At 43.4% G+C, this 288358-nt stretch overlaps 1 protein-coding gene across 6 annotated transcripts; it reads left to right on the top strand.

Moving 5' to 3' along the window:
* Positions 1-23814: 23814 nt before the first annotated feature.
* USP54 (ubiquitin specific peptidase 54) lies at positions 23815-225071 on the top strand. 6 transcript variants are annotated; one of them, XM_040320457.1, is made up of 23 exons: positions 23827-24094; positions 79366-80652; positions 104298-104390; positions 136655-136789; positions 141949-142062; positions 143037-143119; positions 144342-144447; positions 144526-144672; positions 149722-149871; positions 155280-155448; positions 166839-167009; positions 171448-171579; positions 171699-172076; positions 173378-173609; positions 177939-178096; positions 181928-182107; positions 188578-188697; positions 190844-191033; positions 195311-196713; positions 200252-200364; positions 203046-203186; positions 208940-209126; positions 223192-225071. In XM_040320457.1, the coding sequence occupies exons 2-23, from the start codon at positions 80503-80505 to the stop codon at positions 223833-223835; spliced, it is 5196 nt and encodes a 1731-aa protein (XP_040176391.1). In that variant the 5' UTR covers positions 23827-24094; positions 79366-80502; the 3' UTR covers positions 223836-225071. The 6 variants fall into 6 exon arrangements, with proteins under 6 accessions (XP_040176395.1, XP_040176397.1, XP_040176391.1 ...); XM_040320458.1 differs by lacking the exon at positions 23827-24094 and adding an exon at positions 48878-49179; XM_040320460.1 differs by lacking the exon at positions 166839-167009.
* Positions 225072-288358: the final 63287 nt, after the last annotated feature.

Raw genomic sequence — 288358 nt, forward strand, 5'->3', positions numbered from 1 at the left:
GGGTTGGCTCAAATGTGGTTGAAGCCAGCTTAAGCAAGGAAAGGTGGTTTGCGACAATGGCACCAACCTCCTCTCCGCCCTCCGACAGGGACAACTGACCCATGTGCCCTGTTTGGCTCACGTCCTTAACTTGGTGGTGCAGCGGTTCTTGGGCAGGTACCAGGATGTCCTGAGGCAGGCCAGGAAACTCTGTGTGCATTTCCACTGGTCATATAATGCCAGTGCTCGGGCTGGCTGACCTCCAAAAGGAATACAACCTGCCCAAGAACCGCCTAATCTGTGACATGCCCACCAGGTGGAACTCTACGTGGCCATGCTGCAGCGGCTGCACACACAGCAGAGGGCCATCAATGAGTATCTATGCCAATATGGCACCAGGACAGGGGAGCTTGTTTTTTTTTCCACGCCAGTGGGCCATGATCAGGGATCCATACACTGTCCTGTCACCATTTGAGGAGGCCACGAGGATGGTGAGCAGTGACAGTGCATGCATCAGTGACACTGTCCCTATTGTCCACCTGTTGGAGCACACGCTGCATGGAATAATGGACAGGGCACTTGAGGCAGAACAGAGGGTAGAAGAGGACTTCCTTAGCTCTCAAGGCCCCCTTTATCCAGACAGTGTTCCTAGCACAGCATCAGCAGCAGTCTTCAAGAGATCAATTACAGTCTCAAGAAACACATGGACTTGTACGTCGTAGGGAGGAGGTGGCTGCGGATCCTGTCATCCTCAGTGACCCAGAGGACTCCGCACCAAATGCCTGCGTAAACCTACGCTGCATGAACTCCCTAATCCTGCAAAGCCTGCGGAAGGATCCTCGTATTCATGCTATTAAGTAGAGGGATCATTACTGGCTGGCAACCCCTTCTTGATCCACGTTACAAGGGTAAGGTTGCAGAGGGAGCAGAGGATGAAACATATTCGGGAGACCTTGCAGAAAGGTCTGTGCAACGCGTTCCCAGAGACTGGGAGGTTACAAAATCCTGGTCCTGGACAACATGTTGCTGAGACTTTGGTCAGTCAAAGAAGGAGCAGTGGAGAAGGTGACCGTCTAACCGATGCGTTCAGACAATTTTTTAGTCCGCAGCCATAAGGTATGATCGATTCCATCAACCATCGCCAGCATCTGTTTTACATGGTGCAGAAATATCTAGGGGCAAGATCAGACTTTGACACCTTTCCCACCAAAAATCCTCTGGGTTACTGGGTTTGAGGATGGATCACTGGCCAGAGCTTGCACAGTATGAAATTGAGCTACTGGCCTGTCCTGCATCCAGCGTTCTTTCGGAACGCACATTCAGTGCTGCTGGAGGCTTTGTAACCGATCACAGGGTCTGCCTGTCCGACTGACCTTCATAAAAAATTAATCAGTCTTAGATCACCACCAGCTACCAAGCACCTGATGCTGATGTAACCAAATATTTTTTTTTGAAATGTCAGATCCCTTCAAGACGTGGCTATCCTGTTATACTGAGTGACTATCGTCTTCCTCCTCAATGATCATGCTGATAGCTTGTAAAAACATTTTTGGTTCTGGGCACTGCCACCAGTGGCTAAGGCCCAATTTTTCTGCCCCAGGGGCGTTAAATTACAATTTTAATGCAATACTTTGCAGCAGGGCTCATTCCTGCGCTCCAACTAGAGTATCTGTGAGGGGTTGCTGTGTGGTGGCACCAGTGTCTAAGGCCCACTTTTTCTGCCCCTGTTCAACAGGGGCATGTTATTACAATTCTTGATCTAATATTTCACAGCAGGGCCCATTCCTGCGCCCACCAAGAGTAACTGTGAGGGCTTACAGTGTTGTGGCACCACCACCACCACCAAAGACCCAATTTTTCTGCCCCTATTCAACAGGTGCACGTAATTACAATTCTAGATCTAATATTTCACAGCAGGGCCCGTTCCAACACCCACCAAGAGTAACTGTGAGGACTTACAGTGTTGTGGCACCAGCACCACCACCAACAAAGGCCCAATTTTTCTGCCCCTGGTCAAGGGGCATGTAATTACAATTCTTGATCTAATATTGCACAACAGGGCCCATTCCTGCGCCCACCAAGAGTAACTGGAAGGACTTACAGTGTTGTGGCACCAGTACCACCACCAAAGGCCCAATTTTTCTACCACTGTTCAACAATGGCATGTAATTACATTTCTTAAAGCGATAGTTCACCCATTTGCGTTTTTTTTTCTCTTTTCCCCATAGCTGGATGCTCGTTTTGTCTAGGGGAATCGGCTATTTGTTTTAAAATATGATCCGTACTTACCCGTTTTCGAGATGCATCTTCTCCGTCGCTTCCGGGTATGGGTCTTCGGGAGCGGGCGTTCCTTCTTGATTGACAGTCTTCCGAGAGGCTTCCAACGGTCGCATCCATCGGGTCACTAGTAGCCGAAAGAAGCCGAACGTCGGTGCGGCTCTATACTGCGCCTGCGCACCGACGTTCGGCTTCTTTCGGAAAATCGTGACGCGATGGATGCGACCGTCGGAAGCCTCTCGGAAGACTGTCAATCAAGAAGGAACGCCCAGTCCCGCAGCCCATACCCGGAAGCGACGGAGAGGATGCATCTCGTAAACGGGTAAGTACGGATCATATTTTAAAACAAATAGCCGATTCCCCTAGACAAAACGAGCATCCAGCTATGGGGAAAATGTGTTCTCCATGGGTGAACCTCCGCTTTAATATAATAGTTCACAGCAGGGCGTTCCAGCACCCACCAAGACTGTGAGGGCTTACAGTGTTGTGGCACCAGCACCACCACCAACAAAGGCCCAATTTTTCTGCCCCTGTTCAATAGGGGCATGTAATTACAATTCTTGATCTAATATTTAACACCAGGGCCCATTCCTGCACCCACCAAGAGTAACTGTGAGGGCTTACAGTGTTGTGGCAACACCAACACCTAAGGCCCAAATTTCTGCAGAGTATATACGGCAGGCCCCTAGGAAGGGAAATTCTCTCCTGTAAGAGTTAATATGGGAAAAAGGTGTCTCCTCTCCACTGATGCTTTATCACCAATCCAGGTTTCACTAAAAAACCCAAATTTAAAAAAAAAACATTTGTCATTGGGACAGAAAGTGAGATGAAATCTTCTGAACAGGTGCACAGACAGCAAAACAAATGTTACAGGGGTGATAACCCTTCCCTATGTTTTCCAAAAAGCTTAAAAATAGATTTTTTGGCTGGAGCTACACTTTAAAAATGTACCAGTTCAAAATTGCAAACTACTAATTAACCACTTAACTCCCAAACCATATTGCTGCCCAAAGACCAGAGCACTTTTTGCGATTCGGCACTGCGTTGCTTTAACTGACAATTGCGCGGTCGTGCGATGTGGCTTCCAAACAAAATTGGCGTCCTTTTCTCCCCACAAATAGAGCTTTCTTTTGGTGGTATTTGATCACCTCTGCAGTTTTTAGTTTTTGCGCTATAAACAAAAATAGAGCGACAATTTTGAAAAAAAATATTTTTTACTTTTTGCCATAATAAATGTCCCCCAAAAATATATAAAAAAAAAATGTTTCCCTCAGTTTAGGCCGATACGTATTCTTCTACATATTTTTCGTAAAAAAAATCGCAATAAGCGTTTATTGATTGGTTTGCGCAAAAGTTATAGCGTTTACAAAATAGGGGGTATTTTTATGGCATTTTTATTAATATTTTTTTTCTAGTAATGGCGGCGATCAGCGATTTTTTTCGGTACAGCGACATTATGGCGGACACTTCGGATACTTTTGACAAATTTTTGGGATTTTTATAGCGATCAGTGCTATAAAAATGCATTGGATTACTATAAAAATGCCACTGGCAGTGAAGGAGTTAACACTAGGGGGCGGGGAAGGGGTTAAGTATGTCCCTGGGTGTGTTCTAACTGTAGGGGGGGTGGCCTCACTAGGGGAAATGACCGATCTTCTGTTCATACATCGTATGAACAGAAGATCAGCATTTCTCTCCCTGACAGGACCGGGAGCTGTGTGTTTACACACAAAGCTCCCGGTCCCGCTCTGTAACGAGCGATCGCGTGTGGCCGGCGGCGATCCTGCCCGCCGGGCACGCGCACGGGAGTCGAGGGCGAGCGTGGGGCGTAAAATGACGGCGGCTGGTCGGCAAGTAGTTAACAACAAACCTACAGTCCGCAGTCAGCTCTACACAGCTCTAGTCGGTGCGCAGACGCCGTATAGAGCCGGCTCGCGGTTCCGCTACTTTTGGAAAGTCGTGACGCGCCTTATCCTCCGGGGGGAGTTTTTCTCAGGCACGTCAATCATATGGGCCAAGTCCCAGATGACATTGCGGCACTGCACAGGAACGCCCACTCCCGCAGGAGCGAGTACCCGGAAGTCGGGAGGAAAATACAGATAATACCATATGTACACCCCCCCAAAAAAAAAAACGGCATACTGTACATGTTTGAGGTATACTGAATGTAATGTTATATACTTGTTTTTTGGGTGAACCTCCGCTTTAAGTCTGCATTCACACCTCCGCGACAAGTAATGCCGCGTACGCGGCGTATTTTGGCGCGATTTGTGTAACTTTTTTTTTTTTTAACAAATCTTTCCCATTGCTTTCTATGGCCGAACGCCAATGCCGCCTGAAAAAAAGGGTCCGGGACTTGTTTTCAGGCGGCAGGCGTACGGCGTCTATGAGATGTGAACCATCTCATAGACAGCAATGGGAATTCTCCCTTCCAGCGGCACGAGCGTCCGGCGTCGGGCGTTTTGTCGCCAAGGTGTGAATGGAGCCTCATAGATTAATATGCCACATCCTAGTATTATGTAAATAGAAAACTATTCAGGAGGAATTGAAGGAAACATTTACTTTGTAGGCACCTTTATATAAAAGTACAAAATGTAATTGTTTCACAAAGAAATAAAATTTAAATACATAAGAAATAGAAAAAGAAAAATGTTAATAAAAACAATACAAAACAATGTTGGGAACAGCCAGTGACCCTCTAACAGGAGTTACTCAATAATAGTGTAAGTAATTGGCTATAGAGATGTCTATATAGTAACTGCATATATAGAGTATAATTATCTCCTCGATAGGAGGTCCCCCGGATCCACAATAAAAGACTTGTGCTCTACATGTTTCGCGATATGTAATCGCTTCATCAGGAGCCTCTAAATTTTATAAAGAGAAAATCAGTTTCAGTTAAATTGTCGGATATAATAACATTGGTTTGGTTTTACACAGAGTCAAACCATAAACATTATAATGTGAAATGCTCACCAAAATTTTTGATGCTGCTTTAAACGAGTTCATAGAACTGCCCACCCCATATGGTGCAGTGCTGGTTGACTGATATGGTACACCCCTGAAAGCAGTTGGGTGAAGACCCGGATAATGGATAAATTGGACCCACAAAAAAAAAACGCATCTACGATCATCTATACTACTCTCAATACGCCAAGATGCTAACCCCGGTGAGTCGCCATTTGGGACTCTATCATCAATTTGACACCTCTGCAGTGAAGTTTACTATCTTAGAGGTTATACCTCAAGACCCGAGAGGCAGGAATTGGGACAAACGTATCCTGCAGAAAGAAACATGGTGGATTGAATGTTTAGAAGCGACTAAACCACCAGGTATCAACGAGGTGTGATACATCTTATGATTGGACCAGACTGTTTATTTCTGGTCCCACATTGGATCCTATTTTATGTAATCCCATGTTAAATAACGCACTAGTACGATAGAAGTGTGATGTCACATGCCTTGCACCTATCAGTCTATTGTTCTCCATCTATGCCCAAGTACATTCTCTAGAAAGCTTTTGAACACCTAGTAGCTGCATTGTTCAGAATTTTTTTTTTTATTTTTTTTTAGGCCCCATTCACACGGACGGATCGTTCAGGTCGTCAGTTTTGACGGTGGACCTGAACGGCCGCTCCATGCAGCCCTATGGAGCGTCAGATGTCAGCGGAGACATGTCCGCTGACATCCAACCCTATCCGATCCGCTAAAAACAGACGTATAGGGGGCACGTCCCCATCCATCCATGCGGATCGGATCGGGTAAGATCTGATGAAAACGGACATGTCATCCGTTGGCTCAGCGGACTGATCTCCCGCTGAGCTGGCGGAAGCAGGCGGACTCCGTAGGAACGGAGTCCGCCTCTTGTGAATGAGGCCTAAGACAATTCTATATATATTTATTTTAAATTATGGATCGCCTTTGCAACAATGAATCTGTTTTTGTATACATTAGTTGCATATCCGGTGGTCCTCCTATCGAGGAGATAATTATACTCAATATAGGCAGTTACTATATAGACATCTCTATAGCCAATTACTTACATTATTATTGAGTCATGCCTGTTAGAGGGTCACTGGCTGTTCCCAACATTGTATTGTATTGTTTTTATTAACATTTTTCTTTTTCTATTTCTTATATATTTAAATGTTATTTCTTTGTGAAACATTACATTTTGTACTTTTATATAAAGGTGCCTACAAAGTAAATTTTTCCTTCAATTCCTCCTGAATTGTTTTCCATTTACTTTTCTACATGTTAGCTGCTTACTGGTAAATGTGAAGGTCCCTTGCATTGCGGTAATATGTGCTAAAAACGATACCAGAATGCAAAAATATGAGTGGGTTTCAACATTGGCACTTATGGTATAACAGCTTGCACATGAAAAGATAAACATTGGCATACAGCATGTGAAATCATTTGTTAAAAAAGGCTAGCACCTTGCCCTTGTGAAATATCTCAAATTCTGCCTGGGCATGGGAATAATAACTTATTATTATTTATGGGTGTATTCCTAGCTCTTACCATACATCAAATCCTAGGGTTACTGACCCTTTAAATGCAAAAAGTACAGATTAATAGGTTCCCACTAAGGGGCATGGTTTAGATGGCTTGGTATAAAAAGCTTCACACGATTTATAATTCAAGCATTTCTTTGTCCTGTAATGGAATTCTTTCACCCATTGTCTGGGGTCTTCAGTGAGTGGATTTTTCCTGTTTGGAATTAAAGCTGGAGAAAATGACCAGCTACACCGAACTTGTAGTAGGAAGAGAAAAAATGTTTAATTTTCTGATTATCACATTAAATTGTTAGGAATGCCTGTCCCTTACATTAGTAGTAGTATAATTAAAAAAAAAAAAAAAAAACTTTATTGCTGACAAGGTTTTCCCTGGGATATTAATAAAATGTCAATCATTTATTACTGTTAGAACATTTTTTAATGCAATGTTCTCAAGAAAGACAAAACAAGAGCAACCCAAAAAGTGAACAATGCCTGTCATAATCAGATTCCATTATAATTGTGATAGTGTGGATCATAGAATGACAGCTAAGCCCTACTGGATTGCTATGGATAACAACAATCCTATTTTCCTTAGGTCTAATTTCCATAGAGTAGTCCCTTGGTATTATAGTTCTTTTTACTGCAATAAACCAATATTTAAAGAACAATGGTCTAAGACAGTAAAGTAGATCTAACCACTAACTGTTAGTTTGCTAAAGCATTGTGTATCAAACAATTGCGATGTTTCCACAAAACACTATTTTCACCCTTCTGATTTGTATCTCAGCACTGATGATCTCCAGCAGCTTCTGTCAGCCCACTCCTGTCTACATATACCTTCTTAAGCGATCACCAGGATTTATTTTTATGAAATTTACATATTTAAGTTTCATCACCATGTTAAACCTCACAGGCATAAGAGATATATATATATATTTTGGTGTTTAGGATTAGATCTACTTTAAACTCTGAAATCAATAAATGTAACTATTAGGCCCCATGCACACGAGACGCTGTTAAACACGCGTTCAGAGGCAGTTGGACACTTTTTTCAACTGCCCCTGAACGCATTCAATGTTATCCAATGTCCATGCACACAGTCTCGTTTTTAGGCAGTTGCATTTAACCTCGTTTTTCCAGAAGCAAAAAAATTGGTTCAGACGCAAACTTTTTTCATGTTTCAGATGCAAAACGCGGATAAACGCGGTGCCAGCGTTTTGCCGTGTTTTCGTTTATAAGCGTTTTTAAAGGTGACCTTTTTTTTACATTAGAAATCTCAAAAATTATGGCAAATGATAAAAAAACATAAAAAAAAATGTAATTGCTTGAATTGCATTGTGGACAATCCACAACTTGTGGCAGGTGACGTGGCAAGTGGACAATCCACAACTTGTGGCAAGTGAACAATCCACAACTTGTGGCAGGTAACATGGCAAGTGGACAATGCACAACTTGTGGCAAGTGAACAATCCACAACTTGTGGCAGGTAACATGGCAAGTGGACAATCCACAACTTGTGGCAGGTGACGTGGCCAGGTGACATGGCAAGTGGACAAGCCACAACTTGTGGCAGTTGACGTTGCCAGGTGACGTGGCCAATCCACAACTTGTGGCAGGTGACGTGGCCAGGTGACATGGCAAGTGGACAAGCCACAACTTGTGGCAGTTGACGTGGCCAGGTGACGTGGCCAATCCACAACTTGTGGCAGGTGACGTGGCCATGTGACGTGGCCATGTGACGTGGCCAGTGGACAATCCACAACTTGTGTCAGGTGATGTGGCAAGTGGACAATCCACAACTTCTGGCAGGTGACGTGGCCAGTGGACAATCCACAACTTGTGGCAGGTGATGTGGCCAGGTGACATGGCCAGTGGACAATCCACAACTTGTGAAGGTGACGTGGCCAGGTGACATGGCAAGATGACAATTCACAACTTGTGGCCAGGTGACATGGCAGGTTACGTGGCAAGTGGGCAATTCAAAACTTCTGGCAGGTGACGTGGCAAGTGGACAATCCACAGCTTTTGGCAAGTGATACGCTAAATACAAGTACACTGCTGCTGTCTCAGCTGCTGCTACTCACTCTGGTCTCACAAAATGGCTAATGCTGATGTTTCTTAACTAAACGCTTATAGACGCAAACGTGGTAAAACCCTGCTAAACGCGGCTGCAATCGCGGCAAAATGACCAGTTACACTTACCGGTAGCTGGATTTCTACGATGTCTTACAGGACGGCACGCTGAGAGTAGACTGGCCACCTGACAGGAAACACAATCAAAAAAAGAGGTTAAAAGGCCCCACCCTTCCGCCTCAGTTTGTAGATAAGTAACCGCTATTAGAACACGGTCCTAGGACCTAACAAAAAAATAACTCCGAATAGCAGTAAATAACAGGGAGGGAAGTAGGCCTGCCGTCCTGTAAGACATCGTAGAAATCCAGCTACCGGTAAGTGTAACTGGTCATTTCTCCCTCGTCTTCCAGGACGGCACGCTGAGAGAAAAACAAGCAATCTTCGGGCCTACCTTAGGGCGGGACCACCGTCTGTAGGACCTTCCTACCAAACATCAGATCTTGCGGTGACAGCAGTTCGACTCTGTAATGTCTGACGAACGTATTCTGGCTTGACCAGGTCGCCGCTTTACATATTTGTTCTATGGAAGCTCCTGCTCTTTCTGCCCAGGAGGCTGCCAGTGATCGGGTGGAATGGGCCTTGATAACAGGAACTGGTCTACCCGCTAAGGTGTAGGATAAAGAGATAGCCTGCCTGATCCATCTGGATATAGAAGCTTTCGTTGCCTGCTGACCCTTTTTCTGACCAGAAAAATTAACCAAAAGATGAGGGGAATTCCTAAACTCACTTACCCTCTCTAAATAAATCAAAAGACAACGTCTTACGTCCAAGCAATGAAAAGTAGCCTCCTTCTCATTCTTGGGATCTGCGCAAAACGAAGGGAGGACTACCTCCTGGGATCTGTGGAATTTAGTTGCCACTTTGGGCAGGTACAGAGGATCCTGACTCAGTACCACCCTGTCTTCAAAAACCCGAAGAAAGGGTTCCTTAATGGAAAAAGCATGCATGTCTCCAACTCTTTTGGCAGACGTGATAGCCAACAAAAAAGTAAATTTAAAAGAAAGTAATTTAATTGGAATACTATCTATAGGTTCAAATGGTGCCTTAGATAGCTGATTCAAGACTAGGGAGAGGTCCCAAGGGGGAACTCTAGACACTTTTATAGGGGAAAGTCTGTCCCTAGCTGTCAGAAACCTCCTAATAAGAGGATCCCCAGAAAGGCTCCTGTCCAAAAAATAGGACAAGGCCGTAACTTGGACTCTCAAGGTCTTAGTGGCTAAGCCTAGTTCCACCCCATCCTGGAGGAAATCCAGGATGACGGGGATGTCAGGGTAGGAGATCTGTTTCGCGGAGCACCAGCGCGAAAAGACCCCCCAAATTCTTGCATAGATGAGTCTGGTGACTTTCTTGCGACTAGCCAACAGGGTTCCTATCACCTTTTCCGAACAGCCTCTCTGCTGCAGGTTCCACCTCTCAAGAGCCATGCCGTCAGGCTGAAGAATTCTGGGTTCGGATGAGAGACCGGCCCCTGCCGCAGAAGACCCGCCCGGGGAGGGAGAGGAAGCGGGGGAGCTAGAGCCCAATGTTTCAGGGTGGGGAACCAGGACCTCTTGGGCCACCAAGGAGCGATTAAAATCAGGTTGGTGTCTGAGGCGTTCAATTTTTGCAGAACCCTTGGGATGAGATTCAAGGGAGGAAAGGCGTAGGCCAACCGGAATCTCCAGGGTTGAGCCAACGCATCCACCCCCAGTGAACCCTGCTCTCGGGAGAGGGAAAAGAACCTGTTCACCTTTTTGTTCCCCTTGCACGCAAAGAGGTCTACTTCTGGGCGACCGAGCTGTTGGCAAACCCAGCTGAAGGTCTCCGGGCATAATTCCCATTCCCCCTGAAGGATGGGCTGGCGGCTCAGAAAATCGGCCTCCAGATTGAGGGTCCCTCTTATATGGACCGCTAGAAGAGAGGGCACCCTCTGTTCTACCCAACTTAGGATCCTCAGGGAGAGGGCTAGGAGAGAGTGTGACCTGGTGCCCCCCTGCCGGTTGAGAAAGGCGATCGTAGTCGCGTTGTCGGAGAGGACTAGGACCTCTCGGCCCTGAATTCTCTCCTCGAAGGCTTCCAGAGCCTCCCCAACCGCCAATAACTCCCGGTAGTTGGAAGACGCCCGCCTTTGCTGGGGATTCCAAGAACCCTGGGCTCGAAGTTCCTCCGTATGGGCTCCCCACCCCCAGCTGCTGGCATCTGTAGTGACTTTGATCGGGTTGACCTGACTCCACAGACGACCCTTTAAAAGGTTCTGGGGAAACAGCCACCACTGTAAGGTGTCTTTTACTGGAACCGGGATACTGACCCTGGTATCCAACGTCTCTTCCGTTCCCCCCCAAGATGAGAGAAGGAAGGCCTGCAGGGACCTTGAGTGGAGTTGTGCCCAAGGAACTGCCGGGATGCACGAAGTCATCCGTCCCAACAACCTCATGATTTCTCTGAAAGAGGAATCTACAGCCGCTACTAGGGACCTGACCGCTGTCATAAGACCCTGTGCTTTGTCTTGGGATAAGACAAGCTTCCTTTCTAGGGAGTCTATAAGAAAACCTAGGTACATCTTCCTTTGTTCTGGAAGGAGAGAAGACTTCTCCTTGTTCACGATCCAACCAAGGGATTCCAGGGTGGTTATGACAGTGGCCAGGTCCAGAAGGAGCTGATCCCGACTCAGGTTGAAGAGCAAAAGGTCGTCCAAGTAAGGGACGAGGGAGATCCCCTTTAAATGTAGAAAAGCCATCACCTCTGCCAGGACCTTCGTAAACACCCTCGGACTGGAAGCCAGTCCGAAGGGGAGGGCCGAGAACTGCCAGTGCTGAACTCCTTGGGCAGAGGTGAGGGCGAATCTGAGGAATCTCTGGTGATCCGGACAAATAGGAACGTGAAGGTAAGCATCCCTCAAGTCTATTGTCACCATGAACACGCCTTCTAACAAGAGGCCCCTGAGACTGTAAACATTCTCCATACGAAATTTTTTGTATTGAAGATGAACGTTTAGGGGTCTGAGATTGATGATCAATCTGAATTTCCCGAGTGGTTTGGGAACGACAAAAATATGGGAGTATACCCCCTGGCCCTCTTGATTTGGAGGGACTGGGACTATGACTCCCTGTTCGGCCAGGCTGGCAACGTTCTGGGAAAGTCCAGCGGCTTTGCGAGGATCGTCTGGTAGGTGTGTGAGGAGAAAAATGGGGGGAGGAAACTGGCGGAATTCTAGCCTGTAACCTTCCCTGATGATCTGAAGGACGTGAGGACTCCTGGTTATCTCCTCCCAAGCGGGAAGGAACCTGGAGAGCCTGCCCCCTACCCTCTCGTCACTTGGGATCCTTTTCACCAGGCTTGGGGCTGGAAAAAAGGATCCCACTCTTTGGCTTATCCTTTCCAAACCCCCAGCGCCTGCCGGGCGCCGATTTCTTCCCTGGGGGAGGGTTTTTCCTCTGGTTGGGACGAAAAAACTTCCCCCTATTTGCTCTAGGTCTGGAGGGAAATTTATTTCCTTTTTCAGAGGATCTCGCTAGGGCCTGATCTAATGCGGTGCCGAACAGGAGGGAACCCTCAAACGGAATCGCACACAAGCGGTTTTTTGACGCAAGGTCGCCCCTCCAAGTTTTCAGCCAGAGAGCTCTCCTAGAAGCATTGATAAGTGCTCCAGTCTTGGCTGAAGCGCGAACCGTCTCAATAGCTGCGTCTGCCAAATAGGCTACCGCACTGCCGATCACCTGGAGGGACTCTTGAGTTTCTCTAGACTTGGAAGAACTTGCTAGATGATCTAACAGCCTGGAAGTCCAAGCGGCAGTGTTCCTTGCGACGCATGCTGAAGCTAACGCAGGACCCAAAGCGGCTGCATTGGCTTCCCAGGCTCTACGGAGGGAGGTATCAGCACGCCTATCCATGGCATCCCTTAAACTCCCTGCATCCTCAAAAGAGAGATCGGATTGTCTAGAGACCTGAGCTAAAGATGCGTCAAGACGAGGAACTTTAAAAAAGGTATCCTCCACCTCATCTTTAAAGGGGCAGCGGCGTTTCCAGGTCTTAAACTTGGGAAATTTCTTTTCTGGCTCAGCCCATTCCCTCCGGATAATATCCTTGAGGGATTGATGCACTGGGATAGTCTTAGACTGAGGCTTAATTAAACCCAAATACATCCTGTCCTGGGCTGAAACCTGCTCCGCTGGATGTTGGATCTGCTCAGAGGCGTAAATGGCTGCGAGAAGACCCTCCATATCATCTGCGGAAAATATATATTTTCCAGACCTGGCATCCTCGTCCTCTTCCTCCGCCTGGCTTTCCACCAGGCCCTCGTCCTGAAGAGTGACCTCAGAATCCTCGGAGTCAGAGGAAGGAGCCTTCCTAGTTCGCTGGCGGGCCAGCCGCGCAGAAGTGGATCCCTCCTGAGACGAAGGACCAGGCACAGGGGGATCAGACTCCCTACTTTTCAAGGAAGATTTAAAATCCTTGAGAGTGGCGAGCATTTCCGACTGCACAGAGAGAAAATCCTTCATGATTTGCGAGGTCTCTTTCCCAGCTAGTTTAAGGATACACTTGGAGCAAAAGGGTTTGTTATAGTCTGTCGGGAGCTTATCATTACAATTCCCACATTTCTTAATTTTTTTAAGGGGCTTAGAAGATCTACTGGCTTCCCCCTGGGCAGAAGGGTCCTCTCCTAAAACATAATGTAAAATAGAAAGGCCCATTAGCAACATACTCTCACAGCTGAGGGTTTACAACAAGAGGGGGGGGGGGGAACCCCCCACCCCCGAACACAAGGAGGACTCACCCCGGGTGGACTCCTCAGCAGCCAGGTCTGTCAGACGGTCCTCCATGATGAGGGCGCCCGGCCCTTCTCTCTCCCCGGCTGCGTGTTGCTCTGCCTCTGCTGTGCTCTGCAGCGAAATGTGGCATCCGTCGGTGGAGGCCGCCATCTTGTAGGGGCGGAGTGACGTCACGCCGTCGTGCGCGTCATCAATACGCGCCCAGCAAGTGACGGCGCCGCTCGGAGCGGCGCCCAGCCCAGCCGACACCACGCTGCAGAGGGGAAGTCTCCCTGTAAGGTAGGAGGGAAGACGGGGGGGGGGAGAGAGGAACGGCCGCCTCAGAGCACTAGGGAAGCCCTGCTAGCTAGGAGGCTCTGGCGTCCAGGGAGGCACTCTTCTTAGTTAGCACTTTCAGCCTCCCTAGACCAAAAAGAAGGGATACCCCCCCGGGAAAGTGCAAGCACCTTGACCGGACCCAAAAGCACCCAGTACCTGTGGTCTAGACTCCGGGGGGGGGACCACCAGCCCCAGGCCTTAGGTCAGGTGAAAATAAAAAACTGTTTCGCTGTAGGGGAAACACAATCAGAAACTGAGGCACACGGGAAGGGTGGGGCCTTTTAACCTCTTTTTTTGATTGTGTTTCCTGTCAGGTGGCCAGTCTACTCTCAGCGTGCCGTCCTGGAAGACGAGGGAGAAAAGGGCATTTCTAAACGCCGGTTTCAGCGTTTTTTAAAAGCAGAGTTTGCACCGGCGCCTTATACTTTCAGATTCCACTCCACCCTTTGCAAAGATTTTCCTGATCTGGAACTACACTCTGAGCACCAGCAGAATGAGAGTGAATGTCAGTCTGAGATCAAGTACCCAAGACAAGGATGTCAAAATTAACCCCCCCCCAATGTGCGTGGCCATGATTTCACTTCCAGCTGCCATCACACTTGTTTCAGCATCAGTGCACAGCTCCAGGTCTGAAATTTAGGTTTCACATGGACCCATAAGTGTCATCCTGGGACCTTCCTGTTCACGTTCTCTGCCTCTGGTGGTCTCCTTAGCACCAGACCGGCCAGAGACAAAATGAATGAAAGCCAGGAGTATTGGGGTATTGCAAGGAATGTAAAATACCTGTGAGACCCCTGAAGCACACAGCATGCTGTGACAAATGAAGGGTGTGTCCACACTGTGCTAATAGTGGGAGGAAATTAAATGAGTGTAGTTAAATAGAACCTGAACTTACTTGCTGTATACTGTACACAGCATTCATATGACAGTCCTTGTACCCACAAAATATGCTTTAGGGCCCCTTTCACACATTCTGATCAGTCCACAGATCCCTAGCTAATCTGAGTAGACAAGTGGATGATGTATCTGTGTCCGCTCAGTTTCTGCAGAGTGGACATGGACAGAACCCGCTCTGCGCTATGGGAGGCCAGGAGTAAACAGACTCTGCTGTCTGTTTACACCAGATTTTCTTCCGATCCAATCCACCTAAACAGAAGAGGACAGATCCCTTTCTGTTTTTTTTTTATTAACCCGAATCAGACCCGGAGGTAGGCAGATGTAAACAGACACAAGTCCCCCCCACGTCTACATGGACCTTCCGATTAGGTTCACCTGAAAAACTGACAGGCAAACTTGATCAGACCACCCATGTGAAAGAGGTCCTAAAGAGACCTCTGCTTTATCATTATTAGTGTTCAACTTTCAAGGGAGTCTCTACAGAGCGAAGACCCCTTTCACACTGAAGCGTTTTTACAGTGTTTTAGCGTTAAAAATAGCGCTATTAAAACGCTCTCCATGCATCTCAATGGACCTTTTACACTGAGTCCTCCAAGCAGCATCTTTGGAGCAGCTTTTGGGTGCTAAAAAGAAACGCTCCAAAAACGCCCCTCTCCATTGAAATGAATTGAAAGTGCTGAAAAAACGCCTTACCCTTTCACAATGAGGCGTTGCACTGGCCGGGCGTTGAGAAAAGTCCTGCAAGCAGCATCTTTGGAGCAGCTTTTGGGCGCTGAAAAAAACGCTGCAAAAATGCCCCTCTCCATTGAAATGAATTGAAAGCGCTGTAAAAACGCCTTACCCTTTTACACTGAGGCACTGCAAAAACGCCCTAAAAGGTTAGGGTCTTAGGCCCCATACACACCATAGAATCCATCCGCAGATAAATCCCAGCAAATGGGTTTCAGCGGATAGATCCTATGGTGTGTACACGCTAGCGGATCTTTTTCCGCGGATATATCTCCCCTGGGATGGATTCCAGCAGATCGAATATTTGCTGACATGCACAACATATCCATCTGCTGGAGTCCATCCCAACGGATGGATCCGCTGGTCTGTACAGACTCACCGAATCCATCCGTCCGAAGGGATCCCCCGCATGCGTCGCAATGATTTGACGCATGCGTGGAATTCCTTATATGACAGCGTCGCGCACGTCGCAGCGTCATAATCGCGGCGACGGCGCGACACGTCATTGCCAGAGGATTTCGGCGCGGATTTCAATGCGATGGTGAGTACACTCCATCGCATTAAAATCTGCTGAAATCCTCGAGAGGATTTATCCACGGAAACGGTCCGCTGGACCGTATCCGCGGATAAATCCTCCCGTGTGTATGGGGCCTTAGCTGTGCTTTACCAGCACATTGGGATTGCAGATGAGGCTTTGCTCGAATAACGCTCGAAAATCTCTCGAATAACGCTTAAAAAACGCTAGAAAAATGCCCCAGTGTGAAGGGGGCCTAAATGCCTACCACAGGCCACTACCTGTGGTAGTGGCCACTGTTCTCTGTAAAGCGGACAATTTAGAGGCTAAACGCATAAGACTGTGAGACAGCTGCAGGGAGAGTTCGTAGTGCTCTCACACTTTGAATGACAATTACACAGTCATGCAACACTGTACCCAAATGATTTTTTTTGAGCTTTCTTTTGGTGGTATTTGATCACCTCTGTTTTTTTACGCTATAAATTTTAAAAAAAAACTAAATTGTTTTTGTTTTTTTGTGATAACATTTTGCAAATTAGTAATTTTTCTTCATAAATTTTGGCCACAATTTATACTGCTACATATCTGGTAAAAAATAACCCAAATTAGTAGTTATTATGTGGTCTGTGTGAAGGTTATAGAGTTTACAAGCTATGGTGCAAATCATAACAAATTGATTGTATCTCATGTGCTGGCAGCCTATCTCATTTCTTGAGACCCTAACAAGCCAGGAAAGTACACATACGAAAGTAGACATCCCAAGGTATTTAGTTAGAGGCATAGTGAGTTATTTGATGTTGTAATTTTTTACCACAATTCTTTGCAAAATTAAAAAAAAAAATCACAAAAACTTCATTGTAATAGCTCATTACTCTCACATGGCATGTGCATACCACAAATAACACCCCAAAATACATCCTGCTACACCTCCTGAGTATTACATGTGTGAGATTTTTTCACTGGCTGGTCACATACAGAGGCCCAACATGCAGGGAGCACCATCAGGTGTTCAAGGAGCATAAATTACACATTTAACTTGACTACCTATTACACTTTTAAAGGCCCTGGAGAACCAGGACAATGGAAATGCCCACAAAATGATCTAATTTTGGAAAGCTAACACCCCAATGTATAATCTATGAGGCATAATGAGTCTTTTGAATGGTTCATTTTTTTCCAGATGTTTTTGGAAAATGTGGAAAAAAATGAAAACACAAAGTTGTCCGTTTATAAGATTTTTTTCATTTCACAACACATAGCATTTACATAGCAAAAATTACACCCCAAAAATACATTCTACCACTCCCGAGTATGGCAATACCAAATTTGTGAGACTTTTACACAGCCTGATCACATACAGAGATCCAACATGCAAGGAACACCGTTTGGTGTTCCAGGGACACATAGCATGCACATACCAACAATTATAGCCCAAAATAAATGATGCTGAGCAAAGGGTAAACAAAAGATCACCTGTGGTTTTAGTAGTGCAGTTGTCCACAGGAGGATAGCACTGGTCCAGGCAGCAGGCAGGGATACTGTCCAGGGTCAGTGCAGGCAGAGATATTGTCACCAGTGCCAAATATATTGGTCCTGGTAGTAGGCAGTAACATGGTCCATGTGGTGTGGTCAGTGCGACAGGCAGAGCCATGATGGCAATAAGTCCTACAGGCAGCAGGCAGAAGTATGGCCTCGTTCAGGACAGAATGGCGACAGGGGTAGAGGCTTCTCCCATAGACATGTGCGTTCCCATTCGTAACAAATGGATTTTCGTACAAATTTGTTAGTTTTCGTACATTCGTATCAATTTGAACATCCGAAAAGCTGAAAGAACCAAAATACGAAAATTACGGAATTACGAATAAGCAAAATAACGAACAAGCGAAAATACGAACGTATGATTGGACAATCTTACTAAAATACGAAACACCGAAAAAGCAAAAGAACGAAAATGACATTTATAACGAACGATTTGCATTCCGTATTTTAAATCCTTTGTCTGTTCTTATTTTCATTCGTATATTCGTATTTTCATTTGTGTGTTTTGTAAATCTGTTTCTTTGTCTGTTCGTAAATTTGTGTACTTGTATCGTTCTTTCGAATGGGCACTGGGCAGTGTAGTTAGTGAGTGATTACTTAATATCTTAGCCAATCAGCTTATCCTCTTTTGTGCCGAGTCACATTGTTAAGTGTAAAGCCTTGTACACACGATCGGACTTCAAACAAACTTTTCCGTGGATTTTTGTCTGAGGGGAGTTGGTCGGAATTTTGAAACCGAAAAAGTTTATCCGATAGAGCGTACACACGGTCGGATTTTTTGGAAAACGCTCATTTTGACGTTTGTTGGCAAAAAGTCCGACCGTGTGTACAGGGCTTAAGAGAAAGTATATCTTAATATGGATTAGCCGCGTGTTGCTATGTATTTACGAAAGTACAAAATTACGAATCCATTAAACGAAAATTATTATCTAACAAAATTACGAATTTTGAATCAACGAAAATAAATTAGACAGAATTACGAATCATTCAGTATAAACGAAAATAAAACTGTTACGAAAATACAAACGGGTCCGAATAGGAAAACTTGCGTCTTACGAAATACGAACGGGTCCGAATAGGAAAACCTGAGTCTTACGAAATTACGAATCTTTACGAATCTACTGAACGAGACGAAACGGAACAAAAAAATACGAAATTTTTGTTGTACAGACGAAACGGAACAAAAAAATACGAAATTTTTTGTTGTGCTATTCTCCCACCCAAATCTTATTGAAGCCTTAGGCCCCGTACACACGACTGAGTTTCTCGGCAGAATTCAGCCAGAAACTCGATCGGAGCTGTATTCTGCCGAGAAACCCGGCCGTGTGTACACTTTCGGCCAAGGAAACCGACGAGAATCTCGTCGGGCCAAATAGAGAACATGTTCTCTATTTCCTCGTTAGTCAACGGGGAAACTTGGCTCGCCGAGATCCTCGGCGGCTTCACAATGAACTCGACGAGCAAAACTATGTGTTTTGCCCGTCGAGTTCCTCGGACGTGTGTACGGGGCCTCAGGGTCTCCAGACCCTAATCTAGGAATGAAAATACAAAAAAAATTGTTTTCTTCATCCATAAAAACTATTCTGGATCTCCTCATATATGTGAGACCCCTGTGTTGAATCCCACTAGTCCAGTAGCAGGGTACAAGTTCAGTCCAAGAGGCAGGCAAAAAACATAGTCAAACAGTCCAAGGTCAGTTTCAGATCAGGCAAAGGTATGTACAGAATCGTTAGGCAGAAGCATGGTCTAATAACAGTTCAGGGTCAGTTCCAGATCAGGCAGAGTATGTACAGAATCAACAGGTAGAAACCTGGTTGAATAACAAGCCAGGGTCAGTTACAGAGCAGGCAGTGGCATAAGGGGTGTGAAGGTAAATGTCAGGAACTGAAGATTACGTTTATCATACTTCACTAATAATTTAATGAAGTATGGTAACGGCGAAAACAGTAACCTATGCAGAGGCCTGGTTGAGAAAGACATTTTTTTTTACGTCTTTGGCCTGTTGATTTGGGAGGGATTTTATCAGGAAAATGGGCTGTGTGAATATAAGGGCAGTGAAAATTTCCTCCTGGTAGCCAAGGAAGGGTTGGGGGTTTTGGGTGGAATTGCGGTAAATTATATAAGAGTTGTATATGGCCTTGTGGCAAGGTACGGTTGGAGCATTTGGTTGTTGAAGTCAACTCCCCCGATGAACAAATTGTATTCATGGACTCATGTTGGCTTTTGGGTTGGGCCATTCCTTCTGGGGATTTCCACAAAGATATTATTGTGGATCAATGACAGCATGTAGACATCCCTTCTGTGCCTCCACTTCACTGCCAGAATCTCCTTGTTTTGCAGACTTGCCGTCTCTCCTCTTCTGAACTTCATATTGACAAGTCTTTGAGGAAAGCCCTTCCGGTTCTTTCTTATGGTTACACATGCTGGCGTCTTCTTCCAGTGAAGGTTGTGGAACAAGGGCAGACTTGTGTAGACGTTGTCTACATACAAGTGGTAGCCTTTCTCCAGTAGGGGGTATATGAACAACAACTTTCCTGCTTGATCCCAAGTAGTTTGGGAAATTAGGGGGATGCAGCTCTCCTCTTTGTACACTATTAGCCAGATTCACATACATCGGCGTATGTTTAAGCTGGCGTAGCTCATTTGAGCTACGCCGACGTAAAATAGAGAGGCAAGGCTAGTATTCACAAAGCACTTGCTCCCTAAGTTACATCGGCGTAGCGCAAATGGCCCGGCGTAACCCCGCCTAATTCAAAATAGGCAGGTAGTGGGCGCGCTCCATGTAAAGTACCCGTGACCCCATGTAAATGAGGGTCGTTAGTACGGCGCATGCGCGCATGCTCAGAATCACGTCGCAAATACTCATTGCTTTCGACGTGAACGTCACCTACTCCCAGCCCCATTCACGTTACGCAAACGACGTACAATACGACGGCTGTTCCGTCGTCCATACCTTGCATGGGCTGTGCCATCTTTTTGGTGGTTTATCTTTACGCCGGCGTATGTCTTACGTAAACGGCGTATCTCACTGCGACGGGCGTACGTACGTTCGTAAATCGGCGTATCTTGCTCATTTACATATTTGACGCGTAAATCCACATACACACCCCTAGCGGCCAGCGTAAATATGCACATAAGATACGACGGCGTAGGAGACTTACGTCGGTCGTATCTTAGCAACTGTGAAGCGTATCTCAGTTTGAGAATACGCTTAAAGATACGACGGCGCTCATTCTGACTTACGACGGCATATCTACAGATACGCCGTCGTAAGTCTCTATGAATCCGGCTATATGAAGGCATATGTGTATCCTGTGGCTCAGGCACAAAATTTGTACTCCATGACCCCATAGCGGGCCCTTTTGCTGTGGCTAAATTGCTTAATTTTAGGCCTGCTGCTAAATTTAACAAGGGACTCAACCACACATGTGTTTGTCCAGGGTAAACAACAGGGGGAATATTTCTGAAAAATAATTTAGTAGTGACCGAATTTTGTAAAGCCTGTCATAATTTGGGTCATTTCCGGGAGGGCACTGGGTATTCTCAATGAAATGTAGGAACCTCGTGATCATGAGATATCTGGTTCTGGGCATTAACGCAGAGAAGATCGGCATGTGGTGGGTTGACCAATAGGAACGCAATTCATTTTTTTTTGGTGAGTTCCATACTTTTTGCTGAGAGGACCTGCTCATTATAGCTATGGGCTCTGCTAGGACAGTGCGAGCTCTATGGAGCCTACTCCAGTCACCACATGGAGGGGACAGAGCTCTATGGAGCTTGCTCCAGTCACCACACGGAGGGGACTGAGCTCCATGGAGCCTGCTCCAGTAACCACATGGAGGGGACTGAGCTCTCAAAAAATTGCTTATTAGAAAATTTTGCAAACAAGTCTTCGCTGATGTGCACTGATGAGTCTGCACTGATGGGCATTGATAGTCTGCACTGATGAGGCCCAAAAAAAAATTCAACTTCTCCACTGTTAGGTCTCTCCACTCATAGGGACGGGCATAATAGGATGTTGGATTATTCAAAATAAATTGTTCTGCATATAGGTTGTACCGGACCACAATTGATGCTAGCATGTCCTCCGTAAAAATGGAATCAAAGAAATTGATTGGGGAAAAATTCTCTGTGTCCACCTGGACTCCTGGCTGGGCAGTGAAAGGGGGAATGTTAGCTTCTCTTGAATTAGGAGGAAGCCACAAGGGGTTCTGAAGGGCATAGGGAAGGCTGGCATCGGTCCTAACCCTTTGGGGCTGAGGTGACACCCCACTGGTACTTGGCCTTTCCTGCCATGGCACTGCGGTGCTGGTGGATGGCACTGCCTCCTCACCAGAATGCCTTTGTTTGGTGGGCAGAAAATCTTCCTCCTCTAAATCTGTCAGTGTTACACTACTAAGGACTGGCTTATAATTTACGTCAGACTCAGAATCTGAAAGGCAATCTGAAAAAGAGAGCTCCCTGTTGCTCTCGTTGGCCTTGAAAAGCATTTGTTACGCCTCCTCAGTGGAAAAGCATCTTTTGGACATGGTTGCTGGTGGTGATAAAACTGAACAGGTGTGTGCTAAGCCAGCACTGATGTGTGCTAATAAGCCTGCACTGAAGAGGTGGCAAAGATGTGTGCTAAGCCTGTACTGATGTGCACTGATGAGGTGGCACTGATGTGCACTCACAGCACAGATGTGCACTGATGAGGCGGCACAGATATGCACTGATGAGGTGGTACAGATGGGCATTGATGCCACAGATGGGCACTAATTATTAATGGCAGAGACTGTGACACTGATCCCAATTGGCACTGTACACGTTGGTTTACGTTCATTGTAATGGTAGAATCCCTCACGATTCAGCACAGGTCGCATACAAGCAGTCTCATATGTTTACATTGGAGATCATCTCTCATTGGCCACGCCGATCGCATAGTAAATGGCCGCTGTGATTTGCCATTTACAGTGATCTGTGATTGGCTGTGTCCAAGGGACAGAGCCAGCACAAATTTTCCCCTGATGCACACACGTGAGTGACTGAAGCAGGCTCCATAGAGCTCAGTCCCCTCAAATTTTTTTTTGCATCATTTTTTAGAACCCGAAAAACAATCGTGTGTACGAGGCATTATTCTTAGGGACCCATCTACTACTGGATGGGAAGCAGAGGAAGATCACTCCATCAAGGAAGGCAAGGAGATAGGCAGGTGGCTGGCCAGGATTTTAGCCAAGGCAGAAGAACATGCAAGCGAAGCTGAATGGGCATGCGCCCGAAACTGAAGAAATATTCCCTCCGCTCCGACCAGCACATGATCATCAGAAAGGGGCACAGATAATGGGAAAAATACAACCCCCCTTATGCTAGTAGACACGGCGGAGCGGGGGGGGGGTGTAATTCAAAAAAAATTATTTGAATTCTGCACTGACTGTCATTGAAATTGCCCCTGCCCCCTATTAAGTCCAATCTGGGGACAAAACCAGGGACAGACTTGGTCCAGGGACAGTGTCCTCAATCAGGGGACTGTCCCCTGAAACTGGGGATGTCTGGTCACCCTATCGTAGAGGTCAGTCCCCTCCATGTGGTGACTGTGGCAGGCTCCATAGAGCTCAGTCCCCCTTATGTGGTGACTGGAGTAGGCTCCATAGAGCTCAGTTCCCTCTGTGTGGTGACTGGAGCAGACTACATAGAGCTCAGTCCCCTCCATGTGGTGACTGGAGCAGGCTCCATAGAGCGCAGCCCCCTCCATGTAGTGACTGGAGAAGACTACATAGAGCTCAGTCCCCTCCATGTGGTGACTGGAGCAGGCTCCATAGAGCGCAGCCCCCTCCATGTAGTGACTGGAGCAGACTCCATAGAGCTCAGTCCCCTCCATGTGGTGACTGGAGTAGGCTCCATAGAGCGCAGTCCCCTCCATGTAGTGACTGGAGCAGACTCCATAGAGCTCAGCCCCCTCCATGTGGTGACTGGAGCAGGCTTCATAGAGCTCAGCCCCCTCCATGTAATGACTGGAGCAGGCTCCATAGAGCTCAGTCCCCTCCATGTGGTGACTGGAGTTGGCTCCATAGAGCTCAGTCCCCTTCATGTGGTGACGAGTAGGCTCCATAGAGCTCGCACTTTCCTAGCAGAGCCCATAGCTATAGCGAGCAGGTCCTCCCAGCCTGAGCTCTGCAGTGAGATTCCCGGGCCAGGAGTGTGTATTGGCCGCAGCTCTTAGTCATGGGAATGAGGCCGCTCTCCCGTCACTGAGGAGGAGATTACAGCACGAATCCTGAGCAGTCCCTTTAAGGAAAACAATGACCTGTGTGTGGGAGGAGGGGCCGCATCCTGAGAATCAGGTGCATGTCTGAAGGGATGATGTCATCTCTGTGAGGAGAGGGAAGAGAGAGAGAGAGACGGAGCGGACGGATGCAGAGATTGCCCTGATTGCGGATGGGAGGATGAGCAGGAAGCTGACCGGAGTGCGGGGAGAAGTGTGAGTACCGAGGCCAGCCTGTGTACCGGGAGGGGGAGGGTGAAGGTGACACACGACAACTTAGCAGCGGCGGGCGGAGGATACACACACCGTATACACAACCATGGCCTGTCCCCCTCACTCATATGAGGATGTGCGGAGGGACGGCCTGTACAACTCCCCCATCACATCCAGTGGCGGGCTCAGCTCCTACCTACATCACCTCAGGATGGGTGCAGGCCCCGCAGGCCTTCCTATGGAGCCAGTCATAGGGGATCCTCCATTGGGGTGTCATGACTGGGAAGGGGGGGCTGTGCATGTGGTAAACATTGGCAATAGACTGCATAGCCATTAGTATGTGGTACTGATCACGCAGCACCCTGATACTATGTAACGCACATCAAACACGCGTCAATGTACCTTTACCAGTACATGTACATCATCCAACCTGTCCTGGTATGGGCATGCCCCCTACTAACCTCCGCTGTCACTGGCTACAGCGGGATTTTGTCAGCAGGTTCTGGCCAATGATTTGTGTCTGAAACCTGCTGTATAGCTGTAGCCAATCACAGCACAGAATCCTGTGTTTACAAACACACAGGGCTCTGTACACAGATCAGCGATTGGGCTGTTTCTACTCCCTGCAAAGCACACATTGTTAGGCACACAGTTAAAGCGGTGATTCCACCAATTGTTTTACAAACACTGCAGCTGCTGACTTTTAAAATATGGACACTTACCTTTCCAGAGCACCCGCGATGTCGGCAGCTCATCCCTCGGCTGCACCCGCCGCCATCCTCGGTGAGGGAATCGGAAAGTGAAGCGTTGCGGCTTCACTGCCTGGTTCCCCACTGCGCATGGCCGAGTAGCGTAGTGCGCCGTCACTGGTTCCCCATTCTCTCTCCAGGGAACAATGTGTTTCCCAGAAGACGGCGGGGGTGCGGGTAGGGGCCAGTGTTGCCAACCGTCCGTATTTTTACAGACAGTTCATAAAAATGGGCACTTTTCCCACCGTTCCTAAATGTCCGTGGTTGTGGGAATGTGTCAGTAAAAAAAGCTGAAATCGGTTCGGCTTGGAACTGCGCATGGAGATTGGAGGCAGGGGGTGATGGTGGCACTGCAGGGGGGGGGGGTGGCACCGCAGAGGGTGGGGGATGGAGACGGGTTGTTGGTGGCACCGCAGAGGGGGATGGAGGCAGGGGATGATTGGAGGCAGGGGGCCTGGGGGAGATTGGAGGCAGGGGGAGATTGTGGCACCGCAGAGGGGGGTGAAGGCAGGGGGTGTTGGTGGCAGGGGGTGATGGTGGCACTGCAGGGGGGGGGGGGGGCACCGCAGAGGGTGGGGGATGGAGAGGGGTTGTTGGTGGCACCGCAGAGGGGGATGGAGGCAGGGGATGATTGGTGGCAGGGGGAAATTGTGGCACCACAGAGGGGGGTGAAGGCAGGGGGTGTTGGTGGCAGGGGGTGATGTGACTAAATAATTTGCCCTTATATTGAAAATAACAAATTAGTTTTTTTACCTTTTAATACCTACCATAAATCACATTGCTATTTGCCTAGCGTACTTGTTTGTAGCCTAAATACTGAAATTTGCACCTAAAAATTAAATTTAGTAACTTTTGTGAAATGCCAGTAAAAACGTGGCTGCGCCAGTAAATTTCAATCTGGTAGGTTGGCAACACTGGTAGGGCCGTGGTTCCCGGAAGTGGGTGCAAATACCTGGAACTCCGCTTTAACTTCTTTGTTGCTACTTGATGTTAACCCCTTCCCAGCCAGTGTCTTTAGTACAGTCTTTTATCTAATCGCTGTATTTGGTGTCAGTGTTAATGTACCTCCCAGATAGGGTGGTGGGCAATCTAGTGCTAACAGACACTATCACAGTCACACTATAAGTCGTTGATCACTGTCATTACAGTACAGCTTCTATAGCTGCGTAAATTCCAGTATATATACCATAATGTGTAGACCAGCCTTTTTCAAGGGTGCCTTGAGGTTTCTTCAGGGGTGCCTCAGCAAAATGCCTAAAAATTGCCCAAACATTGTATACAAGCTGGCATGTAGGTGAAAGGCTTAATTTTAGTTACACAAAGTCACAGGTTTTCCTTGTACACCATTACAGTTTTCTAGCTGCCACTGTTCTAACAACCAATGGCATCATCAGTTGATAAGGAGGATGTCAGTTGCCTGCACAGCATCCTTGTTTGACCCTCCCCTTGCCTCTCTCCATCAGCACTGGGGGTCATATCAACTAAGTGATGGGGGAAAAAAAAACAATATTTGTGTGAATAAAAATATAAATTTCCTTTTAGGGTAAAGAGTTGCATGACCGCACAATTGCCAGTTAAAGCGGAACTACGCTGCATCTGAGCACCTAAAAGCTATTTAATACATTTTTAATATTCAGAGCAAACTCTCCCAATGGTCCATGTCTTTGTTTTATTTTGCTGAGAAATCATTTTGAAAATCAACCCCCTAGCATTTCTGGCTGTGACTATCTTGAATAAGGGCGCATATGATCCATGTAGCATTTACTTCCTGGAATCCATCTACCTTTATCTGAGGCACGCAGGCAGGAGGGTGTGCTTGGCTGGAAAAAACACTCCTCCTCTCCTGGGATGTATGATACCCTTTGCCTAGGCAAGAAACCAGGAAGTAACCAAGCAAATGTAAAAAAGAAAAACATTTAAAATGTGTAAATATGCTATACTTTTCTATCTATTTACTAATGCTGACAGCATAAGGATTACAAATAGTCAATGTTGATTTGAGAGAGTGAAGTTCAGCTTTAGCCACTTGCCGAATGCAATACGTACATATACTAGACTAGTACATTTTTGATCGCCTCTTTGGCCTTGGAGGACCGGAACAATGTCATGACGTCACTTCCAATCCAGGGTGGAAGTAAACCATTTTTTTATTTTTTTTGTTAAAATGAAAGTTCAAAATTTTATTTATTTATTGATCTTTTGCTTTTAAAGGTAAAGCAGAGATTTTGAGTCTTTTTGACCCAAGATATCTCCACAAAGAGGCACAGTCATCCTCGTTATAAAATAAGGGCTGTTTACATTTCTTATAATAGAAATAAAAGTAAACAAAAAAAAAAAAGAAAAGTTTTTTTTTTTTTGTTTTTTTTTAAAACAAATGTCTGAAATGCAGGGTATTTATGACAGAAGAGAACCTATTGGTCTCTTCTTCCATAAATGCATCTTTCTGCCTGTCAGCTGTCATGTGCATTGAGTTGTGCATGCGTGGCTCAGCAAACATTTACAGCCCTGGTCTGTGCCGCGGCGATGTGACTTCCGTGCCCATGGGATGGGCCTCATCGCAGTCTGGCCTATCAAATGGCTGAAGGCACAGGACCCAGAAGGAATACCAGGTGAAGATGAAAGCTCTGAGGGCCCACCAGATCGGTCCCAGCGCTGCGCTGAAGGACACCATATAACAGGTAACTCTACCATAATGTACTAATATGCTGTGGATACTAGTACATTATGGCATAACCCACCTGGGGGGCCTACATTTTTTTTATAGCAGACTTTACTTCCGCTTTAAAGAGACGGTGTAAAAAGACATATGTAAATGGTGTTTGCATCACACATGTTAGGTATTGCAGCGAACGTTGGAGCGAGAGTAATAATTCTAGCCCTAGATGTTCTCTAACTCATTTAAAGCTTTTCTTATGGAGATTTTTAAGTACCGTAGTTTGTCGCAATTCCACGGTGCGCAATTTTAAAGCGCGACATGTTGAATGTCTGTTTACTCAGCATAATATCTTGTGTGTGTGTGTGTGTGTGTGTTTGGGGGGGTTAGAAAATAATTTATAAAAAATACTGATTTAAACTTGTAACCAGTGCCAGAAAAGGCTAAGGCCCCGTACACACGATAGAATCCATCCGCAGATAAATCCCAGCAAATGGGTTTCTGCGGATAGATTCTATGGTGTGTACACGCCAGCGGATCTGTTTCCGCGGAGAAATCTCCTCTGGGATGGATTCCAGCAGATCGGATATTTGCTGTGATGCACAACAAATCCATCTGCTGGAATCCATTCCAACGGATGGATCCGCTCGTCTGTACAGACTTACCGGATCCATTCGTCCAAAGGGATTCCCCGCACGCGTCGTAATGATTTGACGCATGCGTGGAATTCCTTATATGACAGCGTCGCGCCCGTCGCCGCGTCATAATCGCGGCGACGGCGCGACACGTCATCGCCAGAGGATTTCCGCGCGGATTTCAATGCGATGGTGTGTACACTCCATCGCATCGAAATCTGCGGAAATCTTTGAGAGGATTTATCCGTGGAAACGGTCCGCTGGACCGTATCCGCGGATAAATTCTCTCGTGTGTATGGGGCCTTAGTCTTCAAATGGATAAAGTAGCGTAGTGTTGCACACGAAGGGGGTAAAACCTGCCAAAGTTCAAGTTCAAGTTTACTTTTTTGTGTGTGTTGACGTGCGTTTTAAAAACCCTTCGCTATTCATTTTTATGTGCGTTAAATTGCCACAGGCCCTTGTATAATACAATTCTTTTTTGTTTGTCTCAATAGGTTTGCAATGCATTGATGTGCATTTTCATGTATTTGCCTGTGTTGCATTAAAGTGCATACACATATCATTTTAACGGCCCACACTCCACATGACACCAGTGTTGTGGTGTGAACAGGACATCTATAAATCAATTATTTTCTACGTGTCCATGCAGTGACCTGCATTTTACCAGTGTGTGAGAATAGGGCCTAAAAGGCTAAAACACGCATTAGTGCTCGTAAAAATGCGTGTCAACACGCATGAATGGATGGCAATGCACATCCATATTTTCAGCATTTTAATGCTTGTTTTTGTATGAACAGGCCCTGTGTGTAAACCGTGTCGGGAGCTGTTCTCATTTAGGCTGTCTATACATTCTGCAATCTCCTTTTAGGCTAGATATACAATCTGATTCTATAATCTCCTTTACCAAAACATGTAATATGAGGGCAACATGAACAATCTATTCTAAAGGAATCAAACCAGGCAGGTCCTTTCACCACATAGTTGATGGCAGATCTAAAGAAGATTGTACAAAAAGTTTGTATAGTGTATGGTCACCTTAGGCATCCAGCACCTGTGCATCCAATCCCAGGAGGTACAGGTGCAGCGTCCAGCACTGCTGCATGCAGCCTGTTTAAAGAGGAAGTAAACCCTCTTCTGGGCCAAAAAAGAGAAATTATGCTTTTTGTCTTGCAGGCTCTGAGCTAGTATGCATAGCATACTAGCTCATTATGTAGTACTTACCTGAGATCGAAGCCCCCGCAGCGGTCCTCGTTCGCCTGTTCCGACGCCGCCATCTCTCCCGAAGTAACTTACGGGTATCGCTGTGACTGGCCGGAGCAACAATGACGTCACTCCCGCGCACGGGAGCTGGCAGTGACGGCATGATCGCCTTCACTAATGGCACGCTCAGTGCGCATGCGCCGTAAACATTGGTGCCCGTTTTTGGGAAAATATTTCTTGCACCTACAGGTATGCCTTAATCTAGGCTTACCTGTAGGTCTAAGTGGTCTGTAAGGGTTTACAACCACTTTATGCTCATTTGGCTGTACTTCTCCTGTGGATCATTCTGCACTGCTGTGACCCACTTTTAACAGTTGACTGACATCAGAGCCAGTCCAGGCTGGGGCAAGATAATAACAATGAAGTTGGGATCCACCCACATGCCTGGACACACATACAACTCAGCCACTCAGTGAGCTGCTGAGGGAGCCCTGAGAAGTGAGTGATCAGCAGTGTTTGATCGCTCGGTTCTCAGTGTTGGAGCCACTCAGTACGGTTTCCATCTGCAGTGTATTTCAGCCTGTTGTAGACTGTGCAGCAAGGGTAGATGCTTCACCTGTGTCTCCTGGGCACATAAAAAACACCAGAATTGGGCATGTGTGGGCTAGATGCCCTGTGTGAGTATGGCTTTAGATCTACCAACTATATAGTGCAAGGAATAAAATATATATGCGCCCTCCTGATTTAACACTACCTGTATTGTTTGGTTGTGTTTATCCTCGTACTATTATGTCATTTTTGTACCATTTTAAAAAGACCGTACAGGGATTGTACAATCAGATGGTAAAGTGGCCAGATTAAGTCACTTACTGTACGACAATCTCCTTTTAAGGCTCATTTATGCCATATGCAGTTGAACGCATTTATAGGAGTACAAACACACATGCAAGAAAAATGATTGTATTTCAATGAGCCTAGTTTACACCATTGCAGCGCTTTCATGTGTGTTTAAACAAACAAAAAAAAGAAGCACAGCAGTCTGTAGTATTTTTATTTATTTTTTTCACCAGAATACACCTCAAAGACATTACATTTTTTACAGTGCAAACACACTGTAGAGTATGTAAATGTGCATTCAATAACATGGAGACTGCAGTGTAAACAAGGTGGCCATATAGTATTGATCTGTGAGTAATCTAGCTACAAGTAATCACAAACATATTCATCATTGATTAAACATATTTGGTATGTGATCAGAAATGATTAATTGAAAACAATCATTTAATAGCTCTCTGTCATGATCAGCTATCTATTACACAGATATTAATTTGATCCATCAAAAACAATTGAAGGGGTTGTAAAGGTTTGTTTTTTATTTTCTGAATGGGTTTCTTTAAGCTAGTGCATTGTTGGTTCACTTACCCTTTCCTTCAATTTCCCTTCTAAATGTTTTTTTTCTTTGTCTGAATTTCTCACTTTCTGTTTCTCCTCAGTAAGCTTTCCACCATCATCCGAGAGGTGGTTAGTCAGCCAGAAAAGCTTACTGAGGAGGAACAGGAAGTGAGAAATTCAGACAAAGAGAACAAACAATTAGAAGGGAAATCGAAGGAAAAGGTAAGTGAACCAACAATGCACTAGCTTAAAGGAACCAATTTAGAAAATAAAAAATGAACCTTTACAACCCCTTTAATGAAAATTTGCCATGGCCTATCACCTTGCCAGTGTTGAAATTGTTTAAAAGCTTACTACGTTTATATCTGTGGTTTATAATTCTTATTTAGTTTGTGACATTGAATGATCGATTTACTGATTTTATCAATACGTTTGTTTGTGGCCACCATTACGTTGGAGAAAAAAAAAACTTGTAATGCCGGGGTCTTCCTAACCGCTGGGTTGAACGAAAAATAACTAACTGTGTGTTTCAGGCTTAAAGTGGAGGTTCACCCAAAAAAATCAATTTTTAACAGTAGATTGGGCCTAATTACGGGAAGCAGAATCGGGTGTTTTGATTAAAATCAATGCAGTACTTACCTTTTTTGAGATAGATGTTCTCCCGCCGCTTCCGGGTATGGGCTGCGGGACTGGGCACTCCTATTTGATTGACAGCCTTCCGACCGTCGCATACAGAGCGTCACCAGTTTTCGAAAGTAGCCGAACGTCGGTGCGCAGGCGCCGTATAGCGCCGCACAGACGTTCGGCAACTTGTGACGCGCTGTATGCGACCGTCGGAAGGCTGTCAATCAAATTGGAACGCTTAGTCCGGAAGACCATAACCGGAAGCGGCGGGAGAACATCTATCTCAAAAAAGGTAAGTACTGCATTGATTTTAACCACTTCAATACCGGGCTTTAAAACCCACCTCCTTCCCGGGCCTATTCTGGCACTTCTTTCCTACATGTACAAATCCTCATTATTTTGCTAGAAAATTACTCAGAACCCCCAAACATTATATATGTTTTTTTAGCAGACACCCTAGGGAATAAAATGGCGGTCATTGCAACTTTTTATCTTGCACCGTATTTGCGCAATAATTTTTCAAACGGCTTTTTTTTGTAAAAAAAATGGTTTCATAAATTAAAAAATAACAAAACAGTAACGTTAGCCCAATTTTTTGGTAAAATATGAAAGATGATGTTACGCCGAGTAACTAGATACCTAACATGTCACGCTTTAAAATTGCGTACACTCATGGAATGGCGCCAAACTTCGTTACTTAAAAATCTCCATAGGCGACACTTAATTTTTTTTACAGGTTGCCAGTTTAAAGTTACAGAGGAGGTCTAGTGCTAGAATTGTTGCACACGCTCTAACGCACGCGGCGACACCTCACATGTGTGGTTTGAACGACGTTTACATACGTGGGCGGGACTTACGTGTGCGTACGCTTCTGAGCGCGAGCTACCGGGGACAGGGGCATTTTAATTTTTTTATTATTTTTTCTTTTTTATTTTACTTATTTCTTTATTTTTTACACTTTTTTTTTTTTACATTTTTTTTTTTTTTTTTTTAATCGCTTTTATTCCTATTACAAGGAATGTAAACATCCCTTGTAATAGGAATGTGTGTGACAGGTCCTCTTTAAGGAGAGATGCGGGGTCAATAAGACCCCACATCTCTCCTGCAGGCTGGAAAGAATGAGATCGTGAAAAAAAAATTCACAGATCTCATTCAAACTAGCCGCAATTGCGGTTTGTTTACTTACGGGGACCCGGGCGTGACGTCATCACATCGCGCCCGGCCTCCGACGGTCATAGAGATGACTGGTGACCAGATGGTCACCAGTCTTCTCTATGGCAAACATCCGGCGGACGGCGATCATCTCTCCGGGCCCCCGGTGGGACGGGAGAGCCCGGAGAAGCACCGGATGGCGGCGGGAGGGGGGGGATGTCCCCTCCCGCCGCCTGTAAGAACGATCTAGCGGCGGAACCGCCGCTATGATCGTTCTTAGGGTGCGCAGGATCGCCGCCGCTAAAAAATGATATCTCAATGATGCCTCCGGGTGCAGGCATCATTGAGATATCCCCCCGCAAAGCCCAGGACGTCATATGACGTCCACCCAGGATAACAGGTCCCCGTTTTGGACGTCATATGACGGCGTGCGGGTGTCAAGTGGTTAATCAAAACACCCGATTCTGCTTCCCGTAATTAGGCCCAATCTACTGTTAAATTTTTTTTTAGGGTGAACTCCCGCTTTAAGGACCCTTTCATACTAAATACTGATGCAGTTTTCCTTTGGAAGAATAATGCTTCCCTTTTAAATCCTATGGGATTCTTCACACCACTGGACTACAGGTGTGGTTCGTTTTTGAAAAGTCCTGCATGCTGCCCATTGAAATTTATAGAAAAAAGCACAACAACGCACCATGTTGTGTTTTTGGTGCATTTGAGTCACAGAATTTTTTTCTCAGGTGCAGGCAACCAAAAAAACGCACCAGAAATGCACTGGGAGCTCATCCGTAACACAGCATGATTGTGACAAAAAAACGCATATGCATTTTTAACCTCAATTTTACTACAGAGCAGTGTGAAAGGTTCTTAAAGCTGGGTTTACACTAGTAGAGTTTAAGGTTTTTTTTTGTTTTGTTTTAAGAACATTCATTCGATTTTCTAATCATTACTTCAATGTTCGTTTTTGACTGCAGTCAGGAGTAGGTTCTGTGGAGCAGGATGGAAACATTTTCTTGAACAATTTTCTTACAGCATGTGTGGTTCTCATTCGGTAAGGTTCATTCATTCCAAACTGAATGTTTAAAAACGCCCAAAATTTCGAAGGTACGATTGGGCACTACGGTTTCTGCACCCAACATGTCTTTAAAGGGCAAAACAAAATTGTTGCTTCTGATAGAAATTTTTGTAGGGGGGGGGAAGGGCTGGTGATGTTTTGGCATCTCATAAAGTATGCACAAAACTTCATACAGTGGCCAAAAAATCTTGAACACATAACGTTTCTTCCAAAAGACACTTGCAGTGTTATTAAATAAAGGGAATGTACAATTTGTAATTACCGGTACTTGTAGCAGCCAATCAGAGGCCATCAGCGTGCTGGTTGCTGTGGGTGAATGTAGTTTGCACATCGCTGTTTATTTTTCCTCAGTTAAGCTTACATGAAACAAGCGTTCTTGTTTTAGAGCTGTGCCCTCAATAGCCACGGGGCTGGCAGTGGTTACTATCTTTACTGCATTTGTTGCTATGCCAATCAGATCATCATTGCACTTTGTGTTGCTTTATTAAACTAGCCCATTGTGTTTGTACTGTATGTGTATTATTGTCAGACTACAGAGTGATTTGGGGAAGGGCTCCTTACATATAATGTATATGTTGATATGAGAGGCAGGCAACAGACTATAAAGGGGAATTTACTTGGACTGTAACTGGAGCAATATTTTATTTTCTCTTTTTTTTTTTTTTAAAGCCTTTTTTTTTTTTTTTTTTCTTAAAGTGGCGGTTCCATCAAAAATACAATTTCGCTTTAAAGTGTAGATAAGACCTAAAAAATAAAATAATAATTTTTACTCACCTTGAAATGCCTGTTGCTATGCGGTCCCACGAAATCTGCCTTCCTATTCACCGAGGATCCTGACGTCAGCTCCCTCGGCTCCCAGGATGCCGTGCGCTTCCCCTGTGTCTCCCGGCTTGTTGATGTTTATGAGTTGCCATCACAACGGCGTGCACTTTCGCCGCCGCTCGTTGTGATGGCAACCCAAGTGTTTGACGGCGCAGCGCTGCAGTGCTATTGCAGACGCACGAGAATGGGGCGGGACGGGCAGCGTCATCCACAGTATTCCCGGAAGTAATTGCTTGTGGGCTTCACAATGCCCACAAGCAAAATGAGAACGATCTGGAGACAGGAATATAAAGTGTTTGTTTTGAACAACTCGGCGGAACTTTTTAAAATAGTAAAAAAAAAAGTGAGAACTACAAATATCCCACGAATACAGCACTTAAACCCTAAAATGAAACGTATAATGCAAAATAAAGCGCTACAAAAAAAAAAAACATACGCTTATAACGACCGCGCTAGTACTGGGAAGTCAGATCTTGAGGCTGCTTCCATTTTCACCCATCTTGCTTCCGGGTTCGTGGGATGGTTCGTGGGATGGCATGGGTGGTCGTTCCCTCAGAGCGCATAGGAGATTTTTACATTACCTATAGCTAAGCCTTATTATAGATAAAAGTCATGCATGGAAGTTTTTAATGTATACTACATGTGGCTTCATGCTACATTTGGCATTTCTGCATCTTCTTGCCTAACCAGAAACAAGCAATTGATACCCAAAGGACTTTTCTAAGATACGCCAAACAAATCGATCATAAAATGTACATTTTATTTTTTTTTTTTTTTTTTTTTTTTACAAAAAGATAAGTAAAAACATATGTGAATTTACAGGTATCCATAGAAGAATATTCACAGTAATATATCAGTCACAGATTATAGATTGGCTGGGCTATATTATTGGTGTATTCGTAGCAAACTCAACATTTTTCTTAAATCTCAACTTCTTCAGGAATGATAATGTAAATACTCAAACTGCAAAATAATTAAACAAGTACAACGGAAGGACACAAAAGTGAGTTCACCCCTCAAACTTTTTGTAAATATTTTATTATATCTTTTCATGTGACAACAATGAAGAAATGACACTTTGCTACAATATAAAGTAGGGAGTGTACAGCTTGTATCAGACACAGTTCACACAAGGATGACCTGTCAGGTGACTTGGCCGCTTGACAAGTCGTGCTCCATTCTGTACAATGGAACCCTTTTAATAGGAGCTACTCAAGCTGCTGTCCCCCCTCAAAATAACTCAACACACAGCCATTCATGGCTAAACTGCTGGCAACAAAAGTGAGTACACCCCTAGGTGAAAATGTCTAAATTGGGCCCAAAGTGTCAATATTTTGTGTGGCCACCATTATTTTCCAACATTGACTTAACCCTCTTGAACATGGAGTTCACCAGAGCTTCACAGGTCCTCTTTCACTTTTCCATGACAACAATCACAGAGCTGGTGGATATTGGAGACCTTGCGCTCCTCCACCTTTCATTTTTTGAGGATGCCTCACAGATCCTCAATGGGGTTTAGGTCTGGAGACATGTATTGCCAGTCCATCACCTTTACCCTTGGCTTCTTTAGCAAGGCAGTGGTCATCTTGGAGGTGTGTTTGGGGTCGTTATCGTGTTTGAATACTGCTCTGTGGCCCAGTCTCCGAAGGTAGGGGATAATGCTCTGTTTCGGTCATGGTTCCCTCAATGAACTGTAGCTCCCCAGTACCGGCAGCACTACCACCACCACGCTTGACTGTAGGCAAGACACACTTGTCTTTGTACTCCTCACCTGGTTGCCACCACACGTGCTTGACACCATCTGAACCAAATAAGTTTATCTTGGTCTCAGTTCCAGTAGTCCATGTCCTTAGTCTGCTTGTCTTCAGCAAACTGTTTGCCGGCTTTCTTATGCATCATCTTTAGATGAGGCTTCCTTCTGGGAAGACAGCCATGCAGACCAATTTTATGCAGTGTGCAGCATATGGTCTGAGCACTGACAGGTTGACTCCCCACCCCTTCAACCTCTGCAGCAAAGCTGGCAGCACTCATACATCTATTTCCCAAAGACAACCTCTGGGTATGATGCTGAGCATGTGCACTCAACTTCTTTGGTCGACCATGGCGAGGCCAGTTCTGAGTGGAACCCATCCTGTTATAGCCTAGGCAATCTTTATGTAGAGCAACAATTTTTTTTTTCAGATACTCAGAGAGATCTTTGCCATGAGGTGCCATGTTGAACTTCCAGTGACCAGTATGAGAGAATGAGAGCGATAACACCAAATTTAACACCCCTGCTCCCCATTCATACCTGAGACCTTGTAACACATGACACCAGGGAGGGAAAATGGCTTAATGTTCCCAATTTGGACTTTTTCACTTAGGGGTGTACTCACTTTTGTTTCCAGCGGTTTAGACATCAATGGCTGTGTTGAGTTATTCTGAGGAGACGGCAAATTGACACTGTTATACAAGCTGTACACTAACTACTTTACATTGTAGCAAAGTGTAATTTCTTCAGTGTTGTCACATGAAAAGATAGAATTAAATATTTACAAAAATGTGAGGGGTGTGCCCACTTTTGTTACCTACTGTATACATCCTTTTCAAATCAGTGGTCCATTGTGTAATAAATGGACATAAATTCTATACAATGCTCACCATCACTATTACACAGTAGAGGGGTGGTAGCAGCCATCATCTACTGAATATCTACTGAGAGTACTATGGCGTGACGTCTTTCCTGAGAGCCGTTGAAGTGTGGATAACCCATGCCAAGGATACACAGGGGGCTGGCAGAGAAGGGACACCCCCCCCCCCCAAAATAAAAAAAAAGAGAGCAAGGGGCTAGGCAGGCAGAGAATCTTCACAAAAAGTGTGAAAAGAAGAAAGTGCTAAAAAAGATTGAGCACATATACCCATAAATATAAAGCGATTAAATAAAGAAAAAAGGAAAGAAGGGGGCGGGAGGTTACTTGTGATTAAAATTGGTGCTGATGAATGTATATCTCCTATAAATGTGCCATTAAAAAAGGAAACCAGATGGATTTCTAAGGAGGAAAAAACCCATATACCGTACTTAAAGTGAAATAAAGTAAAACAAAATAGGATAACATTAAAGTGTAATCCTAATGACAGTCTCATAATGAAGTCCAAATGTCCAATAAAGGAGAAATCCATACTGTGGATATTCTTTAGGTGGCATTTGACAGGTGGCGGGTAGGTGTTTTAACACCTCTTCAACATCTTTTAACCCTTAAAACCTTTAACACTGAACCACAGCCACATGCATTGCTTGTGATTATGGAGCAGCCCTGTTCATGTCTCATGAGCTCTATACGGCGCCTGCGCAGTCAGCTCCACACGGCTCCTAGTCGGTGCGCAGGCGCCGTATAGAGCCGACTTGCAGCTCTGCATGTTCGACTTCTTTCGGAAACGCCGTGACTCGTGACGCGCCTACGCAATACGGGGGGCGGGGCCTTATCCGTCGGGGGGAACTTTTCCTGAAAGTACATCAATCATCTGGGCGACCTCCCAGAGGACATTCCTCCTCAGCATAGAAACGCCTACTCCCGCGGGGAGAAGTACCCGGAAGCCAGATTGCAAATTATACGATATGTACAGCGTAAAAAAACAAAAATGCGACTGTACATGTTAGAAGTATAAAGCAGTTGGTCTGATATAGATGTTATTTGGGTGAACCTCCGCTTTAAAATCCACTCCATCGTTCTATCTACATTCAGTGCTCCTCTGCTGCTGCTTCCTTTATCCCAGTTTACCTGCTGTTTTCAGTGATATGGGTGTATGGGATTTCCCTTCCATGATACACTGCTTGGGCCTAGCAGACAGTCACCGCACCTGACCACTGTGACATGGCAGAGGGGGTGACATCATCACTTCTTTAAGCTCCATATCTGGTATTTTACAGTGACTGGGGGAGTGATGTGAAAGTAATATATAAAGATGTCATTCTTCTTTGATCCTCAAAGCACATTTGGTTGTTTTAGCAGCAGAAACACTTAGCTTTGCTTACAACAGTTGATGTCAGTCTCTATCAATGCTTATGGTGCTGCTGATGTCTCCCAACGAAGATATCTCAGAAGAAAATCCCAAATATTTGCAAACCCAGGCAACGTTTCTGTGAAATCTCCTCCTTTAGATATCAATGGGATTGTTTATTGTTGTAGTCATGCGATAGACGGATACCAGCAGATGAGCTCTGTAGATTCCAGAACTAGATTCTAGGTAAATCGGCCTTCCAAAGTAAACATGAGAAAATTCCAGAGACAGATAAGATTTTCTGGTGGAAGCCTGGACTAAATGGACTGTTTACTGGAGTGGGTTAAAAGGTCACCACAAGAACTTTTTATATATGCACAGGATTTTGGACTTATCATCTTCATTGTCAGCATTACAATGTGTTCATATGAAGATTTTTGCGTACATTTGATGACTTAACGGATGTCTTTAGAAAGTATTTCAGATGAGTGGAGCTTCCCCTTTTGGGTGGAGCTCCGCTTTAATATTTGATTTGGGAATGAATGTAATTTCCCAAACAAAAACCACATTCACTGTTATGCCACATACACACGATCGGAAATTCCAACAAGAAAACCATTGATTTTTTTTCTGACGGAATTTTGGCTCAAACTTGAGTTGCATACACACAGTCACACAAAATTCCCACCGTCAAGAACCCGGTGTAGTACGACGAGCCTAGAAAAATGAAGTTCAATGATTCCGAGCATGCGTAGGTTTTTTCGCACATTGGAATTGCATACAGACGATCGGAAATTCCGACAAGAACTTTTCCTGTCGGAAAAATTTGAGAACCAGCTCTCAAATTTTTACTGTCAAAGTCCGGCAGAAAAAGTCAGATGGGGCTACACACGGTCGGAATTTCCGACAAAAAGCTCACATCAAACTTTTCTTGTCGGAAATTCCGATCGTGTGTACGCGGCATTAGAACTTCTTCATCCTTTAGAGAAACCTTTTCCATCCTGTTTCTTCAAATTTTTCATGCTTTATACTGCAGTCTAAAATGAATGCTGATTTGGCCCCACAAACGATTAAAAAAGGCAACAAACAGTCTTAAAAACAAAAAAATTGTAACAAAATTCGAGTGTATGGCCAGTTTGGTGATGAATTGCTATCCAGCTTTTTCTGCTGGTACTACATCATGTGGGAAGCACTCAAGGAAGTTTCACGGTCAGCAGGACATCTCAGTGGTAGCCAAAGAACCCCATCCCCCCTCTCTTTTTGGAATTCTTCAGGCACTGTTGGAGTAAGGTTGGCATTGTTCTACTCCATGGAAGGGTGATTGGTGATGAGTTTCCTTTCCTGTTTTCTGAAGTTTCAGTCTTTTGTGGTGGCATTGATTGTTTTCTTTTTGTCAGCCATGTGAGTTACCGAATTATTTTATGTTCACTATTCATGGTTTCATTTACCTAATCTCAGAATGATTAACTCAATTAAAGAGGTATTCTTGTCAAGTTTCACCAACACTTCATGTATTGTGGCAGCCCACCCTGCATTGCTGAGACAACTCCTTACCATTATGACTCTGCTTGGGCACATATATGCTTACTTGCAAGTCCCAGAATTGAGGAGAAGTTTGGGAAGCACTGGTTTAAGGCATACATCTCAATAGGCAACCATTGCTTTCTTACCCCCTTCTGAAAATACTTGTCTGACTGTCATGCTGATGTTTTATCTTCCTGTCTTTCTAGTTTAGTGACTTGAAAAAAGTATAGAAATAAAAATTTCTGACTTGGTCGGGTAAGTACCACTTTCAGAGGGAGGATAGCCTAGCTAGTACCAATATTTCTTCATGATATTAAAGCACACTCCTCATGCGAAGACTTGGGAGCTTTACTGTATTCCTGTACATGCTAGTTGCCTGGCTGTGCCTTGTGTATTCTTAAAGGATCGCTAAACCCTAGAACATTTTTTTTTATATTTTGCATCTTACTAGCACTTACATGTGATGGATACATTGGTTTTCTTTTTTATGACTCGGTTTATTTCCTACAAGTATAAAAAATACCTGTTTTATCCTGCCAAAAATCCAGTGTCCTTGTTACTCTCTGGGGACTAAACAATGTTGTCAGCTATCTTCTTTGAACTACAAAGTAATATTCCTCTATGTAATGGAGAGGTGGCTGTAGTCGAAGGTGCCCTAACACCAGAACAATTATTTACACCTTTGTTATCTTTAGATGGAGAGTCAGTTGATTGTATGTGTTCCCTGAAATTGATCATCTTGCTCGAAGTATTGACATGTTTCTCGGTTCCATTGATAATAAAAAAAAAATTATTTTATTTTTTCTTCAGAGGTAAACATAACACTGTCTACATAATGTGTAGGTGTCCATATCCTGATGGTAGTCTGATGTAACTAAGCTTTTGGATGAGTTACAAAAAACAGCTATATAAGAAGTGACTGTGGTTCTCAGCTACAGCCCACATAATATTTTAGCTGGCAAGGACGAATGGAAAAATAAGTGCCATCGCACAGTCAGTATACTAAGTGGTATGGATGTCGGGATTTAAAAATAGAATGTGATAAGATGTACGGTCAGCAGCATTAATGTTTGTTTTTCTAAAAATGTATATTCTGTAAACTAAACCACATGGCACAATTCTGAATCGGTACGGTAGTGCAAGATTGATGTAATCCTTTTGGTTCTTATTGGGTTTTGATAAATTCTTTGCCAAATTTTGTATTGCTTTAAAATGGAATGAAACTCAAAAAACAGAGCAGGGTCTTTGACAGAAGGGAGCCTAGTGGTCATAAATGAATCTCCCTGCGCTCTGTGGTAATGTACATTAAGTCGCACATGCCTGGCTCAGTGTACAGTTATGGCATCTCTCTGTACTATGAAGTGGCTCCTGTGCGCATGCATGGAAAATGACATCATTGCAGCCCGGACATTCACGTGCCCCCCCCCCCCCCCCCCACATAGGCAGAGGAACTAAGGAATATGCAGAGTTGTATTCTGAAAAGACAAGCTCAGTGCTTATGTCCCTCTAAGTTCCCTTCCCTGACACAAATTTATAGCTCATGTTATCTCATGTGTTGGAGAACTCTTTGGAAGTGACTCATGCTGATAACAGAGGAACAAAGCACCAGAGAGAAACGACACTAATGCCCTGTACACACGACCGGTTTTCCTGACATGACAAAACCCAACGTTTTTCGCGGCGTGATTCCTCTCAAGCCTGCCTTGCATACACACGTTCAGTCAAAAAAACGGTCGACCCAAGCGCGGTGACGTCCAACACGTACGACGGCACTATAATGGGGACGTTCCATTCAAATGGCGCCACCCTTTGGGCTGCTTTTGCTGATCAACTTATTAGTAATAATTTGACGATTCACGCTTTTCAGTCTTCGTGTTTTAAGTCCGTTACAGCGTGACGAATGTGCTGTCTCCATTACGAACGCTAGTTTTACCAGAACGAGCGCTTCTCTCTCATACTTGATTCCGAGCATGCATGTTTTTTTTTCCCCCTCGGAAAAGCATATACACACACACACACACACACACACACACACACACACACACACACACACACGCGCGGCTTTCGACGAGAAAAAGACTGACGGGAAACACGTCGGGGAAAAAATAGAGCAGGTCCTAATTTTTTTGCGGGCAGTTTTCTCGTTGGGAAAACTGCTATGGTGCATACACACGACCAGTTTTCCTGACCAATCTAAAAAGTGGCAGTTTACTCGTCGGGAAAACGGGTCGTGTGTACGAGGCATTAGAGCTTTGGAGAGAGACCGGTAAACACTACAAATATGTGCTTGGTTCAAGTTTCAGGAATGGGGTTTACAACCACTTTAACCACTTTTCGCCCACCCTATAGCAGAATAATAGCTACAGTGTAGGCTTCCACGGTCGGGAGGGTGTCAATTGACGTCCTCTCATGATCGTGCTGCTCGCGCTCCACTATGTTATCAGCCAAGTCCTTAGGGCTCGGCTGATCACAGAACAGGGTGAAGGGCCAATCACAATGGGCCCTTTACCGCGTGCTTGGCCGTTTAGCCAATGACAGCTGATCACATGAGTAAACAGAAGCCGGTTATCGGCTTTCTTTCTCCTCGTGATCAGCGTAAGGAGAAAAATAATAAAGCTGGTAACCGGCTTCTGTTACAGGGACATCTGCCCCTGCCTCTGTGCCTACCAGTGCTGCTAATCAGTGCCCACTAGTGCCACCTATCAGTGCAGCCTTATAAATGCCCAGCAGTGCAGCCTCGTCAGCGCACATCAGTGAAGGAGAAAAAATACCTGTTTCTAAAATGTTATACTATTTAAAAAAAAAAATATTTCGTTATGCAAAAAAACAAAGGCCCAGTGGTGGTGGGGGGGGGGCTGAAGCTCAATTTTGTGTGTTTTTTTCCCCCCCGCTTGGGTACAGTGTTGGATGCCCGCACAATTGTCATTCAAAGTGTGACAGCGCTGAAAGCTGAAAATTGGCCTGGGCAGGAAGGGGGTATGAGTTCCTGGTAGGCAAGTGGTTAAGGTGCACTTTGCCATTTGTTAAAATGCATGTAGGCCTTCTGTCATCCATGAAGGTTGACTGAAATACTCCCGATTTTTTTTTTTTTTTTTATCGATTATTTTGAGGAAATGGAAAAGGTCCACAGCAGTGTGACACCCAGTGGGCATCTGCAACTGGTGGGTCTTTACTGTGACAGAAGAGAGCACACTAAATTGGGAAGTGCACTCAGTACTAAAATTCTGATATGTACAGCAGAGATACGCACTTCTGGCTACCTTCTCCAGCAGAACTACGGTAGGTATGACTGACATCAGTTCTAGTGTTGTGCCTTCACCCCCTCACTGCTGCTGTGTCATTTACAAAGCACAGCATAGAAATAGGGGGGGGGACGACACAACACCAGAACTGGTGTCGTTTACAGGGGTAGAGCAAGAGAGAGCACTGCGCATGCGTGAGTTTTGAATAAGGGCGAGTCCTTGCTCCTTTTGGGCTGGGGGAAAATGCTCCATGTATGGCACATCCTGACAAACGAGGCAGGTCCGATAATGCTAACGATGGTATTTTTTTTTTTTTTTTGACCAGGCTTTGAGGAGTAAAAAACTCAGGGGGTGTGTTTGTGTGTGTGTGTGTGTGTTTTTTTTCTTTAACGTAATGTGACCCCTTAACTACATAGTCCGTTTTATTCAAAAGGTGAACTTAGAGCCCCGGTTTGCACAAATGCGATTGTGAATGTGTTTTAAAATGCACAGATTCGCATGACAGGCAAGCATATTATTATTTTTTTTCTATTTAAGGATGTGGTTCATACAGATGCAATGCTCATGAATTGCATTTTAAATGCAACTGCAAAAGGGGTCCTGTGCGAGTTTGGAGCCATGCATTCCAAATTTGCAAGGCCTAGAGTTTAGTGCTGTTCGGAGAGAAGTGTTCACATATGTTTGCGATTCACATCCATTTTTCCATTAAAGTCCAATATGAGCGATTTGTGCAGAAAGGTAGTTTGAAAATCAAATTGGTGGTAAGTTTGCATTAAAACCACAAAGGTATTCCCACACAATCACTGAATCGCAGTGTGATTTCTACACGCATATTTGTGAACCCAGGCTGATCCTGCTCGAAGAGAACTGGATGTAAAATCTGTCTCTGAACTAGTGCACAGGATGGTTAACCATCAGACAGTCACGCTTCCGTCACATCTGTTGATGTTTTTCTAGCTTGGGTAGTGGTTAGCATTGTTAATTTTATATTGGACTGCTTGATCTGCATTTGGCGTGTACAGTCTGCTGTGGTGAAAATGTAGTAACCATAAGTGCATCTGATTTTGTTTGTAGAACAATGTAACTCGCAGACAAAACATTCATGGAGTAACAATATGTTTGCTGTCTCCCAACACTGGTAAACTGTGAAAAGTGCTTGTTCCTGACGTGCCAAGCCAAAACGAGCCATCTGTGTCAAAATCCACCACATTTAAAACGTATATGCTCTCTTCATAAAACTAGGTGCAGATGGTCACATTGCAGTAATACGTTCTCTGTATCAGTTGCTGTGGATAACCCAATAAAATCAGTTTTTAGCTGTGGGCTAATTAAATACTAACTTTTTTTTTCTTCTTCACTTTTTTTTTTTTCCTTTTAAAGCAGAGTTCCACCCAAAAGTGGAACTTCCGCTTAAACCACTCCTCGCCCCCTTACATGCCACATTTGGCATGTAATTCTTTTTTGGGGAGGGGAGTGGGGGCTTCAGAAGGAGTGGGAATTCCTGTCCCACTTCCTCCTTCCGCCCAGGGACCGCTTAGGCGATACGTCATATCATCTGCAGCAGCCCCTCCCTGTAGGTGCCGAAAGCTGTCATGGCCGGGTGCCCACATTTAGGATGGAGGTGCCGGCGGCGAGGGGGGGGGGGGAAGAGCGGAGTGTCGCTGGACAGTGGAGCAGGTAAGTGTATGTTTATTAAAAGCCAGCAGCTATGCTTTTTGTAGCTGCTGACTTTTAATAAATGTAAAAAAAAAGCTGGAACTCCGCTTTAACTTAAACTTCTTTTAGCCACTCAAATTGTCAGAGAATTGTTCTCATATTAAGAACAAAGTCCATTGGTAACTTTTAGGGCTCTTTCACACGGACGTGTCTGTGTAAGGACTCTGCTTTGCTCAGCAGGGAACGCTCCGTCGATAACCGTTCCATCTCTGCACAATGTGCAAGGACCGACCTGTCAGACCGCTGCTCTCCTCTATGGGGGATTGAATGAAAACGAACCGCCTGTCCGTTTACATCCAATCCGATCCACCAAACTGATGGAAAATATGATTTCCATCCGTCTGAATTTAGCGGATCAGATGTCAGCGGGTATGTCACTGCTGATTTTCGTCGCTCCATAGACCTGCATGAAGGGTCTGTTCAGGTCTGCCAAAAAAACTGACAGGCGGATCTGAATGGGGTCCGCCAGTGTGAAAGGGACCTTAATGTCTGTAAATGTTTCCAATTTTTCAATATTGTGCGTTTATCCAGATTATTATGAAAACATTACATTGATTTAATCAATAAACTAAAACCTTGATTTTATTTTTTGGCTTCATGTACACGGGACGTTTTTGCAACCTCTGAACGATTTAACTTGACAAATAGTAACCCACGTTTAAAACGTCCGTTTTGCCGCATTTACATGACACCCCCTAAATGGGCAAAAACAAAAAATGCGGGTTACTGTGTTTAGCCGCCTTTAGAAGCGTTTGGCGTCGGAAACCTCAGCGTCTGAACTAATTTTTTTGCTTTCACAAAAAGGCCTATAAACGCAACTACCTAAAAACGACAGTAAACAAACCTGTGTACATGTACACATAAGATAACGTTGCATGAGTTCAGGGGCAGTTAAAAAGTGTCTAACTGCCTCTGAATGTCCGTTTTAGCAGCAGCAGTGTACATGGGGCCTTAAATGCAGCTATTGTAGGTCCTCAGACTGGGAAAGAAAGGTGCCAATCAGGCTCTGCAGAATTGTACATGTGCTACCAGTTACCTTAGTGCTTGAGTAGAGAGATGACCTCAGCAGTATGCCGCTGCTTCTTTATTGTCCTATCGGCAATCTAGTTCTTTCTGTGTATTGCACCCCTGGTAGTTTGTCTGGGCTGGCTCGATCATTGCTGTCAATATATAATTCTTTTGGTTGGTAAAACAGTTCATTTATATGTAGAACTCCAGGAATTCTTAACTGCCAACTTTCATTGGTCCAGCTTGGCATGATTATTATCCATAATTTGTTTTTATCTGTAGTGTATCTGTGGATGCTAAAGCCCAATACACATGATCAGAATATCATACAAAAAAATACTGCTTTCGAATCGATGGTGCGATAATCTTATCATTAGTACACACCTTTCGTCTGAAGTTTTCCGAAGGGACAAACACAAAAAAGCTTTCTCAGATTGCACGATTTTCGTTTAATCAGTACAGTTTCCGTCCGAAAATACATTGCAAATACATTACATCACTTCCTAATTTTTATTCTGTCGTACGAGAAATTTCGTATTTTAGTAACCTATTAATTTTCGATATGGAGACTAGCAAGCAAAAAAATAAAAAAACGGACGATTATTAGTCCGATAATCTCATAGTGTGTACTAGGCTTTAAAACCAGTGTGATCTGCACTACATACAGTGATGGCCACAATCTTCCAGGTCCTTCTCGAATGGCTTTCCCTATATACACTGAACATGGGGTTGCTTACCCAGCACTGCTGCCATTCAGAGAACGCATTGTATTTTTTTCATGTGGAGGTGGAGAAGAAGGATGGATAACATTACAATCTACCATGATCCAATTAGGTAACGCCTTGCATTCATTGAAAAAAAAAATATCCAAGGTGTTCTCTGAATGAATGCAGTGCTGAGTGATCAACCTTCTGTGTTCAATTTGCAGTGGGGAAGCTGAAGGAGCAGGACCTTGAAGATTGCATGCATCGTATTTAGCACAGTGGTTTTCAGCCTCCCCTGAGGTTCTTCAGATAGAAAATATAGATAATTACTTTGTGCCAAGTTGGCAATTGTAATTGTTGGGGTTCTGCTTTAAGCGGTTGACCTGGACTGCTGTAATCTTCACACAGTCTTGCTGTACGTGTTTGGCATCACAGACCCAGTTTCCAGAACTAAGAGGCAAGGTGATGTAGGGTTTTTTCACAGAGTTTCCCCCTCCTGTATCACCCACAGCCCTTCCACATTATTTGGGCTCCATTCACATCTCTGCGGGCGGAATTGCAAAAGCGGCAAATCGCAGGATGAAGCCTGTTACCCAAAAGAAGTGAGCTTCTTTTGGGCGACGGACATCCCGCGATTCTATTTGGACGATTTTACTGCGATTGTCGCCCCCCCCCCCCAAATGCGCTGAGATGTGAATGGAGTCTAAAAAACACAGTAGTTATGTGGAGGTTGGTTGGAGGAACAGAGTGCTGTGGGTGATAACAGGAAAGAGATACTTCCAGAAGTGTCCGTTTCCCAGCAGACTTTGGGGATGATTCCCCAAGAAAAAAGCAGCATACAACAGCCCAGGCAGAAGGATAAGTATTTACAGGCATACCCCGCTTTAAGTAACACTCCCTTTACATACACTCGCGAGTAAGGACACACCCGTGAGTGTATGTAAAGGGCCTGTACAGACATTTTGCAGCCACAATAGAAGGAGCTGAAGCTCAGAGAGCATAGCCTGCCTTGTTCCAGTGTGCCCCTGACACCCCCACTACATCCACTGAGACCTCAACTACAGCCCCCTGACCCCCCACTACACCCTAGAAGTGAAAAAGTGTATGGTTTCACTTTAAGTACATTTTCGTTTTACATACATGCTCTGGTCCCATTGTGTACTTAAACGTGGGGTATGCCCGTATAGAATTGTCAGGCACAGCTTTATTTTCAAATCTGAAACCTGGCACCTGGATTAGGAATTGCAATAGTGATGCCTTGCTGCTTACGGATAGGTGTTTTGTTGTATTTTCTCCCTGTCAGGTGGAAAGGCCACCTTTTAGGCCTGATTCACACATAATGCAGGTTGCACCCTTTTGATCCATTGAAGTCTATGGAACCAAAAAACAGAAAAGTCACTGGCCCTTTCCATAAAAATGCGCCTTAAAGCTGGCCTGTCCTGCCTGGAGCTGATCATTTACATTCTTCAATCTTGCTAGGGGACGGGGAAATTGTCAAATAGAGAAAACAGCTCGACATTTTTTGAGTGTCTGTTATCAATGCTGAGTTCAGCCAGGAGACAAGATGGTCTTCTGATACGTCTGTTGTGACAGGGAGGAAACATAAGGAAATATTAAAAGATCAAGTCATCCCTGAGAGGTATATGAAGAGTGGAGGTTCAGTTATTACAAATACCCCTTTTAGTGACTTGTTTTCTGTGTTTGTATTGTGGTGAATACTGGTATGTCTTTCAATGACCATGTGCCCTTCAATATGTGTGTATGGTACATTGGTACACAATGCAAGCAGCCTTGATGTTAATGAATTATAAGAGGAGGAAATACTGTATAAAAGGAGGAAATACATTAGTTCCTGTGTTTTGATTGTCAGGTAGGTTATTGACCCCGGTTTAGAAGCCTTTCCAGTTATTACTCAGCAGACAGAACAATTAACACACAACGTAGTCATTATCTGTAGGAGACGTTGTGCATGAGTCATGCTTCACATTGACTTCTGTTTTGAATGCAGTTTAGATGTCAATTATTGTCACATCAGTCCATATATTATATATATATATATATATATATATATATATATATATATATATATATATATATAATATATATATATATATATATATATATATATATATATAGTGTGTGTAATATATATTATATATTATGAAATATGATGCTGGTCTATGGTTGCGGCATTAAATAAATGGTGTTGCAGAATCCGGCATACTGAACAGGCAGAGCAGAAAGCATCTTTTTTGCAGAGGCCTGTGTAAAGCTGTCATGTGTTCACAGGCCCTGGAATATTGCCGTTTACTGACCCACTTACTGCAAAGGAATAGGCGGCACTGTGTCTCTATTAGCTTCAGCTGGCAGCATAGTGATGCTATTGCACAGCTGTATCTAGCTGCCATGATCAGGAGTGCTATGGTTAATAAAAGAGGAGGGAAAACGCAGTTGCCTGCTATTGGCTGTCTATTTTAGGTAATAACTGCTATTGCTCTGTGTGATGCTGATAATACTTTGAATAGAGATTCCCGTGGTAGATGCTGCACTGTTGTCTAGGGTAGAAGAAGAATGCAGCTGTCTGTAAAGATTCTGCTCACAGAGGACTGTGTATGTATGTATATTCTATTTATTTGTGAAAAATGTTAATAAATGCATTGCTAATGCTTGTCCTTGCATTTCCCCTAATCTGTCAAGTAGCTGATATAATGGAAGAAGATATACAGTAGGGCTTTGAAATGGCTGAAGATAAGATGAACAGGTGTAGCCATGTCCGTTCTTATTGGTGCCTGCACAGAGTAGATGGTTTGTGTCTCTGTTAGCTCATGGGATATCAGCGTTATCATTAGCATAGCTGTCAGTTGCTTCAGCCTCGGGGACTGCAGGCCTGGGCTGGAGCACTCTTCTCTCTAGCGAAATAATCTCGTCAAATCAGAAAGCACCACCAACCAATTAGAATGCACTGATGCTAGAATGGTTGTAAGTTGTCAGGAAGACAAGTATTTTGCCTAAGCCTTGATTTGCTAATTTCTTGTTTTTGATTTTTTTTTTTCTCTTATATTTACAAATGATGTATGATGTATGAAATGTTAGCATATCTGTTCACAATGTTATACATTTATGTTTGCATTTTTATGAAAGTAAATCATAAATCATATTAGCCATGTTCTATGAAACCTACACATATGTATCTCAGCAAACCTTCCTTTTTTAGCTGACATGCATATTTTTTGGGTATTGCACGATGGATGAGCTCTCTATTAAGGGATATGTGCATTACTGGTGGATAAACTCTCTGATGAGGGGTATGTGCCGATTTGGTGGATGGGTTCTGTGTTGAGAGGTATGTGCAGTATTAGTGGATGAGCTCTTTGTTGATGGGGTATATGCATGGATGTACTCTCCTTTTGAGGAGTATATGCAGTATTGATGGATACACTCTCTGATGAGGGGTATGTGCAGTATTGTTGCATGAGAGCTTTCTCTGTTGATGGGGTATATGTATTGTTAATTGGTGTATTTTTCCTTGAGAAGTATATGCAGTATTTGTGAATGAGCTCTCTGAGGGTTATGAACAATATCTGTGGATATTCTATCTTTTTTGGTGGATAAGCGCAGTATTAGTAGATGAACTGTCCTATGATGGGTATGTGCAATGTGCTCTCTGCTGAGGGGTATATCTAGCTTTGGGCCTCTTTCACAAGGGCTTTCTGATCAGGTCCGCCTATTTATCTTTTAGGTGGACCTGATCGGACGCTCCATTCAGCCCTATGAAGTAGCGGATGTCAGCTGTGACATGTTTGCTGACATTCGATCTGCAAAATCCATACGAATGGAGACCCTATTTTCCATCCATCTGGCGGATGGGATCGGATAAAAATGGACAGGCGGTCCGTTCTCATCCGATCTCCCCACAGAGGAGAGCGGGGCTCTGACGGGTCAGTCTCTGCACAGTGAGCGTAGATGGACCTGTCATCCGCCTGATCAGTGGAGATCAGCAGCTCGATCCCCCGCTGAACAAAGTGGACCGTCTGTGTGAAAGAGCCCTTAGTGAATGAGCTCTCCACTGAGGAGTATATGCAGTATTAATGGTCAACCTCTCTTTTGAGGGATGTGTGCAGTATTGGTGGGATACGCTGTCTGCTAATGGGCATGTGCAGTATTAGTGGATGAGTTCTCTGTCAGGATATATGCCGCCTTAAAGCGGTTGTAAACCCGCCTAAAAATGTATTTATTTTTTTTCTGCTGCAAGGCAAAAGCCATAATGAGCTAATATGCACCGCATATTAGCTCATTATGAAATACTTACCTTTTGAAGAGTGAGGGCCACTAAGCGATTTATTAACCAATCGCAGGCCACAATAAACAGACGGGCGGATAACAGGTCCCTGTTCAATTCTGCATATGCAGAGCGGACACGGTCACAGCCCACTTTACTATATGAGCCCTCCAATACAATATGATACGTCCAGATGGTAAAGGATTCTTTTTTCTAGGGTTTACAGCTCCGCCCACCTCCAGGTGTTACCGCGGCTGATGCAGCTGCAGCCAGCGCCGCCTCATCACCCAGCCAAAGCCTATGGGCTGTCATACTCTGGACAGACAACCATCTAACGTTTTGTCCATGTGACACCAAGCCACCTATGTATTTACCAAGCCTGTCTACTTGTGCCTCTTAAGATTCTGACCCTCCTTGTGTCTCTACTGCCTGTGCCTTGTCCACAAAGTTTGAAGCTGCTATCTAGACCACTGGCTACCCTGTTACAGTTCATTTGTTGTTTCTGACTGCTGGCATTAATCACGATACAGTTCATATGCCAACTCTGCTCTTCTGAGCCCTTGCTGCTGGATACCGCTGTTTGCACCACTTGTTTACCCATCACTGCTTCTCCAAGCCCTTACAGCCACACACATCTGAATATCTTACTTCAGCTCCTCTGTTCCCTTACTAGTTGTTGGCCGTTTTTGCCAGTGACTCTTTCGCATCTTTCCAATATGCCTCCTAGTATCTGGGAAGGAGAAATGGCTGAATCACTATATCCATGTTAGGGGGTCCTTAGTGAATACCACCTGTCTTGGACACCTCTCCCAAGCTAATTTAGTGTGAGAGGAGATGCGGTCACGGATAAATTGGTAGTTTGTGGGACACCGGGTATGCACATTTTGCTTGGTGCAAGCCTGCAGAGCATAGATGTGGACTGGAGAAAACTGCCCTGAGTCCAGACTTTGTAGATTACCAGCAGGGTGTGTGCTCAGGGGAGCACAGCCCTTTTATTGAGGGTATGAGAAGACCCCATGGCTACCAGTTGGAGACTGCTCCACACCAAGAGACAGGAGGTCTGCAGGAGGCAGCCAGAACGTTTGTGACTGCAAGAGGCAAAGCTGTGGGCGCTAAAGTGAAGCCGTCTATATTGAGGAGTCCTGCTACAGAGAGCCAGGTGGGCTTGCATTTTCTGTTGTGTGTGTTTGCTGAAGAAGTACCCCTGCATGGGAAATCCTTATGTTACGGACTGTTATTTACCTTTTCAATAAAAATGGGCTGCCATGCCCTTAAATATAGTTCCTGACTGGCTTGAATCACTGACAAACGCATCTACCATGAGAGCTAATGGTCCCCCAGGTTACACTAGTCATAGTCATAGTAAGGGTAGGGTCTGGTTTGTGACACTGCCTTTCAAGTGTATTGTTCTGCAAGAATTATGTTTTGTGCATTAAAACCTTCCTGGATACCCTCAAACCTTTTATGCGTATGCAGACTTTATTATTTTAAATACAAGCTGGAGTCTATGCAAGCAGCTACATTGGGGCTCCATGCACACAGGACATTTAAAAAAAGTATTTTTGGTCGTCAGGTTCCCAACAGGAAAACGCTGCTTTAAAAATGTGCTTTTAACGGCGTTATTTACTGTATTTGCTGGCGTATAAGACTACCTTTTACACTTAAAAAAACTGGCCAAAAAGCAGGGGTCGTCTTATACGCCGGGTCAGCTGCTCGGATGCCTGCTGGATGTGCGGTAATACTGTATGTAGCTTCAGCTACATACAGTATATACCGCTTAGCCAATCCCGGTAAGTGATGTATTCAAATGAATACAGAGCCTGCTCGGATTGGAGTAACAACCTCTGCCAAGCCGAGCAGTCTACATACAGTAGCCTGCTCAGATTGGCTTTGAGAGTCAGATAGGCGTGGGCTGATGATGTTACAGCCTCTGCCAATCCAAGCAGGCTTTGTATTCATTAATAGAATACATTGCTTGCCGTGATTGGCTCCAGCAAGAACGAAGAAGAATATGGTTCCAGCTCCACCAAGAATGAAGAAGAATATGGCTCCAGAAAGAAAGAAATATGAAGCGTCGGAAGCAGGGTCGTCTTATACGGTGAGTACAGACAAAAAATCTTAAAAAAAACCTGTAAAATTAGGGGGTCGTCTAATACGCCCGGTCGCCTTATACACCGGCAAATACGGTAATTGCGTTTTTGGGAAGTTTTGTAATATTGTACCAGCTTACATGCAGCTCTGTAATTCTAAAAGATGCTGATAAAAGCACATTTTATGAGCATTTATGCAAATTTTTTAGCATTCAGCGCTTCTTGTGGTCAGAAGAACTGCTCTTTAACTAGTTGCCGACCAGCCGCCGTCGTTTTACGGCGGCATGTCGGCTCCCCTGTGCAAGAGCCCGTAGCTCTACGTCGGCTCTCTCGCAGGCCACTAGGGGCGCGCGCGCCCCCTGACTCCCGTGCGCGACTGCAGCGATCACTGCCGGGCACACGCGATCGCTTGTTACAGAGCGGGGACTGGGAGGTGTGTGTGTGTGTGTGTGTAAACACACAGCTCCCGGTCCTGTCAGGGAGAGAAATGCTGATCTTCTGTTCAAACAATGTATGAACAGAAGATCAGTCATTTTCCCTAGTGAGTCCACCCCCCTACAGTTAGAACACACCCAGGGAACATACTTCACCCCTTCCCCGCCCCCTAGTGTTAACCCCTTCACTGCCAGTGGCATTTTTATAGTAATCCAAAGCATTTTTATAGCACTGATCGCTATAAAAATGCCAATGGTCCCAAAAATGGGTCAAATGTGTCCGAAGTGTCCGGCATAATGTCGCAGTACCAAAAAAAAATCGCTGATCGCCGCCATTACTAGTAATATATTTTTTTTTAATAAAAATACCCCCTATTTTGTAAACGCTATAACTTTTGCGCAAACCAATCAATAAACGCTTATTGCGATTTATTTTTTTACGAAAAATATGTAGAAGAATACGTATCGGCCTAAACCTGAGTAAAAAAAGTTTTTTTTATATTTATTACAGCAAAATGTAAAAAATATTCATTTTTTTCAAAATTGTCGCTCTATTTTTGTTTATAGCGCAAAAACTAAAAACCGCAGAGATGATCAAATACCACCAAAAGAAAGTTCTATTTGTGGGGAAAAAAAGACGCCAATTTTGTTTGGGAGCCACGTCGTACGACCGCGCAATTGTCAGTTAAAGCGACGCAGTGCCGAATCGCAAAAAGTGCTCTGGTCTTTGACCAGCAATATGGTCCGGGGGTTCAGTGGTTAATGCGATTTTAGGGCATTCAGACAACCGCCCATAAACTTAAACTTAAAAAAATGTCCATGTGTGCATGGACACATAGGATGACATAGAGGGGAGTTTAAGGATTGTTAGGCTTCATTTCCACTGGCGTTTTTACAGCCACTTTTCTGAGCGTTTTTTACAGCTTAAAAACGCCTGTCCATGTTATTCTATGGCATCATGCCCACATAGGCGTTTTTGAGCTGCAAATGGCATAAGCGTTTTTGAGCTGTAAAAAAAACGCCAGACGTTAAACGCTGGAAAACGCGACCGTGGCATTTTTAAAGCTGCAGTTTTTTTTACAAAATAAACATGGACAGGCGTTTTTAAGCTGTAAAAAAGGCTAACAGTGGCTGTAAAAACGCCAGTGGAAATGAAGCCTTAAACTCAAGTTTTTGTGAGTTTGGGCTTTTTTATTATCAGCTGCAGTGTGCTTGAAAGTTAAAACGCATATATGGGAAGACTTTATTTGCCAAAGCATTTGTAATTCTGTTCAGAGTTAGGCCCCTTTCACATTGAGGAGTTTTTCAGGCGGTAAAGCGCTAAAAATAGCGCTGCTATCCCGCCTGAAAAACTCCTGCCCAGCTACCTCAATGTGAAAGCCGAAGGGCTTTCACACTGAGGCGATGCGCTGGCGGGAGACAAAAAAATCTCCTGTCAGCAGCATCTTTGGAGCGGTGAGAGGAGCGGCGTGTATACCGCTCCTTCCCATTGAAAACAATGGGAACCGCGGCAATACCGCCCGCAATGCGCCTCTATATAGGCGCATTGCGGGCGGTATTAACCCTTTATCGGCCGCTAGCGGGGGTTAATACCGCACCGCTAGCGGCTGATTTCCACGGCAATCCCGGCGGTATAGCGCCGCTATTTTTAGCGGCGTTATACCGCCACCGCAGCTCCCGCCCCAGTCTGAAAGGGGCCTTATAACAGCGAATGATAACGTGTTTGTTATGGTGTTAATCAGCCCTTAATGTGTAGTAGCTGAAACATTTTTCTTTGAAATGAGTGGGGAAGGATTACAACCCTCATTTTGTTTTTTATCTCTGTGTACCAGGGCAGATTAATTTCCCCTATTCGTACTGTGTCTACTCTCACCAAGAGAAACGGTATTTTAGTAATCCAAAAAAAGAAGATAAAGGTAAATGGTCCCCTTTAAATATTTAAACTACATTTTTTTTTTTTTTGTAAATGCTTGTAGTCATAGTTTGCATATACTAGCCCTTTAATGTCTGGGTTATATGTCATAGACGGCAACTGGTAATGTCATGACACAATGTTATGTAAATAATGAACTGTTTCTGGTTCACCCAGGCAGTTATGATTGATTGTTCAGGTCTATTTCAGTTGAAGCAGTCAATAAAGGCAATCTAATGAAGCCTGTAGTGCATTTGGAAAACTGTCACAACTTCTTCTTACTATCTGGCTCTTCTACCACATTGGGTCCTGCAAATGTTCTGCTGAAAAAAAATATTGTCATATAGTATCCCTCACTTGTATGTTTAATTCCTTTAACCACTTAAAGTGGAGGTCCACCCTAAAAAAAAAAAAAGTAGCTAAAAAGGTTCAATTTTTTTTTTAATTATATATATTTTTTTATATTTACCAGAAATTGCTGTTACTAGGCAGATTGTTACTAGGCCTCTTCCGCTGTGAGTTTCTGTGTTCTCCTCGCCGCTGCCTCCTGGGAAATGGAGGCGCGCTGCCTTCTGGGACACACAGGTGTTCCCATTCAACCAGAAAACACAGAAATAATTGCACTATAGCCACGCGACATTTGCGCAGTAGGAAATAAACATCGCAGAGATGATTAAATGCCACCAAAATAAAGCTCTCTTTGTGGGATAAAAATATAATTTGGGTGCAGTGTTGTATGACCGCGCAATTGTCATTCAAAATGTGTCAGCGCTGAAAGCTGGTCTGGGCATGAAGGTGGTTTAAGTGCCCAGTAATGAAGTGGTTAAAGCAGTGGTGGTAAGTTTCTTAGAAAGAGGCAGAATATGGTCTCTAATCCTCTTAAAAAAAAAAAAAAAAAAAAAAAAGGTCTCTTAGTTTTTCTAACATAAAAATATCCACACTGGCAGAGGGCTAGATAGACAACCCCTATAGTTTTACAGGTGACACGATGTTTGATGTTGTGAGTATAGCCCGTTGGGAGGGGTACAACCTTGGAATTTGCTACAAAGCTACAAACATCGCACCTTCCACAAGGGAAGGTACCCGTCTGTATAGGCAGATCCCTCGAATAAGGACAGTAGTGACTCGACACCAGTCGATCCTTAATCGAAGGGGCACGATGGAAAGTTATCTCTGGATAGGGTTTAATGTATTTTTTAATAGTATTCTCTGCCAACAAAATAGGCCAAAGTTTTTTTAAAACGGTTTTCATTTGACCCTGTTGTTTGGAGAAGTTCGTGATAACACGGACAGATTGATTCTGTTTAGGCACTTTAATAGAATGAATCAAATCTTTTCTATTGAGTTTGACAACTTAAATTTTTTTTTTTAAAAGGGATCGACTTTAACCCCGAGGGCATGAAGTTCATCAGAGCTTCACAGGTTGACATTGGAGTCCTCTTCCACTCCTCCATGATGACATCACAGAGCTGATGGAAGTTAGAGACCTTGTACTCCTCTACCTTTGAGGATGCCCCACAGATGCTCAATAGGGTTTAGGTCTGGAGACATGTGTGGCCAGTCCATCACCTTTACCCTCAGCTTCTTTAGCAAGGCAGTGGCCATCTTGGAGGTGTGTTTGGGGTCATTATCATGTTGGAATACTGCCCTGCGGCCCAGTCTCCAAAGGGAGGGGATCATGCTTGGCTTCAGTATGTCACAGTACATGTTGGCATTCATGGTTCCCTCAATGAACTGTAGCTCCCCAGTGCCGGCAGCACTCATGCAGCCCCAGACCATGACACTCCCACCACCATAGAGATTTAGATCTGGACCAGTGTTTCTCAACTCCAGTCCTCAAGGCACCCCAACATGTCATGTTTTCAGGATTTCCCTCAGATGAAACGGTTGTGGTAATTAAGGCAGTGAGCCCAGGTTCACACTGAGCTTCGGGAATGAAGCTGTGCGAGTTCAGCTGAACTCGCAAGATTTCACTCCGGCATGTCAGTCCAGATTTCGGACACGATTTTTAGAGACATATGTGCAAGTTTCTGAAATCGCAGAAACTACTTTTTGAAATTTGGCGTTGCACCGATTAGGACGGTGCCATTGATGCCAATTTGACATGTCAAAATGCTCCAGTGTGAACCAGGGAAGGAGATTGCAGTGAAAACCTGCTGTTTTACTTGTAATGCCAACGGCCACGGCCACCACCAGATGGCGGTAGGTCACAGAAGGAAGCTTGGGACTTCACAAGGCCGCGGCCTCAATTACCGGCCGTCGCAGGCCCGCCGCGATCACGCGGCAGGGGGAGGTGGGGGATCCTGTGCCTCCGTGCTCCCCCGCCGCGCCCGCGATGGCCGGTAATTGAGGCCGCGGCCTCGTAGGCCGCAAAGCCGCGGCGTCAATTACAGGTAACAATTTCTTGTCGCAATTGCGACCTGGCGCCCGGATTTTGTCGAGCCCTGGGTTACTATGCATCACATAGTAGCCCATTATGTGTCGCTTACCTGAAACCGAAGCCTGTGATGTCCCTGTTGTCCCAAGTAGCAGCGAGCGTCCATCTACACCCCTCTTCCTTCTGGGGCCGCTAACTCCGGCTCTGTGACTCTCCATGCTCCCTGTGGTATACAGAGGCACACAACAGAAAGGTTGAGTCAATTTTTCACCATTTTAACTGGTTGCCGATGTGACTTCTATATTGTCAGCACCTGTTTATTGATGCAGGTGAGTTTAATTGCAAATTACAGGAGCATCACAAACTTGGAATGCAATTATTTCTTACAATTATTTTGTCCAGTAAATTTTTGAAGTTTTGAATGGAATGTGTCAGATTAGGCTTTTTGTTTCTCCAATTTTTTGTGTCCTACTAATACAAACAAAATAAATAAACATGAGAATGTCTAAACATTTGTAATTGCAACAATTTTGTCTGCAAAGTGGTGCATTATCTGACAGAAATGCAGTGGTGCCAATATGTTTGGCCATGACTGTATATCTACCAGAGTTTTGGATAACTTTTTCAGTGAACACATGAAAGTTTCCAAGCAGGAGTAAATCCCATATACAGTGATGTGAAAAAGTATTCCCCCCCCCCCCCCCCCGATTTCTTAATTTGTTTGCATATTTGTCACGCTTGAAAATTATTGAGATCATCAAACACATTTTATTATTACACAAAGAGTAAATACAAAATACAGTTTTTAAATGATTTAATTTATTAAGAGAAAATGGCTGTTCAAACCTGCCTGGCCCTATGTGAAATGCCAGACCTGTTGAATCAAGAAATATGTTAAATAGAAGCTGTCTGACAAAGTGAAGTGCACTAAAAGATCGCAAAAAGCAACACATCATGCCACAATCTAAAGAACTTCAAGAACAGAGGAGAAACAACGTAATTGACATGTATCAGTCTGGAAAATGTTACAAAGCCATTTCTAAGGCTTTAGAACTCCAGCAAATCGCGCTGTACCTGAAAGTCTTAAAAGAAAATGTCCGACTATCAGTACTCGACCTCAAGCCTAAGCGCTCTTGGGTTATGCAGCAGGACAATGATCCGAAACCCACCAGCATGTCCACCTCTGAATAACTCAAAAAAATTAAGGTTTTGGAGTGGCCTAGTCAAAGTCCAGAACTAAATCTAATCGAGATGCTGTGGCATGACCTTAAACAAGTCCGTTCATGCTCGAAAGAACCTAAAATGTGGCTGAATTAAAACAGTTCTGCAAAGCAAAACGGGCCAAAATTCCTCCGACGTGATGTGAAAGGCTCATTGCCAGATAAACGCTTATTTGCAGTTGTTACCACCAAGGGTGGCACAGCCAGTTATTGGGTTTAGGGGCAATTGGTTTTCCACATAGGACCAGGCAGGTTTGGACAGCTTTTCTTCCCTTCATAAATAGAATCATTACCGTATTTATCGGGGTATTGCGCGCTCCGGCGTATAGCGCGCACCCCTAATGTAGACCAGTTTTTCCTGTAAAAAAAAAAGATTTTAATACTTAGTTTTGGTGTCTTGCCCGGCGTCCTTGTCCGTTCCGGCGTCCGTCCGCGGCCTCGGTGGTGTCCTCCCGGCTTCTCCCACGCTCTCTCCGAGTCTAATCCCCGCTTCCCGCGCTCAGTTTGAAGCCTCCGCCGACATATACTGAGCGCAGTACACTCGGGCACGTTCGGCCACACTCGGCTTCTCACGCATAAACGTCACAGAGCGTGACCACGAGCGAAGCCGAGCCTGGCCGAATGTACCCGAGTGTACTGCGCTCGGTATATGTCGGCGGAGGCTTCAAACTGAGCGCGGGTATCGGCGTATATCGCGCACCCACGATTTTGCCCTGATTTTCAGGGCAAAAAAGTGCGCGGTATACGCCGATAAATACGGCATTTAAAAACTGCATTTTGCATTTTACTTGGGTTATCTTTGTGTAATAATAATTTGTTTTGATGATCTGAATCATTTGTAAATCCTGGCAGTTTAAAAAAAAAAACACCTGTAAAGCAATTGCATAATGTGCTAGTATGCATCGCATACTAAAAAAATTATGAAATATTGACCTTGGAACAATGCCTTCCAGAGGCCCGCTGTCACTGCTGAGAGGGCTGACATCTTCCCCCGGTCTTCTGTTTGCTGTGTGATTGGCTGGAGCCGTGATGACGTTACTCTTGCGCATGGGAGTCCTTGGTTCTGGCAAGGCATGCCGAACCTTCAGAACGCATGAGCCGCTGATGTCCCCGGCTGCACCCAGGGTGAATATCTCCTAAACTGTGCACATTTAGGAGATATTAATTATACCTACAGGTAAGCCTTTACCTGTAGGTAAAAATCACAAAGCGGGCTTTACTACCCCTTTAAGTGTGACAAATATGCAAAATAAAAAATAAATAAAAAATCAAGAAATACTACTGACGGTACTTCCCCTAACAGTACAAAATACTTGCAGGTTGCTTTCTACCACCACAGATGTATTGTAATTGGACCTGATTGTTCCAGCTTATTAAATTATTTTTTTCATAATAAGCATCCTTTACCTGCAGACATTCCTCTTTTCACTTCCTCATTGTTCGTTTTTGCTCAGAAGTTGCTCTATTTCTTCTCTGTTCTGTTCACTTCCTGCTTGTCTGATTTTACTGACCACCGTGAAGGGAGGCTTTACTGCAGTGGTCAGTAATGTGCTCACCCCCTTCTGGGAACTACAGTTGTGTTCAAAATTATTCAACCCCCACTGAAATTGATTGTTTTGCCTAGTTTGACATTGATTTTGATCATCCTGTCATCCTGCTTACAATTAAATCAAAGAGGCACGTGTAGGTCAGACAAATATAACATAACATTTATAATGAAATAACCACACATGTCTTTTCTGTGCTCACATCATTATCAGTTTTATTCAACCCCCAAGTGACATTCAATCTTAGTACTTAGTACAACATCCTTTTACAGTTATAACAGCTTTTAAACTTGAAGCATAGCTTGACACAAGTGTCTTGCAGCGATCTACGGGTATCTTCGCCCATTCGTCATGGGCAAAAGCCTCCAGTTCAGTCACATTTTTAGGCTTGCGCACTGCAACTGCTTTCTTTAATTCCCACCAGAGGTTCTCAATCGGATTTAAGTCTGGTGACTGCGATGGCCACTCCCAAATGTTCCAGCCTTTAATCTGCAACCATGCTCTAGTGGACTTGGAGGTATGCTTGGGATCATTGTCCTGGTCCAACGTCTCTCAAGCCTCAGGTTTGTGACAGACTGCATCACATTGTTATCCAATAACTCCTGGTACTGAAGAGAATTCATGGTACCTTGCACACGCTGAAGCTTCCCTGTACCTGCAGAAGCAAAACAGCCCCAAAGCATGATTGACCCCCCGCCATGCTTCACAGTAGGCAAGGTGTTCTTTTCATCATAGGCCTTGTTCTTCCTCCTCCAAACATAGCGTTGATCCATGGGCCCAAACACTTCTAATTTTGTTTCATCAGTCCACAGAACACAATCCCAAAACTTCTGTGGTTTGTCCACATGATTTTTGCATACTGCAGTCGACTCTTCTTATTCTTTGGAGACAGCAACCCCTTGCGCCTGGGAGTTCTGGCATGGAGGCCTTCATTACGCAGTGTGCGCCGTATTGTCTGAGCAGAAACTTCAGTACCCACATCTGACAAATCTTTTGTCAGTTCCTCAGCAGTCACAGGGGGACTTTTCTCCACTCTACGCTTCAGGTAGCGCTCAGCAGTCAAAGTCAGCATCTTCTTTCTGCCACGACCAGGTAGCGTTTCAACAGTGCCCTTTGGCTTGAATTTGCGAATGATGCTTCCTATGGTGTCTCTTGGTATGTTTAACATTGATACAAAGTAAGAGGGGGAATAGATAAGGGGCAAATAGGAAAAGGGGAGGGGAGGGGGGGACTAGAAAAGAAGAAAAGGTTGCGAGAAATAAGGGAGAAAAGGAGAATTGGATAGATATTGAGAGGAACAAGGAGGGGGGGAAAAAGGGGGAAGAGAGAAAATAAAAAGGATAGGAAAAAACGTAAGGGAAGCACTCACATGGGCCACATCTGTAAAGTATTAAAGAAAGGAAACAATATCTAACGAGTGGACATTGATGGTTCAGACTTTAAGGCCAAGGAAGTAAGTTAAAAAAAGTTTAATTTGATAGCATATAAATACAAAAAAAAATACAAAAACAAATACAGAAATAGTACAAAAAAATATATATTATATTATTATTAGCCACTGTATATTCCTCAGAAGTCGCCAACGCACGTTTCGCCGTGGGGCTTCTTCAGGACGAAGACGAGGAATGCATGTTTAGCAGAAAAACAGATTTGTGTATGACATATGGTCCTCAGCGGAAGTATCCATAGGGCATATGCGATGCACAATAAACGACAGCATACGTCGGGAGTGCAGTTTTGACAGGAATTTTCACACACAGCACCAGGAATCTTTGATGAACCAGTAAAGGTCTCGTGTACACCCTGGGACACAGATATCCGTTACTAACGCTGCTCCATGGCCCCCCGTTTTGTGACTGCATTGTATGGTTACTAGCGGTGCTACCGGTTTGAACATTTGGATTCACATGTTGTACATGCTGACCACTATCTGCTGTCCCAGTAAGCCTGAGACCATTTTAATTAGTCTTTTTGAGCTGTGCAGTCTGCTTGGGAGTTTATAGCCCTGCAATCCACGGACCACTTGCTTGACCTTTACTGGTTCATCAAAGATTCCTGGTGCTGTGTGTGAAAATTCCTGTCAAAACTGCACTCCCGACGTATGCTGTCGTTTATTGTGCATCGCATATGCCCTATGGATACTTCCGCTGAGGACCATATGTCATACACAAATCTGTTTTTCTGCTAAACATGCATTCCTCGTCTTCGTCCTGAAGAAGCCCCACGGCGAAACGTGCGTTGGCGACTTCTGAGGAATATACAGTGGCTAATAATAATATAATATATATTTTTTTGTACTATTTCTGTATTTGTTTTTGTATTTTTTTTTGTATTTATATGCTATCAAATTAAACTTTTTTAACTTACTTCCTTGGCCTTAAAGTCTGAACCATCAATGTCCACTCGTTAGATATTGTTTCCTTTCTTTGGTATGTTTAACATCTTTGCAATCTTCTTATAGCCATTGCCCTTCCTGTGAAGAGTTATCACCTCTTCTCTTGTCTTCCCGGACCATTCTCTTGACTTCACCATGTTTGTAACCACACCAGTAAATGTCTAGAAGGAGCTGAGTATCACGGTCATTTTAAAGCTGCCTGATTGGTGCTTATTAGGCTTTATTGCTGCTCCCTGACATCTACAGGTGTTTTCAATACCTGATTGAAAACACTTCAATGAACCTCTGTTCTTCAGAGTGGTAGTCTTTAAGGGGTTGAATAATTGTGTAAATGATGAATTCGCAAAATAAACATTTACTACTGTATTACAAAACCAATTGATGTCATTTTAGTTGCATATGGTTCTTTAAGAAGTCCTTGTAGGATTTCATTCTGAATACAATTACAAATGTACACTAAATTCCCTAAAACCCTTTACAGCATTTGGGGGTTGAATCATTTTGAACACAACTGTACATCTGTGCGGCAGGACGCTCTCTACGTGTTGGAGACTTCAAGGAGGTGTGAATTACTGGGCGTGCCGCAATTCATACTGGGAAATGTAGTTCTTACATGAACAAACGATGCAAACCAGGAAGTGAATGAGAGAACACAAACTAGAATGCCGGAGGTGATATAGATGAAGGAATTTAATAGGTATTTACTCGTTTTTTAACAAAATCATTACACTATTCTGTCTACCTTGCAGACATTCATTTTTCCTTTAGTGACCCTTTAAGCATGTTTTAGCACTGGGAGGAAGTACTAAAGCTTTGCCCACTCAGAAAGCCTGTCATTCCAGCAAAGCATAGAATTCTGGAAGATGCTGCCAGCATGTGCAGGCACCTCTGGGTAATACAGAAATATATAAGACTTTAGTCTGTCACAAAGGTAAATTTCACCTATCACTCACTGTATGTTTTGCCAAAAAACGGATTCCCTTGAAAGACCATATAGCAGTATTAACAGATGATTCTGCGTGCATGGAAAGCAAACAAAAGGCCTTTTGATGGTTGAATAGCTTGGGAATCAATAATAATTCAGGTGTAGCAACAGCTTAAGAAGCCACATTGTTCACCCTGATTACACCTGGGACTGCTTTTGGTGTTTGTTTAACCCTTTCACGCCGAGCGTACGCATATATGCGTCCTCGGCTTTCAGGGGTTGTACCGGGATGATGCCTGCAGCCGCAGGCATCATCCCGGTACCGTTGTTTAGAGCGGGCGATCGGCTTTCCAAACATAACAACCGATGCGGCTAAAAGCCGCTCGGTTGTTATGCCGGAGGAGCGGGAGGGGACATCCCCCCCCTCCCGCCGCCTCTCGCCGCTCTGACCGGGCCTCCCGTCCCACCGGGAGACCCGATCCACGATCCGGCGCCTCCAGCGTCTCGGCGCGCTCTGAAACAAAGCCGTAAACGGCTTTGATTCAGTGTGCGCATTGAAACCACGGAAGCGGCGTCATGACGTCACTTCCGGGTTTCTCGGCTGCCAATGGCGCCGGATTTAAAAAAGTACACAGTATTCAGAATCGCCGTTTTCGGCGATCTGAATACTTTGAAGTGCAAAGGAGGGCTCGGAGGTCTTTTAGACCCCCGATCCCTCCATAAAGAGTACCTGTCACGACCTATTGCTGTCACAAGGGATGTTTACATTCCTTGTGACAGCAATAAAAGTGATCAAAATGTAAAAAAAAAAAAAAAAAAAATGTAATATTAGAAAAAATAAATAAATAAATAAGAAAACAAAAAAAAAAATTTTTTAAAGCGCCCCCCTCCCCGCGAGCTTGCGCAGCAAAGAAAGCGCATACGGAAGTCGCGCCCGCATATGAAAACGGTGTTCAAATAACACATGTGAGGTATCGCCGCGATCGTAAGAGCGAGAGCAATAATTATAGCACTAGGCCTACTCTGTAACTCTAACCTGGTAACCGTAAAAAAAGTTTAAAGCGTCGCCTATGGAGATTTTTAGTTACCGTAGTTTGTCGCCATTCCACGAGTGCGTGCAATTATAAAGCGTGTCATGCTTGGTATCTATTTACTCGGCATAACATCATCTTTCACATTATGCAAAAAAATTGGGCTAATTTTACTTTTTCATTTTTTTAAAATTCATGAAAGTAAATTTTTCCCAAAAAGTTGTGTTTAAAACACCGCCGCACAAATACCGTATGACATAAAATATTGCAACAATCGCCATTTTATTCTCTAGATTCTCTGCTAAAAATATATATATAATGTTTGGGGGTTCTAAGTAATTTTCTAGCCAAAAATATGGATTTTAACTTGTAAACACCAAATGTCATACATAGGCATAGGCATGAAAGGGTTAAAGATCTGAGAAAAGAGGGGACTTTTATCAGAACTCTTTTTTTTATGGATCATTACAATCCCTTTTTTTTTTTTCATGTTTTATAAATTAAAAATAACTTCCCCTATACAGGAACTGTTGGCAAATGATGGAACTTATAAAGACTGGCACAGGCAGTGCAAAAGTGTCTTTCATGAGTTCTAAAAGTGGTGCAGAATACGCCAAATCATTGTACCTGTCTAAAACTTGTACTTGAATTTGACGCATGCTGCGCCACTTTTGGGTGCAGGTGAAAAACTTTCCTTGCCAGTTTTCTCTCTGTATGCCAAAAGAGAGATGGTCTTTACTGAGCTTCATATTATTAAGATATAAAGTGTTGGTATGTTGCTATGAATATAGCACCACAATGTAAAAGTGGCGTGTAGTGGAACTACCCAAATTTGGTGCGCATGTCACAAATGCTTCATGAATTTGGCATAATACATTTTGAAAGAGAGATTTAAGCTTTGCACGCACAGGCCAAAAGTTGGGTGGCATCCGCCCCGTGTGTACTGGATTCAGTTTGACGGAAGCCGTTTGGCCGGCTTCTGTTAAAAGGGCATGTCCGAAAAAGGTGCTCTCAGTCAATGGCTAAGTTCACTGACTGGAGTGTTCTGGCAGGGACGAACCGTCTTCCTGTCAGAGTACAATAGCACAGTAGGGTAACCTGCTGTACTAAACCTTGGATTGTTGGTGCAGTGGCTCCTCCTGAGCTGTCAGTTTTTTTTTTTTTTTTTGTTCAGCCCTGCTGAGTTGAATGAAAAGCTACTAGTGTGTACTAGGCTTAACACCAGAAAAGTGTTGCAGCAGCTTTATTGAATTCCCTCGGGTGAGCTCTGCCATGCTGGACATTTACACTGCCCAGGGCTATGGAATTTTCACATGCATCTTCTGATAGTTTTCAGTCTCCTCTAGTGAATTGAAAGTACTGTAGCAGCTTGGCAGGGTATGTTGGCAGTTTCATAGGAGCTAAAAAAACAGAGGATTTATCGGCCCAGTTTGCAGTGTAATAATTTTGGTGTCCCTTCAAGCTGGAAGGCTGCAGTCCAGTTCCATAAACGGTCACTGGTTTGGCCTGTCTTAAAGTGGAGTTCCACCCTAAAAATGAACTTTCTATTAACAGCTTGCCTTTTTAATGTAAAAAAATAAAATAATAATAATAAAAAAAAAATAATATCTTTTACTTCTATCAGGCTGTTACTAGGCAGTATTCGTAATCTGCCTAGTTCCTGGTTCTAGGTGGTTAAACTTCCTGTCCTAAGATCCCATTGCCTCCTGGGAAATGATGACACTAATTTCTGGGCATTACTGTGCCTAAAAATCGCCCAGCATGCACCTCTCCCTGAAAACCAGGAAGAAACAAGAACTGGGCTTCACATGCCCACACATATGATGGATACGGCCACAACATGAGCTGGAGGATATAGGAATGCTAAAGCAGGTGAACTGCAGTGATTTCTGACTGATCTCAGAAGTGTCACAAACTGATGTCAAAAGCATTTGCTCTTAAAAGCCTGTTGATATTGACCTTGGTAGTTTGTGTGTTTCTCCAGGTGCATGCATGCCAGGTATTTTATTCTGTCTAGCATACTAGTATACCCAATGGTGGTGTGCTTTCACTCCTAATATCCAACTACGGAGGCCTATCGACTCAGTAACTAATGATGAGCCACAGCAGGTGAACAAAAATACAAACTGTTCTTTTACTGCTCACAGGTTCAACTTAACCCGAATGCAAACCCTAAGACAGGGATCCTCAAACCACGGCCCTCCAGCTGTTGCAGAACTACAAATCCCATGAGGCATTGTAAAACTCAGACATTCACAGACATGACTAGGCATGATGGGAATTGTAGTTCCTGAACACCTGGAGGGCCGTAGTTTGAGGACCCCCCGCCCTAAGACCTCTTGCACATGGATGTCTGAGCCCGTGCAATGTAAATTCCAGTGTATTTCCCTGCTTGGGCATCCCAGATGTTGGGTACAGCTGCCCATGTACAGGAACTGCTGTCCTCAGATAGATACTGTATATAGTGATGCTCGCATAAACTTAATATATATTGGTAAATGCAAAAATCAAGTGCTTTTAGGCAGAACTGATTGGCAGAGCTTTTAAAGCACAAGCAGTTAAAGCAGATCTTCACCCTCTATGTAAAGTTTTTTTGACGTCATGCGTTTCAATGTGCGGGAAGCCATGTCACGTTGTTTAGCGAGGGTGCCATTAAGAGTTAATGACTCCCTTGTGTGTTTTTCTTAAAAGCAGCGTGTTATCCTAAAGGAACCAGGGGACAAATATAACAGAGAAGCAATGTAGACTCCTCTGTAATGTAACTGCACTCCTGGATCCACTACCACAAAGGAATGATTTCCTTATCTTCCAGATTCCACGTAGATATCAATCGGTTATACACAGTAGCTTTATTTCAACTAGTATTTGATTCACAAATGTGGATTTTAATATAGATCTTCTAGGTTTATAATAAAAGTATATGTTTGTACAAATTGTCTGGTTGTGCCTAAAGTCCAAGCCTCTTCCACATATTTTTTCTTCGCCTATAGCTAAACGGGACATGGCACTGTTTACTTCCTTAGTATCCACAGGACCACTCTGTGTTGATACAGATATGTTTAGAGCTGTGAAACCCCAATAATGACTAACGAGTTGAGACTACTAATGTTTGTTTTCTGTGGTTTTGTCTTTCCCTTCCCATTTTTATTGTCAGTCTTGCATCACTAAGTGATTAATGAGCATGCCTTAACATACTGTCAGAGTATTAAAAGTACAACGTTATGTAATAAAACTGGTTGGTGTATTTGTGTGATTTTTTTGTTTAATTTTCACAGTACTATTTGGCAGCTTATCGTGAAACCAAAGATAAGGACTGAGGACTGGCTTCTGAATAATCTTGGCGACTTTTACAATGATGCTATTGTGTGTATGTGAGGGGGAGGGAGCTGTGGAATTCCTTTTGAATAGCAGTTTCTGAATGTTATAAAATGTTGTATTTTTTTTCTTACAAGAAAACTATAATAATTTTTGTGGTTAAAGGGGTTGTAAACCCTTGTGTTTTTTCACCTTAATGCATCCTATGTATTAAGGTGAAAAAACTTCTGTCTGTCAACGCCGCACCCCCCCCCCCCCCCCGAGCCCCTGTTTAACTTACCTGAGCCCTTGAACTTGACATGGCGGACACGCACTCTTCCTCATCCCGGGGTCCTCGGCTCTTGATTGGATAGATTGATAGCAGTGCAGCCATTGGCTCCCACTGCTGTCAAATCCAATGACGCGGGGGGCGGGGCCAAATCATACATACGGCAGGTATGGATGCCGAACAAATGACACGCGACAGCCAAGTGGGAGCCGAGAGGAGATGACGGCTCAGTGATTTCCGGTGGTCGCTCGTCTCCTTCCTTCCCCTCCGAGGTATGCTATCGGCGTATATCGCGCACCCACGATTTTCCCCTGATTTTATGGGGAAAAAAGTGCGCGGTATACGCCGACAAATACAATAATTAATAAATATATATATATATATATATATATATATATATATATATATATATATATATATATATATATAATCTCTATCGTATTTGTCGGCGTATAAGCCGAGTTTTTCAGCACATTTTTTTTTGTGTGCTGAAAATGCCTCCCTCGGCTTATACTCGAGTCTCTCCCGGCGTTGTACCCATCTGCAGCCTAATCTCCCGGCGCTGTGATACATCTTCAGTCTTGTATTTCCCGGCGTTGTGCCCATCTTTAATCCAATATGTTCCGGCGCTGTGATACATTGTGTAAGCCATGTAGTGTAACCCAGCGCCGCCTCCTTGTCCGTCATAGGCTGACTGCTGGGAAACAAAGTCTGTGTTTCTTCATGGAGAAGGAAGAGGAGGAGGAGGCAGAGCTTGGTTACACTATACGGCTTACACTGAATGTATCACAGCACCGGGAGATGAGACTGAGACAGCGCCAGGAAATAACGCTGATCAAGGTACCGTACTTGAGGCACAGTGAGGCATGCAAATGGACACCCTAGGCCAGTGATGGCGAACCTTGGCACCCCAGATGTTTTGGAACTACATTTCCCATGATGCTCCACTGCACTGCAGAGTGCATAAGGATCATGGGAAATGTAGTTCCAAAACATCTGGGGTGCCAAGGTTCGCCATCACTGCCCTAGGCTTATACTCGCGTCAATAAGTTTAACCAGTTTTTTTGTGGTAAAATTAGGTGCCTCGGCTAATATTCGGGTCGGCTTATACTCGAGTATATACGGAATATATATTATAATATTCCTTATTTAAAGGGGAGTTCTAGCCTTTTTTTATGTTTTATTAAAAGTCAGCAGCTACAAAAAGTGTAGCTGCTGGCTTTTAATAAACAGACACTTACCTGCTCCACGGTTCCAGCGGCGCGCCCCGACCGGGGCTCCGCTCCTCTCCCCCCCCCCCTCTCTGGCCGGCGTCTTCATTCCAAGTGTGGGCACCCGGCCGTGGCCGCTTTCGGCTTCACGGCCGGGCACCCACTGCGCATGCGTCACTGCGCATGTGCCGTCCGATTGGACAGGTGATGACCTACAGGGAGGGGCTGCAGTAAGGCGATTAAGATATTTGCCTTACCAGCCCCTCGGCGGAAGGAGGAAGTGGGACAGGAAGTCCCACTCCTCCTGAAGCCCCCCCCAAAAAAAAAATTACATGCCAAATGTGGCATGTAAGGGGGCGAGGAGTGGATTAAGCGGAAGTTCCATTTTTGGGTGGTACTCCGTTTTAAATAGTTGTCAACTGGATTGGGTGGGGAGGAGATTAACGCTTAATGAGAGTATAGTGTCTTTTCAACAAATTAATGCTTGTTTTATTAATAACAATGGAACACCAATGTTATATTTAGAAATTAAACGTCTTTGATTTGAAAATCATCTGAAGATAAAATAATAACCGCATGTAATTATTTAGCTAATTTATGTCACCAGCAAAGGTTTTCCAGTTTACCTAAGATACTATATTTGGTTTCTCTTTTCCTATTATGTAATAATAAATACCTCATCTCTTCCTGAAGACTGACGACAAATAAGTGATGAGAAGCAATAACAACAGTAGACAAGTTAAATGCTAACCTACACCCAGTTTTATATCTACAAGAGCTTTAGGTCTTAGAAACCACCTGTTGGTTTGCTTAACACAAGGCTGTGTCATGCTAAATTGTTGCCCTATTATGCTACAACTGGGATTTCTACCTAGAAACATAACACTTTACTGCTCGGATATCATAGCTTTTTAGATGAGAACATTCTGCTTGTATAGCACAGTTTGCCAGTTCTGCAGTGTGTACCATGCTCCACGAAGCTCTGCATGAGGACACAGACCCCCTTTGTGTTTGGGGTCAGACACCTGCTGCCTTTTAGTTCAGGGCATTTTCCTTGTCATATCCATTAAGTGGTATTCTTGTGAGAGCCTGGTTAGAGATGGCATACCACTGGCATAATTGTCATTGTAAATAGAAGTGATATCAGAATTATTTACTTTCAAATATAAAGCCAATTAAAATGCACTGCACCTTACATGATCCACTCCTCTTTGCTGCTCTGTATGGTTGCATCAAATAATCCTGTTCTTAGAGTTATTGGTGAACATCACAATACTGTGAGGTTACTCTCCTCCTTTAGGCTTCATGTACACTGGCATACGTTTACTGCGGCCGTGGGAAAATGCAAAACTTCAATTGTGGCACCATTTTGCCGGGTTTTGCGGTTTCCCATGGAAGGTGGTAAAAAAACGTTCCTATCCTGAACGCGATTCTTCCATGTTCAGGAGAGGAAGATTGAAGTTCACCTAAACGTAGCAGCTCCTAAACTCTGCTAAAAGCCCACGTTTGACACACAGGCTTTTATGGAGTTGAGTTTAGGAGCTGGCAGTGTAGGCTAGTGTACATGAAGCTTTAAACTTGACCATACATTAGTCAGGTTTTTTCATTCAACCAGTGGGTTGAATGGAAAAAAAACAAAATAATTTCCCCACCCACACAGTTGAGGTAGATGGGGGGAATCTTCCAGTTGAGCTATTGTATTTTGACAGCTTGAAGACTTCCCCACTGCCAAAATACACTGATCATGCTGCGGTCTATATCCTGCACTGCTGATCAAGAGGAACGTTTTTATAACCGGGCATTGAACAGAAGTCAATCGGTGATCGACTTCTGTTCAACCGCAGTGGCCATGCTCAACTGGCCAAATTTTGATCAATGTATGGTCAACTGTATAATACTTGGTAAGCATTTTCACTGCAAGCCTGGTAATGGCTTTTGGCTGCTATCTGGCAACACAGAATAAATATAGATTTAATATTTGCAACGTTTTTAACAGAAAAATTATTTTGTAAATTTGGATGGGGTTAAATGTGTACTAAGGGGCGCTTTAAAATCAAAGGATCAGTCTAAAAAATGTTATGAGTAATCTGCAGATTGTGGGGGTTATCTTGGCTCAAAATTAAGCAGGCAACGCACTCATTGATTCTTGCATTTTTTTGTTGCTTCACATGTTTGCTGTTTTTTGATTCAGTCCAATCAGAAATATACTTTTTAGTAATGCTCAAAAAGAACACAACTGTATTGGGCAACAGTTATTTAATATCTCTGGGTAATTTTCCAACTGTTTGTAATCAGTGGTGGCTGGTGCTCAATTTTTGGAGGGGCGCAAACTGAAAAAAAAACCCTGTCAATTGCAGCCTCACTGTGCCCATCAAATGCCGCCAGTTTGCCCCCTCAAATGCCACCAGTTTGCCCCCTCAAATGCAGCCAGTCCTCCTCCACGCTCCCTCAGAGTCCTCGATGTCATCTCTATGATTGGATCACAGCGTCTGTCGCTTCAGCCAGTCAGGTGACCGGTAACCAGACCCGGTGCACCTGATTGGCTGAGATGCGGGTCCGTGTTAGGGAAGCGATTCCCTAACACAGCACTGTTTAAACAGGGAACGCACAGCAGTTTAACAATGTAGAAGCTTATTAGAGCCCACAGGCTCTAATCAGGAAGCCTATTGGAGCCTATGGCTCTAATCAGGCACTTGCAAAACACACCCGCTGCTGTAATTCAGATGGCCGACGCTCAACAAGAGGCCGGACACCTGAATAGTGGACGGCAGCGGCGACAATGGATAGATTCATGCAATACATGAATCCTATCTATTGGTGAGTGACGGGTGCAGGAGTGAGGGGGCGGCGCTCCTGCGCCCACTATGGACGCACCGCCACTGTTTGTAATATTAAATCTGATTGCACCACTGGTCATGTGTGTGTTTTTTTTTTTTTTTTTTTTTTTTTTACAATGTCTTGATTATTGTCCCATTCATTTTGTTTGGGACCGTAATCAGATAGTCTTTTTAGTAGAAGATGGTTTCCACTAAGCTCTGCAAGCAAACAGACCTCTATTTTCTATCCACGTATGGCCTCCTTTTATGTCAGGGTTAATGGGATTCTCTGCCGTTAATGAGGAGAACATGGCTGTGCAGTAGTCCCTTTATAAGCAAGTAAATGAAATGTATTTATATGTAATTTTCTGGATCACCAAGTGTAAGTAGTTCTTAAGAAGCCAATGGTAAGTGTTTTGCTTGTGCCATCTGTGACCCTTGACAAAGGAGACCCTGTTTTCTTTGTTTAGGGACGTATGTGCCCTGGTGTTGACCTTTTTTAGAGTTGGACATAATTAACTTAAAAAAAAAATTGGCATACTATCCAATTGGTATTGCATACAGATTTATTAAAACCTCAATGAATTTTCTAGAAATTATATATTAAGTACTTGTGTGCTGCTATGGACCTCACAACCAACCAAAACTAATGTACACAACAAATACTAAAGAATAATAAATCGCCCTCAAAATAGACATGAAAAAGCTGCAACCATTAGCAAGTGACCTCAACACTCTAACACAAATAATAATGAAATGATGCGCCAGTTCAAGAAGCTATGCAGCACAAAAAAATTGCTGCATAGCTTCTTAACCACTTCCCGCCCGGCCTATGGCCGATTTACGTCCGGGAAGTGGTTATGAAATCCTGACAGGACGTTCTAGAACGTCCTGCAGGATTTCATGCCGCGCGCGCATCATGACGGGCGCGCATCGCGGCGATCGGTGATGCGGGGTGTCAGTCTGACACCCTGCATCTCCGATCTCGGTAAAGAGCCTCCGGCGGAGACTCTTTACCACGTGATCAGCCGTGTCCAACCACGGCTGATCACGATGTAAACAGGAAGAGCCGCCGATGGCTCTTCCTCACTCGCGTCTGACAGACGCGAGTAGAGGATAGCCGATCGGCGGCTCTCCTGACAGGGGGGGTTCGCGCTGATTGTTTATCAGCGCAGCCCCCCCTCGGATCGCCACACTGGACCACCAGGGATGCCCACCCTGGAGCACCAGGGTGGGCAAAAAAAAAAAAAAAGCCAGAAAAAAAAAAAAAAGTTAAAAAATAAATAAAAAAAAAACATAAAGAAAAAAGATGCCAGTCAGTGCCCACAAATGGGCACTGACTGGCAACAATCAGTGCTGCCACCCCAGTGTCCATCAGCGCCACCCCAGTGTCCATCAGCGCCACCCCAGTGTCCATCAGCGCCACCCCAGTGTCCATCAGTGCCACCCCACAGTGCCCATCCATGCCCAGTGCCCACCTAGCAGTGCCCATCTGTGCCACCCATAAGTATCCATCAGTGCCGCCCATGAGTGCCCATCTGTGCCGCCTATGAGTGCCCATCAGTGCCGCCCATGAGTGCCCATCAGTGCCGCCCATGAGTGCCCATCAGTGCCGCCTATGTGTGCCCATCAGTGCCGCCTATGTGTGCCCATCAGTGCCGCCTATGTGTGCCCATCAGTGACGCCTATGTGTGCCCATCAGTGTCGCATACCAGCGCCGCCAATCAGTGCCACCTCATCTGTGCCCGTCAGTACTACCTCATCGATGTCCATCAGTGCCATCTCATCGGTGCCCATTAGTGCCGCCATATCAGTGCCCGTAATTGAAAGAGAAAACTTATTTACAAAAAAATTAACAGAAAAAAATAAAAACGTAATTTTTTTTTCAAATTTTCAGCCTTTTTTTAGTTGTTGCGCAAAAAAAAAAATCGCAGAGGTGATCAAATACCACCAAAAGAAAGCTCTATTTGTGGGGAAAAAAGGACGCCAATTTTGTTTGGGTACAGTGTAGCATGACCGCGCAATTGCCATTCAAAGTGCGACAGTGCTGAAAGCTGAAAATTGGCTTGGGCGGGAAGCTGCGTAAGTACCTGGTATGGAAGTGGTTAAATTAGTGCAACATTTTATTATTATTATTATTATTATTATTAATGAATAGCTGAGACCTTTATTGTGACCACTTGGTCTGAAATGACTGTTCATACGAGTTTATAATTGTTTCTACTTTGGTAAGCATCAAAAAATCCATGACAAATGCACGTGTGCATATTTGCTAGGGCTGCAACTAACGATTATTTTCATAATCGATTAGTTGGCCGATTTATTGTTTCGGATAATAGCCTTAAACATTTTTTGGGCATTTTTACATTTTTTTTTAGACAATTTGTTGGCTTTTCTGCAGCTTCTCCATTGAAGTATATTGAACAAAAAAAAAAAAAAAAAATGGCACCGTTTTGCGTAAAGTCCTTGCCCTTTCACAATACGTAGCAGCTGAAAAAAAATCATGGATGTGAACATGTCCCATTGGAAAACATGTAAACTGTAGTGTGTTTCGGCAAAAAACAGAGGTGCAAACCCGGCCTGAGATGTTTGGTAACATAATGGGGTTAAAAAAAACAAAAATAAGTACAAAAAGAGCAAATAATCGCTACTGTAAGGGGTTCATTTTTTTACTGTGGGACAGTGAAAGTAATATTTACAGTAGCGATTTGCTTTTTTGTACTATAAAGGGCTAATTTTAGTTGTTTTAACTCCATTATGTTACTGGCTGATTAATCGATTTATGAAAATTATAATCGATTAGTTGTTTCGGCCCTAATATTTGCACTAAAATCCAATTTGATGAAAGAGCAAATTGGTATGCTACTTTTTGGTAAATGACCACTCCTGATAGATTGCAGAGAGTAATGTAAGGCTACTTTCTCACTGGAGCATTGCTTTTTAGCGGCACCGCTGTTTTTGCGGCGCTTTTTGCCTGCTAGCTGGGTGCTTTTAACCCCCCCGCTAGCGGCCGAAAAAAGTTTAAAACCGCCTACAAAGCGGCGGTTCAGAGGAGCTGCCTATTGATTTCAATGGGCTGGGGTGCTTTAGGAGCTGTGCATTCAGCACCTCAAAGATGTGGCTGGTAGGACTTTTTTTTTTTAGCGTCCTGCCAGCGCACCGCTCCAGTGTGAAAGCACTTGGACTTTCACACTGGAGTGAAAGGAGCTTCTCTTTCAGGGCACTTTGCAGGCGCTATCGTGCCTGTAAAGCACCTCAGTGTGAAAGTAGCCTTACTATAGAATGGAATGGAGCTTCCCTGTGAGTTGTTGTTGTTTTTATTATACAGGTTTTATATAGCGCCAACAGTTTGCACAGCGCTTGGTGAGTTGAATTTGTATCTTATGTGACAGGAAGTCAGGTAAATCTGTGGGTGTTGTCACAGACGGGAGATACATTTCTGCCTTGTTTAGACAATACACCAATTGTTATTAGGCGTCGGCTGCAACAGTAGCCAGAAAAGGCTAAAGGCCATTAAAAAACTTCAGCTGTTCAGAATGAGGCAATTAAGGCCTCTATATGTAGTCCAGAGGATTACCACTGAATTGCTGCATCATCCTGAGGCTTTGTGAGTAAGTAGAGCAGCGTACTGAAAGTCTTCTGAGAAGGTGAGGAGAGGATTGATTTTTCTGTGTGATAAAGACTATTGTTTTCCTGCTGTATGACCAGCAGTGTCTACCCAGCAATAGACTGTGCTAGACTCCATAGATAGGTTCCTGTGTGGAAGGTAGACGCCCAAAGTGGCCAGGGTTTATTTTATGTTTGATTTTGTTTATGCTGTTTGGATGCTTGCACTTGTTTCCAGCAAGATCGAAGAATAAACCAAAATCTTTGTTTTCGACTGCCTGTCTGTAATAATTCAGTGTGTAGTGAACCCATCCAGGGGATCACACACCCCGCTACCGAGCTAACCCCTTACACTTGGTAGAGAAAAATGGTATAGGTTGTCATTGCTGACCTTCTGAAAGTTCTGGTTGTCTCCCACTATACCATTCATTACCTTTTTGTTTTTAAATGAGTCACTGACTTAAAATTGTTATGTGAATCAGGATTTCTGAACTTCATCTCTCTTACCTGCTGCATTACAATTCTGTCTTAGAAACTAAAAAATGATTGAAGTCAGAAAATATAGACTGCTGGCATTTTTGAAAATGTTTACATATGGCAGCCTATACAATTCTGTCAAGATGGATGTCCTTCCATCGTACAGCTTTGCACTTTTAAGGGCATATATATTTAGCAGTTGCTAAACGTTGGCTGATTTGCCACTAACTGGCCATTGTATTTTTTTTCACTGTGTGGTAAAGTGAATTCATTGAACACATTTAGTATTTTTCAGATAGTTTTGCTTCTTGACTTGCCATACTTTAATGGGAATTCCAGATCTCAGTTAACATTTCAGTGTATTTTTAATTTGGCAAATATTTGCTGCTGACTAGTCCCTACTTTCAAATCATGAAACCTATAGAAGATGCACTACACTGATTTCTTGCTGGCACGTTTGACCTTTAATCAATTTAACCAATGTGTCTGACATTTTAAAGTGAACCAGTGCTTTGTCCATGCAAGGTATGGTTTACTTTAGTGCAAGCCCATGCAGCCTCTTGTACTTCCTAATCATTTCCTCACCACTCTGATGCTGGGAGGGAAGAGGATACCTGGCTTTTCAGGGTACAAGTGGGCCAGTGATTGCTCCTCTGATTTTAACATGACAGTGCTAATACTTTGACAATTGGCCACTCAGGGACCAGCACCCTCACTTTGGTGCAGAGTCCTCAGCCCCATGTGACATCCAACAAGGATTAACTTTTTAATTTACACAGGACTGCTTCTTTTTGCTCTCATGGTCTGGAGAGTAAAGGGAAAGCAAGTATGAGATGCTTCATAGTCAAAGTACAGATCCTCTTTAATTCCTTGATCTGCAGCTTACATTCTTGATATACCACAGAAACAAACTCTAAGACCCAACCTTGGTTAATGTTTCCGTGGGCTGTAGGGGTAGCATTGTAAGAGGCCAGTTTCAGTACCTTCCTGCACCATTCCTCTTGAGTCTTGTGAACTATGTCTTAACTCTGGTGTGTTGACTTTAATGCCTGTTGTTTTCAGAATGAACCCGTGGCAGGTAAAATGATTTCAAATATAATTTCATGAAACTATTTTAGGGCTTTTTTTTTTTCACAATCCTAGTTCTTTTGTATGTTGTGTTTGATAATTTTTTGTCTGGTGCTAGTGAAGTTTACAATGCTTTCGTTTTATGTTCTCAGCATGTAGAAGTGTAGATAATGCAGTATATTTGTAATATACTGTATATAAGAGGTTTAATATCACACGAGTCATACTGATTGCATGAAAGGTGGACTGGTGAGATATATGTAATACATCAGTCAGCATCTTGGGAACAAGGTAAATGACAACCTTGTCACAAACAAAGTGTCCTCCCAAGTCACAAGATTATGACGGACACAGTTTTTGGTGATCATCCTCTGTTCTAAATGCAGCTCTTTGTTCGAACAAAATTCACACCCATGCTAATTTATTACCCATGAAACATCCGATCTATTTGGTGGTGTTTGGGGGGAAGTCTTGCATAGAATGCTTTTTGTAAATGGCGTGTTTTGCTAATTTAATGGTAACCTGTGCCTTGCCATCCCATCCTTCTCAAAAACATTGATCTTTGGGACATGGGATCCGCACTATGCCCATGTGGCCATGCTGGTGCTTGGCGACTGGCCCAATGCTCCTCCATACTTGGAACTACTGGGTATTTTTTTTTCCTTGCATCTAAACAGTGGTGGAGGAATGAAAGCCTTTGTGCTTTGAGGGAGGGGGATTAAAGCAAACCACTTGCTTTGCAGTGCATGGGCTTCTGCGCAAGGGCTTAACAAGTTGCTCCTTTGAGCTGATTTGCCATTCACACAGAAAAGAGAAGCAACTCTGGCACTAACGGAAGATGTACATGAGCCTCAAAAAAGTATAAGGCAAAACGAGCCGTAAAAAAAAAAAAAAAAAAATCTGTGGAAAAAGATAATTGTTAAAATCTAGGAAATACCATGGATTGGTAAATAAAAATAAAAATAAAATCCTATTGTAAAAAAGGCTGTTCTACACCTGGTCAAAGGGCTATGTATATAAATCTACACTTTAAAGTGATTTATAAAGGTTCCTTTGTTTAAAAAAAAAAAGACATGTTATACTTGCCTACTCAGTGTAATAGTTTTACACAGAGCAGCTCCAATCCATGGTGCTTCTGGCTCCTTCTGAGAGCCCCCATAGCAAGCCGCATGGGTCCAATCCCAAGTCACACTGTGTGCGTCTATTGACACACACCGTGTGGCTTGCTTGCCCCCACCGCCCTGTTCCCTCCCTCATTACTGCTCTTATGGAGGAGGTTTACTAAAACTGGTGCACCCAAAATCTGGTGCAGCTGTGCATGGTAGCGAATCGGCTTTTAACTTTAGCTTGTTCAGTTAAGCTTTGACAATAAAACCTGGAAGCTGATTGGTTTCTATGCAGAGCTGCACCAGGTTTTGCACTTTCCAGTTTCAATAAATAACCCCCATTGAGGAGAGGGGGAGGGGGGGGGGGGTGAGCCGTGTTGCTGCATGACTGGATTCGAAATCGGGCTCCAATATTTGGTGTGGGGGACTTTTTTTTTTTTTTTTTAACCTTAATGCAGTTAAAAAAACGTTTAGCTATTATAACCACTACACGAATAAAGCAGGTAAAAAATGGTTTAATGCTGACACCTGCTTTGAGTGCCTTTTTTTGCCTTGTCCTTCTCCCCTCATGTAAGAAAAATAATTGGTTGTTTATTTCTTTGTGTATGTATATTTGTGTGCATGTGTGTGTGCATGTGTGTGTGTGTGTGTGTGTGTGTGTGTGTGTTTTTTTTTTTTTAATATGCATTTGAAGATTGAATTTTTTCTATGTTTATTTTCTAGGTGTCTGGCCATATGAAGATGCTCATTCAATGCACAAAGCTTTATTTTGTCTTATGAAAAACCTTTACACCAGCCAACATTCAGAGGGGATGTGTATACCTGCAGGAAACATTGGCATCATGGAATACATTCAAGATCATGTTACCCTTGAGCAGCCTTCAAACTCCGTGAAATGAACACAGTTTGGGATTTGCCTGTTGCAGCAGGAATAAAGGAAACCCTTTAATTATTGCTACTGCTGCTTTCTGTTTTGTGAAAATAAAGGCGTGACAATCCAGAGTCACTGCCCAAAACAGCCCACAGGTTATATAATCCTCCTGCAATCTTCCTTGTCATTTCCCTGTCATCTCCACAGGTGCCAGTTTACTGTGGGAGGCGCGGCCAGCCTTGGCAACTCGCCACATAGCAATGCAGCAAAGTAATTAAGGCAACACTTTGGATCATTTTTTTAACCTCACTCCCATTAATCTTTTTCACTTCCTGGGATTTTACATTTATAAGGAAGCGAGGAGAGAATAAGCATCTGGGAAAACTTTGGTGTCTAAAAGCCTTAGAGGAACTGTCTGGTTTTGGTAAAATCCAAAACAAACCGAAGAGATCCCTATGATTTTGTGCTGCAACCTGCCTTAGCTGAAGTTGTCTGGTTTTTCTTCTCCCTTGTGCTCCACAGGGGGGTTCCCGGCCATGTGAGAAGTGTTGGTGCTGTGCGGGTTTATTTTTTCACTTGTTTCTCTGTTCCTGACTTCTTCATCCCGAGAAAAGAGCTGGAGGGAATCAACTCATCTGTCATTGTACTTCAAACTCGGCTGGATAAGAAGCATCTCATTTTTGAACACTTATCAAACATCCTTTTAGTATACTAATGTCTTCTTATGCTGGATCTCCCTGGAATTTTTTTTTAAAGTAGTTTAATTGGGACAGGTCTTTCTTCTCCAAATTCTTTTTAAAGTATTACTATTCTTACATCAGCAACACTTGGCTCGTTCTCAATGGGTGGAGTTGAAAGTAGCATTCCTCTGTTTACTTGTTCCTGCTGACCTGTTCCAAGGCTTTTATCCCAACTGAAGATCTTGGATATAGCCGGACTTGGAACGTGGGTGGTTTTATTTATTTACTTATTTTCTTGCACTGTTCTCAATGATGTCTTGGAAGAGGAGTTACTTCTCTACGGGTCGAGGAGGGGTTAACGAGATGTTTACCCCACGCAATTCAATATCCATTGCTCCAAGCAAAGGCCTGATTAATGAACCAGGACAAAATAGCTGCTTCCTGAACAGCGCACTTCAGGTAAGGAGGTGCTTACTGTATTCTGATATTAGAGGGATCCAGTATATTTACTTTGTCTTAGGTATTTTTTTTAGGTTTCATGATCTAGGTTCTGGTTTGTGAGTCTGTGTGTAGGCTTGTTTCACACAGGCTTAAACTTGGATAAGAGCAGTATTAAGATTGAGCTCTCACATAGCACTTGCATGGCTGCAAGCTGCGTTGAAGCGTTTAAATTACTATTCAGCTCCAGTTTGTTAATGTTAAACCCTGATCTCATTGGAAGTGCTGATTGCCACTTTACAAGCTGCTAGCAGGCTTCACCACTAGTTGAAGTTTGTTAAAAGTCTGCTGAAGCCTGCTAGCAGCTTATTTAAAGTGCAGATCAGCACTCCCAATAAGATCTCTGTTCAAAATGTACAAACAGAAGCTGAATGGTGTTTTTTAAAGCCTTGGAGAAAGCTGCTTAACCCTAACAAAAGTTTGCTTATTACACTTTTCCTTATACAAGCTGATGCCCATGTAAAACAGGCCTTATAGAGGGGCTCCAGTCATGTTTGTGTTTCCTTAATGTCAGCAGCTACAAAAACTGTTGCTGCTAACTTTTAATAAACAGACACTCACCTGTTCCTGGATTCAGCAATGTGCTCACCCAAGCTGCTTTCTCCTTCCCTCTTCAGTCCCTGTCACCAGCATCCTTACTGGGCAACCAGCTGTGACGGCTTGCAGTCTCACAGTCAGGTGCCCATTGCGCACGCTGCTCTGCGAATTGTGAATTGGTCCTGCAGTCTTCTAGGACTCTTGAGGAGGACTGCGTGGAGTGTGTGTGTGTGTGTGTGTGTGTGTGTGTGTGTGTGGGGGGGGGTTAGGAGGATAACTTCTGCTTGGATTGCCTAGGAAGTTCAGATCAAAACCAGAAAACAAAAAGTTCTGTCCTGGTTCTCTAATATTCTAGGATACTGGAACCTCCACTGCCTCTCTCCCAATGCCCAGCTAACAATTTATAAATCACGAACATGCTATAGATGCTGTTAATAAAGTAAGGTTACAGAGCATTAACATTTAAATCAACAGATGTAGCTGACAAGTGCCAAAGCTTAATTTTTAAGACGACACAACACTGTTGCTCCCGTGTGTACTACCATTGTAATATCCATGTATGGTGTTGAAGGACGGTTATGAGACTTTAAAAATTCTGCATACATGCCTCCTAAACACATAGTATTGACACGCTGTGAACAAGCCTCTAAGTTGGTGCCCTGGAGCATGGTAAAGTAGTACTAAGGATGAGCTCAGGCGTGTTCGCAATTCACACGAGCAAAGCCCGCCAGGAAGTCGGCACTGCACATTGCTAATCACAGGCAGTGAGACATTTTCCAGATCCGCCGCTGCAGAGATCGAGAAATGTCTCCCTGCCTGTGATTAGCTATGTACAGTGTCGACTTCCTGGCGGGCTCTGCTCGTGCGAATTGCGAACATGCCTGAGCTCATCCTTGGTACTGTGACCATTGAACGGTGCAAACTACTCAACTACAAGATTTTGACTTTGAAACAATACACGCTTCTCTCTAATCGTACCAATTGCAACTATGTTTGAACAATATCCTTGGTGATACATCTGTACTGTGCATACACAAGTGTGTTATGCACAGTACAGGTTATTTCTTTCAAACGTCTGAAATCTATGGTAAATATAACCATAGAAATCATTCCACTTCAGTGAATAAAGGCATTTGATGCATTCGGTTTTGTGAGTGTGTGGAGTTTAATGTGTGTTCGCTTATCTGCAGAGCTTAATGCATCAGCATTGAAAAAAGGGTAACTGTTGCCAAGGAAATCCTAACAGTAGGTGATGTCACGTGTATATATAAACAAAGCTAGTAGGTGATTAATAACAAATAAATGCCCAGTACATGGGTTATACATGCTAGCAGCTGGTGAGAAAAATAGTACACTAGTGTGATCATGCTAATTAACAGGAAGGTAAGACCTATGTAAACTACAAAGGTTTTGTTGTGTTTTCCTTTATGAGATGGAACAACCAAATACAATCTAGATTCAGGTGTACTGAAATCTGAGTACATAGGCCCGGTTCTAATTTTTTTTTAATACAATTTTTATTTATTTTTTACACTTTCCCTTTAAAAAAATATATATTTTTGCTCACTTTTATTCCTATTACATGGTAAACATACCTTGTAACAGGAATAGTGCTTGACAAGTCCTCTTTATGGAGAGATGTTGGGTCTATAAGTTCCCACATCTCTCCTCCCAGGCTGGAACGCCTGAGATTAAAAAAAAAAAAGAACGTTCTCGTGCTTTCCTGCCAAGTTTCCGGCATTGTTTACTTCTGCTGCCCTGGACCTGATATCATAACATCATGCCCAGGCCTTCTAGAGTCATAGAGACTGCCGGGGACCATCTGGCCCTCAGTTTTCTCTATGGCTAAATTCCGGCGTCAGCGTCCCCTCCCGCCTACTGTAAGAAAGATCAATCGGCTAAACTGCCGCTATGATTGCACTTGCAGTGTCAGGAATCACCGCCTGAACAAAATATCTGAATGATGCCTGTAGCTGCAGGCATCATTTAGATATCCCCACTCAGTCCAGAAGGTCATATGACGTACCTTGAGAGGGAAGTGGTTGACAAATGTGACACTGAATAGCTGAAGAAAGCTAGAAGAGTTAGCCAAATGATTTCCCATGTATAGGCACAATCACAGCAGATGAACTTATTAGACAGAATATGATTAGTGGAGATTTCTGTTGATTATCTGCATCACTTGGTGTAATATCAAGGTGGTGCTAACTGGAGTTAACCACAAATAGAGTGGCTAGTAGGGGAAACCTGACCATTTGAAAACAAGCAGACCCTGTTTCTATATGGTTAGACCCCCACGGTTATGGCCATATGTTGGCTTAAAGAGTTACCAAGCCCAGGACCCTGCATTCACTATATCTTGTTTCCCACAGTACACAGAACATTGAAATACAATAGTTTTTATTAAATAAAAACTGCTAAATACCTTTTTATCTTCTGCAGTTAATAACAGTCTTGTGACTTCTATCAGCGTCTGGTTAAAGCGTAGGAGGAGGTTTTTTTTCCTCCCCTGACTGTCCTATGGCTGCAGGACCCCTGACCCTCTGTCTGGACAGTGCTGATCACATGGAATCTCCCAAGAAAAAAAACGGAATAACAATACACACCAAATTGAGCATGTGCAGCTTGCCCCCAAGGTTCTGTCTTTTCGGAAGATGGTTTGGGGACTGTGGAAGAGGGCGAGGATAAGAGAACAGCCTTTTTACACAATGCAGAGAGAGGGAGCGTAACGTGATGATCGGTGGTGTGGTGTGTCAGTCTGACACACCGCAATGCCGATCTTGGTAAAGGGCCTCTGACGGAGGATCTTTACCACGTGATCAGCCGTGTCCAATCACGGCTGATCAAAGTGTAAACAAAGAGCCGTTTATCGGCTTTTCCTCACTCGCCTCTGATAGACGCAAGTAGAGGAGAGCTGATCGGTGGCTCTCCTGATGGGGGGGGGTCTGTGCTGATTGTTTATCAGTGCAGCTCCCCCACGGATGCCTGCCCAGGACAACCAGAAATATGCCACTGTGCCCAGGCAGATGCCAATCGGTGCCAATCAGCAATCCCTACCAGGGTCAGTGCCACCTATCAATGCCCATCAGTGCTGCATATTGGTGCCGCCTTATCAGTGCCTGTCAGTGCAGCCTCCGTGAAGGAGAAAACGTATTTACAAAATGTTATAACAGAAACAAAGAAACTTTTTTTTTATTTAGCAAAAAATAAAAACCGCAGAGGTGATCAAATACAACCAAATGAAAGCTCTATTTGTGGGAACAAAATGATAAAATGTTTGTGTACAGTGTAGCATGACTGCGCAATTTAGCTGACCATGCTGAAAATTGACTTGGGCAGGAAGGGGGGGGGGGGGGAGTGCCTGTTTTTGAAGTGGTTAACCCCCAGTGAGTGTAACAAGCATGCTTTTACTACATATACAGACTGATTTTACTGTTGTGGATTTGGTAACATTTTAATGCTTCTCAGATCTGAGGACCAGTTTATCGTGATTGTGTGAGCAGGCATCAGCGAATGGCTGAAAAAAAATCGATCCTCACCATTCGCCATATCCCCTTCAAGAGTTTTCAGACATACTGATCTGAGAGATGTTGGGAAATGCCTACAGATCCATAAACATTACCCTGACTGTATATGGTCAGGTTGAGCAGATGTTCTGTAGGCCAGCTTTTTACATGTATTTTCATTAAATCCAAATAACCACTCACAGCCTCTGCATGAATAGAAATGCCATAATGAAGAATGGACTTGGGTTGGCCATGCTCCTGCCAGTTCTTCATTTATGACAAAAGTCCAGCAGTCTAACTTTGTGTATGAGGATACTGAGTTCCCGGGTACAACCCGGCAGCACCAGCTGTCAGGGGAGCAAGAAATAAGGCATGCATTTCACCTTATTCATCATGTTCTAAGAAAAACAAGCAGTTCACCTTTTCAGTGAGGATAGGATCCTAATGTGAGGGGGTAAAGGGTTACTATAGGGAAAAAAAAATGTTTTCTTTAAAGCGGTTCTCCATCCTAAAGTGAAGTCCCGCTGATCGGAACCCTCCCCCCCCCCTCCGGTGTCACATTTGACACCTTTCAGGGGGGTGCAGATACCTGTCTAAAGACAGGTATTTGCACGGGCAAAAGACGGGCATTGCGTCACATCCCGTCGCCCCCCCCGTTGTGTGCTGGGAACACTCGGCTCCCAGCACACAGCGGGAGCCAATCGGCAGGCGCGGCGCGACTCGCGCATGCGCCGTAGGGAACCGGGCAGTGAAGCCGCAGCGCTTCACTTCCTGGTTCCCTCAGCGTGGATGGAGGGGGGAGCAGCAGGGTGACGAGCGATCGCTCGTCATCTGTTGCGGACGGCGCTGGACTCCAGGACAGGTAAGTGTCCTATTATTAAAAGTCAGCAGCTGCAGTATTTGTAGCTGCTAGCTTTTAATATTTTTTTTTTTGGCGGAACATCCGCTTTGAAATAACAAACATGTTATACTTACCTCCACTGTGCAGTTCGTTTTGCACAGAGTGGCCCCGATCCACGTCTTCTGGGGTCCCTCGGCGGCTGTCTCTGGTCCTCCCCGCAAGAACTCGCCACAGTCATGTGAGAGAACTCGCATGGTGGTCAGTCCTTGCGAGCACGCTCCCGTGATACAGCGAGTGGCCCCACCCCCCAGCTCTGTATCAGTCGGCCCCACTCCTCGGCGTGCCGCATCACTGGATGTGATTGACAGCAGTGCCAGCCAATGGCTGCGCTGCTCTCAATCCATCCGCTCTAGCCAATCAGCGGCCAGGCTGAGCGGCGAAGAGGATCTCAGGACCGAGCGCGAGACATTCGAGGGATCGTGTAAGTAAAACGGGGGCTGGTGGGGGACGGCATCATCAGATGTTTTTTCACCTTAATGCATAGATTGCATTAAGGTGAATTTTTTTTTTATTCTTTACAACTCCTTTAACCACTTGAGAACCGCGCTGTAGACGAAAGACGTCCACAGCGCGGCTCTCAAGTGCCAGGTCGACGTCCTGCTATTTACATTCCCTGTGCGCGCCACCGAGGGCAAACTTGCCCGGCGTGTCACGTGATGCCGATGTGGGAGACACACCGCTCTCTGGTCTCTGTAGCGGGGGGGGGGGGGGGTCTATACTGGAGGGAGAGGGGGTCTGTACTGAGGGTGGTGACACCATTTTTTTTTGCACCAGTGCCACCTGCCAGTGCCAATTAGTGCCACTTGCCATCCAGTGCCATCTGCCAGTGGAAATACCAGTGCCACCTGCCAGTGCCAAATAGTGCCACCTGCCAGTGCGATCCAGTGCCACCTACCAGTGCCAACTAAAGCCATCAGTGCCACCTGCCAATGCCAACCAGTGCTAACTATTGCCACCTGCCAGTGCCAATTGGTGCCACCTGCCAGTCAGTGTCACCTGTTAGTGCCATCTGCCAGTGCCAATAAGTGCCACCTGCCAATCAGTGCCATCTGCTAGTACCATCTTTCAGTGCCATCCAGTGCAACCTGCCAGTGCCAATAAGTGCCTTCTGCTAGTGCCATCTTCCAGTGGCAATTAGTGCCATCCAGTGCCACCAAAAAAAAAAAATCGGCCCAAAATATCGGCCGCATAAATCGCCATCATATATCGGCCATCGGCCGCCCAGATTTCTAAATATCGGCATCGACCAGAGAAAAACCCATATCGGTCGACCTCTAGTCCCTTGTACATAGGGACACAGATCGGTCACCTCCCCCAGTCAGTCCCTTCCCCCTCCACAGTAAGAATCACAGGGACTACATTTAACCCCTTCCTCGCCCCCTAGTGTTGACCCCTTCCCTGCCAGTCACATTTATACAGTAATCCGTGCATATTTATAGCACTGTTCGCTGTATAAATGTGAATGGTCCCAAAATAGTGTCCGATATGTCCACCGCAATATCGCAGGCCTGACAAAAATTGCAGATCGCCGCCATTACTAGTAAAAAAAAAAAATTATAAATCTATCCCCTATTTTGTAGGCACTATAACTTTTGCGCAAACCAATCAATATACGCTTATTGCGTTTTTTTTTAACAAAAATATGTCGAAGAATACGCATCGGACTAAACTGAGGAAGACTTTTTTTTTTTTTTTTTTTTAAACATTTGGATATTATTATAACAAAGTAAAAAAATATTGTGTTTTTTTTTTTTGTTTTTGTTTAAAGCTGTATGACTGCGCAATTGTCATTCAAAATGCGTCAGCGCTGAAAGCTAAAATTGGTCTGGGCAGGAAGGGGGTTTAAGGCTCCATTCACACCTAGGCAGACAAATTCGCGGCGTTTTGTCGCCGCAAATCGCGGTACAAATAGCAGCGTTTTGTACCGCGATTTGTGGCGACAAAACGCCGGTATTGTCCGCCTAGATGTGCCCCAGATTGACCCCCTCTATGGAGATGTTTCCCATCTCCTAGCCGAACGCCGAAAGCCGCCTGAAAAAAAGGTCCGGGACCTTTTTTCAGGCGTTCAGCGTGGAGATTTGAACCATCTCCATAGAGGGACATGTGTTTTCATCCCTCTGGCGGCAGCGGCGTAGCACTACAGGCGTAAAAACTCCTAGATGTGAATGGGGGCTTAGTGCCCAGTAAGGAGGTGGTTAAGATTTAGATATAACCTTCCAAAACTAACAAATAATAAATCAAAAACAAAACATATTGGTTTGGCAGACTCTGACTGGTCTCAATTGACTGAATGATTTTTGGTAAAAAAGTAATAAGCACAAGGGACATTGCATACAGTATCACTAGTATGTTGTGTACCTTGTGCTGTCCTTTCCTGGTTTAGGGAAAATCTTTGTTCTCGGATTCCATTTCATTCATAAAAGCCCTGCTACAACATCTCTGCATTAAATTTGATCAGTGGATGGAGTTGGGGAACCCTTCATGCATCTGCCTGTACCCGCTATTAATAGATTGTTTCATTGAATAGACAAGTTAAGCAGGAAAAGAGGGCACAGTTGGACACTTTTGATGAGAGCCTGTCATATATATATATATATATATATATATATATATATATATATATATATATATATATATATATATATATATATATATATATATTAGTTGTCCCGATACCACTTTTTTAGGACCGAGTACAAGTACCGATACTTTTTTTCAAGTAGTCGTCGATACCGAATACCGATACTTTTTTTAAATGTGTCCCCAAATGCAGCCATGTCCCCCCACATATGCAGCGATGTCCCTCTAGCCATGTCCCTCACATATGCAGCCATGTCCCTCACATATGCAGCCATGTCCCTCTAGCCATGTCCCTCACATATGCAGCCATGTCCCTCACATATGCAGCCATGTCCCTCTAGCCATGTCCCTCACGTATGCAGCCATGTCCCTCCTAGCCATGTCCCTCACATATGCAGCCATGTCCCTCTAGCCATGTCCCTCACATATGCAGCCATGTCCCTCACATATGCAGCCATGTCCCTCTAGCCATGTCCCTCACATATGCAGCAATGTCCCTCTAGCCATGTCCCTCACATATGCAGCCATGTCCCTCACATATGCAGCCATGTCCCTCTAGCCATGTCCCTCACATATGCAGCCATGTCCCTCTAGCCATGTCCCTCACATATGCAGCCATGTCCCTCACATATGCAGCAATGTCCCTCTAGCCATGTCCCTCACATATGCAGCAATGTCCCTCTAGCCATGTCCCTCACATATGCAGCAATGTCCCTCTAGCCATGTCCCTCAGATATGCAGCCATGTCCCTCACATATGCAGCCATGTCCCTCACATATGCAGCAATGTCCCTCTAGCCATGTCCCTCACATATGCAGCAATGTCCCTCTAGCCATGTCCCTCACATATGCAGCAATGTCCCTCTAGCCATGTCCCTCGATGCGGCGGCGGGGGGGGGAAGGGGGGGGGGAGTATTCTATTTAGGTATCGGGGGTATTTGCACGAGTACGAGTACTCCCGCAAATACTCGGTATCGGTCCCGATACCGATACTGGTATCGGTATCTGGACAACCCTATATATATATATATATATATATATATATATATATATATATATATATATATATATATATATATATATATATATATATATATATATATATATATATATATATATATATAATTTTTATATATATATATATATATATATAATTTTTATATATATATATATATATATATAATTTTTATATATATATATATATAATTTTTATATATATATATTATATATAAATTTTACACTCACCCGAAATACCTGTTGCTATGCGGAAGTCCGTAATCTGCCTCTTCCGTAACCGCGGTCTATCTTCTTCTTCATCTTCTTCTAGTAAATGGGGCGCGCTGCTTTCTGGGAACTGTGTGCAATCCCAGGGGGCAGCCGCCCATTCACAAGTCGGCGCGAGACTCGCGCAAGCGCAGTAGGAAACAGGAAGTGAAGCCGTAAGGCGGCGCGGGACCTGCACCGATCGAGGGAATCTGCATCGAGGGTGGCCATCAGCGCGGGCGAGTAGGATAGGTTAGTGTCCTTTATTAAAAATCAGCAGCTACACTGTTAGTAGCTGCTGACTTAAAAAAATAAATAAAAAAATTCCGGGTAGACAACAGCACAAGGGACACATCACACTGAAGGTAACTTTGGTATGTAATGTCCCTTGTGCTTTTTTTATTATTTGTAACTAAATGTATGTTTTACACCAGCATTGTAATAGTAATAAAAACAATAGTTATTTTTGACAATCCATCATATGCTTACTTGAAAAATCTCCTTTTGTGTAAGTGTTGCCTGTCTGCTGGCCATTTCTTTCAACAACTTCCTGGATTTCCTTCATGCTTTGCAGTTTCTGCTGCTGTTTTGATTTCTAAGGACTACATGTCCCATGATACCTTGCTGACTGCAAGAAGTGATTCCTCTACTGACTCGTTCCCCTGAAATTCCTCCCTCAGCACCTCTGTCATTCTGAAGGCAAGCTCTGTGAAATGTGTGACACAGCGGTGCGTAGTAAATGTGTGTCATGGAAATAAAATGTGTGGGATTCTTATTCCGATTTTAATGGGAGTAGGCTAGAAATAACTGAAATTCAACAGCACAAAAGTACAAGCGTGTGTTCAGGTCTGTACATACAAGGTACACACTAGAGCTGCATGATTAATCATTAAAGAATCAAGATTGTGATTCTAACCCCCCTTGCAATCTTAACATAGCATTTTCCTGATTCAGTGCAGAGTTCTCTGCTCACAGCTGACAGCTGTCAAGTTTATGAGGATAAGGCTTAGGCCCCTTTCACATGGGCCGATCTGTTTTCAGACAACCGCTTGCTCAGCAGGGATCGATCCGTTGATCCCCGCTGAGCCGGCGGATGACGAGTCTGTCTCTGCGCACTGTGCAGAAAAGGACCTGTCAGATCTCCGCTCTCCTCTATGGAGGGATCGGATGAAAACGGACTGTCTTTTCGTTTTCATTCGATTCGCCAGACGGATGGAAAATAGGGTTTCCATCCATCTGGATTTATCGGATCGGGGGTATCGGATGTCAGCGGACATGTTGGCGCTGACATCCGTCGATTCATAGAGATGTATGGAGCGTCCTTTCAGGTCTGCCTGAAAAAACTGACAGGTGGATCTGAACGGTCCACATATGTGAAAGGAATGAACTTTAGTCTGTAAATGAGGGAAGTTTAACCACCTAAAGACTAAACCTTTTTCTAACACTTGTTTGTTACAAGTCAAAATCTGTATTTTTTGCTAGAAAATTACTTCGAACCCCCAAGCATTACTTGACAGCAACAGAAGACAAGTGCTCCTGCTGCTGTTCGAGTCCCTGTGCAAAGGGTAGAAGAGATGCAGCCGTGCACAGCTCTAGATCTCTTCCCTCCCCCTCTTCACCTTCACACAGGAAGGGGTGGGGGGGGGGGGGGTAGAGAATTAGAATAAGTTTGTTTACCTTAATGCAGGGCTTGACAAATTTACTTTGACTCTAGGAGCCAGTTCGTGCGTGGCAATATGTGACGTGTTTCGCAATCGGTGTTGTCATGCATGGTTGCCCCAACGTGTTTTATGTTTGTATGTACGTATATGTTCAAGTCTCCCCTATGCGCCACTGAATGTCATCATACGCAGCACTTCCGTGTCCGGAACAATTTACTGCTACCCTGCTGCACCCACTATGCCAGTTTCGGGCCTACAGATGGGCAAGCGGAGCCTCAGATACATGAAGGGGGGGGCACTTTACACAGCGCAGAGGAAGGCATGTGGACCATCCCCAGTAGGACACAGACCCAAGGCAGAAAGGTAGCATCACAGCCTGTGTGTCACCTGGCCACCATATGCATGTAATGGGCAGCGGCTCAGTAGGGAAGGACAGTGTAGCAAGGTGGAGAGCGATGGGAGATCCAGTGATTGGGGCATTCGCGTAGCACCTTAGGCTGTGTGACTGTGGCAGGAGAAACGGAAGAGAATGCAAAAACTGAAGACAAAACTGTCTTTCCTACTTTGTGTGGGAGGGGTTGTGTAAAACGAACTGATGCAATTCCAACCAGCTGCCCCACACTCCCTGTCTAATCACTGGAGGTAAGAAAAGGGCGCCAAATTAAGCCTGCAAAACCTTCAGCCAGGGTGGCTTTGATTTAAATCACGATTCAAATCGAGTGTTCTTTAAATGTAAGGACTTCTTCTCACTGGAAGTTGGGAAACATTTTATTTTGTTTGCAAATATTAAAGATTCTATTTAGAATAATCTGTCAGGTTAGTAAAACAGGGATATCGGAACCGATTCAATCATACAGTTTGTTGTGTACATAGATTTGTAAAACAATGGCAATAAGCACTATTCCTGAACATTTTTTTTTGTCTCATTGTTACTGTGATCAATTCAGTGCATGTTATCCCCGCTTGTGGAGCTTGGATTCATTGAATGAGTTTACAAAAAATGTAAATATTGCAGAGTATGCAGCCTCATGCTATATAACTAAGCTCCATTTCATGCTGAATAAACTAAATTATTAATGTATCTTACATAGAAAACTATCTTTTAGATATTTTTATTCCAAAAGCATTTTATTAAAATGAATTTAATAAAGATCAAAAAAATCTGCTTTAGATAAAAATAACGATTTCTTTAAAAAAAAATATTGATTTTTATCCACCCTGCCTTTAGCTACAACCCAGCTGTCAAACTGGGAAGGAGTTGACAGAGCTGGGCGGGCAGTGAGAGCAGGAAAGGGAAAGCCCTGCACTCAGTCAGTGACTGCTTGTAGCTGTCTCGCCCATCAGAGGAGGGCGCTGGTTCCCCCGGCAAATGTAAGTCTTGTCAAGATAGCCAGCACTGTATTCTGGGAGGCTGCAAAGCCACAGCCTCAATTTCTGGCTAGTTGGCGCCTGGGGTTTATCGAATCCTGCCTTGATGCAAGGAATGCATTAAGGGAAACGTTTTTCGCTTTAGTATCCCTTTAAGGCTTTTTCATACATGTTTTATACCGTGTCTTGAAAAAATATTCATACCTCCTTGAAATTTTCCACATTTTGTCATATTAAATAAAAAAACAGTCTTGCCACAGATTCTCAATTGGATTTAGGTCTGGACTTGACTGGCCCATTCTAACACATGAATTGATCTTTGATCTAAACCATTCCATTGTAGCTCTGGCTGTATGTTTAGGGTCGTTGTCCTGCTGGAAGGTGAACCTCCACCCCAAGTCTCAAGTCTTTTTCCGAATCTACAGTTTACTTCTAAGATTGCACTGTATTTGGCTCCATCCATCTTCCCATCAACTCTGATCAGCTTCCCTGTCCCTGCTGAAGAAAACCATCCCCTCAACGTGGCCACCACCATGTTTTACGGTGAGGATGGTGATGTGCAGTGTTCATTTTCTGCCACACATAGCGTTTTACTTTTAGGCCAAAAAGTTCAATTTTGATCTCATCTGACCAGAGCACCTTCTTCCACATGTTTGTGGAAACTGCAAACAGGACTTCATATGGCTTTCTTTCAACAATGGCTTTCTTCTTGCCATTCTTCCGTAAAGGCCAGATTTGTGGAGTGCCTGACTAAGAGTCGGTTCACACTGCGGCAGCACGATTTCGGGGGCTACTCTGCAAGTTGTCCTGAAGACGACTTCAGAGGCGATTAGCAAAATGACTTCTGTATAGAAGTCAATGCAAATCGCCCCGAGCCGCCCCCGAAGTCGTACAAGAACCTTTTTCTAAGTCGGAGCGACTTGCGTCGCTCTTATTAGAACGGTTCTATTGCATAGAATGGGACGCGACTCGTCTGGCGGTTGAGCCGCCTGACGAGTCGTCCCAGTGTGAACCGGCTCTGACAGTTGTCCTGTGGACAGATTCTCCCTCCTGAGCTGTGGATCTCTGCAGCTCCTCCAGAGTTACTATGTGCCTCATGGCTGCTTCTCTGATGAATGCTCTCCTTGCCTGGTCTGTTGGTTTAGATGTACGGCATGTCTTGGTAGGTTTGCAGTTTGGATGATGGATTGAACATTGCTCCATGAGATGTTCAAAGCTTGGGAATTTTTTTTTAAACCGAACTCTGCTTTAAACTTCTCCGCAACCTTATCCTTGACCTGTCTGGTGTGTTTTCTTGGCCTTCATGATGCTATTTGTTTACTAGAGTTCTGTAACAAACCCATGAGGGCTTCACAGAACAGCTGTTTTTATACTGAGATTAAATTGTACATGGGTGGACTCTACTAATTGGGTGACTTCTGAAGGCAATTGGTTCTACTAGATTTTAGTTGGGGGGAATCAGACTAAAGGAGCCTGAATACAAATGCACGCCACCCTTTTCACATATTTTATTTGGAAAAACTATTTATAATTTTCCTTTCACTTCACAATTATGTGCCACTTTGTGTTTTGGTCTATCACAAAAAAAATAAAATACATTTACCTTTTTGTTTGTACTTTTTCAAGGCACTGTAACTGTGCCCCACCACCCTCTGTTCACTGCAAAATTTGTGGTGATGGCCCTATCGCTGCAGCAAGTTAATGCTTATTTAGATATACTTACATGTGTGTATTTATATGTTCTTTATTTAAGTTTAGATGTTTTGAGAACAAGAAGCTTTATTCCGTATAAGAACAGTTCAGCGTTTAACCACTTCAGCCCTGGATGATTTGGCTGCTCAATGTCCGTATTTTTTGCGATACGGCACTGCTTTGCTTTATCTGACAATTGCGAGGTTGTACGACCCTGTACCCCAACAACATTTATGTCTTGCACTATAAACAAAAAAACACAATATTTTGTACCTTTTGCTATAACAAATATCCCCAATTATTCTTTTAACCACTTAAGCCCCGGACCATATTGCTGGTCAAAGACCAGAGCACTATTTGCGATTCGGCACTGCGTCGTTTTAACTGACATCGTGCGACGTGGCTCCCAAACAAAATTGGCGTCCTTTTTCCCCCACAAATAGAGCTTTCTTTTTGTGGTATTTGATCACCTCTGCAGTTTTTGCGCTATAAACAAAAATAGAGCAACAATTTGGAAAAAAAGGAATATTTTTTACTATAATAAATATCTAAAAAAAAAAAAATTTTTTTTCCTCAGTTCAGGCCGTTACGTATTCTACTACATATTTTTCGTAAAAAAAATCCCAATAAGCATTTGATTGGTTTGCGCAAAAGTTATAGCGTTTACAAAATAGGGGCTAGTTTTATGGCATTTTTTATTAATATATTTTTTTTTACTATTAATGGTTGCGATCAGTCGGTACTGCGACAATACAGCGGACACTTTTGACACATTTTTGGGACCATTGGCATTTTGGCATAAAAATGCCACTGGCAGGGAAGGGGTTAACAGTAGCGTGGGGAAGGGGTTTAGTATGTTCCCTGGGTGTGTTCTAACTGTAGGGGGGGTGGACTCACTAGGGGAAATGACTGATCTTCTGTTCATACATTGTATGAACAGACGGTCAGGCATTTCTCCCCTGACAGGACCGGGAGCTGTGTGTTTACACACACAGCTCCTGGTCCTCGCTCTGTAATGAGCGATCGCCCGGCGTTGATCGCGACCGCCGGGCACGCGCGCGGGAGTCAGGAGCAAGATCCTGTAATGGCAGCGAGCTGCGATTTTTATCGTGACTACGACATTATGGTGGACCCTTTTGACACATTTTTGGGACGATTGGCAATTGTACAGTGATCAGTGCTAGAAAAATGCATTGATTGCTGTATAGATGGTACTGGCAGGGAAGGGGTTAACACTAGGGGGCAATCAAGGGGTTAAGTGTGTTCCTTAGTGTGTGTTCTAACTGGGGGGGAGGGGGACTCGCTATAGGAGATGGCAGATTGTGGTTCTTAGCTATTAGGAACTCACGATCTGTCTCTCCTCTCTTCACAGAACTGCCTCTCGTGGCTGGCGGTCATCGCGACCTCTGGCCAGGAGCATGGGCACCCCCAAAGGTCATCAGGCATGCGCGCACACCTTCGGCAGCGCACACGCGCCTGCTATCACACTTAAAAAAAGCTGACGTACAGCTTTGACGGCTCGCGGGATTGTGCCGACCTACCGCAGTATAATGACGGCGGCTGGTCGGCAAGTGGTTAAACAATAAACGTGTTTACCCTGGGATTGATGAGATATAATAACAGGCATTTAGTGATGCAGAATATAAAGCTGATAATTGCAAGTTGGAGTTTTGTTGAAAGCAATCCTACCTGAAATACCAGTATTTAGTCTTCCTGTATAATTATTATTATTTTTTTTATACTTAACTATTTGGGTCAGATTTGTCTTCAATCTATTTTAAAGACTTGGTCCACCTTTTTGACCCACCTATATTTAGGGTACAACATGAAACATGGTCACATTCCACAATCTCCCACACCTTCAATTTCCTCCACACTAATCTGAATAGCAGGGGGGTACTTCTGTCTGCAACTCTTTGTTTTTTAATTTGACTTTGCCCGCACAGTTGCGTCATCCAATCACAAAGATCTATGAATGGAAAGACGACAACCACCACCGCAGGGGACTCTTACATATTTCATTAAAGCACAAGTGACATTGCATTTGTAGCCTATTGTTCCTTCAGCCTCATAACAGTCTGTGTATGTGTGATTCGACCTGGCATTAGGGGTAGAGTCTGCAGAAGTCTGTGCTTTTCACTCATAATGGTTGCAAGTGTCTGCGGCCTGAATGTAAAAAATAAATAAATAATGAAATAATGAATGCACTCTATGACAATTTTTTTTCTTTATCTACGTCGGTGCATTTTATGAATTTTACTTTTTTAACAAGTAGACTGTGCTTTTGACAACTGCCCGCCAGCAATGTACTGCCAGCAAGCGGCCGCTGTAGACAAAACAACATACCCAAACGATGCAGCCTTCTTCCGGGTTTAGGGCGCACAAGATTATATACAGCGGGAGCCTGTTAGCAAGTCTCGGCCAATAATTCACGGCCGCTGATTGATTGGCTGCGTGCAATCACAGCCTAGAGCTCTGTACAGAGGTTGAAATCTGTCAGATTCTCATCCCTTTTCAGGGATGAGAAACTGAGAGATCTAGTGGTAAAAGCAGCACACTTTACACACATTACACATATACACATAGAACTTTGAATACCCTAAATGTTAACCCCTTCTCTGTCAGTGTCATTAGTACAGTGACCATTTATAGTATTCGTATCACTGGTCATATCAATGGCAAGTCGCTCCGACTTAGAAAAAGGTTCCTGCACGACTTTGGGGGCGTTTCGGGGCGACTTGCATTGACTTCAATACAGAAGTCATTTTGCAAGTTGCCTCTCAAGTCGCCTTGAGATCGCCTTGCCGAGTCGCCCCCAAAGTAGTGCCGCCTGTGTGTGAACCCTGTGTGTGAACCGGCTCTTAGAGTAAGCCAGATGTGCCCAACCAGTGGCTCGGAGGTCACATGTGGCCCACGACCTCCTGCTCTGGGATAGAATAAAGTATAATCGAATACTGTTATTAAAGGTAAGTTTATTACTAAAATCACAGGGTATATATGGGTATATCTGTTCTGCAGTGGTTAATGTACTGCTTCCAAACTGATCCGCATGTGCAGAGCAGTGCACCTGTGGGTTACCTGCACTGAGCCATAGACTTCTATTGCCTGTGAGTTTGGTGTGCTTTCTGAAAGTGCACCACACTTACAGGATATAATAGAAATCTATGGCAAAGTGCAGCTATCCTGCAGATAAGCCCCAGGTGAATTGTGCTTCTCCTGTGGTGCAGGTAAACCAGGGTTTGACAAATTTGCTTGGAATCTAGGAGCCAGCTAAAAAAGTTAGGAGCCAGAAAACGCGCCCCGTCCCGACGAGCTTACACGCAGGCGCGAACACATACGCGAGCAGCGCCTGCATATGTAAATGGTGTTCGCAACCATCCGCATCCGCGTCCGCAAAGAAAACCTTATTTTTCTTCCGTCCGGCGGAATGGATCGGATGAATTTGAACACACGGTCCGTATTCATCCGATTCCTCATAGGGGAAAGCGGAGGAGAGACAGGGCGGTCTCTGCACTGTGTGCGGGGACCGTCCTGTCCGCCGTCCGCTCAGCGGGGATTTACGGAGGAATCCCGCTGAGCCAAACGGGCTAACGGAGTGGATCAATACAGATCCGCTCCGTGTGAAAGAGCCCTTAGTCAGGATCAATGGTGTCCACAATGCTAAGAAATACAGGCAGATACTTATCCATCATGTGTTACCATCAGGGAGGTGTGTGATTACATGAACAGAAAGAAGGACTTGGGGCAGCAGAAGAATTGTGGTTAGTTTTCCAAGATTTTTGGAACCACCTACCTGCCAAGTGCCTTCAAGAACTGATGGTGTTATCACCCATTGCCTTCAAAACAGCAAATATTGATTTGATTTGGATTTTTCTTCTGTTTATTTACTTTCCATTTTGGTAATTTATAAAAAAAAATACATTATTAACACTTTAATTTCTGAAAGTATTCTTCAGTCACAGCCTTTTTCCAAACCTGCTTAAAGCTTTTGCACAGCAATGTATGTTGTAACTTTTACTATATTTTGAATAGATTCTTATTCACCGTGAAAGCATCTGAAGTCAGCAGGATATGTCAGGTTATAGTATTGTTAATGAGGTTGCTATTTTAATAACCTAATATAATTTGCTCCATGCAGTCAACAGGGTGTTCCCGTCATGGTCTTATGACTAAGACATTAATGAGAATTTCTGTGATGGTATTTTTTTTTTTTTTGCATAGCTTTGAGCTGAAGCTTGGGCAGGGCCAGAAGTTTACTGGCTGCACTATTGAGTATTTTCTCACTTGCAGACTATTCTTGGGGAATGTCAAGTTTCTGAACGCACTCTCTGTAATAAAACAATATTGTTCCAGCTTGCAGGAATGTATTCACCTAGAAATTCTACCCAGTTGTACTGTTTGCCTTGTCTCAAGTACAATATTTGTAGTGGTTTGCTACAGCCATGCTATAATTAAATCATTTTATCAAACATTCTGGACACTTTATTATTTGTGAAGATCAGAATAGCTGAGGGCCATTAAAACGAGTTAAGAGAACTATTCTTATTATTCATAAATACACATGTAAAGGTAATGTATGAATGCTACTGTACAGGATAAACTGGGAATCCTGATGTCATGCCAGGCCTAAGGCAATCTTCATATGGGCTGCAAAAACAATTGGTTGAGCAATGGTTTTACCCCCGCCCAACTAAAAGTTAAAGTTGAGGGGGCGTACATATGCTGTGACTGTGATGCACGCTAGAAATTTAATGTTGCCTGTCAAGTGATCAAACTTTCAAATTCATGTCAGTGGAGCTGTTGACTCCATTTTAAATATTCCTACAGCAAAGATAAAAATGTTCAACCAGCTTACCTGGGGCTGTTCGTAGTATTCCTTAAAGCGGAGGTCCACCTGATTTATTTATTTTTTTTAAATGCCAGCAGCTACAAATACTGCAGCCGCTGACTTTAAAAATGGACACTTACCTGTCATCAGGCCCGCGATGTCGGCAGCCGAGGCAATAGCTTGTCGCTCTGCTGCCTCCGCCGCCATCCTTGGTGAGGGAATCGGGAAGTGAAGCGTTGCGGCTTCGCTGCCCGGTTCCCTACTGCACATGCAAGAGTAGCACGGCGCGCCCTCACTGGTCCCCGCTCTCTCCTGGGACCAGTGTGTTTCCCAGGAGACAGCGAGGGGGGGGGGGGGTGATGTGTGTTTTTTATAGGGCAGGGCAGCTGTAACCAACGCCTCCAATCTCATCTCATTGATTGGACTCCGGTTGGCTGAAACCTCACTCCAATTAGCTCTTAAAGGTGTCATTAGTCTAGGGGTTCACATACTTTTTCCACCTGCACTGTGAATGTTTGCATGGTGTGTTCAATAAAAACATGGTAACATTTAATTCTTTGTGTGTTATTAGTTTAAGCAGACTGTGATTGTCTATTGTTGTGACTTTAGATGAAGATCAGATCACATTTTATGACCAATTTGTGCAGAAATCCATACGTTCCATTTCACATACTTTTTCTTGCAACTGTATAAAAAAATCTATAAAAATAATAAACTATGAAAAATCTCCTTCATAGTTTCTCCTGAAAGATTACTTGTTGGCAAACTCCCTTAAATGGGTACTAAAGGTTTGTTTTGTTTTTTATAAATAACAAACATATACTTGCCTCAACTGTGCAGCTCGTTTTGCACAGGGGTCCCTCGGCGACTGTCTCGGCTCCACCCTGCATCAGCTAACCCCCCTGGGAATCACTTTCCTAAGGGGGTTACCTTGCTTGCACGCTCCAGAGTCCTGTATTCGGCATTCATAGCCCTTCCCCCTGGCCCTCTCGTCATTGGAGTTGATTGACAGCAGCGCGAGCAAATGGCTGCGCTGCTATCAATCTATCCAATGAAGAGCCGAGAAGCCAGAGCGTTCTCGATACGGGACTTTCGAGGGCTCAGGTAAGTAAATGGGGGAGGGGGGGGGGCTGGGGGGTCTTGAGCATCGGTTGTTTTTTCACCTTAACGCATAGGATGCATTAAAGTGAAAAAAAATGGAAGCTTTACAACCCCTTTAAACACTTATTTATTTTGATATTACTACATATAGCCCCAATACAAATTTATTATAACTATGCAAGCCACTGGCTATAGTGCTTTGATGTGTTTGAGGCTGGGTTCACACTAATGCGAATTGAATGCGCGTTTCTCCGCATTAAATTAATATCACAGGAACCTGTGATCGGCTTTTAATAGAGCAGGTTCACACAGCGCGGGGGCGGCCCCGGAGTGGATTGCACAAGGGTCCTGTGCGCCTTTGGCTCCATTTCAGGCCTGAATTCAGACAAGAATACGGGCCCGATTCGTCCCTGAAATATAACAGTGATGTGCTGGACCCCTGCTACGAGCCGAAGACGGTGTGAACCAGGGTAGATAAAAATCAATGATTTATTAAAAAACAAATCAGATTTTCTATTTACTTTCAAAATGTTTTATTTTTTAAATATTAAAGTATAGGGTAACGTTTACAACAGCAAGTCAGACAAACCTAATCAATAGTCTGGAGTGGCGAATTGTCTTAAAACCAAGCAGTACACTAATTATTCTTAAATTCACTGATAGTTTTCTATTTAACCGCTTCCATACAGGGCTTTTATACACACCTCCATACCGGGCCTATTCTGGCACTTCTCTCCTACATGTACAAATTAGGGTTGTCCCGATACCACTTTTTTAGGACCGAGTACAAGTACCGATACTTTTTTTCAAGTAGTCGCCGATACCGAATACCGATACTTTTTTTAAATGTGTCCCCCACATATGCAGCCATGTCCCCCACATATGCAGCCATGTCCCTCTAGCCATGTCCCTCACATATGCAGCCATGTCCCTCTAGCCATGTCCCCCACATATGCAGCCATGTCCCTCTAGCCATGTCCCTCACATATGCAGCCATGTCCCTCTAGCCATGTCCCTCACATATGCAGCCATGTCCCTCTAGCCATGTCCCTCACATATGCAGCCATGTCCCTCTAGCCATGTCCCCCACATATGCAGCCATGTCCCTCTAGCCATGTCCCTCACATATGCAGCCATGTCCCTCTAGCCATGTCCCTCACATATGCAGCAATGTCCCTCTAGCCATGTCCCTCACATATGCAGCAATGTCCCTCTAGCCATGTCCCTCACATATGCAGCAATGTCCCTCTAGCCATGTCCCTCACATATGCAGCAATGTCCCTCTAGCCATGTCCCTCACATATGCAGCCATGTCCCTCTAGCCATGTCCCTCACATATGCAGCCATGTCCCTCACATATGCAGCAATGTCCCTCTAGCCATGTCCCTCACATATGCAGCAATGTCCCTCTAGCCATGTCCCTCGATGCGGTGGCGCGATGCGGCGGGGGGGAAAGGGGGGGGAAGTATTCTATTTAGGTATCGGGGGTATTTGCGCGAGTACGAGTACTCCCACAAATACTCGGTATCGGTCCCGATACCGATAATGGTATCGGTATCTGGACAACCCTAGTACAAATCATAATTTTTTTGCTAAAAAATTACGCAGAACCCCCAAACATTATATATGTTTTTTTAGCAGACACCCTAGGGAATAAAACGACGGTCATTGAAACGTTTTATCTTGTACGGTATTTGCGCAATAACTTTTCAAACGCCTTTTTTTTGGAAATTTTTTTTTCATGAATTAAAAAAATAACAAAACAGTAAAGTTAGCACAATTTTTTTGTATAATATGAAAGATGATGTTACACCGAGTAAATAGATACCTAACATGTCACACTTTAAAATTGCACACACTCATGGAATGGCGCCAAGCTTCGGTACTTAAAAATCTCCATAGGCAACGCTTTGAAATGTTTTACAGGTTACCAGTTTAGATTTACAGAGGAGATCTAGTGCTAGAATTGTTGCTGGCACTCTAACGCACGCGGCGATACCTCACATATGTGGTTTAAACGGCGTTTACATATGTCGGCGGGACTTGCGTGTGCGTTCGCTTCTGCGCGCAAGCTACTGGGCACAGGGGCGTTAAAAAAACATTTTTTATTTCTTTTTTTTTTCTTTTTTTTACACTTTTTTTTTTATTTTTATATATTTTTTTTTATTATCACTTTTATTCCTATTACAAGGAATGTAAACATTCCTTGTAATAGGAATGTGTGTGACAGGTACTCTTTATGGAGAGATGCGGGGTCAATAAGACCCCGCATTTCTCCTCCAGGCCTGAAAGCATGAAATCGGTGAAAAAAATTCACCGATCTCATGATTAGAGTTGCTTAGCAGCCGCAATCGCGGCTTTGTTTACTTACAGGGACCCGGGCGTGACGTCATCACATCGCACCCGGGTCCTCCGACGGTCATAGAGATGACTGGTGAACCACCGCTATGATCGTTCTTACGTTGTGCAGAATCGCCGGCAGAAAAGAAGGATATCTGAATGATGCCTCTAGCTGCAGGCATCATTCAGATATCCCCCCACAAAGCCCAGGACGTCATATGACGTCCACTCTGAATGGTAGAGGTCCTTTGTGGACGTCATTTTACAATGGGCCGGTATTGAAGTGGTTAAGATACATTAATAATTTCGTTTATTCAGCATGAAATGGAGCTTGGTTATGTAGCATGAGGCTGTATATTCTGCAATATAAAAATTTTGGTAAATGTATTAAATTAATTAAAGCTCTGCAAGCTGAGATAACATGCACTGCATTGATGCATTCACACAATATCACAGTAACCATGAGATAAAACAGAGTTCAGGAATATTCCTTTATCCCATTGTTTTGCAAATCTATGTACACTACAAACTGTATGATTGAATTGGTTCTGATATCGCTGTTTTACTAACCTGACCGCTTATTATTCTAAATAGAAAACCTTCTTTTTGTTTGCAAATATTAAAGATTCTAACTTCCAGCAAGAATAAGTCCTTACTAGGGTTGTCCCGATATCACTTTTTTTAAGACCGAGTACAAGTACCTAATACTTTTTTCCCCCCAAGTACTCGCCGATACCGAATACCTATCCTTCTTCTTTTTTTTTTTTTTTTTTATTTGTCATGTGACAGTGGCACATGTGTCAGTATTTTTTGTTATGTTTTTTTACAATGCTTTCTTGGGGGAGGGGGAGTGGATGGTGTCAGTGTGTTTTTTTTATTGTAATTTTTATTATTTTTTACAATAATTGTAACACTGATTTGCATGCACGGGCCGCTTGTCCGCAGTACATTGTAGGCGGACAGTCTGCAAGTGGTTAAAGATCCAACTGAGCCATTAAAAACCGTATAAGGGTTTTTGTAGTTGGCTACACGGTTGCTGTAGTTGCATTTGTCTGGGCAGCTAGATATTGCTGGTGTTCCATATTCATCAGCAATTGCATTAAATGGCATGAGTAGCTCCTCAAGCTGGCAATCCTGGTATTTTCACCAAATTATGCAAAAGGTCAGTGGCCCAGTGATTTAAAGCTGAGCTCCAGACCCCTTGAGAAAAAAAAAATGCTGACTTTTTTAATATTAGGACACTTACCTGTCCAAGAATCCAGCAGTGTCGTCACCCGAGCTGATTTTCAATCCGCTCTCAAGTGCTGCCACTGCCATCTTGGGTAAGTGAAACCTTCACACCCGGTTCTCTACTGTACCATGCGTGAAGCGCGCTGGCTTTGTGAATGGACTGGCAGGGGGGAGGAGGAGGTGGTAAACTTCCAGATGAGTTTGCTGCGGTGAAGTCAGCTAGAAGTGGGAGCGGGTACCTGTCAAAACCTGATATCTGCTGACCCACAAACAGTGCCAAATGGGGGGAGGAGACAAGTAAGCAGAGCTTCCCTTTTTGGGGTGGAGCTCCGCTTTAAGCTTGGAATGTCCGTGGCACACACGTAGCAACAAAAAACGTAAAGGAGAGCGATTCTGTAACTGCAATAAAATGGCCAGTGTGATGTGGTCCTAAGTGCACAGTGCAATGTTTGGATCAAAGATTTATACACATTTTATAAAACCCCTTTTATCGCAGAGAAGCTGACTATTGGAGTCTCGGACATGTTAAGACATATGTTGCATAGTTTGCATTGAATGTTGCTGATTTAATATATACTTATCTCTTTTTCCTTTTGGCAGGTTTTGTGGCATCTTGACATATTTCGAAGGAGCTTCCGACAGTTAACTACACACAAGTGTATGGGGGATTCCTGTATATTCTGTGCTCTTAAGGTAGGTCATGTTGTGCTTTATATTCATACTACTGCATCACCATGGTCAGTTATCACATACTCTGTTAAGCCTAGTACACACAATGAGATTATCGGACGAATGATCCTTTTTTTTTTTTTTTTTTTTGCATGCTAAAAATTAAGAGTTTACCAACGTAAGAAAATCCTTGTGCTATAGAATAGAAATTCGATATATTGTATTTGTATTTTTTTTTCCAACAAAAACTGCTGATTTAATGAAAATCGTATGAGAAAAATTTTGATGTTTGTACCTTTGCAAAATTTCGGACGTAAGTGGTGTACCAAGGATCAAATTATCATACAATCGCTTAAAAAAAAAAAAATTGTGCGTATGGACTTAAAGTGGAAATCCACCCTAACACTTAAATTCTTCCCTGCAATCATTAATAATATTATTATACAGGATTTATATAGCGCCAACAATTTGCACACTGCTTTATAATGAGGGAAGACTGTACAATACATTTAATATGAGCTAAGTTCAGCCTTATGCCTCAAAATGAAAAAATCCCTGTTTTTCTACCTTACTTTTGCAGTATCCTGTGCCATCACATGACTTCTGTTCTACTTCCTTTTGAGTCTAAAAGCAGCCAGTGAGTGTGTGGTTACTGGAAGCTAGTGACATCACAACCAGGGAGTGACACTGTTCTTGTTCTTATGTAGCCAGTGGGCGTATAGAGGATGGGAGGAACTAATGTATTGTACATCCTAATTTATGAGAAAATTAAGAAATAAAAAAAAAGACCCATCCACACAAGACACAAGGGTGATGGGAGGTGCAATGCACATATACAGTATAGCTGTGCTAAGCTTTGAATGAAGACTACCACAGGAGAGGGGAGCTAGACACAGGGGGAACTATCATTGTAGCTGGAAGTTCTCTGGGGTCTCGGCTCAGCTCGCAGTCTACAATGATCACTATACATTAAAGGAACAGTACGGGCAACCACACAAAGTCTGTTTCCACTAGTAAGACTTGTCATGCAGCTTTGGACACATAAAGTTGCATGACAAGTCACAGCTCATTGATACCAATGGCACCTGTTCCCATCTATGCGACTTTGAAAATCAGCAACTTTGAAAAGGTACCTGCAATGCTTTGATGCGACTTTGATCCAGAGAATGTAAAGTTGGATCAAAGCTGCCTTCTAAATCGAGCAACTTTGGGGTCGCAATAGTGAAAATGTGTCTTGTCATGCGACTGTCCAAAGTCGCATGCCAAGTCACAGCCCATTGATTTTAATGGTGCCCATCTATGCAACTTTGAAAATCAGTGACTTTAAAAAGGTTCCTGCACTACTTTGATGCAACTTTGATCCAGAGAGTGTAAAGTTGGATCAAAGCTGCACTAGGTTGCATTAAAGTTACACTCCAACTTCGCACTCTAGCCTTATGCTATGTTTCCACTAGTGCGACTCCAAAGCTGTGCGATTTAGAGTGCAACTTTGATCCAACTTTACACTCTGGATCCAAGTCACGTCAAAAGTTGCATCAAAGTAGTGCAGGCACCTTTTCAAAGTCGCATAGATAGGAACGTTTGCCATTAAAATCAATGGGCCGTGACTTGTGATGGGACCGGAGCCTTAAACTCATTACTCACATGTAATGAGCAACAAAAATCGATCTACCGTATTTATTCGAGTATAACGCGCACACGTGTATAACGCGCACCCCTAATTTTCGATTAAAAATCGGTATAAAATCATTGTAATTGCCAAAAATCATTTATTGTATTTATTGTATGTGCAGCCATGTCCCCCGTATGTGCAGCCATGTCCCCCGTATGTGCAGCCATGTCCCCCGTATGTGCAGCCATGTCCCCCGTATGTGCAGCCATGTCCCCCGTATGTGCAGCCACCTACTGTTAATCACCGCGGCGCGGGAACATTACAGACAGCGTTCGTTTGAACAGCTGTTTTCCCTGCCGCGCATAGACACTCCCCCTTGCTCGCGATTGGACAGATCCGTCCAAGGGGGGAGTGTCTATGCGCGGTGGGGAAAACGGCTATTCAAACGAAAGCTGTCTGTAATGTTCCCCGCGCCGCGGGGATTAACGTTGTAGCGGCGTTGGTGGCTGCGGCGGTAGCAGCGGCGGGGGGAGGGGGAAGTATTCTAGTATCGGCGGTATTAGCGGGAGTACGAGTACTCCCGCTAATACTCGGTATCAGTCCCGCCACTGTCATCCCACCCCAGTCCTCGTGTATAACGTGCACCCAAAACTTTGATTTTTTTTTTGGGTATAAAATTTTGCGCGTTATACTCGAATAAATACGGTATATCCTTTTAAAATTTTCAAAAATATTCCTTTGTACCTATATATGTATAGTGTCCTTCACACTACTGTGAGTAATAAATGTCACAAAGTGTCAAAATAAATATAACAAGTGAAAGCAGTAAAAACTAATGGTGTTTACCAGACCTCAAATTTTCCACTCGCCTACTCGCATTTTGCGAGTGAAAAATTAGGTCTGGCGAGGAGCTGGTCTGCCTGGGAGTGGGGGGGGGGGGGGCGAGCACCGCTGGCGATCAGGGTTAATCGTGAGCCGTTCTCGCAGTGATCGCCCCGATGGCATAGAGGAAGGTTAGAGCCGTGGGATCGCAGAGCGGTATAGCCCGCCGTTTCAACTTACATTGAAATTTCCTCTGCTCTGCTCGCTCCCACAGCCCGGCCTCCTCCTGACCCCGCGCCTGTAATAGACAACACATTTCAGCATTGGACACGCATTCTGTCTATTACAGGCGGGGCTGTGGGAGCGAGCAGAGCGGAGGAAATTTCATTGTAAGTTGAAACAGCGGGCTATACCGCTTTGCGATCCCACGGCTCTCCTCTTCCTCTATGCTCTCACCCAAAATTAGTTTGAGCTCAATTTTTTTTTTATGTAAAGCATTTTACAAATTATGCCAACCCAATGTGTTCTATAACAATGCTGCAACTGCATTAGTGGTTGAACAATAGTCATAGCCCATGTACAAAGTGGTCGCATAAGGGGTCGGTGGAGGCAGTTAAAGCATAGAAAATGTTTTGTGCATGTGAATATAGCACACATCCAGTACTGTATAATTAGGGTTGCAGAAGAAGAGTGGCCGGATATTGGATGCATAGGAGGAAACTTCAGAATCATTGTCAAAGGTCCCCTTTGTAGACTGTGCAGTAAAGATAACAATATGAACTATCTCCCTCAATGTAAGTTGAAACGGCGTGCTATACCGCTCTGTGATCCCACGACTCTCTGCCATTGGGGCGATCACTGGGAGAACGGCTCTCCTCTTCTTACTGTCATAATCTGGCCGCCAATGGGGGCACGGTGAATCTGCAATTGGGGGCATGGTGAGTCCCAAAAATGTGTCAAAAGTGTCCCATGTGTCTGCCATAATGTCGCAGTCACAGAGGATATTTATTATAGCAAAAAGTTAATGTTTTCTTTTTTCGAAATTGTCGCTCTATTTTTGTTTATAGCGCAAAAAATAAAAACCACAGCGGTTATCAAATTCCACCAAAAGTAAGCTCTATTTGTGGGAAAAAAAGGACGCCACATTTTGTTTGGGAGCCACGTCGCGCGACCGCGCAATTGTCAGTTAAAGCAACGCAGTGCCGAATCGCAAAAAGGGGCCAGGTCCTTTACCTGCATAATGGTCCGGGTCTTAAGTGGTTAAGCAAATGGAGAAGCGCTGCAAACACTCCTCGCGGCACGCTTGTCGACAAAAATTAGGTTAAATCAGGCAGTGCTTCCTCAGGGCCAGTCAGTAGCCTCTGAAGCGCGATCCAAACGTGGATCAGGCTTCAGAGGAAAGGGAAGATTTAGACGTACATCTAAATCTGGAACATGGGAAGCTGTGGAGAACAAAACAAGCTGGTTATGGCATTTTTGGCATTTCTTTTCAGCTGAACTATTCTAATCTTGTGTGGTCAGTCTAAAAGTACATGACAAGAACAATAAATATAGTAGTGTAATTATGCTCCAAGAATAGCAAAGCTTGTGTTTTCTTTTAAAACAAGGCACTGCTTTCTGGCTTTCCACTTACAGCTGTTCAGTGATCATCTCTGGTGTGCACTGTTTTGATTACAGAATTCCTAAAAGCTCCCTTTTGTGTTTTTTGCAGTTAAAGTGGTTCACTAAGGCCTAAATATTTTTTACCTTAATGCATTCCTTGCATTAAGATAAAAAATGTTTTAGGCATCAGCATCCCCCCTCACTCCCCCCGAAATCTCATTCGATCCATCACTCTGATCGTCTACAGAAATTTTCTGGGGCACTCCCGCTTAGGGTGACCACATTTCCAAACTACCATTCAGGGACACCCTCCCTTTCCCAAAAAACAGCTTGTGCTGTAACGAATCACAGCACAGTGATTGGACACAAGGCAGAATTTATGATTTCTCCAATCGCAAGCAGGGGGTGGGATTGTGCTCCTCCAGGCATTTCCGGCCAGGACAAGTACTGTCAGTAAAGCGGTGATGTGGCGGCCTTTTTTGGGGGCATCAGATTGGCCCTGATTGGCAGGTGGCACTGGTGGCGGCTCTGGGTGGCCCTGGCAGGTGAATTTGACAGCTCCTCTCGGTCTCTCTGAATTCAAGTTACATGTCACAAAAATTGCTCTGCTGTGCATTATGGTGTGCTGCGTTAAAATATGATGTATGATTTTTTTTTTTCACCTGTTTTGGTGCATTTGAGGCCAATTCATTTGAGTGGGCTCCCTTAATGCAAGACACATGTTATATGTTGCGCACTTGTAAAGTCAAGGTATCCATGAGAAACAAGTAGAAAAATTGCAGGATGATGAATAAAGGAATATAACTTGCTTCCATATAAACCATGAAGTAGCATGTATTATGTGGCCATAGATAAAGCACACAGTCCAGATAAAAAAAAAAAGTATTGTGTGAACGACAGTCTATTTAATTTAAAAGGTAAAAGCCCAGATCTGATCCAGCCTCAAACACTAAATGGAGGACCCAGCACTTGTGATGGAAATCCCCAAGTCCCGCTACAAGTCTAAAGGAGAACGAAGCTTCGCAGTCCAAGGACCCCGGCTGTGGAACGCGCTACCAACTAACATCCAAATGGAAGAAAATCATCGGGCCTTCAGAAAAAAACTCAAGACCCACCTCTTCTGAAGGATAAGGAAGGAATGGATACCAAGCGCCTTGAGGCGTTTCAGTTTGCATTTTTACTGCTATACAAGTTATTCACTCACTCACTCACTCACTCACTCACTCACTCACTCAAACAGGCTCATGGCTAACATACCAGCCAGAATGCTCGCTGGGATCAGCTGTTGGTGTTCCACAGGGAAGGTACACTTCAGTGTGGTGTGTAGTAAAGCTGGAGCCCACCAAGAAGATGGCCACTCACAGGATGGAGACAATGTGGCACGCCAAGGGAGATGACGTGGCCACTGCGGCAGCCCATGTCAGAAGAAGGGGAGGGACCAGGGGCCTCTCTCCAATCAGATAACACGTTTCAAAGCTCTCGATTTCTTTGTCAAATCTAAAAGTCAATAAGATGCATGTTACTACCACACATAACTGCTAGCCCATTCTATGATTGGGTGCCTTGGGTCTGTTTGTTGCATTTTTATCTTGATTTCCCTTACTGCAACACGCATCTGCCTACTACATAATGTATGTTAAAGTGTTATTAAACCCACAACAGTAAAATCAGTCTGTATATGCAGCATAGCAGGCTTGTTACTCTCACTGTGGAACTTAAGGTGTTAATCCTCTGCATTATGTAAAAAGGCTTTTTGATCCTGTATGCACAGATCCTCCCCCTCCTGCACTGTTGTCTATCTGGGGAAGGCCAGCTAACACAGGCAGGGTAGCCGACCTGTACATGCTTAGTTGTGTGTTTTTATGCTGGAGAGAACATTTACTTCTCAGAGCTAGCCAGGTCACATGATAGTGACATCACACATGTGGGCGTGTATACAGCCTGTAGTAGAGCTCTTCTCCTGCCTGAACTCTCAGCACTGTGCAGTTTATCATGTAAGCGTTGTATACAGATAATCCAAAAAGGTATATAGTGAAAGTATTTTAATGTAAAAATAATCCAAAAAGGTATATAGTGAAAGTATTTTAATGTAAAAAGATTTATAACCTGTGGGCAATGTGGTGGGGCGGATAAACTATTGTCATATTACTGGGTTTAGTAACACTTTAATAAAGCACTCCAGAGCAGATAAGCTTCGATGGACCCTTCGATTTTCTCTGTGACAGGAAGTATTAGAAAAATGGCAACTGGGCACAATGTAAAAAAAAAAAAAAGTAACAGGTTCTTTAATCTTTACCTATTCTATCCAACACCAAAAAAGTTTGCCTTTAAAAAATGCTATAAACATTAATTTGAGTCACTGGAGTTCAGATTGACAGCTGTGTTGAGCTGATATTTTACAGTTTTGCCAAGGGTTAGAGTTAGTATTTTAATGCCTTCAGATGTACAGTTTAAGTCCAGTGAAGAGATGGCATTGCTAGACACTGACCTACTTGCATGTATTTCTATCAATTGCCTTCTGAGGGAATTCATCATGTCGCACAAACATTAATGAGGTCAGCTGATGGGAGGGATTTCAACAATGAATGGAAAAGCAGATCTTAGAATTGTTGTAGGGAGGTCTAAAAACAGAAGCTCGTGTGAAGAAATATTTTCTTTTAATTCTCATCATGGCCATAAAACAACTATTTAATAGCGCCTGCTTCTCTTGGTAATTAGTGATGAATACAAACAAAAGTATATTTAAAACATTTCATAATTAAACCAGTATGTCGACAATGTGGCTAGGCTAGATTCCAGCGTGTAAAATAACTGTTGAAAATAGCAATTTATGAGAAAGGAAATTCATTGTGGCTTATTGAGATGCCGCATGACACATTATAATTAAAATTCCATGTTTAATCTGTTCAACATTAAGGCACATTTATCTGTGACACTCTTTTCACCTTTCCTTTATTCTAGCTAAACTTCAGTATCTGAGTGTTCTGTGTTTGAAACCATTTTTCCATAAAAATTCTGCCCTGTCGGCTGAAAGTAGTATCATGCTTTTAACCTCCCTGATCCCTTCTAGCCAAGCTTCAAACTTTAACAAATTTCCATTCTCTCCCGCCTGACATTACTAAATTTATTCACAACTAGGGCTGAAGGGAAGAGAAGCGTCATGTACGAGGGAAGTCTCAAAACAGACACTGTAGGCCAGATTGTCAGCTGGGGGCATTCTTTTTTTTGGGTTAGCTCAAATATTCCTCTTTTGTATAGCAAAAAGGCATACGTCATAACTAAATCAGATCTGATTCCCACAATCTATGTTAAAAGCAAATCAATAATGTAGTGTCCTTTAGATTGCCATCTGTGTGCTGCTTGAGTACCCCAAAGTTCCTGAAAGTTAGAATTGGCATAGGCATTTTCCCCCAAATACCTTTCAGTATTTCAGTTCTGTTTTAATCAGCCACCCGCTCCTCATTGCCCTTTCAATTCAATAAATACCCAACATTACTGACCTCGGATCAGCTGAAGTCCTACATTTCTCTTCAGTGAGCTGGCATGATGCATGCTTGATTTCTACCCAATAGGCTTTTAGGCTTCAGGCGTTTTGGAGTGTAGATGTGAACCATCTCCATAGGGAATAATAGATTTTTTCCCCTCCAGCATTTTGTAGCTTCAGGCTTCAAGCTTGAAAAAATTACTTGTTAAAGACAGGTTCAAATAGAAAAAATCACCTCTTCAGTGCTGCCCACAGACTCACGTTAAAGTCCAGGACCACTGTTCTGTTTTTTTTGAGCCCACATTGACACATCCTCTGGGTTGCATTACCATGTCTTTCTAAACTCCTAGCACAATATTTTAGAAAGGAAGGCTTTTCCATATGAACGACTGCCCATCCCAACCACTGGGAGAAAGAAACCTGGGACTTCATGTGGTTGCCCCAAAGACTGCTAAACCTAAATTGACTACATCACTAGGCTGTCCAAAATAAAGTAACAGTAGCTTCTTGTAAAAGGCAACTCCGTATACTTCTTTTCACAGGTTCTTGTCTTAAAAATATACTGTATAGTAGGTTTGCAGCTGCTGCCAGTATCTTACATTTTCCGGCACTGCAAATACCCACCCAATATGTGTACTGTGTTTCTTGCCATTAGTAGTTTATTTTTGTTAACTGGAGATGTGGTTTAAGGTCCTAGCAATGGTGTATCAATAGAAAAAAAAAATAGTTGTTCAGATTTGTCAGCTCCATGGGTCCTGTGATGTACACCGATTTTTGTTTTTTTAGACGCATCAAAACTATTGTAAATTGGAACCCTGATTGTTAAACACAAGTATTTACTATGTTTTGTAGAAATAATTTATTTTATTCAGTATATTCTTCTAACCCAGCATTTATAATCCTATTAATCTAAGCAAGTAAATATATTAACAGTTTTATTCTTTTGCTGTCACTCTATTGGAAAACTACTGGCAAAGTCTTTCATTTTGGCCCCTTTGCTTTTTGTTAATTAAGGCAAAGAGCCAGTCTAATCCGTTCCTAAGATCTAAAACAATGGTCTAACTGAAAGGAACGCTTGATGTATACCCGCTCATTTTCTAAATGAATGTTTCTAGCTTGAGCTAAATGATGCTCCTATTAAAAAGATTTACTCGCATGCACAGACACATTGTAAAATGTTTCTATCTGCTACAACTTGTTAAAACAAAGGGATTTGAACTTTTAGCAAGACTGTGTTTCTACTCTAAAATGGATGATGTGCGCTTTACACCTATCCTAAGCATTTTTATGAAGAACCCGAGAAACAAATTTTAAATTCTCCCACTGCCTGTCGAGGCATTATTTTCCGTTTAAGCCACAGTTAGGGTCTGGGATCAGATGTCTAGATCCATATGTCCCTCTCCGGTGGTATCCCCCCATGCTCCATTGTGGGGGAATCCACAGTTTCCAAACCTACAGAAGGTCCCTGACCCTAGTGTATGGGCCAGGTTTGGAGTCACTAAGATTCAGCATGTGATGCCGACTGGTACCCGTCTACAGTATGACACCCTTAAAGCCAAATTTCAGTTGCCCTCCTGGATGTTTTTCAGATTTCTGCAGCTGCGCCATGCTAGCCAAGCGCAATTTCCCCAATCCCCGACAGTTGCTTCCCACGGCATTGAGTCCTACCTGTCATTCCAATATGCAGATCGGATTCTCTCGTCCCTCTTATCTTAGATAATCCACACAATTTGCACACAAATTGTTGGTATAATTATGCACATGTGTTAGCACCAGACAGTTGACTAGGTACAAAACCAATAAGAAGCTCTATTAGCCAAGGTTCTTTTCATTATGGTCAATGGGCAGTTCAACTACTAAAAGAAAATTAGGAATCAGAATGAGAGCACTTGTGATGACAATGGCAGCTATAGGTCTGATCAGTTATTGTGTAGAAAATCAGTGTGTTCGATTGCCAACCATTTGACGTATAGTTGGTTATGTTGTGGATTATTTAAAGCTTCTCTTTATAAGCAAATAATTCCATGCGCTAATAAGCGCAATCATAGCTCTCTTGTATAATGCTGGGAAAAGCACGCTGGTCTCCCCAACAGCAGACGCTGGTATCACCTTGAGCCTTGCAGACAGTCCTCCCTAGGATAAGTAGCTTGTTTTATTTATACTGTAAGCATGAATAACAAAGGAAGGTGGTGGCTTCAGAATCAGCCAATCGCACACAAGTATATATTCAAATAGAATTCCAAGAGTAATGTGTGCAGAGCCACGTGACCAGCCCCTTGTGAGACACAAAGTGTCTCACAATTTGAACACGAACTACATGGCTCTGAACATGATCGTGTGCACACCATCCCACCACTACCAATGACGCGAGCCGTACCCTATCATGGCTCAATGGGCAATCATTTTCTTATGGTTATGCAATGGTTCCCATGTATGCAGATCTTACTAGGCGCCTTAATGCAGTGAGGTAGCCAGTCTCTTGGTGAGGCATGTTACAAGTCTTCTCCGTGCTGTCTTCTGTCCCCCCTCCGTGCTGTCTTCTCTCCCACTCCATGCCGCTCTCCCCTCTCAAGAGCGGAGGTAGGAGCAGGGGCAGACTGAAAACTCATGGGGCCCCTGGGCAATAGGAGATTTCGGGGGCCCCCAGGCAATAGATTATGGGGACACACACACACACACACACACACAGAGACACACAATATACACACACAGTATACATACACACACTGAAAAGGTACTGGAGAGGCGGGGCAGCTATAAACTTGGGATTTAAAAAAAAAAAAAAAAGATTTTTACATACTGTCCCTGGTTTTACTGAGGCTGGCAACCCTGATGGGGCCCCCTAGTGGCATGGGGCCCTCGGGTTTACGATGCTTCAGTTTATGAATGGAGAGGAGCTTCTGTCCATTTATTTCAGCTGAGGCTGCAGAGAAAAGGACTGGGGAGTCTGTGTCCTTAGTCCACTTCTCTGTCTTAAAGGGAAGATGTCAGAGGTCTGTTAAGACCCCTGATATCTCACCAAAGCCCCCCCAACAGGGCTGATTAAAAAATGAAAAAAAAAAAAAAATTGCAATAAATAATTTAAAAAATAAAATGTAAATAATAATAATAATAATAAAAAAAACAGACAATCCACTACCCCCCCCCTTAAAAAAAGAAAATCACTGTAAAAAAAATAAAAAATAAATAGTGTAAAAACAAAATAAAAAATACCGCCACTGTCACATAACATTAAAAAAAGTATTGGTATTTGGTATCGACGAGTACTTGAAAAAAGTATCGGTACTGTATTCGGTCTCAAAAAAGTGGTATCGGGACAGCCTTACATAAAAGAGCAAATGGATCTGCTGTGAACACGGGAAGGTTTCCACAGCCAATGATCTTCCACCAACATCTGTATGTGTGAACACGCTCGCATGAGCGCATTACATCAAAACTGACACTGGGGGACATCTGACAACATACATTAATAAACATTTCCACAACAGTTAATCCTCCCTTTTTTTTTTTTCTCCTCTTCTCAATTCTTCATTTAAATGATTCATTATTGTGTATCTTAAATGTATTTTTGTACCACAGAAATACTGTGAAGCTTTATGGAGTGCTTCACAGTGGTCCCTATCGTCAGAATGGCTTACAATCAAACGTTCTTGCAACATTTCTATGAGCACACGCACCCATGCACTCCAAGGCCAGTTTGTCCGATACCAGTTGACCAATCAAAATATTTTTGCATTGTTGGAGGAGAAAATCCACACATAGACATGCATGCAGTTACGGTCCCTGGTGGGATTCAGATAGATGAGCCAGGGTCTCAAGGCAAAAGCAGTAACCGCTTAGCCACCACGATACCCCTCTAACATTTAGATGTTTTACCTCCATTTTTAAAAATAAGTGAAAGGAAAGTTTTTTTTTTTTGTCTTTTTTTGTTTAATATATTTATATTGAAATGTTCATTATAGAAATTTACCGAAAAGAACAGAGAGAGAGTGGGAAAAAAATACAATTAAAGAACAACAACGGGGGCATGGCCAAGGTGGTAGACTGAGCATACCTGCTTTGAGAGCTCTGCTAAAGTGAGATCAGGGTTATTATCTGCACCTGGGTGCCTTCGTGTTTTTGGGGCGATCTCTGGACTCTGGATGCCTCCCTAGCTTCCTGGGTGTCAAAAGAGGAGTAAGAAGCTACGATTCCCCCCATGTTTGTCGGCTGAAGCCAGCCCAGTATCCTGCTCCTCAGAGCCTACAGTACGCCTTTGCAATATGGTGTCGCAGACAGACCATGAGGTGGCTACTGGCTCTGCACCACCTGGCATTCCAGAGGTGATGGCGGCTATCACCTCTTGCAAGACTGCACTAACCTCCAAGATAGAAGCAGTCCAGATGGATGTGGGCTTAATCGAACAAGATCTGGATAAAATTTGGACCAGGCTCATTCTGAGCAACGTGTCAGGGATGTGGAGGACGCCGTGACTGAACATGCAGCTACCAAAATAATCTCCATGCTGTAGTGCTCCCTGAGGGTGTGGAGGGAAAGAATGCTTCTGTTTTCACAGAGGACCTTCTATGCTCTCTTCTACCTGCGGCCCAGCTCTCCCCATACTTTACATTAGAGAGGGCTCATCAGGTGCTGCCTAGACCTGATCCTGAAGGGTCTCTGCCTCGCACCTTCATCCACTGGTTGCTTACCTTTCGGGACAGGGATGAACTGCTTAGGGCTGCTCGAGTGGCAGGTGAGTTGCCCTACCGCAACATCAAGCTCCTAATGTTCCCGGATTACACCATGGAGACCCAGAGGCAACGCCGTTCCTTTTGATTCTATCAAGGCTGCCCTGCACACTAAAGGCATCAGGTACAGCATCCTATTCCCAGCAAAGTTGCAGGTGGTCGATGGTAAAAAACTGAGATTCTTCACCAACCCCAAGGATGCCACAGCATGGCCGGAAGCATTGCCTCCATAACTATTTCAGCACTAGTGAGTTTTACACTATCATTATTTAGAGCTCTGTCCTCCATGCTGCTGCAAGAGAAAAAGGCGTTCTAGCATGTTCCCCTGAGTCTCCTTGTTCCTGTTGTCCCTTGAGCACTGTTTGCTGACAGGGGATTTTTACGAGGGGTCGCAGAGGCTTCTCCCCCTGTTCCTGATACTATGATGCAGGCTGACGATGACCCTTGGAAGAACTAGCTCTCACTATATGGTCCTATATATGTTCCTATTTGCCTGTTCTTATTGCAACAGACTCTAAGTATATGCCCCTGGTCAATCCAAGTGAACATTAATAGTAAGCTTGCATTATTCCAGTATCTCTGACTGTTCACTTTGTGTGCCTTTTATACAACATAACTATGTCTTGTCTATGAGACTTAGAAATGCCCCTGTCTGGCTAACCGACCCCCTTAAAGGATTTTAGTCCTTGGACTAAGTTTGGACTCAAGTGCTTCTCAATGTTCTGGGGGCACAGGGTGGAGAGTGAGGAAAGTTAGCCGTTGCTGACCATGGTTGGACTAGTTTACTGTTTTTTTATGTCCCCCCCCCCCCCCCCCCTATTTTATGTTGGTCTTTTTTTGTTCTTCCTGAATGACATAAGTAAAAGATTCAGGTGTAGTATTGCATGTCTATGAATGTCTTCCTGAGGGAGCTATCCCACCTATGGTTAAGTTTACAGTAGTGTCATGGAATGTTCGAGGCCTCAACTCTGCTGTTAAACGCTTTCTAGTATTTAACTATCTAAGGAAACTTAACCCACATATATGTATTTTGCAGGAAACTCCTCTAATAGGATCCAGAGTTCTGAGTTTGAAAAGGGCCTGGGTCTGTGCACAGTATCACGCATCTTATGCCAATTATACTAAGGGTGTCTGCATCTTGGTGCATAGATCCCTGCCCTTTCAGCTTCTGGAAGTAAGAACTGACTCGAGCTGCAGATACGTACTCATTCATGCACTAATTTCAGATGTCCAATATGTGATTGCTGATGTACTGCATTTGTTGATGCATAAAATTACTCAGTTCGATGTAGATAATGTGCCGATTGTTGGTGACTTTCATTTAGTACCGTCCAGATAACTGGATAGGCTTCACCTCTATGGCCCCCTCCAGTCTGGACTCTCTTATTGGGCATCTTTTTTTTTTCTTTGATATATGGCAACACTTTCACCACTCTAATAGGAAATATACGTGTCTCTCTACCACGGATCGGATCTTCTCCCGATTTAGACCTAGCTTTTGCTTCCCCTGCTCTATTGCAGTGGGTGGTCTCTGCTGAAATTCTCTCTAGGGGTATCTCAGACCATGATCTGTTATAATTCAACTCTTGTCTGTGTAGGACCGGAGAATGTGGAGACTGAAGTTCTACCGGAAAGCCTCTGTAATTTCTGGTTATGGAATGCGGAATCTACTGGCCCCTTGATAGTATGGGGATGCCTTTAAATCCATGCTTGGAGGGGGAATACATCGCTCGGATAGCAGCGAGGAAACAGAAGTCTATGCAGTCTCTGAGGCAATTAGAAGAACAGTCACAATAGAGGGAGGCCACCTATGTGGAAACTCCAGACCATGCTAATTATGTTGCATGTCAGTACACCCTGTGGGAGTTATCCCTACTCCAAATTGATCTCACTAAAATGTCTATGCTGGACAGTACCCAAAGTTTTTCGAGGTTGGCGACAAGAACGGTAGACTGCATGGCTAGCTAAGGCACAATACATGGTAACTCATATTGGTAGGTTGAAAGGTTCGGATGGACAACAACATGGAAGAACAGATATTGAACACATAGGTGCTTTAAGGGGGTTGTAAAGGTTCATTTTTTATTTTCTAAATGGGTTCCTTTAAAGGATCACTAAAGGATTTTTTTTTTTTTTTTTTTTAGCTAAATAGCTTCCTTTACCTTACTGCAGTACTGGTTTCATGTCCTTATTGTTCGTTTTTGCTTTGAAGTGGCTGTAATTTTGCTCTGATCGCCACACTTCCTGGTTGTCTTTTTCCTTATAATCATCGTACTGGGAGCTTTTCACGATGGTCTAAGCTGTCATTACTGTGTGTCTAAAACTTAACAGAACCAATTGGATTAATTTTAAAAACAAAACACTGCCCTGGATTTGTTTGTTTTTGTTCTGTGTGTCTCTCTAGTTCACAGGAACATGAAAACAGTTTAAAAGTGAAACTAACCTACAGGCACATTATATGATTGATTTTTTTATCTATTTGTAATCATTTTTAAAAGGAATCAGTTAACTTTTATGTCTCTATACCCTGCAAACAGTCATTTCAGAATTTATTTTTTTCCTTTAGTGACCCTTTAAGCTAGTGCATTGCATTGTTGGTTCACTTACCTTTTTCCTTCGTATTCCCTTCTAAATGTTTTTTTCTTTGTCTGAATTTTTCACTTCCTGTTCCTCCTCAGTAAGCTGTTCAGGCTGACTAACCACCGCTCGGATGATGGTGTAAAGTATACTGAGGAGAAACAGGAAGTGAGAAATTCAGAAAAAGAAAAAAAAACATTTAGAAGGCAAATCGAAGGAAAAGGTAAGTGAACCAACAATGCACTAGCTTAAAGGAACCTATTTAGAAAATAAAAAACGAACCTTTACAACCCCTTTAAGTATGTTTAGGGACAAGTTTATGGCTCTTAACTTATATTGCCATAGAAAATGTTGAGATAAAATTGCAAATATAATTATATATTAATGACTGAAAACCATAGTTAAATGTAGAGAAAAATAAAATAAAATATGGGCCTGTTGAAAAAAAAAAAGTATTTTGTGTGCGTTTGTGAAGGATTGCCAGCACACATAAAATGAAAATATGAAATCCTGCCAACAGATGCATGTTCAAGTAGCTGAAATTTTATAAGAAATCTCTGACAGTGTTGATATTTGTCTCCTGTGAGTTCATTCAGTCCAATAGAGCAATGAAGTGCCCATTTGTTCTTTTAACAGAGGAACCTTGTCCTCCAAATGCCAGCCTCTTCTGGGCCAAACTCAATTACAGAACAATTTGGATGAGTTTAGAAAAGCTGACTAAAAACATTTTTGAACTGAGAGCTTTTTTTCAATATTTAATAATTGTGTAATATCAAAAGAAAACATTCTTCCTAAACTTGTTTGCAACGGTCATCTGAGTACTCAAACACCACGGTATGTATTTCTAAAAAATGTGCACAGCAATTTGCTTAGTGGATGTACATGAGTTCTGTGCAAATAGGGCAAAAAAATAATGTTCGGCTATTTTCTGTGCAGGATGAATATTTTTAATTGGTTTAAACCAGAAAACGGCACATTTGGCTACTAGGTGGTGCACCATATCATGGGAATTTTCATATGATACTTAGGGCCATATAGTGGCCAAATTCAATAGTTTCCAAGTTAAATCAACAGAAACATATGTCCATGTCTAATAACATATTTATGTTTTGCCTCATTTGCACAGAACAAATGTCCATGCACTTTCACTTGGCTAATTGCTATGCAAGATACATAGTGGTTGTTGTGTATACCTACTCTTAGCCAAATAGTTCTGTAACTTAAAGCAGATCTTCACCCTGTGAGTAAACTTCCCTCCAATTCACCCCTCCTTTCTTCTGCTGCATGAATAGCGCTGTCTTTTTTTGTTTATTCACCCCCCCCCCCCCCCCCCCCATCATGCATGTCACTCGCTTAGGCGATTGGCATGGATGAGTATATGAAATGTGCACAATACACAACCTGGTAAGCAGGGGTAAAGAAAACTTGATTTTATTGGCCATCTGGCTTTTTACGTACTGAAAAAACTATCAATGGTCATTGCCCTTTTTAGGATGTCTAAGGCCGGGTACACACAAGAGGATTTATCCGCGGAAACGGTCCAGGGGACCGTTTCCGCGGATAAATCCTCTGGCGGATTTTGATCTCATGGTTGTACTAACCATGAGATCAAAATCCCTGCAGAATTCCGTCCGCGGCGACGTGCGCGACGCTGTCATATAAGGAATTCCATGCATGCGTCGAATCATTACGACGCATGCGGGGGATGGATTCGGACGGATTGATCCGGTGAGTCTGTACAGACCAGCGGATCAATCCGTTGGAATGGATTCCAGCGGATCGATTTCTTGGCATGTCAAGAAATTTTGATCCGCTGGAAATCCATCCCCGGGGACAAAAATCCACGGAAACAGATCCGCTGGATCGTACACACCAGGGGATCTATCCGCTGGAGCCGGTCCGCGGATCAATTCCAGCGAGTCGATCCTCTCGTGTGTACGGGGGCCCAAGAGGTAGGATAGAAAATGTCGTTTCACAAGATTCATCTAATCATTTTGCACCCCTGTATGATTTGCAGGTGTTGCAAGGCTGCTGAAAGACAGTAAGATTTGGATATACAAGTAAGATTTGGATATACAGTGGAACCTCGGATTGCGAGTAACGCTGTTAATGAGCGTTTCGCAATATGAGCATTGTATTTTCTAAAATCCTAACTCGGTTTGCGAGTGTTGTCTCGCAAAACGAGCAGGATTCAGTCCAAAGCGGTGTGCAGTACCGCGTTTGGCCTGAGGTGGGGGGGAGGGAGGTGCTGGAACTGAACGGGGCCTGAGGACAGTTTGGCAAATCTCGGAAAGGCTCGTGAACAGTCTTTCCGAGGTTTGCTGAGGTCAGCCGAACTGTCCTGGCCCTTCCAGACATTTGCGAAGCTCTCCGGCGACCCTCTGGCCGCATGCGGTATTGTATGCCATTGAAGTCTATGCAGAGCAAATTATTTTCATTTCCATTGACTTCAATAGGGAAACTCACTTTAATTTGTGCTTTGAGTACTTTGGATTATGAGCATTCTCCTGGAACGGATTATGCTCGTAGGTTCCACTGTATTACCAATTTATTTAACGCAGATCTCCATCTTTTAGTAGGAACTGTATGTAGCCCCAGCTATGTATTGTTTACAGTGCTGTATTTGGCAGCAGGGAGGAGATTGCCCAGGTATTGGGATGGTAACTGGGAGAAGAACCCCCTACCCACTGTCATGGAGGTGCAGTGTGAGGGTGGAGGGGAGGCGTTTTCACCATGTTATGAATAATTGGGGGTGTTGTGGCGCTTACTAATAATTAATAAATATAAATTAATACTAATAAAGTGCTATAATAAATATAATGTGCAAAACTGCAATTGTGCAAATAAACGCTAGTGCAAAAAACGGGCTGCCAGCAGTGTGCAATGCTGGCAGAGATAACTTGCAAAATATGCTAATAATAAATACCAATAAATTACGGTGAAAAGTTCATAATGTAGTCCAAACATGAAATAAATAAGAAAAAATCTTCTCAGTGCAAGTAACAAATCTCATGCAGTAATAATAAAGTGCAGCTGTGAATAATAAAGTGCAGCTGTGAATCTCTGTGTAGTAGGTTTTCAATGTCTAATAGCATGCAGAGTGTTCCACCATCCACAAACAATCTACAGGTGCAGGTAATCCAATTCAAGTGACCCCATTTCCCCCAGCCTCTCACCTTGGCTGGCTTGCAATCAAGCCTCTTTTAATCCCACAATGGCAAAAGTAACTCCTCAGCAGCAGTCAACACCTTAAAGGGTGTTTTTTTATTTTTTTTCATAATAAGAATTCTTTACCTGCAGACATTCCTCTTTTCACTTCCTCTTTGTTCGTTTTTGCTCATAAGTTGCTCTATTTCTTCTCTGTTCTGTTCACTTCCTGCTTGTCTGATTGTTACTCACCACCGTGAAGGGAGGCTTTACTGCGGTGGTCAGTGACGTGCTCGCCCCTCCTGGGAACTACATCTGTGCAGAAGGACGCTCTCTACGTGTTAGAGACTTTAAGGAGGTGTGAATTAATGGGCGTCCTGCAATGCATACTGGGAAATGTAGTTCTTGCATGAACGAACACTGCAAACCAGGAAGTGAATGAGAGAACAAACTAGAATGCCGGAGGTGATATAGATGAAGGAATTTAATGGGTATTTACTATTTTTTTAACAGAATCATTACACTATTCTGTCTACCTTGCAGACATTAATTTTAGGCAAATTTTTTTTTTCCTTTTACAACTCCTTTAAACCCGGGATGATGGTTCTCAATAGCAAATAGGGAACAAAAGGGACTCCATAGTGTGATACCGTAATAATAAAATTTAATAAATATGCATCAAAACGCTTACAATTAGGCGATATACCAAGCGCATATAACCATTCCACATACACATCGGCACTTCCGCTCTCGGCGCGAGCGAAAATGATGTCACCACTGGCTCTCCTCCCTTACGCGTTCCGTGGCTGTTCACGCCACTTAATCATAGGGATACCGTAAGGGAGGAGAGCCAGTGGTGACATTTCCGCTCACGGCCGAGAGCGGAAGTGCCAATGTGTATGTGGAATGGTTGTATGCGCTTGGTATATTGCCTTATTGTAAGTGTTTTGATGCATATTTATTACATTTTATTATTACGGTATCGCAATATGGAGACCCTTTTGTTCCCTATTTGCTATTGAGAACCATCATCCCGGGTTTAATGTGTTGACTGCTGCTGAGGAGTTACTTTTGCCATTGTGGGATTAAAAGAGGCTTAATGGCCAAGGTGAGAGGCTGGGGGAAATAGGGTCACTTGGATTGGATTACCTGTACCTGTAGATTGTATATGGTGGAACACTCTGCATGCTATTGGACATTGGAAACCTACTACACAGAGATTCACAGCTGCACTTTACTATTACTGCATGAGATTTGTTACTTGCACTAGGAAGATTTTTTTCTTATTTATTTCATGTCTGGACTACATTATGAACTTTTCACTATAATTTATTGGTATTTATTATTAGCATATTTTGCACGTTCTCTGCCAGCGTTGCAAACTGCTGGCAGCCTGTTTTTTTGCACTAGCATTTATTTGCACAATTGCTGTTTTGCACATTATATTTATTATAGCACTTTATTAGTATTAATTTATATTTATTAATTATTAGTAAGCGCCACAACACCCTCAATTATTCATGACATTTTGAGTGTGTGAACACTTTTTGGTTATGGCAGCTGCTTCCCACCGTATTTATTCGTTTATTTTGGTTTGCGCATTGGTTTCCCCAATTATCACGTTTGCACCATGTTCCATATTACACCCTAAATACTTGTGTAACATGCACCATGGTGCAGAAGGTAACAAAAACCTGCCTGCAATTTCCTATAGCCTTGGCTGACAGTCCAAGCCAGCCATAACGATGTATAATAACTACTGTTGTAGATTGTGGTTGTTTGCTACTAGTTTCATTTACTGAAATTGTTTTTATAATTTAGAACCTCTATACAGGGAATGGGAAACCATCATTTTTTAAGGACAAAGTTCCATATTGACTTCATGGATTCTTCTCTTGGATTCTCAAAATCTTGCCAGAGCTCTCTGAAGCCCTACCTTTCTATTTCAGAATGTTTTTTTGCCATACCTATATGCCAAATGTTTCCTTGATAAAGGATGACCGTGTCCCAAAGTCTTTTCACCGAGTAGATTACTGACACATGCATTTTATCATTTAAGGATGAATTCCAAGAATGGAAGCTGGAAATCACTGTAATAGATGAAATGGATACTGCTATTTTGGTGATCTTCACTTGCTTCCACGTGCTAAGCAGCCAGCGTGATGCATTCTGAATACAGGAGGTCTGCTGTTCAGCATGGGTACAATTCAGAGAATGCTTTGAATTTTCTGAATGTATGCAAAGCATTCTCTGATTGTACAAGGTGATGTCACGACACATTGCTAACAATATACAATAAGATAGATTTTTCACTCTCCAGTTTTAGTAAATCAAACTTCAAGCGGAGTTCCACCCAAAAATTAAACTTATGCTTTAAGTGTAGATGACCCCCTGACATGCCACATTTGGCATGTCGATAAAGGGGAGTATTGCCTCAATTAGGCTAATAGTAAAATCAATTAGATGTGCCAACATCCCGGTTGTTTGTAAATAATGAGACCTAATAGGTAGGAGCAAAACAGGCTGCTTGAGGCCAGTTAATGGCTAGTACCATAGGTCAACGTGAAAAAGAAAATATGGGATTGGGATTTTTGAGGCACTGGTAGAACACGAGGGTATATATAAAAATATAGATATTTATTTAACAAAGTACAAAAATACAAAATAAATAAAACACATTTGGGACAAACCCCACAAATCAGATGGATAGCAAAACCATTGATCTAATTGGTGGAGCCATAGATCTCAAAGATCTATTTTCTCTTTCGTTCATAGACGGACACAGCATCCTTTGACCTTAGGGTTATGTTCCTCCTACCAGGAGATTTTAGGCAGAATTCTTACAGCACCCAAGGTGTTAAAACTTTCCTTCATGCCGCTCCTCCCAGGGGGCGTGGCTCCCCCAGGCATAACCCACACCCTGCTTCAGCAGCTTCAGTTTGTTTCTGCCTAACCGTCAGGAGAGTCAGGCTCTCTCTGGAGTCCTGGACTCTGGAGTTTTTTCTTGCAAAATTTTTTTGCATTTTGCGAGTTTTTTCTCGCTTTTTTATTTTATTTTTATTTTGAATCCTGCGATTCTTCTATCAACAGCCGACTGGGTGACAGGCTGGGTCCTCGACCCTTGTAGTCCCCCCAGGTTCGGCCTTCGAGCGTGTGCTCGGGAACTTCGGTTCTAGGGCACACATATGACCGGTCTCTATGGCTTTGTCACAGTGTGTCTGGCTGACAGCCATGCCGTTCGCGGACGTTGGTTCTGTCTGGGATACCTCCAGCCGGGTAGTCGCAGGACAGGTAAGTAGTGGCCCCTTACTCAGGTAAGTGGTCTGGCTGGAATGTTTTCCCTTGGGAGGTCGACTGAGGGTTTTCCCCTGCTTTCCTCTCTCCCTTATTCCTCTCCCTCCTTCCCCTTTGGGTGACGGCTGTGCAGGGGGTTTTTTTCCCTGGGGCTCATATTTTTTTTTTTCACTCGGGTATGGCTGGGGCTGTTCTGTGTCACTGCAGGGGACTGTGGTGGACATTCTGGGCATTTTTGTGTGTGCTGTGTACTGTTTTGGTGTACTGTCATTTTTGGGTACACTGTCTTTTTAAAACTGCGCAACGGCGGCCATTTTGCCGGAGCCGCGCTTGTATTATTCGGCGGCCATTTTCTTGTGGCCGGCGCCGTTTTCAGCACTAGTTCGGCCTCTAGTGGCCGTTTCGGCGGGGAAAAAAGACCGCGAATCATCTGAGGGGACAGACGCAGCGCTGCAGATTCTCCTCAGCACACACTTGTCCTTCACAGACCGCGCTGTACCAGGGGGGGTGGTGAGTCTCAGGGGGCCCCAGACTGTGCTCTAGCGGCCGGGAGGTGACCTGTGGGGGACTTTTTTCCTGCCATTGGCAGTGGGGGTGACACGGCAGCTGCAATATGGAGCCTGAATCAGGCCCCTCATTCCTCACAATGCCGGAATTAACCCTAAGCGCCCCTCCCCCTGCCACATCTGTTGAATCGGTGTCGGCTGTCCTGGAGTCTTTTCTCACCAGGTTTGAAGCTGCCAGTGCTCGGTTGGGGGGTAAAAAGCGCCCCCCCCCGGAGGCTGTTTCTGGGGATATCTCTGACGCAGAATCTGATAACGCTGTTGCTGCTTCTGGTTCTGTCATGTCAGAGGATGCGGGCTTAACCCACATGGACAGCGAGGATGACTCTGCTGCGGAGTCTGCTGACAAGGAATTTGTTGGAGCTCTTATTACTGCGGTACGTGAGACTCTTCATTTAGAGGATGTGGCGGAGACACCAGCGGTGTCAGTCCCTTTTGGATTCCGCAAACCACCGCGTACCGCTAAGGTATTCCCTTGTGTTCCTTATTTGGACAATTTGTTGTATAAGGAATGGGATACACCGCAAAAGGCTTTTACTGTTCCTAAAAGCTTTGCTACCCGTTACCCCCTGGAGGAGGACTTTTTAAAAAAGTGGGTCACTCCTCCGTCGGTGGACCCTCCTGTGTCCAGACTGAGTAAGGCTACTACGTTGCCTGTGGAGGGGGCTCCTGCTTTCAAGGACCCCGCCGATAGAGTGGAGGCCGTGGCCCGCTCCCTGTTCTCGGTGGTGGGTTCGGCGGTAAGGCCGGCGCCCTGGTTGCTCAGACGCTAACTGAAAGGGCGAAGCTCCTGCTGCAGGATCTGGAGGTCCAGGGTGCTTCCGAGTCCTCTAGGGACCTGGCTGAGCAGTTGATTCAGGGTCAGAAGTTTCTCTGTGAGGCGGCTATGGATTCGATTCCTTTGCTTTCCAGGGCTTCTGTCTACGCAGTGGTTCTGCGCCGCCTTTATATGGCTGAAGTACTGGTCGGCTGACCAGTCCTCGAAAAAGGCCTTGGTGGATTTGCCCTTTAAGGGCGGACGGCTCTTTGGGGCATCCCTGGATGACATCATTAAGGATGCCACTGGAGGCAAGAGCACCTTGCTCCCTCAGTCGGGGAAGGGTAAGGAACCTCGCCGCAAGCAAGGTCCTACTTTTACTACCCCTAAGCGGTTTTTTCGTGCGCCCAGCGCGGCTGGAAAAGGTCCGCAGGGGGCAAAAGCGCCCCTGGTTTAACAAACCAAACAAGCCTGCGGAAAAGCCTGCTTCCGCATGAAGGTCTGCCCCCGCCCGGGTCTCGGGTGGGGGGACGGCTTCACGACTTCGCGGATCGGTGGAACTCTCTTCTGACCGACCGTTGGGTTTGCGAGGTGGTCGCCTCGGGGTACAAGATAGAGTTCCTCTCTTGTCCCCCAAACAGATTTTTTCCATCCAACCTCCAGCTTCCTCCGGATCGTCGGCTAGCCCTGTCCGGGGCTGTCCAGGATCTTCTGGACAGAGGGGTGGTTGTGCCGGTTCCCTCGCTGGAACGGTTTCGGGGGTTCTACTCCAATCTGTTCGTGGTTCCCAAGAAGGGAGGGGTTCGCCCTGTCCTGGACCTAAAGGCCCTCAACTCTTTTGTCAAGGTGCAGCGATTCAGGATGGAGTCGGTCCGTTCTATCATAGCGGCCCTCCACCAGGGGGACTTCATGGCGTCCTTGGACATCATGGACGCATACCTGCATGTCCCCGTTTGCACAAGCCACCAAAGGTATCTGCGTTTTGCGATCGGGGAGGACCACTATCAATTCGTGGCCCTCCCGTTCGGGCTGGCGTCGGCACCACGGGTGTTCACCAAGGTGCTCGCCCCGATCCTGGCCTTGCTAAGGCAGCGAGGGATCGCTATCGTGGGATACCTGGACGACCTTCTCCTGAGAGCTTCTTCAAGCTCAGAATTAGAGGAGGACGTGTCCATCACGTGTCGGACTCTGCAGGAGTTCGGCTGGCTTCTGAATCTCAAAAAATCAGTGTTGGTTCCGTCCCAGAGGCTGGAACACCTGGGGCTGGTTTTGGATTCGGGGGAGGCAAAAGTGTTCCTCCCATCGGAAAAACTGCGGACCCTGCAATCTGCAGTGAGACAGTTGTCGACCCAGAAGTGGTCGTCTCTTCGCTTCTGCATGCGGGTTCTGGGTCTGATGGTGGCCTCCTTCGAGGCGGTTCCGTATGCCCAATTCCACACCAGGGTACTACAGAAGGAGATTCTGTCACGATGGGACAGGGTCCCATCTTCTCTGGATCGCCAGATTCGGTTGAGCCATCTGGCCAAGTCTTCCCTGGCATGGTGGCTGACGTCTCCGGTTCTTCGGTCCGGGAAGTCTTTTCTTCCGTGCCGCTGGACAGTGGTCACGACGGATGCCAGCCTCTTCGGCTGGGGGGGCGTCTGGGGCACCCAGTCAGCCCAGGGGCGTTGGACTCAGGAGGAGTCCCGCCTGCCGATCAATATCCTGGAGCTCCGAGCGATCAAGCTGTGCCTTGTCAGGTGGTCCCTGGAGCTGCAGGGCCGTCCTGTCAGGATCCAGTCCGACAACGCCACGGCCGTGGCGTACGTCAATCATCAGGGCGGCACAAGGAGCTCGGCCGCGGCGACGGAGGTCGCTCACATACTTCGGTGGGCCGAAAGGTCCGTTCCGGCCCTGTCAGCGGTATACATTCCGGGAGTTCTGAATTGGCAAGCCGACTTCCTAAGTCGCACGACTCTGGATCAAGGGGAGTGGTCTCTCCACCCGGAGGTTTTTCAGATCCTGTGTCAAAAATGGGGCACTCCAGACGTGGACCTTCTGGCGTCCCGTCTCAATCGGAAGGTACCACGGTTTGTGGCCAGGTCAAGGGACCCGTGGGCAGACGCGTCAGACGCGTTAGTGGCTCCCTGGGGTCAATATCACCTGATTTACGCCTTCCCTCCTCTAAGGCTCCTACCCCGCCTGCTGCGCAGGGTGGAAGCCGAAGGGATTCCAACGATCCTGATCGCCCCAGATTGGCCGCGTCGCTCTTGGTACGCGGACCTGGTACGTCTGGTGGCAGACGCCCCCTGGCGCCTGCCTCTGAGGGAAGATCTCCTGTCTCAGGGCCCGATCTTCCATCCTGCTTTACGGTCACTGGCTTGAGAACCAGGTACTGAAGGACCGGGGCCTGTCGGGCCCGGTAATCTCTACCATGATACGTGCACGGAAGTCCACTTCTCGAAAAATGTATCATCGTACATGGAAAGCATACATCTCTATGTGTGAGGAGATGAAGTGGCACCCCCGTACTTACGTGGTGTCCCGGATCCTGCTGTTCCTACAGCGGGGAGTGGACCAGGCTCTTGCCTTGAGCACGATCAAGAGTCAGATTTCTGCTCTGGCTGTTTATTTTCAGCGTCCCGTGGCAGCGCACTCTTTGGTTCGCACGTTTGTGCAGGGGGTCCGGCATGTGGCCCCCCCGGTGCGCCCTCCGCTACCTTCTTGGGACTTGAACTTGGTCCTCTCGGCGCTTCAGCGTGCCCCCTTTGAGGACATTCGGGAGATCCCCCTGCTGACTTTGTCGCAGAAGGTGGTCTTTCTGGTAGCTATTACCTCTATCAGACGAGTGTCTGAACTGGCGGCCTTGTCTTGCAAGGCCCCCTACTTGGTCATCCATCAGGATAAGGCGGTGCTGCGCCCGCGACCTTCTTTTCTTCCGAAGGTCGTTTCGGCCTTTCACATTAACGAGGACATTGTTGTTCCATCATTATGTCCTCAGCCGAAGAACCCGAAGGAAGCCGTTTTACATTCTCTGGATGTGGTTCGGGCCATTCGGGTTTACTTGTCGGCGACAGCTCCGTTCCGGAAGTCGGACTCGCTGTTCGTGTCTGTGTCCGGTCCCAGTAAGGGCCTGGCAGTCTCGTCGGCCACCATTTCCAGGTGGATCCGACAGGTTGTGCTTCAGGCCTACGCCCTGAAGGGGCGGGCGCCTCCCTTTCGGGTCACGGCGCATTCGACCAGGGCGATTGGAGCCTCCTGGGCTTTCCGACACCAAGCCTCTGTGTTACAGGTGTGTAAGGCTGCGACCTGGTCGTCGGTCCACACTTTTTCAAAGTTTTATAAGGTGGATGTGAGTGCATCTTCTGATGCCTCATTCGGCCGCAGGGTGTTACAGGCGGCAGTTTAAGGTTGGAGTTCCTCCGTTGAGTAACTCCGGTTTTGTTTGGGGTGTAACCTGTTGTTTGCTGTGTTATTTTTCCCACCCCTCGTTTTTTTGACACTGCTTGGGGACGTCCCTAAGGTCAAAGGATGCTGTGTCCGTCTATGAACGAAAGAGAAAAAAGGATTTTTGTACTCACCGTAAAATCCATTTCTCTGAGTTCATAGACGGACACAGCACCCACCCCTCCTTGGTTTGTACTGCTTGTTACGAACTGAAGCTGCTGAAGCAGGGTGTGGGTTATGCCTGGGGGAGCCACGCCCCCTGGGAGGAGCGGCATGAAGGAAAGTTTTAACACCTTGGGTGCTGTAAGAATTCTGCCTAAAATCTCCTGGTAGGAGGAACATAACCCTAAGGTCAAAGGATGCTGTGTCCGTCTATGAACTCAGAGAAATGGATTTTACGGTGAGTACAAAAATCCTTTTTTTCTTTTTTTTTTTTTTTTCCCTTCTCTTTTATTTTATGCTCCCCACGCCAGAACATCCGGGCTATTTTGTCACAAAGTGCTTTGGCACCACTGACCGGTGGTATATGCGCGCTTCCCAAATAAATAGTAATAAATAAATAAAATAAAAATAATCTATGGCTCCACCGATTAGATCAATGGTTTTGCTATCCATCTGATTTGTGGGGTTTGTCCCAAATGTGTTTAATTTATTTTGTATTTTTGTACTTTGTTAAATAAATATCTATATTTTTATATATACCCTCGTGTTCTACCAGTGCCTCAAAAATCCCAATCCCATATTTTCTTTTTTTTAACGTTGACCTATGGTACTAGCCATTAACTGGCCTCAAGCAGCCTGTTTTGCTCCTACCTATTAGGTCTCATTATTTACATTTGGCATGTCATTTTTTTTGGGGGGGGGGAGCGGATACCCTCTTTTTAGAGGGATCCAGGTCCCACTTCCTCCTGGGGGCACCGCAGTGCCGGAAGGAAGTTCACCTCTCCCACCTCCCTCTCGGAAATCATCTGGGAAACGTCACAGGTCCCAGATGATTGCCCGGCCAGTCACGGTGCGTAGCGCGGCTCATGCATGCACAGTGCGTGCCCGTCTGTGAAGCCGCAGCCGGGCGCCTACAGTGACAATGCTGGCGCCGCAGAGAGGAGGGGGGGGAATGAGTGGGGCTTCATACGCCCACATCGCTGGAACCTGGGACAGGCGAGTGTCTGATTTAATAAAAGTCAGCAGCTACAGTTTTTGTAGCTGCTGACTTTTATATGGATGGAACTCCGCTTGCAGCTTTTTCTATTAAGCTTTGACAAAAAAAAACGGAAGCTTATTGGTTTCTATGTAGAGCTGCACCAGATTTTGCACTTTCCAGTTTTAGTAAATGAACCCCAATGTGTTTGCTTAGTTTTTCCTAGGGCATATACTGGCATATATGTCTTGGCATACTTTTGTGTTAATAGAAGAAAGTTCCTGTATCTAGAGTTATTAGTTTGTAAGCATGTAACCCTGTTAGGTTATATGTGTAAAATACAAACTAGAGTTCTTCAGTCTGTGCCTTTTGACAAAAAATTGCATAAGCAAATGTGACCTTCGTAGAAATCCTCATGTCAGAGTGATCAGTATATCCAGAGACATAGGCCAGCCAGGGCTGTGGAGTCGGTAGATAAATGTTCCGACTCCTCAGTTTTTTGTACTCCCTACTCTGTCTCTCCGACTCCTCTGTATTAATATGCAAATGTATTTTATACATTCCTTGAAGGAAAGAAAGGCAACATACATGTCATTACCACAGGAGTTTTTATAGCCTTAGCTGAATGACAGCAGTTTTTCCAATGGTTTACAGCTTCAGTCTTGAACTATTGACCCTCCATTCCCTTCACTTATACAAGTGTCTCTAGTCCTGCAAAAAACATATTTACTTAATCCCTTATCAGTGAGAGGCTAGGTTACCCATGTGCGCTGCGTTACCTGTAACAACAGAACACAACACTATGGAAAGTATAAGTATTGCCGCTCCTAATTGTGCGTTGCGTGCCATATAGTGAAGCACATGAAAAGCATGCTTCTTCGCGGTCACTTAACGTGTTCGTTTTGCGGTTACGTGAGGCACTGCATGCATTGGTCTTTATTCTTACAGTAGAGAAGTCATTAATTATAACTTTTTGTGAATTGGGACATTTAAACTTGCTTTTTTTTTTCCAATCTAAATTTAGTAGGAGTCGGTGCATTGTTTGCCGACTCCGACTCCAGGTACCCAAAATCTCCTCCTACTCCTCGACTGTGACTCCACAGCACTGTGGCCAGCAATGTTAAATGCAAACATGGCTTTTTGTTTCAACAATATAGTGCTATCCATCCTCTTCTGCCTATCAAGACTTCTTATTGGTCCTTTTTAATGTGGTGGGTGGTTGATCAGTTGTAAAAATTTTCATGTGATTTTTGCTTACATTTTAAAGCAAAAGTTTAAGATTGTAGATTACGTTAAAAGCCTATATCCTTGTATTTGCTGATTGATTTGAGTTTTTTTTTTGTTGCAAGATTATTATTATTATTATTATTATACATGATTTATATAGCGCCAATAGTTTACTCAGCGCTTTACAATGTATAGGGGGGAACAACACAATTACAGTACAGTTCAATACAAAAGGTACAGGAGGGCCCTGCTCATAGAGCTTACATTCAGAAGGGAGGGGGTGGTGGTACAAAAAGTAATGGCTGCAGAGAATGATTTGATGGGGTGGCTTAGCGACAGTTGTTAGGTGGGTGTGGGATAGGCTTCCCTGAATAAATGAGTTTTCAGGGATCGCCTAAAGGTGGACAGGGTAGGGGCTGATAGGACATACTGGGGCAGGGAGTTCCAGAGGATGGGAGAGGCTCTGGAGAAGTCCTGAAGGCGAGCATGGGAGGAGGTAATAAGGGAGCTAGAGAGCAGGAGGTCCCGAGAGGAGTGGAGGGGACGATTTGGGTGATATCTGCAGATGAGGTTGGTGATGTAGATGGGGGCGATGTTGTGAATGGCCTTGTATGTTATGGTTAGCATTTTGAATTTTACACAGTGGGGTAGGGGAAGCCAGTGAAGGAATTGGGATAGAGGAGCAGCAGTCACGGATCAGTTGGTGAGGTGTATTAGTCTATCAGCAGAATTCATAATAGACTGAAGGGGGGTAGCCTGCTTAAGGGTAGGCCATTAAGGAGATAGTTGCAGTAGTCACGGCAGGAAAAAATTAAGGAGTAAATAAGTTGCTTTGTGGTAAGAAGGGTCAAATTCTGGAGATGTTGCAGAGGTTAAGGCAGCAGGATTTAGCCAGTGATTGAATATGGGGGCTGAAGGAGAGGTCTTAGTCGAGGATTACACCCAGGACCTTGGCATGTGTGGAGGGACCATTGGTTGTGTTTATATTAATGGTAAAGTGACGGGGGCAGGGTACAGTGAATGAGGAAATATAACAAGCTCAGTTTTACAAAGATTGAGTTTGAGGAAGTGGTGTGACATCCATACCAATATGTCATTCAGTAAGTTTGAGATCCGTGAGGAGATCGGGGGGGGGGGTGAGTTGAGGAGTGGAGAGATAGATCTGGGTGTCGTCGGCATAGAGGTGGTATTGGAAGCCATGGGAGGTTATCAACTGGATCAGGAAAGAGGCATAGAGAGAATAGAAGAGGCTCAAGGACGGAGCATTGGTGTACCCCAACAGGAAGAGGAGTGGAGGAGATGGAGTTGTAAGTGACATTGAAAGTGCGCTGAAATAGGTAGGAGGAGAACAAGGATAAAGCAGAATGAAGGAGGCCAAGGGAGTGTAATTTGCAGAGGAGAAGGTGGTCATCTGTGTTAAAGGCAGCAGAGAGGTCTAGAAGTATGAGTATGGAATAATGGCCATTGGTTTTAGTAGTTAGTAGGTCATTGGTGAGTTTTAGTAGGGCAGTTTCAGTAGAATGTTGTGGGCGGAAGCCAGACTGTAGGGGGTCGAGAAGGTTGTTGTTTGTGAGGTAGCGACTCATTTGGTCATGGACAAAGGCATTCGATGAGCTTGGAGGCAAACGGGAGCAGGGAGATGGGTCTTAAGTTATTCAAACAGGTGGGGACTAGTGAGTGTTTAAGTATGGGGGTAATCAGTGCATGTTTGAGTGGGGAAGGAAAGGTGCTGGAGGAGAGGGAGAGGTTGAAGATGTGGGTTAGGGAGTTGAGGATAGAGAGGGAAGGTGGTCACAGTAATTGAGAGGGGACAAGGTCCAGGGGGCAGGTAGTGAGGTGGACCATGGAGAGGAGTTTATCAACTTCATCTGTGGTAACTGGGAAAAAGGAGGAGAGTGTGTGGTGTTGGACCCGACGTGTTGGGTAGGGGAGGAATTTGAATGCTGGATATCTCCTTGCTATTGAAATGGTTGCCAATCTATTGAGTGGTAAGCAAGTTGGTGGGTGGGGGAAGCGGGGGGTGAAGTAAGGAATTAAGGGTAGAAAAGAGTTGACGAGGTTTGGATGAGAGGGTTTTGATGAGAGTGCTGTAATAGGTTTGTTTAGCAGTGTGGAGGCAAGAGTTGTATTTGAGAACGGCAGATTTGTAGAGGGTAAAGTCTTTCAGAGATTTAGATTTACGCCATGCTCGCCCAAGAGCACGGCTGCGTCTCTTGAGACTTCTGGTGTCATCTGTTTGTTGTGGCAGATGGGGCCTGGTTCTGCGTGTAGAAAGAGGAGCAAGTATGTCTAGGGAGGATGACCACGTGGTGTTGTAGATGGAAGTGGTTAGGTCTGGACAGGGGTGCTATTTAGTCGTAAAGGCCATAGTCGTAGCAGAGTGAAGAAGGGAAGGGTTGAGGTTGCGAAGGTTTCTGCGGGTAGTGGTTTGTGGGATGGCAGCATGGGATATAGGAGACGAGAGTGTGAAACGTATAAGGTTGTGATCAGAGAGAAGAAAGGGTGTGTTGGAGAGGTTGCAGGGAGTGAAGCTATGGGAGAATACAAGGTCGAGAGTGTTGCCCTTGGAGTGAATGGTGGTTTGTCCATTGTGTTGGGTTAAAAGAGGTTAGGTTGAGTAGTTTAGAAGTGGTAGCAGTATTAACATTGATTGCAATGTTAAAGTCACCTAGGATGATGGAAGGCACTTCAGATAAGAGAAAATAGGGTAGCCATGCAGAGAAGTCATCCAGAAAGCGTGACACTGGTCACACTATGACCCTCAGGCCTCGTACACACGACAGAGTTTCTCGGCAGAATTCGGCGAGAAACTCGGTCAGAGCCGGATTCTGCCGAGAAACTCTGTCGTCTGTACACTTTTGGCCCGATGGAGCCGCCGAGGAACTCGTCGAGAAAATAGAGAACATGTTCTCTATTTTCTCGTTGTTCTATGGGAGAGGGCGGCCCGCCGAGCTCCTCGGCGGCTTCATCCCTGAACTCGACGAGGAACTCGATGTGTTTGGCACGTCGAGTTCCTCTGTCGTGTGTACGAGGCCTCAGACAAGCTGGAGAGAAAAGACGAATGCAGTGCATTTCAAAAGAGCAGGGGGAAAGAGGGAGGTGTAGGAAGTACCTGAAAGGTGCCTTGTGGGGAGAGGAGAAGTCCGACACCACCTCCCTTTTCGTCCAGTGGGTCTGGTGCAGAGAATCCAGATAAGGTCACTGTGGGACAGGGCAGCTGGAGAGGTAGTGTTGAATTCCTGGTGCCAGGTTTCGGTTATAGCAAATGGATTAAGGGATTTGGAGAGGAAAGGGTCATTGACAGAAGCTAGTTTGTTGAAGACTGAGCGGGCATTCCAGAGGGCACATGAAAGAGGGAGTCTGTCTTGTGGAATCAGGGGAATTGGGATGAGAAGGTTGAAGCTACAACTACTGTTGGAGGAGGTAGACTGTCAATTTTGGCATTGGGAATTGGGTGTTGAAGGGCCGGGGTTTGGGGCAATGTCCCCATACATTAGGAGTAGTGTGAGGGTGGTAAGGCGGGAGTGGGATTTATAGGAGGGCAGATGCTGTGGTGGAATGGAAGTGGTGATACTATGTGGGCTTAGAATGAGCAGGAGGTGGTAAGTGCGTACTTCTTCTCAGTCCTGATCTGGAAAGACATGTTGTTTTCTACATTTGTGGTGTTGATCAATGCAGACTGCTAAAGAATTAACACAAATCTGTACTTGTACTGATCTTGCCCTGTGATAACTGGTCTGAAGGCACAGAGGAAAAAAAATGAAGAGGGTATCTTTTTTTTTTTTTTTTTTTTCCCCTATTTTGCCATTTCTCCTTTAGTAGTAAATCCAGGTTTCACAATCTCGCTTGCCTTGTTCTTTATGCGTGCTTATGATTTGTGTTAAAAATCTATTATTTATTAATTTTTCCCAGGGGATATTCAACCAATTCCAGTGTAGCAGTGAGAAGGTACTACCATCAGATGCTCTGCGCAGTGCCCTTGCCAAGACGTTTCAAGATGAACAGCGTTTCCAGCTGGGTATTATGGATGATGCAGCAGAATGCTTTGTAAGTAGAAGTGTTTTGTCCTACTTTGGGCCCCCTCCCCTTTTTTTAAGATACAGTAGATCTTTTTTTCCATGTGAAGGATTATATTTAGGTCTAAATCTGATATTAATGGTTGTCGGCTTATGTTTTGGACAACTCCAGGCACTGCTGTCATTTTATTGATTGATTGTTTAGAGTTTTGTTTCAGTGGGACAGAAAGTAACAGGAATTTACATTTTTTTATCCTGGAACAGGAAGCTGCCAACGTAGAACAAAGGTGCCATTTCCCTCTTTATGGGGAGATTTCACTCTCACTTTCTGTTTTTTGGAACAGGAAGAAAGGTAAATCTCTCCAATGGGAACACAGACCTAATAAAACCTTGCAGAGGGTCTTGCCCTTCCACACTTTGTCAAAAAGTTGAATATGGTTTTGGCTATATTGGCTGTTTGAAGTGATAATAGATGCAAACAATATCTGTCAAGATATATTTTAAAGGGAGAAACTGGGTCATTTAATCACCAGTTCAGGTTTGACATTTCCTAATTAGTCTGGCAGCTAGCTTGAGTCAGCATTTTGGACTGACCTCAATACTACAAAAACCTTTTTGAAGTGCCACCTCATTTTGGCATTATATCCTAGGGCAGGGATATGCAATTAGCGGACCTCCAGCTGTTGCAGAACTACAAGTCCCATGAGGCATAGCAAGACTGACAGCCACAAGCATGATACAAGAGGCAAAGGCATGATGGGACTTGTAGTTTTGCAACAGCTGGAGGTCCGCTAATTGCATATCCCTGTCCTAGGGGCTGGTCTACAGTTAGTGTGTTAAAGGCTTACTTATTGTTGTCTTAGTAAGTGGATTCTTAATTTTCAGCGCTAAATGATATAGCATTAATGGTATGATTTAAAATACTTTTTATAAATTAAACTTTCTAATTGAACACTTAAAGAGCAACTACCCAAATAAATATTGTGTTCTGATAATTTAATGTAGTTATTACTTGTAATGAGAGTATGTACAGACCATGTTGTTCACCAGGACTGACCCCGCAGGAACTATGGGCAAAGTATAACACTGCCAGGAGAACTTCTTTAGTTATTTAGATTTTTTATTTATTTATTTTGTTGCTAAAATTCCTACCATATGAATAAAGGATAACCAATTTAAAGCGGTGGTTCCCCTAAAAATTAAATTTTAACATTGCTTTTCCCAAATAAATGACGATTAGAATCGGCCGGTTTTATTAAAAAAAAAAGGTCCGTACATACCGTTTGTTATTTTCGTTCCCACCGCCACTTCCGGGTACGATGCTGGCGGTGGGCGTTCCTAATTGATGGACAGGCATCCGACCGACGCATACATCGCGTCACGAGATGCCGAAAGAAGCCGAACGTCGGTGCGGCTCTATACGGCGCATGCGCACCGACGTTCGGCTTCTTTCGGCATCTCGTGACGCGATGTATGCGTCGGTCGGATGCCTGTCCATCAATTAGGAACGCCCACCGCCAGCATCGTACCCGGAAGTGGCGGTGGGAACGAATATAACAAACGGTATGTACGGACCTTTTTTTTTTAATAAAACCGGCCGATTCTAATCGTAATTTATTTGGGAAAAGCAATGTTAAAATTTTATTTTTAGGGGAAACACCGCTTTAAGCATGCACCTGCTAGAGTTATACCGTTACATACCGTTTGTTATATTCGTTCCCACCGCCACTTCCGGGTACGATGCTGGCGGTGGGCGTTCCTAATTGATGGACAGGCATCCGACCGACGCATACATCGCGTAATGTAATTATAAGTGGGCAATCCTATGTGCCACTGTCCTTTCATCATTGTGCTTTCATTTACAATAGATGTACATGAATTTCATGCATGTGCTGCCGGCATTTCTTGGTATTATCCTCATTCCAGCCAAAGTTTTGTATTGAGTGGTTGAAGAGTTCTTATTTTACCATCTATTGCACTGCTGGGAAGATTTCCCTTTGGGGTTTCAGCAACAATGTTGCCCAGTGGTGGCTGGTGCTCAAAATTTTTGGGGGGGGCGCAAACAAACGAAAAAAAAAAAAAAACAATTGCAGCTTCACTGTGCCCATCAAATGCAGCTTCACTGTGCCCATCAAATGCAGCGTCACTGTGCCATGCCATCCAACGCAGCCACTGTGCCATGCCATCCAACGCAGCCACTGTGCCAATTTCTCGCCACTGTGCCAATTGTCGCCACTGTGCCCCAGTAATTATCGCCACTGTGCTCCAGTAATTATCGCCACTGTACCCTGTAAAATGCTGCATCGTGCGTCCCTTGGATAAGTATTTGGAAGCTGATTACAGCCTATCAGAGCCGCTGGCTCTGATAGGCACTTCCACATCCAACCAGCTGCCGTTATTCAAATGGCCGGCGCTCACCGGGGGGCCAGCCATCTGAATGGTCGGCGGCAGCGGCAATACATAGATTCATGCAATGCATGAATCTATGTATTGTATCGGTGGCGGTGCGGAAGCGAAAGGGAGCGGCGCTCCAGCGCCCTTTATGGACGCACTGCCACTGATGTCACTGAAACTAGAACTGGCGGGATGGACACAGCATTACAAACCCTGTTGAGGTTTTAGCCTTCCCTTTTCTAAAACATTGTTTTCATTGCAGTTGTGTCCCTGTTGGAGTGCTATCCCATCACTTCTTTTCCCAGTTAGTTTTCCCTGCATGAGAACCATAGACCACAATACAAATATGACAGAAGTGTAAAACTTTCCCACTCATTACAAAACTTTCACAGCTAAGCAGTGAATTTTATTGTGCCAGAAATGGTAGACCATGGGGTTACGTCATTGTACAGAATCTCAGTGGCAGGCCTTCACCTGCTGCCGTCTCCAAGAAACAGGTTTGCAATTGGCTGGGTGGATGAGGACTTTGGATTCAACCTGCTAATGACAACTGGTGGGTAGAAGACCAAAGTACGAACTTGTAAGGTAGAGACAGCTGATATTAAGGGCCATGCCGCAAAACTATTTGGGTAACAACTACTAAAATCACTTTTAATAGCATTTTGTTGCTGAGCAAGTTAAACACAGAGTATTAGGGCTGCGTGTATACCCGAGCAGAGCTTTTTTTTTTTTCAGGTGTTTTTTTTTCCAAGAGTTCTTAAAGCAGCCGTAAAGGCAGAAGGTTTTTTATCTTAATTTATTCTATGCATTAGGATAAAAAGCCACCTGTGTCCAGCAGTCTCCCCAGCACCACCCAATACTTACCAGAGTCCCTTAGTTGTCTGGGACTCCCCCTGATTGGCTAAGACACCGCAGCAGCGCCATTGGCTCCCATGGCTGTCAATCAAAGTCAGTTAGCCAAACAGGAAGGAGAGTGGGCATGGCCAAACAGCAACTCCGTGTCTGAATGGACATACGGAGCTGCAGCTTGGCTCCGGTACCCCATAGTAAGCTGCTTGCTGTGGGGGCACTTAGCAGGAGGGAGGGGCCAGGAACAGCGACGATGGACCCGAGAAGAGGAGGATCCATGCTGCTCTGTGCAAATCCACTACACAGAGTAGGTGAGTATAACATGTTCGTTTTGTTTTTTTAAACAAGACTTTACAATTACTTTAAGCATTTTTAGAGGTGTATTACAAACCGCATGACGTAAAACCGCTCATAAAATGACCATGTTGTGCATTTTCAGGTGTTCCCATTGAAGTCTATGGTGCCCAATCTGCCTCCAGTCTTCCACAAAGAGGCTCATGTACTTTTTTTTGAGGGACAAGCATTTTGCTGCAGGCGACAGAATACTCAGATATTAACAGGGGTCATTGAATTGAATAGGATTTGCTTTGTTAAACGTTTTAGAGCTTCAAGCAGAAATGCGCTCAGGTGTGAATGGGGCCTTAGCAACAAAAAGGTTTGCAATATACAGCAGCTATTTCAGCAATTTATAGCTCAGTCACCAAGATTGCCCTTTTACAGCATTTGAAGCTAGCTAAAAAATTGCTTCAGTAGCTTACTTATGCTATCCAAGGTAGGTTCTATTTATGACGGCACACCAAATATCTGTAATATCTGTAACATTCAAAATGCTTGGTGCTGCCAGATCTTTCATCCCATGCCTCCACAATAAAGATTTAGGGTGTTATTTACGAAAGGAAAATCCACTTTGCACTACAAGTGCAAACTGCACTTGAAATTGCACTGAAAGTGCACTTGGAAGTGCAGTCGCTGTAGGTCCATGGGGAAACATGCAAGCAAAATAAAAAACAGCATTTTAGCTTCCACATGATTGGATAATAATAAAATCAGCAGAGTTTCCCCTCATTTCAGATCTACTCCTCAGATTTACAGCGACTGCACTTCCAACTGCACTTTCAGTGTAATTTCAAGTGTACTTTGCACTTGTAGTTTGCACTTGTAGTGCAAAGTGGATTTGCCTTTTGTAAATAACCCCCCTAGTGTGATAGGAAGCCTCTTTTCAGAGAGTTTCAGGACAAAAGCTAGAACTTAAAGCTGACCTTCAGTCATTTTTTTATTCTGCCAGTAAATACCTTATACTACCCACTTCCTGATTCTTGTCTGGTAAAAAGCCTAGGCTTATGACATCATGCACAGCTCTCTTTCTCACTCTCGTGAGTTTGCCAATAAGGGAGAGGGTGAGTCATAAGAGGGCCAATGAGAGCTGCAGAGCTGGATGTGTGCCTCTGTGTAAATCCAGGAAGTGAACAGGCAGAAGCTCAAGCTGCCCACAGTTAAAATGGTTGCAGCCAGACTCGGTGGAGGGAGATTTCTGCAGCATATTTGTGGTAAAGATGTTTTTATTACAAATTATGTGTACAGACTGCAATTCCTCTTTAAGGAAATTGATATATTTGCATATAACTTTAGCTTCCTATGTCTCTGGAGCTGGAGCCACTGATGGTGAATGGATTCACCCACCCACAGCATGAATATGTTTATAAGCCCTCGACCATCCCCCACCCCCCCTCCGTCTCCGTGCCAGTACACATGCTAAAATCTAAAAAATATTGCTGCAATACTGCTCGAGCTTTTGTTAAAATTACAGCAGTATCCTTTCAATGTTTTTGCATCTTTTAGAGAATTTTAATCCTAAGATTTGGTCAAGCCTACGCAGTTGTACTGCTTTAGACTTCTTCAGCTGGCAGGTTACCTACAAAATTTTGTAACCAACTTTTCTATGTACAGGAAAACCTTCTAATCCGCCTCCACATTCACATCGCAGATGAGTCCAAAGAAGATATCTGCACTGCACAGCACTGTATTTCTCATCAGAAGTTTGCAATGACCCTTTTTGAACAGGTATGGCCCATTTTGTTCTTAATGACACATTATTCTACACTGATCAACACACATTGTTCATATATCTGGTTATGTCTTTCCAAGGAAGTGAAAGCCTTTCTCAAATATCCTTCCTCTGGAGGTTGCTAGCAGTACCTTGAAAGGTGGTGGCTTGATCTCGTGGTTCACAGTACCCATGAAGCTCAGCAGGGGGGGCACCACACCAACCACCATTGTAACAAGGCATTCTTTAAATGCCCCACCATTGTAAAGGGGCTTTATAGTAAAGAGACTGAAAGTTGGTCAAGACTTTCACACTGGGGTGCTTTTTCACAGAACACGCTCTGCCACTCCTGTGCACACACTTTAGACTCCCCTGATGTGAGGTTCGTCCTCACGACGATGGCTGGCCAAGGGGAGTTTAGAGATGGGTGGGGAGTCTACTGATGTCCCGACTCCACCCACCAAGCGCTGGACTAAAGACCCGCCCACAGTATCTGGAGTTTTGCGTGGCTAGTAACAGACGTAGGGGAGATATTCGACAGGTAAGGATACATGCACGAGGCATCTATATCCTTATACATAAGCACTACGGTAGTTTAGAAATGATAAGAGTGGGTTTACATCCACTTTAAGGGCGTCTTCTCTTCATTGCTACCTTTGTTTTGTATTGCGTCTGACCAGTAGAAGAGTTTATTTTAATTGCTAATTAAACACATTTTTGCCTTATTAAGTGCAGGTAATTTATAGTGAGGTGTGGCCAAAAGATGCAAAATAGCTTCACTGGCTGCCAAACTGCTGGAAAAATGCTTTTAGCAATGGCATAGCACGTAAACTGCCAAATTAAAAATCCTAATTTTCTTCTTATCTTATCATATAGGGCTGGAAAAATGCCTATACAAATCTATGAACAGTTTAAGCTAAACAGTTAATCGGCTTGACAGAACAGCCTGTGTGCCACCACCCTAAAAGATTTATTATTCTTGTTTTTACAGTGTGTCTGTACTAGCTGTGGTGCCACATCAGATCCATTGCCTTTTATTCAGATGGTGCATTATATCTCTACTACTGCACTTTGGTAAGATTAAGTGAAATCCTTGACAAAATGTAAGACTGTATTATGTTTAGTAATAAAATGTTATTTCTGTATATGCATAAGTTTGTTTCATAACTGATCATTAACTGGAAGAAACATGCCAGTATGCTGATGGATGAACTACCCTAGAATGAAACTAGTATGAGATGTTCAGCATTTCTCCAAATTGAAAATATAATATTGGAAGTTGTTTAATAGACATATGGGAGGATAAACAACTGCATGGTGAGAACCAAGAATTAGATTTTTGGGTGAAGGAAACTAGTATAATTGAGCCAGGTTCACACCATTGCACTGCATTTTATGTGGTTAACAAGCAGTTTTATACGCGTTCCTATTGACTTCTATTAGACTGTGCTTTCTTATTAAGGTTTTGCATGCTGCGTCTTTCAGAAAATACATGGTCTAAAAAGAAGTCAATGAGAGTGCACGTATAACACACATGTAATTCAAAAACCAGTATGAACCTAGCCTTACTCTGGAGCAGTGGTCTCCAAACTGCGGCCCAGGGGCCGGGTGCAGCCCTTTTGCTTGCCTTTATCTGACCTTTTATCCAGCCTTTGGGGCACTATTCCTCCCACTGACATTAACAATGGGGCATAATTCCTGCCACTGACACAAATGACGGGGCACTATTCCACCCACTGACACCAACGATGGGACATTGTTACTGACACCAGGACATTTTCTACTCCCACTGGCCACAGTCTGGCCCCTTTAAAGTCTAAAGGATAATAAACTGGCCCTTTTGTTTAGAAAAGTTTGGAGACCCCTGCTTTAGAGCCCTGTTTGTACAGGTTTGGAAGGAGTAATTGATACAAATCTGTTAAACAGCCAATAGGAAATAATAACTAGGACATTTAAGAACTACATGGGTGCCACTTCGTACATAAGTTGAGCTCACATAGGTAGTCTCCCTGTTGATAATTCTTGGGAAGATATCTGTCTATAGCTATCTTTAGGAACGTGGGCCTCTATTATCACAGAATACTATCAACTATCTAGTTAAATGTCCTCAGTAATTCGTAAACTTGCAGAACTGCTTTTGTCATATAGCAAAATACTTTATAGGGTGTGTGTGTATATAGTCTACTGAAAGCAGGCAATGTATTATGTTCTATTAGTCATAAAGACTTTTATCACTTGTGACTCAGTTAGGAATATTTTACTAAAGCATACTTTATTTTTTTTCTTGTAAACGTAGCAATCAGGCAATATGTATGTTGGAAAGAAGAGAAAAGCCAACACCTGACATGTTTGGTGAATTATTACAGAAAGCAAGTACTATGGGAGACCTGAGGAACTGTCCAGTAAGTAATAATCTCTTTTGAAAGTATACATTTCATTTACTTTCTGTTTTCTAAGAAGAACCATGTTTGCATTTACAGAGTAACTGTGGTGAGAAAATTAGAATCCGTCGTGTGCTTATGAACGCCCCTCAGATCATTACAATAGGATTGGTGTGGGATTCTGATCACTCAGATTTGGCTGAAGATGTTATACACAGCCTTGGGACCTGCCTGAAGCTTGGTGATGTGAGTTTCCTGTTGTTCAATGCTTTGATATTGTTAACCACTTCCTTACTGGGCACATATACCCCCCTCCTGACCAGGTGAAATTTCAGCTTCCGGCACTGGGTCGCTTTAACTGACAATTGCGCGGTCATGCGACGTGGCTCCCAAACAAAATTGACGTCCTTTTTTCCCCACAAATAGAGCTTTATTTTGGTGGTATTTGATCACCTCTGCGGTTTTTATTTTTTGCGCTATAAACAAAAATAGAGCGACAATTTTGAAAAAAAAACAATATTTTTTACTTGTTACTATAATAAATTGCCCAATTTTTTTTAAAAAAACAATTTTTTCTCAGTCTAGGCGATACGTATTATTCTACATATTTTTGTTAAAAAAAAAAAGAAGCGTCTGGTTTGCGCAAAAGTTATTGCGCTTACAAAATAGGGGACAGAATTATTATTTTTTATTATTTTTTTTTACTACTAATGGCGGCGATCAGCATTTTTTTTCGTGACTGCGACATTATGGCGGAGACATCGGACACTTTTGACACATTTTTGGCGCCATTCACATTTATACAGCGATCAGTGCAATAAATATGCACTAATTACTGTAAAAAAGTGACTGGCATTGAAGGGGTTAACACTAGGGGGTGAGGAAGGGGTTAATGTGTACCCTGAATTGTGTTACTGACTGTGGGGGAAGGGGGGTGACTGGGGGAGGTGACCGATGCTGTGTCCCTATGTACAAGGGACACAGATCCGTCTCCTCTCTCCCCTGACAGGACGTGGAGCTCTGTGTTTACACACAGAGCTCCACGTCTTGTCCCTGTAGCCGCTGATCGCGAGTCCCTGGCGGACATCGCGGCCGCCAGGCACTCGCATCGGCATCTCAGCGATGTGGCGAGCGCGCGCCTCCGCCGGACGCGCGCGCGCCGCTGGCTGCGCGCGCAGGCCGTAAAAACACGGCCTCCCAGAGATGTAGAGCCACCCTGAGGCCGTACAAAGTCGTACGGCCGTCGGGAAGTGGTTAAGAGACCAGTTTATATAGTGAATTTATAGTCGCTTGTTTACCTTTTTGTATACATAGCAAGTTAATAAATGGAGGAACTGCACATGCATCTACCACCAAAAATCTGCTTCTTTTTACAAATAGTTTAAAAAGAGCCAAAATGTTTTAAGGATACCAAGGACTTGTGCTATTGCACCAAGACCTAAACTGTTCTGTTAAGTGAACAGGGAGTTTGTACAAATATTTTAATATGGGCTGTTGGCATGGGGGAAGATTTTTAAGAATTAACAAAAGTACATTTTAGTTTTTACTTTTATTTCATTTTATAGAAGAAACTTGGTTGTGATTTGTGACAGTGAAACCAGTTTGGCTCCAGTTTTAATAAGCTGACCTCAATAAGTTTGCAATCAAAGTAATTTCTGTGGATCAGTCAGAGAGTTCTGAAGATGGTAATGAATTAATGATGTGGCTGTGATGAGAGGAGGTCAGATTTTCCTCCAGCCGCTGAATCGGACCATAGCGTTCATCCGCTCACACCCCCTATCCCATAGGAATTAATGTATGTCCGTATTTCATCCAAAAATGGATGGATAAAATACGAACATACTGTCCGCATGTGTGAAAGGGCCCTAAAATTCTACTGAGAAATAACATACATATATACACACACATAACGCCACCCATTTATGTTCCTGCCTGGCCCAAGTGAATAAAGGTTTAAATCCCTGGAAAATAAAAAAAAATCCACCCCGTACTGCATGGGTTAAATGCTAATTTAGTCTAGAGGCAGAGGATTGAGGTATAAATACCTAAAGGATAGGTTCACCTTTAATTTAAAAATAATATATGCACATATTTTTGCCAGTAAAAAAATGTGCATTTATTATTTTTTTAAACGGTGGCCTACAAAAGTATTGCAGCCATGATCAGCAGACTGCTTGTGCAAAGTTCGGCTCCTGCACACACTGCCTAAAGCTCTGTGCCCATACCTCTGTACAAGCTGCCATTGCAGAGGCAGTAGGCAGTGTGAATAAAATATGGGTGTGCTGTGATCAGTGTGCTTGCAGTTCATTTAAACTACAAGTCTGTTTGCTGCAGTGGCGGACAAAACTTGTAGTTTCTACATTCAAAGATTCCTGTGAATCAATGATGTGGCTGTGAAGAGGGGAGGGGGTCAGCTAAGAACATGGTAAATCCTAAATACTGGTGTAAGATGTTCTAAAATGTGAATTTATAATTTAAGCTGGTACATATGCACAGTTATTTTTTTATTTTTTTTAATTGATGGCTGGTTATTGCATCTACACAAGTGATGTGGATGCAGGAATATGCAGGGACATTGTGTTCTGACAGTGGGGACCTGCTGCAGCCAATTGGCTGCCAGCTGCTGATTGAACAAGGTTTTCCAGTTGTCCTTTTCAACAGAAGCTGATCTAATGATTGGCTTCTAACAATGGCAGCTACACTCAGATTGAAATTCAGCCGTTCCTTGCTAAACTAGACAAATCTCAATCTTTTTGGGTAGGCAATTTTACCTTATTCCTTGCTCCAGCAGGCTCCATCCACTGTTGTGCCTTATCCCCTTCAGCTTCCAAGTTGTTTGCTGTGGTCACACTCCTGCCTCCCCATCATACCATATAGGGTTAATGTCCCTGTATAATATGTGATGTCATGGCTTTGTGTGGAGGAAGAGAGCACTGGAGCGGGCTGGAACATGGAATAAAGTAGATGAAAGAGGCCAATTCTCCCCCCCCCCCCCCCCCCAAACACATACACTGCCAGTATGGACTTTTTTATACTTTTCTGGAGTTGGCCCTATTATGCAATCCCATTCATTGCTGTTAATACTTAGATATTTTAATAGGTTAAGAGGAATATACTGGGACTTCTGAGGTGATAGATAGGTGTATTCCACATACATTATATCAAATGTGTATGTGGAATCTATGTATCACCTCAGAAGTCCCTAACCTAACCTATTCAAGAAATGTACTCTCTCATTTAGTAAACCTGCAATGCAAGGTGCAGGGCAGGTTTACAGACTGCATATTACATTGTGGAAGGCAGAGAAGGTCAGACCTCACATGGAGAAGGTGCAGTCTGCCATCCATCTCGGATCTTCACTCTGGGGAGGTCTGCAGTGTGCTGCTGGGTAGGAAGCAGTGATCCCTGCTCCTGTGTAATTGTCTCTTCTAGCTCCGCCCACCCATACTGGAGCTCTTACTGTGAAAGCCCCGACTCAGCCAACCACACTAACAGGAGCCCAGGGAGAGAGCCGAGGGAGAGGATGTTCTCTCTTTCTAAGAAGGGGTGTGCCTGCTGCCTCAGAGAGGAGTTCGGCTATCAGGAAGGGCACATCTGCCATTCTCTTTTGACGCAGGCTGTAGCGGCAGCACAGGGCATAGGATATCTATGATACTCTTCTGCCTGCTTACAACCCGCCCCCTCCCACACTCCGCCCAGGGCACCCTCCTGCCCACCCCTGGGCTTACCTATAGGTACAACTTACCAATGGAGGTTTACAAGTTCTTTAACCACTTCCCGCCCGGCCTATAGCCGATTTACGTCCGGGAAGTGGTTGTGAAATCCTGACAGGACGTTCACGAACGTCCTGCAGGATTTCATGCCGCACGCGCCCGTGGGGGCGCGCAGCGCGGCGATCGGTGATGCGGGGTGTCAGTCTGACACCCTGCATCTCCGATCTCGGTAAAGAGCCTCCGGCGGAGACTCTTTACCACGTGATCAGCCGTGTCCAATCACGGCTGATCACGATGTAAACAGGAAGAGCCGTCGATGGCTCTTCCTCACTCGCGTCTGACAGACGCGAGTAGAGGAGAGCCGATCGGCGGCTCTCCTGACAGGGGGGGTTCGCGCTGATTGTTTATCAGCGCAGCCCCCCCTCGGATCGCCACATGGACCACCAGGGAAGCCCACCCTGGACCACCAGGGTGAGCCAAAAAAAAAAGCCTGAAAAAAAAAAAGCCTGAAAAAAAATAAAAATAAAGCATTAAAAAAAAAAAGATGCCAATCAGTGCCCACAAATGGGCACTGACTGACAACCTGGGTAAATCACCTGTGCTGCCCCACAGTGTCCATCAGTGCCACCCCAGTGTCCAGTGCCACCCCACAGTGCCCATCCATGCCCAGTGCCCACCTATCAGTGCCCATCTGTGCCACCCATAAGTATCCATCAGTGCCACCCATAAGTGCCGCCCATGAGTGCCCATCTGTGACGCCTAAGAGTGCCCATCAGTGCCTCCTATGTGTGCCCATCAGTGCCTCCTATGTGTGCCCATCAGTGCCGCCTATGAGTGCCCATCAGTGCCGCCCAAGAGTGCCCATCAGTGCCGCCTATGTGTGCCCATCAGTGCCGCCTATGTGTGCCCATCAGTGCCGCCTATGAGTGCCCATCAGTGCTGCATACCAGCGCCGCCAATCAGTGACACCTCATCTGTGCCCGTCAGTACTACCTCATCGATGTCTATCAGTGCCAACTCATCGGTGCCCATCAGTGCCACCATATCAGTGCCCGTAATTGAAAGAGAAAAAACGTATTTACAAAAAAATTAACAGAAAAAAATAAAAACATCATTTTTTTTTCAAAATTTTCAGTATTTTTTTAGTTGTTGCGTAATAAAAAAAAATCGCAGAGGTGATCAAATACCACCAAAAGAAAGCTCTATTTGTGGGTAAAAAAGGACGCCAATTTTGTTTGGGTACAATGTAGCACGACCGCGCAATTGTCATTCAATGTGCGACAGTGCTGAGAACTGAAAATTGGCTTGGGCAGGAAGGTGCGTAAGTGCATGGTATGGAAGTGGTTAATGCAGCTGGTCTAAATTATTCTTGACTTGATTCTTTTTTTTTTTTCTCCCCTTGTACAAATACACACAGTATAAGGGTAGAGCATGAGCACTCAGGAGGGAGCTGGGGGTTGAACTTATTAGTATGTTGCTGCTTGATTGTCCAGTCATTAGGGTGGGGGGCATCTTGAATATTTGACATGCCTAATTGTCAACAAGTCTAAGTTGCTTTTCTTAAAAGATTTTTTTTTTTCAGTTATTTTATAGGGTAACCGATGACCGAGCAAAGCATTCTGAGCTGTATCTTGTAGGAATGATCTGCTACTATGGCAAGCATTACTCCACATTCTTCTTTCAAACCAAAATTCGCAAATGGATGTATTTTGATGATGCCCATGTAAAAGAGGTAAAATATTGATCTGCCTTTGAGAGAGATTCTAAAATATTAGTGTGGAATGAGACTAAAAATGTGTTATTTACATGTCTAGTGGTTGAAGTTTGTGCTTTTTTATAAGTACTGCTCTATATTAAATGTATGGTCAGTTCAGCTGAATATAATTGATGCATTGTGATTCAGCCATCCACGATTCTGCATTGATGCTACGACTGGCTAAATCATTTGGGGAATGACGACATCCGGTGCACCGCACCCTCTTTTTCCACCGCCCACCTAGCTGCTGACGTCGTCCTCAGCTGCCCACTGTTGCAGGCTGCTGCGGGAGACCTAAGCAAGCATCCCCGACTCCGGGAATACTGGACGCGCTTGTCCTCAGTCCTTCTCGCAGACTGTCATCGGGTTTTTGGTAGGTACTAGGTAACTGCACTTTAAAGGATATTAACCTCTCATGGTTTTCTTTCTTACTATAATACCTGTCATTTACCCATGGATATGGTATCAGTGGCAAGTAGATGCAGAACTGTCGGCTTCATATTTCATCTAGCATTGTGTTTCTCTATCAGCAACATATTTATCCCTAGCAGCAAATAACCCAAGAGTCTATCTACCCAATAACAATACATTTACCTTTTAGCTGCATAAATTTACCCCCCTCCAGTGTATATACTGTACTTCCAGGAGAATATGTACCTTTTTTATTATTATAGCGAGATTTGTTAAATAGATACTAAAGGGTATTAAATAAAATAGATTATATACTTGCCTGCTGACTGTCTACTGTATTATCTCTGCAGTCTCTGACCCTCTCTTGTAGTATGCCTGCAGTCTCTGACCCTCTCTTGTAGTATGTCTGCAGTCTCTGGCCCTTTCTTGTAGTAGTTCTGCAGTCTCTGACCATCTCCTGTAGTAGGTCTGCAGTCTGACCATCTCCTGTATCGTGTCTGCAGTCTCTGACCATCTCCTCTAGTATTTTGTGAGGGAGCCTGGAGCTCCTCTTTAAGTTGTTTGCTGTGTTTAAACTTTACTACATGCAGGGAGTGGTGTGTCTGTGTGTGTTTTTTTTTTTTAAGAACACATAAAATAAGAAAATGAGTTCTTCTGACTGCTTGAATTTTTTTGATGAAAACCATGAACAGTAATCGTGATGCATTGCGAAATAAATAACATTTTGAGAAAGTGAAGATGTGCACCTCCAGATTCTAAGGGTGTTTTGTATGTTATGGAAGCTAAAGTATCTCACAAATAGAGTACACCCATCACGTTTTTGTAAATATTTTATTATATCTTTTCATGTGACAACATTGAAGAAATTACACATTGCTACAATGTAAAGTAGTGAGTGTACAGTTTGTATAACAGTATAAATTTGCTGTTACCTCAAAAACACTCAATCCACAGCCATTAACTTCTAAACCGCTGGCAACAAAAGTGAAAATGTCCCAATTGGCCATTTTCCCTCACGGATGTCATGTGACTCATTAGTGTTACAAGGTCCCAGGTGTGAATGGGGAGCAGGTGTGTTAAATTTGGTGTTATCACTATCGCTCTCACTCTCTCATCCTGGTCACTGGAAGTTCAACATGGCACCTCATGGCAAAGAACTCTCTGAGGATCTGAAAAAATTAATTGTTGCTCTACATAAAGATGGCCTAGGGCTATAAGACCCTGAAACTGAGCTGCAGCACGGTGGCCAAGACCACAGAGTGTTTTAACAGGACAGGTTCCACTCAGAACAGGCCTTGCCATGGTTGACCAAAGAAGTTGAGTGCACGTGCTCCGCGTCCTATCCAGAGGTTGTCTTTGGGAAATAGACGTATGAGTGCTGCCAGCATTGCTGCAGAGGTTGAAGGGGTCAGCCTGTCGGTGAACAGACATCTGCCACACACTGCATCAAATTGGTCTGCATGGGTGTCTTCCCAGAAGGAAGCCTCTTCTGAAGATGATGCACAAGAAGGCACGCAAACAGTTTGCTAAAGACAAACAGACTAAGGACATTGCTAGATTACTAAAACCATGTCCTGTGGTCTAATGAGACCAAGATAAACTTATTTGGTTCAGTTGGTGTCAAGTGTGTGTGTGGCGGCAACCAGGTGAGGAGTACAAAGACATGTGTGTCTTGCCTACAGTCAAGCATGGTGATGGGAGTGTCATGATCTGGGGTTGCATGAGTGCTGCTGGCACTGGGGAGCTACAGTTCTACAGTTCATTGAGGGAACCACGAATGCCAACATGTACTTTGACATACTGAAGCAGAGCATGATCCCCCCTCCCTACGGAGCCTCGGCTTCAGGGCAGTATTGCAACATCACAACAACCCCAAACACACCTCCAAGATGACCACTGCCTTGCTAAAGAAGTTGAAGGTGAAGGTGATGGACAGACCAAGCATGACCAGACCTAAACCCTTTTGAGCATCTGTTGGGCATCCTCAAACGGAAGGTGGAGGAGCGCAAGGTCTCAAACATCCATCAGCTCTGTGATGTCCTCATGGAGGTGTGGAAGAGGACTCCAGCGGAGACCTGTGAAGCTCTGGTGAACTCCAAACCCAAGAGGGTTAAGGTAGTGCTGGAAAATAATGGTGGCCACACAATATTTGTTAACGTGCTTTAGTTACTTCCCCATTTGCTTTAATTGTTGCATTTGGCGAGCTTGTCCACACCATGTAAACACTTGTCCGCAGCTTAAGGGATGGTGGTTGGTGAAAATTCTGCTCAAACGCACATTTTTGCCACCACACATCTAAATGAAGCGTAAATGTTTTGTAACCATTTTGTCAGAACTTGATTAATCAGATGCTCTTTATCACTAATGTGCAAGCGAAACTTAAAAGCATGTTCTGTACACATTGTACAGTTTTACTCATTACAGTCATGGCCAAGAATATTGGCACCCCTATATTTTTGTTGGATAATGCACCACTTGGCCCAGAAAATTGTTGCAATTACAAATGTTTAGGCATTCTCATGTTTATTTTGTTTGTATTTGTATGACACAAAAAATTGGAGAAACAAAAAGCCAAATCTGACATTTTCTATGCAAAACTTCAAAAGTGGACTGGACAAAATTATTGGCACCTTCTCAAAATTGTAAGAAATTATTGCATTACAAGTTTGTGATGCTCCTGCATTTTGTAAATAAACTGACCAGTATCAATTAACAGGTGCTGACAATATAGAAGTCACACTAGCAAACAGTTAAAATGGTTAAATGTTAACTCAACCTCAACCAAGCAGGCAAAACATTTTGTGAGGATTTGAAAACAAAAATAGTGGAAAAGCATGGACAATCTCAAGGTCACAAGTCCATCTCCAGAGATCCTAATGTTCCTGTGTCCACTTTGCGCAACATTGTCAAGAAGTTTATAGTCCATGGTACTGTAGCTAATCTTCATGATCGTGGATGAAAGGGAAAAATTGATCAAAGAGTTTTTCCCAAACTTACCTGAGGAAGCCAAAATTATTTTGGTAGAATGAGTGCTGTGTACAGATGAAACAAAATTGCAGCTTTTTGGTAAAGCCCATCATTCTACTGTTTTCAGAAAAAGTAATGAGGCCTTTAACCACTTAAGGACCGCCTCCTGCAGATATACGTCGGCAGAATGGCACGGCTGGGCACAAGCACCCGATTGCCGCTGAAGTCCCGCGATCGGTCCCCGGAGCTGAAGAACGGGGAGAGCTGTGTGTAAACACAGCTTCCCCATTCTTCACAGTGGCAGCTTCATTGATCGTGTGTTCCCTGATATTGGGAAACACGATCAATGACGTCACACGTCCAGCCCCGCCCCCCTACAGTTAGAAAAACATATGAGGTCACACATAACCCATACAGCGCCCCCTAGTGGTTAACTCCTAAACTGCACTGTCATTTTCACAGTAAACAATGCATTTTTTAGTGTGAAAATGACAATGGACCCAAAAATGTGTCAAAATTGTCCGATGTGTCCGCCATAATGTCGCAGTCATGAAAAAAATCGCTGATCGCCGCCATTAGTAGTAAAAAAAAAAAAAAATTAATAAAAAATGCAATAAAACTATCTCCTATTTTGTAAACGCTATAAATTTTGCGCAAACCAATCGATAAACGCTTATTGCGATTTTTTTTTTTATATACCAAAAATAGGTAGAAGAATACGTATCGACCTAAACTGAGAAAAAAAAAAAATATATATATATATATATATATATATATATATATATATATATATATATATATATATATATATATATATATATATATATATATATATATATATATATATATATATATATATAATATTTTGGGGGGGATATTTATTATAGCAAAAAAATATTGAATTTTTTTCAAAATTGTCGCTCTATTTTTGTTTATAGCGCAAAAAATAAAAACCGCAGAGGTGATCAAATACCACCAAAAGAAAGCTCTATTTGTGGGAAAAAAAGGACGCCAATTTTGTTTGGGAGCCACATCGCACGACCGCGCAATTGTCAGTTAAACTGACGCAGTGCCGAATCGCAAAAACTGGCCAGGTCCTTTACCTGCATAAAGGTCCAGGTCTTAAGTGGTTAAAGAGAAGAATACCGTCCCTACAGTCAAACATGGTGGAGGTTCACTGATGTTTTGGGGTTGTTTTGCTGCTTCAGGCTTTGGATGTCTTAAATGTGTGCATGGCATTATGAAATCTGAAGACTACCAAAGAATTCTGGGGTGCAATGTAGGACCCAGTGTCGGTAAAATACAGCATTACTGTGCCCCATCACTTGCTCATTACTGTGCCCCATCAATTGCAGCATTACTGTGCCCCATCAATTGCAGCATTACTGTGCCCCATCATCACTTCAGACTCACCACAAACACTGCCCTGGCGCCGCTTTGAGCCGAGGCTGCAGTGCTCTCCTTCTCCTCCTCTTGTATCTCACACACAGCGTGCATCTTCCGCTGTGTGTCATGGAGCTGGGTTTGTTTGGCGGCACATTGTGATAAGGTCCCGCCCCCCTAGACCGGCTAATGTGATAGGCAGAACACTGATTCAAACTACTATCACATTAGCCGACCTAGGGGGGTGGGACCTTCTCACACCGTGCCGTCAAACACAGACCCAGCTCCATGACACCCAGCGGAAGATGCACGCTGTGTGTGATACAAGAGGGGGAGAAGGAGAGCGCTGCAGCCTTGGCTCAAAGCGGCGCCAGGGCAGTCCAGCCCTGCCGCTCTCTGTGTCCTTCGGCTGACAGTTTCCTGGCTGATCGCTTGAGCCAGGAAACTGTCAGTCTGGTTCACCCCCGCTCCTCACTCGCCCTGGACTAAATTCCACTCGCAAAATGCGAGCAAACAAGTGAATTTTTGAGGGATATATATATATATATATATATATATATATATATATATATATATATATATATAGGCAATTTTTATAATGTGCTTTTTCTTTTTCCCTTCAGATTGGTCCAAAATGGAAAGATGTTGTTACAAAGTGTATTAAAGGTCACTACCAACCACTACTGCTACTATATGCTGATCCCAGGGGAACGCCAGTAACTGTACCAGACGTGTTGTCTCAAATGGATTTGCGACAGTACAGCAGAACTTGTTACGACAGTGAGGATTCAGGTATGTGTTTAAACTAGTTGGGTCTAACCTAGGGCTAATATTACTTCTATATGTTTTTATGAGTCAGGCTTTTCGTGTACAAAGACATTGTTTTTTTATATTTTCTTTTTTGTTTTGTTTTTTTAACAAACTAAGGGCTGCACTGCAATGCTTTATTCTGCCAAAGCAAGTATGCTGGAAGTTCCTGCCTTTTTGAAATGCCCTTTCTAAAGCTGGCGTTGGACTGTTCGAATCGAAGCTCTGGGAGCCATTCCTGCCGCGAGAACACAATGATTATTGCTAGTGGCTATAGACACTGGCACTTCTTGCATGCTAAAAATCGGACATGCTGCTTGTACCCACTGTGATTGATGGATCGGCTTGGGTACAGTCAGCCTGCCTATAGATGGACCGAATCTTGGGCCGATCCCTGCTAAACCAGCAGATTTGATCTGTATATGGCTCGCTTAAGTAAGCTGCTGTTCTCAGGTGGAGACTTCCAGCATGCATGCATGCTTGCTTTGGCTGAATAAAGCTTTATAAGATTAAGTATTTTTTTATCGGAGTGCAGCCTTCATTTTGTTACAGTGACGGTGCATGACCCAGAGGCGGTCGGTCATGTGAGCTCCGAGGGGCGCTATAAAATAAGGTATTTTTTACAATGCATGCACTGAGGCACATCATTTATTATAACAGACGAGATTGTAGCAAGAAGACACTGTGGCTTAACAACCACTTTCCGTAATTAAATGCAACTTCCTCAGGGCAAAAAGCCGGGTTGACAGGCAGTCCTTATATACATCATTGAATCTAAAGGAATGGGGCCGTTTTCTTGAAGCCTTTGGAGAACCAATACTCAGCAACCATCTTCGCAAGGATAACTCAATAGGGAATTACATGCGCCCATGTTCTCAAATATCGTACTAGGCACGGCCACCATATTACTATAGTCTCTGGCTTAGAATAGAGAGCTTAGTGACTGGGGGCAAAAGAATGCGACTCCCATGTTTAACCACTTCCCGACCCCCGCATGTACATATACGTCCACAATATGGCACGTACAGGCACATGGGCGTACAGGTACGTCCCCGCCTTACCTGGGTTCGGGGGTCCGATCGGGACCCCCTCCGGTACATGCGAGGGCCGGGAACGGTGTACGGGAGGTCCGGGAGGAGGGGGCGGCTATTGGTTTCCAGCCGTCCCCTCTCGATCTCCCTCGGCGAATGAGATTCCAGCTGAGCCCTCCCTGCCTGTGTAACTGTAAACACAGGCAGGGAGGAAGTGACGTTTTCTCCCCTCTGGCGGTCTTTTCGTCCGGTTCCAGAGGAGAGAAGACGTCAGTACTGTGAGTTGCACCAACAGCACACTGACACAGCACACATAGGCACATAACCCCCCCCGATCACCCCCCCAGCACCCCCAGATCACCCCCTGTCACAGTGTCACTGATTGCAGTGATCATTTATTTTCTGATCACTGCTTTTAGTGTCAGTGTGACAGAAAAAAGTGTCAGGGCAGTTAGGTTTAGGCCCCTTTAGGTCCAGGGTAGCCCCCTACCCCCCCCCCCCAATAAAGGTTTAACCCCTGATTGCCCCTAAAGTTAACCCTTTCACCCCTATTGCCAGTGTCACTAAGCGATCGGTTTCTGATCGCTGTATTAGTGTCACTGTTGCCGCTAGGCAGTTAGTTTTTTTTGAGGTTCGCCGCCAGGTTTATATAGCGTTAGGTACCCCCATAAATAAAGGTTTTAACCCCTGATTGCCCCGAGAGTTAACCCTTTCACCCCTATTGCCAGTGTCACTAAGCGATCGGTTTCTGATCGCTGTATTAGTGTCACTGTTGCCGCTAGGCAGTTAGTTTTTTTTGAGGTTCGCCGCCAGGTTTATATAGCGTTAGGTACCCCCATAAATAAAGGTTTTAACCCCTGATTGCCCCTAGAGTTAACCCTTTCACCACTGATCACTGTATAAGTGTCACTGGTGACGTGGTTAGCCAGTTAGTTATTTAGTTATTTTAGGTTCGCCACCAGGTTTTTAGAAAGCGTTAGGTACCCCCATATATTACCGAATAAAGGTTTTAACCCCCTGATTGCCCCCTAGTTAACCCTTTCACCAGTGATCACCGTATAAGTGTTACGGTTGACGCTGGTTGGTTAGTTTGCTGTTTATAGCATCAGAGCACCCGCCGTATATAACCCAATAGGTTTAACCCCCTGATCACCCGGCGGGTGATATAAATTTAATTTTAGCGCCAGTCAGGGTCTGCGTCGCCCCAGGCAGCGTTAGGTTAGAGCCAGTACCGCTTACACCCACTCGCTAAGCATACACCCCCCTTAGTGGTATAGGATCTGAACGGATCGATACCTGATCTGATCAGATCTATACTAGCGTACCCAGCAGTTTAGGGTACCCAAAAACGCATTGTTAGCGGAATCAGCCCAGATACCCGCTAGCACCTGCGTTTTCCCCCTCTGCCCAGCCCAACCCACCCAAGTGCAGTATCGATCGATCACTGTCACTTACAAAACACAAGACACATAACTGCAGCGTTCGCAGAGACAGGCCTGATCCCTGCGATCGCTTACAGTTTTTTTTGAAGCGTTTTCTACATTTGCTTTTCTATAGTCAGGTGCTTTTTTTACCTGTGAATCCTTACCATTGTACCACTAAATTTAGAGTCCAAAATGGCAAACCGAAGGTACAATGATAAGCAGGCCTTGGAGTTCATGTGCATGTCAGATAGTGAAGAGGAGGAGGTCACGCATCTGACAGATTCTGGCTCAGAATATGAACCCATTTACGACAGCGGCTCCATGTCAGATAGCTCGCACGACGAAGTTGAGGTCCCTGCTAAGGCCAGGCGTACCCGATCCCATTCTGATGTTGTTGAGCAGCAAGAACCGCAGGACCCTCGTATGGAGCAGAGATCCAGTACTAGCGCCGCTATTCCTTCTGGTGAATTGGCAAGCACCAGCGGCCTAGTACACCCTGGTCGTTTATCCAGCACTGCAGTAACACTTGGTGACGTGGCGAGTCCCATAAGTGCAGTTGAAGCTGGCGATGTGGCAAGCACAAGTAGTGTCCCGCTGCCACCAAGAAGAAGACAGAGACAGGCCCGTCGTGCCCATAGTGCCCTTCCTGTAGAATTTGCCTATCCTGATTGGGTCCCCACCACTTCTACAGCACCTGTACTTCCCCCATTCACTGGCCAACCCGGTATTCAGGTGGATACAGCGAACTTTACGTCACTTGATTTTTATTCGCTGTATTTCACGGAAGATCTCTATAGATCTATTGTGGACCAGACTAATTTATATGCTGGTACTTACATCGCCGCTAACCCCCAGTCTCGCCTTGCCAAACATTGGAAACCTCTCGAGGTTTCCGAATTTAAGACCTTTCTGGGCCTTACCCTCAACATGGGCATACACAAATTTCCGTCATTGCGGATGTATTGGTCCACACATCCCATTGACCATATGTACATTTTCTCTGCTCACATGGCCAGGAAACGATACGAGGCGATCCTGCGGTTCCTGCATTTCAGTGACAATGCACTTTGTCGTCCACGTGGAGACCCTGAATTTGACCGGCTCTACAAAATTCGGCCCCTCGTAAACCATTTCAACGAACGTTTTGCAGCCTTGTTTAATCCCCAGCAGGTTGTATGCGTTGATGAGTCCCTGATTAAATTTGCTGGCCGCTTGTCTTTCAAACAGTACCTTCCCAGCAAGCGTTCCAGATACGGGGTCAAGCTCTATAAGCTCTGTGACAGGGCCACAGGCTACACATGGAGCTTTAGGGTTTACGAGGGAAAAGATAGTCAGGTAGAGCCGGAAGGATGCCCAGATTACATGGGGAGCGCTGGCAAGATTGTTTGGGACTTGGTGTCACCCTTATTCGGAAAGGGGTACCATTTGTATGTGGACAATTTTTACAGCAGCGTGCCACTTTTTAGCCACTTATTTGATCAACAGATTGGAGCATGTGGCACCGTGCGACCTAATCGCCGGGGCTTCCCCCAGCGGCTTGTAGATGCCCGTGTTAGGCCGGGGGCGAGAGCCTGCTGCAGATGTAAAAATTTGCTCGCTGTGAAGTGGCGGGACAATAGGAATGTTTTCGTTCTTACCACCCTTCACGCAGACACGACAGTCCAAATTCGTACGGCGACTGGTGTTGTGGAGAAACCCCTCTGTGTCCACGAATATAACCAAAACATGGGAGGGGTGGACCTCAACGACCAGTTAATGGCGCCGTATCATATTGCCCGTAAGACGAGACGCTGGTACAAAAAAGTGTCTCTACATTTATTTCAATTGGCTCTACTGAATGCTCATGTCGTATACAGAGCTTCAGGACGGAATGAATCCTTCCTTCAATTCCAGAGGGATATCATCACAGAACTCCTGTATCCAGGCGGTATTGTACCTCACCATCTCCTACCAAATGCAGTAAGCCGACTGCATGAGAGGCATTTTTCTTATGTCCTCCCGAGTACCCCTACCCAACGAGCCCCCCAAAGAAAATGTCGTGTCTGTACCAAGCGCGGATTTAGGCGTGACACCCGTTATTTTTGTCCCAAATGTCCTGGCAATCCTGGTCTTTGTATTGGTGAATGTTTTGAACGCTTCCACACACACGTTAATTATTAGTGTAGGGTGAAACATTTCACAGGCTAGGCACACTCACACAGGGTCTCCCAAGATGCCATCGCATTTTGAGAGACCCAAACCTGGAACCGAAAAGTTGAAGTTACAGTTCACAGTTACAAAAAAAAGTGTTAAAAAAAAAAAAAAAAAAAAGTAAAAAATAAAAACACACAAAAAAATATAAAATAAAAAAAACAAAAATAGTTGTCGTTTTATTGTTCTCTCCCTCTCTATTCTCTCTCTATTGTTCTGCTCTTTTTTACTGTATTCTATTCTGCAAAGTTTTATTGTTGTTGTGTTTTTTCATGCTTGCTTTTCAGGTATGTAATTTATTTTACTGTTTTCAGGTACGCCATTCAGCTGTTGCGCGGACTTATTTATCTTGACAGCAACAGCGTTTGCTCCCACGATATATAAAGCCGCGACTCCAGTGCTGTAGGAGGTGATTTCACCACCACAGTTAAAAAAAAGAGCATATATGCCGAAGCATGCGGGCAGCAGGGGCGGAGGAGCGATTTTGCTCCTAATGCCGCGTACATACGGTTGACATTCCTACGGAGGCTTTCCCGTGGAAAAGTCTGACCATGTGTACACGGCATAGAAAAGTCCGACCGTGTGTACGCGGCATAGAAAAGTCCGACCGTACGCGGCATAACTTTTTTGCGGGAGGATGCCCCCATGCTTTGGCATATATATATTTTAGGCACAGGTTGCGTTAAAAAATGTTTTATTTTTTACTATGTTTTTTTATAGGTATTTGCTTTGCAGGTATGGTATGATCTTACTGTTATACTGGAATGTTACTTTGTTTTAATGTTAACCATCATTTGCTTAGCAGGTACGCCATTCAGTTGCAGTGCGGATTTATTTAGCGTGACAGCAACAGCGTTTGCTCCCACGATATATAAAGCCGCGACTCCAATGCTGTAGGAGGTGATTTCACCACTACAGTTCAAAAAAGAGCATATATGCCGGAGCATGGGGGCATTAGGGGCGGAGGAGCGATTTTGCTCCTAATGCCGCGTACATACGGTTGACATTCCTACGGAGGCTTTCCTGTGGAAAAGTCTGACCATGTGTACACGGCATAGAAAAGTCCGACCGTGTGTACGCGGCATAGAAAAGTCCGACCGTACGCGGCATAACTTTTTTGCGGGAGGATGCCCCCATGCTTCGGCATATATAAATGGTGCATGTATGCCCATCATTAGAAGTGGGTGGATGAAGGGAGGTATTCTAATGGTGGGCATACCCACCGATCAATCTTTTTTTTGTTCAGCCAACAGACTGCATGAAAAAAAAAAAGATTACAATACATGTCCAACAAGAACCATCAACGTACTGGTATGTTGCAGGACTTTGAATGGTTATACCAGAATGATGCCTGCGGGTTTAGGCATCATCTTGGTATCATTCTTTTCAGCCAGCGGTCGGCTTTCATGTAAAAGCAGTCCTAGCGGCTAATTAGCCTCTAGACTGCTTTTACATTCAGTGGGAGGGAATGTCCCCCCCCCCCAGATATAAACGGCGCCATTGAGAATATGGGAAAGCATTTTATCACACCGATCTTGGTGTGGTCAGATGCTTTGAGGGCAGAGGAAAGATCTAGGGTCTAATAGACCCCATTTAAAAAAAAAAAAAGAGTACCTGTCACTAACTATTGCTATCATAAGGGATATTTACATTCCCTGAGATAACAATAAAAATGGTAAAAAAATAAATAAATGGAAGGAACAGTTAACAAATAAAATAAAAAAAGCGAAATAAATATATAAAAAAATAAAAAAAAGCATCCCTGTCCCCCCCTGCTCTTGCGCAAAGACGAACGCAAGCGTCGGTCTGGAGTCATATGTAAACAGCAATTGCACCATGCATGTGAGGTATCACTGCGAAGGGCAGATCGAGGGCAGTCATTTTAGCAGTAGACCTACTCTGTAAATCTAATGTGGTAACCTGTAAAGGCTTTTAAAGGCTTTTAAAAATGTATGTAGTTTGTCGCCACTGCGCGTTTGTGCGCAATTTTAAAGTATGTCGTGTTTGGTATCCATGTACTCGGCCTAAGATCATAATTTTTATTTCATCAATAATTTGGGCAATATAGTGTGTTTTAGTGCTTTAAAATAAAAAAAAGTGTATTTTTTCCCCAAAAAATGCGTTTGAAAAAACGCTGCGCAAATACTGTGTGGAAATTTTTTTTGCAACACCCACCATTTTAATCTGTAGGGCCTTTGCTTTAAAAAAATATATAATGTTTGGGGGTTCAACTTTACTTTCTTGCAAAAAAATATGTTTTTATGTAAACAAACAGTGTCAGAAAGGGCTTTTTCTTCAAGTGGTTAGAAGAGTGGGTGATGTGTGACATAAGCTTCTAATTGTTGTGCATAAAATGCCAGGACAATTGAAAACCCCCCCAAATGACCCCATTTTGGAAAGTAGACACCCCAAGCTATTTGCTGAGAGGCATCTTAAGTCCATGGAATATTTTAGATTTTGACCCAAGTTGCGGGAAATATAAATATATATATATATATATATATATATATATTTTTTTGCGCAAAGTTGTCACTAAATGATATATTGCTCAAACATGCCATGGGCATATGTGGAATTACACCCCAAAATGCATTCTGCTGCTTCTCCTGAGTACGGGGATACCACATGTGTGAGACTTTTTGGGAGCCTAGCCGCGTACGGGACCCCAAAAACCAATCACCGCCTTCAGGCTTTCTAAGGGTGTAAATTTTTGATTTCACTCCTCACTACCTATCACAGTTTCGAAGGCCATAAAATGCCAAAATAGCACAAAAAAAAACCCAAATGACCCCATTTTGGAAAGAAGACACCCCAAGGAAACTGCTGAGAGGCATGTTGAGTCCATTGATTTTTTTTTTTTTTGTCCAAAGTGATTGAATAATGAGAAAAAAAAAAAAAAAAAGAAAAATGTGTCACTAAATGATATATTGCTCACACATGCCATGGTTATATGTGGAGTTGCACCCTAAAATACATTCTGCTGCTTCTCCTGAGTACGGGGATACCACATGTTTGGGACTTTTTGGGAGCCTAGCCGCGTACGGGACCCCGAAAACCAAGCACCGCCTTCAGCATTTCTAAGGGCGCAAATTTTTGATTTCACTCCTCACTACCTATCACAGTTTCGAAGGCCATAAAATGCCAAAATAGCACAAAAAAACCCCAAATGACCCCATTTTGGAAAGTAGACACCCCAAGCTATTTGCTGAGAGGCATGTTGAGTCCATGGAATATTTAATTTTTTTGCCCCAAGTGATTGAATCATGACCAAAAAAAATTAAAATAAAAAAATGTACAAAACATTGTCACTAAATGATATATTTCTCACACATGCCATGGTTATATGTGGAATTGCACCCCAAAATACATTCTGCTACTTCTCCTGAGTACGGGGATACCACATGTGTGGGACTTTTTGGGAGCCTAGCCGCGTATGAGACCCCGAAAACCAAGCACCGCCTTCAAGATTTCTAAGGACATAAATTTTTGATTTCACTCACACAAATCTTGAAGGCAGTGCTTGGTTTTCGGGGCCCCGTACGCGGCTAGGCTCCCAAAAAGTCCCACACATGTGGTATCCCCGTACTCAGGAGAAGCAGCAGAATGTATTTTGGGGTGCAATTCCACATATAACCGTGGCATGTGTGAGAAATATATCATTTAGTGACAACGTTTTGTATTTTTTTTTTTTGGTCATTATTCAGTGACTTGGGGCAAAAAAATTAAATATTCCATGGACTCAACATGCCTCTCAGCAAATAGCTTGGGGTGTCTACTTTCCAAAATGGGGTCATTTGGGGGGGGTTTGTGCTGTTTTGGCATTTTATTGCCTTCGAAACTGTGATAGGTAGTGAGGAGTGAAATCAAAAATTTATGCCCTTAGAAATCCTGAAGGCGGTGATTGGTTTTCGGGGTCCCGTACGCGGCTAGGCTCCCAAAAAGTCCCACACATGTGGTATCCCCGTACTCAGGAGAAGCAGCAGAATGTATTTTGGGGTGCAATTCCACATATAACCGTGGCATGTGTGAGAAATATATCATTTAGTGACAACGTTTTGTATTTTTTTTTTTTTTGGTCATTATTCAGTGACTTGGGGCAAAAAAATTAAATATTCCATGGACTCAACATGCCTCTCAGCAAATAGCTTGGGGTGTCTACTTTCCAAAATGGGGTCATTTGGGGGGGTTTTGTGCTGTTTTGGCATTTTATTGCCTTCGAAACTGTGATAGGTAGTGAGGAGTGAAATCAAAAATTTATGCCCTTAGAAATCCTGAAGGCGGTGATTGGTTTTCGGGGTCCCGTACGCGGCTAGGCTCCCAAAAAGTCCCACACATGTGGTATCCCCGTACTCAGGAGAAGCAGCAGAATGTATTTTGGGGTGCAATTCCACATATGCCCATGGCATATGTGAGAAATATATCATTTAGTGACAACGTTTTGTAAAAATCTTTTTTTTTTTTTTTTTGGTCATTATTCAATCACTTGGGGCCATAAAATTAAATATTCCATGGACTCAACATGCCTCTCAGCAAATAGCTTGGGGTGTCTTCTTTCCAAAATGGGGTCATTTGGGGGGGTTGTGTGACATCTTGGCATTTTATGGCCTTCAAAACTGTGATAGGTAGTGAGGAGTGAAATCAAAAATGTATGCCCTTAGAAATCTTGAAGGCGGTGCTTTGTTTTCGGGGCCCCGTATGCGGCTAGGCTCACAAAAAGTCCCACATATGTGGTATCCCCGTACTCGGGAGAAGCAGCAGAATGTATTTTGGGGTGCAATTCCACATATAACTATGGCATGTGTGAGCAATATATCATTTAGTGACAACTTTGTGCAAAAAAAAATCAGTTTGTCATATTCCCGCAACTTGTGTCAAAATATAAAATATTCCATGGACTCGACATGCCTCTCAGCAAATAGCTTAGGGTGTCTACTTTCCAAAATGGGGTCATTTTGGTTTTTTTTTTTGCTATTTTGGCATTTTATGGCCTTCGAAACCTTGATAGGTAGTGAGGAGTGAAATCAAAAATTTGTGCCCTTAGAAATGCTGAAGGCGGTGCTTGGGTTTTGGGGCCCCGTATGCGGCTAGGCTCCCAAAAAGTCCCACACATGTGGTATCCCCGTACTCAGGAGAAGCAGCAGAATGTATTTTGGTGTGCAATTCCACATATAACCATGGCATGTGTGAGAAATATATCATTTAGTGACAACTTTTTGTAAACATTTTTTTTTTTTTTTTTTTTTTTCGTCATTATTCAATCACTTGGGACAAAAAAATTAAATATTCAATGGACTCAACATGCCTCTCAGCAGTTTCCTTGGGGTGTCTACTTTCCAAAATGGGGTCATTTGGGGGGGTTTTGTACTGCCCTGCCATTTTAGCACCTCAAGAAATGAGATAGGCAGTCATAAAATAAAAGCTGTGTAAATTCCAGAAAATGTACCCTAGTTTGTAGACGCTATAACTTTTGCGAAAACCAATAAATATACGCTTATTGCGATTTTTTTTACTAAAGACATGTGGCTGAATACATTTTGGCCTAAATGTTTGACTAAAATTTAGTTTATTCGATTTTTATTACTTTTTGTTATAAGAAAAATCTTTTTTTTTCAAAATTTACGGTCTTTTTGCGTTTATATCGCAAAAAATAAAAATCGCAGAGGCGATCAAATACCATCAAAATAAAGCTCTATTTGTGGGAAGAAAAGGACGCAAGTTTCGTTTCGGTACAACATTGCATGACCGCGCAATTACCAGTTAAAGCAGCGCATTGCCAAATTGTAAAAACACCTTGGGTCTTTAGACAGCGTATTGGTCCGGGGCTTAAGTGGTTAAGTAGTAAAAAGCCATAACATAATAGTGCCCGAAATATTTTGCAATTACTAAATGATTTGTACTGCGAGTGCCCACACAAGGCAGTTTCTTGATTATTGTCAAGGCAAAGATCATACAGTCTGCCAAATTGTGATTGGTAGTTTGGCAGATCTTCAAACTGGCTGCCTCTGTCTAAACCTCAATCCAAGGTTGATGGTCTTGGGTTGATGGTCAGTTGGACCACCTAGGCTTGAAGAAAGGGGTGCGCCTCAGAAACGCATCAGCCATTCAGCCATTGAAGTATCGTCTGATCCTCCTTGTCATCAGGTCCTGCTGGCAGGTGTCAGGAGATCAGCTTGACTGTTAGAAAAGCGTTTATTCAAGCTCCTTTTGTAAGTTCGACCATTGCTTTTATTATATTTTAATACAACTTTTTTATGTGGTAATGCACTAGTGACTAAATGACCAATGTCTTGACTTTGATATTGTGACCAGGCACTTGTGACCTTAGTGAAAAGTAAATATTTTAGTAATTCTGTAACCATTTTTTTAAATCTTGTGGTAAGAATTGTAAAAACAATAAGTTTTTATTTTTTGAAAGTAGGTTTGCTTTAATGCAGCTACTTTTGCTCACTTCTTAAATATGCTTTAGTATGCTAACAGGTAAAAGATATTTACTTTCTGATACTTATAATTTTTTCACAAGGTCTTATGAGAGTTTGGCAACCCATAGAATGTTCTTGCTCATCTGAGCTCATGCCCAAGGCAACTTATCAGATTTCTTATTTACTACTACTTTCTTTGCTCCATTTTTTATAATTTGTGCCTGTTGGTAGCCTTTTCCTGTTCTAAACATACAATACAGTAAAATCTTTTGTTTCTCACAAATTGCTCTGATTTCTGTATTGTCCATCAGGCAGGGAACCATCTATCTCCAGTGATACAAGGACAGACTCTTCCACAGACAGCTGTCACTATAAGCACTCGCATCATGAGTCTGTGGTGAGCCATTTCTCCTCTGACTCACAAGGCACTGTCATCTACAACCTTGAGAACGATGCTGCGTCACAGAGCAGCAGAGATACGGGTATGTATTTTGTGTTGAGAATCTTCTGTACAATTAGATTTTCAATTCTCATGTTGACTGATGCAAAGCAACAGTTTGTCTGTTTTGCAAACACTTCAGCTCATAATTGGAGTATTTGCTACATTTAAGATACTTTAAGGCCCATTTGACACCGCCGGAATGATCGAGTCCACCTGTCCATTATTAAAGCGGACCTGATCAGACGACTCATTGTTCTCTATGGGAAGGCAGATGTAAAGGGTCATGTGTCCGTTTACACCAACCTGCACCTGGGGGATCGGATGATAGATAGATGGACGGTATCGGTATGATATCCCCGTCAAGCATTCCCTCCTCTCCATACAAGAACATCACAGGATCATCCACACATGAGTCAAGACTGAATGCTGGAACCAAGACAGAGTTTAATGTTATAACACACAGCTTATATGTAATTTCCAAAACTGTTACAATGACAAATCTCCGCCCCCCTCACACTGGGGCTTCCATACAGATGATTAGGCAGACACGACGGAGTTGTACTGAATACATTAACTAGACAGCTCGACCCTGCATATAGAGAGATAATTACCACCATGGAGCAATCAGAATAATTAACACAAGCCACTTAAACACAGATCTCCTTCACACAACACAATAGATCAATTAACCTTTAGAAATAGTGAGGGGACATTAGCACGTCAATAACCTGTTAGCCGAGGACTGAATCACACAGGGCAAGCAGGGAGAATTAAACTGAGACATATAGGCAAATGCATCACAATGGCCCCCCTTTTTCTCCCTGCTCCGGCAAACCCGGTTGGACCTTCCCTGGTCCAGTAGGGTTGACGGGTTCAGAGCTTTTAGTCCGAGGTTAACTCCGTTTGGCGTGACTGACCTCCCTTGGCAACTGCTTCAGACTCGGGTATGCCACCGGGTCGTCAGATCACACGCCGTTCAGTCCCCAAGTCTTTGTGCGATCTGCAGAGTCACCAGAAGTCAGTGTGAAGACGGCGAATGGGTCTGTGCGCCGCCATCTAGGTGTCCCGCTATGGGAGGGGCAGGTTATGGCTCTGAAGTGACAATCACAGGAGATTCATAAAAAGAAAAAGTTATATTTGTTGAAATGCTGTAGCACTGGTGCTCAGAGGTCGGGGGGGGGGAAATCAGTGCCCCATAGGGTCAGCCACCCTCTGCTCCCTCCGCAGCCGCCAGTTCTCCTCTTTGAGCTTCTCCAGCTCCATCCCCAGTTCATGGAGCCTGGGGGGGGTCAGCCCGCTGTGACCTCAGGTGGTTGTTCTCCTCCTCCATGCGGCTTATGCACTCCTCCAGCTCTATGTACTCACGGATCAGATCCTGCTTGCTCATGTCCTGCAGGCTCTCCACGTGGTCCTTCATCATCAGGAACTGGGTGGTGGTGTAAGGGGCCACCGGTGGGCCCTTGGCGAACATCTCGGCCCGCATCTGGGGCGCCCACTGCGATTCCATCTCCTCCAGTCGCTTCTTCTCCTCCCAGGTCCGCTGGTTATATGACTTCCAGGACCTCTTCTTCTTGGAGGGTAGCTGGCGGTGCCTCTTTCTGCCCAGCTCCCTCCAAGGCCCCTCTGGCTCATGGCTGTCGCCCATGACCAGCTGACAATGGTGTTCCCTGTTGTCCGTAATAACAGATTGTACCATGAGGGCTTCGTAAGGGGTGCCCAATGGTTCTTCCTGACCCAGCTCCTGGGGATCCCAAGCCGAGTCTACACAATGGGCTGCTGCTGGTGGGCGGTACCCAGGTTGAGACCAATTTGATCTGGTGTTGTCATTCAGGGGGCAATTCTGCTTGAAGTGACCCAACTGTTTGCACCGGAAGCAGCGTTGTTCGTTGTCCTCCTGGCGTGGATAGCGAGGGCTCGATGTCATCGGTCTGTTAGGCGGTTGGTATCTAGCGGCTGGTGGGTGTGAGGGCGCCGTTGGTTGTGGAGGTTGTACCCGTGGTGTGACCTGGTTTGTCTTGCGAGTATTCGCATATTCATCCGCCAACTTCGCGGCCTCTGGTAGAGTCATGGGCCTGCGATCTCTCACCCAATCTTTGACATCCGTCTGGATGTGATTGTAAAATTGCTCCAGGAGCATTAGTTGCAAAATGTCCTCTGCCGTGGTGGCCTGGCTGCTGTTAACCCAGTTAGAGGCCGACAGGGACAACTGGCATGCCCATTCCACGTAAGAGTCTTCCGTGGTTTTGCGTGAGTCCCTGAACTTCTGTCGGTGGGACTCTGGGGTTACTGCATAACGAGCTAGGAGCGCTTCTTTAACCCTGGCGTAGCTATGGATATCCTGATCTGGCACGGTCCGGAAAGCATCAGAAGCTTTGCCTGACAATATTGAAACCCACTCTCCTCTAGCTATTCGGTGCAGGTTACATTGTCGCTCAAAATCTGCCAGGTAGTTATCAATTTCACAGTCCTTTTCATCAAAAGCTTTAAAAGCGCTAAACGGAATCTTCCTTGTGTCTGCTGTGCTGTACTCACTGTTTGGAGAATGTGCGGCTGCTTGTTGGACTGCTGCCAGTTTTAACTGTAGCTCTGCGTCTCTTATTTATTTAGCCTCCTGTAGCTCTGCGTCTCTTATTTGTTTGTCTCTTATTTGTTTAGCCTCCTCTGCTAACAGGTCCATCACTTTCAGCACCACATCCGCCGCTGGGTTTGGGCCGAACCACGCTAGCTTCTCTCTCATTAGCTTGTTGGCTGGCGATTCCTCCTCCTGAATCACTGGTGTCTCCATCTCTTGTACTGCTGGCGTTGCTGCAATCACGTTCTCCTGGTCTAGCTCCATTAATTCTGCTATGATGACCCGCTTGGTTTTGTTGCTAGCAATCCTTCCACGAACTTCCAGTAGTTCTTTCAGTGTATTTCTTTTAAGCAGGGTGTAGCAGCCTTCCATTCACTGTTCCCAGTGTCTGCTTGGAATCCTGGTGTAAGGGAGAGTAGAAGGGAAAATCCCTCTGCTGCCAACCAATTGTGACGGTATCGGTATGATATCCCCGTCAAGCATTCCCTCCTCTCCATACAAGAACATCACAGGATCATCCACACATGAGTCAAGACTGAATGCTGGAACCAAGACAGAGTTTAATGTTATAACACACAGCTTATGTGTAATTTCCAAAACTGTTACAATGACAAATCTCTGCCCCCCTCACACTGGGGCTTCCATACAGATGATTAGGCAGACACGACGGAGTTGTACTGAATACATTAACTAGACAGCTCGACCCCGCATATAGAGAAATAATTACCACCATGGAGCAATCAGAATAATTAACACAAGCCACTTAAACACAGATCTCCTTCACACAACACAATAGATCAATTAACCTTTAGAAATAGTGAGGGGACATTAGCACGTCAATAACCTGTTAGCCGAGGACTGAATCACACAGGGCAAGCAGGGAGAATTAAACTGAGACATATAGGCAAATGCATCACAGTCTATTTCCATCCAACCGCCCCATACAAAACAGGCTGTGTCTGTCCACTCGGCATAAGCTGAGCATACATGAACCTCTCATCTGTCTGCTCAGTGGGGATCAGCAGGCAACTACCCCACTAAGCAGGTGGATTCGCTTGACGGAGTCTGTGTGACAGAGGTCTAAAGTGTATGTATAACCATTTTTGGGGGTTTTAGCGTATGGAAGGGTCAAAACCTACCATTTTTTTTTCTTTGCTACCTGTGCACCATTGAGGAACGTTTCTTTGATCCTGTTCCAGGCATGCAACAGGAAGTTACAGAAATTTCCAAAAAGTGCTGGAAATTCCATGCATAGATAGTTCTCTGCCAGAACAGGTATCCCCATTGAAAGAGTCCCTTGCCTATTCTGAGGGACACTCTAAAATGTTGGGTTTTCACTAACTTTCTGTCTTGGTAACAATGTTCACCAATGCAAATGGGGGGTGAATCTCCCCACAGGGACACAAACACTTTCCAGAAGGTCTAACCCTCTATTTAAACCATTTTTTGCCTGGGATGCACTTTAATTCTTCACACGTTTCTTTTGATATGGGTTTGTTCACTTGTTAAGGTCCTCTGATGGTACATCTGCATCCTGATGTGGTACACTGGAACCCAAGCATTTATGCAGCTGTGTGCTCATATACAGGGGCTGTACAGTTGCTAGAGCCATGATGTTGACAACAGTCATAGTTATAATTGGTCTTTGGTTATAGTGTAAAGGATGGCGGCCAAAAACATAGCCTCCTGATTGATGATTACTGTCCATACAATGTTGCTTAAGCACAGTTTCCTTTCCCTTTTACCGGAATCCATCCACCATCCTATGGGGCATAGAAAAATCATCTGCTTCAGTGTCTGAGCACATTGTAGCTAATTGTCTCACAATTAAAATTGTTCTAGTTACAAGGACTCTTGGGCTATGGGATCGCATTGTGTTAATTTTTTTTTTATTTCTTACGATCAGGGCATCTAACAGACAGCGAGTGTAGTCAGCGACACTTTTCAAGGAAAGGACCTTTGACTGACCGAAAACGAAGTTCCAGCCGACCTCGGAGAAAAGGAGATGAATCACAATCATCAGGTTATCATAGTGAAGGTCTGCTTTGCGGTATTAACAGGCTTCTTACTCTTTACTATTTTGTTCTTTTCATTTATTGTGTTTCTTTTTTTTGTGACATACTGCTTTCTGATTTGTCTTGCTTTTTGCTGTATTAGGTGAAACACTGAAGGAGAAGCAGGCTCCAAGAGCTGGTCTGAAACTTTCCAGCAGTTCAAGTAGACTGAGAGACTTTAAAGCAACAGTTAGCAATATGATTCACAACAGACCATCACAGGCATCGCAGACAACACAAAGCTTGCATCATGTTGGAAGTGCTGTAGATCAGACAGAGATTAAGCCACTCTCCAGTTTAGCTGTACAACCTAGAGACTGGGATCTGGAAAACAGCAATGAGGCAAAGTCTGGCTTATCCTGTAGGTATCGACCTACCTGGCGCCCCACACGGGAGCCCTTGAATGTGGACAGTATATTCAGGTCAGAAAAGAGGATCATTCCTACATATAGTCCACTGAGTCCTTTTTCAGAAGACTGTGGTAAGTTATTTTTTTTTTTTTTCTCTTATTTTGCAATTTTTTTTTAGACTTTACTCATTAATAAACTATTCATACACCGCACAAGTGTAATGCCAGGCTTCTGCACAGACTGTGTAGCTATCTGCTTGTACCTCCTATACGGGCAGACAGTTAATGACTGACAGGAAGATCAAATAACTACTTAGATCAGTTCCCTGGTAGTTCATTGAGACCTACAAGTCATCAGTCGCCAAGGCTGTCAGTACTTGTAGTTCACTCATTTACAGAACTCTGTGAATGAATGATCCAGCCGTGTTGGTGGAACCCTGCATGGCCACGCCTTTTTTGAATAGCGACAGCAGGTGCAGGGAGATCATCTCTGGCTTGCTGTCACACAGGGAGGGGGGGTGGGGGGTTTTGCGAGAGCAGGCAGATGCTGAGCATGTTAAGCTGGCCATACATGTAAAAAAAATTGTTAAAAAAAAACATTGTTTTCGGAAAAGCTTTTTAGAATGACTGTGTGTTAATGGCAAAATTGTATCAAATTTTTATCCACGTAGTATTGATCGTTAACATAAATGTTTTTTTTTTTGCCAATCTATGCACTATTTATGTTCGATTTACCTACTTATGTTTAAAAAATCGTTTGATTACGCAACACAATTCTGACATGACTGATCTTTCTTTTGGCATAAAACTATGCATTTCGATTATCAAACTAACAAACGTTTCTAAAGTCATACGATCGGGCTAGTCAAACGCTTTTTAAAACTATTTTCTATCCATGTATGGCCAGCTTTACACCCTAAATATGGGTGTAACATGTTCAGAAAGGTGAACTTATCCTTTCAGGTTTCCTGCATAAAGCTTGCCTTCCTCCAGAGACATTCAACAAAGTTTGTCTACCCTGGCTTCCTTGCTCCTGTCAGTAACCCTGTTATATAGAATATGTAAATTCCTCTAACACATGAGCGATGCAGGGAACCTTGTGAAAAAGTGTGATAGATAGATAGAGTGTGTGTGTGTGTATATATTTATATATATATATATATATATATATATATATCTATTTCCTGTCTTATCTTATTCACTGAACTAATTCAGCCATATATATTATTTGATGTTAATCTAATACTTTTTGGGTGTAAAGTTGTAATTTTTATACTAATGCAGTTGGCACACTTTCCCGATTCCTGGTCTGGCCTATTTGTGTATCATACCATACACAGAATTACTGGGATATAATAAATAGGGACCACATTTCAGTAAACTTTTTTTTTGTTTTGATTTTGCCTTTACTATCTTTCCCTTTATGCAAATAGCCAAGGAATTTCCAGTCAGTGAACGAGAGAACGGCAACTCTGATTCAAAGGAGAAGCATCCATGTGTGAAATACAGGAACTGGGGCATGGGACGTGGCGCTTCTCATTTTGGAGATCACCAGCAGCCCCGTCTCATCCAGAGGATGGAGTCTGGCTATGAAAGTAGTGAACGAAACAGCAATAGTCCCGTCAGCATGGATTTGCCTTTATCAGAAAACTGCAGTGCTTTTCGGTAAGAACTCAAAATGATCAAATCACATCACCACAAATACTGTAAACAGAAAGCTAGTTTGCTTCAGATCTTGTGAATAAAAGATGGTATCGGCTACACAGGTGTGGTAAGTGAAAATCATAGGACAGTATATGTAGTCCTGGATAATAAGCTCTAGAAGTAAAAAAAGAAAGTCGGTCGACTGTAACTCCTAATGGACCTTTAAGTGGAACATGTCACATGAGACTAGCTACCCAGCGTCATTTATCATAGTTATTCCTTTAAAGGCCCACTCATATGCCACTCTCAGACCTAATGAATACAACCTTCAAGTCCCCTGATGGCAGTTTAGCTTCTGGAAGAAAAAAAACACACTCCCAGTAGTGAATTACTTTGTTAGATAAAATAAAGGCAAGCAAAGACACTCTCAAAGAAAGATTTGAAAACTTTTCTATATCTGGCTTATAGGAATGCTTTTGTTACTCCCAAAAGAGCCCTGAATTGGCGTAACACATTGAGCAGAGTCATGGTGCCAGTCAGGATGATCCTGGAAACATGTAAGCTGTATACAGGATGGCTTTAATGCAATTTTAAGTGTGAATCTTTGCTTGTTTTGTTTTATCTAATATATAATTGGAAGCACTATTTTCATATTTACATAGTTGGTAATGTTGAATAAAAACATCAATCTATCCCGTTTAACCTGTGTATGTGTTACTACTAGGGTTGTCCCGATACCACTTTTTTAGGACCGAGTACAAGTACCGATACTTTTTTTCAAGTAGTCGCCGATACCGAATACCGATACTTTTTTTAAATGTCATGTGACCGTTTTCAAACCACAATACAGACTAAGGATATTTTCTTTAGAATTATGAAGAACTCTATGAACTCAAGACATTATAAAAGAATAAAACACAACACATCACTACAGTCACATAGTATGACTGCTGCCGCTCGTTTCTCCCGTTCTTAGCTCACGTTCACTGCCCCCTCTATGCACCCGGATAGGGATGAGATCAGTGGTAGGGGATAGGATCAGTAAGAGGCTAAGGTGGTGGTGGGAGAGGATGGCACCACCACTGCCATCAGCCTCAAGTACCACCACGGCCACCCCCCCTCAAGTACCACCGCTACCACCCCTCTATAAGTACCACTGCTGCCACCCCCCCTCAAGTATTACCGCTACCACCCCCATCAAGTACCAGCGGTGGACTGGTAGTACTTGTGGGAGGTGGCAGCGGTGGTGCCATCCTCTCCCACCACCACCTGTGCCTCTTACTGACCCCATCCCCCACCACTGATCTCATCCCTATCCCCCCCATCACATCTGTTGTAGAAGTAATGGGGGGATAGGGATGAGATCAGTGGTGGGGGATGGGGTCAGTAAGAGGCACAGCCAGGTGGTGGAGGAGGATGGTATCAATTGCTGAGCTGAGTGATCTCTGACTGTCACTTTTGATTGACTTACCGTCAGACAGTCTATCCCCCACTTTTTGTTCTGTGGCCTGGGTCACTCTATCACCGTCACTGTGCGGCTGTGCTGTGCCTTCTCCCGCCAGGATGCCTTGCCTCATGCCTGGGAACACCGGGTAGGTACACGCGCGCACGCTGCTGCAGAGTCCGCCCCGCCTCCCTACATCTGTCTGTGTCTCTGGATAGGCGGGGACGGTCGGACGGTCCACAATCTCATACAGTGTGAGACGCTGCCTCAGCCTCTGCATTGTTTTTCAGGCTCAGCGGCAAAAGCACGCCCCGCGGCTGAACGAACAGCACGCAGTGCGCACCGCATCAGCCAACAAACACTATTGTGTGACAGTCACGTGGGCCCCCCGGACTTACAGGGCTATGAAAATTCCGCCACTGACATTGCACCGCTCACCAGCTCGCTTGTTACACCCGTTCTTAGCTCACGTTCACTGCCCCCTCTATGCACCGCTCACCAGCCCGCTCAATGTCACCAAAAAAAAAAAGTATTCTATTTCGGTATCGGCAGTATTTGCGCGAGTACGAGTACTAGCGCAAATACTCGGTATCGGTCCCGATACTGATACTGGTATCGGTATCGGGACAACCCTAGTTACTACCATTTTTCATAAACCTGTATATTGCATCCACTAAGATGCCCATCTAAACAATTTTTGACATCACTAACTGTGAAAGGGAGTTCCAAATGCTTACCGCTCTAACCGTAAAGAACCCCTTACGTAGTTTAAGGTTAAACTGTTTCTCATCCAACTTCATTGAGTGGCCGCATGTCTTCCTAAAGTGGTTGTAAAGGCAGAAGGTTTCAATAATTCCTACCTATGCTATCTCCTCTTAAGAATCTCTTCTCCAGGAAGAATAGGTTAATATGTTTGTAGAAGTTCCTCGTAACTGAGGTCTTCCAGCCCACCTATTGGCTTTGTTGCCTTTCTTTGGACACTCTCCAATTCTAGCACATCCTTCCTGAGTGACAAGAACTGCATGGCATACTCAAGATATGGGCGAACCACAGTTTTGTGAAGTGGTTGAAATTTTAGTTTTATTTCTTAAATGCATGGTATATAGTGATGAAAAAATATGATGGAAAAAAGTTCTTAATGGAAAGCGCATCTTCTAACATAACGGCTCTAAAAAGTAATGGTGAACAGTGTTTCACGAATACACAATGTGACTCCACTCCATGACTTGTGCCCCCTTAACTGCGTGCAATGCAGGCCTCCACCATGGACCCCCTAGGGGTCAAATGGGATTATATGCTGATAATCTGGTTCCTTAGGACACTGTGCCATCCCCCTTTAACCACTTAAGCCCCGGACCATTTTGGTGGTTAAAGACCGGGCCACTTTTTGCGATTCGGCACTGCGTTGCTTTAACTGACAATTGCGCAGCCGTGCGACGTGGCTCCCAAACAAAATTTACGTCCTTTTTTTCCCCACAAATAGAGATTTATTTTGGTGGTATTTGATCACCATTGCGATTTTTTTATTTTTTTTGTGCTATAAACAAAAAAAGAGCGACAATTTTTTAACTTTTTGCTATAATAAATATCCACCAAAAATATATTAAACATTTATTTTTCCACAGTTTAACCCGATAAGTATTTTTCTACATATTTTTTTTGTGACTGCGACATTATGGTGGACACATCGGACACTTTTGACACCATTTTGGGACCATTGTAATTTTTACAGCGATCAGTGCTATATAAATGCTGTAAAAATGACACTGGCAGTGAAGGGATTAACCACTAGGTGGCACTACAGTGGTTAGGTGTTCCCTAGGAAGTGATTCTTACTGTTAGGGTGCCTGGCTACATGCAACACATCACTGATGACCGTTCCCGATCACAGGGAACGGTCATCAGTGACAGTGTCACTAGGCAGAATAGGGAAATGCCTTGTTTACAAAGGCATTCCCCTGTTCTGCTCTTTCCGACCACAATCTCAGGGCGGCAGATTCAAATGGACGTACCTGTACACCAATCTGCCTGGCCGTGCCATTCTGTCGACATTAATAGGCGTACGGCGGTCGGCAAGTGGTTAAAGGAGAAGTCCAGCCTTCTCCTATGGGTCACGGGAGTGCCATTTGTTTTGCACTCCTGTAACCCGTTTTCAGCGGAGAGCAGTCTGAAGTCCGCTCTCCGCTGACATCACTGCCATCCGCCAGCTGCCTTTATTGATGGCAGTCTCAGCGAGCTGCTGAGACGGCCGCTCCCCACCCCTCCACGGCTCATAGCTCCAATGAGAAGTAGAGCAGAGAGGATGCTGACTGACAGTCAGCATCGCTCTGTTTGGGGAGGAGTGAGAACCAAGCCATCGGTGGTGTTTGGTGGCTCGGTTTAATACGATTTATAAAAAAAAATAAAAAACTTCTCTTTTGAGGATAGCTCCGCATTAGTCACCAGCAACTCCAAGATGACATGGAAATAACAAAAGTGCTTCCAATAGTGCAGTACCTATGTGTAATAATAATAATAATATGGAGGACATTGCAAGGCTGCATTTTATAAAAGGAAACCCTATAAAGCAAACTTGGGGAAAAAAAGGGAAAATCAAATTGTGTAAACTTGCTGCTTGTTAGCAAAGTTTTTCTTTTTTTGATTGTTAGGATAAAGATGGAAATCTGCTTAAGAATGAAAGGGTTTTTACCATAACCCTTCTAAGGAAGGGTTATAGCACTATTTATTTCCAGCTGTGGCTCTTGGGTTCTAGTATGTGGAACTGAAGTATGGACATTAAATTGTGCATTTCAAGGGCCAGTGTAAGTGTTTCGGCGTTATTTGTAAAGCAATGAAGAAAAGGTGTCATTGCTACAACAGTAAATGAGAAAACAAATTGGTAATATATTTTTTTCACTTTCTTAAAGGGAATATCACTCAAGGAAAAGCCCCGGTACAGCTCCAGCTCCAGCTCCAGCTCCAGCTCCTACCTGGCGAAGTATTCCAAAGTCTCAGAGCAGCAGTGCATTAGATATGGCAGATTCTGCTTCCAGTGTTTGGGTGAAGGTGCATCCGTCACATGTTGGTAAGCCTGGCAAAATTAATTGTTCTGTATCACACCTTTTATTTCTATGAACTGTGAGCAATCTTTTATTTAAAAGATATATATTATATTGCACACACCAGTGGCGGAACTACCAGGGTGCACCTATAACAGCAGAGCTTGCATTAGCTGCCACCGCCTCCTCAGCTCCAATCTTCTCATTTACACAGACAGGAGGAGGAGCAGCTGGGGAGAAGGGACATTCCACTGATGATCTCAGGTCTGTAACCAGAAGTGTGTGTGTGTGTGTGTGTGTGGAGGGGGGGAAAAGCGATATACACCTGGAGGAATAATAGGGGGGTAGTAACAGGGTGTGTGCTGTGGGGGGTGCTTTGGGAGGGATGAGGACTTTGAAATCCTAACCACCTTCTAGCACAAGTAGTCTGTCCTCCCAAAGCACCCCCATCCCCAGCACATATCCGCTTACACCGTCCCCGCCCTCAAATTAAAGAGATGCCACCCACCACAAAGGGGGCAATGGTGGAATCTGGCACCCCATAAAAGATTCAGGTCAAGTGCCCACTCTGGCATGCCCCTGTCAGGCAAATTACTGGAACCAAGTGCCGGAACTTGTTTTGGCACTGGGCTCCAGGTCTCAGCCTTGATTCACAGGATATTGAGATCTCAGGAAGGTCCCCCCAAAACAGAGACAGTTGGATTTGGGAGATAAGGATTTGTACTAGGAGGACAAGGATTTGTGTTGGTGTTGGAGGGGAAGAATTCCTTTTGGGAAGGGCCCCGGGACTGATGGAAAGAGCCCTGGTGGTCGGGGTCATGTTTTTTTTTGCTTATGGCTCTAGTTGCGCGTCTGGTACACACTATACATTGCTGATATACTATTTGTATGTATTTGTGCATTACTTTACACTGCAAAGGGACTATGTTATGCAATGTTAGTATGTTAAGTTTTCATGCAAGCAGCATGAGTCTTGTTTGCAGCATATTTTAATTCAGGGCTATGAGGCGCATCTGAGTTAAGACTGTACATTTATTGGTTCCTGCGGCTCTCAACCTTTTGTGATGGCTATCCCAACCCACAGGATGCCAGGTAGTCATGTAGAACCAAGAGCGAGGCTTGGAGAGAGTAGCTGGAGCTTGATGGTGAGGACTGGAATGCAGCGTTGAGCGTGATGGCATCACTGGTATGCGCGATGCATCCTGCAGTTCGGGATAGCCGTTACAAAAGGTTGAGAGAGCCACGAGAACGTCTTTATAGCCGGGACAGATGACAGTGTCCTACTGACTCAACATGTGCCTATTCTCCCTAACCTCATGTGCACCTATGTACCAATAGATTTACAGTCTTGACTCAAAGGCACCTTTTTTTCTTTCTCTTCTTGCATGTTTGGAGCTTGCTTTAACTTCCCCCACAAGGCTGGCCCTGACACATAGACTGTCCTCCCACTGTACAATTTTTGAAAAATATATACTAAAAAAATGGTGCCTTTTGGATAAGGACATATAAACCAACAGCTGCCCCCTTTAAAGTGAACAAATCACTAAACTGTGCAGAAATATAAAGTAAAGAATAAGGCGCTATACATGTTCATGTGAAAAACTGGCACAAAGAAAAACACTGCATCAAACTTAAAAGTGCACATTAATGAAAAAATAAGCAAACATAAAGTCCATAAGTGAATAAATCCCAACACCAAAACGAAATGAGATAAAACTTCTAGATCTTCCACCACGAGTGCTCAGTATGAAGATGGCCACTCATTCAAGAGCTGTTTGACCCCTTTTTACAGAACAGTCAAAAAACACTTTGGGAACACCAGATTGGTTCCGCTAATGGCATAAATCCACTCCAATGGCCACTCAGGAAGGGGCTAGAATGTAAAAAAATACTTCACAGGAGACACGGATAAAAGTCTCAGTCTTCATTAATTTTTTTGCTTCACTATCTGGTTGCTACGCAATCCTTTTTGTCATTCAGGGTTATGCTTATGCTGGTGGTGTAGCATCTACGGAGAGTTAGTAAAATGTGCACAGGATTGGACAGTTTTCCCGTTCTAACACCGTAATACTGTATTTGTGCTTCCAGCTAGCTCAAAAAGTGGTTACATATAGAAAGTAATCTGATTCCCTTAAATGAAATTCAATTTGCTGCTATGAGCTACTACTTAAGGCTGGGTTCACACTATACTACACAACAGCAGTACGACTTTCATCCTACTTTGCTCTGCGGCATCAGTCCTACATTGGTCCTACGTCCATCCGACTTTCATGAACAGGATACTACTTTGATCCGACTTTGTGATAGTCTGACTTGTTCTTTGACCAATCAAAACAATCCAAGAGTGAGATAAATTCCTTTTGACATCCGACAGTAAAAGTCGGATGGTAAGAACAAGGCTCCTACTTTGGTCCGACTTCAATGATATTCAATGGGCTGAAGTGGGCTGAAGTAGGATCAATGTCGGACCGGACAAAGTAGTACAGGGAGCATTTTCAAAGTCAGACCAATATGTGTTGGACCAGTTAAGACAGCTCTCATAGGGAAACATTGATTTTCACACGTCATGCGGCATGAGCTCCCAATGTCTGAGTGTTTGTCGGACAAGTGTGAACCCGGCTTGAAGCTACTACCTAAAGTGGAGTTCCACCCTTTTTTATTTTTTTTTCACCAAAAATCTAAAAAATAAATCAATTTTTTTTTTATACTCGCCTGAAAGAGCGGTTGCTATGCAGAAGTAGCTCTCCTGCCTCTTCCTTCACCGCGGTGGATCTTCTGCCTCGTCCTCCATCGCGGTGTCTTCTGGAGAATGGGGCACACTGCCTTTTGGGAACTGTGTGTATCCCAGGAGGCAGCCACCCATTCACAAAGCGTTGTGCATGCGGAAAAAAAAATCGCGGGTGGAATCCCGCTTTAAAGCTAACTGAAGGCAAAACTTTTTTATTTTTTGCGGGATTAGAATACTGTTTTTTTATTGCTATGTTTGCCCCTATTTGTCGTGTTTATTTTCATTAAAAGTAAATATCAAATTTTGTGTTTTTCCCAGAATAGTAGTAGAGGAGAAATCATCCAATGAGGACACTAGTTTTTTCGTGAAAACCAGGAAAGGGACTCCCTCACTTTTGCTCACTTCCTGTTTTGGCTATGGGACAGGAAGTTGAGGGAAATCTCCCCAATGGGAGATTGGGGAGAAAAGAAAAACCTGATAGGGGTTATTGGCTCTCGCTATCCAAAATGGAAAAAGAGAAAATATTCAAAAAAGGGGAGAAATCGGGAGGGGATTAATCCCGGTGCTTTGGTATAAGTTTTAACATGAACAAGACAACGCAAAATTGTAGCTCTATCAGGGGGCTGCACACCCTCTTTCCATATGAACATTTTTCATTGAGCAGGAGCCTACCCCTCATTTGATTTATGCACTCTACCAGATGCTGGGCTCAGCTTCCACTGTCACCAAACCGGCCTTTGTCCGAGAATGGGAGCGTGACCTAGAGATGGAGTTTTCAGCCGAACAAATGTCCCGTATGTTTAGACTCGCACATACTAGCTCAATGGACTCCAAGACGCAGGAAACTAACTATACGTTTTTGACACGCTGGCACCGGATACCTGCGGCCCTGTCACGTATATACCCCTCAGAAATTCTCCTCTTTTTTGAATACTTGACTATTTATTTGGGATGAGGTGCTAAATACTAGGTGTTTACCTCAGTCGGATACAATTCTACAAATGGAAAAAGAAAATGTTTTCCTTTACCTCCTACTTTAATCGCTGCAGTTTTCACTCTCCTTTTGAGAAAAGCCTAATCCTAAAATTAAACTTGAAGAACTTTTTTTTAATAGTTTTTGGTATTATAGTTACAGCAACCGAAAATCCTGTTCCTTTGAAGACCGAGCTTGATGAACTTCAGGAAGAAGTGCAGAGAAGGGCCAGGGAGCAGGAAGTACGCTGGAAACGGGAGAAGGAAATTGAGTCCGCCATGGGCTTCAATCCACGCCCCCGGCGCTTTTTAGACTTGGATGAGTTACAGAATCAGGGTAATGTTCTGCTTTCGATTTATGTATTTGTGAAAACAAGTTACAGTATTGTGGATCTCTGTGGTCAAGTATATGAAATTTGTCCATTGGTTTTTAAATATTGTTAAATGACTAGCTTTATAGAAGGAAATTACTCAGCATTCAACACTTCTAGACATCAAAAAGACCTAAGTAAAAATTGTCTATATAAAATATTACAGTCACTCATATTTGGAAAATATATTTGAAAGCCACATGCTTTACACCACAACTTCCTTAAAGGTTAAGTTCACCTTTACAGAAAAATCTGTAAGGTGACCTTGCCCTGGACCCTTCCTCATCCAACCCCACCCTGGCCCGCTGACCTGGAGCCCAGGGATCACATGCTAGGAGACCTTGTATAGCAGCCTCACAGGTCCAGGGCTTAGAAATCCCCTTGGCTTACTCTCCGAAGGAGGTACGTATAGGAGCATTCTAATTGGTTGGCTCTGTCACATAGGCGGCGCTGACCAATCAGAACCTGCATAGCCTGTCCTATCACCACAGGCAAAGAGGAGAGAAATCTGCCTGGACTGGTAAAGTGGCTATATGGTCTGCCAGGTGCGATGGGAAGTCCAGTGTGACCTTTTCTGAGATTTTCTGTAAAGGTGATCTTACACTTTAAGTGCAGTATTTTGCACTTTGTTGGTTGCCTTTCTCCTATGCACATCCCCTTGCTTGTTATGAATTAATTTAGTAGTTGCCACGTTGTTTTCTTTGTCTTTTGAATACCCATGAAAAGACTGTAGCCAATATGTAAAAGTGTGTCCCTCTCATGTTTCTGCACCTTTGCAGAAGATGAGGTAGCTTGTAGGAAGGCTTGCTCTAAGTTTTTTTTGCTTTGCAGGGTTTTGGTGTTTATAGTAGGACCACACCCTATGTAGGTGCCTTGACATGGTGTCTTCTGCTTCTATTTGCAAATGTTTGCAACTAAGCTTAGGTTCACACATATGTGGTGTGGGAAATCCCGCTATCCCTACGCGTTTTCCCACCCCGCTCTGCATATGCTGCGGGTGTCGATACAAAGTTAACGATGCCTCCAAACGTTTTGCAAACGCAGTGCAGTTTGCCTGCACCAGATCACATGGTGCAAAACAATAATGCAATGTGATTGCGGTGCGTCTCCAAAAAAGGTGCCTGCTCTACTTTGGTGCAATTTGAGCCCATTCAAAATGAATGGCTTCAAATTGCACCACACTGAAAGTGAATTTTTCTGTGATTCACATGCCGTTATAGTGTGAACCAGGGCTAAAAGTCTTCTGTTTTTATTGGGCTAAAAGGAGACAAAAAGCCCTCCACTCAACCAGAGCAAAGCATAAAAGAGCCTTCTTCTAGTACAGGTATGTTTTTACCTAATATTTATTAAACTGGTGGATGGATATACTACTCATCTTAGGTGAGATAATAATGTAATGCAACAATTCCAAAAAGGTTGGGACACTGTGTAAAATCTACATAAAACAGAATGCAATCAATTTCAAATCTCATAAACCCATATTTTTTTCACAGTAGAAAACCTATCAAATGTTTAAACTGAGAAAGTATACAATTTTGTAAGAAAAAAATAAATAAAGTCATTTTGAAATTGCTGATGGCAACGCGCCTTGAAAAAGTTAAGACAGGGCAACACAAAGCTGGTAAAGTGGAACTAACAGGGAAGAGCTGAAATTTTTTTTTTGCAACTAATTAGCAACAGGTCAGTAACATGATTGGGTATATAAAAAAAAAGCACCTTAGAGAGTCAGAGTATCTCAGAAGTAAAGATGGGCAGAGGCTCACCCATCTGTGGAAAGCTGAGTCTAAAAAGTGTCGAACAATTTCAGAATAATGTTCAATGCAAAATTGCACAGGGTTGAATTGCTAATTAAGTCATATTGTATTTAAATGTTATTAAAAATTACCTTTTCTTTTTCAATCTGCAGTGCTGTATTTTTATATAAAATACAGTGCAATATGGCAACCTGAAGGCATTCTGTACACAGATGTTGTATCCCCCCCCCCCCCAGAAAATGTTCCTGCTTGTGTGATTTACTTACTGATTTTGCCGGAAGTCCGCACTAAGAGACAAATCAGATTTTGGGCATCCCCCACAACAAAAATTTCATTTTTGGTGAGGTGCTCCCAAAGGGAAAAAAAACACATTTTTATTTTTTTATTTTTTTTGGCAGCCATGGGTGGCCCCTTTCACCTGACCATTCTAATTCGGTCTGCCTACCAGTTTTTCCAGACTTGTCAGTTTACACCCACCTACCCGCCTCCGTTCCAATCCAGTCTTCTAAAAACAAACGGAAGGGGATCTGTCGTTCTCCATCTAGGTCAGTGATTCTCAACCTTCTAGTGCCGTGACCCCTTGATAAAATATCCCAAGTTGCGGGGACCCCTAACAGTAAAATCATTTTTGTAGCATAGGTTGTCAGCACCCAAGGCAAGACAAGTAATTTGCGCCCCCTAACCCAAAGACATTTAGCGCTAGTCCTTTTAATGGTAACTATAATCACAGGTAGTGTTATTCACTGTGTCTCCGACTTTGTGGTGTCTCGTAGCAGTGACACCTATGCCAAAATCAGGAGATGAGGTCTCCTCCAGCCTCTCACACTTCACATTCCCCACCAGTCAACTGACCTCTAGTCTCTGCCCCCAGCCGGAATGGGCGCCTGCAAAGAGGCTGAGTGGGCGGCTGTGGGCTCCAGGAAGAGCCCAGCTGAGTGGCCACAGGCTCCAGGGATAGCAATGCTGGGTGGTCGTAAAAAGGCTGGGAGTGTGGTGTGGGCTTCAAAAACAGCCCAGGATTCAGTGACCCCTGGCAAATTATCATTCGACCCCCGGGTTGAGAACCACTCTAGGTGGATCTGATTGAAGGAAGTCGAGTGTAAATGGACAGTGAAGTTTGTTTGCTCCTGGCCATCCATACAGCAGAGTGAGCTCTGTCAATGTTCGCTCTCCAGAAACCTCTCCAGCGACCTGTCGACTGTCTCTCTTCGCTCTTCTCTGATCAGAGGGGACCTTCTGGCTTGTCATCCGTACTCAAAAGCCTGCATCTCTGATGGTATGGGGTTCATTAGTGCATATGGAATGGGCAGCTTGTACATCTGGAAAGGCACCATCAATTTTGAAAGATATAGCCAGATTTTAAGGCAGCATATCTTCCCATCCAGACGACATCTTTTTCAGGGAAGGCCTTGCATATTGCAGCAGGAGAATGTTAAATCACATACTTCATCTATGACATCATGGCTTCATAGTAGAAGAGTCCAGGTGCTTAAAGTGTTTGTTATCCCAATATTTCATATATATCCCAATATGTGCCATCTGTACCATGCACTTGTATGAGATAGTATCCTGTTCTCTTTGTATGGCTTCCTTTGTGTGAAATCCCTGGTGTTCCTGCTGGTTCCTCTGCTTTCCTATTAAAAACTGACCACACTAAGCAGGAAAACCCATCACCGTCGGTTCTCTAGCTGTGCTTGGAACTCGGTGTGCTCTCCAGTGATCAGACACACCCAGTCCTGACACGTCTTCCAGTCCCACACCTCCCATGCACAGCTATTCACTGGGGAGCTCAGTGTACTGCTGCTTCCCCTCCCCCCAGATCTTATGTAGCTGAGAACAGAGGGAATGTGATCACTTTAAAAAAAAAAAAAAGGGGGGGGGGGTATTTATAATGTTTTTTTAGTCTGTACAAAAACATTTTGCCTTTCATTTCTATTTTAAACTGAATGGGTTGTTTTACAAGGTGATCTTTACAATCACTTTAACTGGCCTGCCTGCAGTCCTGACCTTTCACCAATGGAAAATATTTGACGCATCTTGAAATAAAAAATACAAAAAAGATGGCCCAGGACTGTTGAGCAGTTAGAATCCTATATCGGGCAAGAAATGGGACAACATTCCTCTCCCAAAATGCCAGCAACTGGTCTTCGTTCCCAGACGTTTACAAAGTGTTGTTTAAAGAAGAGGGGATGCTACAGCCCTGTCTTAAGTTTTGTGAGACGTGTTGCTGCCATGAATTTTGAAATTACCTTATCTTTTTTACTTAAAGTGGTGCATTTTCTCAGTTTAAGCATTTAATATTTTCTATTTGTGAATAAAATGTTGGTTTATGAGATTTTGTAAATCATTGCATTTTTTGTTTTATGTAGATTTTACACAATGTTCCAACTATTTTTGAGTTTGAGTATTTTTTCTATGGCATAAATGATGTGGCCATGTTTTGTACGCTTGCATGGCAGAATCTGGATTATGTTCAACGATCAGGTTCACTCTGACTGCTTAGCATGAAATTGTCAGCTATATAATAAATTCAGCAGAGACCATGGTTTTGTTATACAAGTACAATCAAATTGCAAAGAATTATACAGTATGTGCATTTTTCTTTGCAAGACCAATTCTAATTAAGACATCAACCACTGTGGGTAACCATTTCACCTTTTCCCTATACTTTCGATAACCTGGCTTTGTTTGTTGAAGTAGACATTAACTGAAATGTCCAACGGCTCTGTAATGAGCCCTGCAAGGCTATCTGTTCATATTTGTTACCTGCTTTGTAATTTGTGTTTGTGTGTGGAATAATACAATATAATGGCAATAAAATAATTGTCAGAATATGATATGTGAGCTGCTACTGTTATCCTCATCCTTGCTTTATTAAAAAGCGGCACCTAATATACGGTATACTTGTGATGGGAATGACACTAAAGCCAAATTCCAAAACAAATGTCTTTCAAAAATCGGAATTATTAATTTTTCGTTCGAATTTTGCACCATTGGTGGGCCACAGCAATGGCCGATTTTCGTGCAGCCATTACATTTAAGTAAAGGAACTAATTTCTCATCAATGGTGGGAGACTGGTGCAAGAAATATAATCGTAAAAGAGAACATGTGAACTGTGACCTGAAAAGCAAAGAAGATTCCCGGCCGTTAAATTTATTTTCTGTAGTAACTGAGTCTCGATTGGTCAAATATCAAAGTCCATGGTGGCACCATCAGATTACAAAATGTATGGTTTTTGAAAGAAAATGTGTTCTGGATTTGACCTGCATTAAAGTTAAAATGGTGATGGGGAAGGAGTGGCAGCACAGGGACTGTTATGCACAGCTGTGCTTGTTCTCTATACTGTGTGAAGGGGTGTGTGTGTTCCTTGCCTCCAATCAGGGCTCAGAGCTGTCAGCTGTGTTAAAGCGGTTGTAAACCGCATAAACTTTTTTTTTTGAAACCTGCAAGGCAAAAGGCATAATCGGCCAGTATGCACCGCATACTGGCCGATTATGAAATACTTACCTTGGAAAGAGGTGAGGAACACTTACCTGGTCCACGCCGAGCGAGATGTCATCTTGCTCCGGCGTGTCTTCCGGGTATCGCCTCTCCAGCGCTGTGATTGGCTGGAGCGGCGATGCGGGAGATTTAAATTCGGCAAGGTCCGGCGGATGCCGGTCCTTTAGCCGAGGATCCCCCCTGCACATGCGCCGCTGCAATCAGCGGCGCATTGCGGGGGGAATATCTCCTAAACCATACAGGTTTAGGAGATATTCTTGATACCTACAGGTGAACCGTATTATAGGCTCACCTGTAGGTAAAAGTGACAAATAAGGGTTTACAACCACTTTAAGACTTTAGTGCCACGCCCCCTGCTCTTGGATATAAAGATAAATCCTTTCTTCTGTGTGTTTTCACAATGATCTGCAGACATTTACTCAGCTGCAGGAAGTGCCCGTGAACTATGAGCGCGCTGATGAGCTTTTTCGTAGTTCATTGAGAACTACAAACTGTCTGCCACGGTAGAAGACGGGACTTATAGTTCATTCACTCACAGATCAATGTAAATGAACGACGCAGCTGTGTGGGCAGAGCCCCACCCGGCTGCTCTATTTTTAAACTGTAACAGCAGGTGCAGGGAGAGGATTCCGCCACCCACTGTCACAGTAGGGGATTGGGGGTGAGTGGGGTTGCTGCATTAGTAACATGTTCAATGTTCCATCCTAAGTACGGGTGAAACCTGTTACTAAAACGTATACTTGAATCCGGAAATGAGAAGAAATATATATTCTTTCATTTTATTTTTTTATACAAATTTGTACCATTTCCAAGAAGCCATAAAGCTGTTGGTAAGTAACAATGTGCAAGCCTGATATGGGTGTTTGGGTGTTTTAAGGTCATGCTGAGCATGCAGAACATAAACTGCTTTGTTTTAACAATGTTAAAAGAATAATGGTAAATGTCAGATGTGCATGGCAGTTGTCTGTGACCATTGTGGCAGGCACAAGCTTCTCAAAGGAAAAAACAACATTGATTCACTGAACAGTTTCTAAGTGGTCATCTCCAAATGAGCTTTCCAACATTGCCCTTGTGGCCATAGCAACGGTGGGAAATCTGAGGGAAGGTGCTTTATTTACTGATTTTTGTAAGTTACATAAAAAGCAAATAAGAAATGGATAATTCTCTGTGGCTATTACAGGAAGGAGTGACAGCTTTGAGCGGTCCATGCAGGAGGCAGATTCCGTCTTTGAACAGTCACTGAGGCTGGAGCAGAAGGGTGATTACACTACAGCAATGGCACTGTGTAATGAAGCTATTTGTAAGTAACTCATAACCAATGCCCAAGTCTGCCTTATGTCTTGTTTAACATGGCATGCTTTAACATGTTGTGGCTCAGCTATTGGCTGTAGAAGGTGACCTTTTTGTTTTCTGATTTTGTTTTTTTTTCAACAGAATCCTTGCAGTTTGCTGTTAACCCAGAATACTCCATTGCTTTGTTATTCCTGCTTTTGTTGCTTTGCCCGTGTTTCTAAAAATGAGGCTTTGCAGGATGGAAACAGTGCTCTAGGTTCCAATTATTTTTCATGTGACAAATGTAACAAAACGGCTTTTTCATCTGGCTGTAACTTGGATCAGAAAGGGCCTTTAATTACTTTTTTCTCATCCTCCCAGCTGAAGGTCAGCTATTATTCAGTTACTAGGCCAAATTTATGAAACTGCTGTGGGATTTCACGCCATCAGTAGCTTTAGTGTGCCTAAGATCATGAACAGCTTATATATAAAATGGTGCGTTACCTGCGGACCCACTCTTTTTGCCAGAATGCAGATTCAGACTATTTTCCTTGTAAGGGTTACCAGTACATCCTCTGTGCTTGGTATCTCTTTATTCTTTTTTTTTTCTCTTCAGCCAAAATTATTTCATTTAAGGTAGATGCTGGGGGCGTCTATCACCTGCTTGGGTGTTACAAGTAGCCCATTGGCTACTGTTATCTTTGTGCCTTGGACACCCTTGCACCTGAGTACCCAGCTCCCCACCTATCCACTACTGCCATGACAGAATATTCTTAATATCTAGGTTTTACTATATAATGAGATGCTGTTAAAATCACTCTCCTGTAGCAGGTGTCAAAAATACCTAGAGTATTTGGAATGAGAGAGAATATCACTGGGGTCACCAAAAAGTCTAGGCAACTAGCAGGTGATTTTAGCCCCCAGAATCAAATTATAGTTAAAATATCCATTATTATAAGTGGACTCTCTTAAACCATTGTTGACCCATGCTTTTGAAAAAAGCTAGTTGCCAGGCCTTTGTGCCCATTCAGTGGCTCCAAGGCTATGATGATAACTGATGCATAAAATGTATGCAGGTATAATGCTCTGATATGTCTGGCTGCATAAGATTTCTGTATCTTTTGGGAACCCTGAGGCAACCAAATAACTAGCATTTTCAGAAGAAGGTCAGCAATAGCAGCCTATATATCTGTGCAGATTTTCTTTAATGGTAAAAGCAGGAGAACAAAGTGTTTAGGATTGAACCCTAGTGCAGGCATGTCTTAGTAGTAGACTAGCAGAGTTTGCATTGAATGGTTGAAGCTTCTTATTCGGTCATGCACATATGTAGACATGTCTGAATGATCTTTTTTTATAGGGCCAAAACCTCTGGATTGTGCAGGTGGCAACTGAAAAAGTTGCAAAACCACACCTATTATTCCCATCTGAAGATCCCTTGATTACTGCCTGCAGTTCACTGGAGCCATGGTGGTTCCACTTGATTAGGTTAATATTTAGAGATTATTGCAGTTAGCTGGAAATCTTTCTTAGAGTTTCCTAGAAAGGTTTAGAAAAGTTAAAGCCAAATTTTCAACAAAACGGCTGCCTAGAGTACTGTAATCTAGTTATTTATTTTAAGGTTTCTACACACCGGAAAGAACCAACTGCTGAATTTTATTTTACAGAAGTCTGTAAAATCCATTTTATTTTTTATTTTATTTTTTCGTCTATTCTAATTGCATACCTCCCAGTGAGATAATGGCCTTCTCGCACTATTTCTTCCTCTGTTTAGAGTTCTTAAAAATAGATTGGTTTCATCTGGGGAAAAAATGATTTGTAATTTCAAGTTCCACATGTCAATGTCTGGAAGAACGTTTAGAGAACGGGGCAGACGGTTATCTCACTTTTGTTTTTCCTTTTCCTTATTTTGGAAGGTATGCAATTATTGATGAGCCTGTTCCCACTGCCAGTCAAATTGGATTCATATCAATTGAGTTATATACATTAACATATTTAGGATGCATTGCTTACATAAATGTTCATTGTTGATGATCTAAACAAAAAAATACATTACTTATTTTCCTCTGTATTGCATGTTCCCATGTTCTGCTCTTTTATGCATCCTGTTTTTCTTTTTTATATTTTGGTTTGTGTGCGTGCATTTGTTTCTGCTATGTTTTTCTTTTGCATTTTAGCTAAATTCAGACTTGCCATGCATGATGCCAGATCTAGTACACACTGCAGAGCCATAGCAGATCAGAAGTTTCAAATGTGTTTACGAAAAGCACGAAGTCTCCAGGACCACATGCTGCTGCCGGCAATTCCTCAAGCGCTGTCACCAGCTTACCCCTCACCACAAGGGGGAGCTATAAATCAATCTACAAGGTAGCTGCAATGACACTTCCTTTATTAGGAGTAATTCAGTGCAGTTTTTCCCAAACTTGTCGTCTTGTCTCACCAAGAGTGCATGTTTTGCAGGCAACATCACATACGCACAAGTGGAGTGCTTGTGTGGGCATGTGATATCCACAACAGTGAAACTGTTGGTGAGACGTGAAGATGTGTTGGGAAACACTGATCTAGTGAACTGTTCTTAAGCATGGTTTAACATTCATTTAAAGGAAATCTATTCCTAAATGGAGATTTAACTGTTTTTTGGGCAACATACGGTAGATGCACAATAAAAAGGCAAATCCCTTTTCTCCCAAATTTGCCTTCACAAAAGCAGATAATTGTGCCTGCTTAGGATTTTCTCTGCAACCTCAGGTTTATTCATACTGGACTTACTTCAAAATTCAATAACAGTAAGCTGAAACCACAGTAGGTGAAGGTCAAGGGGGTGGCTGTTAAGTGAACCAAAATAAAGCAATGCTAGAAGAGTGCTTTCAAAACCGATTTGGTTTTGATCCATATTGCCTACAGTGCTTGGTGACTTTTACATATTATTTTTGCTTCCCTTGGCTTTTCCTTTTAAACAAGAGTCATAAGAAGCCTCACCAGGGCTTAGAAACAACATTTAGAGGCTTCTAGGAGCATGCATCTAGGCACCATCCTTCCCAAAATGAGCCGGTCATCTCATGTTTCAGAAGATGGCATGGTACCAGGGGCTAACAGCTTGTGCTAGTCACTGGTGTGCAAAGCAACATGTCTCAATATAATATGGAATTCTCACCAGTACTAATGGATAGTACTATGATGCTGAGATAAAATGCAGATATTGGAACAAAAACTGCAGCTAAAAAAAAAAAAAAAATCGGCCCGTCTTGGAAAAATTTCCACAAATTATTATTTCAAAATCTGTCAGATATGTTCAATATTCACCAACATATTTATACTGCAACATAACCATTTCCCTTTCCTCACTTTATTCTTAAAGTCCAGGCAGAGGTATTTTTTTTTTTTTAGCTTTTAAAAGTGCGTAAGAACAGTCAGAACCACAAGCTTGCATTGCCATCTGTGCCCCTATTATAGTTATTTCCTCTATTCCATTCTGTGTATCACTAGAGCAAGTCATTAGATCATGCCAGTCAGGAAAGCAGAGTGCAAAAGACCTAATAAAAAAAATAAAAACGGATGTTATAACCCTTCTACACTCAGAAAAATGCTGCCACTTCTGTCCTTGTTGCACCATGTCACCGAAACAGGAAGCAAGGTTAAGTCTCCCCAACCTCGTAAAAGACTTCACATATACAGGGCCAGTTCACACCATAGAAACACAGTCCAGATGCTTTTCTGCATGCACGATTTTGACGTGTTCCAATGCGTTTTTGATGCAGTCTAGAGCACCCACCCTGCATTCCAGTGCATATTTTGTTGCAGTTTACAGCGTTCCAGTACAGTCTAGTGCAGCAAAAATGCAGCATGTTCTACTTTTTTTTCTAGAACTGGAACTGCAAGCACTGGTGTGACATATGCCATTCAAAACCATATAACCTACTTTCCATGTGTTTTTGATGCATAAAAAAACGCACTGGACTGCATGTGGCGGTAACTGGCCCACAGTCCGAGGAGTCCAAAAGTTTTTGAATGATAAAATTGATTAATGGCAGGAAAAAAGCCCATGCGTTTCAAGGGCCAAACAGACTCCCCTCTTCATCAGGGCTTATGAATTTTGACTGTGCTTAAAGGGATTCGAGTCAGCAGATACCAAATAGATCTGCACTGTAATTTACTGCTTGGAACGGTTTTCAGAAGGGCAGATTAAGCCAGTGTTACTGTTCGGGAAAATTAATCCTGCACATGGCCTTCGGTTCCAGGTTTTTGTTTTGTATAATGGGGATAATAGTTACCAGAGACATAGTCTGTGTTTTACCAATTTAAACTTATCTTATTAAATCACTAATAAACCTTTATAAAACATCTATTAAATTGCAACTTACCAATTATTAGTAATAGCTGCTTTCAGGGTTTTCTTCTATTTTCATCTGATCATCCAGCCAGTATGTCTGGTGTTTTTTAACAGAAGAGCTGTATTGCAGTTACAGGAATGAGACAGACCATAGAACGCTAGCAAGGGTGCCAAAAATTATTAGCTTTTATTTATTCATGCAAAACCTTTATCCTAAAAGGAAAAAAAAAAACATTTAGCACCTGTCGCATGACATTTTGTCTAAATCAAACAATCATATTAATAAACTTTATCTCCCAATTCATTGCAAAAATAAATTTCAGAAAAATATTAGTAAAGCTGTAGAAAACAGTGCCCTTCCAAACATTTGCTAGTGAAGCCCATGTGTTCTTCATTAATCCTGTTGCAGCTTGTTTGTATTGTTGTTAATTGCATTGTGTTGAAAGTTGTAAAGGCTTAACTAATTTTAGCTGCTAAATGTTGAGTCCTACATATTTAGATTTCTCAATTACATTCAGTGTGATTAAAAAAACCTTCCAGTAATGGGAAAAGGACATCTTGTAGGACTTTCTGTTCCTTAAACTAGTTGAAAGAATGGCTTTTGAATTTTGTCTGAAGTAAGAACCATCAGTGTTGCCTCATTACATACTACTTTATTTTTCCAGTACAGGTTTATATTTGACCGTAGTTTAACAATGGAGACTTTTCATTAATATTTATCGTATAATTTATAGTCATGCATTTATGTCCCCTTTACATTTTTTCAATACTTGTAACATTTAAAGTCACCCTGTCAGCATGGGGCCTCTTTGTATGTGCAAGCATACTTGTAGAGAGAGGGATAACACTTGCCTTTCGGATGGCCTGTTTAGAAAATGCCTCCTCTGTTTTCTGCTTCCTGGCTGGTGCAAGTTTTCAACCAATCATTGGGAGGAACCACAGCTCGTGGCAGGGGAGCATGTAATCCACACTCAAAAGTGTGGAATAGTTGCAGTGGTAGGGGGACAGAAAAGAGACAACATTTCACCGAACAGACAGCTGGTAAAGTAAGCATATTTCCTCTTCTTTGAACACGTGTCAAAAAGCGACATACCCATACGTCGCTAGACTTGCAGTGATTATACCAGGACTGCAGTTGCAGGCATCATTCCAGTACAATTTTGTAGAACCGGCAGTCAATTCTCTTTTAAAAGCAATCCTAACGGCTAAGTAGCTGGCTGTACTGGGATCTTCGGTCCCGTCAGCTGATCATAGAGCCTAACAAACACCTGATCAGCTTTGTTGGGCTCTATTATATAGTTACCCAGAATTGATGATGTCACATCACTTCTGGATTGCCCAGATGTAAAAAAAAAATCAAAAGCATTTGATCTCACCAATCTTGGTGTGATCAAATTCTCTTAAGTGCAGAGGAGGGATTTGGGGTCCTATAGACCCCTGATTTCTCAATAAACACTACCTGTAATGTCCCTATTGTTCTCACAAGGGATGTTCACATCCCTTGTGACAGCAGTAAAAGTGATAAAAAAAAGAATTTGAGATGGTATAAAACTTTTTTTTTTTTTTTTTTCTAAAGCAAAATAAAGTGCCCTCGCCCCCTGTGCTCATTCACAAAGACGAATGCACAAAGGTTTTATGGATTAAGATTCAAAAAAGTTTATTTTTCCCAATAAAATTGCATTATTTATATATATATATATATATATATATATATATATATATATATATATATATATATATATATATATACATGTATATATATATAATTTGGGGGTTCTAAGTAATTTTCTAGCATAAAAAATACTGATTTTTAAATATAAACAAAAGTGTCAGAAAAAGGCCCTGGAGGTCAAGTGGCTCAGGGTTAGTTTAAGCTAGCATTGCTTTCTGAAGAGTGACTCACGTTCACATCGCACTTCAGAGAGCATTTGACAGGAAATAGTTGTCACCTCCTCATCACCTGTTTTAACACCATGTGGTTGCGGGGTTCCCCTGTTTAGTTGAATGGGTCAGATTCAGCAGGTAGTACTGCCTGCTGAACATGACAATGGGGATAATTTGTGCTGCACCGTGATGCAAAGCACCTGAGCTGCCATTGTCACATAAGGGGGAGCAGTTGGGGTCGATAAAAACCATAAGTGTAAATGAGGCCTCACTTGTGCTTTTACATATTAATAGATCCTGTGCTGAGTCATGTGAGAACAGTATGGGTATTTACCCAAAAGGCCTACAAGACATCTTTCCTCATTTTCAGGCTTTCTTTTCTAGTCAGTACAGATTAAGTAAATAATATGCCCAATACGTTTAATTGCAGTGACCAGACTATCTCGGACAAAATTCCAATGAAGCGACAGACAATGCCGGAGACCTACACAACGGAGGGCTTCGCATCTACTCCATTAACACACTCGTTCGCCTCTAGCCATGAGTTGCTTCCTTCGTCTGCTGAGTCTTCCAGCTTGTCACCTTCTGAACATTGCCCATGTAGCAAGACATTTTCAAACTATCGTGCTCCTACAGATCCCATTTCCCCAGAGAGTGCCTCAACTTCTGTACAAAGCACGGCTGATAAAATGGTGAGGACAGATGATTCTAGCCCAGATCCTCATAACAAAAAGCATAGGGGTGAAAGAAGTAACAATGGGAGTCCTGATAATGGTAAGACGGCTGAGGAGCATGAAGCTAAAGATGGTGGTCTTACTCTCAGGAAGATGAAGCTGAATGGCATTAAATCTGGCTCTTTACCATCATTACTATTTCCATGGGCACGACGCACACAAGTGCAGTCTCCGGATAGAAGCAACCCACCGAGTTATTGTCACAAATCTGTCAGCACAGAAATTCATGTAAGTGAAGACAAAGTTGGATCCTCCAGTGTCGCTTCAGTATCTCCAGCTGGTTCGACGGGTTTTACCATTCAACCAGCCAATGGGTCATCTAGAACAAATAGCCAGGATACCTTATTAGATAGGCACTCTGAGTTGAATATCTCTGAGCCGAGCAAAGTTGAGGCACCTAAAAGTAAAGGGCTAGTACGCTCACTGGCAGAGCAGTTCCAAAGGCTGCAAGGGGGTTCACCAAAGAGAAGTAGTTTTGGTGTAAATTTTACAGGAATTGAAAGTTTTGAGCAGAAACCTTCAGTTGGGGATCATATTCAAGATTCTTTAAATCGTTTAGGTACTGAGTCAAATCCACAACCTCTGATAAGCCAAGAGAACAAATCAGTCAGCACAGATCAAACAAGCACTTCCCCAGAATCTGATGATGGCTTTTGCAATCTCAATGGTTCAAGTTTGCATCACCTGAGTAACCAAAATGACGGGTCATTTAAGGAACTGCAACTAGAGGCTGATTCTAGTAACCATGGCAAGTTTTACTACAAAGCAGAGAAGAAGGTGAAATTTGGAAGCACTGTCCATTTGCCTGCCTCTCTGCCCACTAATCAGTGGGTTGATAATGTCAGTCGATATTACAGTCCACAAATGGATGGTACAAATGTGGAACACCGTGCTCACCCAAGTTTGTCCCCTGGTCGAAAACCCATAAGATATGGCTTATCCAAGAGCTCCCTTGATTTACACCAGGAGTGGAAGCAGGATTTTAAGCAAGAGATTTCTGAACTGGATGCCTTGTATAACAGCAGCCTGCAGTCTTGTCCAGGCAATAGGAATATGCAGTGGAGAGCTGAGCATGCAAGAGAGACATTTGGAAAACCACGTGAGTGCATTTACCCACTTATTTTATCTGATTTGTAAATGTAATGGATGATTGCAGAATTATTGTTACACAGTTGGGTAACAAATTGTTAAAGGGATGCACTTAATTCCTATATACAGATGAAACTCAAAAAATTTGAATATTGTGCAAAAGTTCATTTATTTCACTAATACAACTTAAAAGGTGAAGATAGACTCATTACATGCAAAGCAAGATAGTTCAAGCCGTGATTTGTCATAATTGTGATGATTATAGCTTACAGCTCATGAAACCCCCAAATCCACAATCTCAGAAAATAAGAATATTGTGAAAAGGTGCAATATTCTAAGCACAAAGTGTCCCACTCTAATCGGCTAATTAAGCTATAACACCTGCAAAGGGTTCCTGAGCCTTTAAATGGTCTCTCAGTCTGGTTCAGTAGGAATCACAATCGTGGGAAAGACTGCTGACCTGACAGTTGTGCAGAAAACCATCATTGACACCCTCCATAAGGGAGGGAAAGCCTCAAAAGGTAATTGCAAAAATCGGATGTTGGATGTTCCCAAAGTGCTGTATCAAAGCACATTAATAGAAAGGTATGTGGAAGGGAAAGGTGTGGAATAAAAAGGTGCACAAGCAGCAGGGATGACCACAGCCTGGAGAGGATTGTCAGGAAAAGGCCATTCAAAAGTGTTGGGGACTTTCACAAGGAATGGACTGAGGCTGGAGTCAGTGCATCAAGAGCCACCACACACAGACTGATCCTGGACATGGGCTTCAAATGTCGTATTCCTCTTGTCAAGCCACTCCTTAACAACAAACAACGTCAGAAGAGGCACACACTGCAAGATGCTTGAAGTCCAGTGTGAAGTTTCCACAGTCTGCGTTGATTTGGGGAGCCATATCATCTGCTGGAGTTGGTCCACTGTGCTTCATTAAGTCCAGGGTCACCGCAGCCATCTACCAGGAGATTTTGAAGCACTTCATGCTTCCTTTCCGCAGATGAGCTCTATGGGGATGCTGACTTCATTTTCCAGCAGGACTTGGCACCTGCCCACACTGCCAAAAGCGCCAAAACCTGGTTCAATGACCGTGGGATTACTGTGCTTGATTGGCCAGCAAACTCGCCTGACCTGTACCCCATAGAGAATCTATGGGGCATTGCCAAGACAAAGATGAGAGACATGAGACCGAACAATGCAGAAGAGCTGAAGGCCACTATTGAAGCATCCTGGTCTTCCATAACACCTCAGCAGTGCCACAGGCTGATAGCATCCATGCCACGCCGCATTGAGGTAGTAATTGCTGCAAAAGGGGCCCAAACCACGTACTGAGTACATATGCATGCTTATACTTTTCAGAGGTCCGATATTGTATAATGTACAATCCTTGTTTTATTGATTGCATGTAATAATCACATTTTTGTGGATTTGGGGTTTTCATGAGCTGTAAGCCACAATCATCACAATTATGATAGATTACGGCTTGAACTATCTTGCTTTGCATGCAATGAGTCTCTTTATATATTAGTTTCACCTTTTAACCACTTAAGCCCCGAACCATTTGGCTGGCCAAAGACCAGAGCACTTTACGATTCAGCACCGTGTCACTTTAACTGACAATTGCGCGGTCATGCAACGTGGCTCACAAACAAAGTTGGGTTCCTTTTTCCCCCACAAACAGACCTTTCTTTTAGTGGTATTTGATCACCTCTGTGGTTTTTATTTTTTGCGCTATAAACAAAAATAGAGCGACAATTTTGAAAAAGAAAAGCAATATTTTTTACTTTTTGCTCTAATAAATATCCCCAAAAAATTATATAAAACCAATATTTTTTTTCCTCAGTTTAAGCCGATACGTATTATAAAAATACGTACATATAAAAAAAATCACAATAAGTGTTTATTGATTAGTTTGCACAACAGTTATAGCGTCCACAAAATAGGGGATAGTTTTATGGCATTTTTATTAATATTTTTTTTTTTACCAGTAATGGCGTGACTGTGACATTATGGCGGATACATCGGACACTTTTAACGCCATTTTGGGACCATTGTCATTGATACAGCGATTAGTGCTATAAAAATGCACCGATTACTGTAAAAATTACACTGGCGTGAAGGGGTTAACCAGTAGGGGCGCTGAAGGGGCTAGTTGTGTCGTGGGGAGTGCTTCTAACTGTAGGGGGGATGGGCTGTGACCCTGATTACAGGGAGCTGTGATCATTGTCCTGTCACTAGGAAGAATGGGGAAATGCTTGATACCTGCGATCGTGAGACAATCGCAGGTATCCCTGCGGACATTAAGTCTGCGGGACCCATGGTCGGACTTACGGAGCTTGCAGCGCGAATGCGCGCCCACAATGCCGCATCTTATAGGGGACGTACAGGTACGTCCATCTGCCCACAGGAGCCATTGTGCCAAAGTATATAGTCGTGCACTGGTCCTTAAGTGGTTAAGTTGCATTCGTGAAATAAATTAACTTTTGTACGATATTCAAATTTTTCGAGTTTTACCTGTATGTGCATTGCAACTCTCACAATAAATTTGAATTTTCATACTCTATAATGTCCAGTAATGAAGGTTTCAATGGTTTAAAGGGGTTGTAAAAGTTTGTCTTTTATTCTCTAAATTGGTTCCTTTAAGCTAGTGCATTGTTGGTTCACTTACCTTTTCCTTCGATTTCCCTTCTAAATGTTTTTTTTCTTTGTGTGAATTTCTCACTTCCTGTTGCTCTTCAGTAAGCTTTCCACCATCATTCGAGCAGTGGAAAGTCATTTAGAACAGCTTACTGAACACCTTGCTGAGGAGGAACAGGAAGTGAGAAATTTAGACAAAGAAAACAAAGAAAAAAAACCTTTAGAAGAGAACTTAAAGGAAAAGGTAAGTGAACCAACAATGCACTAGCTTAAGGGAACCTATTTAGAAAATAAAAAATGAACCTTTACAACCCCTTTAAAGCAGCATTGAACTGTTTTAGATTAGCATCTGGGCTGCCGGGGAGGAGGAGTTTTTGGGTAGCTCTGTGCAGTACCATTGCACAGAACAGGTAAGTAGAACATGTTTATTTTAATAAAAAAGAGCCTTTAGAAACACTTGAATGCTTTAATGCGTCTTATCATTGAGGTTTGGTGTGTCTCATGGGGAACCATTAAAGTGCATGTCTGGGCTCAGAAAATTCCTAACTTTGTGTAATGAGCCGACGATGCCTGAGCTGCCTCTGCACTGACATCTCAAGCAATGTTGTCAGCTCTGTCTAGTTCTCTCCTGCTGGACTACAGAACCTCATCTCCCTCTCTCATTGGAGGAATGTTCTATACAGGGCTTGTGACACTGCTTTAGGTTTTACAGTTGCTTCTCAGTCCCAGATTTCACCCGTGGGTAGCACTACAGGTGAAATCTAATATTATAGCTCTAGGTCTTCTAGCTATGGGAATGGGTGACACAAGCATTGTATGTCCTTTTTGTTTTTTTAAATAAACACTAACAAACTTTGGCTAAAGGGTTTACTGCCTTGACAATTGTTTTTAGTTTATTTTTTGTGATTCTCTCAATCCAGTTTTGGACAATACATCTGCGAGAAAGCAAGTCGCTGGCCGAGGTTTGTCACGGACTCCAACAGCAGAGATAGAGCGTAGTCTCTGTGGTACCACACACTCACCTGTGTCTAAGGTAAAGAAAAAATAACTGACTGACGAGTCAGTGACTGTGCTGTGAATCACATTTTCTACAAACTAATCCTAAATATACAATGTCTTGTCTATAAACCGAGCAAGATAACGTTGCACTAGATATGGCTTTAATGGGACAAGACTGATATCTCTTGTCCTTTGAGGGTCACATTATCTTTAGTCTTTAAACTTCAGGTAGTACTGCTGTCTACAGGGTGATTGGATGCTGGCAAACCAAAAAAAAAGATGTAACCCAGGCTAGAATAATCCCTCTCTCTACCAGCATGCCTCAGTTATTTTTTGCTAATATCCTAGGAGGATGGACATCTTCTGTGTTTATACTAACAAGCTTTTTTTGCTAGCACGCTTTTTTTCTTTGCTTTTTCTTTCTTCAATCAAGGCACTTCTATACGCCAAAGCTGGAGCTTTGTCTTTTCGATTGCAGCTTTTAACCACTTGAGATCCGCGCTATAGACAAAAGACGTCCACAGTGCGGCTCTCAAGTGCCGAGTGGACGTCTTTAGACGTCCTTTTATGTGCATTACCCGCACGCGCCACTGGGGGGCGCGCATCGGGTAAACACTGTCCCGGCGCATCGCCGAAGAGCCGATGCGTGTACCTGGCGGCCGCGATGTCCGCCGGGTACACGCGATCGCCGGGAACACAGCAGGGACGTGGAGCTCTGTGTGTAAACACAGAGCTCCACGTGCTGTCAGAGGAGAGGAGACCGATCTGTGTCCCTTGTACATAGGGACACAGCATCGGTCACCTCCCCCAGTCACCCCCCTCCCCCCACACAGTTAGTACACACCCAGGATACACATTTAACCCATTCCTCACCCCCTAGTGTTAACCCCTTTCCTGCCAGTCACATTTATACAGTAATTAGTGCATTTTTATAGCACTGATCGCTGTATAAATGTGAATGGTCCCAAATTTGTGTCAAAAGTGTCCGATACGTCCGCCGCAATATCGCAGTCTCGCCGCCATTACTAGTAAAAAATAAATAAATAAAAAATCATACTTCTGTTCCCCATTTTGTAGGCGCTATAACTTTTGCGCAAACCAGTCGCTTATTGCGATTTTTTTTTTTTTTTACAAAAATACGTCGAAAAATACGTATCGGCCTTAACTGAGAAAAAAAATTGTTTGGGAGCTACGTCGCACGACCGCGCAAATGTCAGTTAAAGCGACGCAGTGCCGGAAGCTGAAATTTCGCCTGGGCACGAAGGGGGTTTATGTGCCCAGTAAGCAAGTGGTTAAGCATGGTCGTCCTCAGCCTGGCTTTTGGAGTACTGCATCCAGACCCCACTGGACAGGACACGCGGGGGGATAACATGACTTTTAAGTGCTTTGTTCTGCGTATGGCACGTTCCAGACTCCAGGCCCATTCACACATAGACATGCATAAAAATGCTTGAAAAATAGTTGTGCATTCACATGCATTTTTATGTGCAGCAATGCACATTTTAACACGTGTTGACATGCTTTTTTTATGCGTGTTAAATCGTTATGCGTTTTTTTTGTTTATTTTCCCTGACATCACATCCTTTTACTGTTGTTGGTGAGAGAGAGGAGAAAAATACACAAACACATTTTTTTTTTCTATAGGCATTGGCAAAGGGGATGTCTTCGGTGCAGCAAAACGCAGGTCACCACAATGTGTGTGAATAGGACCTTAAAGTGATTGTGATTTTTTTTCCCCCACAAGTCAATCCAGGTGGACATCATATGATCGCACTGCTGCACGATCTGTCATTGGCTATGTCCATCAGACCCAGCTAGTGACTGCTCAGTGTAGCAGCTTGCTATCGGTACCATGGGAATGATGCGATTAATCACAGCAGATCACATGACAATTGTAAACAATGGATGTTTTTTTTCATGCCATCCATTGTGTACAATTGTGTTGCTAGTTGTGATTGGTCACAGTGATTACATGGTACAGACATGGGCAATCACAGCCCATCTGTACCTTATGATTAGCTGTGGCCAATCACAGCTTATCACAACAAAACACACTGAATCAATTTCATTCAGTAATAATGGTTGCTTACACCAGTGACATTTACTGGTATAAACAATTATATTATGTGTAAAAAAAAAAATAATAATCCTGATCGCTTCACCAGAGTAGTACAGGGTTACTATGTTAACACTGCATTGCTCTGGTCACAGTATGTGTAATGTAATAAAAAATAATTAAAACACATTTATTATTATTTTTATATTTTACAAAAAAAACATATTTTTTTGATATCTTCAGGCCTCAAGAAATAGACCGTCAGTACATAAGGATTGATCGATTATGTACCATAGTTGTGGCCTCTCTAACTTCCGTACAAACTAAATAATATACACTGATTTGGTTTATTTTAACATAACCGTACTATAAACATATGAGGAAGTAGTTTCTGGGTGTGTGCGCGGTTTTTGTTATTTTCAGTATTTTTGTATGTTGGCCCCTGTGATTACACCCACCCTAAATGTTAGGGCAGCACCTCCTCAATACTAATACTTTGTGGGGATTTTGAGACCAAATATTTTTTTGGTATGCATGGTCATTGTATGCCTCTGTAAGGCCAGCCTTTGAAATTTAACAATAATTTGCACCGATAATTCAAAATACAGAAAGAGAATAGGTCTGCCACTTGTCGTCAAACTTCTTGTGTGTACCTACAGGTCACTCAAGTAAGGGACCAAAGCAGGGATAACGAAGATGATGAACTATACAGTGCAGAGAACTTTCGTCGGCTTGCACGGAGCCTCAGCGGAACAGTAATCTCTAGCAGAGAAGAGACTTTGGTCTCTTCCCACAGTTTTGTAAGTACCATAGTACTCTATTCCATAAAATGTTTGCAAACATTTTGGCTTATCTCCCTGTTACACTGAGCGATATTTCCTACATAAAGAAATCTAATTATCTTCCTGCTTTTCTGCACTGAGCTGCTAACGCTGGTGGGAAAGACAGCTGAAGACATGTTTGCCATCTGTATTTTTCCTGTCAGCCAAGTAACATGTGGTTTTTGAAACTATACAAAAAAAAGTTTTTGCAAAATTCAAAGCAGATTTTTTTTTTTTATTCTAACAATCTGAAAAAGTTAAAAATGGTGCATGCATGCAATCGGGCAAATTTGTAAAGCAGTGAATGTAATTTTCACTTAACGTTCGTTCACTAATGTCATTTTGAAATGTACCTGGAAGGTTCACCTGCAGTGAATGTGTAGTGAATTAAAAATGTACTTTACAAATGTGTCCTTTGTCTTGGGGTTTTCCAGAAGATGTTGTGAAGGCTCAGTGCATGGCTTGGGATTCTCTGTGTTTTCTTGGCTTTGGCACTCAGTCCTATCCTGTGTTCTCCCTTCTCATTTGTTGACTATTATTTGTTTTAAACAAGAAGTGGCTGATCAAAAGGCAGGACAGAGGAAGCATAGCACAACACTTATATTGTCCTTTCCTAGCAAAGAATAAAGAAAAGTGTTCCTAAATACTGATTACATCACTTCCCTCAATTGGAAGCTGTGCATTTATCAACTCCCACTAATGCTGAAAACCAGACTCTTAACAAATTGCATATGGATAATGCAACAGAGAACATAGATTTGCAAGTATGCATGCTTGCACAATTTTTAACTTGCAATTTTGACTGTTTGCTTGAAAAATTACTATAGTTCTGCTTTAAGGATTACATTCCCCATCGGTTTGTATGTCTTAATCCTAATTATATTCCTGAGGTTGATATACTTGAACGCCAATAAAAAAAAATTTTTTTGTGCAAACTGCATGTCTTTATCCTTCATTAGGGGATACAAGTTTAATTCTGATAGAAAACTCATTATACTGCTGTCTAGAGGAGATTGGAAACTAGCAAACCAAGCCCTTAGCCAGATACAACCCCTCCCACTCCCATCAAGCTCTAGTTTTTTTGCTAGTGTTTTAGGAGAATGGAAATCTTTTCCCCCTGAGAGTAGCAAAACCCTTTCTACAACATTTACATTTTGCTGTCAAGATTCACTTGTTCTGCAGTCAAGATCTTTCATTTACTACAGTGCCAAAGAGCTCATGTATGCAGTTCTTTGGATTGGTTGATCCTCAGCATAGCCTTGCGGGCTGTTCCTAGAGCCCAACATGCTGAAGATGCAGGGCCAGCCAATAATATAACTGTGGGGCACTCTCCAAGGCACCTGATCCTCTGTGTGAGTGAGGGATAGATCACTTTTACAAGTTCAGGGACACAGTACACCCACTGGTGGTCCACTGGACGGGCAAAGACTTCCTGGATCTTGCCTGGTACCTTTTAGCTTGCCTACATTGTGGGGTATTTAGGGTATCTTCTGGACTGCCACTATGGAACGCTAAGGGCCTTGCCCTTTTAAATTTATCAATTTTATTATATCCTTCAGAAAAAGCATACAAGGTAAAGTAATTACACTTAAGAGGGAAGCCTTTTGGGGAAGCCTGGTGCATGCTTGGTACATGCTTGGTACTGTTGCTCCATTAGTGTTCCTGTAGGGGTTAATGCCAGAGCTCTGTTCAAGGTGCATTTACGGTTGTGGGTCATCTGGATCAGGGCACCACACAATTTTTTTGGGGGTTCCTGGTGCCCTCTTTTCTGTGCATGCGTGCGCCACTTCCTACTTGCGTGCACATGCCTTTTCCTCCATCCAACCCTCTCGGAAGTCGCACCACCACAATTCTTGCAGGACGATCATCCAAGGGCTCCCTGCTGTCTTATGAAAGACAGATGTTTTTCCCTGCTTTTGCAGTTGGTTGGTGAGTACCCCTGCACTTGGCAATGTGACAGATCATATGCACAGAGGGAGAGATCCTGCAGGCTCTCCCAGCTCCTGTTCTACTATTGGCTCTGGGGTGACTTGCAGCATCCCTGCTAAAGGGCCTGGCACTGACAGCTGGAAAGTTGTCCCCTGCTAGTGTCCTCACACTCCTGTGTGTTAACCATGTGATTTTTCTTTTGGGCAAGAATCTCCTCTATGATAGCGGATTTTGAATGCAGTGAACACGAGCATGCTTCATTCATTCTTCAGTATCCTTCTCTGATTTTGCCTGCAGTTGCCTCTGTGCCCTGAGCAGGGCATACCTGTCTGTAGCTGGAGCAAACTGCTTATGAATTTTGTAAGATTGACAGTCTGGTCTCCATCAAAAGTCCCAACCTTGTCAAAACTCTTCCAGTGTATGTGCTACTAAAATCTTTTTTTTAAGAATTACTTTTTTATGATAAAAATCAAACTATCTGATCGCTTAGTGTAAGAAGAAAAACAATCAAACTTATAATAACCATAGTAATAGAGTGCAACAGCATACACTAAATCCACAAACTGATGTTAAAATTAAACACAGAGCAAGTGATGTGCTAGCCACTTAAATATGCACCATTGTGCAGTCATAGACCATAACATTACTGCAATCACTTCTCTTCACCCCACGCTGATGAAGTCCCGACCATAGGGACTTAACGACGTACGAGGGGGAGAGGCCACGTGTGACATCACCCGCGATCGTCAACTCAAGTGAGATACAGGCTGTTTTCATGCTGTGATCCTTGTTATGCTGATTCGTTGCACTCACATAGGAGTGCTTTTACATGTGAGTGTATCTCTTAAATTTTAATAAATGTATCGGTTTGGCTTCAGAGAGCACTAGATCTCCTTTCTTTCTGTTTCATTAGCCCTGATTGCCTTACCTTGTTCCTGAGTGAGTCTGCCATATTGAGCTGCTGCATCTGGTTGCTGTCTCTGTGAGAACAGGAGGTTCTCGTTATATCCCATGCTTTGTGACCTATTGCAGGTCGAAGTATTAAGGTGAGAGGCCATTCCTGCTATTTGGTGGAGGTTCTCTGGACATCACTACTTGGATTTTTTGCACTTTATTTTTGGATTTCATCTGCACCTAAGCACTTTATGGACTTTATCTATTACTGCTTTCACGCTAAAACTATTTTTTAAGCTGATATATTAGAGTGTTGTATGATTTTATTTAATGTGATTTAGTAGGTTTAGGAAACGCAAAACATAGAAAACATCCAAAACAAAAACATAAAGAAAAACAAAAGATACACCAAAGTGCATTCTCGCCACCGGTCGGGAGCCTCCACCCCCTCCCCCCCAGGATGAGGAGACAGTGGAGGCCAGCGAGCAGAGGCATTCCCCAAGAGGGGAACATAACTCTATAGAGTTGGCCCATTGGGGGAAAACGGAAAGCCACCAGAAGCGAGTCCCCACCAGGACCCGTGGATATTTGGAAGTGCATAATCCGCCCCTGAGCTGGGGCAGAAAGTAGATACGGCTTCTATGGGGTGTTCAGAAAATGTCAACTAAAAATATCAGACGTCAACGGTAAACTGTGTCACTGTTCAGGCTTCACTCTGCGGGGAGCGAGAAGGTGGAGGGCCAAGGGGCCCTCTCCTGGATCCGCGGCGGCGTCTGCGGCGAGCTGTTTGCCACGAGTCCGGGCGTTCAGGGAGAATCCGGTGATGCCCTCCAGTCCGGGATATCTACTTGAGGCAATCCGAGGGACTCCAAAAAGCGGGGCAAGTCATCCCTATTGCGCAAGGTAACCTGCCTGCCATCTTTAGTCGCGGATAGGCTAAACGGAAAACCCCACCGGTAGGGTAGTTGAGCCTCTTGCAGAACCGCCAGCAAAAGCTTAAGAGCCCGGTGTTGCATCACAGTACGTTTGGAAAGGTCTGGGAAGAAAGTCAGTTTGGCTCCATCAAAATCCACGTATCGAACTCCCCTGACCTGGTTCATGATGCGTTCTTTGAGCAAATATTTGTGCAGTTTACAGATAATGTCTCTGGGCTTGTCAGGGTCATCAGAGGGGGGCCGCAGAGCTCTGTGGGCCCGGTCTATTTCAAAATGTTCCGGCGCCTGTAGGCCTAGTATTTGTTTAAAGACCCCTTGCAGGGTGGGTATGATATCCCCGGGGCCAGTGGCTTCGGGTAAGCCTCTGATGCGGATATTCACCCTGCGACTTCTATTTTCAAAATCTTCCATCTGGTCTAGCAGGGCCTCAAGCTTGCGGTCTTGCTGCTTGGAATGGTCAGAGAGGGCTTGCAAGGTAAGGGCAGTCTCTTCCCATTGTGACTCCAGAGTCTCAACTCTATCCCCCAAGTATGCAGTGTCAGCCTGCAAGGCCTCAATATCTTGTCTCAGGGCCTTCTCCACTCTGTGGGCAAACAGCTCCAGATCTGCCTTATTGGGGAGAGACAGGATGTGAGCACGGATGTCCCTATCTTCCCAGGGGTCGCCGACACCTGAGGGCCCCTCCAGGGCATCTGAGCGTGCAGGAGAGGAGGGGTGAGGTGGAGATAGCTGCGCCATGTGTGGGGAGCTGATCGGGGAGACAGCCCTGGCCGCGTGTGTCGGGCGCCATCTTGGCTGTACCTGCTGTGGTCTTGCAGGTCCCCGGGAAGAAGGCATCTAGTGACCCAGACCGTCCCCGAGGTGTCCTTTGTGGCTGCGGGGATGTTCTGTGCTTCGGCGGCATCTTTTGCAGCGAAAATCCCCCCGGGAAGCCGACATGAAAGCCGTTTAGGTCGCGGGTCTCACGGAGCTCTAGGAGAGAACGTCCTCACTCCTGCATGCCGTAGCCACGCCCCTTTATGGACTATTTTCACATTCAGTGTTTTATTCTTCCAGTATCACAATATTTGTGATATCTGGTCTTCGCACATGGACTTCATCATTGAGAGCCTGACGAGTCGCGTCCCATTTAATGCGACGCAAGTCGCTCCGACTTAGAAAAAGGTTCCTGCACAACTTCGGGGGCGACGCAAGTCGCTCCGACTTAGAAAAAGGTTCCTGCACAACTTCGGGGGCGGCTCGGGGCGACCTGCATTGACTTCTATACAGAAGTCGTTTTGCTGGTCGCCTCTGAAGTCGTCCTCAGGACAACTTGCAGAGTCGCCCCCGAAGTCGTGCCGCTGGAGTGTGAACCGGCTCTTAGTCATCATTATTTGTTATTTATGTTTATATATCGGATGTTATTACTGATATTGTATTTTGATACACTTATAGCGCCGCACTTATTATTTATCTTTTCCTTTGGCTGTGTTTGTGTGCTGGCAGCTTCTTTCATTTTTTGGTTTAGCGCAGTCTTTTTCCACATTTTGTTAATTGGGGGACACAGGTCCATCTTTAGGATATACTCCTACTACTGATTCTCCCTGAACTGGAGCTTGATGGGAATTAGATGGGTTATTCTTATACTAACAGCCTTGTTTGCTAGTGTACAAATTCCTGTAAACAGCAGTATTCCTCTTGTAATATAACCCTGTCTTTCCTAATGAACTCCTGAAAAGAGTACAGCAAGTACAAAAATCCTGTTTTTTTTTTTGCAGAGGGTTATTATTGTCCCATAGTTTAAGACCTTGTTGCCATGTGTCTGTGATGCCTGTTGATGGTAGTCATGTGCCTATAGCTTGCAATGTTGAATGTTTAGCCATGCGTTATCCTTCCATGTTATGCAAAGTAATTGTTTTATAGATGTATTTTATCCTGCTTCACATTAACCATCTTGTTTACTGGTGTATTTTTTTCTATTTCATTTGTTAAAAGGAGGCATCCAATGAGAGGAAACCACTTGTGGACAGCAGTCATCGCTCTCACAGCTCCTCCTCCTACCCTTATACCCACAATCCTTCTGTCTTATCCTATGAACCCCAGCACTACCCAACCCAGATACAGCACCCATCTCATGAGGTACTGGCGCCCAGCATGGTGGGTGAGGCACACAGACCACCAGGTAATTGCACACATCTTTCCTGCATGCTGATCGCCTTGGTTTTGTGGCTTACTTCACTTACGTTAGCATTTCTTCATTGAACACCATTTGCTTTACCCATAATTTCCTTTGTGCTGTCTTAATATGGCTTAATATAGTCTGAATTTATCTAATTTGTGTATCCATGAAGATGCAGGTTTATAACATGCTTGTTAATTGTGTGTAATCTATTTTCTTTATCGTTACATCACGGGACACAGAGCGGCATTCATTACTATATGGGTTATATGGAGTACCTTCAGGTGATGGACACTGGCAATCTCAAACAGGAAATGCCCCTCCCTATATAACCCCCTCCCATAAGAGGAGTACCTCAGTTTTTACGCCAGTGTCTTAGGTGTTGGTCATGGTTTAGCTTGCCTCCGCATCCTTGGGATTAGGTGAGCTAACCGGTTCTGTCCAAAGGCCTCAGCGCTAAAGTGGTCAGTAACCGGACCCCAAACCCTTGGGGTATAGCCCATAATGCTTTTCTTTTTAGAGAGCTGGACCCTGGGCCCAGAACTTAGAAACCTTTGGGTGCCTAATGTTTCTGTTGCCAGAGTGCTATATGGGCCCAGGACAGTGGATCCTTCATAGGAACCCAGGGCCTGAAGGTCTAGACATCCCCACGGAGATGGGGGAAGATTGGGCCTCTTGCTTGGCAAAGTCCTGCGGCATGGAGCAGGTAAGTGAGGGGAAAACTTGCGGAACTTGGTTCTTAGCAGGTTTTTTCTGGGGGGTCACAGGGGACATGCCTAAAGTTATGCGCTGCATCTGGCAAACTAGTCACATATCTTAATGATAGGATGGCTCTATGTATTTTTTCTCCATAAGAAGTGACCTCCCTTGTAGTGTTGGAAAAGCATTTGAGTAGGGCCTGTGTAATATAAAGTATATGTGTGTGTCAGAGAGCTAAACGCTGACCTCCTCGTGGTTCCAGCTGGAGCAGAGAGGCTCCCTTCCCCCCAACCCCCCCCCCCCTATCGGCGGGCGCGCGCGTTCACGTGTTATAGGCGCAATTCGCGCCGTTTAGCTGAGGGGGGAAGGGCGGGTCAGTGGTTTAAGGAAGGGGCGGCCCTTCCTTTTCGTTCCAAACAGCATTCGATACATTGGAACTGGGGAGGAAAGACCAGAGCGGCAGCACGGGGCGCCGAGGACACACAGTGGCCAAAAAGAATATTGCAGTCTTCAGAAGACTGTTTTCAAGCCTAGAAATAGGCTGTTTCTTTCCATCTCATAGTTTTTCTTGCAATACTACTCAGGGGGACAGAATGATTTTTCTTTCCTGGATTTGAAACAAAAAACAAAAAAAAAAAAAGAAAGATTGAAAAAAGATTGAAAAAAAAAAAAAAAAAAAAAAGTCATCTAGGGGAGAGGAAGCATTTTTTATCCCCCAAACAGGTGTTTGGGCAATTAACTTTTATAGTTCCAAGTACCAATAGGTAGCAGGTGTACCTCGGTATTGTACCATGGCATCCGGGTCAGAGGGTACAAGAGGTGGGGATTCCCCCAGAGAGTCTGAGGTCTCGGACAAAGCTATGCCGCTGCTTTCCCCACAGGGAGCCTTGGGGCCATCGGGATCTGGGGCTGGAGCTGGCGCGGGTCAGTCCAACCCTAAGATGGTCACGGACGAGGTATTATTCACCTCTTTAAGAGAGATGGAGAAAAGAATGGGAAAAATGATAGCCACAGCTATGCGGGGCAGTAAACGGATTAGATCTCCGTCGCCCGAGCGTGGACCCTCAGAAGAGGAGGTCCTTTCCTCAGGGGAATTGGACGATCTCTTGGACAAGGACCAAGTAGGTTCAGGGATCGAAGATCCGGATACAGAGGAGTCTGGAGCAGTCTCCCAAGGGGAGGGCTGGTGGATTCAAGCCTTAACGGACTTGGTCCATAATGCATTCAACTTGCCAGTACCAGATCTCCAGGTATCGACGGTTTCAGCTTTGGGCTCACTGAGGGCGCCTCAAAGCAACGCAGTGTTTCCGATCCACCCTCTATTAGAGGGAGTTTTGTTCCAAGATTGGAACAAGCCAGATAAAATCTTCTTACCACCTAAAAGATTCTCTGCCCTATATCCTATGGAAGATACATTTTCCAAGAAATGGGCTACTCCTGCAGTGGACGCAGCCATCTCATGTGTTAACAAGTCGTTAACATGCCCTGTAGAAAACATACAGGTATTCAAGGATCCAGTTGATAAACGCTTGGAAGCACTACTTAAGAACTCCTTCACTACGGCAGGGGCAGTAGTACAGCCAGCTGTGGCTGCGATTGGGGTTGCTCAAGCATTATCGGATCAAATTAAGCAGATGCTTAAACTTATTCCTGCCCAGCAGGCAGAAGAATTTTCCGATGTCCCTAGGGCCATATGTTTTACAGTAGACGCAATTAAGGATTCTATCCAGCAAGCGTCACGTTTATCGTTATCCCTTATCCATATGAGAAGACTCTTATGGTTAAAGAGCTGGGAGGCCGAGCCCCCATGCAAGAAGCTCCTGGTAGGGTTTCCCTTCTATGGAGGACGACTCTTCGGAGAAGACCTAGATAAATACATTCAGACCATTTCAAATGGCAAAAGTACTCTCTTGCCAACTAAGAAGAAGTTTCAGGGGCCTGCGTTTAAACGACAGTACTCCCCTGGGCAGGGGCCCTCTAATGCCAAACAGTATCGACGGCCTCCTGCGAAAGCAAACTTCGGCTTCAACAGCAAGTCTCAAGGACAGGCTGCTAGAGGCAGAAAGCAGTGGTTTCGCAAACCAGCAAAACCAGCCCCCAAGCCCTTATGAAGGGGCGCCCCCACCCACGAAGGTGGGGGGAAGGCTGCGACTCTTTTCAGAGGTTTGGGAAGCCAGCATTCCCGACGAGTGGGTACGGTCTTCCGTGGCCACGGGCTACAAATTAGATTTCCTAAAGTTTCCTCCTCCTCATTTCCAGGAGTCGAGGATTCCAAACGATCCGGAGAAAGGAGCCGCATTAATGTCGGCATTAAATCATCTACTTTCCCAGGAAGTAATAGTAGAGGTACCAGTCCTGGAACAGGGGCTAGGTTTCTACTCCAACCTATTCATCATCCCGAAGTCCAATGGAGATGTCAGGCCAATTTTGGACCTAAAGATGGTAAATGCATACCTAAAGATCCGCTCATTTCGGATGGAATCCGTGCGGTCAGCAGCTGCCACACTCCAAAAGGACGACTTCATGGCGTCCATAGACATAAAGGATGCCTACCTTCATGTTCCAATTTATCAGCCACATCAAAAATATCTACGCTTCATGGTGGCTTCGCGTCACTTCCAATTCGTGGCGCTTCCCTTCGGGTTGGCTACGGCCCCCCGGGTGTTCACGAAGGTCCTAGCTCCAATCCTAGCCAAACTAAGGATCCAAGGGGTCACGATCCTAGCATACCTGGACGACCTCCTAGTCATAGATCACTCGTCTCCCGGCTTGGAGCGAGCAGTGGCCCTCACGGTCCAATACGTCGAGAAGTTCGGCTGGGTCCTAAATCGAGAAAAGTCAGCTTTCCTGCCCACAAGGCAGTTGGAATATCTCGGCATGAGATTAGACACAGAACAACAAAGAGTGTTTCTACCTCTGAGGAAGGTCAAAGCCATCAAGGAATTAATCCTACTGGTTCTAAGCAAAAAGGAACCGACTATTCGCCTATGTATGAGGTTACTAGGCAAGATGGTGGCCACATTCGAGGCGGTACCATACGCCCAGAGTCACACTCGCATCCTGCAGGCAGCCATCCTGTCGGCATGGAGCAGAAGGCCACAGGCCTTGGATATCCCGTTGCCGCTCTCATCAAGAGTCCGACAAAGTCTGTGTTGGTGGTTAGACCCTCAGAACCTACTGAAGGGGAGATCTTTCAGCCCAGTGGCTTGGAAGATAGTGACCACAGACGCCAGCCTGACAGGCTGGGGAGCAATTTTGGATGGTTGCACTCGCCAAGGTACTTGGGCAAAGCTAGAGGAGCAGTTGCCCATCAACATCTTGGAGCTCAGAGCTGCTCGACTAGCCCTCAGGGCTTGGACGTCAAAATTGCAGGGGTTCCCGGTGAGGATTCAATCAGACAATGCCACGGCCGTGGCATACATAAATCACCAAGGGGGAACCAGGAGTCAAGCCGCTCAGAGAGAGGTGAGCTTGATTCTCCTATGGGCAGAGGCTCATGTGCCCTGCATATCGGCAATATTCATTCCCGGAGTGGACAACTTTCAGGCGGACTTCTTAAGCCGCCAGACTCTATGGCCGGGGGAATGGTCTCTGCATCCACAAATCTTTCAAGCACTCTGCCAAAAATGGGGAGTGCCGGACGTGGATGTCATGGCATCGAGACTCAACAAGAAGCTAGACAGGTTCATGTCCCGCTCAAGGGATCCGATGGCCTGCGGAACCGATGCGCTGGTTTGCCCTTGGCATCAGTTCAAACTTCTTTATGCATTTCCCCCGCTTCAGTTACTACCCCGCCTGCTGCGCAGGATCAGGGTGGAGCACATACCAGTCATCCTGGTAGCTCCAGCATGGCCCAGAAGGGCATGGTACTCACTAATCCTAAAGATGGTAGTGGGAGACCCTTGGACTCTTCCTCTACGGCCAGACCTGCTATCGCAAGGTCCGATCCTCCACCCTGCCTTACGGCATCTAAATTTGACGGCCTGGAAGCTGAATCCCTGATTCTCAGGGGTAGAGGTCTGTCTCAGAAAGTAATCTCTACCCTAATCAGAGCCAGGAAACCGGTCTCTAGGGTGATTTATCACAGGGTCTGGAAGGCCTATGTAGGCTGGTGTGAGTCCAAGCTATGGCTTCCTCGCAAATTCACCATTAATAGAGTTTTAAGTTTTCTCCAGCTAGGAGTGGATAAAGGATTGGCATTAAGCACAATCAAAGGACAGATTTCTGCTCTGTCAGTGTGGTTTCAGCGGCCGCTGGCCACCCACTCGCTGGTTAAGACCTTCCTTCAAGGGGTCTTACGTATTAAACCTCCAGTTAAATCCCCGCTTTGCCCGTGGGATTTAAACCTTGTTCTGTCAAGTTTACAGAAACAACCGTTTGAGCCGTTGGCTGAAATTCCTTTGGTTTTACTGACAAGGAAGTTAGTATTTTTGGTTGCCATAGTTTCCGCAAGAAGAGTATCGGAACTGGCGGCCTTATCCTGTAAGGAACCATATCTTATTTTTCATAAGGACAGGGTCGTTCTCCGCCCTCATCCTTCCTTCCTACCGAAGGTTATATCCAGTTTTCATTTGAACCAGGATTTGGTATTACCATCCTTCTTCCCTAAACCTACTTCCAGAAAGGAAGGGTTGCTGCATACCTTGGATATCGTCAGGGCCATGAAGGCCTATCTTAAAGCTACAAAGAAGATCCGGAAAACAGATGTGCTGTTCATATTACCGGATGGGCCCAAGAAGGGGCAGGCAGCTGCAAAGTCCACCATTTCTAGGTGGATTAAGCAATTAATCACTCGGGCCTACGGCTTGAAAGGGTTGCCTCCTCCAGTATCATTAAAGGCTCATTCTACTAGGGCCATGGGCGCCTCCTGGGCAGCACACCACCAGATCTCTATGGCTCAAGTTTGCAAGGCGGCAACCTGGTCTTCTGTCCACACGTTTACAAAATTCTACCAGTTGGACGTAAGAAGGAATTCTGATACAACCTTTGGGCAGGCAGTGCTGCAGGCTGCAGTTTGAGACCCTCGGATTCCGGGGGCTCCTCTTTTTTGAGTTAAATTTAAAATTTAAGATTATTTTTCTCAACTAAGTTGGATTTATTATGATTTGAGTATTTCTCTAAATTAAATCCTTTTGTCTTGGAGATGTTCTCCCTCCCCTCATTGTAAGCATTGCTTTGGGACATCCCATATAGTAATGAATGCCGCTCTGTGTCCCGTGATGTAACGATAAAGAAAAATAGATTTTTAATACAGCTTACCTGTAAAATCTTTTTCTTGGAGTACATCACGGGACACAGAGCTCCCACCCCTCTTTTGAGGACCATTTTGGGAGGCATACTGCTTGCTACAAAACTGAGGTACTCCTCCTATGGGAGGGGGTTATATAGGGAGGGGCATTTCCGGTTTGAGATTGCCAGTGTCCATCACCTGAAGGTACTCCATATAACCCATATAGTAATGAATGCCGCTCTGTGTCCCGTGATGTACTCCAAGAAAAAGATTTTACAGGTAAGCTGTATTAAAAATCTCTTTTTTTGTCAGCACATAAGGGGACCATTTGAATACGTCCTCCACCCCTACAAGGACAGGTTTAAGCCACTTAAATGTGATATAAGCGCCTTCTGGTCCTTCTCTGTTGGGGATTTGTGCAACAAGATAACCCCAATTCGCATGCACACTAAATAGGGGATGCCATATCATGGCGTTTAAACAAGCTTTGTTAGCAAACTTTGTGCAGATCGCCAGTGAGATAGTTCATAAGTTGCTAGGTTTACGAACTGTAAGAAAAAAACCTTTCTCTCTTGCCATGGGTAACTGTGGTTCAGAGCTTTCAGAACACCTTTTGCCGTTTTTAGGTTTTTCTTAACATGTCGCTTTTGACAGGTGGTGAGGAGGCATGTAATGCCTCCTCACCATCTGTTTTAACCCTGTAATTGCCACACTGACGCACCACAGCTGTTGGCATTGCAACATTTTCTTGAAGGAGCGATAGTTCTTGCCGCATACTGGAAGCAAAGCATCACAACCTCAGCATGTGAAAACCCCCATCTTCTGCTTTTGAAGCTTAAGGGGGTGGTCTATTGCTGATTATTTGATTGCATGATCCTGGTCATATCTGACTTTTCATACAGTAAATCAATTAAACTCTGGTAATTTTGCCATGTTTGAATTTTTAAAGCCTAACCCCACGCATAAGGTCCCTTTTTAAAAAGTTTATTTGGGCCAAGCTGGTCTAAACAAAGCTATTTACTGCACTAACAGGTGCGCTTGCTGTGCGCGCTCTATTAAGATCCAAGATCCTTTAGTGCTGCTTCCTGAACTTCCTTGATTCTCAGCAGATATTAAGGGCAGCTGAGCGATAGGCCCCTGCTGCCATCAGGTACACAAATAGGAAGAGGTGTGTATATATATATATATATATATATATATATATATATATATATATATATATATATATATATATATATATATATATATATATATATATATATACACCACAACAAAACCCTACAAGGTCTGAATCATTTCCAAATTGGTGTGGGTGCCCTCCACATATACACAGTACTACAAAAACTCTATAATGAAAAGATATTGTCTCAATCCCTCCCTACACAGTCTTAATCACTAGCTCTACTATGAAGGTTTAGGCTTATTTAAAGATTGAAAGAAGGAAGGAAAAGGCTTGCCGGAGCTGTGTTTATGTAACACATGGGTGTCCCCTTAAGACATTTCTTGCTAAGGAGACATCCGCAAGCAGGCAGACGGGGGCAATGGTCTTGAAGTTCCCAGCTACAGCAGGAAAGGGTCTTTTTAAAAGGAGGACTACACATAATCTGTACTTCCTCTATTGAAATAATATTAATGAAGGTCTAGTATCTGTAACGGAACTTCCCACATATACCGCTTCCTCCAGTCTGAATATAGATATTGGATATTATAGCCACATTTTACAACCAAGATCTAGGCTGCAAAGCTGGAACTCTTTATTTGATCGCGAATGCAGGCTTTTATACACTTGAGGAGGAGGTTCCCCCTTCTGATCATATTAACCTAGCAATACAAACTGCAACCAGAAACATAAATTAACATGGGCTAATTAACTAGTCATTTAACCAACCTAGATGACTCAAATGTCTGACCTTTTAGGTCAGACTTGATGTTTTCTAGCTCAGAAGACACAATACATATAATCATAAGTATAAACACAGAACACCTTCACACAATAGCAGACCTACTTACAATAAACACATTATGGCAGGGGGCCCCAGACAGGTGGCTTGTTGATGATATCAGCATCTGCTATATGTCCCACACTGGCAGAGACCATCATGGCCTTTTTAATAATGTCTTTTTGCATTACATGACATCTTCCCAAATGCTTGTAGCTCCCTCAAATGCCAGAGCCCATAATCGGTAGGCAAGAGTCTAGCATTCAGTCGCCTCCAAAAGCCTCTGTCCCATGTGAGTCTATCACCGTATCACTTTGAGTCCGGAAGAAGGGGGGATAGCTTTGGGCCCCTTAAACACATTGGCTGTTCTGTTGTCCTTTCCATGGTCACTCACTGACTAATCTTTGTTGGAGCCTTGGATTGTATGGTGCTTTTCTGGTGCAATTGTATATATACCAATCAGCCATAACATTAGGATGGCCCACCTAATTTTAAGTAGTTTCCCCCTTTTGCTGCCAAAACAGCCCTGACATGTCACAGCATTGATGCCACAAGACCTGCTGTGGCATCTGGCACCAAGCTGTCGTCCTTTAAGTCCTGTAAGTTGTGAAATGGGGTCTCCATGGATCGGACTTGTTCTTCCAGCACATCCCACAGATGAACGAATTGAGATCTGGAGAATTTGAAGTCAACACCTTGAACTCGCTGTGTTCTTCAAACCATTCTTGAACCATTTTTGCAGTGTGGCAGGGTGCGTTATCTTGCTGGTGTACATTGTCTGCAACAATGTTCATGAATGGCAGGACCAAGGTTTCCCAGCAGACCATTGTACAAAGCATCGTCCACTGCTTCTGCTGGCTTTTCTTCTTTCCATATTGCATCCTGATGGCATCTCTTCCACAGGGAAGGGATGCACGTGCACCTGCCTGTCCACATGATGAAGACGAAAACATGAATCAGACCAGGGTACCTTCTTTCATTGCTTTGTGGGCACTTTTGGCTGTGAATACAGGTCAGCGTGGGTACTCTTACCAGTCTGCGCCCAAGTAGCCCAATACACAACAAACTGAGGTGCACATTTTTCTGCTTTCAGAGCCTCAACTTAATGGATAATGTTTACTTCCTGCCTAATATATCCCACTGAATTTCAGATGCCATTATAATGAGAAAAATACATTTATAAATTCTTTTGTTCTGAACAGACAGTAATATTTGGTATATCTGTAATGCTGTTAAAAGAGGTTTTTGAAATGACAACATTCTGTGCCAAATGTCCGTATGCCGCATAGAACAAAACACCACTTAGGGTTGGCTATCTTAACTGTCATGTATGTAACGAAAACTGCAGCAACCTAATATAACTCTGTATTAAAACCAAATAAACATAAAATGAATCTGTGATTTGTTAAATTGATGCTACATTCTTAAAAATATATAATAATGTGACCATTAAAGCATGCTGTTTTCTTAATGTCTGTACGAAAAACATCAAAACTGTTACTCCATACTATCTGTAGAGTATTACTCTTGAACTTAAAGTGGTTGTAAACCTCAGTCATAAAATCTGAACAAAGCACATATATCTGTAGTGTTTACTTATCTCTCTCCAAAGCTCTAAGGCAATGCATAAACGGTGCAAATTTACACAATTACCCCATCAACGCAGAAAGTGTTGACTGGGGAATCCCTCCTGCCGAGCAATTGTTTTCTGTTGGTGCGGGCCGGGGAAGCCATCCCCACTAGGAGAAGACAGTGATTATCGGAAGCAAATCCGGCAAGCTGGTTGTACCAAAATTGATTGATCAATCAACTTGGTAGATTCAGCCGGCCCATTAGTGATTTGAACCGTGTATGACCGGCCTAAGTGTTGTTTCTCTCTGTTGCTTCATTCCTCTGTTATTAGCATTCCCGACACATCAGATACATTTGTGACAGGGGGATGGAGCTCAGCACACAGCTTGTCTATTCAAAGCACAGCTCTGTATCCATCCTTTGCATACGTTTTCTGTGTAGAGGGGAGTGTGTGCCTTTCCTCCAATTGGCTCTCGCACACCGTAACTGCAGCTCTCCGCCCCCTCCTCTGTGTTGCTAACATATGGAGAAAGATGTTAACACTTTTCTGCCCTTTTGAAGGGTTGTATGGAAGAGAAGATTGCAGATAAACAAGTGAAACCCATGTAGGAGGATTTGTTTCATCTCTGTGTATCACGTGAGGAGGCTGTGTGTATGAGAGGGTTTCAACCACTTTAAAACAGTGTTCCACCCAAAAATGGAACTTCCGCTTTTCCAGTCCCGTGGAATTACATGTGTAATACGGGTATTTGCTCCCACTTCTGGCGATAGATTGACACAGCTTCCACAGCGATCTACGCCATGTCCGGCCCCTCCTCCACCCCCCCCCCCACTGTCTTTTGGGAGGCACACAGGTCCCAGAAAACCGTAGGGACTAGTGAGGACGCGCAGCATGACTCACGCATGCGCAGGGGGGAACTGGGCTGTGAAGCCAGGAGACTTCACTTCCTGATTCCCTTACTGAAGATAACGGTGCCTGCACCCGGGAGCCGAGGGACAGATCAGTTTCGGGTGAGGACATCATGGGCACCCTGGACAGGTAAGTGTCCAAATATTAAAAGTCAGCAGAAGCAGTAAACACACAATTTTGCAAACTGCAGAATATTACTCCATGGGATTCTGCAGAGTGTCACTTCTGTGTTCCAAATCTTCATTCATGCCATTTTTGTGCTAACATGCAATTGTGAACGAATCATTGCCAAAAAGTGCTCCTCCACGTGCCTCAATGTGCATGCTCACCAGATGTTATGACCCATTAAATTAATAAGGAGGTCTGGACGCACTATTTCCTCTCCTCCACAGCAACAACTCTGATCCACATATAAAACCTCCCCTCCTTTAGGTCCAGTCCGCCATACCAAGCACCATCAAGAGGAAAAAAATAAAAGTCTGTATATAGTTTAAAACCCTTTAATCTCTTGCACACTCCACTTTATGCACTAACATAAAATCACCATAGGACCGCTTTACTTGTTTCCAATCACTACCTGGTTTCTAAGATGGCCGTGCGCTTCACAGAGCTGAAATGATCTCACAGATGAAGCCCCTCCCAATGCCTTTTATTAGGACATCTTCAGGGGAACAGTGCCACCCAGTGCTTTATATATACTCTTTGCTTCAGGGGTCTCAAACTGGTGGCCTTCCAGCTGTTGTGAAACTACAAGTCCCATCATGCCTCTGCCTGTCGGAGTCATGTCAGCCTTGCAATGCCTCATGGGACTTGTAGTTTCGCAACAGCTGGAGAGCCACCAGTTTGAGACCCCTGCTTTTTGCTTGGTTGCAAATTACTATCATCAGATTCTATTATCTAATTTTAAATGACGCTCTACTGCTTTATCTTGTGGTTATTTTGCAAATGACAACCCACAATATAAATTACAAAAAAATAATACAAAAACTATACAAAATATTCCATAAAAATAGATAAAATAAAAGCCATAATTTTATGACCAAAAAAGAAAAAATGGGAATTACACTTTATTATAAGTTCCAGAGTATTACTCTGCATATAGTATGGACTAGTAATCTGCTGTGTTCACACAATTTAGACATTGAGGACACAGTATGGTTTAAAGGTCACTTTATTATATATTTTTAGGAATGAAGTATCAATTTAACAAATCACAGGTTCTTTTATAAACTCAATTGATTTTAACACCTGGTTTCATAAAAGGTTTTAGGGTATATCGCTGCACCTTTTCTTTGGTTACATTGTATTTGTGTACCAGCCAATTCCACAAACTTGTGTTCAGCTGCTGATCATACAATTGATTTTTCCCTGTGCAGAGACAAAAATAATTTAACGCTGTCTCTGCAGTCATACCTGGAGTTGTTTCCCCACAACCACCAATCGTACTTTTAGGACAAGTATTAGTGCATGGTTGGTAAGTCCCAAGACCGTGACAGAGGCTTCACATAACTTATAGCAGAGAACTAAAGCAGGTTCCTCTCCTCTGACATACTTTACTGACTAACACTAAGCATCATAAGTGGGCAAAACATGTTTGAGGAGAGGAACCTGGCAGAGTTGTGTTTGCCAATTGTAGGGCGACCCAGGTTAAAGTTGATGTAAACCCGATTCATGAAATTTGAGCTGGGCACATATAGCTGCAGTTTTCTGATCTCTCTTCAAAGCACTATGTCCATATATGTCTCCTACCCTATTCTTCTGTTGTCAGAAGTTATCAAGCTAATAACATTATAATAAGTTTTCCATCACATATGATAAAAGCAGCCAGTTTTGTGTTGGGGAGGATTCTATAAACAGACTAGCAGAGTGCTGAACTATTCAGTGGACAGTTCTGAAAGTCTCTACCTATGAGGAAAGGGGGTGTGTGCCTTTCCTCCAATTGGCAGTCTTGGCTGTATGCCCAGGCTTTACTGCAGTGCTAACCAGGAAGAGAAAATCTAACACCATCTGAACTTTCTAAAGAATATATAAAGCTGAAAACCACAGATATACATGTAAAGCTTATGTAGGGAAATTTGTTTCATTCCTGTGTATCAATAACCTGAAGCTGTTCACTTCATCCACTTTAAGGTACAGACAGTATCATTAAACATTAAAAAGAAATGACAAGCTTAGGATTTTGTGTGTCTTGAAAAACATAAACTGGCTGCCTATATTATATTTTTCCTCTCTGCTTTAGCTCTGTATTAATTATTGTTCAATATAGTTGCAGAGGCTTTTTTAATTTGCTAGCAGCTTGATAGGGAATTTATGGGGACAGATACAGTATATGACAGCTGCCACTGCTAACTTTTGGGGTCTCATTCTAATCTGGAGTTCACTAACTTGTCAGCCACTGACCATGAGCAAGCATGCAACCAGAAAATGCTAAAAATGTTCCTGTCCTTCGGGCTTGTTCTTGGTCACTGATTTAACTGGCAGTCAGGCCAAGATTAGAATGACTACCTCGAAAGGACTGTAAGCAATAACAACTTCCGTATGTATATGCACATTGTTTTTTCTTTAAATGTCTTTCAACCGAAAATGAGTATTCCAGTATGTGTAGTTGAAGGCAAATTTAATCACATTTTGGCTCCATAAATAGTTACAGAACGCCAGAGACAAACATATGTGCCTTAGCATTGGCCTTCTGTGAAACTGCACAGTAATATGATTGGAAGAGGGCAGCATTTCAAATTGCTGTTTATGTAACACACATCATTTTAGAGTGGGAAGGGCAGAGCGATCTCCTGATTCTTCGGTGTCCAGTCAAAGACTGAGGCAGATTGTGGACCAGGCTTGAACTGCTCCTACAGTGCAGTCAGCAGAGAGGTGTCAGGCAGTACAGTTGTGCTGTCTAGCTGAACAGGAATACAAAAACCTATAAAACCACTCAAATAAATGTGCATTTTGTAGGTTGCCTGAAGATCAGCTTTAACAGTCTGAACAGTTTTTACAGCAAATGATGAATTACTGTATTTTCGCTTTGTAAGACGCACCTGACAATAAGACGCACCTAGGTTTTAGAGGTGGAAAACAAGAAAAAAATATATTCTGAACCAATAGGTGTACTAAAATATTTACCAATGCCCATAAAATGCAGCCTGACCTGTGCCAAAGAAATGCAGTCTTACCTGTGCCAAAGAAATGCAGCCTTACTTGATGTCATCACATCCATCTGACAGAAGACAGAGCGACCGCACTCTATTCGGTCTTCTGCCTGTCAGGCCCAGCCGGGAGATGGTCCAGTACTCGCAGGGGCTTGGGATGTCTGTCCTCTGCTCTCCTGACTCTCTTCCGGTACTAATGTGGCGGGGGGGCGGTGCCTGGTCAATATTTGCTCCATATGACGCAGAGACATTTTCCCCCATATTTTTGGGCAGAAAAAGTACATCTTATGGAGCGAAAAATACGGCATCTAATTTAATTAAATAAGCTTGAATCCTGATTATTTTTTTTGCCCTTCTAGATGTAAGTAATGAATGTTCAGTATTGGAGCATTGTCTAAGAACGGTATTTGCATGCATATAAACCCCCTTTTTTAATACAGTTTTAAGGTCACATGCTCTACATGTAATACATATAATAACCTTCAATAGTTTAAATGGTAGTAAATGGGTCTTTGTACTGAATTCATTCTAATTCCTGATTTGTTTTTCCCCTTTTTAAACTATTAAGGAGACCCAAATGTCCAAAACATTTTGGCTATGCCTGACAGGAGTGAAAATATCCGAGGTAACGAATGCTCAGATGCGGCATTGAGCTATGCAACTCTTCCTAGGGCTCCGAAGACCACTCCTAGCTTATTCTCGACATTGCAAAGGTCTTCGCCTGACTCATGGCAGCAGCTCAGAGCCACTGAACAGGGTGTTCACAGCTACCACCAGTGGTCAGGACAGCCAGTGCAGATCAACAGAACCGAACAACACACAGTAAACTCCAGCTTCTCACCATTCAGAAGCTTGCGAAACAGCCCCTTCCAGCCGACATCTGCTTATGGAGACTTTGACAGATACTCAGTACATCATAGGCCACCACCTCCAACTCTAGAGTACAACACCTTAAGAATGCCAAGAAGCTCTTCCATCGGTAGAGGAGATACTTGGGGAAGTGCTTTTTCTCCACAGCCTAGAATTCAGGGTCCAAAGAGAGTGGACATGCCACCAGAGGAAGACTGGAGACAGAAGAGTTTGGCTCCTCCAATGGGAGTTAGGAGGCAGCATCCAGCTTACTCCCCACATCGGACATTTTCATCTGCCTCTGACATGTATGGTACAACCAGCTGGAGAGGTTCTTCTGCCTTTCAGAGGCATGGCAGGTAAATGTAATTATATAGTAGTCCAGCAAGTCTACCTTGGAAAAAAAAAAAGTTGCCAGACTTGCATCATACATCCTTGATTCAAGCCTTTGTCATTTTAAAGGATATTAGTGTGTAGAGTTATCGCCAGTTTCGTCTTGACACCTTTAAGCCTGTGGAAAGTCCCTTTGTGCTAGATTTGTGAGCAAGATTTGGAATTCCTAAGTATTACTTTAGATTGCCAAAGTGGTGCAGGAAGGCTTTGCAGTGAACAAGTATTGGAGCTAGCAGGTAAAGTCTCAGCAGTGTATGATCATCCAGCTACTTCAGGTGTGTGAATTGCTGACAAATCATTCTTCCACTTAACAGTGAGAACAATAACACATTTTCTACTTTGTCAGTATAGTGCTCACCCAGCAATAATATGATTCAAACAGAGTTAACGTGTACAGAGCGTCTATCAGACATTAAGTGCAGAAATATAGACCTTCTTTGGAAACCATTGCCTTTGCTCTTTCAGACCCTGCTTCAGTTAGCAATAGTTCTATGTTGCAGTGGTGGTAATTAGAGTAAACTAAACTGTTTGCAGTTATGTGTTGGTTCCCTTTTGGTGTCTCTGCAACCAAAGGATCTTTCCAGTAACCCATGCACTGCAGTCCTACAGGGTGTATAGTTTAATATTTGGTCCTCCCTTGACTTTACCTTAATAGCTTTTCTCTGCCAGAATGAATCTGCATCATTGCTGGCAGTAGAGAGTCTAACCTATATTCAGACCATGCATTAATGCAGTTGGTCTTCCAGTGGCACTCAATACAGTAAACCAGCATGCAGTCAATAATGGACTTGAAGTGTTAATTGAAAAGCAAACCCAGCATTAACCATGCAGATAGTTAAGCACAAATCTTGACTACTGTAAGGAAGGAGAGAGAGGAGGGGAGGGCAGTGCCATGGTTGACTTTAGAAAGACCTGCCCACCCCTTTATCCTTCCCTCTGGAAATTGTAGCAAGCTCATACCAGATGACTGTTATCACTGCATGCTTAAACCCACGGATGTTAACAGCTAGAGGAAAAATTTAATATTTTAGTGTCAAAACATTTGCTTTTGTAAGTATTTTTCAAATAAATATATAAAATAGTTCTATTAAACCACATCTGCACTGTTTTTTATTGTTTCTATAACTTGGGAAGTATATAAAATACTCTGGATTTTCTCTGAAAATGTGAACCCTGAAAAACAATAAATAAATTATTATGTCTAAATAAGTTTTTCTGTGGTAAATGGCTGTGTTTTTCATTACTTTTACATTTGCTGTCAACGCATGGGGAGGAGACGTGACTACCTCATTCAGCCCAATGGTGAGAAAATCGCTGGACTTTGAAAGCCTCTCATTATGCAAAAATATCTGATATTAAAGGAAAAAAATGTTTTTCCTGAAATGACTGTTTACAGGGTATAGAGACATGATAGTTAACTGATTCCTTTTAAAAACTATTAAAAATAGATACTAATCAATCATATAATGTGCCTCTTAGATGCAAAAACGAAACTGAAAGTAGTTTAGTCTTTGCATGTTATTTTATGCCTCTGTGCTGGACAGTGCCATAGAGAGTCATGGCTAGGAAAACGAAACTAAACTCTCCCATGACTTTTTTCATACGGAGCCAGACCAGGAAGTGTCCAGAACAGAGCAGTTTTACAGCAACATCAGAGCAAAAACGAGCAATGAGGACATGAAACCAGGACTGCAGTAAGGTAAAGGAAGCTATTTAGCTAAAAAAAAAAATCCTTTAGTGACCCTTTAAGTGTGTGTTTTTTTTTTTTTTTTTTAAACCAGTACTAACTTTTAAAGTAAACTTGTGCCCACTATTCTGAATATTTTGAAATGGCACTTTAACAAAAGCCCTCATTCACCTTTGTAGCTATAGGTGTTGTGTATCAAATATCACTATGCATTGATATACCTCCCAAGACCCTGCCTATCCAGACATTATGGTCATCTGCTGACTTGGCACCATCCACAGGCAGCTTAAAGCAATATTAAACAGAAAAGCAAATATTAAATACACGGCAGCTTACCAATTCTTTAACCGGTTCCGGACCGCCGCCTGTACATATACGTCGGCAGAATGGCACGTACAGGCACATTGGCGTACCTGTACGTCCCTGCCTAGACGCCGGTCGGGGGTCCGATTGGACCCCCCCCCCCGGTACATGCGGCGGTTCGGTAGGCTCCAGAAGCGATCCGTGATGAGGGGGCGGCTGTCCGTTTTCAGCTCCCCCTCTGCGATCGCTCTGAGCCAATGACTGAACTCCCCCCTCCTCTTCCTGTGTTTAGTGTAAACACAGGAAGAGGGAAGTGTGTGTTCTCTCCTCGTGGTGGTCATATCGACCACCGATGCGGAGAGAAGACATCACAATCGTAAGTTGCACCTAACAGCACACTGACACCTGTACATTAGGCACATTTAACCCCCTTTTAACCCCTTCAGTCACCGCCGATCGCCCCCCCCCCAGTCTCCTGTAACATTGACACTGATTGCAGGGATCATTTATTTTCTGATTTCTGCATTTAGTGTCAGTGTTACAGAAAAAAGTGTCAGGGCAGTTAGTTTTAGCCCCCTTTAAGTCCAGGGTAGCCCCCTACCCCCCCCCATAAAGGTTTAACCCCTTGATCACCGCCCTAGTTAACCCTTTCACCCCCTATTGCCAGTGTCACTAAGCGATCGATTTTCTGATCGCTGTATTAGTGTCACTGTTGCCGCTAGGCAGTTAGTTTTTTTTGAGGTTCGCCGCCAGGTTCTATAGCGTTAGGTACCCCCAATAAATAAAGTTTTTAACCCCTGATTGCCCCCTAGTTAACCCTTTCACCCCCTATTGCCAGTGTCACTAAGCGATCGATTTTCTGATCGCTGTATTAGTGTCACTGTTGCCGCTAGGCAGTTAGCTTTTTTTGAGGTTCCCCACCAAGTTCTATAGCGTTAGGTACCTCCAATAAATAAAGTTTTTAACCCCTGATTGCCCCCTAGTTAACCCTTTCACCCCCTATTGCCAGTGTCACTAAGCGATCGATTTTCTGATCGCTGTATTAGTGTCACTGTTGCCCTTAGGCAGTTAGCTTTTTTTGAGGTTCCCCGCCAAGTTCTATAGCGTTAGGTACCCCCATAAATAAAGTTTTTAACCCCTGATTGCCCCCTAGTTAACCCTTTCACCAGTGATCACCGTATAAGTGTTACGGTTGACGCTGGTTAGTTAGTTTGCTGTTTATAGCATCAGGGCACCCGCCGTATATAACCCAATAAAGGTTTAACCCCCTGATCACCCGGCGGGTGATATAAATTAAATTTTAGCGTCAGTCAGGGTCTGCGTCGCCCCAGGCAGTGTTAGGTTAGTGCCAGTACCGCTTACACCCACAAAGCATACACCCCCCTTAGTGGTATAGTATCTGAACGGATCGATACCTGATCTGATCAGATCTATACTAGCGTACCCAGCAGTTTAGGGTACCCAAAAACGCATTGTTAGCGGAATCAGCCCAGATACCCGCTAGCACCTGCGTTTTCCCCCTCTGCCCAACCCACCCAAGTGCAGTATCGATCGATCACTGTCACTTCAAAAACACAACACACAACTGCAGCGTTCGTAGAGACAGGCCTGATCCCTGCGATCGCTAACAGTTTTTTTTGGAAGCGTTTTCTACATTTTCCTTTCTATAGTCAGGTGCTTTTTTTACCTGTGAATCATCACCAGTGTACCACTAAATTTAAAACCCAAAATGGCAAAGCGAATGTACAGTGGTGAAGAGGCCGTCAGGATTCTGTGCATGTCAGATAGTGAAGAAGAGGAGGTCACGTATCTGACAGAATCTGGCTCAGAATACGATCCTGTTTACGACAGCGGCTCCATGTCAGATAGCTCGGACGACGGAGTGGTGGTCCCTGCTAAGGCCAGGCGTACCCGACCCCGTTCTGATGTTGTTGAGCAGCAAGAACCGCAGGACCCTTGTATGGAGCAGAGAGCCAGTACTAGCGCCGCCATTCCTTCTGGTGGATTGGCAAGCACCAGCGGCCTAGTACACCCTGGTCGTTCATCCAGCACTGCAGTATCACGTGGTGACGTAGCGAGTCCCATAAGTGCAGTTCAAGCTGGCGATGTGGCAAGCACAAGTAGTGTCCCGCTGCCACCAAGAAGAAGACAGAGACAGGCCCGTCGTGCCCATAGTGCCCTTCCTGCAGAATTCGCCTATCCTGATTGGGTCCCCACCACTTCTGCAGCACCCGTACTTCCCCCATTCACTGGCCAACCCGGTATTCAGGTGGATACAGCGAATTTTATGGCACTTGATTTTTATTCGCTGTTTTTCACGGAAGATCTCTTTAGATCTATTGTGGACCAGAGTAATTTATATGCTGGTACCTACATCGCCGCTAACCCCCAGTCTCTCCTTGCCAAAGAATGGAAACCTCTTGAGGTTTCCGAATTTAAAACCTTTCTGGGCCTTACCCTCAACATGGGCATACACCAATTTCCGGAGTTGCGGATGTATTGGTCCACACATCCCATCGACCATATGCCCGTGTTCTCTGCTCACATGGCCAGGAAACGATACGAGGCGATCCTGCGGTTTCTGCATTTCAGTGACAATGCACTTTGTCGTCCACGTGGAGACCCTGAATTTGACCGGCTCTACAAAATTCGGCCCCTCATAAATCATTTCAACGAACGTTTTGCAGCCTTGTTTAATCCCCAGCAGGTTGTTTGCGTTGACGAGTCCCTGATTAAATTTTCTGGCCGCTTGTCTTTCAAGCAGTACCTTCCCAACAAGCGTGCCAGATACGGGGTCAAGCTCTATAAGCTCTGTGACAGGGCAACAGGCTACACATGGAGCTTTAGGGTTTATGAGGGCAAAGATAGTGAGGTAGAGCCGGAAGGATGCCCAGATTACATGGGGAGCGCTGGCAAGATCGTGTGGGACTTGGTGTCACCCTTATTCGGAAAGGGGTACCACTTATACGTGGACAATTATTACAGCAGCGTGCCACTTTTTAGTCACCTGTTCGATCATCAGATTGGAGCATGTGGCACCGTGCGACCTAATCGCCGGGGCTTCCCCCAGAGGCTTGTAGATTCCCGTCTTAGCCTGGGGGCGAGAGCCTGCTTCAGAAGTAATAATTTGCTCGCTGTGAAGTGGCGGGACAATAAGAATGTTTTCGTTCTTCCCACCCTTCATGCAGACACGACTGTACAAATTCGTACGGCGACTGGTGTTGTGGAGAAACCCCTCTGTATCCACGAATATAACCAAAACATGGGAGGGGTGGACCTCAACGACCAGTTGATGGCGCCGTATCATATTGTCCGTAAGACGAGACGCTGGTACAAAAAAGTGTCTCTACATTTATTTCAATTGGCTCTACTGAATGCTCACGTCTTATACAGAGCTTCAGGACAGAATGGATCCTTTCTTGCATTCCAGAAGGAGATCATCACAGAACTCCTGTATCCAGGCGGTACTGTACCTCACCATCCCCTACCAAATGCAGTAAGCCGACTGCATGAGAGGCATTTTTCGTATGCCCTCGAGAGTACCCCTACCCAACTAGCCCCCCAAAGAAAATGTCGTGTCTGTAGAAAGCGCGGATTTAGGCGTGACACCCGTTATTTTTGTCCCCGCTGTCCTGACAATCCTGGTCTTTGTATTGGGGAATGTTTTGAACGCTTCCACACACAAGTTAATTATTAGTGTAGGGCAAAACATTACACAGGCTAAGTACACTTACACAGGGTCTCCCAAGATGCCATCGCATTTTGAGAGACCCAAACCTGGAACCGAAAAGTTGAACAGTTACAAAAAAAAGTGTTAAAAAGGAAAAAATAAAAAACAAAAAAATAGTTGTCGTTTTATTGTTCTCTCCCTCTCTATTCTCTCTCTATTGTTCTGCTCTTTTTTACTGTATTCTATTCTGCAAAGTTTTATTGTTGTTGTGTTTTTTTATGCTTGCTTTTCAGGTATGTAATTTACTTTACTGTTTTCAGGTACGCCATTCAGCTGTTGCGCGGACTTATTTATCTTGACAGCAACAGCGTTTGCTCCCACGATATATAAAGCCGCGACTCCAGTGCTGTAGGAGGTGTTTTTACCACCACAGTTAAAAAAAAGAGCATATATGCCGAAGCATGGGGGCAGCAGGGGCGGAGGAGCGATTTTGCTCCTAATGCCGCGTACATACGGTTGACATTCCTACGGAGGCTTTCCCGTGGAAAAGTCTGACCATGTGTACACGGCATAGAAAAGTCCGACCGTGTGTACGCGGCATAGAAAAGTCTGACCGTACGCGGCATAACTTTTTTGCGGGAGGATGTCCCCATGCTTCGGCATATATATATTTTAGGCACAGGTTGCGTTAAAAAATGTTTTATTTTTTACTATGTTTTTTTGATAGGTATTTGCTTTGCAGGTATGGTATGATCTTACTGTTATACTGGAATGTTACTTTGTTTTAATGTTAACCATCATTTGCTTAGCAGGTACGCCATTCAGTTGCAGTGCGGATTTATTTAGCGTGACAGCAACAGCGTTTGCTCCCACGATATATATAAAGCCGCGACTCCAATGCTGTATGAGGTGATTTCACCACCACAGTTCAAAAAAGAGCATATATGCCGAAGCATAGGGGCATTAGGGGCGGAGGAGCGATTTTGCTCCTAATGCCGCGTACATACGGTTGACATTCCTACGGAGGCTTTCCCGTGGAAAAGTCTGACCATGTGTACACGGCATAGAAAAGTCCGACCGTGTGTACGCGGCATAGAAAAGTCCGACCGTACGCGGCATAACTTTTTTGCGGGAGGATGCCCCCATGCTTCGGCATATATAAATGGTGCATGTATGCCCATCATTAGAAGTGGGTGGATGAAGGGAGGTATTCTAATGGTGGGCATACCCACCGATCAATCTTTTTTTCGTTCAGCCAACAGGCTGCATGAAAAAAAAAGATTACAATACATGTCCAACAAGAACCATCAACGTACTGGTATGTTGCTGGACTTTGAATGGTTATACCAGAATGATGCCTGCGGGTTTAGGCATCATCTTGGTATCATTCTTTTCAGCCAGCGGTCGGCTTTCATGTAAAAGCAGTCCTAGCGGCTAATTAGCCTCTAGACTGCTTCTACATTCAGTGGGAGGGAATGTCCCCCCCCCCCGGATATAAACGGCGCCATTGAGAATATGGGAAAGCATTTTATCACACCGATCTTGGTGTGGTCAGATGCTTTGAGGGCAGAGGAAAGATCTAGGGTCTATTAGACCCCATTTAAAAAAAAAAAAAGAGTACCTGTCACTAACTATTGCTATCATAAGGGATATTTACATTCCCTGAGATAACAATAAAAATGGTAAAAAAAAAAAAAAATGGAAGGAACAGTTAACAAATAAAATAGAAAAAGCGAAATAAATATATAAAAAAAAAAAAAAAAAAGCATCCCTGTCCCCCCCTGCTCTTGCGCAAAGGCGAACGCAAGCGTCGGTCTGGAGTCATATGTAAACAGCAATTGCACCATGCATGTGAGGTATCACCGCGAAGGGCAGATCGAGGACAGTAATTTTAGCAGTAGACCTACTCTGTAAATCTAATGTGGTAACCTGTAAAGGCTTTTAAAGGCTTTTAAAAATGTATGTAGTTTGTCGCCACTGCGCGTTTGTGCGCAATTTTAAAGTATGTCGTGTTTGGTATCCATGTACTCGGCCTAAGATCATAATTTTAATTTCATCAATAATTTGGGCAATATAGTGTGTTTTAGTGCTTTAAAATAAAAAAAAGTGTATTTTTTCCCCAAAAAATGCGTTTGAAAAAACGCTGCGCAAATACTGTGTGGAAATTTTTTTTGCAACACCCACCATTTTAATCTGTAGGGCCTTTGCTTTAAAAAAATATATAATGTTTGGGGGTTCAACTTAACTTTCTTGCAAAAAAATAATAGGTTTTTATGTAAACAAACAGTGTCAGAAAGGGCTTTTTCTTCAAGTGGTTAGAAGAGTGGGTGATGTGTGACATAAGCTTCTAAATGTTGTGCATAAAATGCCAGGACAATTCAAAACCCCCCCAAATGACCCCATTTTGGAAAGTAGACACCCCAAGCTATTTGCTGAGAGGCATCTCAAGTCCATGGAATATTTTAGATTTTGACCCAAGTTGCGGGAAATATAAATATATATATATATATATATTTTTTTTTTTTGCGCAAAGTTGTCACTAAATGATATATTGCTCAAACATGCCATGGGCATATGTGGAATTACACCCCAAAATACATTCTGCTGCTTCTCCTGAGTACGGGGATACCACATGTGTGAGACTTTTTGGGAGCCTAGCCGCGTACGGGACCCCAAAAACCAATCACCGCATTCAGGCTTTCTAAGGGTGTACATTTTTGATTTCACTCCTCACTACCTATCACAGTTTCGAAGGCCATAAAATGTCAAAATAGCACAAAAAAAACCCCAAATGACCCCATTTTGGAAAGAAGACACCCCAAGGAAACTGCTGAGAGGCATGCTGAGTCCATTGATTTTTTTTTTTTTTTGTCCAAAGTGATTGAATAATGACAAAAAAAAAAAAAAAAATTGTCACTAAATGATATATTGCTCACACATGCCACGGTTATATGTGGAGTTGCACCCTAAAATACATTCTGCTGCTTCTCCTGAGTACGGGGATACCACATGTTTGGGATTTTTTGGGAGCCTAGCCGCATACGGGACCCCGAAAACCAAGCACCGCCTTCAGCATTTCTAAGGGCGCAAATTTTTGATTTCACTCCTCACTACCTATCACAGTTTCGAAGGCCATAAAATGCCAAAATAGCACAAAACCCCCCCAAATGACCCCATTTTGGAAAGTAGACACCCCAAGCTATTTGCTGAGAGGCATGTTGAGTCCATGGAATATTTAATTTTTTTCCCCTAAGTGATTGAATCATGACCAAAAAAAATAAAAAAATGTACAAAACATTGTCACTAAATGATATATTTCTCACACATGCCACGGTTATATGTGGAATTGCACCCCAAAATACATTCTGCTGCTTCTCCTGAGTACGGGGATACCACATGTGTGGGACTTTTTGGGAGCCTAGCCGCGTATGAGACCCCGAAAACCAAGCACCGCCTTCAGGATTTCTAAGGACATAAATTTTTGATTTCACTCACACAAATCTTGAAGGCAGTGCTTGGTTTTCGGGGCCCCGTACGCGGCTAGGCTCCCAAAAAGTCCCACACATGTGGTATCCCCGTACTCAGGAGAAGCAGCAGAATGTATTTTGGGGTGCAATTCCACATATAACCGTGGCATGTGTGAGAAATATATCATTTAGTGACAACGTTTTGTAATTTTTTTTTTTTGGTCATTATTCAGTGACTTGGGGCAAAAAAAAATAATATTCCATGGACTCAACATCCCTCTCAGCAAATAGCTTGGGGTGTCTACTTTCCAAAATGGGGTCATTTGGGGGGGTTTTGTGCTGTTTTGGCATTTTATGGCCTTCGAAACTGTGATAGGTAGTGAGGAGTGAAATCAAAAATGTATGCCCTTAGAAATCTTGAAGGCGGTGCTTGGTTTTCGGGGTCCCGTACGCGGCTAGGCTCCCAAAAAGTCCCACACATGTGGTATCCCCGTACTCAGGAGAAGCAGCAGAATGTATTTTGGGGTGTAATTCCACATATGCCCATGGCATATGTGAGAAATATATCATTTAGTGACAACGTTTTGTTTAAAAAAAATTTTTATTTTTTTTGGTCATTATTCAATCACTTGGGGCCATAAAATTAAATATTCCATGGACTCAACATGCCTCTCAGCAAATAGCTTGGGGTGTCTTCTTTCCAAAATGGGGTCATTTGGGGGGGTTGTGTGACATCTTGGCATTTTATGGCCTTCAAAACTGTGATAGGTAGTGATAGGTAGTGAGGAGTGAAATCAAAAATGTATGCCCTTAGAAATCTTGAAGGCGGTGCTTTGTTTTCGGGGCCCCGTATGCGGCTAGGCTCACAAAAAGTCCCACACATGTGGTATCCCCGTACTCAGGAGAAGCAGCAGAATGTATTTTGGGGTGCAATTCCACATATAACTATGGCATGTGCGATAAATATATCATTTAGTGACAACTTTGTGCAAAAAAAAATCAGTTTGTCATATTCCCGCAACTTGTGTCAAAATATAAAATATTCCATGGACTCGACATGCCTCTCAGCAAATAGCTTGGGGTGTCTACTTTCCAAAATGGGGTCATTTGGTTTTTTTTTTTGCTATTTTGGCATTTTATGGCCTTCGAAACCTTGATAGGTAGTGAGGAGTGAAATCAAAAATTTGTGCCCTTAGAAATGCTGAAGGCGTTGCTTGGTTTTGGGGCCCCGTATGCGGCTAGGCTCCCAAAAAGTCCCTCACATGTGGTATCCCCGTACTCAGGAGAAGCAGCAGAATGTATTTTGGGGTGCAATTCCACATATAACCATGGCATGTGTGAGCAATATATCATTTAGTGACAACTTTTTGTAAACATTTTTTTTTTTTTTTTTTCGTCATTATTCAATCACTTGGGACAAAAAAAAAAAATATTCAATGGACTCAACATGCCTCTCAGCAGTTTCCTTGAAGAGGAAACCGCCGTTTGAGAACATTAGAGATTCCCTTACTGACTCTCAGAAGGTGGCCTTTTTGGTGGCTATTACATCCGTCAGATAGGTTTCTGAGCTGGCGGCCTTGTCATGCAAGGCTCCCTATTTGATCCTCCACAAGGATCAGGTGGTGCTGCGGCCGCAGCCTTCGTTTCTTCCTAAGGTTGTTTTGGCTTTTCACCTCAATGAGGACATTGTACTCCCATCTTTGTGTCCACGTCCGTCGCATCCCAAAGAGGCTGTGTTGCATTCCCTGGACGTTGCCCGTGCTCTACAAGTGTACCTGTCTGCTACTGCTCAGTTTCGGAGGTCGGACTCGCTGTTTGTTTCAGTGGTTGGTCCTAAGAAGGGTCTGTCGGTCTCGACGGCCACCATCTTTAGGTGGATCAGACAGGTCGTAATTCATGCCTATGCCCTGAGAGGGCGGGCGGGTGATCAGCGATTTTTTTTTTTTTTCGTGACTGCGACATTATGGCGGACACATCGGACAATTTTGACACATTTTTGGGACCATTGTCACTGTCACAGCAAAAAGTGCTATAAAAATGCACTGTTTACTGTAAAAAATGACAATGGCAGTTTAGGAGTTAACACTAGGGGGCGCTGTATGGGTTAAGTGTGACCTCATATATGTTTCTAACTGTAGGGGGTCAGGGCTGGACGTGTGACGTCAGTAATCGTCTTACCCTATATCAGGGAACAGACGATCACTAACATTGCCACTATGAAGAACGGGGAAAGTGTGTTTACACACACCTCTCCCCGTTCTTCAGCTCCTGTGACCGATCGCGGGACACTGGCAGCGATCGGGTCCGCGGTTGCTGTCACGGGCGCGCGCGACCCACGGCTGGGCACTTAAAGGGGACGTACCCTTACGTGATTGTGCCCAGCCGTGCCATTCTGCCGACGTATATCGGTTTAGGAGATCTTTACTAGGGTTGTCCCGATACCACATTTTTGAGACCGAGTACAAGTACCGATACTTTTTTTCAAGTACTCGCCGATACCGATTACCGATACTTTTTTTTAAATGTCATGTGACAGTATTTTTTTTTTTTTTACAGTGATTTTTGTTTTTGTATTTTTTTTTTTTTATTTAAATTTTTTTTATTTTTTTTATATTTATTGCAATTTTTTTTTTATCAGCCCTGTTGGGGGTCTTTGGAGAGATATCAGGGGTCTTAACAGAACTCTGACATCTCCCCTTTAAGACAGAGAAAGGGACTAAGGACACAGATTCCCCAGTCCCTTTCTCTGCAGCCTCAGCTGAAATGAATGGAGGGAAGCTCCTCTCCATTCATAAACTGAAGCATCATAAACACAGGTTACGATGCTCAGTTATATGAATGGACAGAGTCAGTGATCACTGACTCTGTTCATTCTGAAAAGGTAGGAGCCGGGTTTAGCGGCTCCTACCTCCGCTCTCCATCCTGACAGATTGAGGGGGGAGAGAGGACAGCATTAAACACGGGGGGGGGGGAGAGAGAGGACAGCACTGAACACGGGGGTGGGGAGAGAGGACAGCACTGAACACGGGGGGTGGGGAGAGAGGACAGCAATGAACACGGGGGGTGGGGAGAGAGGACAGCACTGAACACGGGGGGGGGGGGGGAGAGGACAGCACTGAACACGGGGGGGGGGGGGGGAAGAGGACAGCACTGAACACGGGGGGGGGGGGGGGGAGAGGACAGCAAGGAACACGGGGAGGAAAAGGACAGCACGGAACACGGGGAAAGAGGACAGCACGGAACACGGGGGGGAAAAGGACAGCACGGAACACGGGGGGAAGAGCACAGCACGGAACAGGGGGGGAAAGAGCACAGCACGGAACGGGGGGGAAGAGCACAGCACGGAACACGGGGGAAAGCGCACAGCAGGGAACACGGGGGAAAGCGCACAGCAGGGAACACGGGGGAAAGCGCACAGCAGGGAACACGGGGGAAAGCGCACAGCAGGGAACACGGGGGAAAGCGCACAGCAGGGAACACGGGGGAAAGCGCACAGCAGGGAACACGGGGGAGGAAGAGCACAGCAGGGAACACGGGGGGGGAAGAGCACAGCACGGAACACGGGGGGAAAGAGCACAGCAGGGAACACGGGGGAAAGAGCACAGCACGGAACACAGGGGAAAGACAATACAGCACGGGGGAAAGATAGCACGGGGGGAGAAGACTTGCAACTCCCCTGCCTGCCCAGGTATCGGCTGAGGCATCGGAGCATTTCCCCCGAGTACAAGTACTCGGGGAAATGCTTGGTATCGGGACATCCCTAATATTTACAATAGAGATGTGCGCCGATGTCTATGGTGCATGTACACTTTAGAAACGGCGATCGCATAGTTTCTAAAGGAGGTCATGTCGTAACTGGCGGCTCCCACACCCATGACGTCATCAAGGCTCCGGCCAATGACAGCGATACCCGGAAGTAACTCCAGGACGACATGTCGCCGGCTGGTGCTGTGTCGGGCACCACAGCGGGGGGCTTCAATCTCAGGTGAGTATTACATAATGAGCTAGTATGCTATGCATACTAGCTCATTATGCCTTTGTCTTTCAATTGTTAGTGTTTTGTTTTTTTAAAGTGGGTTTAAGCCCCTTTTGAATGCCACACATTGCAAGCACATATATGCGCTTCTATATAAATTTATTCTGGACATTGAAATGAATTATTTTTCAAACAGTAGAGGCTTCTAGTATTTGGGCTTTAGATATGTTTACGGGCATTTAGGCGCATCTAGCTTTTTTTTTCTTCTTTTCTTCTTCTTCTTCTTTATTAAGCTCCTTTCTTGATCGTGCCTGTGGAGCTTCTTTTTATTTTTTCCTGCCTGCAAACCCTTATGTGTGCACAGACACATAGGGCTTACATAGAAAAGCTTTTACAGGCTGACAAAAACATGCACAACGCCTGTAACTGTAACGGTGGTGGTTTTTTTAATCTCTGTGTGCATGAGTCTATAAACTGCAACAGTAAAAAGATTGTAGTCTTCTCTAGATGTTTCTCAAGTCTCATCTTTCCTTTGAACCTGTAACACTAAACCAAACAAATTAACCACATGACCTCATGCAGTAAGCTTGTATGACCTAAAAATACTCTCTTTACCACAATGGTAGGATTGTGGAACGATGGAGACATCTAGTGGTAATTTACTGACAACTCAAATTGAAACGACTGTGAAAGAGTTTATCAGATTTTATTATCGTTAGACCCAGTCTTCTATAATTTCCCCTTTCAATACTCAACCATGCTTGTTAAAGTATATAGACCACTTAAACCAATTTGAGGATCATTAAACAGTAATGCCTACAGTCATTCCTTACATTGTAAATATCATTTACAGGGCAATCTGATGCTCTATTGCAGTTCACCCACTTTGCTTATTGACCACACACTTTTTTGTTGCCTTCCTACAGTGCCCTACTATACTAACTCCCTGTATTATCTGGCTTTATATACTCACTGATTTCTCTATATTTTTTTTAAGCATTTTATAAAGTCTCTGTTCAAACCACTTTGCTCCAAATGCATTTAATACACACTAATTTATCATCTCAAACCTCTTCCCTCTCCAGACATCTCTGCCATCCCCTCTCTACTGTATATGCCATTCATATAACTGGGAAAATGATGACTGTAACCCACTAGTGCGGTCATATGTTCATGGTGTGTTTCCTCCTAGTGTTATCTGGGACTGCCATTCTTGATAGCAAAAAAATTGGCTGACAATAGAGCTAAACATCGAGAAGAAATCCTTTGCCCTTCCACTCAAGGGTGGATCCAGAGTCTAGTCCCGGGAGGGGCACTGCCAGAATTTTTTTTTTTTGTGGGCAATTTATCGGGAAAATGGCTGGTGTTAGCGCTTCAATCATCACGTTGCCATGGTTGTTATGGTGTCAGGATGATTGAAGCACATTGTTTCTATTACATTGCAATATAAAATTAAATCTGTTCCACTCACCATAATGCAGACTCAGTGGGAGCCCTGAGCTTATCACCTGCCACCAGATGCGCATTGTCACTTACCACGTCGCCTGCCACACGTCGCGGATTGTCACTTGCCACATCGCCTGCCACACGTTGCGGATTGTCATTTGCCACGTTTTGGATTGCCACTTGCCACATAGCCTGCCACAAGTTGCGGGTTGTCACTTGCCACGTTGCCTGCCACACGTTGCGGATTGTAACTTGCCACGTTGCCTGCCCCACGTTGCGGATTGTCATTTGCCACGTTGCCTGCCACACATTGCGGATTGTCATTCTCCACGTCACCTGCCACACGTTGCGGATTTTCACTTTCCACGTCACCTGTCACACCTTGTGGACTGTCACTTGCCACAACTTGCGGAATGACACTTTCCACGTCACCTGCCACACGTTGCGGATTTTCACTTGCTAAGGTGAAAACGCCTGTCAAAAAACGCAGCAAGCACCGCAAAAAGCACTGCAAAAACGCTCAAAGTAACATGCATAGGTGTGAATCAAGCCTAACGGATCACAATACACAGCAAAAAGAATTTAGGAAATCGCTACAACCCTACAATAGCATACTGTAACTCGCAAATGTATGTAGCCATAGGACACGCCCCCTGTCCCACACCCTTAAAGGAGAAATAACCAAAAAAAGGTTAATTAAACCCACACTACTATTCCTTTATATTGGCTGTTAAAATTTCCAAATGCAGCAATTAAGAATTTGGATGAAAAGTTTAGCACTGTGAAACTATTTTTGAAAGATAAAACGTGCATTTTATATACAACTATATAGATCAGACCAAAATGAGGGACAAGTGAGGAGGACAGAGGGACATTGTTCCAAATCAGGGGCAATTGGGAGCTATGCAATAGTGAAGTGAATGAGCCTAACCTAAATGCTAATGAACTGCACTATACAAAAAAAAAAAAACTACATGAAATCTACAGCTTAAACACTTAAGCCCCGGACCATATTGCTGGTCAAAGACCAAGCCACTTTTTGCAATTCGGCACTGCGTCGCTTTAACTGACAATTGCGCGGTCGTGCGACGTGGCTCCCAAACAAAATTGGCGTCCTTTTTTTACCACAAATAGAGCTTTCTTTTGGTGGTATTTGATCACTTCTGCGGTTTTTAGTTTTTGCGATATAAACAAAAATAGAGCGACAATTTTGAAAAAAAATTATATTTTTTACCTTTTGCTATAATAAATATCCCCCAAAAAAAAAAAAAAATATATATATATATATATATATATATATATATATATATATATATATATATATATATATATAAAAAATCTTAGTTTAGGCCGATACGTATTCTACATATTTTTCGTAAAAAAAAATCTCAAAATAAGCAAATTGATTGGTTTGTGCAAAAGTTATAGAGTTTACAAAATAGGGGATAGTTTTATGGCATTTTTATTAATATTTGTTTTTACCAGTAATGGCGGCGATCAGTGGTCGGTACTGCGACATTATGGCGGACACTTTTGACACATTTTTGGGACCATTGGCATTTTTATAGCGATCAGTGCTATAAAAATGCATTGATTACTATAAAAATTCCACTGGCAGGGAAGGGGTTAACACTAGGGGGCGAGGAAGGGGTTAAGTATGTTCCCTGGGTGTGTTCTAACTGAAGGGGGGGTGGACTGACTTGGGGAAATGACTGATCTCTGTTCATATATTGTATGAACAGACAATCAGGCATTTCTCCCCCTGACAGGACCGGGAGCTGGGTGTTTACACACACAGCTCCCGGTTCTCGCTCTGTAACGAGCGATCACGGGTGCCCAGCGGTGATCGCGCCCGCTGGGCACGCGCATCAGGGGCGAGCGGGGGTGCACGCGCCCCTATTGGCTGCTTGGCGAGATGACGTAGCTATACGTGATCTCGCCCAGCAGAGCCGACCTGCCGTACTACAAGTACAAAGTGCACTTACAATTGCACTGAAAGTGCAGTTGCTGTAAATCTGAGGGGGAAGCTCTGCTGATTTATTATCCAATCATGTGCAAGCTAAAATGCTGTTTTTTATATTCCTTGCATGTCCCCCTCGCAACTACAGCGACTGCACTTTCAGTGCAATTTCAAGTGCACTTTGCACATGTAGTGTGCACTTGTAGTGCAACGTGGATTTGACTTTCGTAAATAACCCCCATAGTGACAGATTCAGTGTAAAGCCTTCTCCCAACCACTTCATACTCACCTCTCCAATGCTTCCTCATGCTCCCTGGGTATGGGGGGGATATGTGATCACTTACTGTATGATAGGACTAGAGCAGACAATTGCTAGGTCAGAATGGTTTCATGATGGAATGGGGGAATTTACCAATCTCTCTAAACTTTGACACCAGCCAAAATTGTCCTGTTGGAATCAGTGGGCGAGGAGATGCGGTATGCATTTTCTCAAACAAGCCAATTAAATCTTGGGAAATTGTAGGCTTTGCATTAAATTCATTTTAAATAGCACTGCTACACAAGAGATTTGCGCTCTTGCATTCGAACAATCATTGTCCCAAATCCATAATTTTAATTGTGTAACAGAATGTATTACAATCGCTTTCCTATTCTATAAATTTAAAAGGAGACTTAACTGCTCAATCATTACTTGGTAATAATACTGTTTTTCCATTTTAAATATACCTCTACAGTATTAATCTTGCGAGACTTAACTCCCAGACATCCTTTAAAAATCTACTACAGTAGCACTAAGTTCTATTTCTAGAAAGGTTCTTCAGTCGCCAAGATTAGAAATCAGCCTGTAGCTCTAGGTGAAGAGTTTATTAATAATCATAGAATACTTTTACATGACAAGCAGTAAAACTGAATCGATAATAAATCCCAAACCAAAATTGTTATATATTACAGCTTACCAATCAATAGATGTGATGGCTGCATTTGTTTTCTATTGGCCTTTTCCCCTCTGTATTCACCTGGTCATCTGGCCAGTAACACACTTCCTGTATTAGAGAGCCTCCAATCTGGATGAAGGAGGACATGGTTACATTTGGAGAGCAGCATTGTTGGGATAAAGGTTTTACTGAAATAAAAGCTGATCATTTTAAGCACCCCTCTCAGTGGTAAATGCTTTGTCTCATCCCTCCAACTGCTACATCTGCAAGAAAGCTTATTCTGTTGAAAAACAATAGGCTTACTGGCCCGATCACCTGCTAAAAATGAGGGAAAGAAAGCATTTAAAAAGAAAACTTTCCACAGCTATCACATCGAAGACTTGGTAAGCTGCACTATATTAAATTCATATACCGTATATGCTTGAGTATAAGCCAAGTTTTTCAGCACATTTTTTTGTGCTGAAAATGCCCCCCTCGGCTTATACTCAAGTCACCTTTTGCACCTGATCTCCCAGATTTTGGGGACCTGGTACGGGTCTACAAACTTGGCACACATGTAGCCCCATTCTTTCTCTACAAGTGTGCAAAGTTTGTTGTCCAAGGGACCTACGACAGGGGAGCACCGTTTTTTCAAAGCCGGGCATAGACCCCTTCCATAGACTCCCATGTTAAACGGTAATTTCTCTGGTGACTTTGGGCACCCGGTACTGGCCGGTTGTAGGTCCCCTGGACCCGGAACTTGGCACACATGTAGCCCCATTTCTCTTCTACAAGTATGCAAAGATTGTCTGGAGGACCTACGGCTGGGGAGCACCGATTTTTCAAATCCGGGCACCCCTTCCATAAACTCCCATGTTAACCGTCAGTTTGGTCATGGACACAGTGAGGCATGTACATGGACAAAGTGAGGCATGAAGATGGACACCCTAGGCTTATACTCGAGTCAATACGTTTTACAGTTTTTTTGTGGTAAAATTAGGTGCCTTGGCTCATATTCAGGTCGGCTTATACTCCTAAATAAAACTCCTTTTAAGTTGAGCATTTTTTTTCTGTAATGGAGACGTCATGTTGATAGAACTTATGCCTTTATTTATATTTTCTTTGTCTTACAATTGTAGATAGAATGTAAACAAGACCAGTGCATTATGCTGACCAGGGCCTATAAAGGCATCCCTTTGTCAGTTACCTAAATGCATTATATTAGATACAGCATTCGTATTGGATTCTACTAAGAAAAGAGGAATTTTGATGTACTTGTAAATTCCATAACTTGGAGTACAGTACCGGACACAAACACTGATTCATAAACCTTGGGATGTCCCTAAGCAGTAATCAAGGATTAGACAACAAAACTGCTAAACAGTAGCAACATTAAATTCTGCCTTAGGCAGGTTGTGTGGTGTATGTTTTTAGGGGGCTTGAGTTGGGGAGCTGGAGTGGTGTCAGAGGTAGACTTTGTTGCCATACGAGAAAATCAATATTAATTTGAGAGGAGCTTTGAGTTTCCTCAGAGGGATAGCAGCAGACTCACTGCTGATTGCGCACTATGTTTTTGTTCCCAAGTGCCTGCAATCTTCCACTGCCAGATGAGGGTCTTCCTCTGTGGGGCATTTAATGGCATCGACGTGGATCAAGGTGTTATGCATAAGGGAATCTCATAATCTGAGGCGTGAACCGAGTTCCAATGGCTGTGTTTCAGAGGAAAGTGGCAAATAATCAGCTTGCATTTTTTGCAGAAAATGGCAGCCAGAAGTGCACACATAAGAGTTTTATAAGCACTACATCAGTATTGAACAGGTAAACGTTATAACAATCTATCCTAGAAGGCCAAAAGTGAGACAATAATATTAGGGAATGACAAATAGTGTAAATCTCCCTACAACTGTGCTTTGTATATGTAGCGTACCCCCGACAGAGCCGATAGCAATGATAAGCCCTCTGAAATAGATTTTTTCCCAATTAATCTGAAAGCTGCCTCTGACACACCTAGCTTCAAAAAGGTGACCAAAATTGCTTAGGCTACTCTCACACTGGGGCGCTTTGCAAGCACTATAGCGCTAAAAATAGCGCCTGCAAAGCGCCCTGAAAGAGCCGCTCCTCTCACTTCAGTGTGAAAGCCCGATTGCTTTCACACTGGAGCGATGCGCTGGCAGGACGGTAAAAAAAAGTCTTATGAATACACCGTGAATACACAGCTCCTAAAGCGCCCCTTTTTTCGGGTTAAAAGCACCCCGCTAGTGGCCGAAAAGGGCAGCAAAAAACTACGGTAAAGCACCACTAAAAATAGCGACACTTTACCGCCGACGCCCGCAACGCTCCAGTGTGAAACTAGCCTACAACTGGAACAGAATCTGGAGCAGCTGTGCATGGTAGCCAATCAACTTCTAACATCAGCTTTTTCAATTAAGCTTTGACATTACACCAGGAAACGTATGGGTTTCTATGCAGAGCTGCACGAGTCTTGGTTAATTTCCCCTTGTGCATATTAGAAAATGTATTGGTGAATTAGAAGCAAGGTACTACAAACTGTGACCAAAATGTAATAACACACTGTTCCTATGCAGAGTAATTCCATATCAAAATTGCATATAGAAAGCAACACCACATATACGCATCGAGGCCCATGGGTAAGACTGCGTTTATAAGCATTTTTTAATAATAATTCCCACTGCTGATCACTGGAGGCTTTCAGGAAGAGACTGTGGGGGCCCCCATTCTACAGCAAGAGGCAACTGCAGCATCTCAGACACTGTTGAGAGGGCTATTCTCCCATTGCTGATACTGCTAGCAGGGACTGAGAGTAGAACACCAAGTGTACCCAATAAATACAACACCCATACTGCATCTATACCACACGTATTCTGTTCCCTGCCCCCTCCTCTACCAGTCTTCTTTTGGACTGTGCATACCAGTCACTCTAGGACTAGCGCCGCAGCCACAAATGCGTCTGGTGGTATAGTTCTAGCACTCTGTAGTTTAAACTTTACTACTGTTCACTGCTATACTGGAGGTGGCCTTGCGACTGTTTATGCTGATCTGGATGCCAAATTTCAACTTATGCCTAGTCCTTTTTGGTAATCACTTTGCTAAATTGTGTTATTACCATTGTTAATCCATTTTATGAGAAATTATACTGCTCTAAAAACTGCTGATCCCTTGGCTTTGCTTCCATCCCACTAAACAAAAAAGGTACTGGCTATGCACTAGGGGTGCAACGGATCAAAAAACTCACGGATCGGATCGATCCTCAGATCAGGAGTCACGGATCGGATCATTTTCGGATCAGTAAAAAAAAAAAAAAACACAAGACAAACAAAAGTTTTGTCTTTTTACATTTTTATTAATATTTTTTTTTTTTACTACTAATGGCGGCGATCAGCGATTTTTTTTTTTTGTGACCGCGACATTATGGCGGACACATCGGACAATTTTGGGACCATTACAGTGGGAAAAATGGCAATTACAGTGTTACTGTTTTACTAGTGTGGGGGCAATGTTGGCTATGGCTATTATTAATGAAGTGAACAACAGGAAAAAGGTGACTGACGTGTTTCACATCATGTGATGCTTACTCATAGCTAGTGAACAATGACAAAAACCTCATACTAGTGATAAAAGTTGATAAAAAATCACCATGTGTGAGACAAATATATATCATAACCAATATGGTGAAAAAAGTGACGTGTGTATACCATAAATTAATAAAGTATTTGACAGTACAATAATAAATGATTGAATGTGAATGTAAAGAAAGGAAAAAATTGTGTATCAGTATGTGTATAAACGCACATGGACATATAAGATGTCACAAGATTCACACACAATATTTGTGTACTGTGATATAAGGTGTTGTGAAATGAACATATATAGCTTAAACGTTGATATAATAGGCTCATATAATGATCTAAATGATCATTGGTGAATGATATCAAGTGTAGAGCTCATTAAAAAAAATATATATATATATGTAAATCACAAATATGTAAAAATATAGTATTGTATAAAAATAGTATATATATGATTATGATACTATACGCTGTACCATGTCATTCTGGTTTGGATGCCATTTTAAAGCATCTATATATCCTAATAATATTTTACAGAAAAATGCTCAAAGAGACACATACTAATGTAGCATAGAATATAATGGACAAACCAGAGATGACATTGTGGTATGCGTCAAGGGCAGAACTCTTCTAAGACCCCTTTGTCTTCTATCTTCTATTTTCTATTTAGATTAATTATTAATTAATTATTGTGAAGGTCGAAGCAATTTTCGTCCTTTTTTTTTCTTCTACTTTTTTATTTTTTCTATCTTCTATTTTCTATTTAGATTGAATTATGCAAACAGCACAGGATCATGTGCAGAAAAACTGCAGACACAGTCCGCAGGTGCATCTAAAAAATAAAAAAGTATTAGAAAAAAAAAAGGATGAAAATTGCTTCGACTTTCACAATAATGAATTAATTAATAATTAATCTAAATAGAAGATAGAAGACAATGGGGTCTTAGAAGAGTTCTGCCCTTGACGCATACCACAATGTCATCTCTGGTTTGTCCATTTATATTCTATGCTACATTAGTATGTGTCTCTTTGAGCATTTTTCTGTAAAATATTATGAGGATATATAGATGCTTTAAAATGGCATCCAAACAAGAATGACATGGTACAGCGTATAGTATCATAATCATATATATACTATTTTTATACAATACTATATATTTTTACATATTTGTGATTTACATATAATTTTTTTTGTTGTTTTTTTAATGAGCTCTACACATATCATTCACCAATGATCATTTAGACCATTATATGAGCCTATTATATCAACTTTTAAGCTATATGGGCCGGATTCAGGTAGATCGGCGCATCTTTCTGCTGGCGTAGCACATCTCATATGCGCTACGCCGACGTAACACAGAGAGGCAAGCAGAGTATTCACAAAGCACTTGCTTCCTACGTTGCGCCAGCGTAACGTAAATTATGCGGCGTAAGCCCGCCTAATTCAAAGTAGGTGGAAGGTGGGCATGATCCATTTAAATGAACCGTAACCCCATGCAAATGATGGGCCGAACAAACGTCGGAACGAACGCCTAAGATACGTCAAATCACTGAACGTAACCTACGCCCAGCCCTTTTCACGTAGTACGACGTAAAATACGACGGCTGTTCCGTCGTCTATACCTTTGCATGGGATGCGCCTCCTATAGGTGGAATAACTTTACGCCGGACGTACACCTTACGTAAACGGCGTATATTACTGCGACGGGCGCAAGTACGTTCGTGAATCGGCGTATCTCAGTCATTTGCATATTCAACGCGTATATCAATGAGAGCGCCCCTTGCGGACAGCGTAAATATGCACCCAAGTTACTACGGCATAGGAAACTTACGTCGGTCGGATGAAGCCTAATTTCAGGCATATCTAGTTCTATAGGTACGGCACAGAGATACGAGGGCACACATTTACACTTACGCTGCGTATCTGTAGATACGTCAGCGTAATTGTTTCAAGAATCCGGGTCTATATGTTCATTTCACAACACCTTATGTCACAGTACACAAATATTGTGTGTGATTCTTGTGACATCTTATACAGTATGTGTCCGTGTGTGTTTATACACATACCGATACACAATTTTTTCCTTTCTTCACATTCGCATTCAATCATTTATTTGTTTATTATTGTATTGTCAAATACTTTATTAATTTATGGTATACACACATCACTTTTTTCACCATATTGGTTATGATATTTTTTTGTCTCACACATGGTAATTTTTTATCATCTTTTATCACTAGTATGAGACTCCACTATACACCTCCCCAATAGTTTTTTCTTTTAAACTGAAAGCAGATGGTAGCCATCGAACATCACCAGTTGTGCATCACCGTAAGGGCTCCAACAAAAGCTAGCAGAAATAACTATCCTAAGACGGCCCAATTCTATCTCACAGCAGTCTGTATGGATCTCACCACCCAAAGTTCTTGAAAACTGCTTCACCTGTTTTATATCAAGCAGGCAGTCTTGGACCTAGGAGAGTGACTCCAGGGTTCTGACAACAGTGTAGCCTCCGGGGGGTTTATACTATCCTTCGTCAGTCTACCCTTTTGCACTCTTGGTGATTTTGTCAAAGTGTAATTTGGTAAGGGTATATGGTAAAGCCTGGGTCCCGCTAGACGGGAAGCAGAGGGTGAGTGGATGTTCCAGTCTCCCTTCCGCAGCGGTGCAGTTGCTGTGATGTGGGCGATGCTGTTTGTCCTTACTCCCAGGCTCAGACTTGGATCTCCACTGGTATGATTTTCCGCTGGCAGCCAAATATCCAGACATCAAGACATTTCCTAAGCAGATTAATTAAAATCATCTCTCTACGTCTCCTACTGCACAGTGCATGTTGGGATCTGTCGTGTAAGCAGTCTACTTCTGGCAGGAGAATGGTGCAGCATAACATCAGTATTTCAGCAGATGTAGAGAAGAATAAAATACAATATCTCCTTCTTCATATTGCTGTAGCCCAGCACATGGCCACATACACCTCTAACAAAAATCCCCAAAGATAGGACGAAGCCCTTCAATAACATAGCGCCCATAACATCAACTTAACTGGAACAAGTAGGATGAACATCAATTAGCATGTATATAGACCTAAATAATTCTCATTGACACTTGCGATCTAAAGAAAAATAAAATCTGTGGTAAGGCTTAGAAGTTATTATTAGTCTGTTGTGTCATGTAGATAACTTTCTCTGAGCTTTCTCATAAGATGTCATATCTTCGTCTCTTTGGGGGCCAAATGGTTTGTGGTTTCTGTGATGCAGTAGGTTCGGCATGATCTGTTTCTGTTGTTACCTCTACTGTATGTGGTCTTGATCAGTTTCTACATATTCTGCTGTTGGTGACATTATGAGGTCTTCTGGGGTCTCTAATAGCTGACTTTGAGGTGTGAGCTCCAGTGTCTCAGATCTCAGGACCCTCAGGTCGGTTTATTTTGTTAGAGCAGGTGTATTGCACTTTATATCCCTGTATGGTGTAGTAACTCTTCAGGTGAAGAGGGCCACAGCATGTCTATGTCCATTTCTTCTTCCCCCCTGTCCTCTTCATCTGTGTTTAAAACAGTGTCTTAAAGAGTAAACTTGTAAAAAAATAAAACCTGAAAGACAAAGGCATAATGAGCTAGTATGTTATGCAGTAACAATAGATGTGCAACCTAAAATATTGCAAAAATAAAGAAAAATATTTAAAAAAAAATAATAATTCTGAAATAAAAGAAAAAAAAGTCCATAGAGAACAACAAAGTCCAATTAAGATGAAAATGAAAAGTCCAATTATGAACAGCTCCTAAAGCTTGGTGGTGACCCAGGAAGCAAAGATACAAATCTTACTCCTTTGTTTCCAAGCTGCAAACACAAGATACTAAAAGGTGTAAAGTGGCCGCTTACCAGATAGGTTGGATCTCTGTAACGGAGGTCTTATGGGCTCAGTATCAAAAGATATCCTCCTGGTAACAGCATCGGTCTGGTCAACCTTCCATCACTGAATCCACTGGTCAGCTGGGTGTGTGTTTAGCAAATAATCCTTCACCGTCATTATAGACCCAGTCTGTCCAAACCGAATTGTCGCCGTCAACAGGCAGCTAAGAAGTTGAATCCAACATAACTTCAGAGCAGTACAGATGATCTTTCCAGTCTTTTGAAGTTTAAGAACTTCCTTCTGCAAGGACCTTTTTTGGGTCAGTGGCTACTTCCTCTGCAGAGACCCAGATAGGTTGACTGAGGATTGATAGAGTTGACATTTCTCCAAGGACAATTCCAATCCTTTTTCATGGAGTCTCTGCAGTATTTTTTCCAGCTTCTGTTTGTGTTCCTCGAGAGTCTTCCTGAAGACAATGATATCATCAAGATACACCAGTATTTCAATCAGGTTAATTCATGAGATTAGGTATAGATTGCGCTGGACTGACTCGATCAGTCACTGTTGTAAGGTATGCAAGGTGTCGGCAGATAGGAAGAGTTTGTTCCCAGAGGTTTTTGGAAAAGGTGGTGGTGGGACCTGTTAGGGCCTGGGCTGCTACCTTTGGGGTACGGCCTTGTGGTCGACTCTGTGTATGCTTGGGAAGAAGTGAAAGTACAGTATGGGTCCAAAATCCAATAAAAGCAGACATTAAAAATGTTTTATTTGAAGTCACAGCAATAAAATGAGGCCGTTTGGAAACACCTGTTAGCCCCCGAAACGCGTTGGAATCATTTTAGTGCTGTGACTTCAAATAAAACGTAATACCTGCATTTACTAGATACTGGTCACTCCTTTACTTTCACTTCTTATCAATCAGGTTAATGTCTCCTATGGTACTATAAATTTGAAAGAAAGTGATAGGTTGAAGGTTGCAGGGGCTCCGGAAAATCCTTGGGGCATTCTGTTGAATTTAAAAAAAAAAACAATGGGCAGATGACATTCTTCTTCCTGTCTTCTGGGTGCATGGGGATTTGGTAATACCCGTTTTTCATATCTAACACACTAAACCACTTTCCCTGATAGGTATTGCAGAGAGTCCTCTATCTGTGGAGTGGTATATTGGTCAGCAATTGTTCTCTGGTCCAGTGTTCAATAGTTGATGTATATTTTGAAGGAGCCATTCTTCTTCCTTACCACCACTATTGGGGACTCTTGGATAATCCCAACACAATGTTCTCCACACACACATTCAAGATAATCGACTGTTCAGTGATGCAGAGTGTTGTAATGACCGTAGGCTACAAACCGTGTATACGCAAAATTAAGAAATGTCATCAGCACACCAGGGATTCCTCAAAAGGGTCCAAATCTTTATTCCGTGGTCACATGATAAACATACCATCACTTGTCTGACGAAGGGGCCCTGTGTCTCTCTGAAACAATGCTGTATATATATGTGACCACAGAATAAAGCTTTGGACCCATTCGAGGAATCTTTGGTGTGCTGAGGACATTTCTTCATTCTCTGATAGTTCCTGTCTGCTTTACCTCAGCCAGTTGCTCTCCTAGATCTTCCAGATTGCACAACGAATTGCCCAAGTGATGCCGATTGTGAAGGAACATTTAGCCCAAGCCCAATTGGCTCAACAAAGGTTTTACAATCGTGGGGCCCAGGTCCGTTCCTTTGCACCTAGTGATAGGGTGTTAGTGCTGGTCCCCAAGGTCGAAAGTAAATTCCTAGCCAAATGGCAGGGTCCCTATGAAGTGTTGGAGAAAATGGGGGTGGTGAATTATAAAATTAGCCAACCGGGAAGACGAAAACCTGAGCAGCTCTATCACATGAACTTGCTGAAACCATGGAAGGATAGAGAGTCCTTGGTCTCTAAGACTACCCGATTTTCTGCTCCATTTAACCTGGCTGTCCCTGAAGTTGGGATAGCGGAGACTCTATCCTAAACTCAGCAACAGGAGGTTAAAGAATTTGTGCTACGTAATAAGGAGAAGTTTTCAGACCTGCCAGGTTGGGTCTCCGGAGTTGAACATGACATTATCACCACACCAGGGGATAAGGTCAAGTTGAAGCCTTATAGAATTCCAGAAGCCCGGCGAGAGGTAATTCGCCAGGAAGTAAAACAAATGATTGAGCTGGGGGGGATAGAAGAGTCAAATAGTGATTGGTCCAGTCCCATTGTCTTAGTGCCCAAACCAGATGGAAGTTGGCGGTTTTGTAATGACTTTCGCCGCCTGAATCAAATCACTAAGTTTGACACCTATCCTATGCCCCGCATAGACTGATTGATCGCCTAGGCACTGCCCGGTACATGACGACGTTGGACCTGACCAAGGGTTATTGGCAAATTCCTCTCTCGGAGTCGGCCAGGGAAAAAACAGCATTTGTAACTCCAGACGGATGCCTTTTGGGTTACAAAATGCTCCCGCCACATTTCAACGCACCATGGATAAGACCCTTCGGCCTCAGCGAGCCTATGCTGCGGCATACCGTGATGACGTTGTCATCCACAGTGAGGATTGGGAATCACACTTGCCAAAAGTTCAGGCTGTGTTGGATTCCATCTGGAAAGCCGGGTTTACAGCCAATCCAAAAAAATGTACCCTTGGGCTAGAAGAGGCAAAGTATCTGGGGTATACCATTGGAAGAGGGTCTAATCAAGCCCCAAATAAACAAAGTTGAGGCTATTCAGGATTGGCCACGTCCCACCAACAAGAAACAGGTTCGTGCATTTTTGGGGATCGCAGGCTATTATCGCCGCTTTATCCCCCATTTTGCCTCACAGGCTGCTCCCCTGACCAATTTGACCAAAGGGAAGGAGTCTGTAATGACCAAATGGACTCCCGAAGCAGAAACAGCTTTTCAGGCTTTAAAACAGGCCTTTTGTAGTCAGCCAGTTTTAAATTCGCCTGATTTTTCCATGAGGAGAATTATGCCACCATTGAGAAAGAGTGTTTGGCGGTGAAATGGGCTTTGGATTCTCTCTGGTACTACCTTGTGGGTAGACAGTTTGAACTGGTGACGGATCATGCCCCATTGAAGTGGATGGCACAGAACAAAGAGACCAATAGGAGAATAAATAGGTGGTTCCTGGCCCTCCAGGAATTTAGTTTTGTGGTAACACATCGCCCCGGTGCTAAAATGGGGAATGCAGATGGGTTGTCCCGAGTGCATGCCTGCCTGGCAACCTGTGTCCCAACCCTAGGGTTGAAACAAGAGGGGGGTTATGTGACAGGAAGTCAGGTAAATCTGTGGGTGTTGTCACAGATGGGAGATACATTTCTGCCTTGTTTAGACAATATACCAATTATTATCAGGTGTCGGCTGCAGAAGTAGCCAGAAATATTTAAGGGCGTTGGAAAACTTCAGCTGTTCAGAATGAGGCAATTAAGGCCTCTATAAGTAATCCAGAGGATTACTACTGAATGCTGCATCCTGAGGCTTTTTGAGTGAAGGAGAGCAGTGATCAGAAATACTTCTGAAGAGGTGAGGTGCTGTTGATTTTTCTGTGTGATAAAAATCAAAAAGACTATGGCCCAGATTCACGTAGGGAGCGCGTATTTGTGAGCGGGCGTAACGTATCCTATTTACGCTACGCCTCCGCAACTTTGACAGGCAAGTGCAGTATTCAGAAAGCAAAGTTGCGGTGGCGTAGCGTAAATAGGCCGGCGTAAGCCCGCCTAATTCAAATGTGGAACATGTGGGCGTGTTTTATGTTAATTTATTGTGACCCCACGTAAATTACGCTTTTTACGCACGGCGCATGCGCTGTCCGTGAAAGTATCCCAGTGCGCATTCTCAAAATTAACCCGCAAAAAGCCAATGTTTTTGACGTGAACGTAAATGACGCACAGCCCTATTCGCAAACGACTTACGCAAATGACGTAATTGACGGAAAATTCGATGCTGGCCCGACGTCCATACTTAACATTGGCTGCGCCTCATATAGCAGGGGTAACTTTACGCCGGAAAAAGCCTAACGTAAACGGCGTATCTGTACTGCGACGGCCGGGCGTACGTTCGTGAATAGGCGTATCTAGCTGATTTACGTATTCTAGGCGTAAATCAGCGTACACGCCCCTAGCGGCTAGCGTAAATATGCAGTTAAGATACGACGGCGTAGGCGACTTATGCTGGTCGTATCTTAGACCAATTCTGACGTATCTGATTCTTTGAATCAGGCGCCAAGATACGACGCCTCACACTCAGAGATACGACGGTGTATCTGGAGATACGCCGTCATATCTACTACGTGAATCTGGGCCTATTTGTTTTTCTGCTGTATGACCAGCAGTGTCTGCCCAGCACTAGGCTGTGCCAGACTCCATAGATAGGTTCCTGTGTGGTGAAGGTAGACGCCCCAAGTGGCCAGGGTTTATTTTAAGTTTGATTTTGTTTATGCTGTTTGGATGCTTGCACTTGTTTCCAGCAAGGTGGAAGAATAAACCAAAATCTTTTCTTTCAACCGTCTTCGGCTGTTTCTCTGTATAAATCAGTGTGTAGTGAACCCAAGCAGGGGGTCACACACCCCGCTACCGAGCTAATCCCCTTACAATATATATATATATGCAGTGGGACAAGCAGGATGACACCCCAGATGATATCTTTGTGGATAAAACGCATCGGGTCGACCCTGCTGTTCCCATTGCGTCATTTTATTGATTAAATACTTGACGACCTGCCGCCGTCATTCTACGGCGGCAGGTTGGCTCTCCTGCGCGAGAGCCGTAGCTCTACGTCGGCTCTCTCGCAGGCAATTAGGGGCGCACGGGCGCATCCGAGGCGCGCCCCCCCTGCTCGCCCCTGACTCGCGTGCCCGGCGGGCGCGATCGCCGCCGGGCACACGCGATCGCGATCGCCCGGTCCTGTCAGGGGGGGGGAAATGCTAATCCTCTGTTCATACAATGTATGAACAGAAGATCAGTGATTTCCCCTGGTGAGGCCACCCCCCCCCCACAGTAAGAACACACCCAGGGACATACTTAACCCCTTCCCCGCCCCCTAGTGTTAACCCCTTCACTGCCAGTGGCATTTATATAGTAATCCAATGCATTTTTATAGCACCGATCGCTATAAAAATGCCAATGGTCCCAAAAATGTGTCAAAAGTGTCCGAAGTGTCCGCCATAATGTCGCAGTACCGAAAAAAATCGCCGATCGCTGCCACTACTAGTAAAAAAAAAATATTAATAAAAATGCCATAAAAATACCCCCTATTTTGTAAACGCTCTAACTTTTGCGCAAACCAATCAATAAGCGCTTATTGCGATATTTTTTTACCAAAAATATGTAGAAGAATACGTATCGGCCTAAACTGGGGAAAAAAATTGTTTTTTTATATATTTTTGGGGGATATTTATTACAGCAAAAAGTAAAAAATATTATTTTTTTTCAAAATTGTCGCTCTATTTTTGTTTATAGCGCAAAAACTAAAAACCGCAGAGGTGATTAAATGATATGAATAATGGTAGGTGTAATGGCGCTAAAAACACTAAAAAAACTTAAAAGCAATAAATAATCCTCATCACTAGACCCATAAAGTAATAAAGAAAGTTTCGTGGTGAATCCTCCAATGGATGTGAATAAAATGTGTTCCACTCTGGGTTAATCCTGGAATACCATCCGACATCAACAAAAAATGTGGAGGGTATTGGTAGTGGTAGATAATAATACGTAACTAATGATAAGTGAACAGCTGTGCCAAACCACTGCACAATGTTGCATCAATACAATCAAAAGTGAATAATAGGTAGCTTAATGAACATAGATGATAGTGAAAAACAAATCCAGTATAATTAAAAACACCAAAGACAATAGTCCATTAAAGTGCAGCGTGCAATAATTAAAGTGCAAAAAATTAAAAAGTGATCCGAAGTAATTTAAATGACATGCAAAAATGAGCATGAAAATGAAATCTATATGTGAAAAAATGTCCAGTGAAACAAACAATATTGAGATAGTAACAATGTCTCTAATAATCCACCAATTGAGGTTAAAGTAAAAACAAGGTGAAATTAGTAAAGTGTCCCAGTGCATATATTAACGAAGAATAAACAATCATGAATAAATGTTCAGTGAAAAAATTGTGCTCCAAATCACAGATCCTTATATCCACAGCGTTCAGTGATCAATGCTGGATGTGCATGCATGCTTATACTTCCACCATCAGGCTTCCCAGAAGTGTCCGACAGACTAGGTGTTCCAGCCCCTTACCTCAGAGCGGCTTGTAATCAAGCCTAAATGGATATCTCACAGGCAGTCTGCTGTTCATCCAACCCCTCAATCCCACGACTCGGTCACAGATGATTGCAGTCTCCTGTTTACTGTGTGCACTGTGCACTGTGTGCACTGTCGTGCACTGTCGAGAGACACGAGTGAGAGAGCCGTGCTGCACAGTGCACACAGTAAACGGGAGACTGCAATCATCTGTGACCGAGTCGTGGGATTGAGGGGTTGGATGAACAGCAGACTGCCTGTGAGATATCCATTTAGGCTTGATTACAAGCCGCTCTGAGGTAAGGGGCTGGAACACCTAGTCTGTCGGACACTTCTGGGAAGCCTGATGGTGGAAGTAGAAGGATGCATGCACATCCAGCATTGATCACTGAACGCTGTGGATATAAGGATCTGTGATTTGGAGCACAATTTTTTCACTGAACATTTATTCATGATTGTTTATTCTTCATTAATATATGCACTGGGACACTTTACTAATATCACCTTGTTTTTACTTTAACCTCAATTGGTGGATTATTAGAGACATTGTTACTATCTCAATATTGTTTGTTTCACTGGACATTTTTTCACATATAGATTTCATTTTCATGCTCATTTTTGCATGTCATTTAAATTACTTCGGATCACTTTTTAATTTTTTGCACTTTAATTATTGCACGCTGCACTTTAATGGACTATTGTCTTTGGTGTTTTTAATTATACTGGATTTGTTTTTCACTATCATCTATGTTCATTAAGCTACCTATTATTCACTTTTGATTGTATTGATGCAACATTGTGCAGTGGTTTGGCACAGCTGTTCACTTATCATTAGTTACGTATTATTATCTACCACTACCAATACCCTCCACATTTTTTGTTGATGTCGGATGGTATTCCAGGATTAACCCAGAGTGGAACACATTTTATTCACATCCATTGGAGGATTCACCACGAAACTTTCTTTATTACTTTATGGGTCTAGTGATGAGGATTATTTATTGCTTTTAAGTTTTTTTAGTGTTTTTAGCGCCATTACACCTACCATTATTCATATCTGTCTTGAGTGTGAGAACACTTTTCGTCGTGGCTGCTATTTATTAATTTTAGCTTCCTTTTAGTTTAGAATTATCCTTGATTAGGTGGATTTGCGCATTGGTTCCCCCTCTTATCAGAGGTGATTAAATACCACCAAAAGAAAGCTCTATTTGTGGTAAAAAAAGGACGCCAATTTTGTTTGGGAGCCACGTCGCACGACCGCGCAATTGTCAGTTAAAGCAGTGCCGAATCGTAAAAAGTACTCTGGTCTTTGACCAGCAATATGGCACTTGTTTTACCTCTTCCAAATGTGAGTGTAAATCTTTCATTTTTATTAATACATTTTGTGTTATGTGGATTCAAGCTATGTGCATTTTTTATTCCTTTTTGGCCCTATATGTTTGAATCCACATGACGTTTTATACATCTTGGAGCCTCCTTTCTTGTTGACCGGTGGTCCTTGTGAGAAGATTATTTTATCCAATTGTATCAACGCCTATATCCATCCAGGCCCTACTATATTTGGTAAAGAATCACCAACAAGTCTGTTTGATTCATAGGGCATACGTATGGTCTACTGAATCCACACTTTCCAGTAAACCTCAGTGTTATTGGTGGTGGTGCTACACCTCCCCTTTTCATGCACGTTCAGCAGTGGCTTGAAAATTACCATTTGGGGCGTCAAGATACATATGTTTTTGGACACTTCCTTTTCATCAAACACTCTTTCTCACTCAGTGGACTTTTTCTTTATTAATTTTCTTTATTATTGCTTTTGAGTTTATAACAAGTTGTTCACTGCATTGTATGTGTATGGTATTCATCGGTTTAATCACCTGACACCACTGCATTGTATATGTATAGCATACACTGGTTTAATCACCCGATATCATTGCATTTTATACGTATGGTATACATTGGTCTAATCACTTGTTATCATTATTTCAATACTGCACATGTATATTGTTCAATATTTTCACAATTATTCTAACTTTGAGTCTATAATATTAACTCTTCAAATGCATGCATTGGTATTTAAGTATCCAATAATATTATGGTGCGGAAATTTAAAAAATCACACACTAGTCATGTGCAGTTTACATTTTTTTATTTTAATTTGTTTGTGCATTGTAAAACTCAACACAGCTACCTTAGGTGGATGATAGGTTGGCTGGAATTTGAACCCATAACCTGAATGCTTTGCAGACATCAGTGCACCACACCAAGCCATTGTGCTAAGTATGCTGAGACCTGCATATTAGTATAGTATGATTAACCACTAGCCCACCGCCCCGCCGTCATATGATGGCGGGACGGTGAGCCTCTTGTTCTGAACGGACGTCATATGACGTTGCGCCTTCCCGAGCTGCTAGGGGGCAAGTGCGCGTCTGCCGCGTCACTGGGAACACGATGCGCGTGCCCGGCGGCTGCGATAATCACCGTGCACCCTGATTGCCCAGTAACTGTGCAGGACCGTGGATCTGTGTGTGTAAACACACAGATCCACCTCATGTCAGAGAGAGGAGACCGATGGTGTGTCCCTTGTACATAGTGACACCGATCAGTCACCTCCCCCAGTCAGTCCCCTCCCCCCACAGTAAGAATCACTCCCTAGGGAACACATTAACCCCTTGATCGCCCCCTGGTGTTAACCCCTTCCCTGCCAGTCATATTTATACAGCAATTAATGCATTTTTATAGCACGGATCGTTGTATAAATGTGAATGGTCTCAAAAATGTGTCAAAAGTGTCCGCCACAATATCGCAGTCACGATAAAAATCGCAGATCGCCACCATTACTAGTAAAAAATAAATAATAAAAATGCTATAAATGTATCCCCTATTTTGTACCTGCTATAACTTTTGCGCAAACACCTGAGCTGAGGAAAAAATTAGTTTTAAACAAAATACAATTTGGATATTTATTATAGCAAGAAGTAAAAAATATTGTTTTTTTTTTCAAACTTGTCCCTCTTCTTTTGTTTATAGCGCAAAAAATAAAAACTCCAGAGGTGATCAAGTACCACCAAAAGAAAGCTCTATTTGTGGGGAATGAATTATAAACATTTAATTTGGGTACAGTGTTGCATGACCGCGCAATTGTCATTCAAATTGTGACAGTTCTGAAAGCTGAAAAATGGCTTGGGCAGGAAGTGGGTAAAAGTGCCCTGTATTGAAGTGGTTAAAGAATGTAAAAATGGTGCTGTGCTGTAGAATGACTGATGAATAAACTGAGTGACAAATGTCTTCAATTTAAAGTGCAGGTACAAATGATATGGATGTAAACAAATAACAATAAATCAATGGGGTAAATGAATGGATGGACAAGGTAATGTGCAAAAAAAACTGTTGATGAAAGGTGCACTAGAAATGCAATAAGTGAACAGTGCAATAAAGCAGACCTCAAATTTTCCACCCGCCTACTCGCATTTTGCGAGTGGAAAATGAGATCTGGCGAGGAGCTGGGCTGCCTGGGAGTGGGGGGGCGAGCACCGCTGGCGATCAGGGTTAATCGCAAACCGTTCTCGTAGTGATCGCCCCGATGGCATAGAGGAAGAGTAGAGCCGTGGGATCGCAGAGCGGTATAGCCCGCTGTTACAACTTACCCCGCACCTGTAATAGACAACACATCTCAGCATTGGACCCGCATTCTGTCTATTACAGGCGCGGGGTCAGGAGGAGGCGGGGCTGTGGGAGCGAGCAGAGTGGAGGAAATTTCAATCTAAGTTGAAACAGCGGGCTATACCGCTCTGCGATCCCACGGCTCTCCTCTTCCTCTATGCTCTCACCCAAAATTAGTTTGAGCTCTATTTTTTTTATGTAAAGCATTTTACAAATGATGCCAACCCAATGTGTTCTATAACAATGCTGCAACTGCATTAGTGGTTGAACAATAGTCATAGCCCATGTACATAGTGGTCTCATTAGGGGTCTGTGGAGGCAGTTAAAGCATAGAAAATGTTTTGTGCATGTGAATATAGCACACATCCAGTACTGTATAATTAGGATTGCAGAAGAAGAGTGGCTGGATATTGGATGCATAGGAAGAAACTTCAGAATCATTGTCAAAGGTCCCCTTTGTAGACTGTGCAGTAAAGATAACAATATGAACTATCTCCCTCAACTATCTCCCTCAATGTAAGTTAAAACAGCGTGCTATACCACTCTGTGATCCCACGGCTCTCCTCTTCCTCTATGCTCTCTGCCATCGGGGCGATCACTGGGGCGAGAACTGCTCTCCTCCTACTGTCATGATCTGGCCGCCAATGGGAGCATGCGAGTCTTCTATGGGGGCAAAGTGAATCTGCAGTGGGGGCACGGTGAGTCTGCAATGGGGGCACGGTGAATCTGCAATGGGGGCACGGTGAATCTACAATGGGGGCACGGTGAATCGGCAATAGGGGCACAGTGAATTGGCAAAGGGGGCAAAGTGAATCTGCAATGGGGGATGGTGAGTCCACATTGGTGCGAACGGTGAGTCCGCAATGGTGAGCATGGTGAGTCCACAATGGTGAGTGCGGTGAGGCTGCAATGGTGGGGACGGTGAGGCTGCAATGGTGGGCACAGGTGAGGCTGTGCTGAGGGGAACTGATAAAGTTGTCGTTAATATTTATTTTTGCAACTTAATTCTTCATAAAACATTTCACAAGATAATTTATGAGGGCATGATTAGCGGGAGAATTAGTGGCGGGGTAGGGGTTGGGTGGGGCAACTAGTGGCGAGTAACCCCTGAGGCCTGGCTAGTGGCTCAAGACTTGAAATTTTGAGCCCTGCAATAAAGGGATATCACGTGTGTCAAAACTGGGCACAAATGACAGCCAAAGTGATAATATATAAGTAACCAATGTGCCAACCAAAGGTACAGATAACAAACAAAAATTGTGAGTCTATCTGGCAGTAAAAGAATAGCTGATAATTCCCTTCCCCAAACAGTGAATAAACGTCAAGCCACTTCAATGTGATGGAACCTCAATGTGCGCTAGCCTCTCACTTTACATATCTAGATCCAATGCTCAAAATGGCCTCCGGGGGTCCTCATGCTACAGAGTTGGCACATTGGTTACTTATATATTATCACTTTAGCTGTCATTTGTGCCCATTTTTGACACACGTGATATTCCTTTATTGCACTGTTCATTGCATTTCTAGTGCACCTTTCATCGACAGTTTTTTGCACATTACCTTGTTCATCCATTCATTTACTCCATTGATTTATTGTGATTTGTTTCATATAATGTACCTGCTCTTTAAATTGAAGATATTTCTCACTCAGTTTATTCATCGGCCATTCTAAAGTGCAGCACCACTATTTTAACATTCATTTATTTGCTACGGTCCATGTTAATCACTTGGCTTTAGTATTCAGCGCCAAGAGTATCACTTTTTTCATGACAAAAGAATAAACATAAATAATTACTGCTTCATGGTCACATAAAAAAATGAAATTAACACAAAAAAAAAACATAACAGATATGCAACTGTAAATGTTCAATACATGTAACTTTACAGAATAGTAGACATTACCCTGTAATACTCATTCATAACTGCATTTGTTGGCAAAAGAAGAATACTAATTGGAATATAGATGTAGATGCACACACGCAAATCTCACATAAAAAATATTCACTATTATGTGATCAGTTTAGAAAAGATTATTGAGGTATGGTTGAGCAATGAAGTGGGCCCATATCCCAAATGATACAAAAAATTTAAAAATGGTCCCCCTATTACAGGACTTTAATAGCCCAACTGATTGATATATAAATGGTACAGATTTAAAAAGTATAAGAAAAATATAAAATGCATACCATTTTTATTAACGGTGAGTTAAAAAAGAACAGCAGTAGTGGCTGGTGGACATGCAAGTCAACACAATGAATGTCACACATGAATATGGTTCTAGTAGGTCCCTGGACAACCGTGATGGAAACACCATGGCAGATGTCCACGGACCACACCCGACACGTTTCAGAAGTTTCTTCTTTCCTGAAGGGTGTATATCTTAATGGAACAAGTCACATATAGAACAAGCATTGTAGAAAAGAACATATGCAACAGCCACAGAATGATTAAAAACAGTTAGCAAATGTCCATCTACGGATTCAAGAAAAAGTATGTTGATCGCAATGATGGTAATGGCCCAGTGAAAACCAGCAAGGCTGGGCAATGAGAATGCCCACGGAAGAGCAGAAGCACAGAGGGAAGTATAAATACTGCAACAGATTCACAGTCCAATTCAGGAGAGGTACGGTTTACAGCATAGGGGGAAGCTGTGCATCCAGTGGCCTAGATCCACCTTTTAGCCTGACTGCTTGCTTAGGGAGCACTGCTGGTTCAGAGGACAATTCTGCAGAAGAGGCCATAGAGGAAGAAGAGGAGGGGGTAGAGCAGACAGATGTGGAAGAATCACCACCAGCATTTTGGAGGCATAGTGGCGGGAACAAGCTCCAACACTGAACCCTGTAATGCATCCTTCCCAGCTGCCAGCAGAGTTACCCAGTATGCCATAAAGGAAAGGGAACATCTCTGACCATGCCTGCTGGACCATGAGTCAGCGGTAATATGAATTTTGCTGCTGACCGCCTTGTCCAACGAGGCCAAAACATTGCCTTCCACATGACGGTACAGAGCTGGAATGGCCTTATGTGAAAAGAAATGTCTTTTTGGAACCTGACACTGTGGTACAGCACACTCCACAAATTCACCAAAAGGGGCAGAGTCTACCAGCTGAAAAAAACAGCAGTTGTAGTGCTAGCAATTTGGCCAAGCTATCATTTAGACGCTGAGCATGTGGATGGCTGGAACAGTATTTTTTTGTGGTTTAGCACTTGGGGTAGCAAAATTTGCCTGCTGAAGTCAACTGGTGGTGTACTGCTAGTATATTGGCTGTAAATACTTGTGGCACCTATTGCTATACTTTCATTCCTTTCTGAGATCCCAGGTGAGGGGCAAGGAGAAGTCGGCCTTTTTTTATGATGTTGGTCTTCAGGTGCTGTTGCATGGCAGGTCATCACATGTCTTGTCAAGCATGTTTTGCCCAAGCGGGTGCTGTTCTGGCCACGCTTGATCCACTTCAGACATAGATTGTAAACGGCACTACTGCACATGTGTCAAAAAAGGCCACACCAATGGACTTTTGGAAGTCAGCAGGAAGTCAACAGTGTCCTGCACCTGTGGAGCTCTGTGATGTGATGCAATAGGGTGGTTGTCCTTAAGCTGGCCCCTGGAGGACATCCTGCCTTATTGGAGTTATGCCTCCTAATCCTTACTTCCATCCTCTATTCTCTCAGGCACCCAAGTACAGTCAGTGACCTCATCATTTCCTTCCTTTCTCATCACTGGAGCAAATTTGGCAGTATGCTGAAGCTGGGGGAACATGACTGCCAGTTCCTTGTCCTTTTGTGGCACCCCCTCTCTCTAGGCTCATGTTACTCCCTTCCTCAACCTGGGAACCAACATTGGACCCTTCAAATTGCTGTGCATATTCCAGCAGCATGTAACCAACACTATGGTCGGAAAATTCTGGCGACTCCTCTGTGCATGATGGTGGGGCTATGGAATGAGTAACTGTGGACAAGAAGCCAGTGGAATAGTCCTCTTTGGCAGCTGCGTTGGAAGGCAAACTAGTATGAGTCTGGGTGACAGAGGATGAGGAAGATAAGGACGACTTTGTTATCCATTCCATCAACTCTTCTGCATGTTGTGGCTCAATAACACAGCCAGCAGCAGAAAAAAAGGACAAGCATGCCCAGCCTGCGGAGGATGCACCATGTTCGTGACCACCACTTTTCACTGTAGACACAGAGGCTGCTTGCCCTCTTTTAGTGGCCTGTGAGCATCTGCCTCTCCTTGGTGGCCTTCCACACACAATGGGGATTTTTTCCCACCGTATTATATACTGTACACCAACTGCATTGTATTATATACTGTACACCGCCTGAAGTGTATTACATACTGTACACACTGTATTAAATACTGTAGACACAGCCTGTACTGTATTATATACTGTACAATGACTGCAATGTATTATATACAGTGAACACCACCTGCGCTGTATTATATACTGTACACCGCCTGAAGTGTTTAATATACTATACACAATATATTATAAACTGTGTACACTGTCTGCACTGTATTATATAATGTACACCGCCTGCATTGTTTTATGTACTGTACACCGACTGCACTTTATTATATACTGTACACCGCCTGAGGTGTCTTATATACTGTACACACTGTATTATATACTGTGTAAACTGCCTGCACTGTATTATATCCTGTACATCGATCCTGTACACCGACTGCACTGTATATACTGTACACTGCCTGCACTTATATACTGTACACCGACTGCACTGTATTAAATACTGTACACTGACTGCAATGTATTATATGTGTGTGTGTGTGTGTGTGTGTGTGTGTATATATATATATATATACAGGGCTTTTTTTCAGGGGGAACTTGGGGGAACTAAGTTCCACCACCTTTGGCTCAGACCCTTTGGTGCCTTCTCACCACAATCACTTGTAAACACAGAAGTCTGTTTTCTGTGTTTACAAGTGACAGCTCTGCACTCTGTGTGTAACCCCCCCTAAACTCCGCACTCTGTATGTAATGCAATCCTGGTATTTAATGCCCCTTTAAGACCCTTCTAGTGTTTGTGAAATTTTAACGGTGTCGTGGTTGAGTTCCTGCACCTATTTTCTGAGAAAAAAAGCTCTGTATATATATATATATATATATATATATATATATAATTAGACTGCCCGCACGGTATTTATATATTAATACACTGCTTGCACTGTATATATAGTCTACAATGATTACACTGTATATAAATATATATATATTTATATACTAAATTGCCGGCATGCCACTAACTAACCTGCCTAATCTAGCTCAAGTTCTCTCAATCTCCTCCACATATCGCACTACATACAGCCGCCATGTAAGCAGCCTTATATAGTGTGAGGCATGTACTTTCGGTCAATCATGGCTCTCACAGCAGATTGCGCTGTGATTGGCCAAAGCATGCAGGTTAGGTGCATGCTTTGGCTAATCAGCAGTCGTCAATGCACTGTGATCTCACTGCATTATGGGGTGATCCGCGGCACTCGAATTTGCCACGAAAGCCCCATATGTTCATTTGTTTGGCAAAGAAACAAACACCTGACTCAACATCTGACTTGGATCGAACTATTGGTCGTGGTCCTAAACTGTTTCTTATTAGTGCAGTTAGGTGCAAAGGGAAGAACTCGGATGAAAAGGCAGGAATGCAAGTATTATCACAGATTTTTTTGTTTGTAAGCCCTCCTTTGTTGCATTCACTAACACGGGCATAATCTTGCTTCCTGAGACTGTTCCAAGCAGTAAATCACAGCGCAGATATATTTGGTATCTGCTTACCTGAATCTATTTAAGCACTAGTGTCGGAATTTGTAAGCCCTGATGAAGGGAGAGTATGTTTGGCCCTCAGAATACATTGGCTTTTTGTTTTTTGTCAATAAAAACCTTGGGTTCTTGGGCATTTGTTTGATGCCCTCATTGGATTGTGTGTATGATGATTCTCAACTCTGGGTCCTTTCCCTGCTCCCCAGAAGAAGCCCTTCATTTGTGGATATCTGTGGAACTAGAGCCAGAATACCCAGTGACAATTTCACTGACCCTTAGAAAAAAATGTAATCCAGTGCCCCGTTCGTTCTTTTTTTTTTTTTGCTGTCTGTCCCCACTTAGGAAATTCACTCTCTCTCTCTATTTGTCCTGAAGACCACTGTATTTGGTGCAGAAAGTAATGGAAAATCCAACATTTTCCAAAGTCAAGCATGGTGGTGGGAGTGTCATGGTCTGGGGCTGGTCATGAGTGCTTCTGGCACTGGGGAGCTATAGTTGATTGAGGGAACCATGAATTCCAACATGTACTGTGACATATTTAAGCAAAGTATGATCCCCTCCCTTCAGAGACTGGGCCATAGGGCAATATTCCAACATGATAATGACCCCAAACACACCTCCAAGACGACCGAGGCCTTGATAAAGAAGCTGAGGGTAAAGGTGATGGACTGGTCAAGCATGTTTTCAGATCTAAACCCTATTAAGTATCTGTGGGGCATCCTCAAGTGGAAGGTCTCTACCATCCACCAGCTCGGTGATGTCATCATGGAGGCGTGGTAGAGGATGCCAGTGGCAACCTGTGAAGCTCTGGTGAACTTAATGCCCAAGAGGGTAAGGCCGTGCTAGAAAATAATGGTGGCCACACAAAATGTTGATACTTTGGGCCCAATTTGGACATTTTCACTTAGGGGTGTACTCACTCTTTTTTTGCCAGTGGTTTAGACATGAATGGCTGTGTGTTGTGTTATTTTGAGTGGACAGAAAATGTATACTGTTATACAAGCTGTACACTCACTACTTTACATTGTAGCACAGTGTAATTTATTCAGTGTTGTCACAGGTAAAGGTTTAATAAAATATTTACAAAAATGTGAGGAGTGTGCTCATGTTTGTGAGATACTGTATACAAATGTATGCAAATGAAATATACCTACATATCAAATCTTAACTCATAATCAATGTTTAATGTGTAATATGAAGTTACACTGGGTGATCTGAATTAAAGGGGTTGTAAAGGTTTGTTTTTTTATTTTCTAAATAGGTTCCTTTAAGCTAGTGCATTGTTGGTTCACTTACCCTTTCCTTCGATCTCCCTTCTAAATGTTTTTTTTTCTTTGTCTGAATTTCTCACTTCCTGTTTCTCCTCAGTAAGCTTGCCCCCATCATCCGAGCTGTTCTGGCTGGGGGTTAGTCAGCCAGAACAGCTTACTGAGGAGGAATAGGAAGTGAGAAATTCAAAGAAAAAGAAAACAAAGAAAAAAAACATTTAGAAGGGAAATCAAAGGAAAAGGTAAGTGAACCAACAATGTACTAGCTTAAAGGAACCTATTTCGAAAATAAAAAACAAACTTTTACAACCCCTTTAACAAATCAAAATCTTGGGTAGTAATATCTTGTTTTTCCATATGATAAACTCCCAGCAGCTTTTATTTTCTCTGCAATGCCAAAACTCCCACAATAAGGTTTCCCCTCCTAAAACCTCTGTCATTTCCCATGACACTTGATTCCCTTGTTTAATATCAGGAGGGCTTGCTATCAGATATGAATGTCCCTCTAGTATTTAGGCCTTGTATGCCTGTATTATGCAAGGTGATTGTAGCAGTTTTTCTGTAGCAGCTCATCTTCTGTCTTGAAGTGATGGCCGTTCGCTGACAAGAGCGGCCTGCAGGCCAGTGTAAGGAGCTGATTATCCCTGGGTGTCAAAATAAAAAGGATGAAAAAGAATGAGACTGAATGTGAATAAGGCACTTTAGTGATCCTTTCATTTATGCTTCACAGGAAGTTAGAAAAGCAGATGCCTCAATACCTCATTAAGAGAATGTGCTGTGTCCTCCGCCGAAACAAAATCGCTAAAAGTGGCCACAATATTATGTTAAGTGTCTGTCCGCAATCAGCCCTTTCATAGGGAAACATATGGTGGAGGGTTTGTTTAAAGAAAAACAGAATGAAAATGGATAAAAGAAATAAAGAAAAACTTAAATAATGTTGGAAAGAAAATGTAAAGTGTTGTAAAGAAATGGAAAAAAATAAACACTCAAGATCAGTGAAGAGGTTTACCCTGCTCACAGTCGTCAGCTTAAGTCAGATTTCCCTCTTGCATTGACTTCTACAGCAACAGCCATTCTGCGTTATCTTGAGTTGTTAAAGATGCAGCTCCACCTGAAAACACTGAATGGGCACTTCCAATCTAAAGTACTGATTCTTTAACATTAAATCATGGAGCACAGTCATTCAGTGCTGGCACTTTCCTATTAATGATATGAGTATTGTACTGACACAAGGTTTCCATCACCAAGACTCAAAGGTTCCTTATGACCATTAGTAATCTCATGCGTCTTCATATCCATGGGCATTGAAAAGAATGCGTCTTAGATTGTATACAGTACTTACAATATTCAATTCACTGTTGCACATTAAAGGGATTTTAAACCCAAAAGCAAACATTTATTTACCAATTCTTAGATGTGATGGCTGTATTTGTTTTCTTTTTTAGGCTTTCTTTTCATCTGGTGACCCAGCCAATAAGTCTGTTAGGCCCTGTACACACGGTCGGACCAAACCGATGAGACTGGCCCGTCGGACCGTGTTCATCGGTTCACCTCTGAAGTGGCCGTATGGCCTGATATGTGTACACACCATCAGTCCAAAATCCGATCGGGTCAGAACGCGGTGACGTCAAACACACAATGTGCAGAATAAAACGAAGTTCAATGCTTCCAAGCATGCGTCGACTTGATTCTGAGCATGCGTGGGTTTTGAACCGATGCTTTTCTGTACTAACCATCGGTTTGGTCCGATGGGGCAGCGGTCCATTGGTTCGGTTTTGAAGCATGTTTAGAAATTTTGAACCGAAGGAAACCAGATCGATAGCCTATACACACGGTCGGTTTGGTCCGATGAAAATGAACTTCGGTTCATTCTCATCGGACCAAACCGACCGTGTGTATGGGGCCTCATTTTTCAAAAGAACAAGTTCTCTTGCAGTTAAAAGGGATGATATGAACCATTTACTACTGACAGGGATGCATACACAATGATCAGCTTTCATTTATTTATGTAAAACCTTTATCTCAAAAGGTAAAATTACATCATAGTACATCTAACACCCCCCCCCCCAGACTGCTATCCAAAGGTGCCCACTATGCTCCTTCATCCAAAGTGGGGACACTCTAATAAAGGAGGTGTGTTACTGGCAGGATCTGATAAAGTCCTCATATATATATATATATATATATAAATTTTCCCTGAATAAGGGTTTTGTATGTCATTATCTGTGCCACATGAGATCTGCTTTCTTGCTCACATAGCTCACTCCGTTATATTTATGCCACCAGTGAAATTTGAACTTCGACACTCACTGCCAGTATTCATGCCACTGGTGAGATCTACTCTCCAGCACACACAGCTCATTCCCCAGTATTCATTACACAAATTAGATTTACAAAGCAGTACATACTGTTCACTCCCAGTATATTCTGTTTAAAATGTGGCTTAAGGCCTGATTCACACCAATGCATTTTTTTGTGCGTTTTCAGTTTTGCAGGAACACACTAAAATCCATTTAACATGGTTTCCTATGGGTCACATTCACATCTGTGCATTTTATGCAAAAGGCCAGGGGGCCAGACCAGCAGGTTTTTTTTTGGGCTCCATAGACTTCAATGGACCAAAAATGCACCTGGAATATGCATCAACTGAAACCTGTGCGAACCAGACTTAAAGAATTGCTATACCTCCTTAAACTCAGCCTATCCAGTATTGTCACCTGCTGACTTTTCACCTTAAAATGGAACTTCTCCTTTATTTTATAGATGTCTCATTTGAATTATAATGCTATGTTATCTAATGTTTGGTTAATTGCAATGCAATTTTTTTTGATAAATACCTTTTTCTTTTTGTTCACAACTTCCTCTTATGTCATATTGCACTTACCTCTGTGGCGACAGGAGGCTGTTAAAATTCTTCTCCCTTGCAGTCCGTCAAAACCGCAGTGGACTTGCAGCACACTTGCAGCACACTCAGTCGCTTTGAGTGGTTAATCAATTATCGCAAGAGTCAAATGCCCCCGACACCGATTTTGGAGTACCTAGGAGTACAGTTCAATACCGTTCAGGGCCATCTCTTTCTTCCCCACAGGAAGATCCAGGAAATCCAGTGCAGAACGAAGGAAGTGATGACCAAATAATTTCTGACGGTGGGGGAGTGCATGCAATACTTGGGTCTTCTGTCTTCAGCGATCCCAGTAGTACCATGGGCCAGATGGGGGAGGAGGAGGTTTCAGTACAATTTCCTCCATCAGTGGGATCGCCACTCCTTGATTCAGAAGATCTGCATTCCAGTCCCAATAAGATATTCACTGGCCTGGTGAAAAATTGCTCAGAATCTGTCCCAAGGAGTACCACTCGAATCTCCGGAGCCGATAGTCGTGATAATAGATGCCAGCCTTTTGGCCCGGGGGGTGCACTTTTTAGGCCAGCATGTTCAGGGCCAGTGGAAGGCAGTTCCAATGCAAAGTTCAAACTTTCTGGAATTTGAGGCCATTCTGCGCGCTCTGCTAGCGTTCCAGCCGATATTACAGGAGCAAGCAGTCAAGGTCCTTTCAGACAACAAGACTACTGTGGCTTACGTGGCCCGACAAGGTGGCACCAGGAGTCTCCCCCTCTTTAGGGTGGCTTGATAAATTTTCCTGTGGGCAGAAAAGAATGTCTGCTCTCTTACGGCAACTTATCTCCCGAGGTCCGAGAATGTACGAGCGGATCGATTGAGTCGGAAGTTTATAAATCAGAACGAATGGGGCATTAATACCAAATATTTACAAAAGATCTACTGGGGAACGCCAGTTATAGATCTGATGGCAATGGAGAAGAATTTCCAGCTTCCACGCTTCTTCTCCCGAGTTTGACATCCACAAGCTCTGGGCCAGGATGCTCTCTCCAAACCATGGAATTTTCCTCTATTTTATGTGTTTCCTTCACTCCCGTTGATTCTCAAAGTCCTGTTTAAAATCCGCCGGGAGCAGGTCTCGGCGATAGCAGTATTACCCTTCTGGCCTAGGGGGCCATAGTTTTTGTTGGTGTGGAAGATGAAACTGTTCCAGCCTATTCCACTCCCTCCTTCCCAGGATCTTCTAATACAGAACGGGTTATGTCATTCGAACCCACAGAAATTCAAACTGATGGTGTGGAGATTGAAAGGAGATATTTAAAACACTTGGTTCTCTCGGATCGGGTAATGAATATCTTATTGCAAGCTCGGAAGAAGACAACTAATTACATCTATCACAGAATTTGGAAAACCTTTTGCCTCTCGACAGAAGGAAATTGGGTTTCTATGTCCCCTTCAGTCTCTACAATTACTTAAAAGTGCAAGTGTCGTCTCTTTATGCTATGTCAAACAAGAGGTGGGCTTTGGATCCTCTGGTGGTGCATTTTTTGAGGGCAGCAATCAAGATCAGACCTCCAGTGAAGTATTTTTTTCCCCAAATGGGATCTGCCTTTGGTTTTGAAAGCCTTACTAGCTCCTCCGTTTGATCTGATTTCCTTATGCTCTCGCTTTCATTTGTCGTTAAGAACCATATTTTTGAAAACAATTGCTTCAGCCAGGAGAGTGTCCGAGTTATGCGCTTTCTCAGCCAAAGAGCTGTATCGCTTATTTTGCAAGACAGAGTGGTGCTCAGGCCTGTGCCTAGTTTTCTACCAAAGGTGGCAATGTTGTTTCACATGAACTGGGAGTCAGTCCTCCTGGCGTTTCAAAGGACAAGTCGGAAGAAGTATGGTCAAAGTTTGATCTGGTCATTGTCTATTCCGGGGAGGCGGAGCTGCTAGCCAAGATGGCGGTGCCATGAGAGGAACACGTCTGTAAGCAAACACAGAGAAGAGAATGGGCAGATAAGCTGAGGAGCTTAATGGACGCAGCACCTATGTCATTTACGACTCTGGATATGAGGCGCTAATTGACAAAACTTGATCGGTAGCCTGGATATTAATAACAGACACAAAGAAAATGATCAATTCTAACTTGGACTATAAAAAGACTTGTTCCAGCTGTCTCGTAAGGTACCTGGGGAGAACGTCCTCGCTACGATCTTGGTCTCCGATCCTGGTCTCTGGGTCTCCGGTCCCTGGCCCTGAGCCGGGTAGATGCCTGGGCTTGTGGTCGGTCTGGACAAGGGGAGACCTGGGCAGACCTGGGCATTGATGCTGAAGTGTGGTGGACGTTGGAGCAGAAAGACTGAGACGTGTTGGGGAGCCTGTCTACCCGCTCGCTTGTGGGAAACACTGACTCTGAGTGCTGCAGGGCTGCTCGTGGAGTCTATAGCTTTGCCGGAAACAAGTGAGACAAGCGAGACAAGCGATCAGCGAATATCCGGCAACAATATGGAATCCTCGGCAGGCCGAGCTCGGAGTGCTTGGAGAAAGGTGGAGCCAGGAATCCAAAGAGTTTGAAGACCGGAGATTACATGAGGCTGCGGCTTAGAGGTTCGGAGGCTCAGAAGTGGCAGGTATAGTAACCCCACAAAGCCCGCAAACCCGTAAGAACCCTATGAAGGGCGTATGTGCATATAGAAAACAGGAACAAAAAACAAACTAAACGGGAACTCAAATGAGTTTGAAGCTTTGAAGTTCTGTAGCCGGAGGAGTTCGGCAATGTGACCTAAATATATATAATAAACTTCAGCTATAAGAGCCACACAAGCCACAAGAGAATAGATAGATGGATGGTCTCTGGGTCAGAAACCACATGCTGTAAATCACAGTCGAGCTGCATAGTAAGGAAAAGGTAATTAATAGGACTGCATTGCTACATTCCTACAATGCACTGTATTATTTTAAGGCTTAAAGTTCCTGAAAATGTTATAAAAGCTGCTTGAAATGTGTCATATATTCTATTTAAGAAAGAGCCAATTCGTTTTTTTTTTCTCCTTACCTCCTTGTGTCACTTCTCATAGTTGGAAATGTATTTTTATTTCTTTCGGACTTTTTTGCACCTTTAGCCCTCTGCACGTTGGTAGTCTTTTTTTTTTCCTCCTTCTTTCCCTTTTTTGAGGTTTTTTTGCAGGTTCTTGAAAGGACTGTTTAAAGCATGGGTCTTCAAACTACGGCCCTCCAGTTGTTCAGGAACTACAATTTCCATCATGCCTAGTCATGTCTGTGAATGTCAGTGTGTTACAATGCCTCATGGGATGTGTAGTTCTACAACATCTGGAGGGCTGTAGTTTGAGGATCCCTGGTTTAAAGGAACGGAAGCTAGAGATAAGAAATTAAGGATAGGAGAAAAGCGAGAAGGACGGAAAGAAATTTTATAATTTTTTTTATTTTATTTTTTTATTTTTTTATTTTGGCACCCAAAAAGAATAAGACCCCACAATCACAGAAGAAAAAAAAACTAAAACAGAAAAGTAGGAATGGAGGAAATTGAGAAAGAAAAAATGGGTTATGAAATCATATACACTGCTTAAAAAAATTTAAGGAACACTTTAAAAACATATCAGATCTCAACGGGCAAAAATCTCATGCTAGATATCTATACTGATATGGACTGGGTAATGTGTTAGGAATGAAAGGATGACACATCATTTGATGGAAATTAAAATGATCCACCTACAGAGGGCTGAATTCAAAGACACCCCTAAAATCAAAGTGAAAAGATTATGCAGCGAGCTAATCCATTTTGCTGAAATTTCATTGCAGCAACTCAAAATGGTCCTCAGTAGTTTGTATGGCCCCCAAGTGCTTGTATGCATGCCTGACAACATCAGGGCATACTCCTAATAAGACGACGGCTGGTGTCCTGGGGTATTTCCTCCCAGATCATCATCTGGACCAGAGCATCACTGAGCTCCTGAAGAGACTGAGGTGCAACCTGGCGGCACCAGATGGACTGAAACATAATGTCTCAGAGGTGTTTTTTTGGATTTAGGTCAGGTGAGCGTGGGGGCCATTCAATGGTATACATTTTTTCATCCTCCAGGAACTGGCTGCATGCTCTCGCCACATGAGGCCGGGCACTGTCATGCAATAGGAGGAACCCAGGACCCACTGCACCAGAGTAGGGTCTGACAATGGATCCAAGGATTTCATCTCGATACCTAATGGCAGTCAGGGTGCCATTGTGTAGCCTGTAGAAGTCTGTGTGTCCCTCCATGGATATGCCTCCCAGACCATCACTGACCCACCACCAAACCGGTCATGCTGAACGATGTTACAGGCAGCATAAAGTTCTCCACGGATTCTCCAGACCCTTTCACATCTGTCACATATGCTCAGGGTGAACCTGCTCTCATCTGTAAAAAGCATGGGACACCAGAGGCAGACCTGCCAATTCTGGTGTTCAATAGAAAATGCCAATCAAGCTCCACAGTGTCCAGCAATGAGCACAGAGCATACTAGAGGACGTCGGGCCCTCAGGCCACCCCCATGAAGTCTGTTTCTGATTGTTTGGTCAGACACATTCACACCAGTGGCCTTCTGGAAGTCATTTTGTAGGGCTCTGGCAGTGCTCATCCTGTTCCTCCTTGCACAAAGGAGCAAATACCGGTCCTGATGGGTTAAAGACCTTCTACGGCTCTGTCCAGCTCTCCTAGAGTAACTGCCTGTCTCCTGGAATCTCCTCCATGCTCTTGAGACTGTGCTGGGAGACACAGCAAAGGTTCTGGCAATGACACATATTGATGTGCCATTCTGGAGGAGTTGGACTGCCTGTGCAACCTTTATAGGGTCCAAGTATCGCCTTGTGCTACCAGTAGTGACACTGACCCTAGCCAAATGCAAAACTAGTGAAAAACAGTCCGAAAAGATAAGTAGGGAAAAAAATGTCAGACACCTCCACCTGAAAAAACATTCGTGTTTTGGAGTTTGTCTCATTGTTGCCCATCTAGTGCACCTGTTAATCAGTTTCAGCTGCTTTGCTGTTAATTGAAATGACTAACCCTCTCTGTATACACCCCTCCCCCTCTGCTACTTAACTAACCATATCAATTTCCCAGGAGTTCTGATTCAAAAGTGTTCCTTTAATTTTTTTGAGCAGTGTATATGTTCTCTACCTACTAGGGCAGACATGGATCACTATGTACATAGATTAGAAACCTCATATAAGGCAGAACTAAAGGAACTTAAAACATCTGTGCAGAATAATCAAGAAAAAATAAATATGGTAGATAAGAGAGTGACAAATATAGGACGAAAATTAACACAAGCTGAAGAAAAAAATACAAGAACAGGGGCGACAGTTAAAGCGAGCTATAAATGCCATAGACGATCGGGAGAATACAAATAGAAGAAACAACATAAGAATCAGAGGTATGTCAGCAACTGTGAATTTAAAGGCGTTGGTACCTACCCTGCAAGATATCTATAAAGGATTAATGCAAAGCCCGTCTGCAGACAAAATTATAATTGACCGAGCACATTAAAAGAATTGGCATATATAAGGAGGAGGAAAACAAGTTCTTCTCCAAATATAGGGATTTTTTATGTGAGGTATGTTGCTCTTAGTATCAGAGGTAGGCGCACAAAACACGAGGTTTTTTGATGATATCAAAAATAGTTTAATTATATATATATAAAATTTCATAAAATTATTCACATAATGAAATATTCATGATCAAGACCACAATTTCATGAATCATAAACAAGAAATTAAAGGAAAATAGATGCGGATTTGCCAACTAGTTTCGCACTGATGTGCTTCGTCAGGGCTTGCAAAATATTCCTGTTTCTTTATTACATGTAGTGGTCTGTGTATGACATAAAAATACGTCATTAATACAGGTACAATTGACCGAGCACATAGAATCATGGGACCAAGAAAATTAGATCCCACCCAACCTAGAGACGTCATAAGCAGGATACACTATTCTCAAACAAATGACAAAATAATGGTGGCTGCTCGACAAAATAAAAATATACAATATGAAGGAACACAAATCATATTCTTCCAAGATATTTCAAAATATACACTGGATCTGAGAAGAGCACTTAAACCCCTCCTTGAGCAACTTATAAAAAGCAATATCCAATATAGATGGAAATTTCCATTCCAACTTTAAGCTCAACATGAAGATCTAACATTATCATTTAGGGACTTAGGGGATCTCCCAGAATTTCTGGGGACTCTCCGGCTCCCGGATGTAAAATTACCTGACTGGCCGAAGGCATATTTCGAAAAATGTAGGCATGGAAAAGGGACTAGAGAGGGGTTTTGGCATATGCGGGGGGGACTGACGGAAGTGGGGGGTAAGTGGGATTAACACCAGGGGACAATAAGGTAACACACTGTTATAATTAATATAATATTGTATTTAATAGTAGATCAATCTTAATATGTATTCACTATATACAGTCAGGTCCATAAATATTGGGACATCGACACAATTCTAATCTTTTTGGCTCTATACACCACTGTTTACACTACTGAGAACAACAGTGAGAAGCCCAGTGGTAATGTATGCATGCTCAGATCCATGTACTATTTGACAGCTGAATGAACTTCGGTGGCGCAATCAAATCTAGCCCCATAGCTGACTATACATTTTCTCCTTGATTCGATCTGATTCAACCTTGAGTCAATGATGATTCAACACCATTTGTGACGTTGCAATTACACTCTGTGGATTGGTATCAGAAGGACTAATACTACTACAATTTCCTGGAAACCTATGCAGGTTACAAAAGGAACTATATTAATGTTTCCGCTATATCCAGTATCACAGTTGGCCCTATGAACTATCCAACTCTAATATCAGTGTGCAACTCCGGTTGAGTTGATCGTTGACATGACCCATGCGATACACAACATATGTTCGCATGCGTCTTTTCAACCTCATTTAGGTAACCCCACCATTATACCGATCCACCACCCTGCTTCCCTCCCCCCACCCCAAACTTGGTCCAGCCTCCTGTGATTAGCACCCATTTGGCCTCTATTAAGGGAATCCCTACAGATTATATGCCGATTCACCTAGACTTTTTCCTTTAGAGGATAAAATTATTTACTTTATTTAGGGATGCATATAACACATGGCTGAACCACACGTCTGGACTAGTGTTTGTGTTTTTGTTTTATGTCTAGTCATTTATGTGTCTTGTTTGTCAAATATGTCCCCATTATTTTCCGTTTTTGATACTTTTCATAATGGTTATTCATTACTACACTTTTATCTTTTATATATTAACATTTTTGATATTGGAATAAATACAAAATTTTGTATTATTCCCGTTTTTTGATCATTAATTTGTTGCCAAAGTAACCTCCTTTGCTTGTTTAACCACAGGCTACCCCTCTCCCCCCCTTTTTGTATCTATACACCACTACAATGGATTTGAAATGAACAAGATGTGCTTTAACTGCAGACTTTCATCTTTAATTTGAGGGTATTTACATCCAGATCAGGTGAATGGTGTAGGAATTACAACAGTTTGTATATGTACCTCCCACTTTTTAAGGGACCAAAACTAATGGGACAATTGGCTGCTCAGCTGTTCCATGGCCAAGTGTGTGTTATTCCCTCATTATCCCTTTTCCAAGGAGCAGATAAAAGGTCCAGAGTTCATTTTCACGTGTGCTATTTGCATTTGGAATTTGTTGCTGTCAACTCTCAATATGAGATCCAAAGATCTGTCACTATCAGTGAAGCAAGCCATCATTAGGCTGAAAAAAACAAAACAAACCCATCAGAGAGATAGCAAAAATATCAGGTGTGGCCAAATCAACTGTTTGGAACATCCTTAACCCCTTAACGCCCGCCGCACGACTATTTACGTCCGCAGAATGGCACGGACAGGCAGAAGGACGTATATATACGTTCTTGCCTTCTAGCGGGTGGGGGGTCCGATCGGGACCCCCGCCACTGCATGCGGTGGGCGGGTACCCTCGGGAAACGATCCGGGACGACGGCGCGGCTATTCGTTTATAGCCGCTCCGTCGCGATCGCTCCCCGGAGCTGAAGCACGGGGAGAGCCGTATGTAAACACGGCATTTTTTGCTGTGAAATGACAATGGTCCCAAAAATGTGTCAAAATTGTCCGAAGTGTTCGCCATAATGTCGCAGTCACGAAAAAAATCGCTGATCGCCGCCAATAGTAGTAAAAAAAAAAAAATTAATAAAAATGCAATAAAACTATCCCCTATTTTGTAAACGCTATAAATTTTGCGCAAATAGGTAGAAGAATACGTATCGGCCTAAACTGAGGAAAAAAAAAATTGTATATATGTTTTTGGGGGATATTTATTATAGCAAAAAGTAAAAAATATTGCATTTTTTTCAAAATTGTCGCTCTATTTTTGTTTATAGCGAAAAAAAAAAAAAAACGCAGAGGTGATCAAATACTACCAAAAGAAAGCTCTATTTGTGGGGGAAAAAGGACGCCAATTTTGTTTGGGAGCCACGTCGCACGACCGCGCAATTGTCTGTTAAAGCGACGCAGTGCCGAATCGCAAAACCTGGCCTGGGCAATAAGCTGCAAAATGGTCCGGGGCTTAAGTGGTTAAAAAGAAAGAACGAACCGGTGAGCTTGGCAACACCATAAGACCTGGAAGACCACGGAAACAACTGTGGTGGATGACCGAAGAATTCTTTACCTGGTGAAGAAAACACCCTTCACAACAGTTGTGAATATATGTCCCAATATGTATGGCCCTGACTATTTATATATACATATATATATATATATATATATATATATATATATATATACATTTTTTTCCTCTTACACAAGGAAGGAAGTACACTTTTCTAAATCAATTATTTTTTTCATAAACACTATAAGAACTACACTTGCAATACTTACTACTAATTATATGTGTACTGTAACCTATAATATATATGTATAACTATTGCATCTGTATTACTGTATATGAGCCCTTTGCTTGCGAGTATATAAATGATCAAGCATGTATTTAGGCCTAAAGCTAGAAGTTAGTTAAAGACAGACACATTTGAGTCAAGCAGTTATATTTATTCTAACAGAAAATGTCTATTGCATAATAAACAATGCTTTAACAGAAATGTCTATTGCATAAAGAACAATACTCTAACAAAAATGTCTATGAATCTACTATAACACTGGCAAATAAGATGGAATTATACTCAACACTCAACAGCTGTATAACCTCATGGCCGAGCTCTGGATGGGAAAAAGAGTTTGTACCCATTGTCATTCAGTTTTAACATCCACACTTCAAGCACACACACCCAACACCGCCCACTTGCTATTCACCCAATCACTGCACTTCCTTGATCATTTCCTTATTACTCCTTGTCCTTCCCTACCTAGCCACTAGGGGCAATCTTGACCCTACTATCTCCAATTCTTTTGATCCTTGTAAGTATGGTGACCTAATCAATGTCTTTTGTCTGTGGAGACTGCCTAACAGCTGTCTTTCCCTAGACTTCTTGGAGACGAGTGTAACATATTGCATTCCTGCGGGGGGGGGGGGCATCCTGGCTTGATTGACTGGAATCAGAATGGTCAAAATTCATTCTTTGCAACAAACACATAGTAGCAAACACACGTTTTCCCTCTTTTTCTACAAATATATATATTTTTAATTTATTTATTTTTCACACAAGGAAACAAACGCACTTTTTTTAAAAAATAAATATGTTTATGTTTTTCTCACATAAGGAAACAAATACACTTATTCAAAAAAAAAAAAAATCCCTGCTCCCCCCCCCCTTCAGAAGTTATAATACTGATATTGTATATTTCTTAATGTGTAGAGTAGTAGAAAAAAATAAAGCAAATATGAAAAGGAAAAAAGACTGCTTAAACTCATTAAAGCAAAATAAAAAATGTCAGGATGTACTTGGAAGGGTCGCAGATCGGGTAAAGCAGCCCCGGAATCCTCCCCCATTAGGGACCTTACTGACTAGTAAGTCAGACTTGAATCAAGTCAAATTAGATTTTGGAGAGTGAGAGTAAAGTTGAGTGAACTAAGAAACGCATATAGAGTGTGAGTGATATATACAGGTTTTTTTTTTCTCTCTTCCTCTTAACCATTTATAGGTGGGGGTAAAATGTTGTTCCTTTAATGCAAGAGGCCTTAATTCTCCTTCTAAAATATCTCAAATTTTAAATGCATTTCATAAAAAAAAATTGGCATTATTCTGTTTCAAGAAACACATTTTCATACAGATTATATCCCTAAGCTAAATAATAGGAACTACACCACATGGATCCACGACACATTTCTATATTCAAAATCGCGAGGAGTCTCTATTGCGATCCACAAAGATATACCTCATCAGATAATGGAGAATTGGGTGGGTAGAGACGATAGATCCTTAAAGGGGTTGTAAAGACAAAAATATTTCCCTCTTAAATTAAAGTCTGACAGTAGCTGATAAAGTAAAAAGTAATGTTTTGCGTTATAACTAGTTTGATACCTGTTGAAATCGAGCTGTTTTATTCACCTCCGTCACTCCTGAATTATTATTCTCACTGACTTCCTGGTTTGCAGTGCACATTCATTCTTGCTACATCACGGCCTAATGGGAAATACAGTTCCCATTAGGCTTAGCCTCCATGCCTGTAAGGGATAAGAGAGCATCTTCATGCAGGGCTGTAGTCATAGGGAGGGGGTGAGCACATTCTGCTTTCCACCATGCAAAACGGCTCAGATGCTGGTGGAAAGCAAGAAGAGGAGAGACAGGAAATGGCATTTTCAAACCCGGATTACTGTATTTTGGAGGTCAAAAGGAAAAACGAGGTAAGTGATATTTAAATGCTCTAGCTTACAGCAATCAATCTATCTAATACAAAACAAACCTTTAGTGTTCCTTTAATTATAAAAATAGTGATGAACAGAATCATTTGTACCATAATCAATCACTATTTACCAAATTATGAACAAATAAACACAGGGATAAAATTATTTTTGGGCGTAATGGATAAAACAGAGGGAACAGTAATAATGGGAGGAGATTTTAATTTTGTAATGGACACAAAAATAAACAACACAACTCACTCCTACAGAAAGAATAGCCAACTAAAATAATTTAAACAGTTATTGGAAAAATATCAAATGTTATATATATGGAGGGTATATGGAGGGCCCAACATCAGACTGAAAGGAATTATTCTTATTACTCAAATATACACAATTAATATCATAGAATAGATTATTCTTTCATTAATCAATTAGGCCAGATGATGAAGCCCTCTACGGACATAGGGAACATTGTTTGGTCAGACCACACCCAAATATTCTTGGAGCTTGGTCTGAACAAATTTAGGAAAACTCTGGGAACATGGAAACTAAACAATAATTTAATCAAAGATAAAAAATGGGGAGAGGATATTTGACAGGCGAATCAGGAATTTTTACAGATCCATAAAAAGATAATACTTCATACCCTATGCAATGGGAAACACTAAAATGTGTCTTGTCTGGGGACTGTTTATCAAGCATGGAACAAGATTAAAAAGGGAAAAAGTTCAGAAAATATCCCAATTAATGGAGGAAATATCAATGCTAGAAAAGATACACAAGCAAACCTTAAACTCATTAGATATAATAATTTTAAAAGATAAACACATGGAACTACAAAGTCTGCTTGATAAACAGTCCCTACGGTGGAGAGAGAAATATAGAGCACAAATATATCAACACGGAAATAAAACAGGGAAATTATTAGCAAGAACAATAAAACAACAACAACCCCAGACTTCTATTGTAAAGATTCTTAAAACTACCGGGAAACTGACATATGAGCCCAAAGAAATAACTGAAACTTTTCATAAATACTATTCTAAATTATATAACATAAATACACAACAAGAAAATAATGAAAAAAGAAAGGGGAAGAACTATGCCAATACATTAAGGAAACAGCTTTACCTACAATTACGGAAAAGAAATAATAGAGGAGTTAGAAAAGTAAATTTCAACGGAGGAAATTCAGCAAGTGATCGCAACACTGGTCTTGGGCAAAAGCCCGGGACCAGATGGATATACTCCTAGATTTTATAGGGGCATTTCAGGATATACCTATCCTTAAAAAGACATTTAATTCCATATCGGATGAACACATTTTTACACCACAAAGTATGGAAGCTCACATAACATTAATCCCTAAACCTGAAAAGGTTGTAAATGTAAATGTAGTAATTATCGACCAATTTCCCTTACAAATATAGATATACGACTATATTCAAAAATCATTGCTAATAGATTGACCCCAATTTTACCGAATTATATAAATCTAGATCAAACTGGATTTACTATGGGAAGGGAAACTAGAGATAATATTATAAAAACCTGTACGTTGGTAGAATATGCCCAGAAGACCTCCATCCCAGCCTGTCTCTTATCAATTGACGCTGAGAAAGCATTCGACAGGGTCGGATGGCAGTTTTTGGAAGAAACATTAATACAAATAGGAATGGGACCCAAGATGAGGGGTAGGATTATGGCACTTTATTCTAACCCTAGAGCAAAAAGAGCTAATGGTTTACTTTCGGAGTATATCGAAATATCAAACGGTACTAGACAGGGTTGCCCCCTGTCTCCACTGTTATATATGATGGTAATGGAACATCTTAGCAATAAGGGAGAATAAAAGCATTCAAGGGATTAATATCAAAGGTAAACAATATAAGATGGCAGTATATGCAGATGACTTATTAATATATATCACAAACCTGATAATAACAATTCCAAATTTAATACAAGAATTTAAACGATTTGGAAAAATAAGTAACTTTGAGGTGAATTATGATAAATCAGAGATGCTAAATGTATCACTGACAGAAAGGGTACGGGCATTACTCCAGAAAGAGTTCTCGGTAAAATAGCAAAAAGAAGCAATTAGGAACTTGGGAATATAGGGCCAGATTCACAAATGAGATACGACGGCGTATCTCCTGATATGCCTTTGTATCTCTGTTTCTATCTATGCGACTGATTCATAGAATCAGTTACGCATAGATAGCCATAAGATCCGACAGGTGTAATTGTTTTACACTGTCGGATCTTAAGATGCAATACCGCGGCCGCCGCTGGGGGGAGTTTGCGTCGTAAACCAGCATTGGGTATGCAAATTAGGAGTTACGGCGACCCACGACGGTTTTTCGCGTTCGCTACGTCGCCGCTAGTCTAGTTTCCCGTCGCAAAGTTAGTCGTTTTTTTTGGTGCCTTAACTTTACACAGCAATCGTATTGCTGTGTAAAGTATGGCCGTCGTTCCCGCGTCGAAATTTAAAAAATAACGTAGTTTGCGCAAGCCGTCCGGGAATACGGAATTACGCTACGCACGTCGCCGTTCGAAAAAATTACGTCACTTCCCGCAAAGCACGGCGGGAGTTCGGAAACGGAGCATGGTAGCACAGAACTAAATAACAAATAAATAGGATCTCCCAGCAGGCCAAGGGACTAAACAAACCCCTGCCAATTGGCTGGAACACCCCATCTATTCATGATCTGACCTTGCTATGGCCTTTTCGTTCTAATGTCACCAGCCACAGTGCCACCTAGTGACAGAAGAGAAAAGGTGCAGCAATTCCAGAATTAGAGGAAAATCAGTGGATCTTCTAACAATTACTACTTGGCAAACTAAATTTGTTAGCAACCCTGCCTAAACACCAGGGTGCTACACATACATTCGGAAAATCAAACTCATACCACTTCTTAACCCTTTAAGGGGCTTTTGAGCATTAGATAATGGAAGAAAAAGAAAAACTGCAAAACTCAATTTATTTAAACCCAGCTAAAAATTGCCCCTCACAAGCATGAATAAAAACAGGCTCATCAAAAGTTCCCAATGTCAGAAAGGAAGCTCTTCCACCAGACTAGTTGGTTACTGTATCAGGTCCTCTGATGAAGTCATGTGACAAGTGACATAACATGCAAAGCTGGAGCCAGGTGATGTCATTGCATTTTTCTGGAAGTAGGAGCTTTTCATGTGTCGCTGTGACCCCGATGTAATATTTATACGTGGTTCAGAATTTCTTTAACATGAGTATTTAATACAAAATATTCATACTTTACTCATAATCTCATTCTTAAAATAACAATTTAAAGTCCCCCCCCCTTCCCCCTGCCCCTCTCTCCTTAACTTATATCCTGCCTTTCTACTTCCATTCCCTTCATTCATCGTCTCCTCTCTTCATTATCATGCCTTCTCTATCCCGGAATATTTCCTTTTACTCTGAAATTCCATCCAACTTTTCCATGCCTTTATAAACTTCCCTTTTCTATCTTCTTCACAATGATATCATTCTTCCAAATTATATATAAAGTCTACCCTTCCAATCACTTCTTTTAATGTTGGGCTTTCGGATGCTTGCCAATGTTTTGGTATCAGGTATTTTGCTGCATTTATTAAATGAGGTATCACTGTTTTCTTAAGCCTCGTACACACTATCGGACTTCAAACTTTTCCTTGGATTTTTGTCCAAAGGGAGTTGGCCGGGCACACCCATAGCATACACACGCTCTGACTTTTCTGCAAACTTTCCTAAAACTTTTCCAACATCACGTGTTTTTTCTGCTCTTTACCACCACCCTTTGGTCAACTTCTGCTATTGTTGGTTGATTTTAACATTGGTTCTGGGAATGCGTATTTGCACTTTGTTCAAAAGTCCGATGGCTTGCTGTACACACGGTCGAACTAGGCACCATCGGACTTTTGTTGCCGAAAAGTTTGTCCGTGTTTTATTGTCAGGTTAGTGCTATGAAATAAATAAGCTGAAAATATCTTAACTCATTAATTTACCAATAATTATTTTTTATATCTTAATTCCTGAATTGTGCATAGCTCTCCCTCTTTCATAATATATTTAATTGTGCATTTTGATTTTTTATCCATACTCCAAATAGTGTCTCATTCCCTGGTAAAAAATAATTGGTTCCTGAAAGTGGAATTAGTGGTAAATTATATTCCCATTCCTTTCGCTTGTGCATTAAGTCCCAAATCCTACCTACATTAGTTGTTAACACACTTGTATCTTTATAAAAATTACACAATTGTTGTGGTACCCATATCATCTTATGCAATAGTGTCTTACTCAATGTATTTTCTAATAACCTTAAACCATTCAGAGTATGCATAATGAATCACTACTCTCTGAATACATTTTTGTAGCCAGCTTTCTATCCATTTACAAATTGAATTTCCTAAGTCTGCAGACTTTAATGTTCATACCCACAAAAGCAAACACATATCTAACGTCTCCAAAATATGGAAAAATTAACACACACTTATCTCTCTTAAACTCAGGCAGTGGAAAAATGCTTGTGCCAAATGTTTTTCCCCCACACTCCTCAGTCCTTCACATTATATAAGAGGAAATCAATAGCAGCAAGGGAGGTTTTGATTGGCTAGTGAAAGCAGGGATAAGCATGAGATTGGCCATATGAAGGAAGCCACCAGGGAGCCCACCCAATCAGGAGAATAATCTGAAGGTCCTCCATTCTCCTAATAGTCTCGACTGGCTAAGGCCATATTTGAATTAAGGGCAGAGATCCTGACTTCCAGCAAGAGGGGATGCAGGTCTTATCAGAGTTGAGGAGCGGAGTTAAAAACGATTTGGGGTAAATTTTCATACGGATGGAGTTATGATGAAGAGAAAAAAGGCTGGATGTCTGGGTAAAATGAAGTCCATAAATTGTAGAGCTATTGTAGAGTTATTCTTTGCATGCTATTCTAGAAAACTGCAAACTTGGGGCAGTCCCAAAAAATATATAATAAGATTCCTATATCAGCTCCACATCTCCAACAGCGATCTGAGATAGAGGGCATGTGTTTATGGAGTAGTGATGGGTCTTGGTGAAGATAGATAATTTAAACATGATAGGCCAGATTCAGAGAGAACTTACGCTGACGTATCTGTTGATAGGCCGCGTAAGTTCTAGGATGCGCCGTCGTATCTATGTGCCGTATTCACAGTACAAGATACGCCTGAATTTTGGCTTCCTACGACCGACATAAGTCTCCTACGCAGTCGTATCTTGGGTGCATATTTACGCTGGCCGCTAGGGGCGCTTCCATTGATTTACACGTTGAATATGTAAATGAGCAAGATACGCCGATTCACGTACGTACTTACGCCCGTCGCAGTAATCTACGCCATTTACGTAAGGCGTACGTCCGGCGTAAGTTTACCCCTCATAAAGCAGGGGTAAGTCATGTTAAGGTATGGACGTCGGAACAGCCGTCGTATTTTACATCGTTTACCTAAGCCGTACGTGAATGGGGCTGGGCGTAAGTTGAGTTCACGTCGTACGCATTGAGCCGTCGTATCTTAGGGAGTATATGCAACGTGATTCTGAGCATGCGTGCGCATGCGCCTTTTGTACGGCCATGCATTTATAGGGGTTCACGATTTAATTTAAATACAACACGCCCACTACCTGCCTACTTTGAATTAGGCGGGCTTACGCCGGCCTATTTACGTTACGCTGGCGTAAATATGGGAGCAAGTGCTTTGTGAATACTCAGCTTGCCTCTCAATGTTACGTCGGCGCAGCGCATATGAGATGCGCTACGTCGGCACAAAGATACGACAATGTACCTGAATCTGGCCCCAAGAGATATACTTTCTGGAGTTGGTCAGAAAAGCAGGCTAATATTTAGATCTGGTTCCCAAGCAGTAATTTAGGAGGGGAAGTCATTAGGATTGGCATGGTCAGGGAGGTGTAAATGCATGATAAAGACTGCCTAAGCGTGCCCTCCCCAGCACACATCATTTCAAATTCAGTGAGTGTATGACAATATTCCGCACAGGGGTGCAGCAGAGAAAGCAAAAAGTAATGGAATAATAAGGAACATCAAGTGGGACAGGGTAGGATAATTCTGAATTAACCTGGAAGCGAGAGGTGGTAAGAAGTGGGAGGAATAGTGCCCCATCATTGGTTTTATTCTAAAGTGCAACACATTTGTTTTATATGTTTTTGGTTGTAACATATCAAAATTTGGAAATACTTTTTCAAGGCACTGTATGTAAGAGTGTGCCCGTTGTTCCCTAAGAGCATTGGCTAGGACATATCCACATTTGTCTCCATGCTCATAGAATGCTCAGTGACAGTAAACTAAGACTGCTTTGGCTTTAAAGGAGAAGTAGGGACTTAAGTTGGGTCCTAAGAGAAAACAGCTCGGTCCAGACTCTGGTGTCTGGGTGGATTTTATGTTGGAATTCTAGCTAATGTATGTCTAGCAGAAGGTGAGTCTCACCCCATTTTTATCAGGAGGCCTCTAAGGACCCAATTGTGAGCCTCCCAAACCAACATGCAATCACTATCAGATGTTAGTAAAAATTAAAGTTTAATTCCCTGACTAGGTCATCTCAGACTAAACGATAAAGATACTGTTGTTTAGGCACTATTGCCATGTCTTGGGCATAGGGTTTGCGCCTAAAGATAAAGTGAGGGACATGAGAGCATGGTTGGACCAGGTAATATTTCCAACCTCCAACTTTGCCAAGAAAGGTAGATTGCTGTGTCTCATAAAAAAAAAAAAACAGATAAATTCTAGACTACTGGCCATACACTGTGAAGTAATATGTGTAATCTCTGTCACTCAGGTGTCATAGGTGCCATTTATCAACAAGTTGGAAAGAACACAGTGAGTTGTTAAGCGGCTTATACATTTTCTTTGGAGACTGGAATGGCCCCAGTAGGTGTCCACGATTGGGTCAGGTGGTAAATTGAAATCACTCCCAAATACCAGTAGTCCTTCCTTGAATGAGTCGAGTTTATAAAGACTGTCTGAAGAAAGGGAATTTGGTAAGTTTTTGGGTGGTATATGGATGCAAACATGACCTTAGTGGTCCCTATTAGGGATGAGCTGAACATACCCGCGTCGGTTCGCACCAGAACTTTCGAACGTTTGCGCGAACATTTAGAACCCCATTGAAGTCTATGGGACTCGAACGTTCGAATTCAAAAGTGCTCATTTTAAAGCCCAGTATGCAAGTTATTGTTGGAAAACGTCTTTGAGAACCCCAGGGAACATGTATCAATGGTAAAAAAAGATTTAAAAACTGTAGTTTTTTCTGGAGCAGCGATTTTAATGATGCTTAAAGTGAAAAAAAATGAAATATTCCTTTAAATATCGTACCTGCTGGGTGTCTATAGTAGTGGCACGTGTTTAGAAATGTCCCTGCACAACATGAGATTACTATAAGAAAAAATAAATTTAATACTGCTTGTGGCTTTAATGTAATGTTTGGTCCCTGCAATATGGATAAAAATCATTGAAAAAAATAGCATGAGTTTCCCCGCCACCACTCCCCCCAGGTCATTACAAGACCCAGTGCCGATCCTGACCTCCCTGGGGCCCTAAGCAAAATGACCTGGCACATTAAAAATGAGAATTGGAGGGCGCTGACGACAGTTGAGAAGCGGGGGGAGGGGGTGTTCTGCTGTCGGAAATGACTCAGCCAGCGAGTTTAGAAGTGGGGTGAGGGGGCGAAAATGACTTCTCACCAGGCGGGGCCTCTAGTAATTTGGGGGGCCCTTTGCAGCTTTGCGGGGCCCTAAGCAGCTTGCATAGTGAGCCTATAGGGAGGATGGGCCCTGACAAGACCCTTTGGCCCTATATACTTTGAACAGCAGTATACAGGCGGTGCAAACAAGATAAGGACTGTAGGTTTGTTAAGTAGAATCTGAGCCATGTCAGACTTTGCTGCTGCATAGTGCACAATTTCCTAAAGAGACCCTCAACAAACCACATGACACTTGTGCCTGAGGAGGCCACTGATGTTCCAGTGGTGGTGGCCCGTGAGACTGTCCATGCAAGCTTGACCCCCCAAAGCGCACGTGCTGTGTGGCAACAATATGTCGATTATTTTAGGGTTGGGGGGGGCCATTACAATGCCAGATCTTGGCTCAATAAACATTTTTTTTGGGAAAGAAAAATTCTAGAAAAAAGGGGGGTTGCCATCCGGGGCCCCCTTTGAACAAATTCTGTGAAGAACTCCTGTTCTCTGAAGGCCTCCATTATTTCTGCAAGTCAAAATTAAGCAAAAAAAGCTAATGTCAGTCAAGCCTTAGCTTTCTCCCCATATCTAACCCACAAACTCATCCACTGATCATAAAGTCCAAAATCAAGTTTAGTATCGTCGGACTGCACGATCGTTTTTCCGACGTTTTCTACCGACTGTGAACGACGTCCTCACTCACGCAATATCCCTTTATACACTGCGCATGTGAGAAGCTCCGCACGTTTCCCCGCACACAGGCAATACAAAACGTTAGAGCACTGCAGCTAGCACAATCTACTGCCTGCCAAATAGGAATAGCTGATCTAGCTAAGCTATACAGTGTATAAATACATGTACAACTCCTAGGATGTATATATATCCTCTACACACTGTAAATTTAACTAAACTGACTAGCCTGCCTGCTCTATCTATCTATCTATCTATCTGGTAGAAAAAACACTGTGTCTCTCTCTCTCTCTCTAACTGACTGACTGTCTGATCTGTTCTTTAACCACTTAAGCCCCGGACCTTTAGGCAGCTAAATGCCCAGGCCAGGTTTTGCGATTCGGCACTGCGTCGCTTTAACCACTTCCATACAGGGCACGTATACACCTTCCCGCCCAAGCCAATTTTCGGCTTTCAGCACTGTCGCACTTTGAATGGCAATTGCTCGGTCATGCTACACTGTACCCAAACAAAATTGGCGTCCTTTTTTCCCCACAAATAGAGCTTTCTTTTGGTGGTATTTGATCACCTCTGCGATTTTTTTTTTTGCGCAACAACTAAAAAAAGACTG

Source organism: Rana temporaria, chromosome 8, assembly GCF_905171775.1.
Source record: "Rana temporaria chromosome 8, aRanTem1.1, whole genome shotgun sequence".
Classification (NCBI taxonomy): domain Eukaryota; kingdom Metazoa; phylum Chordata; class Amphibia; order Anura; family Ranidae; genus Rana; species Rana temporaria.

Coding starts and splice junctions, on each gene's coding strand:
- USP54 (XM_040320457.1), top strand. CDS start 80,503: ATGATGTCTTGGAAGAGGAGTTACTTCTCTACGGGTCGAGGAGGGGTT. Junction 155,449..166,838: donor TTACGACAGTGAGGATTCAG/GTATGTGTTTAA, acceptor ATTGTCCATCAG/GCAGGGAACCATCTATCTCC. Junction 209,127..223,191: donor TGAGGCACACAGACCACCAG/GTAATTGCACAC, acceptor TAAACTATTAAG/GAGACCCAAATGTCCAAAAC.